The sequence below is a fragment of the Salvelinus alpinus genome, chromosome 37 (genome assembly GCF_045679555.1).
Source record: "Salvelinus alpinus chromosome 37, SLU_Salpinus.1, whole genome shotgun sequence".
Lineage (NCBI taxonomy): Eukaryota > Metazoa > Chordata > Actinopteri > Salmoniformes > Salmonidae > Salvelinus > Salvelinus alpinus.
Genome location: NC_092122.1, coordinates 1778758 through 2067115, shown reverse-complemented (window position 1 = coordinate 2067115; position 288358 = coordinate 1778758). Strand labels below are relative to the sequence as shown.

The following is a 288358-nucleotide window of genomic DNA, read 5'->3' as shown; positions in this document are numbered from 1 at the left end:
TGCAGACGACACAATATTGGTAGGCCTGATCAACTACAAGACAGCCTATAGGGAGGAGGTCAGAGACCTGGCCAAGGGGGTGCCAGAATAACAACCTATCCTTCAACGTAATCAAGACAAAAGGAGATGATTGTGGACTACAGGAAAAGGAGGACCGACCACTCCCCCATTCACATCGACGTGGCTGTAGTGGAGCAGGTTGAGAGCTTCAAGTTCCTTGGTGTCCACATCACCAACAAACTAGAATGGTCCAAACACACCGAGACAGTCGTGAAGAGAGCACGACAAAGCCTATGCCCCATCAGGAAACAAAAACGATTTGGCATGGGTCCTGAGATCCTCAAAAGGTTCTACAGCTGCAACATCGAGAGCATCCTGACTGGTTGCATCACTGCCTGGTACGGCAACTGTTCGGCTTCCCACCACAAGGCACTACAGAGGGTAGTGAGTACGGCCCAGTACATCACTGGGGCTAAGCTGCCTTCCATCCAAGACCTCTACACCAGGCGCTCAGAGGAAGGTCCTAAAAATTGTCAAAGTCCCCAGCCACCCCAGTCATAGACTGTTCTCTCTGCTACCAGCTCCCCAACCCCTCATTTACGCTGCTGCTACTCTCTGTTTATCATCCATGCATAGTCACTTTACCTATACATTCATGTACATATTACCACAATTAGCCAGACTAACCATTGCCCCGCTCATTGGCTACCCGAACTATCTGCATTGTGTCCCGCCACCCACCAACCCCTCTTTTACGCTGCTGCTACTCTCTGTTTATCATATATGCATAGGCACTTTAACTATACCTACATGTACATATTGCCTCAATTAGCCTGACTAACCGGTGCCCCCGCGCATTGGCTACAACTATCTGCATTTATTTTCACTGTCTTTTTACTGTTAAAAAGTGCACTGTTATTTAGGGAGTGAGTAAGCATTTTACTGTAAGGTGTATTCGGCGTACGTAAGACAAAATAAACTTTGATTTGATCCTTCTTAAATCAGTTGCCGGAGAGGTAGGGAACCGCTCAGGGATTTCACCATGAGGCCATAGTAACTTTAAAACAGTTAGAGTTTAATGGCTGAAATAGGAGAAAATTGAGGATGGATCAATACAGTTACTCTAAAATACTGTCATGACCCTCTCTCCTTGGTGAGAATCAAAGGTGCCAGATCAGCTTGGCACATCGCTGACAGATAGCCAGACCCCCCCCCCCCCTCCCACCAGAGGGGGGTTGGGCCAGTTTTGTGACTTAACTGCCGGTCGTAAATTGAGAGAACTTTCTCTCTCTTGCCCTGCAGTATTGAGAAGGTAAAAATCCCTTTGTTACTGAGAGACTCGAGCCGCTCAAAACCTCAAGAATCCATTTTGAATTCAGGCTGTAACACAACAACATGTGGAATAAGTCAAGGGGTATGATTACTTTCAGAAAGCACTGTAAAAAGTCACCCATTACAAATGTTTAAGATCCGCTCTATCACTTAGCTCTTCACTATGTACAGTTGAAGTCGGAAGTTTACATACACCTTAGCCAAATACATTTAAAACTCAGTTTTTCACAATTCCTGACATTTAATCCTAATAAAAAATTCCTGTCTTAGATCAGTTAGGATCACCACTTTATTTTAAGATTGTAAAATGTCAGAAATATAGTAGAGAGAATGATTTATTTCAGCTATAATTTCTTTCATCACATTCCCAGTGGGTTTTACATACACTCAAGTACAAGTTGACACACACTCAATTAGCATTTGGTAGCATTGCCTTTAAATTGTTTAACTGTTTAAGAGCACCTCCTCCCAGCTGCCCACTGCACTGAGGCTAGGTAACACTGTCACCACCGATAAATCCACGATAATCGAGAATTTCAATAAGCATTTCTCTACGGCTGGCCATGCTTTTATCCTGGCTACCCCACCCCGGCCAACAGCTCCGCACCCCCCGCAACTTGCCAAAGCCTCCCCAGCTTCTCCTTCACCCAAATCCAGATAGCAGATGTTCTGAAAGAGCTGCAAAACTGGACCCGTACAAATCAGCTGGGCTAGACAATCTAGACCCTCTCTTTCTAAAAATATCTGCCGCCATTGTTGCAACCCCTATTACCAGTCTGTTCAACTTCTCTTTCATATCGTCTGAGATCCCTAAAGATTGGAAAGCTGCCGCGGTCATCCCCCTCTTCAAAGGGGGTGACACTCTAGACCCAAACTGTTATAGACCTATATCGCTCCTGTATTGCCTTTCTAAAGTTTTCGAAAGCCAAGTTAATATACAGATCACTGACCATTTCGAATCCCACCTTACCTTGTCCGCTGTGCAATCCGGTTTTCGAGATGGTCACGGGTGCACCTCAGCCACGCTCCAGGTTCTAAACGATATCATAACCTCCATCGATAAAAGACAGTACTGTGCAGCCATATTCATCGACCTGCCTTTGTTTCTCAAATGACTGCCTCGCCTGGTTCACCAACTACTTCTCAGGCAGAGTTCAGTGTGTCAAATCAGAGGGCCTGTTGTCTGGACCTCTGGCAGTCTCTATGGGGGTACCACAGGGTTCAATTCTCGGTCTGACTCTTTTCTCTCAACGATGTCGCTCTTGCTGCAGGTGATTCCCTGATCCACCTCTACGCAGACGACACCATTCTGTATACATCTGGCCCTTCTTTGGACACTGTTAACTTCACTAGGGTAGGGGGCAGCATTCGGAATTTTGGATTTAATGCATGCCCAATTTAAACTGCCTGCTTCTCGGGCCCAGAAGATATCATATGCATATAACTGGTCGATTTGGATAGAACACTCTAAAGTTTCCAAAACTGTTAAAATAGTGTCTGAGTATAACAGAACTGATTTGGCAGGCGAAAACCTGAGAAAAATCCATTCAGGAAGTAGTTTTTTTGTTGGTTTTGTAGTTTTCTATTCAATGCCATTACAGTATCCATTGACTTAGGACTCAAACTGCAGTTTCTATGCCTTCCACTAGATGTCAACAGTCTTTAGAAATTGTTTCAGGCTTGTATTCTGAAAAATGAGGGAATAAGAGCATTAGGAATGACTGGACGCTAAAGTGTCGCCGAGCTTTTTCATGAGCTCGACAGAGAGAGAGCAATTCTTGTTTCCCTTTTAAATTGACAACGTTATTGTCCGGTTGAAATATGATCGATTATTTAGGCTAAAAACAACCTGAGGGATGAATATAAACATCGTTTGACATGTTTCTATGAACTTTACGGACACAATTTAGATTTTTTTGTCTTCCTGTTTTGACTGCGTTTGAGCCTGTGGATTATTGAAGAAAACGCGCAAACAAAACGGAGGTTTTTGTATATAAAGAGACTTTATCGAACAAAATAAACATTTATTGAGTAAATTAATGTCTGCTGAGTGCAACCATATGAAGATCATCAAAGGTAAGGGATTCATTTTATCTCTATTTCTGACTGACTGTTCTACTTGGCTGGTTACTGTTTGTAATGAATAGTCTAGTGGGCTATGTTCTCAAATTTACATTTACATTTTAGTCATTTAGCAGACGCTCTTATCCAGAGCGACTTACAGTAGAGTGCATACATTTTATTACATTTTTACATTACATTTTTACATACTGAGACAAGGATATCCCTACCGGCCAAACCCTCCCTAACCCGGACGACGCTATGCCAATTGTCCGTCGCCCCACGGACCTCCCAGTTGCGGCCGGCTGCGACAGCGCGAACCCAGCCCAGCCTGGGCGCGAACCCAGAGACCCTGGGCCCTAGACCACTGCGCCACCCGGGAGACTTACAAATAATCGTAAGGTATGCTTTCGCCGTAAAGATTTTTTTTTAAATCTGACACCGTGGTTGGATTCACAAGACGTTCATCTTTAAAGCTATGTAAAATATGTTTTGTTTTCTGAATTTTTATAATGAGTATTTCTGTATTTGAATTTGGCGCCCAGCAGTTTCACTGGCTGTTGAAGAGGTGGGACGGTAACGTCCCACATACCCAAGAGAGGTTAATAACTTCTTACGGGTAGGTGCTAGCGTCCCACCATGCCAACATCCGGTGAAATTGCAGAGCGTGAAATTCAAACTACAGAATTATAAATATATAACTTTCATAAAATCACAAGTGTAATACATCAAAATAAAGCTTAACTTCTTGTTAATCCAGCCGCTGTGTCAGATTTCAAAAAGGCTAACCCTAAAACATATTTCAACCAGTTAGGTGCGACACGAAAGTCAGAAATAGCGATATAATAAATGCCTTACCTTTGATGATCTTCTTCTGTTGGCACTCCAAAAGGTCCCAGATACATCACAAATGGTCCTTTTGTTCGATAATGTCCTTCTTTATATCCATAAAAACTCAGTTTAGCTGGCGCGCTTCAGTCAATAATCCACAGTTTCACTCCATCAAAATGCATACAAAGTGAATCCCAAACGTTACTAATAAACTTTTCCAAACAAGTCAAACAATGTTTATAATCAAAACTTTAGGTACCCTAATACGTAAATAAACAATACAATTTAAGACGGAGAATCGTATTTGTCTTGACCGGAGAAAAATACCAAAGAATGAGCTCTCTTCCATGCGCTTGGAAACACTACAGCCAAAATGGGAGCCACCTAGAAAAACTACCTGGGTCATTTTTCCAAAAACCAGCATGAAACTCTTTCTAAATACTGTTGACATCTAGTGGAAGCCCTAGGAATTGCAATCTAATATTTTTTGGGATGTTTGTCCTCAGGGTTTTGCCTGCCATATCAGTTCTCTTATACTCACAGACATAATTAACAGTTTTAGAAACTTCAGAGTGTTTTCTATCCAAATCTATATCCTAGCTTCTGGACCTGAGTTTACTTTGGGCACGCTTTTCATCCGGATGTGAAAATACTGCCCCCTACCCAAAAGAGGTGAACTAACCTCCAAACGAGCTTCAGTGCCATACAACACTCCTTCCGTGGCCTCCAACTGTTCTTAAGCGCTAGTAAAACCAAATGCATGCTTTTCAACCGTTCGCTTCCCTCACCCGCCCGCCCGACTAGCATCATTACTCTGGACGGCTCCGACTTAGAATATGTGGACAACTATAAAAACCTAGGTGTCTTGCTAGACTGTAAACTCTCCTTCCAGACTCATATCAAACATCTCCGATCCAAAATTAAATCTAGAATTGGCTTCCTATTTCGCAACAAAGCCTCCTTCACTCACGCCGCCAAACATACCCTCGTAAAACTGACTATCCTACCTATCCTCGACTTCGGTGATGTCATTTACAAAATAGCTTCCAATACTCTACTCAGCAAACTGGATGCAGTCTATCACAGTGCCATCCGTTTTGTCACCAAAGCCCCTTATACCACCCACCACTGCGACCTGTATGCTCTAGTCGGCTGACCCTCACTACATATTCGTCGCCAAACCCACTGGCTCCAGGTCATCTATAAGTCTTTGCTAGGTAAAGCTCTGCCTTATCTCAGCTCAATGGTCACAATAACAACACCCAACCATAGCACGCGCCCCAGCAGGTATATCTCACTGGTCATCACCAAAGCCAACACCCCCTTTGGCCGCCTTTCCTTCCAATTCTCTGCTGCCAATGACTGGAACGAATTGCAAAAATCGCTGAAGACTTATATTTCTCTCACTAACTTTAACCATCAGCTATCTGAGCAGCTAAACGATCGCTGCAGCTCTACATAGCCCATCTGTAAATAGCCCACCCAATCTAACTACCTCATCCCCATATTGTTTTTATTCACCTTTCTGCTCTTTTGCACACCAGTATCTCTACTTGCACATCACAATCTGCTCATCTATCCCTCCAGTGTTAATTTGCTAAATTGTAATTACTTCACTACTATGGTCTATTTATTGCCTTACCTCCTCACGCCATTTGCACACACTGTATAATTTTTCCCCCTATTGTGTTATTGACTGTACGCCTGTTTATTCCATGTGTGACTCTGTGTTGTTGTTTGTGTCTCACTGCTTTGCTTTATCTTGGCCAGGTCGCAGTTGTAAATGAGAACTTGTTCTCAACTAGCTTACCTGGTTAAATAAAGGTGAAAAAGAAAACTTGTGTCAAACGTTTCGGGTAGGCTTCCACAAGCTTCCCACAATAATTTGGTTGAATTTTGGCCTATTCCTCCTGACAAAGCTGGTTTAACTGAATCAGGTTTATAGGTCTCCTTGCTTGCACACGCTTTTTCAGTTCTGCCCACAAATGTTCTGTGGGATTGAGGTCAGGGCTTTGTAATGGCCACTCCAATACCTTGACTTTGTTGTCCTTAAGCCATTTTGCCACAAATTTGGAAGTATGCTGGGGTCCTTGTCGATTTGCGACCAAATTTTAACTTCCTGACTGATGTCTTGAGATGTTGCTTCAATATATCCACAATTTTCCATCCTCATGATGCCATCTATTTTGTGAAGTGCATCAATCCCTCCTGCAGCAAAGCACCCCCACAACATGATGCTGCCACCTCCATGCTTCACGGTTGAGATGGTGTTCTTTGGCTGGCGAGCGTCCCCCTTTTTCCTCCAAACATAACGATGGTCATTATGGCCAAACAGTTCTATTTGTGTTTCATCAGACCAGAGGACATTTCTTCAAAAAGTATGATCTTTGTCCCCATTTGCAGTTGCAAACCGTAGTCTGGCTTTTTTATGTCGGTTTTGGAGCAGTGGCTTCGTCCTTGCTGAGCGGCCTTTCAGGTTATCTCTATAAAGGACTCGTTTTACTGTGGATATAAATGCTTTTGTACCTGTTTCCTCCAGCATCTTCACATGGTCCTTTGCTGTTGTTCTGGGATTGATTTGCACTTTCGCACCAATGTACGTTCATCTCTAGGAGACAGAACGCGTCTCCTTCCTGAGCGGTATGACGGCTACATGGTCCCACGGTGTTTATACTTGCGTACTATTGTTTGTGCAGTTGAACATGGTACCTTCAAGCATTTGGAAATTGCTCTCAAGGATGAACCAGACTTGTGGAGGTCTACAATGTTCTTTCTGAGGTCTGGGCTGATTTCTTTTGATTTTCCCATGATGTCAAGCAAAGAGGCACTGAGTTTGAAGGTAGGCCTTGAAATACATCCACATTTACACCTCCAATTGACTGAAGTTATGTCAATTAGCCTATCAGAAGCTTCTAAGGCCATTACATCATTTTCTGGAATTTTCCAAGCTGTTTAAAGGCACAGTCAACTTACAGTATGTAAACTTTTGACCCACTGGAATTGTGATACAGTGAATTATAAGTTAAATAATCTGTCTGTAAACAATTGTTGGAAAACGACTTGTGTCATGCACAAAGTAGATGTCCTAACCAATTTGCCAAAACTATGGTTTGTTAACAAGAAATTTGTGGAAAAACGAGTTTTATTGACTCCATCCTAAGTGTATGTAAACTTCCGACTTCAACTGTATATTTAAATAGTTAGGGAACTACTACCACATTACTTAAATGGGTACAGAACTCTCACAATGGGTGCAACAAATAGACATTAGGTACGCTTTCAAATATGTTAATGAGACAATAATTTTTTCCTCCTTCTCCTCCCACAATATTGATCCATAATGCACCATCATCTACGGTATGCTGACCTAAATATCTAGCAAAACAGAACTGTTGTTGAATTTTATTGAAAATAAAATGTATAATTAAATTGTGAATATTTTTTGGTGTAAATTACAGCATACCAACGAATATTTGGTGTTTTATATCACTTTCACTTCAGGCCTTAACATAGGCATCTAAACTAACAGTGGTAAAAAAATGATCAAACATTAAACGTTTGTGACTTACTGCCACTGATCTTTCAGATAAATAAATGCAATTGTTAGGGAACCACTACCATATATCACTGAAATTGGTACAGCACTCTCAATACGCCTGAAAATATGTTAATGCATGAGAAATAACAATACCATGCACCCACTGGTGTTGACAAGGTTTCTGGTGCTCCAAAATTGCGGTATGGTGGTGTATTCTGAATTACAGTACATTTCTGGTAGCAATTGACCAGTGAGATAGTAATTTTAGGACAAGGTTTGTGGAATTCCTAAAATAGAGCATATTACCTTATTTTAAAGGGGTACAGCATTCTAAATCATGGGTGCAGCAAATATACAGTAGCCTCTCACAAGGACAACCTTTAAAAATATGTTAATGAGCCAGAGACTCTTTCCCACCCACATTTTTCCACAATGCACCATATTTAATACTGTAAGACAGATTGAAGGTATTTAACTGTGCATTCTACAGTGTTTTACTGATTTCAGGTATACAGTATCATACTGTTGATTAATACAGTAAGTTACAGATGAAATTACAAAAATGGCTAACAGTGTAGTTAAGGCATATGTACAGTATATGTAGTTATGTATGTATGTGTATGTGTGCTACATTCCCCATCATGAAAACCCGAAAGTGTAGTTCAAACAGAAATGGGAACTAACAAAGAGTTACGGACCAAACTAAACAGGTGGGGTTTTAGGAGGGGTTCTGAAAGACACTCACGAGGGTGTCCACTGTAAGTTGACTAGCAACAACTGCGCCCTAAAAGACACCCACCATGTGCGCCCACTAAACCTGCCCAGGAAGAGGCAAACAAAATGAATACCCACACCAAACATAAAGACAGGAAGCAAACCAAAAAAGTAGAGCAAAACGTCAGATAAGGAATTATTTGTCTAGAAAAAATAGGGATAGCCAACAAAACAAGCTCCACATCGCTCAAAACAACTGGAGCACTGGGCCAGACACTCTTAAATAGCACCTGGGCTAGCACAGGAAAAACAACTTCCCACTAATGGGATGGCAACCAGCACAGGTGTAACACATACTGATTAACGAGGTGACACCAATCGATGCGTCCTACGTGCTAATGAGTTATACAGTGGGGCAAAAAAGTATTTAGTCAGCCACCAATTGTGCAAGTTCCCCCACTTAAAAAGATGAGAGAGGCCTGTAATTTTCATCATAGGTACACTTCAACTATGACAGACAAAATGAGAAAAAAAAATCCAGAAAATCACATTGTAGGATTTCTAATGAATTTATTTGCAAATTATGGTGGAAAATAAGTATTTGGTCAATAACAAAAGTTTATCTCAATACTTTGTTATATACCCTTTGTTGGCAATGACAGAGGTCAAACGTTTTCTGTAAGTCTTCACAAGGTTTTCACACACTGTTGCTGGTATTTTGGCCCATTCCTCCATGCAGATCTCCTCTAGAGCAGTGATGTTTTGGGGCTGTTGCTGGGCAACACGGACTTTCAACTCCCTCCAAAGATTTTCTATGGGGTTGAGATCTGGAGACTGGCTAGGCCACTCCAGGACCTTGAAATGCTTCTTACGAAGCCACTCCTTCGTTGCCCGGGCGGTGTGTTTGGGATCATTGTCATGCTGAAAGACCCAGCCACGTTTCATCTTCAATGCCCTTGCTGATGGAAGGAGGTTTTCACTCAAAATCTCACGATACATGGCCCCATTCATTCTTTCCTTTACACGGATCAGTCGTCCTGGTCCCTTTGCAGAAAAACAGCCCCAAAGCATGATGTTTCCACCCCCATGCTTCACAGTAGGTATGGCGTTCTTTGGATGCAACTCAGCATTCTTTGTCCTCCAAACACGACGAGTTGAGTTTTTACCAAAAAGTTCTATTTTGGTTTCATCTGACCATATGACATTCTCCCAATCTTCTTCTGGATCATCCAAATGCTCTCTAGCAAACTTCAGACGGGCCTGGACATGTACTGGCTTAAGCAGGGGGACACGTCTGGCACTGCAGGATTTGAGTCCCTGGCGGCGTAGTGTGTTACTGATGGTAGGCTTTGTTACTTTGGTCCCAGCTCTCTGCAGGTCATTCACTAGGTCCCCCCGTGTGGTTCTGGGATTTTTGCTCACCGTTCTTGTGATCATTTTGACCCCACGGGATGAGATCTTGCGTGGAGCCCCAGATCGAGGGAGATTATCAGTGGTCTTGTATGTCTTCCATCTCCTAATAATTGCTCCCACAGTTGATTTTTTCAAACCAAGCTGCTTACCTATTGCAGATTCAGTCTTCCCAGCCTGGTGCAGGTCTACAATTTTGTTTTCTGGTGTCCTTTGACAGCTCTTTGGTCTTGGCCATAGTGGAGTTTGGAGTGTGACTGTTTGAGGTTGTGGACAGGTGTCTTTTATACTGATAACAAGTTCAAACAGGTGCCATTAATACAGGTAACGAGTGGAGGACAGAGGAGCCTCTTAAAGAAGAAGTTACAGGTCTGTGAGGTCTTGCTTGTTTGTAGGTGACCAAATACTTATTTTCCACCATAATTTGCAAATAAATTCATAAAAAATCCTACAATGTGATTTTCTGGATGTTCTTTTCTCATTTTGTCTGTCATAGTTGAAGTGTACCTATGATTAAAATTACAGGCCTCTCTCATCTTTTTAACCTTTTGTCAATAGGGGGAGCTGTTAGCATTATTTTTTTTTTTACATTTCCAAATTAAACTGCCTCGTACTCAATTCTTGATCGTACAATATGCATATTATTGTTATTATTGGATAGAAAACAGTCTATAGTTTCTATAGGAGTTGAAATTTTGTCTCTGAGTGGTACAGAACAATTTCTACAGCACTTTTCATGACAGGGTTCAGATTTCAGAAATTTTTACCTCTGATCTGGGGTCTGTTTATAAGGCCACAGTGAATGCTATGAAGAAACCGACACTACCTACGTCTTCCTCTGGGTGTCTGTACGTCATCACGTTTTCAATGAAGTCTATGGGACGTTCACAGCCATTATAAATGACAAAAATGTACAGAGACCCCTCTTTCTCAACGTGCGCCTCAAGCGTGAAGGCCATCGGACCTGCCTCGTTCCAAATCGTTTTCTAACCAGCAGTATTTCTCCGGTCATGTTTTCAGTCGTTATAGTTGTTAAAAACATCATAATGTAGTGAATTTTAACCGTTTTATATCAATTTATATCCGTTTAGTGCGATTTTGAGGAATTTCTTTGTCGTGCACTCTGAAAGTTTGGACACGCTTTAGGGTGTCGGTCGTTGGTGATGGACATTTCGAAGGACAGAGGACATCTATCGACCAAAAGACGTTTATAACATAGAAAGGATACATTGCCCAAGAATATGATGGAAGATCAGCTCAAAGTAAGCAATATTTAATATGATAAACCGTGTTTCTGTCGAAATATTTTAAACGCATACATCGCCATTTTGTTTGGTATAGCTTCACTTGGCCAACCCTGTATTGAAAAGTAAGGATAATTTTAAAAATGTAAATCAGCGGTTGCATTAAGAACTAATTTGTCTTTCGATTCCTGTCAACCCTGTATTTTTTAGTCAAGTATATGATTAGCTTTTAATTAAACTAGATCACTCTGATAGATGACGTCAGACATATTGAGGCTTGATTTCCTAGTATTTTCATTGTGTAACCACGGTTTTGTATGGCTAAATATGCACCTTTTCGAACAAACTGTATATGTATGTTGTAAAATGATGTTACAGGAGTGTCATCGGAAGAATTCTGAGAAGGTTAGTGAAAAAATTAATATCTTTTGGCGGTGATTACGTTATAGCGCTCTTTGCCTGGAATCGATGCTCTGGTAACGTTTTCACATGTGGTATGCTAACTTATCGATTTATTGTGTTTTCGCTGTAAAACGCTTAGAAAATCTGAAATATTGTCTGGAATCACAAGATCTGGGTCTTTCCATTGCTATGCTTTGTCTATTCTTATGAAATGTTTTATGATGAGTAAATTGGTCATACACGTTGCTCTATCTAGTAATTCTAGTGGATTTGTGATGGTCGGTGCAATTGTAAACTGTGATTTCTACCTGAAATATGCACTTTTTTCTAACAAAAACTATCCTATACCATGAATATGTTATCAGACTGTCATCTGATGGTTTTTTTTATAGGTTATTGGCTATCAATATCTTAGTTGAGCCGAATTGGTGATAGCACCTGAAGGAGTAAGAAACTGATGGAGTTAGAATAGTGGTGTATTTTGCTAACGTGTTTAGCTAATAGATTTACATATTTTGTCTTCCCTGTAAAACATTTTAAAAATCTGAAATGGTGGCTTTATTCACAAGATCTGTATCTTTCATCTGGTGTCTTGGACTTGTGATTTAATGATATTTAGATGCTACTATCTACTTCTGAAGCTATGCTATCTATGCTAATCAGTGTGTGGGGGGTGGGGGGTGCTCCCGGATCCGGGTTTCTGAGGCAGTAAAAGTTAAGTGGGGGAACTTGCACAATTGGTGGCTGACTAAATACGTTTTTGTCCCACTGTATGTGCTACCTCAAATCATAAATGGAAAAAAACAAAGCCTGTAGTGTAAGTCTGTAATGCCGGTTTTAATGTTTTAAAATATACATCAATTGTAATTTATTTTTGCCTGCAATATTTTTTTGTTATGTGTTGGACCTTCGGAAGACTAAATGTCGCTAATGGGGATCCCAATAACATCTCAAACCTAAACTGGCTGGAGAGTCCGGAGGACTACACTCTGAGCTGAAAGACAAGCTACCAGTGCCGAAAAAGACAGGGGATCTCCAGTGGAGGATAGAGCCCTGGTCACCAATGGCTGTTTGGCTCAGGCTGACCCGGGAGTTGGGGAAGGGTGTCCGTTTTGTGCAATAACAGAGACTGTTCATCATGTCTGTGAGCACCAGGGTAATGTCATAATGCCGTCTCTGGTGGACGGTCTTTGTGTGAGGGTGTTCTTCTCCGTGGGATATTCAAACAGTTTTGTTGAATATTTTGGGGGGCCAGGCCAAGTTGGCTGTATGGCTAACAAGAAAGAACCATGTCAGAGGGAGGGGGTAACCTGCACAGCTGGAGAGGATGTTTATATTTTGGTGGTGAATTGTGTATTGTACTGTGTAATGGGATTGTGTAGAGGTTGTGGCACACACTGCATTTTTAGGTTGGTGGAGGGGTAATGTGGTGTTTTTTTTGTGTAAAGAGGATGTCTCAAAGTAAAAAAAGAGTCTCTTTCGCTCTCTCTTTTTCCTTCTCCTTCTCTCTCAAGTGTTATTACATACAGCTGGCAGGAATTGGATATCAGAACGACGTCAACTTACCAGCACTACGTCCAGGAATACGACTTTCCCACGGATCCTGTGTCCGCACCACCCAGGGTATTTGAACTGATCCCAGAGACCGACCCAAAACAACACCGCCATAGAAGAGGCGGAGCGGTCTTCTGGTCATACTTCAGAGACGCGCACACCACCCACCGCTCCGAGTACATTACTCGCTAACGTCCAGTCCCTAGATAACAAGGTCGAAGAAATCAGGGCATGGGTTGCTTTCCAGAGAGACATCAGGGACACTCTGTTTCACGGAAACATTGCTCTCTCGGGATATGCTGTCAGAGTCGGTACAGCCACCTAGCTTCTCAGTGCGTCGTGCCGACAGGAATAAACATCTCTCTGGGAAGAAGAAGGGCGTGGGTGTATGTTTCAGGATTAACGACTCACGGTGTAATTGTAACAACATACAGGAGCTCAAGTCCTTTTGTTCACCTAACATACAATTCCTCAGAATCAAATGCCGACCGTATTGTCTCCCAAGATAATTTTCTTCAGTTATTGTCACAGCCGTGTATATCCCCCCTCAATCCAATACCACGATGGCCCTCAAGGAACTTCACTGGACTTTATGCAAACTGGAAACCATATATCCTGAGGCTGCATTTGTTGTAGCAAATTTGAGAACAAGGCTACCTAAATTCTATCAGCATATCGACTGTAGCACTCACGCGTAAAAAAAATACTGGACCATTGCTACTCCCGCGATACTTACAAGGCCATCCCCCGCCCCCTTTCGTCAAATCTGACCACGACTCAATTTTGCTCCTCCCTTCCTATAGGCAGAAACTCAGCACGGGTACTTCATGTTTAAGGACTATTCAACGCTGGTCTTGACCAATGCATTTGTCTCCCTCCATTTAGTATATATTACGTGTCGTGTGGTATGTATTCATTTGTGGATGTTCATCTGTCACGCCCTGACCTTAGAGATCCTTATTATTCTCTATGTTTGGTTAGGTCAGGGTGTGACTCGGGTGGGAAAGTCTATGTTTTCCATTTCTTTGTTTTTGGCCGAGTGTGGTTCCCAATCAGAGGCAGCTGTCTATCATTGTCTCTAATTGGGGATCATATATAAGTTGTACTTTTCCTTTTGGGTTTTGTGGGATCTTGTTTTCTGTTTAGTGTCTGTGCCTGACAGAACTGTTCGCTTTCGTTTTTTTGTCTTTGTTATTTTGTTTTGGTGTTATCAATAAAAAGACAATGTACGCCTACCACGCTGCGCCTTGGTCCACTCTTCCTTCTACAAACGAGAGCCGTTACACCATCATCCATTTTAACTACAAATAATATAATATATTACGAATTTGCAATAATCATGATATGTAACAAATTCCAGTTAAATACTGTAATTTTTCTTTACAGCTGTGATGTTGTAAAAGGTTTTACAGTAAGTATATGAGCCTACTGTAATCATTACATCAACATTTACATTTACATTTAAGTCATTTAGCAGACGCTCTTATCCAGAGCGACTTACAAATTGGTGCATTCACCTTATGATATCCAGTGGAACAACCACTTTACAATAGTGCATCTAACTCTTTTAAGGGGGGGGGGGGGGTTAGAAGGATTACTTTATCCTATCCTAGGTATTCCTTAAAGAGGTGGGGTTTCAGGTGTCTCCGGAAGGTGGTGATTGACTCCGCTGACCTGGCGTCGTGAGGGAGTTTGTTCCACCATTGGGGTGCCAGAGCAGCGAACAGTTTTGACTGGGCTGAGCGGGAACTGTACTTCCTCAGAGGTAGGGAGGCGAGCAGGCCAGAGGTGGATGAACGCAGTGCCCTTGTTTGGGTGTAGGGCCTGATCAGAGCCTGAAGGTACGGAGATGCCGTTCCCCTCACAGCTCCGTAGGCAAGCACCATGGTATTGTAGCGGATGCGAGCTTCAACTGGAAGCCACATATAACATATATAACATAGCTGTATTATATGATTACAGTTATTTGCGGGCAACTTTTCAGCCAGTATAATGCTGTAAATTTACAGTACAGCATGCAACCATCAGTTTTGTGGTAACAATACTCTTACTGTAATCTTTTTACAGCAATTGTAATGAATGCATGAATGAAGGAGGTTGGCTGCTAGGTAATGTGTTTTCATATTAGAGCATATCAACAAAAAATATATATATATGCCAACTATATATTCATATTTGGTCTTAATATCACTTGCATTTCTGGAAGCCATAAGAAAGGCTTCCGAACAGGCAAAACAGACCAAGGATATGACAAATACTGAACAATTAAAGGTTTTAGACTTGCTGTGTCATGATCGTCGTAAGCATACTCAGACCAAAGCGCAGCGCGATATGGGTTCCACATTTTTTATTATAAGTGAACCGCACCACAAAACAACAAAGAATAAACAAGACGTGACGTTCTGGAGTGTTCACAGGCAACAACACAAAAACCAGATCCCACAAAACACAGTGGGGAAATGGCTGCCTAAATATGATCTCCAATCAGAGACAACGATAAACAGCTGCCTCTGATTGGGAACCATACCAGGCTAACATAGAAATAAACAACCTAGATAGGAACACCTCCCCCTAGTCACACCCCGACCTAACCAAAATAGAGAATAAAAAGGTTCTCTATGGTCAGTGCGTGACATGCTGCCACTCTAATCTGTCTACTACACATATTTCATTGTTGGTGCACTGAAAAATATGGTTAAATTGATACAACACTGATAAATTGATACAAATGTATCCTCTTACAAGGCACGCCTCAAAATATGTTAATGAGCCAGAAACAACACTAGTGGTCAAAAGGTTTTTGGCACTCCAAAAATATGGTCGGGTACTGCATTCTGTGGAGTGGAATTACAGAACCATTTGAAATGCAGTACTTCTTTACAGTAATGCACTGTCAAACCAACGTTTCATTGGAATTTACTGAATCGTTTAACAGTTATGCCTAAAATTAGAACGCATCACGATATACGGCAATTTGATGTCAATAATTAATATACTACATTGCTATTAGTTTTATTGTGTAATATTGTAAAAACAGCAAGATTTTTTTAAAGTGCATGTAACCTAATAAGAAGAGCATAATTACAACACTAATTCAAAACCTGTGTGCATGTGTGGGTGGTTTGTTGAGGGAGATAAAAAGAGAAGGCGATGAAGTTAAAATTGATATTGCGTACAATCCTATATCTACAGTATGATGAGATGAGAATCTATTTGGGGTGAGGGGGTTCAGAGGCGGTGAAATACACAACAGGACAGTTTGAGAGCCGACAGGAGAGAGAAGTCAGCAGCTGCCGAACATATTGTTCCATCTCGTCTTTGAGGCCAGGCGTAACAACGTTTGGAATAAGAATACCTCCTGTTGTGGACCTGCGAAACCTACTTGAAAGATGATAGAGGTCAAATATGAGTATAAACATCAGTAGTAGAAAAGAGGTGCAGGCCAGCGGAACATACTATTGTAAAAAGAAAAGAATGTAGCCACGCATTTATTTAAATGTATTCCCAGGTATATTATCTTTCCAAAGTATACTCAAATGTAAGCAAGTCTCAAGCTGTGTTCCCAGGAACTACTAAGGGATTGTAAGGATAGAACCCTGGGGAGAAGCGATCTATCCTGTAGCCCAAAATGACCACGGAACACGAGAGTGGCTACATATTTGAGTCAGGGAGATCTGGGGTGTGTTTGATACATCACTGCTTATCATGTAGAGCCAGAGAGGCTAAATGTGTGTTTGAGGTTGGAATCTGTCTCTGGGCTTTGAGAGGTGTGTGTGTGTGTGTGTGTGATGATGATGATGATGATGATGAATGCTGTACAGTACATGCTATTCCCTGGTGGCATCCGTGTTGAATACGGATCCTCTCCGGAGGCTCTTCTCTCAGGGAAAGATGCATCAATACACACCGAAGGGTTTTTTATTTGAAGTTTAAAAGAATGATTGTTGATACAGTCTTATATAGTGAAGGTTATCACCTTAGACGTAGAGCATAGGTACACACCTTCACATACAGTATGGGATTATAATATATTCGAGTAAAAGGCTTATGTCAGCATCTGCATCATAAGCTATTATCACAAGATTACACCAAATGGTCCATTTGTTTTGTTGTTGATATTATTGAATAATTGTTCATAATAATAAGAAATGATATTTAAATGTCAATTGCCCAATTATTAATGATCAAGCATTGCATTCTAACATTCATCATGTAATACATCAACAGGCCAACTGGAGTCACCGACTGTACCATATATACATAATATGGCTGCCATTCTCCCTTCCACCTAGACTAGAAAATGAGTCGAGTGCTGATCTTCTCTATTTTCCATACTGCAGTGACTTTAAAACGCACAAAAGACTGAAGACTTCAGTCAACAGAGAACTGAAAGGTCACGTCACACAGGTGCTAACAATATACAAAATGTAACACAGGCTGCTGTGGCACTTTTCATCCCCTAAAGAGGACCTATTTTCTTCCTCGTGGGCCTGTGTGTGTACAGTGTTTGTGCGCCTTTCCCGACACCTGTCTGTGTGTGTGTGTGTGCTGACCTCTGACCCTTAGAGAGACTGGGCGTGTGGGTTTGATGCTCCCAGCGATGCCCTAACCCAGGTCGGGCACTGCCAGGTCTCTCTGTGCTGAAGGTAATTGGATAGCTCTGTCTCTAAGTGAGAGGGGGGACATGGAGGCAGAGCAAGGTGAACAAACCCACATTGATCAGCGTATCTCACTTTTGCCAAACTGTTACCTTACAGCCGTGACTAGAGCTCTCTGTTATGCACTCTAATGACTAGATATGGTGTGTTTTTCCACAACACACCGAAAGCTCACCAGACTAAGGTTGAATGTGTGGAAGGTCATGGTATATAAGCTTGTGGAAGGATGTGTTTTTCTGTTGTGTGTGTTGTTGTAGTCGTGCTCATCATCTGTGGAGCTTTTTCATGATGTATTGATTTCAATTCAAGTGGAAGTAGATATGTTTCTCTTTTTTTTGGCAGAGCTCATTTTCTGCCGTCGGATCCCTCAGTGTTTAGCTGTTCTTTCCTTTGGACTTTGATTTTATGCGGGATTTCAAAGGAAAGGCACAGTAATGTAGTGATGGCATTCACACTTTCAATCCAATATGGATTTATAATTGAACCAATGTAGTTTATTCCCCAGCTTTGTCCTTTTACATCTGTGCTATGCTCCTGTCTTTCCACTGTAAAAAAATAGTCTTTCCTCTTATCTGTACAAATTCACCTCCTCCCAGAGTGTAGTCTCCTGGGCATTTTATTATTCAATGGATACAGGCAGCCCTGGGCTGGAATGGATCAACTCAACCAATTGTGATTAGAATCCTGTGGGACACAACCAACATTTAATTTCTCTTTGTTTTTCAAAGGTGGGTGTTCTGTGTAGCCTTGGGCGGTATACCATATGTATTTGGAAATAGTCACAATGATTTTTCAATACCGTCAATACTGCTGAAATTCCTTATTTGAAGTTGTTCAATACATTTCAATATTTTATTACTTTTTAAGTAAATACCTGCAGTCAGCTTGTGCAATATGTTATGAGGTAAAGCAGATCGCGTTCTTAATTTCACCAGTCACATGTCAGTTTGTAAATAGCACAACGGGGCAAAGCGGGAGCAGGTGAGTCCAGCTGTGTATTGACAGGGGTCGTTTTTTTCAATTAAAAGTCGTGTTTTTTTCTTCAATAGAATGATCAGGGTGCTTGCAACTATTCCTTCACAGAAAATACATTAGTGCAACACATTTGGCCGAAAATAGCTTCATTTTCATCAGATCACAACAGAAGTGCAACACTATTTGGATGGCAGCCACACAAGTAAATAAGCTTACAATGAAAAAGCAAGCTATTTTTTGCAAGTGTTTTCCTTGAAGTTAATCTAGCATTTTATCAGAGAAAAGTAGGCTACACCGAGAAAAATATGGGAGGAGTGTAGCGCAATGTCTGCTGATAAAATGCAACTGAAGCACAAAATTTGTCTGATACCATGCAGAAATTACAAAAAGAAACATTTTAGATCTGCGTTTACAAAACGCAGCAATATATCTCTCTCTTTCTAAAATGATCTATTTTACTAGCCTGTTCAACCTTTCTTTCGTATCGTCTGAGATTCCCAAAGATTGGAAAGCTGCCGCGGTCATCCCCCTCTTCAAAGGGGGAGACACTCTAGACCCAAACTGCTACAGACCTATATCTATCCAACCCTGCCTTTCTAAGGTCTTCGAAAGCCAAGTTAACAAACAGATCACCGACCATTTAGAATCCCACCGTACCTTCTCCGCTATGCAATCTGGTTTCAGAGCTGGTCATGGGTGCACCTCAGCCACGCTCAAGGTCCTAGATGATATCATAACCGCCATCGATAAGAGACATTACTGTGCAGCCGTATTCATCGACCTGGCCAAGGCTATCGACTCTGTCAATCACCACATTCCTATTGGCAGACTCAACAGCCTTGGATTCTCAAATGATTGCCTCGCCTGGTTCACCAACTACTTCTCTGATAGAGTTCAGTGTGTCAAATCGTAGGGTCTGTTGTCCGGACCTCTGGCAGTCTCTATGGCGGTGCCACAGGGTTCAATTCTCGGACCGACTCTCTTCTCTGTATACATCAATGATGTAACTCTTGCTGCTGGTGATTCTCTGATCCACTTCTACGCAGACGACACCATTCTGTATACTTCTGGCCCTTCTTTGAACACTGTGTTAACTAACATCCAGACGAGCTTAAGTGCCATACAACTCTCCTTCCGTGGCCTCGAACTGCTCTTAAATGCAAGTAAAACTAAATGCATGCTCTTCAACCGATCACTGCCCGCACCTGCCCGGCCGTCCAGCATCACTACTCTGGACGGCTCCGACTTAGAATATGTGGATAACTACAAATACCTAGGTGTCTGGTTAGACTGTAAACTCTCCTTCCAGACTCACATGAAACATCTCCAATCCAAAATTAAATCTAGAACCGACTTCCTATTTCGCATCCTTCATGAGTGAAGCATCCTTCACTCATGCTGCCAAACATACCCTCGTAAAACTGACCATCCTACCGATCCTCGACTTCGGCGATGGCATTTATAAAATAGCCTCCAACACTCTACTCAACAAATTGGATGCAGTCTATCACAGTGCCATCTGTTTTGTCACCAAAGCCCCATATACTACCCACCACTGTGACCTGTACGCTCTCGTTGGCTGGCCCTCTCTTCATACTCGTCTCCAAACCCACTGGCTCCAGGTCATCTACAAGTCTCTATTAGGTAAAGCCCCGCCTTATCTGGGCCAGCAGCATACCACCCTGCATACCACTGTTGGCTTGCTTCTGAAGCTAAGCAGGGTCGGTCCTGGTCAGTCCCTGGATGGGAGACCAGATGCTGCTGGAAGTGGTGTTGGAGGGCCAGTAGGAGGCACTCTTTCCTCTGGTCTAAAAAATATCCCAATGCCCCAGGGCAGTGATTGGGGACACTGCCCTGTGTAGGGTGCCGTCTTTCGGATGGGACGTTAAACGGGTGTCCTGACTCTCTGAGGTCATTAAAGATCCCATGGCACTTATCGTAAGAGTAGGGGTGTTAACCCCAGTGTCCTGGCTAAATTCCCAATCTGGCCCTCAAACCATCATGGTCACCTAATAATCCCCAGTTTATAATTGGCTCATTCATCCCCCTCCTCTCCCCTGTAACTATTCCCCAGGTCGTTGCTGCAAATGAGAACGTGTTCTCAGTCAACTTACCTGGTAAAATAACGGTAAAATAAATAAATAAATAAATAAAATCTCAGCTCACTGGTCACCATAGCAGCACCCACTCATAGCACTCGCTCCAGCAGGTATATCTCACTGGTCACCCCCAAAGCCAACTTCTCCTTTGGCTGCCAATGACTGGAACGAATTGCAAAAATCACTGAAGCTGGAGACTCATATCTCCCTCACTAGTTTTAAGCACCAGCTGTCAGAGCAGCTCACAGATCACTGCACCTGTACATAGCCCATCTGTAAACAGCCCATCCAACTACCTCATCCCCATAATGTATTTATTTATTGATCATGCTCCTTTGCATGCCAGTATCTCTACTTGCACATTCTTCTTCTGCACATCTACCATTCCAGTGTTTAATTGCCATATTGTAATTACTTCGCCACCATGGCCTATTTTTTGCCTTAACTCCCTTATCTTACCTCATTTGCACTCACTTTTTTTGTACTGTATTATTGACTGTATTTTTGTTTATTCCATGTGTAACTTTGTGTTGTTGTATGTGTCAAACTGCTGTGCTTTATCTTGGCCAGGTCGCAGTTGCAAATGAGAACTTGTTCTCACCTAGCCTACCTGGTTAAATAAAGGTTAAATAAAAAAATTTAATACATTTTTAATTCGGGTTTAAATCGACCCCTAAGTTTAAATTCAACTTACAGTTGAAGTTGGAAGTGTACATACACTTAGGTTGGAGTTATTAAAACTCGTTTTTCAACCACTCCACACATTTCTTGTTACCAAACTATAGTTTTGGCAAGTCGGTTAGGACATCTACTTGTGCATGACACAAGTCATTTTTACAACAATTGTTTACAGAGAGATTATTTCACTTATAATTAACTGTATCACAATTCTAGTGCGTCAGAAGTTTACATACACTAAATTGACTGTAACTTTAAACAGCTTGGAAAATTCCAGAAAATGATGTCATGGCTTTAGAAGCTTCTGATAGGCAAATTGTCCTCTGGTCTGATGAAACGAAAAATATAACTATTTGGCCATAACGACCATCGTTATGTTTGGAGGAAAAAGGGGAACGCTTGCAAGCCGAAGAACACCATCCCAACCGTGAAGCACGGGGGTGGCAGCATCATGTTGTGGGGGTGCTTTGCTGCAGGAGGTACTGGTGCACTTCACAAAATAGATGGCATCATGAGGGAGGAAAATTATGTGGATGTATTGCAGAACATCTCAAGACATCAGTCAGGAAGTTAAAGCTTGGTCGCAAATTGGTCTTCCAAATGGACAATGACCCCATGCATACTTCCAAAGTTGTGGCAAAATGGATTGAGGACAACAACATCAAGGTATTGGAGTGGCCATCACAAAGCCCTGACCTCAATCCTATAGAAGATTTGTGGGCAGAACTGAAACAGCTTGTGCGTGCAAGCAGGCCTACTAACCCGGACTCCTGTGTCAGGAGGAATGGGCCAATATTCACCCAACTTATTGTGAGAAGCTTGTGTTAGGCTACCCGAAACGTTTGACCCAAGTTAAACAATTTAAAGGGAATGCTACCAAATACTAATTGAGTGTATGCAAACTTCTGACCCACTGGGGAATGTGATGAAAGAAATAAAAGCTGAAATAAATAATTCTCTCTACTAATATTCTGACATTTCACATTCTTAAAATAAAGTGGTGATCCTAACTGACCTAAGACAGGGAATTTTTACTCTGATAAAATGTCAGGAATTGGGAAAAACTGAGTTTAAATGTATTTGGCTAAGGTGTATGTATACTTCCGACTTTAACTGTATCTAAGTAAGTGGCTGAATTAATAAGGTGACGGGGCATCATATAGTGTTGGCTTTCTGCCTTGTTTGAGAAGGCAAAGCCCTTTGGATGAGTTATCTGCACAGCTGCCACTGCTATCTTGATTTCCTTGACTTTTTTCTCCTCTCTATTCTCAGCCAGTCTATTCCTCCCCCCTCTTCTCTTCTCTGATCAGAGCAGACAGGCCGTTGCCCTAACGAATCCAGACTCCATATAGACACAGTGTGTACACATGCTGTTTCAGGGCCAGTACTGTTCTTCCTTCAGACAAGCATGTGTCAAAACTTTGTTCATTTGCACGTCTCTCGTTCACACGCTTGTAAATGTCCAAACTCACCAAAAATGACATTCGGTAGCTCATATATATGTCTAACTTTCAGAGATGGGTTGCCTGTCTTTGCAATTTGTTTATTTTCTTTTGCGCTTGTGAGCATATTTTGCTAGCAGCCTCCATGGAAATTCACTATTACTTGTACTAATATTCTTACCGTTCTTGTAATAGATGCGCAATGGACTTTTTCTCCTTAATTTTTTGGCACCCCCTTGTGTACTAAGCCGCTAATACAGTAAATTAAGGGATGAGAGAAGGACAGTATGATGTTATGAATATCTGGATACTGCCCAACCCTAGTTCTGTGCTTCCCTTTAAGTACTGCAGATGAATCCGCTAAATATGTCGGTTAAGATGACCATGAATTATCAAGTCGTACCACGTACAATCTACAAACTCCCATAATACTGTACAAGGGCCCCAATACCAGTGGAAGAAAAATTGTCCTATAACATCAAAGATCCAGCACCATATTTAACAGTAGGTATGGGGTTATATTCTGCTCATACATTCTCATTTCTACACCAAACCTACCACTGGTGTGAGTGGACAAAGAGCTCTATTTTCATGTCACCCAGCAAATGTAAAAGGCCTGGAGTTTGCTAAATGACATTGGCACTTGGATTGGAACCGGTGCTTTGATCAGATGAAATGAAAAGAGCTTTTTGGCCATGCACACCAATGGTGGATTTGGTGTCGAAATGAGAATGCATAATCCATGATGGTCACAGCTGATCTCCACCTCTTTGTGGTCAGACAAATAACCCAGTGTCCTCACTGTCTCTTTTGCTGCAAGCTGAAGAGAGAGTGAGAGAATAAACTGTGATCTGTACAGTTCAATGACAACCACAACAGAAATAAACTATTATTAAGTAATGGATAATCAACGAGGGGCTGCATTATATGAAAAAGATTGAACAACGTGGATGGTGTGTTCCACGACGTGTTATGGTGTGTGCCATGACACTAAGGCGGAGTTGCATTATTTTCCAGAGAGCACATAGAGCCCCAAGTAGATTATCCCTTTAATACCAAGGCTATAATTTAACAAATTAGCTGTGTTCATTTGCCAGTAGAAACGTGTTAAACATCTACTGAAGTACCTAGCAAGTTTACTAGATTGCTACAGTAGTTGCCTTGGTAACCAAACAAACAGACTTGCTAATTTAGCTAACCAAAGCATCAGCCCTTGATTGGTATTATGAAAATTGAATTCAACAATGCCAATAATGTTTTCAATTTGACTTTTGCTTTCAAAAGCAGCTCAAACATAGAACATGTAAGAATGTACTTCATAGCCATTGATTTATACCATGCATTATAGGGAAACAATGCACACTCTAAAGTGCCAATCTGTCACGACTTCCGCCGAAGTCGGCTCCTCTCCTTGTTCAGGCGGCGTTCAGCGGTCGACGTCACCGGCTTTCTAGCCATCACCGCTCCATTTTTTATTGATCCATTTGTTTTGTCTTGTTCCCTGCACACCTGGTTTTCATTCCGCAATCACACTGCATGTATTTATTTCTCTGTTCCCCCTCGTGTATTTGTGTGAAATTGTTTGTGTTACATGTTAATTGTTGACGCGCCAGACTGGTTTGCTTATACCAGTGTTGTTCACGAAGATGTTAATTGTTAAACATAAATTATTGTGAGTGTGTTGTGCGTTTTGCACTTTTGGGCTGGAGGTTTTGACGCAGTTGCGTCCGTCTGTTGGTTTCTCCTGCCTCAATAAAGTGTGCGGCTGTTCACAACTCTCTGCTCTCCTGCACCTGACTTCGCTACCAGTACGCACATACCTGACACAATCAGAAACCAGTATGTAACAATGTCATGGTATAAAACCAGATATACGGGACAGATGGAAAATATAGGACACCTCCGAAGTAGTTCCAACTATAGTTCCAACAACTTTCTAAAAGCACTGCACCATGCAGAGCGTACAAAGTTACAGAAAGATAAACCAACATCCGCACAAGCCGAAATTGGATAATGAGGAAAAGCGTAGGTCGATAGCAATAATTTGTTTTTGCAGACACATATTTTTTTTACAGCATCTGATGACCTAACGACCATGGCGAGTGACGGTCCTTTACCTCATTATCAGTCTGAAAATGTGACTCCGGCACATTTTTGCAAAAAAGGTAGCTGACGTTTTTCTCAACACGTTGTACTCAATGGGAAAATATGAGTGTCGCCGGGTTGACGTTTTTCTCAATAAATTGCAGTCAATTGGAAAAGATAGCAGTGAGTTTATTCTCAATGATTCACGCAAAATGCCATGATGCTATAATACCATTTCAAGTATCAATCCACTGTCCCGCAGCCCAGCCAGGCAATTAAACTTCAAAAAAGTGACCAGACATTTTTTCCCCATGCTTCTTGCCTAGCATTTTTTTTCGTACAGCGGGGGTTAATACAAGCCTCGCTGTGTGTCTATCTGATCTGTGCAACATGTTTCGTTTTTTGTGATCTCCACCATGCCATGCATATGAAAGTGATGAGACTGACAGCTTTGAACCAGGCATATTAGTCTATCAGGATCATTATAATGGATATATCCAATGAAATGGCAGTATAGAAATGACGGTAAAACAAACGAAAATGAATACAGTTTGCTGTCATTTCAGCTGCTTGATGTGATTGTGTGTTAGCTTTAGTTGGCTAGCTAGCAAAGGAGAAATAATGTTAGCCTAGCTGTCCTCCATAACTATATTATTGACTTGACAATAAAGCTGGGTTTTGCCTATTTATACTGTACATTATTTATCAATTCATTATTTGCTTAAGTTCTTTTTGCGTATTTATAAATTATTTATTAAATCATTATTTATTGAAGTTCTTGTCTCTCATCATTGGACCTCTGCTAGCTAGCTACATGCCAATGATTTGCTAAACATAGCAACATGGAATGAATAGAATGAACAATTGGGTAAAAACATCCCAAAATAACCCCCAAATATATATATTTTTAAATGTTGGCAACTGTTTTATAACCTGGGGATTATTGGGGATTATTGTGTGATTAAATCCTCCTAAGGGCTGTTCCCCACAACACACTGAACTCAGACCTCCTGGCATGTGTTAGTACCACAACATTTAAATCAATCACTTGACTGTGGAGCGAACCTGGGGCATGTTCAGTATGGTCCCACCGTAAGAAAACGGTTTGCAACTGGAAACTCCAGAACATTTATAACGAATGACTGCATTGGATCCATAGATATAGAACGAAAATACTTAACGACTGGGTGTTGTCTGACAACCTAATCTGTAGAAGCAACAACCAGGTTTGGTGGGAGGATGAAAAAGTATAAATTGACGTAGTAAAATAAAAATATCTGTGAAAATGTGTCGTTTCTATCTGTAAATGTGTGCTTTAGTATCGTTTTCTTTGGCAACTGTGGTTTAAGCGGGATAAACGCCTCTGATTTGTACATTACTTTGAAACTAATGAATTCTGCGGAGGCACTTGGCACCACCTTGTCCCACTGCGTCGTCCACTATTTTCAAGGTAATGCACAGAATGTTGCCATTACATATTAGGCACAGAGCCAATGTAAATTGGTGTGTGGAAATTAGCATCAACTGGTTTCCTTAATTGAGAACAAACACCTTCAATAAATTTTATAATAAGGCTGTAATGCGTTAGAATGTGGAAAAGGTCTGAATACAGTACTTTCCAAATGCACTGTAAATTCTAGTGAGTCTGTGTATAGGGTTAGTGCAAGATACCTATTTAGCAGTCTGGTATTTAGCAATCTTATGGCTTGAATGTCTCGTTGCCTGTCTGAGAGCCGATGGCAAATTTGACAATTTTTTGGGCCTAACTCTGACACCGCTTGACATAGAGGTCCTGGATGGCAGCGAACTTGGCCCCTGGGATGTACTGGGCTGTCTGCAGCACCTGTCACGTTCTGACCTTAGTTTATTTTTATGTCTTTGTGTTAGGTTGGTCAGGGCGTGAGTTGGGGTGGGTAGTCTATGTTCTTTTTTCTATGTTGTTATATTTCTATGTGTTTGGCCTAGTATGGTTCTCAATCAGAGGCAGGTGTCGTTCATTGTCTCTGATTGAGAATCATACTTAGGTAGCCTGTTTTCCCCATTTTGGTTGTGGGTGTTTGTTTTCTGTTTAGTGTCTGTTCACCTGGCAGAACTGTTTCGTTTTCTCTTCGTTGTTGTTTTGTGTAGTGTTCAGTTTTTTCAATTAAAATATGACGAACACTTACCACGCTGCATTTTGGTCTTCCTCTCCTTCCACCAACAAGAATCGTTACAGCACCCTCTGTAGCGCTTTTCGGTCCTACCAATTGGTGATGCAGCCAGTCAAGATGCTCTCAATGGTGCAGCTGTAAAACTTTTTGAGGATCCGAAGGCCCATGCCAAATCTCTTCAGCCTCCTGCCGTAGCCGCTTCACAACTGTGCGGGTCTGTGTTGACCATGTTAAGTCCATAGTGATGTGGACACCAAGGAACTTGAAGCTCTCGACCCGCTCCCCAACAGCCCCGTCGATGTGGATGGGGCGTTGCTCTCTCCCCTCTTTCTCCTATAGTCCACGATCAGCTCCTTGTTGAGATTGTTGTCCTGGCACCACACTGCTAAGTCTCTGGCCTCCTCCCTGTAGGATGACTCATCGCCAGCGTGTTATCAGAAAACTTGATGATGGTGTTGGAGTCGTGCGTGGACACGCAGTCGTGGGTGAACAGAAAGGTACTAAGCACACACCTATGAGGGGCCCCTGTGTTGAAGATCAGCGTGGCGGGGGTGTTGTTGCCTACCCTCACCACGTGCGGCCGGCACGCCAGGAAGTCCAGCATCCAGTTGCAGAGGGTGGGGTTCAGGGTCCCTAGCTCGGTGTGATGAGCTTGGAGGAGACTATGGTGTTGAACGCTGAGCTGTAGTCTATGAACAGCAATCTCACATAGTTAATTCCCCTCTTGCGTTCTTTGCTGCTGACGCTAGTTACTGGTCGACTGGATAAGGATGATGAAGAAGATTATCTATATTATCATATGTCACTAAATTAAGTTTGAAGAGGGTAACAGAAGAGAAGGAGATAGAAGAAGGGGCCAGGTCTCAATAGACCACCTCTGTAGGGACATCTGTCTTCCCTCCATTTCTTCTTCCCTCAATCCCTCCTGTCACAGAGCTCAGACCTATGACGATGGCAACACAGTCAGATGAAATGAGAGGATAGAACGGAATGTCCACATGAGAGTTTGTCCAGTCAGTCAGATAGCACTTCAGCTGCTGTGATTTCCCAGAGGGATGGGGGATGGGCATGCATGGATATTGCAAGGTATGGTCTGAGAGCGAGGGATGTCACTGTCTCAACACAGTCTTGATGATGACCTTCCCTGAGTTCAGAAGACTTGCCATAGCTCCCCAAGCACTAATGCCCAGCATTTAGTCCACTGCACTAAAAGTGTTGGCAGTGTATTAACATTTGTGGTGCACAAACCCACTCGCACTGCAAACCCACTCCCACTGCAAACCCAATCTGCCTAACCCATTCCATCCTTAGAGGCAAAGAGATCAAAACTGAATCCCTCGTGAACAGGGACATTAGAGACGACTACAGTATTTTGCAGATCTATTTATTCACTCCAGTTTATGCAAAGACGGAAATCAATTCGAAACATATTTTGAAGAGCCTTAATTCGAAAATGTCTTAATGCTATTTGAGAAGGGAAAAGAGCTCAGGGACGGATGCAAACAAGAAAAGTCTTGAGCAAATTACGTTTGGATTTAGATCAATTTGGATAAAAAAATGTGAACTGGCAAAGCATTTGCTTTCTTACCGCTGCTTAATGTAACTCAATATGCTCACTTTAATGGGTTCATGGAACCAACCTTAATTTTATGACCCGTCGCTAAGCCACACCACAGAATTTTGGGCATCCAATCTCTGGATGGCAAAAAAAAGAAGAGTTTTAATCAAAAGATAAATTGTTCAACACAAGTGCCTGAATTCCATACCTTCTAGAATGGCCGTTGTGTAAATATTCCATGATAAATAATAAATTGCTTAATGAATGCCTTTATTATGTTAAAATGGTTCATAAGAAACCTCTGGACACCAAATGTAAATTGTGATCAGTCAGAAAACGTATTGATTGATCCATAAGCACATGGACTGAAAATACAGAAATAAGAATAAAGTGATTTTCTGACTTCAAGACAACAGTTGCCTGCTCAGCTGGCCCTTCCAAACTACACCTAAACTATATTGAAACCAATTTCACACATATAATGTCACGTTCCTGACCTGTTTTCCTTTGTCTTGTATTTGTTTTAGTTGGTCAGGGCGTGAGTTGGGTGGGTTGGTCTAGGTTTGATTTTCTATGTTGGGATTTTGTGTTCGGCCTGGTATGATTCTCAATCAGAGACAGCTGTCAATCGTTGTCCCTGATTGAGAATCATACTTAGGCAGCCTGGGTTTCACTTGTGTTTTGTGGGTGTTTGTTCCTGTGTCTGTGTTTGGGCCACACAGGACTGTTTCGGGTTAGTCACGTTTGTTGGTTTTTGTATTTTGAAGTGTTTTTTTTTTTTTTCATTAAATAATGAACACTTACCACTCTGCTTCTTGGTCCGATCCATGCTCTTCCTCGTCTGAGGAGGAGAACGACTACGACAGCCGTTACATATAATAATAATAATAGATGTGGCCTAAAGACAAGAATAAACGGACAATAGTATGATGGGTGACACTATTATCAGTCAAATAGAGAATGAAGAGACTGATGACGACCGCAGCGTGCCTTGACAAAGAAGGGAAAGGAGATACCGAAAGAGCACTTAATCCATGTCATCCTACTGAGGTACATGCAGGCCAGATGTTTCGACTGCTATACATATTCAGAAAGAGAAGATTCCAAGGTTTGCCAAACAACTCGACAAATTGTGAGGATGGTCTTTGTTTCAAAAGAGACGTTCTTCCTAGAAAAACAGTGGCTCGGTGCGTGTTCCTCATGTGAGTAGGCTACTGGTGACAATCAACAAAAGCCATTTGGGAAAAATATTCTTTCTATATTCTTCTCTTACACTGAACAAAAAATATAAAAGCAACATGGACAGTTTTGACCCCATGTTTCATGAGCTGAAATAAAAAGATCCCAGAAATTGTTCATACACACAAAAAGCTAAATGTGCACAAATTTGTTGACATCCCTTTTAGTGAGCATTTCTCATTTGCCATGGTAATCCATCCACCTGACCTGACAGGTGTTGCATATCAAGAAGGTCATTAAACAGCATGATCATTACACAGGTGCATCTTGTGCTGGCGACAATAAAAGGCCACTCGAAAATGCGCAGCTTTGTCACACAACACAATGACACAGATGTCCTTTGAGGGAGCGTGCAATTGGCACGCTGACTGCAGGAATGTCCAACAGAGCTGTTGCCAAAGCATGTAATGTTAATGCATCTACCATAAGCCGCTTCCAATGTCATTTTAGAGAATTTGGCAGTATGTCCAACTGCAGACGACGTGTAACCACACCAGCCCAGGACCTCCACATCCTGCTTCTTCACCTGCTGGATCGCCTGACACCAGCCAGCCGGACAGCTAATGAAATTGTGGGTTTGCCCAAACTGTCAGAAACCGTCAGAGAAACTCATCTGCGTGCTCGTTGTCCTCACAAGAGTCTTGACCAGACTGCAGTTCAGTGGGCAAATGCTCACCTTCGATGGCCACTGGCATGCTGGAGAAGTGTGCTTTTCACAGATGAATCCCGGTTTCAACTGCACTGGGAAGATGGTAGACGTCGTGTGGGTGAGCGGTTTGCTGATGTCACCCTTGTGAACAAAGTGCCCCATGGTGGCGGTGGGATTATGGTATGGGCAGGCATAAGCTATGGACAACGAACACAATTGCATTATATCGATGGCAATTTGAATGCACAGAGATACCGTGACGAGATCCTTAGGCCTATTGTCGTGCCATTCATCTGCCGCCATAACCTAATGTTTTAGCATGATAATGCACGGCCCCATATTGCAAGGATCTGTACACAATTCCTGGAATCTGAAAATGTCCCAGTTCTTCCATGGCCTGCATGCTCACCAGACATTTCACCCATTGAGTGTGTTTGGGATGCTCGGGATCGACGTGTACTACAGCGTGTTCCAGTTCCCGCCAATATCCAGCAACTTCGCACAAACATTGAAGAGGATTGGGACAGCATTCCACCGGCCACACTCAACAGCCTGATCCATTCTATGCGAAGGAAATGTGTCGCGCTGCATGAGGCAAATGTTGGTTACACCAGATACTGACTGGTTTTCTGATCCAAGAACCTACTTTTTTAAAGTTATCTGTGACCAAGAGATGCATATCTGTATTCCCAGTTATGTGAAATCCATAGATTAGGGCCAAATGCATTTATTTCAATTGATTTATTTCCTTCTATTAATTGTAACTCATTAAAATCTTTGTTCGATGTATATTCCATTATATTCTTACTGTAAAATATATGTGTGTTGACTGTGGTAATGCAGGTCCTGTGATATCTGCTAAATTATTAAGTTGATGTCATTGGCATGGCACTGATAGATCAAACTTAAAACATGCTATTGTGTTCTTTTGAAATAAATGGTTTTGTATAATGTTTTTATGACCTTCCTCAACAAAATATTAATGGATTTCTTAGTGACTGTATATTAACACTAGAAAGACAGAGAGCAGGTTTTCATTAAGGATCTCTCTGTACTTTGCTCCGTTCATCTTTCCATCGATCCTGATTAGTCTCCCAGTCCCTGCCACTGAAAAATATCCCCAAAGCATGATGCTGCCACTACCATGCTTCACCGTAGGAATGGTGCCAAAATTCCTCATTCAGGCCAAAGAGTTCAATCTTGGTTTCATCAAACCAGAGCATCTTGTTTCTCATGGTCTGAGAGTCCTTTAGGGGCCTTTAGCAAACTCCAAGAGAGCTGTCATGGGCCTTTTTCTGATGAATGGCTTTCATCTGGCCACTCTATGATAAAGGCCTGATTGGTGGAGTGCTGCAGAGATAGTTGTCCTTCTGGAAGGTTCTCCCATCTCCACAGAGGAACTCTGGAGTTCTGTCAGAGTGAATATTGGGTTCTTGGTCACCTCCCTGACCAAGGCTCTTCTCCCTCGACTGCTCAGTTTAGCTGGGTGGCCAGCTCTGGTAAGAGTCTTGGTGGTTCCAAAGTTCTTCCATTTAAGAATGATGGACACCACTATGTTCTTGGGGACCTTCAATGCTGCAGACATGTTTTCGCTCTGGCATGCACTGTCTGCTGTGGGACCTTATATAGACAGGTGTGCTTTTCCAAATTATGTCCAATCAATTGAATTTACCACAGGTGGACTCCAATCAAGTGGTAGATACATCTCAAAGATGAGTCTCATAGAAAAGGGTCTGAATACTTATGCAAATAAGGTATTTCTGTAAGGTATTTTTGAAAAACCTGTTTTTTCTTTGTCATTGTGGGGTATTGTGTGTAGATTGATACATTTTAGCATAAGGCCGTAACGTAACAAAATGTGGAAAAAGGAAAGGGGTCTGAATACTTTCTGAATACACTGCATGTGTTATGGCTTTTCAACCTCTGCCATATCGTGGATTCCTTAATGGAAGCTCCTCTTTTGTCAAACATGTAACGTGTGGTACACTGCAGGGCAGCTCTCTATGCCCTTTACTCTTTTCTATTTTTACCAATGACCTGCCACTGGCATTAAACAAAGCATGTGATGCTGATGATTCAACCACATATGCATCAGCAACCACAGCTATGGAAGTCACTGAAACCCTTAACAAAGAGTTGCAGTCTGTTTTGGAATGGGTGGCCAGAAATAAACTGGTCCTGAACATCTCTAAAACTAACAGCATTGGATTTGGTACAAATCATTCCCTAAGTTTTTGATCTCAGTTGAATCTAGTGATGAATGGTATGGCTGTTGAACAAGTTGAGGTGACTAAATTACTTGGTGTTACCTTAGATTGCAAACTGTCATGGTCAAAACATATAGATTAAATGGTTGTAAAGATGGGTAGAGGTCTGTCCGTAATAAAGAGATGCTATTCTTTTTTGGCACCACACTCCACAAAGCAAGTCATGCAGACTAGTTTTATGATATCTTAATTATTGTCTAGTTTTATGGTCAAGTGCTGCAAAGAAAGACCTAGTTAAGCTGCAACTGGCCCAGAACAGAGCAGCACGTCTTGCTCTTCATTGTAATCAGAGGGCTAATATTAATGCTATGCATGTCAGTCTCTCTTGGCTAAGAGTTTAAGAAAGACCTCACTTCTTGAATTTATAAGACAGATTCATGTGCTGACATACCCATTTACCCCACCAGACATGCCACCAGTGGTCTTTTTACAGTCCCCAGGTCCAGAACAAATTCAAGGAAACGTACAGTATAATACAGAGCCATGAGTGCATGGAACTCCCTTCCATCTTATATAGCGCAAGTGAATAGCAAAATAATTAAGCAGAGCCTTTCCCCCATGTGAACTACTTGATGACATGTATGTGTAACTGATAGATGCGTGCACACACACACACACACACACTACATATTGATGTTTTTAAATATATGTACTGTATATTATAAAGTCTTTGGTCTGTAATGTCTTTTTCGTTATGTGTCGGACCCCAGTAAGACTAGCAGTCACCATTGGCGTCGGTTAACGGGGATCCTAATAAATCAAATCAAATCTCTGATGATTATCATTCTGATTCATGCTGAAGGGATTTCCATATCTGGGAAAGGATCCCTATTGGGCAGCAGGTGAGCGAGTGTCGGATAATGTTTCGAATCTGATGGCACAGCTGTACTTGGTGAAAGGAGGAACTTGGCCTGTTGCTGTGTTCTGCAGCATACATGGACACACATTCTTTGTTTACTGCCAGTGGCAGGTCATTGGTAAAAATGGAAAAGAGTAGAGGGCCTAGAAAGCTGCCCTGCAGTACACCACACTTTACATGTTCGACAATAGAAAAGCTTCAATTAAAGAAAATCCTTTGCGTTCTATTGGATAGATAGCTCCGAATCCACAATATGGCAAAGATTGAAAAGCCATAACACACACACACGTTTTTCAACTATAGGTTATGGTCAATAATATCAAAGGCTGCACTGAAATCTTGCATTACAGCTCCCACAATCTTCATATTATCAATTTCTTTCAACCAATAATCTGTAATTTGTGTCAGTGCAGGACATGTTGAGTGCCCTTCCCTATAAGCATGCTGAACGTCTGTTGTAAATTTTTTACAGAGAAATAGCATTGTATTCGGTCAAACACAATTTTTCCAACAGTTTGCTAAGAGCTGGCAGTAAGCTTATACTGTAGGTCTGCTGTTAAAACCAGTAAAGGCTGCTTTACCACTCTTGGGTAGCGGAATTACTTTAGCTTCCTTCCAGGCCTGAGGACAAAGACTTTCCTCGAGGCTCAGATAAAAAATATGACAGATAGGAGTGGCTACATAGTCAGTTACCATCCTCAGTAGCTTTCCATCTAAGTTGTCAGTGCCAGGAGGTTTGCCATTATTGATCGATAACGATAATTGTTCTACCTCTCCCACACTAACTTTACTAACTTGCAATGCTTTTCTTTCATTATTTGTTTTTTATGCATGAATACAATTGCTCACTGTTCGTTGTTGGCATTTCCTGCCTAAATTTGCCCACTTTGCCAATTAAATAATCATTAAAATAAATTTCAACATCAAATGGTTTTGTGATGAATAAGCCATCTGATTCGATGAAAGATGGAGTTGAATTTGTCTTTCTGCCCATAATTTCATTAAAAGTACTCAAGTTTTTTTTCCATAATTCTTTATATCATTGATCTTGGCTTCATAATACAGTTTCTTCTTCTTTTTGTTGATTTTAGTCACATCATTTCTCAATATAAAGTCAGCCAGTCAGATGTGCATCCAGACTTATTAGCCACTCCTTTTGCCCCATCTCTTTCAACTATACAGTTTTCCAATTCCTCATCAATCCATAAAGCCTTAACATTTCTAACAGTCAGTTTCTTAACAGGTGCATGCTTATCAATAATTGGAAGAAGCAATTTCATAAATTAATCAAGTGCAGTCTCTGGATGCTCCTCATTAATCACATCAGACCAACAAACATTTTTAACATCATCGACATAAGAGTCACAGAAAATTATTTTGTATGATCTCTTATACACTATTTTAGGCCCAGCTGTTGGAACTTTGGCTTTCCTGGATATAGCCACTATATTGTGATCACTGCATCCAATGGGTACAGATACAGCTTCAAAATAAAGTTCTATATTATTTGTAAAAATGTGATCAATACATGTGGATGATCTTGTTCCTGTAGTGTTTGTAAACACCCTGGTAGGTTGATTAATAACCTGAACCAGATTACAGGCACGGGTTACAGTGAGAAGCTTCCTCTTGAGCAGACAGCTTGATTAAAACCAGTCAATATTCAAGTCCCCAAGAAAGTAGACCTCTCTGTTTACATCGCATACACTATCAAGAATTTGACACATATCATTTAGATACTTACTGGTAGCACTTGGTGGCCTATAGCAACCCCCCCCCCCCCCCCCCCCCAAAAAAGGTGAACCTGCAACCACGACACTTCAATAACTCTTGACATAAGATCTTCTCGAGGCAATACAGGGATATGGCTCTGAGTATATACAGCAACACATCCCCCATAAGCATTTCTGTCTCTTCTATAGATGTTACATCCTTGTATTGCTACTGTTGTATCATCAAATAAATTATCTAAGTGAGTCTCAGAAATGGATAATATATGAATGTTATCTGATGTCAGCAAGTTATTGATTTCATGAACCTTATGTCTGAGGCTACATATATTAATATGGGCTATTTTCAGCCGTTTCCTGGGTAGCTTATCAGAGATAGACATAATACTGAAAAGAGTAAACAAAGCAAGATAAAAAAAAATATATGCAGTCCGTTAATCAATTGGTGTGTGTGTGTGTGTCTGCGGGGTTGAAGCTACGAAACCATAGGCTTAGCTCTCTCATCCCTTCTAGGCTTCTGGGAGGGAGGGTGGACAATGTGCATTTTATAGTGGATGTAAGAATGTCCCCACGTGCTCAGGCAGCTTTCATGGCTGGGATCAGTTCTTTCCTCTTCTGGCGCACAGCTTTAGGATAGTCCTCGTTGAGGAAGATATACATTCCTCTCAAGTTCTTGGCTGTTTTCAGAGTAGCTACCTTGTCCTGGAACCTCAGGAACTTGACCACTATCGGCCTGGGCCTATCATCTGGGCCAGTGGTGGGTTTTCCGGTCCTGTGCTCCACCTCAATCTTCCTGTGGTTCATCTTCAATATCTCAGAGATCATTTTCCTCACTTTGTCCTCAGACTCCGTCCAGATCTCATTTGGAGAATCTGCATTTCTGTCCACAACCATGTTGTTCCACCTTGATTGTCCCTCGAGATAGTCTGATTTATCTGTCAATGTTATCATGGATTCACACAGAACTGATGTCCTCTCTCAATGACTTTCAGATTGCTGTCATCTTGCCATTCTCCTGTTTCAACTCATCGAGCTGACCCTGAGAGAACTGCAAATTGTTCTTCAGGTCCTGGACCTCTCTGGTCAGGTAGTCCATTCTTCTGCTGGCAGAATCCACGAGTGTTTGGACAAAACACTTGAAGCTATTTTCTTGATGTTGAAACAACTGCTTGTAGGTCTCTTTTTGTTAATTTAAAAGATCCTTCACGTGTGATAGAGAGACACCACTGTCCTTAACGGCTTTGGTCTTTGTTATGGTAGCTAGTAATGTAAGTTACGCTGTTACTCCTCGTAGATCGAGACAGGGCAGGTCACAGCGAAGACTGAAAACAACAAACAGCGGAGATCTAGACAGCCACAAACCTGGGACAATCCGCGGTCCCAGCCACAATAGCTAACCGCGTCATGGGCTGCGTTCAAGAAAACCCTGCTAGCTTGATATTCAGCTAGCTAGCAGCTAGGTTAGCTGCGATGCCAAATAGCTCCTCAGACCCATCCTTGGTCAGCGGGATCACTGGAAAGAAACAAGCAGTCCCAGCAACTGATGCCAGCTGCATCATGGATCCAAACTAAGAAGCTAGATAGCTACCAAGAGCTTTCCAATATACTTTCAAACAACATACTTTTCAAAAAAACTAAACTGAGCTCTTCCTCGTTCCACGTTCAACAGGAAGTGATGTCAAAGGCCCCTCTCTTAAGACAGGTTTCATTTTCTCCTCTACAAAGCCCTCTGTGTAAACTGCTGAAACAGAAACTGACACAGACACGCCATGTTAGTTCACTTGGCTGCCGACAACTTCTTAATTATGAAAAAGAGTGCTGTTTAGTTCACCACGACTTCAAACTCTTTGCAGCCCGATGGTCCAAAATAGCATAAATGGTGTATTTTAACACCAATAAACCCATCTGTTTAAAAATGAATTTAGCTACTATATGAAAATCTAGCAAACCAGACTTCTAAAAGCAACTTTCTAAACAATTTTTTAGGTCGTTTCTAGCTTGTTAGGGTTAGCCAGTTCAAATAATGAACGTATCATATAGCAAACAGTGTCTTCACTTTAGCTAATTTGTATTAATAATTACAGGAAAATAAACTCACAACAAGATAACTATTTACAAGTTAACTCACTAGGGTGATCGAAAAAGCCTTGGCCTCATGCATGTCAACATCAGAAGCCTCCTCCCTAAGTTTGCCTTACTCACCGCTTTAGCACACTCTGCCAACCCTGATGTCCTTGCCGTGTCCGAATCCTGGCTTAGGAAGGCCACCAAAAATTCTGAGATTTCCATACCCAACTATAACACTTTCCGTCAAGATAGAACTGCCAAAGGGGGAGGAGTTGCAATCTACTGCAGAGATAGCCTGCAAAGTTCTGTCATACTTTCCAGGTCTATGCCCAAACAGTTCGAACTTCTAATTTTAAAAATTAATATCTCCAGAAATAAGTCTCTCACTGTTGCCGCCTGCTACCGACCCCCCTCAGCTCCCAGCTGTGCCCTGGACACCATCTGTGAATTGATCGCTCCCCATCTAGCTTCAGAGTTTGTTCTGTTAGGTGACCTAAACTGGGATATGCTTAACACCCCGGCAGTCCTACAATCCAAGCTTGATGCCCTCAATCTCACACAAATCATCAAGGAACCCACCAGGTACAACCCTAAATCCGTAAACATGGGCACCCTAATAGACATTATCCTGACCAACCTGCCCTCCAAATACACCTCTGCTGTCTTCAATCAAGATCTCAGCGATCACTGCCTCATTGCCTGTATCCGCCACGGGTCCGCGGTCAAACGACCACCCCTCATCACTGTCAAACGCTCCCTAAAACACTTCTGCGAGCAGGCCTTTCTAATCGACCTGGCCCGGGTACCCTGGAAGGATATTGACCTCATCCCGTCAGTTGAGGATGCCTGGTCATTCTTTAAATGTTACTTCCTCACCATATTAGACAAGCACGCTCCGTTCAAAAAATGCAGAACCAAGAACAGATATAGCCCTTGGTTCACTCCAGACCTGACTGCCCTCGACCAGCACAAAAACATCCTGTGGCGAACTGCAATAGCATCGAAGAGCCCCCGCGATATGCAACTGTTCAGGGAAGTCAGGAACCAATACACGCAGTCAGTCAGGAAAGCAAAGGCCAGCTTTTTCAAGCAGAAATTTGCATCCTGTAGCTCTAACTCCAAAAAGTTCTGGGATACTGTAAAGTCCATGGAGAACAAGAGCACCTCGTCCCAGCTGCCCACTGCACTGAGGCTAGGTAACACGGTCACCACCGATAAATCCGTGATAATCGAAGACTTCAACAAGCATTTCTCAATGGCTGGCCATGCCTTCCTCCTGGCGACTCCAACCTTGGCCAACAGCCCCGCCCCCCCCCGCTGCTACTCGCCCAAGCCTCCCCAGCTTCTCCTTTACCCAAATCCAGATAGCAGATGTTCTGAAAGAGCTGGAAAACCTGGACCCATACAAATCAGCTGGGCTTGACAATCTGGACCCCCTATTTCTGAAACTGTCCGCCGCCATTGTCGCACCCCCTATCACCAGCCTGTTCAACCTCTCCTTCGTATCATCTGAGATCCCCAAGGATTGGAAAGCTGCCGCGGTCATCCCCCTCTTCAAAGGGGGAGACACCCTGGACCCAAACTGTTACAGACCTATATCCATCCTGCCCTGCCTATCTAAGGTCTTCGAAAGCCAAGTCAACAAACAGATCACTGACCATCTCGAATCCCACCGTACCTTCTCCGCTGTGCAATCCGGTTTCCGAGCCGGTCATGGGTGCACCTCAGCCACGCTCAAGGTACTAAACGATATCATAACCGCCATCGATAAAAGACATTACTGTGCAGCCGTCTTCATCGACCTGGCCAAGGCTTTCGACTCTGTCAATCACCATATTCTTATCGGCAGACTCAGTAGCCTCGGTTTTTCTAATGACTGCCTTGCCTGGTTCACCAACTACTTTGCAGACAGAGTTCAGTGTGTCAAATCGGAGGGCATGTTGTCCGGTCCTCTGGCAGTCTCTATGGGGGTACCACAGGGTTCAATTCTCGGGCCGACTCTTTTCTCTGTATACATCAATGATGTTGCTCTTGCTGCGGGCGATTCCCTGATCCACCTCTACGCAGACGACACCATTCTATATACTTCCGGCCCTTCCTTGGACACTGTGCTATCTAACCTCCAAACGAGCTTCAATGCCATACAACACTCCTTCCGTGGCCTCCAACTGCTCTTAAACGCTAGTAAAACCAAATGCATGCTTTTCAACCGTTCGCTGCCTGCACCCGCACGCCCGACTAGCATCACCACCCTGGACGGTTCCGACCTAGAATATGTGGACATCTATAAGTACCTAGGTGTCTGGCTAGACTGCAAACTCTCCTTCCAGACTCATATCAAACATCTCCAATCCAAAATCAAAGCAAGAATCGGCTTTCTATTCCGCAACAAAGCCTCCTTCACTCACGCCGCCAAACTTACCCTAGTAAAACTGACTATCCTACCGATCCTCGACTTCGGCGATGTCATCTACAAAATAGCTTCCAATACTCTACTCAGCAAACTGGATGCAGTTTATCACAGTGCCATTCGTTTTGTTACTAAAGCACCTTATACGACCCACCACTGCGACCTGTATGCCCTAGTCGGCTGGCCCTCGCTACATGTTCGTCGTCAGACCCACTGGCTCCAGGTCATCTACAAGTCTATGCTAGGTAAAGTGCCGCCTTATCTCAGTTCACTGGTCACGATGGCTACACCCACCCGCAACACGCGCTCCAGCAGGTGTATCTCACTGATCATCCCTAAAGCCAAAACCTCATTTGGACGCCTTTCCTTCCAGTTCTCTGCTGCCTGCGACTGGAACGAATTGCAAAAATCTCTGAAGTTGGAGACTTTTATCTCCCTCAACAACTTTAAAAATCTGCTATCCGAGCAGCTAACCGATCGCTGCAGCTGTACATAGTCCATCTGTAAACTACCCACCCAATTTACCTACCTCACCCCCCATACTGCTTTTATTTATTTACTTTTCTGCTCTTTTGCACACCAGTATCTCTTCTTGCACATGATCATCTGATGATTTATCACTCCAGTGTTAATCTGCTAAATTGTAATTATTCGATTTATTGCCTACCTCATGCCTTTTGCACACATTGTATATAGATTCTCTTTTTTTTCTACCATGTTATTGACTTGTTTATTGTTTACTCCATGTGTAACTCTGTGTTGTCTGTTCACACTGCTATGCTTTATCTTGGCCAGGTCGCAGTTGCAAATGAGAACTTGTTCTCAACTAGCCTACCTGGTTAAATAAAGGTGAAATAAAAAAATAAAAAAATAAAAAATAAAAAAGGGTAAGTGGAACGCTAGCGTCGAAAGCACACCAAACGATTATGTTAGGTCAGAGCCAAGTCACAGAAAAACACAGCCATTTTTTCCGCCAAAGAGAGGAGTCACAAAAAGCAGAAATAGAGATAAAATTAATTACTAACCTTTGATGATCTTCATCAGATGACACTCATAGGACTTCATGTTACACAATACATGTGTGTTTTGTTCGGTAAAGTTCATATTTATATCCAAAAATCTCAGTTTACATTGGCGCGTTATGTTCAGTAGTTTCCCAAAACATCCGGTGATTTTGCAGAGAGCCACATCAATTTACAGAAATACTCATAATAAACATTGCTAAAAGATACAACTGTTATGCCCGGAATTTTAGATACACTTCTCCTTAATGCAACCGCTGTGTCAGATTTCAAAAAAGCGCACCAAAACCAAGCCATACAGATATCCGCCATGTTGTGTAGTCAACAGAAGTCAGAAATTAATAATATTCACTTACTTTTGATGATCTTCATCAGAATGCACTCCCAGGAATCCCAGTTCCACAATAAATGTTTGATTTGTTCGATAAAGTCCATAATTTATGTCCAATTACCTCCGTTTAGCCCAGTAATCAAAATTCATGAGGCGCGATCACTAGGTGCAGACGAAAAGTCAAAAGGTTCCGTTACAGTCCGTAGAAACATGTCAAACGATGTATAGAATCAATCTTTAGGATGTTTTTAACATAAATCTTCAATAATTTTCCAACCGGAGAATTCCTTTGTATTTAGAATTGCAATGGAACACAAACTATCTCTCACGTGAACGCGCGTGGTCAGCTCATGGCACTCTGGGAGAGACCTTACTCAATCCCCTCTCGTTCGCCCCCACTTCACAGTAGAAGCCTCAAACAAGGTTCTAAAGACTGTTGACATCTAGTGGAAGCATTGGGAAGTGCAATATGACCCCATAGACACACTGTATATTCGATAGGCAATGAGTTGAAAAACTACAAACCTCAGATTTCCCACTTCCTGGTTGGATTTCTTCTCAGGTTTTTGCCTTCCATATGAGTTATGTTATACTCACAGACATCATTCAAACAGTTTTAGAAACTTCAGAGTGTTTTCTATCCAAATCAACTAATACTATGCATATTCTAGCTTTTATGGCTGAGTAGCAGGCAGGTTCATTTGGGCACGCTTTTCATCCAAAATTCCGAAATGAGTCTTTTGTTTAGGCATGTAGCTAAACAACAAACCATAATCCCCACTCATAATATCACTACCCTGCATGAATCTACAGGTACCTAAAGCTAACCAACTAGCTAGCTAACATTAGGCTATAACCAGCAACGCAAATGGCTCTGAGATATGAATAATATTACTACACAGATCATACAGAGCCTTAGCAACACTTATGCAGTTCTTTGTGATAACTTTCAAAAAATCTGATTTAGAAAATATTACCTACACATACTGAGCAGCTCAGGTTATAGACAGAAGCGTGCAACAACCCATCTACTATCTCAGCCAATAAAGGCAGGCGGAAAGGCTTCTTCCTTTTTCCTTGGCTAATCAAATTTCCTTGACTAATCCAGTGTCACGCCCGAACCTCAGAGATCCTTTTAATTCTCTATTTTGGTTAGGTCAGGGTGTGACTTGGGTGGGCAATCTAGTTTTCCTATTTCTTTGTTTGGCCTGGTATGGTTCCCAATCAGAGGCAGCTGTCTATCGTTGTCTCTGATTGGGGATCATGCTTAGGCAGCCTTTTATCCACCCTGTTTTGTGGGATCTTGTTTTTGTACTGTTGCTTTCCAGCCCTACAGAACTGTACGTTTCGTTTTGTATTTGTTGTTTTTTCGGTGTCATCAATAAAAGAAAGATGTACGCCTACCACGCTGCACCTTGGTCCGATCCTTCCATCAACGTGCGTAACAATTAGGCTCGTAAATTAACAATTGTATTCGTATTTACAGATGGCATTACGTTAAAATTCCTCTCCTGTGAAGTAGTGATGCATGACATCAAATAAAATAAAATAGAATTGTATTTGTCACATGCACCGAATACAACCTTACTGTGAAATGCTTACCTACAAGCCCTTAACCAGCCTAGATTCCTGAAACGAGTCACATCCTGTAACATAAATAAATGAACATTTTATTATGTTCTTTCAAATATTTACATTTCGTATTCCAATGTTAACATCTTAAACACAACCAAATGACATTGGCACAAACGGGGTCCAACAGGCCATGCTTTTCTAGTTAAATGGATTTATTAGACTGGCATCTATTGGGCCTATTCTACTGTTAAATATTCATACATCATGGCGCTTTGAGGATTAACTGGTCAGAACGTTTTGATCTTTTATGATATTTATCTCACAGTATTGCTAGAGGGTCAAACACACATATTTAGGAAAAGTCACGGACAGAAGGGTTCAAGGTTTTTGTTGAAATTAAGTTACTGAAATTACTAAATTGAATCCTACAGACGAAGAACCATATACAGGTATGTGACAATTTTTCCATTTTAAGATAATCAGTTATTTTTATATTAATTGTGTGTACCACATTAGGTGTTTTATGGTTGACAAATAATTCACCATACCCATATCTTCCAACAACAATTAATATTTTTTTGTTATTTCAAAAAATATTTTTTATTGTCGTTTAAATTTTTAGAATGTGGAAGAACAGTATATCTCCAGTGATGATTTCAGTTTGTGGAAGAACAGTATATGTGACTTTTTGCATGACTCTAGTAAGATGTCCTTTTTTAACACCTGATATGATGTTTTAAGTACTTTCAAGTACAGATGCCCTTCATGTAAATAACTTAACTGCAATATGTAGTTAATTCATTTGTATGGAGGTTCATTTAAAGGTGGTCTATCAACTTCAGCACTGATGACTTTTCTTAAAAGTTGAGTCATGAAATCTTAGTCTCATTTAAAATGAAGCCCTCAATGTGAACATACCATAGAATAACTACACAAATAGAATATAATTAAATTAATTCAATCAAAACAAGCACAACTTGTACATATCAAATATGGATCAATGTGATGTGCCAATATGCATGTCCATTATGCAGGTCCCTAAGGTCAATATTACAAAACGTTCAGAAAACCATTCACTTTGCGTTTAACACTATGATCAGCAATTAAGTTTTGAATTGCATTAAACCCATGCTAAAGGCCAGAAATGTCCTTCTGTACTGAGGTGACAGCAGTAAATAAGTATTAACTGCTTAGAGTTAATGCTAAATGTGGTGACAGAGAGACGTACTGTATATTATAATGAATAACAAAAGGGAATCAAGATCAAATGAATACTCACATACTGTATGTGATGACTTATTTGTTTTTAATTAATTCAGATTAAAACATGTTCAAATGATCACACACAAAATAATTCTCAACAGAACACATTGTACATAACATTTTCTACACTAGGAACAACATCTTCAAATTAAATTAATTCAATATATTGTGCTGGTTCAAATCCTACACAAATTGATTCACATAAACACCTACTATACATTTAATTTCCTACAATAGGGGTGACATGTCTTCTGAAATGTATTCAGATTCAACATACTATACAGGTTCAGGGGATCATAAACTCACAGAAAAAACTGTTAATTATGTAGCTTGGTTTAACAACAAATTATTCACTCTGCAGTGATTTATAAAAAGAGCGTGCAGCAGCTGGCAAGTAGTTGAGCATGGTCATCAGATCTTGGTACTTGTTTTTTTTGATGGGCAGAGGACTCATATTCTCTAGGGTAGTGGCTTGCAAAATAGGGAGGTTTAGGTGTAGCTCCTTGTTTTGGTTTGGAGATCAGCCACGATTTCCATCCCTCAAATAGACTGTGGCTCTGTATGGCGTACAGATTCCAAGGATCAACTGAAATTAGAACAGAAACATTTTAAGTTCCTGACATCAATAAACAACTTTCATAGTCAAGCATTAGGATATTTTGTTAGAACAACATGTTGCATGTTGATGGGATGTTAGTAAACTATTCTCTGTGCAATACCTGTGACTTTTAACCACCTCACTGAGGTGATCTGTAGTCCAGCTGGTCGCTTGAGGACAGAATCTGGGAGGTGCCTGAAGTCTTCACATTGCATCCTCATCACCTTGAATGGTTTTGCTGGTTGTGCTTCAAGTATCATCTTTGAAACATCATCAGGTGTATGAAGGACTGACACCTTGCGCCTCTTCTCGATGGTGGCAAAATATCGATCACAAGGAAGAAAAGAATGACCAGACCATGAACTTCTGCTCAACTTGGGTAAAGTAACCCATAGAGACGAGCATCGACAACAGATTGAGCATCCGCCAGTTGTTATTCTGCCCACAGCATCTGTCACTGAAGATGATCAACTTGCGCACCTCTGGTTTGGTGAGTGGCGTGAATTTTGTCTTCACCCACTTCAATATATGCAGCTTGTCACCTCAATGAACCCTTGGTGTGCAATCCCCTCATGCCAAACACACATGTATGCAGGATCTTCTTTTCCAAGTTCCTGGATGCAAAGGTTAAAATTTGACAGCTGCCGCTGGTAGTAGACATTGGAGTGGGTCAGATTAGGGGTGTGTACATCACCCCTGTAGATCCACAGAAATGAAATGGCAGTCAGCATTGGCTTTAGCCCACTCAGTGGCACTTTGAAGCTGTGTGTAGGCCTTTTCGGCTTTTCGATGGTGCAACTCACTTTCAACTGCAATCTTCTTCTTCTCCTCTTCAGATGTTGCTGCTGACATCTTAGTGAAGAATGCGTCACATTTGCCACAGGTGTCACTCCTTGGTTGGCCCGAAATTGAGACTCTGCTGTTTGAAAATGCTGTGGTATTCTTCTCTTCTCTTCATATTTTCACTTGCCTGAAGATGGCTGTTGGTTAGCTGGAACACAGACATGAAAGTGACCTTGCACACATTCAAATCAAATCAAATCAAATCAAATTTTATTAGTCACATACACATGGTTAGCAGATGTTAATGCGAGTGTAGCGAAATGCTTGTGCTTCTAGTTCCGACAATGCAGTAATAACCAACAAGTAATCTAACCTAACAATTCCACAACTACTACCTTATACACACACACAAGTGTAAAGGGATAAAGAATATGTACATAAAGATATATGAATGAGTGGTGGTACAGAACGGCATGGCAAGATGCAGTAGATGGTATAGAGTACGGTATATACATATGAGATGAGTACTGTAGGGTATGTAAACATAAAGTGGCATAGTTTTTAAAGTGGCTAGTGGTACATGTATTACATAAAGATGGCAAGATGCAGTAGATGATATAGAGTACAGTATATACATATGAGATGGGTAATGTAGGGTATGTAAACATTATATTAAGTGGCATTGTTTAAAGTGGCTAGTGGTACATTTTTACATAATTTCCATCAATTCCCATTTTTAAAGTGGCTGGAGTTGAGTCAGTATGTTGGCAGCGGCCGCTAAATGTTAGTGGTGGCTGTTTAACAGTCTGATGGCCTTGAGATAGAAGCTGTTTTTCAGTCTCTCGGTCCCTGCTTTGATGCACCTGTACTGACCTCGCCTTCTGGATGATAGCGGGGTGAACAGGCAGTGGCTTGGGTGGTTGTTGTCCTTGATGATCTTTATGGCCTTCCTGTGACATCGGGTGGTGTAGGTGTCCTGGAGGGCAGGTAGTTTGCCCCCGGTGGTGCGTTCTGCAGACCTCACTACCCTCTGGAGAGCCTTACGGTTGTGGGCGGAGCAGTTGCCGTACCAGGCGGTGATACAGCCCGACAGGATGCTCTCGATTGTGCATCTGTAGAAGTTTGTGAGTGCTTTTGGTGACAAGCCGAATTTCTTCAGCCTCCTGAGGTTGAAGAGGCGCTGCTGCGCCTTCTTCACAACGCTGTCTGTGTGGGTGGACCAATTCAGTTTGTCCGTGATGTGTACACCGAGGAACTTAAAACTTTCCACCTTCTCCACTACTGACCCGTCGATGTGGATAGGGGGGTGCTCCCTCTGCTGTTTCCTGAAGTCCACAATTATCTCCTTTGTTTTGTTGACGTTGAGTGTGAGGTTATTTTCCTGACACCACACTCCGAGGGCCCTCACCTCCTCCCTGTAGGCCGTCTCGTCGTTGTTGGTAATCAAGCCTACCACTGTAGTGTCATCCGCAAACTTGATGATTGAGTTGGAGGCGTGCATGGCCACGCAGTCGTGGGTGAACAGGGAGTACAGGAGAGGGCTCAGAACGCACCCTTGTGGGGCCCCAGTGTTGAGGATCAGCGGGGTGGAGATGTTGTTACCTACCCTCACCACCTGGGGACGGCCCGTCAGGAAGTCCAGGACCCAGTAGCACAGGGCGGGGTCGAGACCCAGGGTCTCGAGCTTGATGACGAGTTTGGAGGGTACTATGGTGTTAAATGCTGAGCTGTAATCGATGAACAGCATTCTCACATGGGTATTCCTCTTGTCCAGATGGGTTAGGGCAGTGTGCAGTGTGGTTGCGATTGCGTCGTCTGTGGACCTATTGGGTCGGTAAGCAAATTGGAGTGGGTCTAGGGTGTCCGGTAGGGTGGAGGTGATATGGTCCTTGACTAGTCTCTCAAAGCACTTCATGATGACGGAAGTGAGTGCTACGGGGCGGTAGTCGTTTAGCTCAGTTACCTTAGCTTTCTTGGGAACAGGAACAATGGTGGCCCTCTTGAAGCATGTGGGAACAGCAGACTGGGATAAGGATTGATTGAATATGTCCGTAAACACACCAGCCAGCTGGTCTGCGCATGCTCTGAGGACGCGGCTGGGAATGCCGTCTGGGCCTGCAGCCTTGCGAGGGTTAACACGTTTAAATGTTTTACTCACCTCGGCTGCAGTGAAGGAGAGCCCGCAGGTTTTGGTAGGGGGCCGTGTCAGTGGCACTGTATTGTCCTCAAAGCGGGCAAAAAAGTTGTTTAGCCTGTCTGGGAGCAAGACATCCTGGTCCGCGACGGGGCTGGTTTTCTTTTTGTAATCCGTGATTGACTGTAGACCCTGCCACATACCTCTTGTGTCTGAGCTGTTGAATTGCGACTCGATTTTGTCTCTGTACTGGGACTTAGCCTGTTTGATTGCCTTGCGGAGAGAATAGCTACACTGTTTGTATTCGGTCATGCTTCCGGTCACCTTGCCCTGGTTAAAAGCAGTGGTTCGCGCTTTCAGTTTCACGCGAATGCTGCCGTCAATCCACGGTTTCTGGTTTGGGAATGTTTTAATCGTTGCTGTGGGTACGACATCGTCAATGCACTTCCTAATGAACTCGCTCACCGAATCAGCATATTCGTCAATATTGTTGTTGGACGCAATGCGGAACATATTCCAATCCGCGTGATCGAAGCAGTCTTGAAGCGTGGATTCAGATTGGTCGGACCAGCGTTGAACAGACCTGAGCGCGGGAGCTTGTTGTTTTAGTTTCTGTTTGTAGGCTGGAATCAACAAAATGGAGTCGTGGTCAGCTTTTCCGAAAGGGGGGCGGGGGAGGGCCTTATATGCGTCGCGGAAATTAGTATAACAATGATCTAGGGTTTTTCCAGCCCTGGTAGCACAATCGATATGCTGATAGAATTTAGGGAGTTTTGTTTTTAGATTAGCCTTGTTAAAATCCCCAGCTACGATGAATGCAGCCTCAGGGTGTGTGGTTTCCAGTTTACAAAGAGTCAGATAAAGTTCGTTCAGGGCCATCGATGTGTCTGCTTGGGGGGGAATATATACGGCTGTGATTATGATTGAAGAGAATTCCCTTGGTAGATAATGCGGTCGACATTTGATTGTGAGGAGTTCTAGATCAGGTGAACAGAATGACTTGAGTTCCTGTGTGTTGTTATGATGATCACACCACGTCTCGTTAATCATAAGGCATACCCCCCCGCCCCTCTTCTTACCAGAAAGATGTTTGTTTCTGTCGGCGCGATGCATGAAGAAACCAGCTGGCTGCACCGACTCCGTTAGCGTCTCTTGAGTTAGCCATGTTTCCGTGAAGCAGAGCACGTTGCAATCCCTGATGTCTCTCTGGAATGCTACCCGTGCTCGGATTTCATCAACCTTATTGTCAAGAGACTGGACATTGGCGAGTAGTATGCTAGGGAGTGGAGCGCGATGTGCCCGTCTCCGAAGCCTGACCACGAGACCGCCTCGTTTGCCCCTTTTACGGCGTCGCACAGGGTCGCCGGCTGGGATCAGATCCATTGTATTGGGTGGAAGGCAAAACACTGGATCCGTTTCGGGACAGTCATATTCCTGGTAGGAACGATGATGAGTTGACGCTAATCGTATATTCAGTAGTTCCTCCCGACTGTATGTAATGAAACCTAAGATTACCTGGGGTACCGATGTAGGAAATAACACATAAAAATATTTAACACATATTTATATATTATATATATTTTATATTTAACACATACATAAATAACACATATTTTCCAAGGAACGCGAAGCGAGGCGGCCATCTCTTTTCGGCGCCGGAAGTTATATCAATCTCTGGCCTGCTTGCTGTACATGGTATTTGAAGGTTTGTTTCCGTCGTTTGTTCTCCTTTGTATCCTCAGGTTTACGTCTCCGTTTCACCTCATGCTGCAATAAAAATTGACAATGATAAATTCAGAATTGAATATACTGTAGCACATTCAGGGTATTGCTTGATCAGGACCTCCATCTTTCACACACTCCCAACCTATACACAGAATGAGTTTGTATTGCACCATTGTGTAACACTGCACTTTTAGAGTTAATTAATGTCCGTATCATTACTGTCAAAGTTAAACTATGCAAGTGTTCAATATAGCTATTATAATAATAGGCGTTTTGTCTTATTTCTGACCTGTTCTAAGCCGGAGAGAATCAACGCTTGTTGTTTCTCGTATGGGACAGTGTAGAAACTGTTGAACAGATGCAGCTTGCGCTCATCAGTCAACTTTCCACAATCCTTTCTGCACGTCGTGGAACACGCTCTTCCCTGCAGGATACAGTGTAACGTTACCTATAACTAGCTAGCTACTGTAGCCATGTCGAATCATCCGGTGGATGGAGAAAAAGTAGCTAGCTATGTTTCTTCTATAATCTAGCAATAATATTTGTAACGATAATGTATAAGTCAGTAGCCAACGAACTTTAGCTAATATGTTTTCTCTATAGTTACAAATTAGACAACCCAGAACATACATGTTAGTTACTGTACTCTATAGCTAGCTAGCTTGATTGTTTGATATACGGTTCTTCCACATACCTCTTTTGGACAGCATTTCCCAGTTTTTTCTTGACCCTTACGATTTGTATAGGGTTTTCCCGCATCCCGTAAGATCTTCCTTTGCCTGTCTTTCCATTCTTTTAGTTTTGTTTTACGTTTCTTTCCCACATTTCGGCGATTTTCATCAGCAACAGAAAAGTTGTGCGCTTGTCCGTCCATTCTGAGTGGTGCACATAAACGGTTATTCCACGAGAGCCTATCTTTAAATTTCAAATGATTGTTAATTAGCGCGTGGAAAGCTTGTGAAACCGGTTCACTATAGAAAAAGGGTGTCCAATAATGATTTTTCATGTATATCTCTTTTTTTTGTCACATATATGGTTCTTCGTCTGTAGGATTCAATTGATAATGATCAGATTCGCATCTTGGCGGTTCTAGTATTAAATTACTAAATAATTGAGCAGTGCACCAGGGGTATTTGCAACTATGATTACATGTAATACAAAGCCTGTGAAAGTGTCCGTTACCAATATTATACTGTCGTTGCACCAGGTATACTAATGTTGCATTGTTTGACAGCAAGCTGGTTAGCTACAGTGGCTTGCGAAAGTATTCACCCACCTTGGCATTTTTACTATTTTGTTGCCTTACAACCTGTAATTAAAATGTATTTTTATATAATTTGATTTACACAACATGCCTACCGCTTTGAAGATGCAGAATATCTTTCATTGTGAAACAAACAAGAAATAAGACAAAAAACAGAACTTGAGCGTGCATAACTGTTCACCCCCCCAAAGTCAATACTTTGTAGATCCACCTTTTGCAGCAGTTACAGCTGCAAGTCTCTTGAGGTATGTCTCTATAAGCTTGGCACATCTAGCTACTGGGAATTTTGCCCATTCTTCAAAGAAAAACTTCTCCAGCTCCTTCAAGTTGGATGGGTTCCGCTAGTGTACAGCAATCTTTAAGTCATACCACAGATTCTCAATTGGATTGAGGTCTGGGCTTTGACTAGGCCATTCCAAGACATTTAAATATTTCCCCTTAAACCACTCGAGTGTTGCTTTAGCAGTATGCTTAGGGTCATTGTCCTGCTGGAAGGTGAACCTCCGTCCCAGTCTCAAATCTCTGGAAGAAGGAAACAGGGTTCCCTCAAGAATTTCCCTGTATTTAGCACCATCCAGCATTCCTTGAATTCTGACCAGTTTCCCAGTCCCTGCCAATGAAAAACATACCCACAGCATGATGCTGCCACCACCATGCTTCACTGTGGGGATGGTATCCTCGGGGTGATGAGAGGTGTTTGGTTTGAGCCAGACATAGCCTTTTCCTTGATGGCCAAAAAGCTCTATTTTCTGTCTCACCTGACCAGAATACCTTCTTGCATATGTTTGGGGAGAGCCTGACGAGCCGGCGGAGGTAGGGGAGAAAAAACAAACTCCCTGATTCTTCCCTTTGGTGAGGTGTTATTGTGTAATGATGTGCGCTGAGAGTCGTGAAGCAAGTTCATAGAGTGAGTGTTTTAATAAAATAAACGGAACATAATACAAAACAAGAAACACTAACAGCACACAGACATGAAACTGAAACAGAAACAATAATGCCTGGGGAAGGAACCAAAGGGAGTGACATATATAGGGAAGGTAATCAGTGAGATGATGGAGTCCAGGTGAGTCTGATGATGCGCAGGTGCGCGTAACGATGGTGACAGGTATGCGCCATAAAGAGCAGCCGGGTGACCTAGAGGCCGCACCACTTTTCAGGATTATATTTTATATAATTTTTTGAAACAATTTATTTTTTAAATTTCACTTCACTATATCGGACTATTTTGTGTATGTCCATTACAAGAAATCCAAATAAAAAAATCTATTTAATTACAGGTTGTAATGCAACAAAATAGGAAAAACGCCAAGGGGGATGAATACTTTTACAAGGCAATATAGCTCTCATTAAAAACATTTCAAATGCCAGTTAGCTAGGTAGCCATAGTTAAAATAACGTGTTTTCTCCAATGTATCTTAGCTATGTTGGCTATATTAGGAATATAACGACCATCTGCTGTCGACATCAGCCAACGATTTGAGAGTACTTTAAGCACCAAAAATTGTTAGCAGTTATGACAGTACATTCACAGCCATCCAGTGGTAGTCACACTACAAACTTAATTTGACCATGTCCCCATAAAATAATTGTACTTTTTTATTTATTTGTTTAACCTTTATTTAACTAGGAAAATCAGTTAATAAGAACAAATTATTATTTACAATGACAGCCTACACCGGCCAAACCCGCCAGACGCTGGGCCAATTGCGTGCCACCCTATGGGACTCCCAATCACGGCTGGTTGTGATACAGCCTGGATTCGGACCAGGGTGTCTCTAGTGACGCCTCTAGCGCTGAGATGCAGTGCCTGAGACCGCTGCGCCACTCGGGAGCCCATTTTAACGACAGTTCACCACAACATACCCGAGAGAATCCTGATCAGCAAGGGATTAAAAATAGAGTTTGAGATCATTGTCCAGGGTTTTCTCCAGTGGTTTGAAAGGGGAATTGGGCTTTCCAGAAAAATGTTGACAGGTTGCAACAGTATAACTTTGTCTTGCAAAGTGAAGGGTCGATCTCATTGAGTGAGAAGCCTTACTTGTCAACATCTAGGACACGATTTAGCATAATGGTCTACCTTAGCTGCCTCAGCAGCCCATAAAGAAGAATAGAGTTCCGTATAAAAAAAATGAAGGGGGAAGACACCCCTCCCCCCTTCCAATCGACTGAGACAGCCGGTAGGCCCAGTCTCTTCCTATCTTCTTTATTACAGGTTGAAGGGAAATGAGGAATGACGCCAGGAGGATATCGAACAACTATTGAATTAAAAAAGTATTGAGCGAGCGAGAGAGGCTCAGGTACAGCTCTCAAGGAGGGTGGAATTATCTGTTAACACTGTCTAGAAAATAAGAGTTAGCTTAATGCTTTCATTATGGAGCTCTGCCTTCTGGCTCAGATCATTTAAGGTTGTCCGCTCTCTCTCTCTATCTCTCACTCTCTCTCGCGCTCACTCGATTCTGGGGGAAGGCTATACTTATCTTTAGCTGAAAGAAAGGTGAACCCCTGTGCTATCTGAACAGTTTCTGCACAGTAAAGCAGAGGATAACAGATGCCGCACACACACACACACACACACACACACACACACACACACACACACACACACACACACACACACACACACACACACACACTCTATAGCTGGTACAGACCCAGGTCTGATTTGGCACACATAGCCATACCCCAATAAAAGGACAAAGCAGAGCAGACACAGTGACATTTTCCCAGCGCCATGCAGTCTCTCATTCATGTGTACCTCTCCTCTCTCCTCCCAGTAAACCAATAGTCAGACTATCAGACTGCCTTAATCACAAACATACCACTGTGCTCTGGTGTAGACTAATGTGGTTAGTACTGAATCCTGGAGTTAGGATGGAGATTGATCTGCATGGCCTGGATAGTGTGTGTGTGTTTATCTGCTCTGTGTAGCAGGGATGCGTACTAACGTTTAGGGCCCTGGGGTTTACGTGACATGTCAAGGTAAAACTGCCAGGGGACAGAATCTTTCCTTGACAGCTTGCATGAGTCGGGCAAAACACATTGGCCTTAATTACACTGTAGTCTATGCATTTTGGGGTAGATGCTGTAGAATAAATAATTCGATTGCTGCGTTATGGCAGACTGTAGCTTTTATATTTATTGTGAGCTGTCCTGTGTGCTACCTATTCTCCGTAGACTTTAATTGTAGTTGGAAGGCCAAAGGGATTGGCCATTTGGTCGTGAGTCTCCATTCTGTGTACTGGACCAGAGACTGAGTGACTGATTCTTTATTTCCTCGTCTGCCTGTGTTAAACCGGCTGTAATTTAATATATTCAGCCTCATGCTCCTCAGGTTTTGGCCATGTCTCTCTAACCCACTCAGAGGGCTCACGAAGGTGAAGGTTCATTGTGTGTGCGTGTGTGTGTGTCCGTGTGTGTGTGTGGATGGGAAAAGACCTGCTTTTTCCATTACATAGATGCCAGGCACACCGGTTTGAGTGTGTGAAGAACTGTAATGCTGCTGGGTTGTTCACGCTCAACAGTTTCCCATGTGTATCAAGAACAGTCACCCCAAAGGACATCCAGCAAACTTGAGACAACTGTTGGAAGCATTGGAGTCAACATGGGCCAGCATCCCTGTGGAACGCTTTCGACACCTTGTAGGGTTCCTAATGTTTGGTGTACTATTTTTGTTGTTTATGTATCTTAGTTGAATGGACTGACTGTAAGTCTCTCTGGATAAGACTGTCTGTAAAATGACCAAAATGTAAATGTATATAAGAAAATAAACATATCTAAATAAACTGCTAAGCAGACTGGGTATTATTATTGGCCTTGTTTCAGGGCGGAGCTCCTTATAATAATACTCAGCATGCTTTGCAATTGTTCATTTTTACATATACAGTACCAGTCAAAAGTTTGGACACACCGACTCATTCCAGTATTTTTCTTTATTTGTACTATTTTCTACACTGTAGAATAATAGTGAAGACATCAAAACAATGAAATAACACATATGGAATCATGTAGTAACCAAACATTTTTTTAAACAAATCTAAATATATGTTGAGTCAATTCATCAATCAATCAGTCAAATGATCAGCCAATGTCACAAAGTGTTATACAGAAACCCAGCCTAAAACCTCAGTGGCTAGGAAATACTCCTTATAAAGGCAGGAACCTAGGAAGAAACCTAGAGAGGAACCAGGTTCTGAGGTGTGGCCAGTCCTCTTCTGACTGTGCCGTGTGGAGATTATTACAATACATGGCCAAGATGTTCAAACATTCATAGATGACCAGCAGGCTCAAATAATAATAATAATAACAGTGGTTGTAGAGGGTGCAACAGGTCAGTCCCACAGGAGTAAATGTCAGTTGGCTTTTCATAGCCGAGCATTCAGAGTTAGAGACAACAGGTGTGGTAGAGAGAGAGAGAGAGTTGAAAACAGCAGGTCCGCGACAAGGTAGCACGTCCGGTGAGCAGGTCAGGGTTCCATAGCCGCAGGCAGAACAGTTGAAACTGGAGCAGCAGCACGACCAGGTGTACTGGGGACAGCAAGGAGTCATCAGGCCAGGTAGTCCTGAAGCATGGCCCCAGGGCTAAATCAGTTGTGTTGTGACAAGGTAGGGGTGGTATACAGGAGATAGCCCTATTTGGTAAAAGACCAAGTCCATATTATGGACAGCTCAAATAAGCAAAGAGTAAAGACTCTAAGACATGAAGGTCAGTCAATACGGAGAAACCATCAAGCCCTATGATGAAACTGGCTCTCATGAGCACCGCCACAGGAAAGGAAGACCCAGAGTTTCCTCTGCTGCAGATGATAAGTTCATTAGAGTTACCAGCCTCAGAAATTGTAGCCCAAATAAATGCTTCACAGAGTTCAAGTAACATCTCAACATCAACTGTTCATATCAAATCAAACTTTATTTGTCACATGCGCCGAATACAACAAGGGTAGACCTTACCATGAAATGCTTACTTACAAGCTCTTAACCAGCAGTGAAGATCAACAAGAGTTAAGAAAATATTTACCAAATAAGCGAGAGTAAAAAATTATAAAAAGTAACACAATAAGAATAACATTAACGAGGCTATATACAGGGGGTACCGGTACCAAGTCAGTGTGCAGGGCTACAGGTTAGTTGAGGTAATTTGTACATAGAGGTGGTAGAGGTGAAGGTAGAGGTGAAGTGACTATGCATAGATAATGCATAGATAATAAACAGCGAGTAGCAGCAGTGTACAAAACAAATGGAGGGGAAGGGGGTGTCGATGGAAATAGTCCGGCGGCCGTTTGATTAATTGTTCTGCAGTAGTAACGGCTTTCTTCCTGGGATGAAGGAGAGGACCAAAACGCAGCGCGGCTAGTGTTCAACATGATTTAATAAAGATAATAACGTGAACACTACAAGCAACAAAACAATAAATGTGAAAACCGAAAACAGTCCTATCTGGTGCAGAACACAAAGACAGGAAACAACCACCCACAAACCCCAACACAAAACAAGCCACCTAAATATGGGTCCCAATCAGAGACAATGACAAACACCTGCCTCTGATTGAGAACCATATAAAGCATACATAGAAATGGACAAACTAGACACACAACATAGAATGCCCACCCAGCTCACGTCCTGACCAACACTAAAACAAGTAAAACACACAAGAACTATGGTCAGAACGTGACAGTACCCCCCTCCTGAGGTGCAGACTCCGAACGCACAACCTAAACCTATAGGGGAGGGTCTGGGTGGGCATCTGTCCGCGGTGGCGGCTCTGGCGCTGGACAAGGACCCCACTCCACCATTGTCTTTGACCCCCTCCTTAGCGTCCTTTGAGTGGCGAACCTCGCCGCCGACCTTGGCCTAGGAACCTTCACAAAGGCCCCACCAGACTGAGGAGCGCCTCTGGACTGAGGGAACTCCTCCGGACTGAGGGACAGCTCCGAACTGGGAGGTAGCTCATGACTGAGAGGTAACTCAGGACTGAGAAGTAGCTCCGGACTAATGGCAGCTCCTGACTGGAGGGCAGCTCATGACTGGAAGGCAGCTCATGACTGGAGGGCAGCTCATGACTGGAGGGCAGCTCATGACTGGAGGGCAGCTCATGACTGGAAGGCAGCTCATGACTGGAAGGCAGCTCTGGCAGCTCCTGACTGGCGGGCGGCTCTGGCTCCTGACTGGCGGGCGGCTCTGGCAGCTTCTGACTGGCGGGCGGCTCTGGCAGCTCCTGACTGGCGGGCGGCTCTGGCAGCTCCTGACTGGCGGGCGGCTCTGGCAGCTCCTTACTGGCGGGCGGCTCTGGCTCCTGACTGGCGGGTGGCTCTGGCAGCTCCTGACTGGCGGGCGGCTCTGGCGGCTCCTGACTGGCGAACGGCTCTGGCGGCTCCTGACTGACGTACGGCTCTATCGGCTCAGGACAGACGGGCGTCTCAGATGGAGCTGGACAGACGGGCGGCTCAGATGGCGCTGGGCAGACGGGCAGCTCAGACGGCGCTGAGCAGACGGCCGACTCTGACCTGCTGAGGTGCACAGTAGGCCTGGTGCGTGGTGCCGGAACTGGTGGTACCGGACTAAGAACACGCACCTCAGGGAGAGTGCGTGGAGGAGGAACAGGGCTCTGGAGACGCACTGGAAGCCTGGTGCGTGGTGTTGGCACTGGTGGTACTGGGCTGGGGCGAGGAGGTGGCACCGGATAGACCGGACGTGAAGGCGTACTGGAGCTCTTGAGCACCGAGCCTGCCCAACCTTACCTGGTTGAATGCTCCCCGTAGCCAGGCCAATGCGGGGAGGTGGAATAACCCGCACTGAACCGGGGACACCATGCGTAAGGCTGGTGCCATGTACACCGGCCCGAGGAGACCCACTGGAGACCAGCTGTGTTGAGCCGGCTTCATGGCACCTGGCTCGATGCCCACTCTAGCCCGGCCGATACGTGGAGCTGGGATGTACCGCACCGGGCTATGCACACGTACAGGAGACACCATGCGCTCTTCCGCATAACACGGTGTCTGCCCGTACTCCCGCTCTCCACGGTAATCACACACCTCAGGGCGAGTGCCGTGTATACTACACCAAACTAACAGCTCTCTCTCAAACTAGACACACAACATAGAATGCCCACCCAGCTCACGTCCTGACCAACACTAAAACAAGTAAAACATACAAGAACTATGGTCAGAACGTGACAGCAGTCTTATGTTTTGGGGGTAAAAGCTGTTAAGGAGCCTTTTGGTCCTAAACTTGGCGCTCCGGTACCGTATGCTGTGCGGTAGCAAAGAAAACAGCCTATGACTTGGGTGACTGGAGTCACTGACACATTTTTGGACTTTCCTCTGACACCGCCTATTATATAAACTCAGAAAAAAAAAAAATATCCTCTCACTGTCAACTGCATTTATTTTCAGCAAACTTAACATGTGTAAATATTTGTATGAACACAACAAGATTCAACAACTGAGACATAAACTGAACAAGTTCCACAAGCACGTGACTAACTGAAATGGAATACTGTGTCCCTGAACAAAGGGGGGGGTGGGTCAAAATCAAAGTAACAGTCAGTATCTGGTGTGCAAGCAGCTGCATTAAGTACTGCAGTGCATCTCCTCCTCATGGACTGCACCAGATTTGACAGTTCTTGCTGTGAGATGTTACCCCAGACTTCCACCAAGGCACCTGCAAGTTCCAAGACATTTCAGGGGGGAATGACCCTAGCCCTCACCCTCCGATCCAACAGATCCCAGACGTGCTCAATGGGATTGAGATCCGGGCTCTTCGCTGGCCATGGCAGAACACTGACATTCCTGTCTTGCAAGAAATCATGCACAGAACGAGCAGTATGGCTGGTGGCATTGTCATGCTGGAGAGATGAGCCTGCAGGAAGGGTACCACATGAGGGAGGAGGATGTCTTCCCTGTAACGCACAGCGCTGAGATTGCTTGCAATGACAACAAGCTCAGTCCAATGATGCTGTGACACACCGCCCCAGACCATGACGTACCCTCCATCTCCAAATCGATCCCGCTCCAGAGTACAGGCCTCGGTGTAACGCTCATTCCTTCAACAAAAAACGTGAATCCGACCGTCACCCCTGGTGAGACAAAACCGCGACTCGTCAATGAAGAGCACTTTTTGCCAGTCCTGTCTGGTCCAGCAACGGTGGGTTTGTGCCCATAGGCGACGTTGTTGCCGGTGATGTATGTTGAGGACCTGCCTTACTACAGGCCTACAAGCCCTCAGTCCAGCCTCTCTCAGCCTATTGCGGACAGTCTGAGCACTGATGGACGGATTGTGCGTTCCTGGTGTAACACGGGCAGTTGTTGTTGCCATCCTGTACCTGTCCCGAGGTGTGATGTTCGGATGTGCCGATCCTGTGCAGGTGTTGTTACACGTGGTCTGCCACTGCGAGGACGATCAGCTGTCCGTCCTGTCTCTCTGTAGCGCTGTCTTAGGCGTCTCACAGTACGGACATTGCAATTCATTGCCCTGGCCACACCTGTAGTCCTCATGCCTCCTTGCAGCATGCCTAAGGCACGTTCACGCAGATGAGCAGGGACCCTGGGCATCTTTCTTTTGGTGTTTTTCAGAGTCAGTAGAAATCAAATCAAATCAAAACACACACACACACACAAATCAAATCAAATGTATTTATATAGCCCTTCGTACATCAGCTGATATCTCAAAGTGCTGTACAGAAACCCAGCCTAAAACCCCAAACAGCAAGCAATGCAGGTGTAGAAGCACGGTGGCTAGGAAAAACTCCCTAGAAAGGCCAAAACCTAGGAAGAAACCTAGAGAGGAACCAGGCTATGAGGGGTGGCCACTCTGGTCCTCTTCTGGCTGTGCCGGGTGGAGATTATAACAGAACATGGCCAAGATGTTCAAATGTTCATAAATGACCAGCATGGTCAAATAATAATAATCACAGTAGTTGTCGAGGGTGCACCTCAGGAGTGCTGCACCCCCTCACCAGCCTGTCACAATCCATGACTATCAGCTCTCTCTCCAGCATGGTGATGGTCCCCATCCCCCCAGCCACCTCAGCTTGTCCAGTCTCCCACACACAGCAGATAGAGACACGAGTACAGATGTGGGCAAGCAAGCATGCATGCACTCATGCACAGACTATGCCTATGACTCATGCTATACAGAACATGTATGACTGGTTCAATGTATAAATGATAAGAGGCCGTCTGTGCTCTTTTAAAGGTCCTTACTACTGAATAGTTTCTGTTCCAGGTGCCTAGGAGTCATTCATTGTATAGACACATTATTCGTGTGTAATTGGGGTAATATTATGTCTGTGTAGTGACATGCATAGGTAGAGTAAAGTGGATGTTTACAGGAAATTCATATTGAACAATGCATGTTTCTCGACAGGCATGATGTGAGTGACGATTACTTGCATGAACATCTTTGTCAAACGGGACAAGGACATCTTGCCCACAAAACTGAGAATACATCTTGTCCCCCACTCACGCAGGCAGTTAGATGACAACCCAACACAGCACATAGCCTCCCATCCACCACGATGCAGGCTGATTGGCCACTTCCACTTATTAAGGCATGGTATTACAGCTGAGCACTGGGGAGTCTGGTTAATGGGATGATCCATCACTAACAGTCACATACCGGTACATCCGTGACAGACAACGGCAAGGTCTTAGTCAAAGAGTCACAGCTATGTGGAGACTGGAACCAGCCATCGAAAATCACTGGGGCTGTGCCCCAAATGGCACCCTATTCCCTACATTGTGCACTACTTTTGACCAAAGCCCTGTGTGTGCCATTTGAGACACAAGCTGGGAAGTCTCAATGGGGTATGGGACTGTGGAGATGCCCATGATTAAATCCACTGTATTCCCTCTACCACCACCAGCAGCAGGCCCTCACCAGCCTGTCACAGTCCATGACTATCAGCTCTCTCTCCAGCATGGTGATGGTCCCCATCCCCCCAGCCACCTCAGCTTGTCCAGTCTCCCACACACAGCAGATAGAGACACGAGTACAGATGTGGGCAAGCAAGCATGCATGCACACACACACCATGGCAGCAGTGCCACTCAGAAGTGCAAGTAGTGAGCGAGGAGCAGCGTCCTTTTGTCACCTGTCCACCTACAGTCAGGAAGGTTAGGATAGAAAAACACCTGGAGACTTCTACTGGTGACGGCAAACAGCCCACCTGTCACTACCTCCACACTAACCTGTCCTGGGTGGACACTAGTAGTTTTTTTTATATAGCAGTAAAAAACTGTGAAACATATTGTAAATATCAACATATATGATACCGTATGTTACAGTACATTCACGTAAGCCTGTATGGTGATTTCTAACTGAGAAATTGTGTGGAGTATTACTCCAATTAGGTTTCATTTACTTGAATCATCGAACATGAATGAAAAGCCAATAAAAGGGATTTGAAAGTGGATAAAACGCATATATCAACAGTTGCCATCCTGACTGCTTGATAAATAATCTAGTATCTAATTGACTATAATATACAAGACAAAGCCGGGAGAGTTATCAGTAAAATGTTCATCTGGTAATTAAATTTGGCCCACTGTACCATGTGTGTGATGACGACAAACAGTTTATCTTTGCTCTGCTGTATTGACAGTGTGCTCTCTTTGATTACCATCAGTCACACACATCCGTTTCATAGGAGTTAATACACGTACATTGTAGAGATGCAGGCAGGATACATCATTAATGAATGAAGACTGTCCTCTTTATTTGATATTTACTCATTATCTCCAGTGCATCTGCTCTCTAAACTAATAAAGGTCGACACCGACTAGTCACCAACTTCTACGCTGGCTGACTGAATGACAACGCTGAGTTACAGAGTGAGTAGAGCTCTTCGGTTGCACATACATAATGGATTTTTACTTTGTAGTGGAGACAAACCAACACACAGCCCCTGTTCCAGAGTAGCTGACAGGCAGGCAGCACAGGAGAAGGCCTCAGCTGAGGTGTTTTGGCAGGTAGCTAGGTTGTTGTTTGACATTCTAACACCGGGAAATATAATAGCTGAGGTTGATAAGCGGGTGTCTGACGCAGGTAAGTCAGTCTAATCATAACAGTCCGAATTTGAAGACTTGTAAATGTGATATTGTTTGAAGCTATTTCCGCATGTGTTGGTGATGCTATGCAAGGGGAATGACTTGAAGGTATCTGCTGTAGTTGATACCTTGTGCATGACACAGGTAGGGTGGAATTTCTAATCAAAACTGTCAGATCATATGAAGACTTGTAAATGTGATCTTGTTTGAAGCTATTCCACATGCGTAGATGATTGTTTTATCATGTCCGTGGAAATGAGTAATGACAGGAGAAAAGGTCATCCATGCAACGGATACCTGAAACCCTGAGGACAAATCCAAAATATAGAAAAGCTTTAAATATGCATCTTAACATCAAGTCGGCAAGCAACAGTCGGTGTTCTCTAATGATTGCTACTCTTGAGGATAGATACACTATATATACAAAAGTAGGTGGCCACCCCTTCAAAATGCCATGCGTCGGCTGGAGTGGTGTAAAGCTCGTCGCCATTGGACTCTGGAGCAGTGGAAACACGTTCTCTGGATTGATGAATCACGCTTCAACATCTGGCAGTCCGATGGACGAATCTGGGTTTGGCGGATGCCAGGAGGACGCTACCTGCCCTAATGCATACCCCTGCCAACTGTAAAGTTTGGGTGAGGAGGAATAACCATCTGGGGCTGTTTTTCATGGTTCGGACTAGGCCCCTCAGTTCCAGTGAAGGGAAATTTTTATGCTACAGCATACAATGACATTCTAGACCATTCTGTGCTTTCAATTTCTGCCAGTTTGGGGAAGGGCCTTTCCTGTTTCAGCATGACAATGCCCCTGCTCACAAAGCGAGGTCCATACAGAAATGGTTTATCGAGATCGGAGTGGAAGAACTTGACTGGCCCGCACAGAGACCTGACCTCAACCCCATCGAACACCTTTTGAATTGGAACGCTGATTGCGAGCCAACCCTAATCTCCCAACATCAGTACCCAACCTCACTAATGCTCTTATGGCTGAATGGAAGCAAGTCCCCGCAGCAATGTTCCAAAATCTAGTGGAAAGTCTTCCCAGAAGAGTGGAGGATGTTATAGCAGCAAAGGGGGACCAACTCCATATCAATGCTCATGATTTTGGAATGAGATGTTCGACGAGCAGGTGTCTACATACTTTTGGTCATGTAGTGTTTATAGGTCCAAGGTCATCTAACCACACATCTTAAAACAAGAGAGCAAGGCTTGTATTCAGTCTTAGAGTAGTAGTGCTGATAGGATCAGCTTTGCCTTGTAATTTATAATAATACAACTATTAAGAAGGGGGGAGGGTCCTGCTCTTAGATCTGCAAACTTACTCTGAGAAACTTTTTGAATACAGATCCTGAGGCTCATCAAAACTAAGTACCAGACTAGAAAAACTCTTAACTTCAATAATGTTTCTAGCTTAGTCCATTTAAACGTCAATAAAAGCCAACAGACAGTAGTCTACTTTCCCTCTCTCCCTCATTATCTCTCTCTCCCTCATTATCTCTCTCTCCCTCATTATCTCCCTCTCCCTCTCTCCATATTGACAAAGCCGCGTTTTGTTCGGCTGTGTAGCAGGCAATGACAGGACAATTTTGAAGAAACAGTGACAGTTTAAGCCATGCACCATTAGCTAAGAGTTGCGGAGAGACCGACCGCATCACTTCTTCTTTTCATAAGAAACATTAATGTGTTGAAAATGCCAAATTGTTTACATAGTCAACGTACACACAGCTCTGACACACACACTTACCCCACCAGACATGTCACCAGGGGTCTTTTCACAGTCCCCAAATCCAGAACATATTCAATAACTCGTACAGTAATATATAGAGCCATTATTGCATTGAACTCCGTTCCATCTCGTATTGCTCAAATGAACAAAAAACAGATAAAGCATCACATCGCGGCACGATGCCTCTTCCCTATTTGAGCTAGATAGTTTGTGTGTATGTATTGATACTGTATGTGCCTTTCTTAAATTGATGTAGTTCTGTCCTTGAGCTGTTCTTGTCTGTTATTGTTCTGTATTATGTCATGTTTCATGTTTTGTGTGGACCCCAGGAAGAGTAGCTGCTGCTTTTGCAACAGCTAATGGGGATCCTGATAAAATACAAAATACCAAAGTTATTTCCCTTCAGTTGGGAACAAAAACTCTGTTGTCGTTGTCGGTGATGATGGCATCAATAGCTGCTGCTGCTGCTGTTTCAACAGCTCGAGCACAACACGCATACACACATAAACACACACACTGTACGTGCACACACCATTTTTCATCAGAATGGGAGCATCCTTGACTCCAAGCACCTCGGGTCATGCAGTTTGAGGCGTGAGCAGCGGAAATCTATTTGTTGGAATCAGCAGCCGGCATGCAAGCAGGCAGGGGCTGAGATATGTCACCCCAAACAGCATAGAGAGACTAGGAATTGATATCCCGCTCTCTCTTGGCTATCACAGATAATACACAAAGGTGTAAAATGACACAGCGTTTCCCATGGAAGATGCCGGGCTATTTTCCTATCCTGATGTATCGTATATCTGAGGCCTGGAGTTTGTTTTCTATTTTCCAGGAAACTTATACCACAGACAGACCATGTACGCATCCCAAATAGCACCCTATTCCCTATAAAGCACACTTCTTTGGACCAGAGCTCATAGGGCTCTGGTCCAAAGTAGTGCGGTATATAGGCAATAGGGTGCTATTTGGGACACGCTTATTCCTGAATCACTTTAAGGGATTCTTGTATTTATCCTGCTTCCAGAGGTTGGTCTCGCATGACTGAGCATGGCTCAGCACAGAGGGGAGAGGAGCAGCAGACAGAATCCATAAAGCCAACCCTGAGGACCAGGCCTGTCAATTTGTGTTTTTCTTAGAATACAAATGTCTGTCCTGATCCAGTCTTCTACAGTCAAAGGGCTGAGTGCAGGGCTGTGGGTCTCGGCTCTCTATGACAGATACAGGGCTGGGCTGTGGGTAGATCAGACAGGATCAGGCCTCAACTCTAAGATACGAGGAGGAAGGCTGGGCTGGGGGTCCAGGAGGTCTAGAGGGGCAGTGGGGATCTGATCAGGGCCCTGCTAGGACATGAGGAGAGAAAGAGGGTTGGTTTGTCTGGTGGGACTTTATCAGCTTTGGTTTGTGTGGTGGGGGATCTACTGGGGCTCAAGCCTGGGACTTGAACATTCATCCACAGCAATGCTTGGTATCCAAAAAGCAGCATGGTAGCCAGTGGTCTACCAAAACTGTTGGTGGCTCTGGTACACTTTGGTAGACCAGTGGCACGCTACTTCAGGTTCTCAGGGTCAATGACGTGGTAGCTTCACTGATGTGCTACACTGACGTCCTACGTTCTTAGATGAGCTGCTACACTGGCATTGTGAAACATCTGATCCCAATAGAGCTCCACTTTCAGGGTTTTGCAGTTAAAAGAGCAGAACACTAACTAGCTAATGTTGGCCCACAAACAATCACTGTAATTAGCACTAAGCACCGATGAAGTCCTTGACATTTCCTAAATAAGTCTATTTAACACACAGATGCTGTTAGAATTTCGATATCACAAACATAATCTTTAAAAGGACATCATTCACATGCAGGAAAAAAGTTTTGATTTCTATATAGTATCTGAACGTTTCTAAAAAAATGTACCATTGCCAAATCGTTATCTTGTAACTATTAGGTTCTATCTGCGCTAAGCATAGCTTTGAGATATTGAGCATCGACGTTTGTACATCCCAAATCTGTTTCATAGTGACTTCTTATTTCATAACCTAGTAAGGTTCTGACCTTTTAGATATCTATCTATCTATCTGTCAATACGTTTTTTTTAGGGGGGTGCATTCACAGATATAGCCTTATGGTTCTGACATGTTAATCTGGGTTGATCCATACAGTTCTATCTGACACTTCTGAATTAGACATAAATGATAAAATCACACTATTTCACCAACACATCCTCAAATACGTTAACAAATGTATCATGATCGTCAGAGAAATTACTTTCATCACTGAACAACGACGTGACATCATCATTTCCTTTGAGATTTCTGACTGTGTTGATTTTTTGCTTGTGTGCCAATATTTCTGGCTAGACTAGCCTAGACCATACTAAGAGGGAGATGGCAAAGACTTGCTCTGATTGGACCGTTTGTATTTGTTCAGGCTTGTGATTGGATTGCAGACAGAACCTTATAGCGCCAAGTTGAAATGGATTTACTGTAGTTTTTCATTTGTTTTCACTTAAAGTTTGCTTTTTCAAACTTCACAGACATAATAACCATCTAAATATCAATTATAAGAACCATCTAAAGATCAATCCCAAGGTCGCAAAATTGAAGACAATGAGCTCTATTTCAAGATTAAAAAAAATCAAGAATTACCGCTGTTCGTTTGCGCTTCACATGCGAACACAGTGCAGCAGATCGCCTACAGCAGGGGTGTCAAAGTCAAATGGACGGAGGGCCAAATAAAAAATTTAGCTACAAGCCGAGGGCCGGACTGTTCGAATGTTCATTGAAAAATTTTTAAATGACGCATATAGTCTAGTGAACCTAATTGAACCTACTGAAAACCTAACAAATATATTCCAATATGATCAGATAAATAAAGCAATATTTTCTTATGGCTCTGTCAGTAATCTTTAATTTTCAACAGACACAAAAGACAAATTTCCTTTATATAAAAATCCCCATAACATGAACATTAAATGAAAGAAACCGGTATTCAAGGCACCATCAGTAGCCTATATTTTCTATTTTAGCAAAAGTGGGCTAAATTTACTTCAAAGAAAAAAACAATAATAGCAATTTTCTATCATCCACTCAACTGAAATATTTTTAAAATATAATTGGATTGAAATACAATAAAATAAAGTGCAAAAATCTATTAATCAAAAACAACACTTTGTTTAAGGAGAAGTAACATGCAGTGAAAACAAATATTAAACTTTAACTTTTAAACTTGAACTGAGTAAAAACTCTAAATATGTGATTGCACAGTAATGTTCACTTGTTTGAGGTTGAGGGTGATACTTGGTGGTGTCCCATCTTTTCCACAAGTTCATCAATGTTCGGGGTAAGGCTCTGAGCTGAGGAAATCCTCAGAATTGAGTGGAGGTGTTCAGCAGTAAGTCGACTTCTGTGTGATGTTTTGTTCAGGTTCATCAAAGAAAACAGTTGTTCACACAGGTATGTGCTGCCAAACATAGACAACGTTTGAGCAGCCTGGATGCGCAGCTGGGGCATTGTGTCGGGGAGGAAACGGGCGAACTCCGCAGCACCCACTGCCGCATATTTTGCCCTCAGTGCATCATTGCATTGGAGGTCAATCAACTCCATTTGGAGGTTTGGTGGTGAGCTTTCCACGTCAACAGCAAATGGGTTACCGAGCAGTTCCAACCTGCTTTTTTGTGCTTCAAAGTCAGCAAATCGGCGTCGAAAGTCAGCGGCAAGCATACCTATTTTATCAGCCAACTGTGCGCTCGGGAACGCACTGGTAGAGAGCTTCTCTTTCATGGTCTGGCAGCTGGGAAAGTGGCTCAAATTTTCTTTCCGCATCTGCGTCTCCCACAGTAACATAAACTAAAGAAAATGCTATTGTATTCTTTGAAATACATTTGTTTTCATATTCTAATGTTACCAAAGACCGTCGTAAACACAACCAAATTAGGATATATTACATGTATTTATTGGACTGTAAGAATGTTGCAGTCAAGGTGCCTGCTCATTGGCATAGTAAGGGGGTGGGGGGAGGGCAGTTTAAGTGTTAAACTTTGATTTAAAACACTACCTCCCATTCCACCACCCCCACTAGCTTTCACATTCATACTTCCCTTCCAACCGGTGCTAAAAACCCATATGGGAATCGTTTCAAGATCCCAGAGAAATATATTCATTACCATGCAAATTGGTTTGCGAATCGTTGACTAAAAGCATTCGCCATACTTAATTTCAAAGTCTGTAAATGCAATTAATGGGACCTCATTCACAGGAAAGCGGAATTCGCCGCCAGATAATCGACATTGTCACCATCCCATTAAAAAAGTTCCCCCTCCCGATCAAGCGGCAGTGGCAGTGCTCAGCGATTCTTAGGGAAGCCTTTCCCTCATGTTTCCTTGACACGGGCCTCATAATCGGATAATAAAAGTTATTTATTCCGCTGTGAATAGAGCGAGACTCACAACAAAACGCCCAGAAAAGTTTTCCCCCATTATTTCTGAGAGTCCCCACGTTTAATTACCATACCCGAGAACAATCTGTGCAAATACCTGAAACGCAGCGTAGCCTGCTGCTGATGACAACCACTACCTCCGCTTAAGATCCTACTTAGCAGGGATACGTTGTGGAAAATAATAAAGGGGTTAAAGAGAGAGAGGGAGGGATGGGGAGGTAGGGAGTGAGAGAGAGAGAGGCACAGAAATAAATGAACAACTAAAGGACTTTGGGAGAGAACCAAGTAGAGGAGAAAGAGAGAGTGAGAAAGAGAAATTGGCAACTAAAGGACTCTTGAAACTCAGCCGAGCCCCGTTAACAAACAAATACCGAGACACAAGTTTTGGAGCGATGCAAGGGGCGCCTATTGTTTTCAAATAAGCAGAGTCCAAATTGGGCACTGTGAATTACGCCGTTGCAGTGCTCGGAATAACAAGAAGCACGAGGCTATTTCGCTCTCTCTCTCTCTCTCTCTCTCTCTCTCTCTCTCTCTCTCTCTCTCTCTCTCTCTCTCTCTCTCTCTCTCTCTCTCTCTCTCTCTCTCTCTCTCTCTCTCTCTCTCTCTCTCTCTCTCTCTCTCTCTCTCTCTCTCTCTCTCTCTCTCTCTCTCTCTCTCTCTCTCTCTCTCTCTCTCTCTCTCTCTCTCTCTCTCTCTCTCTCTCTCTCTCTCAAAGTAAAATGTCAGGGTTGCTATCACCATTGCTATGGTGATAAAGGGGACTGTCATCCTGGGTTATTTAAGCAAAGCCAGCCAACTCCGACACTCCATGGGGTCATGAGCAGGTTATCTTCACCGTCACGGAGGCGTATTCAATAGGCCGTTTGACGACTCCAGGAGCAATGAGATACGTAGCCTACACAATGTCAGCCAGTGAAGGTGTATGTAGCTACTGTAGTCAACTAGGCCTATTCCTCAAAAAGAAAGGAGGGCCAGGGCAGCGAGTCCCCGCAATATTTAAACTTTGTTTCCATTGAACATGCCATAACAAAAAAAGGCATTTTAATTAGTTATATGAAGAGTGACTTGGTCCTCTTTTCTTTTTGATGACCAATTTACCCCTTTTACCAAAGAGCACCTTCTATCTACCAAAATCTACTATTGTGTACCTTAGCAGCGCTTCCCTTCCTCATTATTTTCTCCAAGTTAGGTCTATTCCTCTTTTGTAGCAGAGCGAATATTTTGTTATGATCAAATTAATAAAACAACATCATTTATTTGAAATATTATCATGGCTGGCACTCGCATTGCCTGAAATTAATAGTACTGTTAGTGTCAATTAATAAAGATAACAGTTAGATGTTGTATTCATTCACCTACATTGTGTGACTCACCCTTAGTGGCTGTGTAGATGTCTCAATACAACTCCCTCAAACTCATTTAAAATGAACATTGCCTGATGGTGTACATCAAGCCAATCCCTCAGAGAATATTTCATCTTTGAGCCAGCTGTGTATTCTATTCTCACATGACAGAGGAGAGGATTGTGGATCAGGAACAAGGTAATTAAACAACATATTGGCCTGTGTTAGCTAGTGTTGATTTTTCAATGTAACATTTCTAATGTTGATTTAGGAGTTACATTAACTCTGTAAGGGTTAAATGAACACTCAATTGTGTAAAATAACCGCAGTGTTGTTGTAAATTACCAGTGTTGAACCAAAATCTTGCCCAAACTGACTGGCTTTCTTGATGTCTATAGTATTCTCTCTGCTATGCAATCTGGTTTCCGCTCAGGTTATTGACCTGTCACTTCAACCTTTAAGGTCCTAAATGATATCACCACTGCCTTTGATTCCAAGCAATGTTATTCTATTGTTATTAATAGGTAGACCATTCCATTCTTGTGGGTCAGCTAAGGAGTATTGGTGTCTCTGAGGAGTCTTTGACCTGGTTTGCTAACTACCTCTCTCAGAGTGCAATGAGTAAAGTCAAAACATCTGCTGTCTCAGACATTGCTTGTCACCAAGGAAGTACTCCAAGGCTCGACCCTAGGCCCCACACTCTTCTCAATTTTCATCAACAACACAGCTCAGGCAGTAGGAAGCACTCTCATCCATTTTTAATGCAGATGATACAGTGTTATACTCAGCTGGCCTCTCCCCGGATTTTGTGTAAAATGCTCTACAACAAGGCTTTCTTAGTGTCCAACCACCGGTGTAATTACTACCTCAGAGGGTTTAGTGCTTGAGGTAGTCACCTAATACAAGCACATCGGAGTACGGCTAGACGATACACTGTCCTTCTCTCAGCACATATCCAAGCTGCAGGCTCAGGTTAAATGTAGGCTCAGTTTCCTCTATCGTAATCACTCCTCTTTCACCCCAGCTACCAAACTAACCCTGACTCAGATGATCTTCCTACTTATGATTGATTACGGAGACATAATTATTATCTATCGGCAGGTAAGGGTGCTCTCGAGCGGCTAGATGTTCTTTACATTCGGCCATCAGATTTGCCACCAATGCTCCTTATAGGACACATCACTGCACTCTATACTCCTCTGTAAACTGGTCATCTCTGTATACCCGTCGCAAGACCCACTGGTTGATGCTTATTTATAAAACTCTCCTAGGCCTCAATCCCCCCTATCTGAGATACCTACTGCAGCCCTCATCCTCCACATACAATACACGTTCTGCCAGTCACATTCTGTTAAAGGTCTCCAAAGCACACACATCCCTGGGTCGCTCCTCTTTTCAGTTCGCTGCATCTAGCGACTGGAACGAGCTGCAACAAACACTCAAACTGGACAGTTTTATCTCCATCTCTGCATTCAAAGACTCAATCGTGGACACTCTTACTGACACGTGTGGCTGTTTCGTGTGATGTATTGTTGTCTCTACCTCTTTGCCCTTCGTGTTGTTGTCTGTGCCTAACATGTTTGTACCATGTTTATGCTGCTGCCATGTTGTTACTACCATGTTGTTGTCAAATTGTGTTGCTACCATCCTCTGTTTTCACGTGTTGCTGCCATCTTGTGTTGTTGTCTTAGGTCTCTCTTTGTGTAGTGTTGTGGTGTCTCTCTTGTCGTGATGTTTGTTTTGTCCTACATTTATATGTATTTATCCCAGCCCCTATCCCCACAGGAGACCTTTTGCCTCTTAATAGGCCATCATTAGTAGGTGGCCTAGTGGTTAGAGTGTTGGGCCAGTAACTGAAAGATTGCTGGATTGAATCCCCGAGCTGACAAGATTAAAAAATCTGTTGTTCTGCCCCTGAACTAGGCAGTTAACCCACTGTTCCCCGGTAGGCTGTCATTGTAAATAAGAATTAGTTAAATAAATAAAGGTAAAACATTTTTTATAAAATATATTTTACAGCAAGTTCTGATAAATTAATCTTTTGCTACTCAAATATAAATAACATACATTTTTCTAAACCAATCCAAAATATGATTTGGATTTATTGCACCCGTTACTGAAATAGTTGTTCCAGTTTAGTCTCATATTTTAGTCTTCCCAGCCCTGGCAGTCATTCTGAATGCAGGCTGCTGTCATGCCCTGATCTGTTTCACCTGTGCTTGTGCTTGTCTCCACCCTCATCCAGGTGTCGCTCATCTTCCCCATTATCCCCTGTGTTCCTAAACCTGTGTTCCTACTCTGGATTACCGTCCTGACCTGACCTGCCTGACCTGACCCTGAGCCTGCCTGCCCTCCTGTGCCTTTGCCACTACTCTGGATTATCGACCCCTGCCTGCCTTGACCTGTCGTTTGCCTGCCCCTATTGCTTTCATAAACATTGTTACTTCAACGTAGTCTGCATTTGGGTCTTACCTGACACGTGATAGTACGAACTGGCCATGACTGACCCAGCTCCGCAACCCCATCTCCTCCCAAGGAGAAATCATTAGTAGACACGAGGAGTTGTTTCGCAGTCTGATGGAAGGGTTCCAGGATGTGGCCGAAAGTCATGACCTAGCATTGGACGCATTGCGGGAGCTATTCCGTGGGTTGCCTACTAGGCAGCCTACCACGACGGTAACCTCCCAGCCCCTCAGTAACCCGGCTGGTAGCAGCGCCGCCACCCCAGTTCACTGGGAACACCACTTACCTCCTCCGGAGCGCTACGATGGAGATTCCAGAACCTGCCAGGCCTTTCTCTCCCAGTGCTCCCTCGTTTTCGAGCTGCAGCCTTCTTCGTTCCCCTCGGACCGCTCGAGGATAGCGTACATCATTACGCTGATGTCCGGGAGAGCATTCGCCTGGGCCACGGCGGTGTGGGAGCAACAATCCGCTGTCTGCCTCAGTCTGTAGGTATTTGTGGAGAAGGTGAGAAAAGTTTTCGAGGCTACAGTTTCCTGGAGAGAGGCTGCCCAGAAGTTACTCCAGTTTCGGCAGGACTCCCTCAGTGTGGCAGACTATGGGGTGGATTTCCACACGCTAGCAGCGGAGGGTGCCTGGAACCTGGAAGCGCTGTTTGACACGTTCCCGCACGGATTATCAGAGGAAGTAAAGGACGAGCTTGCAGCCTGGGAACTACCGACGGATCTTGACTCACTCATCGCTTTAACCATCCGGATCGATGGTCGGCTACGGGAACGTAGGACGGAGAAGAGGTCTGATTGCGGTCCCAATCGGTCACTCAAAGATCCCACCTTGCATCTGATGAACTCCAGAAGCCCCCAAAAGGATCCGGGGCTTACCCGAGTTCCTCCATGAGCCTCCGAAGACTGCCGATTTGCCGCTTCCCGAGCCGATGCAGCTCGGCAGGGCTAGGCTGTCTCCAGCCGAACGCGTACGCAGACTAAACACCCAGAGTTGTCTGTATTGCGGTACTGCCGGTCATTATGTGTCTACCTGTCCCTTCAAGAGACCTAGCTCATTGGTAGGAATGAGTACTCTGGTGGGTCTTAAGGATAATGTTGCTTCTCCCCCTACTCGCCCCCCTCTCCATGCCACCCTGCGGTGGGGCAACCAGTCCAAGTCTCTCCAGATACTCATCGAATCTGGGGCCGAAATGAGTCTTATGGACGTTACTCTGGTGTCCGAGCTGGGCATCTCTACTCAACCCCTCTCCATTCCCATGAATGGACGCTCTGATCTGACCCCCTGGGGGGAACTGTCACGCCGTGATCTATTTCACCTGTCCTTGTGCTTGTCTCCACCCTCCTCCAGGTGTTGCCCATCTTCTCCATTATCTCCTGGGTATTTATACCTGTGTTCTCTGGTTGACTGTTGCCAGTTCGTCTTGTTTGTCAAGTCAACCAGCATTTTGCCTCAGCTCCTGCTTTTCCCCAGTTTCCCTTTTTCTCACTCTCCTGGTTTTGACCTTGCCTGTCCTAACTCTGAGCCCGCTTGCCTGACCACTCTGCCTGCCCCTGACCCTGAGCCTGACTGCCGTCATGTGCCTTTGCCCCTGCTCTGGATTACCGACCCCTGCCTGACCTGACCCTGAGCCTGCCTGCCGTCCTGTGCCTTTGCCACTACTCTGGATTATTGACACCTGTCTGCCTTGACCTGTCGTTTGCCTGCCCCTGTTGCTGTAATAAACATTGTTACTTCAACACAGACTGCATTTGGGTCTTACCTGAAATGTGATAGTTGCAGGTGATTTAAAAAAAAAAGTTGGATATCCCCACTGGCTAGATTCCAATAGGAATTACACATCCCTTTGCGAGCCAGCCTGATGTGGCCTGTAAACCATGAGTTGATAATATATTACGTTAGGATCTCACTTGGTGAAGGCCCCAGGACTGAAAATGAATTAATGCAACAACCATGTCTCTGTCACTAACAAATGCAGTCATAGATGATAACTCTACAATTCACTCTAAAGGCAAGGCAACCTGGGAAATATGGAAATAAGGAGCACTGTGTTCATTTAAAACTGAAAAGTGTGGACCCGTATAGACACTGGAACACTATTAAATTCACACTCTCGCAATTGATTTAACACTGGATAATTTGTGTCACTTTCTTTCCATTTGAACTCTGTAAGGACACAGTAACTGTATTGACCTCTTTAATATGGACATTTCATGTCCCTAATTTCGCTCTACGGGTGCAAATTATCACCAGGCGCAAAATCGCACCATCAAAATGTCTCGAATGCCATTATAATTTATAATCACTGTTATTACATTCCCTCGAGGATCCATTGCATGTATAGATAGATTTGCTGCTCTATTTCTGTTCATCATCATCCCTCTTGAAGAGGATCAGGATTTGCAGAAGTACTTTGGTCATCAGCAGGATACATTTAGCCCATCTGTCTAGGCCAGGTATTCCCAAACTGACCCCAGGGGTACGCACAATGCCGTCAGGGGTACGCCAAAGAAAAATATGATTCACATTTTAAAAAGATATATACAGTTTAAAGCTTTTACAACATCCAGAAGTGCGCTGGTTATCAAGGGGCAAAGTATTGACACATTTTTTTTCTTTACTGACCATAATTTTCACTTGTATGACCGCTTGCACGATGTCGAGTTCCTCACACAACTGGCCTGTCTGGGTGATGTTTTTTCTCGCCTGACAAAATTGAGGCTTTGATTAGCTTCTTCTGGCTGCATCCCGCTAACGGGATCGATATGACAACTACCAGTGAAAGTGCAGGGCGCCAAATTCAAACAACAGAAATCTCATAATTAAAATTCCTCAAACATACATGTGTCTTATATCATTTTAAAAGGTAATCTTGTTGTTAATCCCACCAAAGTGTCCGATTTCAAATATGCTTTTCAGCGAAAGCACTACAAACGATTATGTTAGGTCACCACCAAACCACAATAAGCACAGCCATTTTTCCAGCGAAATATAGCAGTCAGAAAAAGCAGAAATAGAGATAAAATGAATCACTAACCTTTAATCTTCATCGGATGACACTCATAGGACTTCATGTTACACAATACATGCATGTTTTGTTTGATAAAGTTCATATTTATATAAAAAAATTGGAGTTTACATTGACATTCACTAGTTCCAAAAACATCAATTGATTTTGCATAGCCACATCGTTTCAACAGAAATACTCATCATAAATGTAGATGATAATACAAGTTATACACATGGAGTTATAGATATACCTCTCCTTAATGCAACCGCTGTGTCAAATTTCAAAAAAACTTTACGGAAAAAGCAAATCATGCAATAATCTGAGACGGAGCTCAGAACAATAGCCAAATTAGCCGCCATGTTGGAGTCAACAGAAACCAGAAAATACATGATAAATGTTTCCTTACCTTTGATGAACTTCATCAGAATGCAGTCCTAGGAATCCCAGGTCCACAATAAATGCTTGATTTGTTCGATAATGTCCGTTATTTATGTCCAATTAGCTACTTTGGTGAGCGCGTTTGGTAAACAAATCCAAAGTCACAAAGCGCGTCCACTATAACGTGACGAAATGTCCAAAAGTTCCATAACAGTCAGTAGAAACATGTCAAACGATGTACTGAATCAATCTTTAGAATGTTGTTAACATACATCTTGAATAACGTTCCAACCGGAGAATTAGATTGACTTCAGTTGAGCGATGGAACGGAGCTGCCTATCACGTGAACGCGCGTGGTCAAAGCATGGTCAGCTTGTGGCAGTGGTGACTAATTCCTGTCTCCTTCGGCCTCCCTTCACATTAGAGTCATCAGACAAAGTTCTATTGACTGTTGACATCTAGTGGAAGCCGTAGGAAGTGAAAACTCATCAATATTTCACTGTAATTTCAATGAGAGCTTGGTTGAAAATCTGCCACCTCAGAAAAAATCCAAACAGGAAGTGGAACTTCTCAGGTTTTTGCCTGCCATATGAGTTCTGTTATACTCACAGACATAATTCAAACAGTTTTAGAAACTTCAGAGTGTGTTCTATCCAATACTAATAATAATATGCACATTTTAGCAACTATGACTGAGGAGCAGGCCGTTTACTCTGGGCACCTCTGTGCACCTCTGTGCACCTTTCATCCAAGCTACTCAATACTGCCCCTGCAGCCATAAGAAGTTAAGAAGTTGGAGCTCTTCTCTGCCTGCATTAACAAGGACAGCACACAGGTCTTTCCATCATTGTATGATTTTTTCGTGTGCAAATGAACTCAAGCTTACGGAGAATGTAAAATGACGAAGCACCTGAGTGAGTTGGGTGCGCAATTACGCAGGTGCTTTTCCAAAATGTATGACACAAACAACTGGATACGTTATCCCTTTCATGCCCTGCTTCCAGTCCACGTACCGATATCAGAACAAGCGGTTCTGTGAAAATTGAATTTAATCAGAAGACACTGCCAGATTTCTGGATTGGGCTGCCCTCTGAGTAACCTGTCTTGGAACATCACGCTGTTAAGACACTGATGCCCTTTGAAACCATGAACCTATGTGAGAGCGGATTCTCGGCCCTCACAATCATGAAAACCAAATACAGGCACAGACTGTCACGGATCCCTCCGTAACTTTCATTACGCACACCTGGCACCTATTCCCACCGATTGTATTTGTATATACAGTTGAAGTCGGAAGTTTACATACACTTAGGTTGGAGTCATTAAAACTCGTTTTTCAACCTCTCCACAAATTTCTTGTTAAACAAGCTGTAGTTTTGGCAAGTCGGTTTGGACTTTGTGCATGACTCAAGTAATTTTTCCAACTATTGTTTACAGATTGTTTCACTTATAATTCACTGTATCACAATTCAAGTGGGTCAGAAGTTTACATACACTAAGTTGACTGTGCCTTTCAACAGCCTTTAAACAGCTTCTGTTTGGCTAATTGACATCATTTGAGTCTGGATCATCCTCGGGAGCAATTTCCAAATGCCTGAAGGTACCACATTCATCTGTACAAACAATAGTACACAAGTATAAACACAATGGGACCACGCAGCCATCAGGAAGGAGACGTGTTCTGTCTCCTAGAGATTAATTTGGTGCGAAAAGTGCAAATCAATCCCAGAACAACAGAAAGGACCTTGTGAAGATGCTGGAGGAAACAGGTACAAAAGCATCTATATCCACAGTAAAACAAGTGCTATATCGACATAACCTGAAAGGCCGCTCAGCAAGGACGAAGCCACTGCTCCAAAACCGCCATAAAAAAGCCAGACTACTGTTTGCAACTGCACATGGGGACAAATATCATACTTTTTGGAGAAATGTCCTCTGGTCTGATGAAACAAAAATAGAACTGTTTGGCCATAATGACCATCATTATGTTTGGAGGAAAATGGTGGACGCTTGCAAGCTGAAGAACACCATCCTAACCGTGAAGCACGGGGGTGGCAGCATCATGTTGAGGAGGTGCTTTGATGCAGGAGGGATTGGTGCACTTCACAAAATAGATGGCATCATGAGGTAGGATAATTGTGAGGATATATTGAAGCAACATCTCAATACATCAGTCAGGAAGTTAAAGCTTGGTCGCAAATGGGTCTTCCAAATGGACAATGACCCCAAGCATACTTCCAAAGTTGTGGCAAAATGGCTTAAGGACAACAAAGTCAAGGTATTGGAGTGGCCATCACAAAACCCTGACCTCAATCCTATAGAACATTTGTGGGCAGAACTGAAAAAGCGTGTGTGAGTAAGGAGGCCTACAAACCTGACTCAGTTACACCAGCTCTGTCAGGAGGAATGGGACAGAATTCACCCAACTTATTGTGGGAAGCTTGTGGAAGGCTAGCCAAAATGTTTGACCCAAGTTAAACAATTTAAAGGCAATGCTACCAAATACTAATTGAGTGTATGTAAACTTCTGACCCACTGGGAATGTGATGCAAGAAATAAAAGCTGAAATAAATCATTCTCTCTATCAATATTCTGACATTTCACAATCTTAAAATAAAGTGGTGATCCTAACTGACCCAAGACAGGGAATTGTAACTAGGATTAAATGTCAGGAATTGTGAAAAACTGAGTTTAAATGTATTTGGCTAAGGTGTATGTAAACTTCCGACTTCAACTTTATGTGCCCTTTGGTTTCCATTGGGTGGTCGATTATTGTTACAATGTCCGTTGGTGCGTGTGAGTACCTGTGCTGTGTGTTTTGGCTTTCGTGCCTTTGTGGATTGCGCAGATGGTTACGGGTCTCGTCCCATGTGTTAATCATTGTGCGCTCGTGCTATTTATTCGAGCTACTCCTCGCTCTTTTTGTTTTGGGTATCTACCCTGTGTTTTGTTACTTGTTTGTTTGGTCTTCGTCCCGTTGCTTTACACGCCGTAATTTGGGCTTAATTAAAAACCCTATTTCACATCCCTGCGCCTGTCTCCCGAATCGTTTATGCCGACTTGACACAGACTGTGTGGAAAATGATTTAAGACTGAGACTCTCTCCAACCCATTGCAGAGTTATGTGCATCTTTTAAAGCATACCCTTCTCATTAACCTGTGGTGAGTTATTCACCATTTTCGATGAACAAATAAGGTTTTATATGTAATATGGTTAAAAAAAGAGCAACATTATTGATTGTTATTGTATTATAATTTGTGCCCTGGTCCTATATTAGCTCTTTGTCACTTCCTACACTCCGGGTTGTGACAAAAACTCACATTCATTATTTTGGTGATTTCTTTTTTTTTTACTTCGTTTTTATTGAGGAACACAAAGAAAATACAAATAAAGTAAAAGAACAACAAAGAAGATCTGGCAGTTACAGCGCACATCATACGTTCATCAGATTAGTTACATTGACATCATCTTTGAATTAGACAATTTTCAAGTATGAAACCCATTTTTCCCAGTTTTCCTGACGTCTCTGCTCTTTGTGTTCTTAAAGCAAAGGTCATATGCTCCATATGATGTATTTCTTGAATAATATCTATCCACTGTGTCACGGTGGGAGGGTCTTTTGTAGCCATTTCCTAGTGATAGACTTTTTACTGGCTGATAGTAGGACCTTCAACAGGTACTTGTATCTAGTGTGTATCAGGTATTTCACCCAAGTACAAATACATTCATGTTTGTTCTATGTCAAATCACATTATTTTTCCAATGTTATTTCTCCCCAGTAAGTTTCAATTGCGGTGCAGGACCAAAATATATGAGAGTGATCCACCCTTGATAGCCCGCATTCTCTCCAACAAGGGTGTAGGGAGCCAGTCTGTTTTGATTTCAATTTAGGTGTTATGAAGAAACGTCTAACATTCTTCCAACAGAATTCTCTCCATGACCTTGAGTTGGCGGAGCTTTGTTGAGTCTCAAATATGTTCAACCATGTTTCATCAGTTATTTCCATGTTAAGTTCCTCCCTTCCATTTCCATTTCATATAGTTTGTAGATTGTTTCTTTGAGGATTGAATACCTCAAGAAGAGATTGGAAATAGTTTTTTTGATACTCCCCAAGTTGTATGCGTTAGTGAATACTTGGATACATTTTTGAGGTGATCGAGTGTCAATCGATTTTTATCTCCCTGAAGAAATAGTGTCAAACTTGTAGGTTTATCCAAGCCATGTTTTATACGTAGGTCCTGGAAGTTCTCTAGGTCCCCATTCCGTATAATTGTACTAAATGATGTGATGCCTTTCTGCGTCCAATGTTCAAATCTGCTGTCCTGAATTGCAGGGATGAAGCTGGGCCAATGAAGTATGCGGGCCAACTCAGCAGTTTGACCTCTCTGTCTAAATGATTTTGCTTAACTACCCTAAACCATGTCTTTAGAGAGAAATTAATCAACTGATTTTGTCTATTGTATATTTCTATGTCCTTATTTCCCAAAACTGACTGTGTGTATCTCTGTGAAAGTAGTCTCCATGTCTTTCCATTTGGATTTGTATTCTGAATTGCATCAGCAACACACCAGAGGTCTCAATTGGGTTGACACAAAATAATACTTTACGTTTGGTAAGGCCATACCACCACTATTGTTTGGTAATTGTAATGTTGTACACATAATTCTTGGTCTCTTACTGTTCCAGATAAACCTTGGTATCCGTTCATCCCATTCCCTAAACTGTTTAGGTGGGATTTCTATGGGCAGTGATTGGAACAAATACAGTAATCTCGGCAGGATGTTCATTTTGATTGTTTCAATTCTACTACTAAGATCCAAGGGAAGTGAATTCCACCTGTCCAGGTCATCATATATTTTCTTGTTGATGTGATCGTAATTCATGTCATAAAAGTGTGGGTGTATATTTTGGTAAATTGGATGAAGAGGTCCACTGGAAGTTATAATTACTCTTCAGCTCTTCCTGTGGGGTATAATTATATACTAGGGCTTGGGTCTTGTGTACGTTAAGCACATACGCTGACTATGTTCCAAATGTTTGTAAAACATCCATCAATCTTGGTACACTTGAGCCTGGGGTCTTTAAGGAATAACAGAACGTCATCAGCATACATGCATATCTTATGTTCACTGCCTCTTATTGTTATTCCCTCTAAGGTTGGGTCCTGTCTTATTGCCTGTGCTAATGGTTCGAGGTACAAGGAAAAGAGCGTGGGTGAAATATTACAGCCTTGTCTTGCCCCTCACTCTAATTTTATCGTTGGTCTCAAATGTCCATTTATCTTTATTCTAGCGGTCGGACACGAATACAGTGTTTTGATGCACTGTATCACTTCTTTGTGGAAACCAAATCTTTCCATAATTTGGAATAGATAATCCCATCCCACTGAATCAAATGCTTTTTCAGCATCTAGACGGATGAATATAGCACTTGCCTTATTCTGAGTAATGTGGTCCGTGACATGTAGTGTTCTCCTTATGGTGTCCTGTGTCTGCCTATTTCGTATGAAAGCAGTTTGATCCCCGTCAATCAATTCTGGGATTATGTCTTCCATTCTTTTGGCTATTATTGATGCATATAGTTTATAATCTGTATTAAGAAGTGTAATAGGTCTATATGAACTGCATTCTTTCTTATCTTTACCCTCTTTTGGGATTACAGATATGATGGCTTCTCTCCACGATGGTGGGAGACCCCCCTCTCGCAGAGTCCAGTTAAAACCGGCCTGAAGTAGAGGTGTTAGTTGTTCTCTGAAGACTTTGAACCATTCTGATGGGAAGCCATCAGCGCTTGGAGACTTGTTGACTTTTAGATGAGATATTGCATTGTTAATTTCTTTAGTTGTTATTTCTGAAGTAAGTCTATCATTTTGCTCTGTCCCAATTGAGGGGAGATGAAGTGAGTTCAAAAAATGCTCTCTTGTCTGTGCATCTGCCTTCTCTGGTTGCTTGTACAGATTTGTGTAATATGATATAAATGCTTTCTATATTTAATCCAATTTGCATACAATCTTCTTGTTTTTTGCGGTCTTTTATTTTGAGAATTGTATTCTATGCTTCTTGTTTCCTGAGTCTCCATGCTAGTAATTGTGTTGCCTTTGAGCCTGATTCATAACAGTGTTGTTCCAGGAACATGAGCTTTTTCTCTACTTCTTCACTATAGATCTGGTCAATTTCCTGTTTTACCTTTTGAATCTCCCGTAATATAAGAGGATATTTGTAATGACTACCAGATCATTCTAAGTTTCTTAAAGTTTCCTGTCATTTCAGAAGTTTTTGTGCTTCAATCTTTTTCTTGAGAGATGATGTGGCTTTGATCTTTCCTCTAATAACCGCCTTAGCTGCATCCCACAATGTAGCAGGAGATACTTCCCCGTTATCATTATTCTCCAGATAGACATTCAATTATGTCTTTATTGATTCCTTGAATGCTGGATCATTCAGCATGCTTGTATTAAGTCTCCATGTAGTATTTCTTGGTTTGCTATCAAGGTGTAGAGTAAGGTAAACTCCATTATGATCTGATAAGTCGCGCTGCCCGATCCTATAATCCTTAAACCTGTGTCTATCTGCATTGTCCATGAAAAAGTAGTCTAACCTGGAGTATTCAGTGTGGCGGGCTGTCATGTGGATGTCACGCCATACATCGAGCAGTCCTAGATCCTGCAATATCCTATTGATCTTTTTTAGAAACGAGGCTAATTTTCCTATTTTGATTTGTGCTGTCCAATTTTGAGTTTAAAATCGTGTTAAAAACCCCTCCACAGATAAGAGTGCCAGAGGTTTCTGTGGCAATTAAATCAAACACCTTCCTGTAGAAGACCATGTCATTCACCGGGGGTGCGTATACATTAAATAATGTAACTTCCTTGTTATCCAGTTTACATTTAACAAGTATAAATCTACCCTCCTTGTCTTTTATTTCTGATATGAACTCAAAATAAACTGAATATGGGATCAAGATTGCAATGCCACTTCGACCCATTTTGTAAGAAGAAGAAAAGGGTATTCCTATATCCCATTTTCCTGAGTTTCTCGTGTTCAGGAGTGGAGAAGTGAGTTTCCTGCCAGAATAGTATGTCAACTCTCTCCTGTTTCATCTTTGTTATTACCCTACTTCTCTTGATGGCACTCCCCAGTCCGTTTACATTGAGACTTATGACCTTAAATTCCCGATGATGCATCGATATAAATAGAAAAACCTGTGCACCATAACTGCCTGCTTGACTCGAGCCTAAAAAGTGAACCAAAGTGGGAAAATACTTTGCTATTTGGACTCCCATGTCAGAGGACTGTCTCTGGAGTTTGAGGGTTTGAGGGGATGAGCCTGTCCGCTGGAGGGGCACCTCGTTCAGATAGGAAAATGCGTAAGGCAGTTGCAAACAAGACCTGTTGGAACCCGAAAATGTAAAAGCTACCTATTTCATCGCTTTTACACATCGGTTAATTACAAGTGAAAACTATATAGGTCATGTGTAAATATCATGAATCCTCTCCTTGATATGCCCTTCTGTCACCCTGTTGTCAATGTGTCATTAATCATTAGCTAATAGATATGTTATTAACTAGACCATACATAATGTGTCCATAAAGAACACATACCTTTGGCTCATCACCCTTGCTCAGCATTGGGGGAAAATAGGGGAGACATTTTACCTATTGCAATGTCAACCGTAACAACCCAATATGTCTTACCAGCTCGCGGTAACTCTGAATTCTGTTAAATCCGATTCAGTGTCTTCTATCTTCTTGGTGGAAATGCCTGAGTCTCTCTCGCATGTGAATGTCCTCTCGCCGAGGTGATTTCCCTCTTTTTCCCTGCCTTTCTCCTGGCGGTGTACTCCACTGGGATGCCCCTCGACTTCAGGTCCTCAGCCGCCTCGTCTGCATGCTCGTATGTAACCGGGCCATTATCCAGAAATACCCACATTTTTGCCGGGAATGGCGTTCGGAAGCGAATATCTTTCTCTTTAAGTGCTTTCTTAATGGGGGGTGTATTCCTTCCTTCTTTTCAGTGTATCTCCCGCGTAGTCCTGATCAAAGAACACTCGTTGGCCTGGAAGTTAACAGGCTGTTTCCAGGCTGCATGTAAGACCTTCTCTTTGACTGAGAATTGTAGGAACCGTACTCCTATGGATCTTGGTGGGGCACCGCTGGGGGGGTTTGAGGCCAGAGCTCGGTGTGCTCTCTCGATTCCCAGGTCAATGTCGTCTTCAAGTATGTCGTTGAAAAGACCCTCCACGAATTTGGGCATAGAGTCTTTTTCTGCGCCCTCTGCCACGGAATAAAGTCTAATGGTGTTTCGAAGTGAAAAACCTTAGAGTTCTGTCACTTTTGCCTGAAGTGCGTGATGGCTTTTCAAATACTTTTCAAGTATTTCCTTGACTGCAGTGTTCCATGTGTTCGTTTCCGCAATGCGCTGTATTGCATCCCCCATTCTTGTAGATATGCTGTGAAGTTCTTATTTGTTTTATTCGAGTTTCTGGTTAATGTCCTTCTTGAACTCATTTAGTTATTTTCTAACATCTTCTCGAAGTTCCTCTCGTAAGCCTGTGAGCGCCTCGCTCAATTCCTCCTATATCACCTCACGAAATGAGGGTTCTTTTGCAGCTGCTAGCTTATTTGCGCTAGCATTAGCCATCTCTGTTTTGTCGATGATTATACAGTGGCAAGAAAAAGTGGCAAGAAAAAGTATGTGAACCCTTTGGAATTATCTGGAATTCTGCATAAATTGGTCATATAATTAGATCTGATCTTCATCTAAATCACAACAACAGACAAACACAGTCTGCTTAAACTAATAACACACACATTATTGTATTTTTCTTGTCTATATTGAATGCATCACTTAAACATTCACAGTGTAGGTTGGAAGTTTGTGAACCCCTAGGCTAATGACTTCTCCAAAAGCTAATTGGAGTCAGGAGTCAGCTAACATGGAGTACAATCATTGAGACGAGATTGGAGATGTTGGTTAGAGCTGCCCTGCCCTATAGAAAACACTCACAAATTTAAGTTTGCTATTCACAATAAGCATTGCCTGATGTGAACCATGCCTCGATCAAAAGAGATCTCAGAAGATTAAGATGAAGAATTGTTGACGTGCATAAAGTTGGAAAGGGTTGCAAAAGTATCTTTAAAAGCCTTGATGTTGATCAGTCCATGGTAAGACAAATTGTCTATAAATGGAGAAAGTTCAACACTGTTGCTACTCTCCCTTGGAGTGGCCATCCTGCAAAGATGACTGCAAGAGCACAGCGCAGAATGCTCAATGAGGTTAAGAAGAATCCTAGTGTTATGCAGATGAATGAGGACCCAAAAGCGACGTAATAGTAACAGAGTCTTTATTCCAGTATAAAACAAATAATGATTCTCCTGGATATAAATCAATGGTAATCCAAAACAGGAAACTGAAATCCTCTCGTCAATAGAGAGGAACGACTGGAGACGCGACCACAGACTGCAGGTCGCTTCAGGAAGGCACAGACCGTAGCTGACATAGACACCTGCTCACACGCAGCATCTGAAGAAGGCAAAAGAACACGACAGGGCGGAACAAGGACACAGAAACTGCAAACATCAAACAAGAATCCGACAAGGACAGGAGCGGAAAACAGAGGGAGAAATAGGGACTCTAATCAGAGGGCAAAATAGGGGACAGGTGTGAAAGAGTAAATGAGGTCGTAGGGAGAATGAGAAACAGCTGGGAGCATGAACGGAACGATAGAGAGAGAGAAAGAGAAAGAACCTAATAAGACCAGCAGAGGGAAGCACAGGGACAAGACATGATCAAAGACAACATGACAGTACCCCCCCACTCACCGAGCGCCTCCTGGCGCACTCGAGGAGGAACCCTGGCGGCAACGAAGGAAATCATCGATCAACGAACGGTCCAGCACGTCCCGAGATGGAACCCAACTCCTCTCCTCAGGACCGTAACCCTCCCAATCCACTAAGTACTGGTGACCACGTCCCCGAGAACGCATGTCCATGATCTTCCGTACCTTGGAAATAGGAGCGCCCTCGACAAGGACGGGGGGGGGGGGGGTAAGACGAACGGGGGCGCGAAGAAAAGGCTTAACACAAGAGACATGGAAGACAGGGTGGACGCGACGAAGATGTCGCGGAAGAAGCAGTCGCACAGCGACAGGATTGACGACCTGAGAGACACGGAACGGACCAATGAACCGCGGAGTCAACTTGCGAGAAGCTGTCGTAAGAGGAAGGTTACGAGTGGAAAGCCACACTCTCTGACCGCGACAATACCTAGGACTCTTAATCCTACGTTTATTGGCGGCTCTCACAGTCTGCGCCCTGTAACGGCAAAGTGCAGACCTGACCCTCCTCCAGGTGCGCTCACAACGTTGGACAAAAGCCTGAGCGGAGGGGACGCTGGACTCGGCGAGCTGGGACGAGAACAGAGGAGGCTGGTAGCCAAGACTACTCTGAAACGGGGACAGCCCGGTAGCAGACGAAGGAAGCGAGTTGTGAGCGTACTCAGCCCAGGGGAGCTGTTCTGCCCAAGACGCAGGGTTTCGAAACGAAAGGCTGCGTAAAATGCGACCAATCGACTGATTGGCCCTTTCTGCTTGACCGTTAGACTGGGGATGAAACCCGGAAGAGAGACTGACGGAAGCACCAATCAAACGACAGAACTCCCTCCAAAACTGTGACGTGAATTGCGGACCTCTGTCTGAAACGGCGTCTAACGGGAGGCCATGAATTCTGAACACATTCTCAATGATGATTTGTGCCGTCTCCTTAGCGGAAGGAAGCTTAGCGAGGGGAATGAAATGTGCCGCCTTAGAGAACCTATCGATAACCGTAAGAATCACAGTCTTCCCCGCAGACGAAGGCAGACCGGTAATAAAGTCTAAGGCGATGTGAGACCATGGTCGAGAAGGAATGGGAAGCGGTCTGAGACGACCGGCAGGAGGAGAGTTACCTGACTTAGTCTGCGCGCAGTCCGAACAAGCAGCCACGAAACGACGCGTGTCCCGCTCCTGAGTAGGCCACCAAAACCGCTGGCGAATAGAAGCAAGCGTACCCCGAACGCCGGGGTGGCCAGCTAACTTGGCAGAGTGAGCCCACTGAAGAACAGCCAGACGAGTAGAGACAGGAACGAACAGAAGGTTACTAGGACAAGCGCGCGGCGACGCAGTGTGAGTGAGTGCTTGCTTTACCTGTCTCTCAATTCCCCAGACAGTCAACCCGACAACACGCCCTTCAGGGAGAATCCCCTCGGGGTCGGTAGAAGCCACAGAAGAACTAAAGAGACGGGATAAGGCATCAGGCTTGGTGTTCTTATTTCCCGGACGATAGGAAATCACGAACTCGAAACGAGCGAAAAACAACGACCAACGAGCTTGACGTGCATTAAGTCGTTTGGCCGAACGGATGTACTCAAGGTTCTTATGGTCAGTCCAAACGACAAAAGGGACGGTCGCCCCCTCCAACCACTGTCGCCATTCGCCTATGGCTAAGCGGATGGCGAGCAGTTCGCGGTTACCCACATCATAGTTGCGTTCCGATGGCGACAGGCGATGAGAAAAGTAAGCGCAAGGATGGACCTTATCGTCAGACTGGAAGCGCTGAGACAGAATGGCTCCCACGCCCACCTCTGAAGCGTCAACCTCGACAATGAATTGTTTAGTGACGTCAGGAGTAACAAGGATAGGAGCGGATGTAAAACGCTTCTTGAGGAGATCAAAAGCTCCCTGGGCGGAACCGGACCACTTAAAGCAAGTCTTGACAGAAGTCAGAGCGGTGAGAGGGGCAGCCACTTGACCGAAATTACGAATGAAACGCCGATAGAAATTAGCGAAACCGAGAAAACGCTGCAACTCGACACGTGACTTAGGGACGGGCCAATCGCTGACAGCCTGGACCTTAGCGGGATCCATCTGAATGCCTTCAGCGGAAATAACAGAACCGAGAAAAGTGACAGAGGAGACATGAAAGGCGCACTTCTCAGCCTTCACGTAGAGACAATTCTCTAAAAGGCGCTGGAGTACACGTCGAACGTGCTGAACATGAATCTCGAGTGACGGTGAAAAAATCAGGATATCGTCAAGGTAAACGAAAACAAAAATGTTCAGCATGTCTCTCAGTACATCATTAACTAATGCCTGAAAGACAGCTGGAGCATTAGCGAGACCGAACGGCAGAACCCGGTATTCAAAATGCCCTAACGGAGTGTTAAACGCCGTTTTCCACTCGTCCCCCTCTCTGATGCGTACGAGATGGTAAGCGTTACGAAGGTCCAACTTAGTAAAGCACCTGGCTCCCTGCAAAATCTCGAAGGCTGACGACATAAGGGGAAGCGGATAACGATTCTTAACCGTTATGTCATTCAGCCCTCGATAATCCACGCAGGGGCGCAGAGTACCGTCCTTCTTCTTAACAAAGAAAAATCCCGCTCCGGCGGGAGAGGAAGAAGGCACCACGGTACCGGCGTCGAGAGAAACAGACAGATAATCCTCGAGAGCCTTACGTTCGGGAGCCGACAGAGAGTATAGTCTACCCCGAGGGGGAGTGGTCCCCGGAAGGAGATCAATACAACAATCATACGACCGGTGAGGAGGAAGGGAGCTGGCTCTGGACCGACTGAAGACCGTGCGCAGATCATGATATTCCTCCGGCACTCCTGTCAAATCACCAGGTTCCTCCTGAGTAGAGGGGACAGAAGACACAGGAGGGATAGCAGACATTAAACACTTCACATGACAAGAAACGTTCCAGGATAGAATAGAATTACTAGACCAATTAATAGAAGGATTATGACATACTAGCCAGGGATGACCCAAAACAACAGGTGTAAAAGGTGAACGAAAAATCAAAAAGGAAATGGTCTCACTGTGGTTACCAGATACTGTGAGGGTTAAAGGTAGTGTCTCACATCTGATACTGGGGAGAAGACTACCATCTAAGGCGAACATGGGCGTGGGCTTCCCTAACTGTCTGAGGGGAATGTCATGTTTCCGAGCCCATGCTTCGTCCATAAAACAACCCTCAGCCCCTGAGTCTATCAAGGCACTGCAGGAAGCAGCCGAACCGGTCCAGCGTAGATGGACCGACAAGGTAGTACAGGATCTTGATGGAGAGACCTGAGTAGTAGCGCTCACCAGTAGCCCTCCGCTTACTGATGAGCTCTGGCCTTTACTGGACATGACATGACAAAATGTCCAGCAGAACCGCAATAGAGGCAAAGGCGGTTGGTGATTCTCCGTTCCCTCTCCTTAGTCGAGATGCGAATACCTCCCAGCTGCATGGGCTCAGTCTCTGAGCCGGTGGGAGGAGATGGTTGAGATGCGGAGAGGGGAAACACCGTTAACGCGAGCTCTCTTTCACGAGCTCGGTGACGAAGATCTACCCGTCGTTCTATGCGGATGGCGAGTGCAATCAAAGAGTCCACGCTGGAAGGAACCTCCCGGGAGAGAATCTCATCCTTAACCTCAGCGTGGAGTCCCTCCAGAAAACGAGCGAGCAACGCCGGCTCGTTCCAGTCACTGGATGCAGCCAGAGTGCGAAACTCTATAGAGTAATCCGTTATGGATCGATCACCTTGACATAGGGAAGCCAGGGCCCTGGAAGCCTCCTTCCCAAAAACTGAACGATCAAAAACCCGTATCATCTCCTCTCTAAAGTTCTGATAAACGTTAGAACACTCAGCCCTAGCCTCCCAGATAGCTGTGCCCCACTCCCGAGCCCGACCAGTAAGGAGTGATATGACGTAAGCGATCCGAGCTCTCTCTCTTGAGTATGTGTTGGGCTGGAGAGAGAACACAATATCACACTGGGTGAGAAAGGAGCGACACTCAGTGGGCTGCCCAGAGTAACATGGTGGGTTATTAACCCTAGGTTCCGGAGACTCGGAAGACCAGGAAGTAGCTGGTGGCACGAGACGAAGACTCTGAAACTGTCCTGACAGGTCGGAGACCTGAGTGGCCAGGGTCTCAACGGCATGACGAGCAGCAGACAATTCCTGCTCGTGTCTGCCGAGCATTGCTCCCTGGAACTTGACGGCAGTGTTGAGAGAATCCGTAGTCGCTGGGTCCATCTTGGTCGGATTCTTCTGTTATGCAGATGAATGAGGACCCAAAAGCGACGTAATAGTAACAGAGTCTTTATTCCAGTATAAAACAAATAATGATTCTCCTGGATATAAATCAATGGTAATCCAAAACAGGAAACTGAAATCCTCTCGTCAATAGAGAGGAACGACTGGAGACGCGACCACAGACTGCAGGTCGCTTCAGGAAGGCACAGACCGTAGCTGACATAGACACCTGCTCACACGCAGCATCTGAAGAAGGCAAAAGAACACGACAGGGCGGAACAAGGACACAGAAACTGCAAACATCAAACAAGAATCCGACAAGGACAGGAGCGGAAAACAGAGGGAGAAATAGGGACTCTAATCAGAGGGCAAAATAGGGGACAGGTGTGAAAGAGTAAATGAGGTCGTAGGGAGAATGAGAAACAGCTGGGAGCATGAACGGAACGATAGAGAGAGAGAAAGAGAAAGAACCTAATAAGACCAGCAGAGGGAAGCACAGGGACAAGACATGATCAAAGACAACATGACACCTAGAGTGTCAGCTAAAGACTCACAGAAATCTATGGAACATGCTAACATCTCTGTTGACGAGTCTACGGTACGTAAAACACTAAACAAGAGTGGTATTCATGGGAGGACGCAACGGAAGAAGCCACTGCTGTCAAAAGAGCATCTGGATGTTCCACAGCGCTGCTGGCAAAATATTCTGTGGACAGATGAAACACAGATGAAACTAAAGTTGAGTTGTTTGGAAGGAACACAAAACACTATGTGTGGAGAAATCAGGCACAGTACACCAACATCAAAACCTCATGCCAACTGTAAAGTATGGTGGAGGGGGCACCATGGTTTGGAGCTGCTTTACTGCCTCAGGGCCTGGACAGCTTGCTGTCATTGACATAAAAATTAATTCCCAAGTTTATCAAGACATTTTGCAGGAGAATGTTAGGCTATCTGACAATTGAAGCTCTTCAGATGTTGGGTGATGCAACAGGACAACGACCCAAAACCCAGAAGTAAATCAACAACAGAATGGCTTCAACAGAATGAAATATGCCTTCTGGAGTAACCCAGTCAGAGTCCTGACCTCAACCCGAATGAGAAGCTGTGGCATGACCTCAAGAAAGCGGTTCACACCAGACAGCCCAAGAATATTGCTGAACTGAAACAGTTTGTAAAAAGGAATGGTCCAAAATTCCTCCTGGCCGTTCTGCAGGTCTGATCCGCAACTACAGAAAATGTTTGGTTGAGGTTATTGCTACCAAAAGAGGGTCAACCAGTTATTAAATCCAAGGGTTCACATACTTTTTCCACTGTTCCCTGTGAATGTTTACACGGTGTGTTCAATAAAGACATGAAAACGTATAATTGTTTGTGTGCTATTAGTTTAAGCTGACTGTGTTTGTCTATTGTGGTGACTTAGATGAAGATCAGATCAAATTTTATGACCAATTTATGCAGAAATCCAGGTAATTCCAAAGGGTTCACATACTTTTTCTTGCCACTGTATCTTCCGCTGTCTTGTTACGGGCTACTGTTGCAGCTCCACAACCGTTTCCTATTTTCCCCTTTTCCATTTTGTGTAAATTAGTATAAGGCTCAGAGTAAATACTTGAATTTAGGGGGGAAATACCAAACCGATGTGCTGTACAAAAAACTAGGCAGCCATTTCCTAAGTTGCGTGCACGGAAGTCTCACACTCATTCTTATGTTTAATAAATGAATTATATAGAGTGTGTTATGGGCTCGCAATGATGGTAAAAACAACATTTGAGAGTGCGCTGACCCTGGTGCTATAGGGGGTACGCAGCTGGAGGTTGAATGTTTGAAGGGTATGAGACTATAAAAGATTGGGAACCACTGGTCTAGATTATCAGGCAATTGTTATGTGGACTGTGCAATGCCATAAGGACTGCATTTTCACCTTAGCATGACATGTTTTCAAAGATGAACCAGGCTTTTAGTCATCTCTCTCTCTCTCGCTGTCTAGCTCTCTCGCTCTCTCTCTCGCCAATTTAAAATATCAGAGAGCACCCACAATATGAGCAGAGAGACATCAGGGGCCACACACACACACACACACAAATACACACACAGTAAAACGCACACACATCACAGCCCAGTGCCCCGGTCACCCCGGTTGGCACTCAGGTATTCATAGAAAATTCCAGCATTGGAACATGTACTGTATAATGACACTGTCTAATTATGTTGTTACAGTATGTTCCGGCTGCTAGTATTGTACATTGTACAGGATGTTTATGTTTGCGTCTCAAATGACACCCTATTCCCTATGTAGGGCTTTGGTCAAAAGTAGTGCACTATAGGGTATACAGTGCCATTTGGGATGCAGAGTAGGCCTATGTTACCCTGATTATTAACAAAGTGATGAATTAAATAAAAAACAAAAGACATTCTAGTCTACCCATATATAATTACTGTGATTTGAACTAGGACATTCAGCTAGAAACAACCCACTTGACTTTCTCAAACATGATAATGATTGTGTTTGGAGGCTTAATTTGGGAGGTCCTCTGTAGCAGACTGTAACTACAGCACCGGAGACAAGCGGGTCTATCCTGCTGGATGCAACACCATACAAAAGTATTTCTTCTGAAATCTCCAAGTGCAGCAGAGAACAAATTCTACCTGAGTAAGCTGATATGCATGGATGGATTGCATTTCTCATGGACCTCAGGATCATTTAGAATCAAAGTGAATTAGTGAGGTCCTGTTTGAACATTATAGTGTGCTCCAGGGGGAAGTTTAGGTGCAGAGCTAGTATTATCTTCTCCACCCCCAGTCCTAGCCTTAACCATTAGTGGGGAAAATACTAAACAGACCCAAGGTCAGTGACTAGGGACAACTTCACCAAACACCAATAATACTGTAGCTGTAATACTATTCCTCTCTAATGGCCTGGCTCTGTTTTAACCATGGCTCATCACATGCTGTTTAGTAGGTTTGCATAGTAAATCTCACCCAACAGGAAGTGTCCTCAGTGGGCCTGCGTAGCTTAGCGGGCGACACGCTGAGTTCAGAGGCACTTCGCCATCCAGCCAGACCCAATAAAGAGGAAGTCATCACGTCTAGGCAGATCAAAGGGATAGCAGAGAGTAGCAGAGAGAGAAGGTCAGGTTGGTCTAAGTCTGCGTCGCCAATGGCACCCTTTTGCCTATATAGTGCACTACTTTTGACCAGGCTCTGGTCAAAAGTAGTGCACTCTGTAGGAAATAGGGTGCCATTTGGGATGCACCCTGTCACAGACGGATGCGTGAGGTAGCATCAGGAGAGGCTCCCTACTAAGTGGTGTATTACCAGAACAGAAGCACCACAGGGAGGGCGAGAAATGCATCCCAAATGACACCCTATTCCCTTCATAGTGCATCTAATATGGGCCCTGGTCAAAGGAGTGCACTGTATTGGGAATAGCCATCCATTTGGGACACAGCCTGGGTCTGGGTTTCATACAGAACAGATAAGCCCAGGACAGAACCCTGTCTTTGCACCAAAGGACACAACCCGAAAACTAATAACAAAACTTCAGGAAGGAGTCTGTAAAATCTGAAGATTGTGACCTGAGAATGTTTGAGAGCAGAATTAGTGTACTGGAATAGGGAGACATAGAGTTTTCAAACTCTAACACAAACTTTTAGGAAGAGAATACAAGAAGAGCTTTGGTCACACTTTCAGAATAACAAAATGCTAATTGAATGACTAATACCTGATTTTTGAATGAACTATATAGGCCTATTTCTGTATGGACGATGCTTATGTGATCAAGCTTCTTCCCGTCAATACTCAGAATAAATGTGCTGTGATCATGCTATTACAGGGGAATGCCATCAGTCATGGGTTGCAGCTTAAGCTACTCATTCACAACAAGGTTTATCTTTTCTACCATACCCCTGTTTATTCATCCCTAGTCATTTCTACCCTTATCAACAGACTGTACATTTGGCGCTTGGAAAAACCAATCAGAAAAAAGTGAGGGAGTTAAAAACATATGTAGGCCACACCTCCTGCCCTGTCTCCTGGCTGGAATTAATGCAGCGAGCGCTGGGTGAGTGTGCCTCGTGCCAAGGCGCGGCCAGGCCCGCTGTACCTGATCCACTGCCAGCATAGTGCGGGCACCGTGCCAACCGCTCTCTCTCCCTTCCCCTCTCTCTCTCTCTCCCTGGCTCTCATTCCAACTATCTATTCATGCACTGCTTTCCATTTAAAACAGGCTTAGAATTTTAAATGCTTAAGTCCTGATGTGGGAAGAGAGAGGGGGAGGGTGGAATTGATGTAGTGGAAAATAGTATTCAGACTCAGTGCTTGTCTGTTAGAATAACTAAGCATAACTCTGAGTTCTGGGTCTTTCAGATCACTGAAGTATGTAAGAGAGTAAGGCCCATAGAAATATAATACTTTTTCTAATAGGGATTCTATATTTATGGTAAGGCAGTATGTGGGCCCAGTTCATAGCGTCTTTGAATGGTTTGTAGGCCAATGCTAACCAAGAGATAGGCCTATAAACCACTCAAAGATGCTATGGCCCACACACTGCCTTATAGTAGAAATACAATCCCTACTATAAAAAAATATATAATATTTCGAATATAGGGCATTAATTAATTAGATATAATGAATCAGGTCGTAATTTCATGGTAATTAATGCATAGTGGCTCAAACCCTAAAAACAAAAATGTACAGCACTTCTCTTCTGCTATTCGACCATCGCTGGCGCTGTCCAATAGACACATGGTGCTGATATGCAGTCGGGGCGCTGTCCAGTAGAAGTGGGGCTGAACTTCGAGTTATGGCCGGCTTGGACACAGTTGCCATGGGATATGTTTAGGCACTATCAATCAAGTAACGGCCTCTGACATTCTTGATATGTTTCTACACTATAGGACATAAACTATGTTCAGTAGAGATGAAACAATGTTGTGTTTGATATGTATGTGTGTGATTTTGATTATTTCCAGGAAATGCATTAACAGATACAGCCTGTACTCTAGCCTAAAAATCAACACACACACACGCGCCACCTGTGAGCATCCCAGTATGTGAGTTTAGGGAGGGCTGCTTGCTGTTTGTCCTGTACATACAGCAAGAACCACGTTATTAGATGTTAATTGGTGATATATTTTTGATGTAGTTTTATTTTTCCGAACATTATTTTATTCCGGCGATATAACGCACATTCTAGTCTCAAAATCATTTGGAGGGAATTGACGACGCATCCTGCGCTCACTCTCTACTTCTCTCACACTCTCTCTCGTTATTTCTCTCTCCATCCTCCGTTTTATTCTACCAGTATAGAATAACGGCGCGCATGATGGTGATCATCTACAAGTTTGGGTTTGAGGACAGTCGATAGTGACGTGTGATCTCTAAGGACTTTCTTTCTAGGGTAGATCCCATATGCTATTCTTTATCAGTTTTAAAAGGACATTGTTGACGAACTACATATGTCCAGTGTTTTTCTTTACCTGGGAGCCTAAACGATTCACACATCCTCTACCACAGTTGAATTAGAGGAGCGTTACGACGTTGCGGTACAGGTGATTGCATCTTTCAATCCTTTATAGCAATCATAATGGAGATCATACTGCGATTTCAGGATGCCAAACCTATTCTCCTGATTATCCTGAACTAGCCTGTTACTTCTACAAATATCACTGAGAAGTGGGTTCTCTTTGGAATACGAAACATTTAATTGCGTCACATGTGAGTTCCCAAGCGTTCCAAGACACCTTTTTTTCGTCAGCTGTGAACCTCAAGAAGATGCTACATTTTTTACGCACCGGCTGCATAGCCATATGAGAGCTTTTGCAATGAGAGGTTCGTTCTCAACATGTTTTTTCCAAGGATTACACGTGGAGAGAGGCGCGTCGTAAGAGAAAGACCTGGCTGGTGAAATTACTTTTGATTTTTGTGAGAGGGTATCGCTCTGTTCAATGGCTCCGGCTTTGAGGTTGACTAAACGTAAGGATGCCAGCCCCTGGCCAAGGATGTCTTCAACTTTCTGGGCTGTGATACTGTTGACCAGTCTCTTAATCATCTACTGCGGTAAGTCCTCTAGCTCTGGCTCGTTTTCCCTGGTCATATTGGTTCATATTGAGAGAGTGCTGCTGCCGTAGACTATAGGGTTACCGTGGTGTCACTGTCTACTGCTTTGGCATGAAAATTATGCGACAGCAATATCGGAAATCACTTCAAGGGTTATTGGTTTTGCCATTGCAGTCGAACTAATATCGTTTCAAAAGTAGGCTATTGGATAACAGTTCCGATCTCATGCAAGAACGCGCCCACGCACGTATGCACAATTACACACACGCACACACACACACATACACACACACACACACACACACACACACACACACACACACACACACACACACACACACACACACACACACACACACACACACACACACACACACACACACACACACAGGCAACTAATAATTTCCTTATAAGGACACAGTTTATAATAAGAGTAGCACACTCACTCTGTTGGATGTGTGGAATTGTCAAGTTGGTGGCATACTTCATTACCATCATCCTGTGGAAAGGGCAATCACGCATCAGCCACTGTTTGTGCTATTAGATCATTGCCGTATTTCACCTGGTTGCAGCTGGATTGCACTGGACTGTGATACACTCATTAGGTGGAAGCTTCTTCATCATCATCACATTTAAATGAAGAAAATACCATGAATGAAAAATCTACATTTGATCTCATCTTTATTTAGCCCACCCAGGTTAGTCTCATTGAGATAAAATGTCATCTAAGAGAGAGACATTCTTGGCCGGCCCTAACTCATCTGTGTATTCTGACCATGAAAGGATAGCATGCCATGCCAGTATTATTCACTTGAGAGTGATCTCCAGCTGGCACTATGGGTTATGTGTGAAAGCGTATGGGAAAGGAAGCATTCGTTGTGCATTAACCACGATAAGCGTATTACAAGCTAAGCCATTTTATTAGCACTTAAGCTAACGACTAGGGGCACATTTACCACACAAACAGATCCCTCCTTTTCGCTAGAATTTCATTGAACGTACTTGTAATTTAGCAGAGCTTCTTATCCAGAGCGAGGTACAGTAGTGAGTGCATACATTTTCCTCCTGGGACCCGATGGGAATTGACCAACAACCCTGGCATTGCGAGAGCCATGCTCTACCAACTGAGCTACATGGGACTCATTTCCTCTCCTCTTCCAGGGTCTTAGGTTCATTATAGGCTGCAGCAAAAGTCGAGGAGGGAATTGAATCCGCTTTTTCATTTTCTTCTCTTTTGTCTTGAGAATGAACGGCCTGTGTGTTTCGATCACACAGAGACTGTGGCTGTTTAATCATTGGCCAGTGTTTCTCTGGATGTCTCAGATCAATGTGTGTCTGTGTGTGTAAGTGTGTGTGTAGAAACTATTCCTCTGTGGAAACCTAACGTAGCAGGTGTAAAAGAAAAGCCTGAAACTAGATTCCCCACATATTCTGGTATTGACGAGATGAAGAAAAAATGTAGAGGGAGGTTCTCTTTTGCAATGTTGGCTGTTTGCTCTGGTCAGCAGTCTACAGAGCCATACTGATCCTCCCTACTGTTAAACAGCTGTTTGTCTCTAACTTGATTTTACACCTGTTTCCTGTGTCCCTTTCCTTGATGATTTCTGACCTACCTGTTTTTGTACATTTCTTCCCTCCTGGCTTGTCTTTTCTACCATGGTCTGACTCCTTCCGCTGTCCCTTTCCTTGTCCAGTCCTGTCCCTCTCGTCCTAGGCTGCCTCTACTGTACTCTCCTGTCTACCTTCACTTGTCTCTCCTGCACTCTTCCCCCTATCCAAAATGGCTTCTGAAGCAGTGCCCTGACCTACTTGTGGTCTCTGACATGAATCTCAGAACCTGACTGGACTGGCTTACCAACAGACCCCGTTACCAACAGATGGCATGCTTCTCTTCTGTGAGTCACAGAACAGAAATATAGCCAGAGCTGATCCATAATTGTTATGCTGGGTATGAGATGAAAGTACAGCCTGTGTGTGATTACATCAGCTGGATGAGAGGGTTTGGACTAGGGCTGGGCAGTGTACTGTATTTTACCGGTAGTGATGCACGGACCGGTATGGGTTTTTACTTTACCTTCTATAACGATATTTCAGTGTTTGGTTTGTTAAATGGGATACGCCACACTGGCACGTGTAATGTCAATTTTTTTAGTTGACTCCGTTTGCTACTCGAGGCGTCTCTCTCTCTCTTTCCTCCTGCATGTCGCTTCCCCATGCGCTTCCCACACCAAGCCCTGCCCCGTCACTCAAGTTGTGGCTCAACCAAACAACCACGGAGTCACGAGCACTTGCCATGCCGTCACACTGTATGCATGGTCAGATGCAACAAGATGTTAACAACAACATGGATTTCCACTTTGGTTCTTAATATAAATCCACAAGCGGTCTATATTTACACAATTAGTTTGTGTATCTTATTGTCTGCAAACAGCTAGTTTGTCTTTTCTTAGCAAGTTGTGAGTAAAATAAATTGTGTTAGCCGCTAATGTAAGTAAGCTGGCTAGCTAGCTTGCTAAATGTACAAATAGTCAAAGCAAACGTAGCTAGCTCATACAGCCTGATACCAGTTCTGGTGTAGGCAAAGATCACCATGTTGTTTGTGTAATGGTATCTTCTAAATCAGAGAGGAATAGGCAAAGCATAAATATGTTAGCTTGTGCTAGCTACATGAAATAAGAGAAAACATGTCATCTAACATCTAATTAGGGTCCTCTGGGAAACACTGACCAACACTTTGGTTCCTACTCTTTCACAATAGTTCCTCCCTGGCTTGGTCATTCATTGTCATGTCAAATAACAATATATTCAAAGTGCTGCCCACTCCACTGAGTATACAAACCATTAGGGACACCTGCTATTTCCATGGCATATACAGACCAGGTGAATCCAGGTGAAAGCTATGATCTCTTATTGATGTAACCTATTAAATCTACTTCAAACAATGTAGATGAAGGTGAGGGGACAGGTTAAAGAAGGATTTTTAAGCCTGGAGACAATTGAGACATGGATTGTGTATGTGTGCCATTCAGAGGGTGAATGGGCAAGACAAAATATGTACGTGCCTTTGAACGGGGTATGGTAGTAGGTGCCAGGCGCACCGGCTTGAGTTTGTCAAGAACTGCAATGCTACTGGGTTTTTCACGCTCAACAGTTTCCTGTGTGTATCAAGAATGGTGCACCACCCAAAGGACATATAGTCAGCTTGACACAACTGTGGGAAGCATTGGAGTGCCAGCATCTCTGTGGAATGCTTTTGACACCTTGTAGAGTCCATTCCCTGGCGAATTGAGGCTGTTCTGAGTGCAAAGGGCGGTGCAACTCAATATTAGGAAGGTGTCCAAATTGTTGGGACATTTAGTGTATTTTCCAGCTATAGAGTTAGAATAAGCATTCTATTTCCATGATTCCAACAGTTCACCATTTAATTAGGCCTAGATATTTTGCCCATATCATGCACAGTGGCACAGTGTGGAAATGCTAACAAATGAGTGCAGGAAATTACAGAATTCATGAAATTGTTGTTGTTGGAGTTGGATTGAACAGAATAAAACCATCAGAATGGAGAAAGACCCATTGAAATCACTTTTAATTTGTGTGGCCACCCTAGGGTCATGAATTACCGTCACGCTCGTCATAATAACTGGACCAAAGCGCAGCGTGATCTGGGTTCCACATCTTTTTATTACCAGGTGAAACTCACAGCAAAACAAAACAAGAAATAGCAAAACGAAATATGAAGATACTATAGTGCTCACAGGCAACTATACAGTACATAGTCAAGATGCCACAAAGCACAAAGGGGAAATGGCTGCCTAAATTTGATCCCCAATCAGAGACAACGACAAACCTCTGCCTCTGATTCGGGAACCATACCAGGCCAACATAGAAACATAATCACCTAGATGACCCACCCTAGTCACACCCCGACCTAACCAACATAGAGAATAAAAAGCTCTCTATGGTCAGGGCGTGACAACTACTCATGAAGCATATTTAGAACTTTTACTATTCAAAAACATAAAATACCATAAAATACCGTCACACTGTAAAGAATGTTACATATATATATAATGATATGATATTTTGGCTATATCGCATTATAAGACTTCATATAATGTTTGTCAGGAAATGGCAGCATTAAAATAAGGACAATCTAGCCATATATAGCTTGGAAAATAACTGGCAAAATGTTTTAAGGCGGTACTTGTTTCTGAAAATCCTGTTACTGAATCTATAATCCGTAACTCCTTGTATAATCCTTGTATTATCCCGATTGTACAATCCCGATTTTATAATGTGTGGCTATCTGTATAGAAACCATCTGAGCCCCCCCAAAAAATCCAAACTGGGACCTATAACACAGCGGAGTTATAGGTGCCGGTTTGGAGAAAAGTTTTTCTCAGTCGGGTCCTGCACAGATATCCACACATTATACATTCTGGATGGACGGAACAGGATTTTTGGAAACAATTACCCCCTAAAACAATTAGCCAATTATTTTCCATGCTCATCATTTGTCACGGCTGTCGTAGGGAGGAGACCAAGGCGCAGCGTGATCAGCGTACATTCTTCTTTATTTAAAGAATGAACACTGAACAACACGAACAAAATAACAAAACGAACCGTGAAGCTAATATGGCTAGTGCAGACAGGCAACTAAACATAGAATAAGAACCCACAAAACCAAAAGGGAAAATGGCAACCTAAATATGATCCCCAATCAGAGACAACGATAAACAGCTGCCTCTGATTGGGAACCAATTCAGGTCACCATAGACATACATATGCCTAGACTTACAAACACCTAGACATACAAAAAACCCTAGACAATACAAAACAAGCATACTCACCCTCGTCACACCCTGACCTAACCAAAATAATAAAGAAAACATAGATAACTAAGGTCAGGGCATGACAGTACCCCCCCCCCCCCCAAAGGTGCAGACTCCCGACCGCAAACCTGAACTTATAGGGGAGGGTCCGGGTGGGCATCTACCCTCGGTGATGGCTCTGGTTCTGGACACCGCCCCCCTCTTTACACTGATCCCTCCGCCTTTGTAAATCCGGACCGTGGATCATCGCCGGAGGCTCTGGACTGCGGATCATCGACTGTCGCTGGAGACCCCGGGCTGGGGACCGTCGCTGGAGACCCCGGGCTGGGGACCGTCGCTGGAGACCCCGGGCTGGCGACCGTCGCTGGAGACCCCGGGCTGGGGACCGTCACTGGAGGCCCCGGACTGGGGATCGTCACTGGAGGCCCCGGGCTGGGGATCGTCGCTGGAGGCTCCGGATTGGGGATCGTCGCTGGAAGCTCCGGACTGGAGATCGTCGCTGGAGGCCCCGGACTGTGGCCAGTCGTTGGAGGTTCCGGACTGTGGCCCGTCGTTGGAGGTTCCGGATTGTGGCCCGTCGTTGGAGGTTCCGGATTGTGGCCCGTCGTTGGAGGTTCCGGACTGTGGCCCGTCGTTGGAGGTTCCGGACTGTGGCCCATCGTTGGAGGTTCCGGACTGTGGCCCGTCGTTGGAGGTTCCGGACTGTGGCCCGTCATTGGAGGTTCCGGACTGTGGCCCGTCACTGGAGGTTCCGGACTGTGAAACGTCACCGGAAGCTCTGGATTGGGTACTGTTGCCGGAAGCTTTGGACTGGGTACTGTCGCCGGAAGCTCTGGACTGGGTACTGTCGCCGGAAGCTCTGAACTGGGTACTGTCGCCGGAAGCTCTGGACTGGGTACTGTCACCGGAAGCTCTGGACTATGGAAGCGCACTGGAAGCTTGATGCGTGGTGCTGGAACTGGTGGTACCGGGCTGAGGACATGCACCTCAGGGCGAGTGCAGGGAAGAGGCACAGGCCGTACTGGACTGTGGAAGCGCACTGGAGGCCTGATGCGTGGTGCCGGAACTGGTGGTACCGGGCTGAGGACACGCACCTCAGGGCGAGTTTGGGGAGGAGGAACAGGATGTACTGGACTCTGGAGGCGCACTGGAGGCCTGGTATTGGTGGCACCGGGCTGAGGACACGCACCTCAGGGCGAGTGCGGGGAGGAGGAACAGGACATACCGGACTCTGGAGGCGCACTGGAGGCCTGGTGCGTGTGTCCAGGGTCCTGCTTCATCCAGTATCTCCTCCCAGGTCCATTTCCCCATTAAACGCTGCTCCTCCTTTTCACGCTACTTGGCATCATTGTAGCCATCTAGGACATCCATGAGAGGTGTCCAACAGTATATAGGGCTAAAGAGAATCTAGTCTATTTTGTAATTAGCATATATTACAGAGCAATGTCATCTGACTTTGTGTATTATTGACCATAAACACACACACACCAGTGCATGCTCCGCGTGACACCTATTTTCTCACGAGTGTGACCGTAAGCGGCTGAGAGGAAATAAATGGAAGGTCTGTGATTATGACTGTGACTCATATGGTAAATGTCTCTCAAAATTAGCATCTCACTGTGAGATCTGCACAAACACAGCTGAGAGAGAGAGAGAGAGAGAGAGAGAGAGAGAGTGCTCCTGTCTGTGTGTGTGTGAGAGAGAGACACACACAAGGCTGCACACTAGAGATGACACTTCAGCTTAATTCACCAACAGCATGTCAAAGACTGGGGTTAGTTCATTCCCATGGATGTCCTGATTACGTTTAAAATATGTCCTTAGCCACTGATAATATTTATTGTTTTTAAGTGAACTACACACACATATATTTAGTTAAAGAGACAGTTTTTTTTCAGTGCACTGTAGCTCCCTCCTCTGGATGTGACTCGAGATGCGTTTGTTGGTTTGTTCCAGTGATATACATTTTTACTCATTCATTGGCTCTGCTTGTTGGCGTTGAATTGCTAACGATGAGGCCATAGAGATAAAAGTCTAAATGCCAATAACGTTAGCCCGGTGCTAGTTAGAACCATCGGAACGTGTGTGACTGGGGTCCTCTGTGGGGTTACTACATGAATATCAGTCAGGTGGTTGTGATCGTGCAAAGTAGAACAAACGCTGGGCTATTAACAAGCTGTACTGGGAGGTTAGGTTGGGATGTTGATGCCGATGGATCATTATCACTGCATGTATCTGAAGGGGAAAAGTGTGTTAGTGTGTGTGTGTGTGTGTGTGTGCTGTTTCAGTGTGTTGTGTGGGAGTCAGTCTATAAGTAAGATCTCAGGAGCATATTGTTTCTCAGGGTGCTTATGCTGATCGTGAGAGAGATCGGAGAGGGAGAAGGTGGGTGAAGGGAAGCCTGTACAGTTTTTCCCTTCTCCCCTTCTGCACCTCCCACCCCCAGGGTCAAATCCAGCAGTAGCAGATGAATCATGCCTGGTCCTGATGTAACACCTGCTGTCATCGATAGGCCGACAGCACCACCAGCCCCTATAACACACCACTATGAGTCACTACCGCCCCACACGTCTTCAGTAGTCATTACAGCCCACCACACATCCCCGTTCACTTTAGACACCCTCTGACTCACACCCACATTCTCAGCACGCACGTCACTCAGCACACCGCATACCCGGCTCACTCCGAACACCAGCACACACACCCACAGATATCCCACTGTCTTAGATGGAGCATCTTCTAATGCTCTCTGTTCTGTTTGTTTATCTACATGTCTCAGTCTGCTTGCTCTACCTGAATCAATAATATTGTACTGGCCTTCGAACGCTGCATGGGGAACACAGCCTTCTGTATCCCGCTGTAGCCTCGGCCCTGTAGACTCAGCACTGTAGATTCAGCACTGTAGACTCAGGCCTCAGGGCGTTCATGGGGAAAACCCAATATGATATCATCTGATAACCCAAGCCCCTGATACCTAGCCTGAGAAACTTGCCTGAGACGTCAATGTGTTTGAAATTTCTGCAGCAAGATGACAAGGAACTGCCCTCAAAATCCAAGCAGCACCAGTAGGTAAACAAGCCTGCATTTGAACATCGTATTCTATTTCTGACATTGCACGAAGGGCATTTTTCTGGGTATAGAAATTGAGCCACTGTCTACATGTACATCTATAACTATCAAACTTGTGGAGGTTTTCACCAACAGAAAGGAGAAAGAAAGAACATAATGCATCTCTGTGTGGAAAATGGAGCTACTTTACCGAATGGTGTGACCATGGGTGTCATATAGGATGTGGAGGAAGTTCCTCAGCTCTGTGGTGTTCATGTATGTATCACAGATGGGCCAGAGAAATGTTGGCAGAAGATGAGTATTTTGTGACTCATAAAATATTGTTTAGTGATGAAATCCTAGTTGGTATATAATGCGTGAGCATCCATCACAGCAGTGTGGTAACAGAGTAATGCTTCTCACTGATGACATAGTAATCTACTGCTGATACTGTTCACATCCATTAATAACTGATGATCCCTTTTATGATTTGTCTTTGATATTTATTAGCCTGGTGATATTGGTGGATGTGGCTCAAATACTGTATCTTTTTCCATTGCCTGTATTACCAGAGTACCACCAATGGAATCCAAGTCTGATCAAATCCCTTAACGATTATCTTTAACAAACTATCCCTTTGACGATCCTAAAATAAGTTCATGAGAATAATCAGATATGTCTTTGACATTGCTGGATGCAGCTCAAATATATCGGAATATTGATTGTTTCTAATTGCTTATAAATCCAGTCTTCTAGAGAAGTAATGATCCTGTTTCTTTGGTCCAGGATAAAAGTACAAACAAAATGAATTCAGAGAGACACCACAACATTCTATGTTGTTCTCTGTGTAATGGGAAAATCAATGACTATTGCCTTTTCAATCTGCTATTCCAATACCTCATACCTGGTAACACCTAGGACAAATAAAGACACGCTATTCAATTACAAGCCCAGTGTCCATCTTCTACATATCACCATCGTATTTATTGGCTCCATCTGTTCCAGCAATTCATTTTGGAAACACACAGGAGAATAGCCTAATGAAATAAACCAGCATGACAATCCATCTCTGTCACCACGGTTGTTTATGTTTACAGATGACCACAACACACAAACACAAACAAACATAACACATGGGAGGGGTTGAGGGTAGCTGAAGGATAAAAATAAATTAAAAAGATAACTAATGTAAAATGTACCATGTCTGCAAAATGTATATAGTGTGTATAAGCTGGAAGTAGAAGCCTAAGTGTTGTTGCCCATTAGTTTACTCCAAATACATGAGGGTGGTAAGGTTAGGGGAAAATAATAAAGAATGAAAAGATATTTAAGAAAATAAGAAATGTATATATATATATGGGGGATTGGAAATTATGCAGAGAATTGCATTGTGTTTTTTGAGAAAATCAAATCTGTTACACTATAAACTACCAGCTTGTCTGTTGAATGAGATAAAGAGATGGATATTGTTGACATTCGTAGCTCTGTTTTCACAACTCGATCAGCAGTGAAACTGCAGCTTTTGAAAACTGCACATCCCCTACTGCCTGCGTAGGGTCACCACAAGAGAGGTTTGTTGACTAGATGACATGTTAACAGATCCTTGGGGCCTATAAAGGGCCTATAAAGGGGTGATAGTTGTGAAAGCAGTTCACATTAAGTTGCTTTCACAGGGTAGAGTGCTGGTATCTTGTGCTGTGTTCTCGCCAAACTAACATATCAGCTTGGGTTATGAATGACATACAATGGTTCAACGTCACTATTTTCGACGTATTCAATTGAGACCATGTTGTCTCTCGAAAGCCTCTGTCTCTCAATGTGAAAGCTGATGTAACTGACACCTGTATAGAAAAACAGAATGTAATATCAAACATACACGTACGCTAGTTTGTTTACCTTCTCAGAGATGTAACTGATAACGAATCAAAGCACATTTTATTAGTCGCGTGCGCCGTAAGTAACCGTTTCACCCACGTGCGTCGTAAGTAACCGTTTCACTGTCGGTCTACACATGTTGTTCATGAAGCATGATATGAGTGAACAAACTAGCCTACATGTGTTTGTATTTAGCTCTGGCATCAGTGAGTCTGTCATCAATTATAGAGATGATTCCTGGTTAAATGCTGCATGTCACTCGCATCATGAGTTGATATGAGTGTAATATATTTTTGATAGGCATTAAAACAGCATGCATAATGCATGGGTATTGACATTACACCCTGATGAGTTTAGTGCCTTCACTGTAACTTACAAGTTTGATCATTGATAGGCATATAGAGTGATCGTTTAGTTACACAATGACTTATAACAACAGAAACACACAGGATCAAATACACCTGGGGTCCTGTCTGGACACTTGGAGAGAGAGCAAGAGAAAGTACGTTTGATTCGCTGAGGGAGAGTAAATCCATTCACAGAGGACGGTTAGAGCTACTTCTCTTTATTATTGAAAAAAAAGCAATCGCTTTGAAGAAAAAAAATGCCACAGTGGCGTTTTGAATTCCTGGAGGGCCCTAGCCCCGTCACAGACAGACAGCTCACAGGCCCACGACAGCAAACGTCTGGAGCAGAGAGGAGACGCCAGCAAAGTGGATAGAGAGAGAGAGAGGGAGAGAGGGGTGGAGAGAGGGAGAGAGAGAGCTTACAGCAAAGAAAAAAGAAAAGAAAAAACACATTAGAAAAATGAGACAAAAGCAGATGGATGAAAACGTTCGGTCCGCCGACCCACAGATCCACAGTCTGTCTCGGGAATAAAGTGTGAGGTAATACAATGAGGAAGTCAGATGGAGACGGACACTAGCGGAGTGGAGACTTCAAGAAGGAGAAACAAATATTACATTAGACGAGACAGGACCATTCATCTCTGTGCCTGAGAGGTAGTTCATCTGCAGAATAAGGAACTGTGCCTGGTTGATGCATGTTGCTGGGGCACCTAATGGTGTTGAAGTCAACTCTAGTCAATCAATTGTCGCTGTCCTGCCACGGAGCCCCACACACGCGTCACACGATAACAGACCTATACTATGAAGTTTTAATAAGTGCATTATCGTTATGACTGTCAGGGCTAATGTTAGGATCGTTGAGCTGAAGATATTATATCAGGTTGTGGCCCTGCGACATGTTTTAGTAGTTGAAACACAAGAGCTATAAATCCAGTGCACTGTATGGTAAATGCCATCTATATACCATCTTCTATCTTCCATCTACATCTATCTATATGGCAGACGGACAGCAGCACTTCACCCACAGTTAGATATGAGCACGTGTTGAAATGTATGGCTCATTCTCAGGTCTGGGTAAAATGGGACAGTCTGTCTTCTCTTGGCAGTATGCCATACATTGCATTACCTGGACACTTGTCACAACGGATTGTGTTACAGCAGCGGTTACTGATGGACCCACAGGTGTTTTTTTAGGCTTGCATCAATCATAGGCCATTTCTGGACTGGAATCATTGGACTATATGGTATTTCTTTTATATTTAGCAATTTATGTGATCGATATGCACATCTCAGCATGCTCTCATTTGCGGTAGGTCTTACTGTTTGTTCTGACAATGTCATTTCGGAATGCAGAGTTGAGTATTGTAAGAAATGGCATTCCACACACATTATGGATAACGTTATGTCGTGTTATGTGATATTATTACGAGGAATAATGGAAAGGAAAAGAAAAAGGAAGACAGAGCGAGGAAGAAAGGGAGAGAGAGAAGAGGGAGATAAGAGAAGTGATAGAGAAGAGAGAGAAACAGAGAGAGAAGGGATAAGACACCCCTATAAGACATTTTCTGTAAGAGAGAACCAGGAAGTGAAGCCTGAAGGTATCCATTCAGCTGTAGCAGTGTAATTCCAGCTGATACTTTTCTACATGTGAAACATGGCTTGGTTAAGCCTGGCAGCTTCTGGATGGGGGAATCTCTCTCTCTCTCTCTCTCGCTTTCTCTGCCTCTCTCTCTCACTCCCTCTCTCTCTCTCTCTCTCTCTCTCTCTCTCGCTTTCTCTGCCTCTCTCTCTCATTCCCTCTCTCTCTCTCTCTCTCTCTCTCTCTCTCTCTCTCTCTCTCTCTCTCTCTCTCTCTCTCAATTCAATTCAATTCAATTCAAGGGGCTTTATTGGCATGGGAAACATGTGTTAACATTGCCAAAGCAAGTGAGGTAGGTAATATACAAAAGTCAAATAAACAATAAAAATGAACAGTAAACATTACACATACAGAAGTTTCAAAACAATAAAGACATTACAAATGTCATATTATATATATGCAGTGTTGTAACAATGTACAAATGGTTAAAGCACACAAGTTAAAATAAATAAACATAAATATGGGTTGTATTTACAGTGGTGTTTGTTCTTCACTGGTTGCCCTTTTCTTGTGGCAACAGGTCACAAATCTTGCTGCTGTGATGGCACACTGTGGAATTTCACCCAGTAGATATGGGAGTTTATCAAAATTGGATTTGTTTTCGAATTCTTTGTGGATCTGTGTAATCTGAGGGAAATATGTCTCTCTAATATGGTCATACATTGGGTCTGTAACCTAGAGGGCAACCAGTGGGTCCGTCTCCGCTATACCATGTTTCTTGCAGGATGACAATGTCTGCATTACCGATTTCTTTGGTGAAGTCCGTGTTCCTGCTCTTTAGGCCAAAGGCAGATGACCTCAGGCCTTGGATATTCCAGGATGATATAGTGAAGGCTTTTTGTTCCATAAAGTGTCCAATGTTGTTGGCCGTGTGGTTTGGCCTCAGGCCAGTAAGTGTGAGCAGAGCCTGCTGAGCATCTGGTACATGCCGTTGGCTTGGGCGAGTGTAAGAGTGGGGGTTGGGCCTGTTTGCCCGCTCACTACCTGGGCGTATGTGTGACTTCCATGTTGATGCTCTCTTTGCGGGGGTGGGGTGCATGGGGTGGGCAGGAGTGGCATAGGTCTGATCTGAGGGGGCCTAAATGGGGTGTGGGCATGGTTGATGTGGGGGGGTGTTGATTGGTTGGGGTGGGGGTGTGGATGTGTCTGGGGGTGCTGTGGTCTGGATGTAAGTCCTCTTGGCGTGGGTCCTCTATGTGTAGGTCCACGGGGGGGTCCTGCAGGTCTTGGAGGGTGTCTCGCTGGTCTGGGTGGGGTGTCTATTCTCTCTCTCTCTCTCTCTCTCCCCCCCTCTCTCCCTCCTCTCTCATAACTCTCTCCCTCTGTCCTCCCTCTCTCTCCCTCTAACCCTGTCCCTAACCCTTAAGCATGTGATAAAGTGTTTAATTGTAACAGTGACACTGGCATGGCATGTGAGTTATCTACAGTAAGTGGAGCACCTCGGGGTTAGAATATGGAATACCCATTACAGTGGAACAACAGAGATCCTGTAATCATGGCTGTGTCCCAAATGGAACCCTCTCCTCTATACAGCACACTGCTTTTGACCAGAGCATTATGGGCCCTGGTCAGAAGTAAATATGAAATAGGGTGCCATTTCCTTGATGTTAATGAGAAGCCTATGCTATAGAGTGCCAGCGTTGCCTGTGTGTGTGTGTGTGTGTGTGTGTGTGTGTGTGTGTGTGTGTGTGTGTGTGTGTGTGTGTGTGTGTGTGTGTGTGTGTGTGTGTGTGTGTGTGTGTGTGTGTGTGTGTGTGTGTGTGTGTGTGCTGTAGAGGATAGTGTTTGGTTGAAAAAGCAGTTACTCCTACCATACAGAAAATGACATAATATTGATCATATTTAGCATAGAGAAACAGGTAATCCCTTTAATCAACCAAAATAGGGTTGTGGGGTATTATGGTGAAATTCATTAATATGAAGTCTGACAGATTTATCAGCCCCTCAAGTGAATCTCAGTAATGAGTGTTAGCTAACACCATTCCACTATCCAGTGACAACCAATCCCACAGATTCACACAAATGTAATTACTTCATTTGTCAACGTCTAGAGACAGACAGCAACTAGAGACAGACAGCAATTGGTCCTTGCACAGATCTTCCAGTGTGGAGAAACTCTTTATTTCACAATTACTTTCTTAGCCCTCCGGGTCTCCAATATTATTTAATCACACGCATAATCATTCCATAACATTCTTTCATCATTTCATTTTTTTTCCCTTTTAGCCCGTGGAGGACATTCCGAGGGACGTCACTGCATCTAGATCAAAGACAACAGAACAACCCCAGTTTCTAGAACTCCCTAAGAAACACATGTATTGTTCATACGAATGACATAATTTAAAAGCATGACATGAAAACAATTCATTTTGTGTGCTTCCCAAATGGCACACTATTCCCTAAGTATTGCACTACTTTTGACCACAGCCCTATGGGCCCCAGGTCACAGGTAGTGCACTATGTAGGGAATAGTGTGCCTTTTGGGACCAAGTATTTGTGACCTTGTAATCATTAATATTAATGCTGACGGTTGTGACGTCTGTTGTGGTCTGTCGTGTTGTTTCGATAAGAGATCACAGTTCGCCTGTTATTCCCTGCTAACCCTCCCTAACACACAGGACAAATGTCGGCACGGTAGTTAACAAGTCCTTCTGCACTGTTACGGAATATCTTAAGAATGTGTATGTGAGAACGAGAGAGAGATGGCGAAAGGGGGTCAGGGGGCAATTAGGGAGAGAGAGAGAGAGAGAGAGAGAGAGGGAGAGGGAAAACAACAAATAATGAGTCCTATCTGCTCCCTGTACTGTATTGAAGAGATAAAGAACACAGGAAAATATACAGTATCAGTCAAAAGTTTGGACACACCAACTAATTCTAGGGTTTTTCTTTATTTTTACTATTTTCTACATTGTAGAATAATAGTGAAGACATAAACACTATGAAATAACACATATGGAATCATGTAGTAACCAAAAAAGTGTTATATATATGAAAATATATTTAATATTTTAGATTCTTCAAAGTAGACACCCTTTGCCATGATGACAGCTTTGCACACTCTTGGCATTCTCCCAGCTTTACCTGGAATTATTTTACAACAGTCTTGAAGGAGTTCCCACAATTGCTGAGCACTTGTTGCCTGCTTTTCCTTCACTCTGCGGTCCAACTCATCCCAAACCATCTCAATTGGGTTGAGGTCGGGTGATTGTGGAGGCCAGGTCATCTGATGCAGCACCCCATTACTCTCCTTCTTGGTCAATTAGCCCTTACACAGCCTAGAGGTGTGTTGGGTCATTGTCCTCTTGAAAAACAAATGATAGTCCCACTAAGCGCAAACCAGATCGGATGGCGTATCGCTGCAGAATCCTGTGGTAGCCATGCTGGTGAAGTGTGCCTTGATTTATAAATAAATCACTGACGGTGTCACCAGCAAAGGACCAAAAATAACCAAAAATCTCAAATTTTGACTCATCAGACCAAATGACAGATTTCCACCGGTCTAATGTTCATTGCTCGTGTTTCTTGGCCCAAGGAAGTGGACCATGAAGGCCTGAATCACACAGTCTCCTCTGAACAGTTGTTGAGATGTGTCTGTTACTTGAACTCTGTGAAGAATATATTTGGGCTGCAATTTCTGAGGCTGTTAACTCTAATGAACGTATCCTCTGCACTCTGAGTCCTCATTTCCTGTGGCAGTCCTCATGAGAGCCAGTTTCATCATTGCGCTTGATGGTTTTTGCAACTGCACTTGAAGAAACTTTCAAAGTTTTTGACATTTTCTGGCTTGACTGACCTTCATGTCTTTAAGTAATGATGTACTGTCGTTTCTCTTTCCTTATTTGAACTGTTCTTGCCATAATATGGGCTTGGTGTTTTAACAATAGGGCTATGGTCTGTATACCACCCCTACCTTGTCACAACACAACTGATTGGCTCAAGCGCATTAAGAAGGAAAGAAATTCCACAAATTAACTTTTAACAAGGCACACCTGTTAATTGAAATGCACTCCAGGTGACTACCTCATGAAGCTGGTTGAGGGAATGCCAAGAGTGTGCAAAGCTGTCATCAAGGCAAAGGGTGGCTACTTTGAAGAATCTCAAATATAACATATATTTTGATTTGTTTAAAAATAAATGGGTTACTACATTATTCCATATGTGTTATTTCATAGTTGTGATGTCTTCAATATTAAAAAAAAGTTTGGACACACCTACTCATTCAAGGGTTTTTCTTTATTTTTACTATTATTCTACAATGTAGAAAATAGTAAAAATAAAGAAAAACCCTTGAATGAGTAGGTGTGTCCAAACTTTTGACTGGTACTGTATATAATCTCTGGATTTCATATCTCACTGTATCATGTTTTTGGTTGCTTTCTATGCGTTCCAAATGGGACCCATTTCAGTGTATACCATATAGTGCACCATTTTTGACCTGAGCCCTGTGATTCAAAAGTAGTGTACTATACAGGGTATACGGCGCCATTTGGGACACCGTCTTTGTCATTTCCATAATGAGGTCACATAGGATCTCTCCACCGTGCCCCCCGGAAGAGACGGAAATAATTGAGTCCGCTGCAAATGTCACAAATGAAAAAGGTTTGACGTTGCATTGCAACCTTGACACTCTGATATTGGATATTGAGTGGATTCCATAGTCTCCATTTCAAAAGCCGCACCTTGACCTCTGATATGGGGCTTAGGGAGAGAAAATAGACAGGGCCACACATGGTGAAGCCAATAGTGAAGTGTGGGATGTTATGGCTAGAAAGAATGAATGGGATATGGTTTTATTTCTGTTGGGATGTACACATAGACGAACACTATGGATAGAGTGAGTCACCAGACAGAGAGGTGGTCCCGTGTGGCTCAGTTGGTAGAGCATGGCGCTTGCAACGCCAGGGTTGTGGGTTCATTCCCCACGGGGGGACCAGGATGAATATGTATGAACTTTCCAATTTGTAAGTCGCTCTGGATAAGAGCGTCTGCTAAATGAAATGTAAATGCACACAAGCGTTCGCAGACGGACGGACAGAAACACGCGCACGCACGTACACTGTCATCATCATCATCATAGCTATCTGGGGCACTAAGGTGTTAAGATGTGATCCTAAGGGAGGGAGTCCCCATCCCTATTTTCTCAGCTTGGAGGTTCGGTGGGTCCAGCCACTACTAATCTAATGCACACATTACTCAGCCAACCAGCAACTATTTAAAGGAGATCTCTGTTAGATTTATTGGCCAGGTTTAACTGTATGGTAAAATGGCGCATTAAGCAGATGATATCACAGTGGATGGAATGATTATGCACGCTTGCAAAAAGTGGAGGAGGCCGGATGAATTAAATGCAAGGTCCTGGCTAGAATACAAACACTCATGCACACATGTGCATGCACGCGCACACACACACAGACACGCACACAAACGGACGCACACACACACACACACAGGCCACTTAACCAAACCGGGGAGTTTTTTTTTTTAAAGGGACAAAACGCTGAGCTGCAAGGTTTTTGAATTTCCTCTTCATGAGTATTTGTCGTAAAAATATTTTTGCTTTGTGCTGGGTTTTCAACGGGTCCTATTTCAGTCCTAAGTGGCTCATTTTGGGACCGTGCGCCATGCGCCGTACTGCCAAGGGACAGCACACTTCATTTTACTCTGATTGGTTGACTAATATTCTTGTTTAGCAGACTGTGCTACAGAATGGCTGAATGACAAAGAGTACTGACGCTCGTTACTTCGCTAATTGCTCACCCAAATGGCTAAACCTAGCCCTGGACACTGTATTGCAGAGTACAATTGTAGTGTTTTCTGGCTAACTGGAGAGTCATAAGGACTATATAGGGAGATGTAACAAGGCTGTGACCCCTGTTTGTAAGGACATTCTCCAATACTGTACATCTAGGTGCTTGTGGCATGTTATTGCAGAGTAAAACTGCAGAGTTTACCGGCTAAATGGGGAGTCAAAAGGAGGGAGTGACTATAGAGAGAGAGAAAGGCTATGACCACAGTTTGTAAGGACACTCCAACAACATGGCCATGCTAGTGCCAACCCTTTCTACCGTTTGACTGTTTCTATTATTGAACACATGCCTTGGGGTCCCTTTAAACCAACAACACAGCACACACGTGCTCAACAATGCACCTCTCCCCACCTCTCTTCAAGATGGCGTCAACAGAGAGGGCTGCCTCGCTTCTAGTTCTTAGGAAATTTTGCAGTATTTCGTTTTTTATGTGTTATTTCTTACATTGTTAGTCCAGAAAATTGTATGTCTTATTACATATAGCCGGGAAGAACTATTGGATATCAGAGCGGCGGTAACTCACCAGCACTACCAGCATTACGACCAGGAATACGACTATCCCGAAGCGGATACTTTGTTCGCACCACCCAGGGCAACTGAACTGATTCCAGAGGCCGACCCAAAACAACGCCGATGGAAAAGGGGTACTCGGAGCGGTCTTCTAGTCCGACTTAGGAGGCGCGCACACCACCCACCGCTTCCGAGTATATTACTCGCTAATGTTCAGTCCCTAGATAACAAAGTTGACGAGATCAGGGCAAGGGTTTCTTTCCAGCGAGACATCAGGGATTGTAACATACTCTGGTTCATGGAAACATGGCTCTCTCAGGATATACTGTCGGGGTCTGTCCAGCCATCTGGATTCTCAGTTCATCGCGCCGACAAGAATAAACATCCCTCCTGGAAGAAGAGTATGTTTCATGATTAACGACTCATGGTGGAATTTTGTTCACCTGACCTAGAATACCTCATAATCAAATGCCGACCGTATTATCTCCCAAGGTAATTTACTTTGATTACGACCATGTACATCACGGCCATGTACATCCCCCCCCTCAATCCGATACCACGACGACCCTCAAGAAACTTCACTGGACTTTATGCAAACTGGAAACCATATATCCTGAGGCTGCGTTTACTGTAGCTGGGGATTTTAACAAAGCCAATTTGAGGAAAATGCTGCCTAAATTCTATCAACATATCGGTTGTAGTACTCGTGCTGCTAAAACACTAGACCACTGTTACTCCAACTTCCTGGATGCATACAAGGCCCTCCCCGCCTTCCTTTTCAGCAAATCTGACCATGACTCCATTTTGCTCCTCCCTTCCTATACGCAGAAACTCAAACAGGAAGTCAGGAAGTACCCGTGCTAAGGACTATTCAACGCTGGTCTGACCAATCGGAATCCACGCTTCAACATTGTTTTGATCACGCGGACTGGGATATGTTCCGGGTAGCTTCCGAGAATAATATTGACGAATTCACTGAAACTGGATAACTGAGTTTATCAGGAAGTGTATAGGAGATGTTGTACCTACTGTGACTTTTAAAACCTACCCTAACCAGAAACCGTGGATAGATGACAGCATTCAAGCAAAACTGAAAGCGCGCAACACCACATTTAAACATGGCAAGGTGACTGGGTATATGGCAGAATACAAACAGAATAGTAATTCCCCTCCGCAAGGCAATGAAACAGGCAAAACGTCAGCATAGAGTGGAGTCGCAATTCTACAGACAATCACGGACTACAAAAGATAAACCAGCCACGTCGCAGACACCAACGTCTTGCTTCCGGACAAGCTTAACGTCTTGCTTCCGGACAAGCACGTTCTTCACCCGCTTTGAGGATAACCCAGTTCTACCGACGTGGCCCGCTACCAAGGACTGTGGGCTCTCCTTCTCCGTGGCCGACGTGAGTAAAAACATTTAAACATGTTAACCCTCGCAATCCCGCCGTCCCTTACGGAATCCCTAGCCACATCCTCAGAGCATGCACAGACCAGCTGGCTGATGTGTTTACTGACATATTCAATCTCTCCCTATCCCAGTCTGCGGTCCCCACATGCTTCAAGATGGCCACCATTGTTCCTGTACCCAAGAATCCAAAGGTAACTGTCATCAGACAGTCTGAGTGTTGGAGTGTACCCCTGGCTATCTGGAGTGCTTTGAGAGCTGTGGTGTAAAGTACTTAAGTAAAAAATACTTTAAAGTACTACTTAATTAGTTTTAGGGGTATCTGTACTTTACTTTACTATTTCTATTTTTGACAACTTTTACTTTTACTTCACTACATGTTATTTTTACTCCATACGGCAGGTATTCTAATGGTTAGAGTGTTGGACTAGTAACCGAAAGGTTGGAAGATTGAATCCCTGAGCTGACAAGGTAAAAAAATCTGTCGCTCTGCCCCTGAACAAGGCAGTTAACCCACTGTTCCTAGACCGCCATTGAAAATAAGATTTTGTTCTTAACTGACTTGCCAAGTTAAATAAAGTTTAAAAAAATGTTTTTTTACCTGACAACCAGGTAAAAGCTACCTACTTGTTACATTTTGAATGCTTAGCTGGACAGGAAAATTATCCAATTCACACACTTATCAAGAGAGTACTCACTAAATGACACATGCTTTGTTTGTAAATTATGTCTGAGTGTTGGAATGTGCCTCTGGCTATCTGTAAATGATGTCTGAGTGTTGGAGTGTACCCCTGGCTATCTGGAAATGATGTCTGAGTGTTGGAGTGTACCCCTGGCTATCTGTAAATGATGTCTGAGTGTTGGAGTGTACCCCTGGCTATCTGTAAATGATGTCTGAGTGTTGGAGTGTACCCCTGGCTATCTGTAAATGATGTCTGAGTGTTGGAGTGTACCCCTGGCTATCTGGAAATGATGTCTGAGTGTTGGAGTGTACCCCTGGCTATCTGGAAATGATGTCTGAGTGTTGGAGTGTACCCCTGGCTATCTGGAAATGATGTCTGAGTGTTGGAGTGTACCCCTGGCTATCTGTAAATGATGTCTGAGTGTTGGAGTGTACCCCTGGCTATCTGGAAATGATGTCTGAGTGTTGGATTGTACCCCTGGCGCTGTGTAAATTGCGTCTCTGTGTTGGAGTGTACCCCTGGCAAAAAAACAAACAAGAAAATGGTGCTGTCTAGTTTAATTTACGTAAGGAATTTGAAATAATTTATACTTTACCTTTTACTTTTGATTTTAAGTATATTTAAAACCAAATGCTTTTACTCAAGTAGTATTTTATTGGGTGACTTTCACTTTTACTTGAGTCATTTTCTGTTAAGGTATCTTTACTTTTACTCAAGTATGACAATTGGGTACTTTTTCCACCACTGTGTCACCCTAGACCCACTTCAATTTGTTTACCGCCCCAATAGGTCCACAGACGATGCAATCGCCATCACACTGCACACTGCCCTATCCCATCTGGACAAGAGGAATACCTATGTAAGAATGCTGTTCATTGACTATAGCTCAGCATTCAACATCAAAGTACCCTCCAAACTCATCATTAAGATCGAGGCCCTGGGTCTGAACCCCACCCTATGCAATTGGGTCCTGGACTTCCGGACGGATCGCCCCCAGGTGGTGAAGGTAGGAAACAACACCTCTACTTCTCTGATACTCAACACCGGAGCCCCACAAGGGTGCATACTCAGCCCCTTCCTGTGCTCCCTGTTCAGCCATGACTGCATGGCCAAGCACACCTCCAACTCAATCATCAAGTTTGCAGACGACACAACAGTAGTAGGCTTGATTATCAAAAACGACAAGACAACCTACAGGGAGGAGGTAAGGGTTCTGGGACTGTAATGCCAGGAAAATAACCTCTCACTCAATGTCAACAAAACAAAGGAGATGATCGTGGACTTCAGGAAACAGCACCCCCCTATCCACATTGACGGGACAGCAGTGGAGAATGTTCCTCAGCGTACACATCACTGACAGACTGAAATGGTCCACCCACACAGATAGTGTTGTGAAGAAGGTGCAACACCTAAAACCCTCACAAACTTTTACAGATGCACAATTGAGAGCATCCTGTCAGGCAGTATCACCGCCTGGTACGGCAACTGCACCGCCCACAACTGCAGGGCTCTCCAGAGGGTGGTGCGATCTGTACAACGCATTACCAAGGGGTGATGCCGCTCTGACATTAGTCTATGCCGCTCTGACATTGCTCGTCCATATATTTATATATTTTTAATTACATTCCTTACTTAGATTTGTGTGTATTGGGTATATGGTGTGAAATTGTTGGATATTACTTGTTAGAAATTGCTGCACTGTCGGAAGTAGAAGCATAAGCATTTCGCTACACTCGCAATAACATCTGCTAAACACGTGTATATGACCAATAACATTTTGATTTGATTTGATTTTTAAAAGCTACATCAATCCCTCTAGAATCATGCAACATTTAGCTCTCGTTTGTGAGAAGCAGCTTTTGAGCATTTCGGCGTTTAAATAACCCGTACATTTTCCACAGTAAGCAACTCACCCCAGGATAATTCAGCCGGCATCAAATGCTCACACTCTTTTTACCATTCCGCTCCTGTGGGCCTCCCTCCCTAGCTTTTCATTGAACAGCCTTGTTTCTCATAAAATGGGAACTAGGGGCAAGTTCAACTGTTGATGTCGGCTTCTGTTGCTGCTGTAACTAAAAATAACTCCGACTCAAGCAAGACAAAACCAGTTAAAGTTGCCTATTTCTTTCTGTAATAAATAAATACAGCAAGCCTTCTGTGGTACAAGACGCCGGTAAACATAGATATAGAGGATTGCGTAAAGTGCTATTTGGTTTTCAATCTGCTAGGGATTTGTTGTTGTTGTTGTTGGTGTGTGTGTGTTAGCTACTGATTCTATTTCTCCCTGTAGAAATATTGTTGCAGCCTTGTGGCTGCTGTGTACTTTCCTATTGAGTGTTATTGTATTACGTTGTATTGTAATGTGCCATCCTCCAAGCTCTCTCATCATAGTGCAACATGCTATAATCAATTTGAAGCAGCAGAAACTTAGAGGCGTGCCAACTGCCAAGCAGGGGTCTTGTATCCGTGAATAGTGGGGTGAACTAATTCACAGAATGCTTTCTAAACTGTTGCATAATCAAGATGGCCACCGACTGAGTAGCACTTATGGTAAAAAAAATACATATTGCGATATATTGTCTGAATTGATGCGGTAAATAGAACGATAAGTTTATAACATAAATATGCACCACATTTTTTAAACTATCCTTTAACTAACTTCTAGGTTGATTGTTGTGTGTGTGTCACAGATCCCTCCGGAACTTTCATTACGCACACCTGGCCCCTATTCCCAGTGATTAGTAATTGTCCTTGGTTTACCATTGTCCTGTCGATTATTGTTACTATGTCTGTTGGTGCGCGTGAGTACCTGTGCTGTGTCTCTTGGCTTTCGTGCCATTTTTGATTGCGCAGATGATTACGGGTCTCGTCCCGTGTGTTAATCCTTGTGCGCTTGTGTAATTTATTCGAGGTACTCCTCGCTCTTTTGTTTGGGTTTCAACCCTGTGTTTTGTATAGTGTGTGTTTGGTCTTGTGTTTGGGCTTAATAAAAAAACATTCCTGCGCCTATTCCTGCGCCTATCTCCCGAATAATTTATACCAGCGTGACAGTGTGGGCGTTGGTGGGTGGATGTGTTGTGTGTGTTTTAAGCTTTCTTTGCATCCGTTCTGACTGTTCTGTTCCTCAGGAGGCAAGAATACATCAAATATCCCCAGAAACGTAGCTTGTTCATACTCCCACTACTGTACTTTACAGTAGCCTAGCAGACCCTACGCTCTATGAAAAAAAGGTTCTATCTGGAACCAAAAAGAGTTCTTCAGCTGTCCCCATAGAGCCCTTTGAAGAGCCCCTTCTGCTTCCAGGTAAAAACCCTTTTGGTTCCAGTTAGAACTATTTTGGGTTCCATGAGGAACCCTTTCCACAGAGGGTTCTACATGGAACTGGAAATGGTTCTGCCTGGAATCAGAAAGGGTTCTCCGATGGGGACAGCCAAATAACCCTCTTTGGAACCCTTTTTCTAAGAGTGTACCCGCACTGGAGAAGGTGAAGTAACACAGATCCCACAATTATATGCTTTTCACGTTACTCTACAGGAGCAATAAATACACAAGTGGCTTCTGGTAATTTGAGGCCCTGAAGGCAGTTCAGCCCATTCATATGTACATTCAGACAATGTTTTTTAATAGAAATTCCTGTGTTTACAAAGCCAATAAGTCTCACGGAGAGTGAACAGTGAAAACAGAAGGATGTTAAAGAACAGTTTGTTGCATTGGACAAGGGCCAGCTTGACTAGAGACACAGACCCAGTCCAAGGTATTACGCCCAGTGTACAGGATTCCATTAGTAAAGCTGTTATGACCACTGGGAAGTAGCAGGATGTTTCCTTTGTTTTGGCGGTGCATGCCATCTTGTAATCCTATAACCCCCTCCTTCTCTCTCTTTCTTAATGCGTTAATGGCACCATACAAACCACAGATATTTAAAAGCAGTATATTTTCTGAGACTTCTGGCACCAAAGAATTCCAATACTAATGTGTCTAGTCATACAATTTAGATACCCACGGCTTTAATTGCTGTCACAGAAATCACCTGCTGTCAAAAGACAGATCCTGAATGTGATTTGAATAGATACAAAATATATGTATGACTCCAATTATTATCTTCCTTTTCATTAATAATGCGCTCACCTCCCCCCTCTCCTCCCAAATACTGTCTGTGAGATCATCAGTCTGGTGTCTCAGCCACAGGGTTCTCTCTCTCTCTCTCTCTCTCTCTCTCTCTCTCTCTCTCTCTCTCTCTCTCTCTCTCTCTCTCTCTCTCTCTCTCTCTCTCTCTCTCTCTCTCTCTCTCTCTCTCTCTCTCTCTCTCTCTCTCTCTCTCTCTCTCTCAGGATTTTATGGTTTTGTCTGGAGAGAACATCCTTGTGTGCTTTGCATATCAATGATAAGAGACAGGTATCAATTCAGGGCTGGATTTAGTAAAGAAAAATAGTTTTAAGCCCCATCTTCCAAAAGGGATATTATCTTTATTTTTGTTTTCTCTTTCTCTTTCTCTTTCTCTTTCACTCTCTATTCTCTAAATTTTCTTCAGAGAGTGGAGAACGGATTAAAAAAAATAATTATTGCTCTGTCTGTGGGACAATTTTATGACCACTTTAGAAATATTCTATTTCAGAGTATATCATTGACTTCTATTAGTTTGATATCAGATCTTAGTACTTTGTAAAATCGATGTTACGTATCACTGAGTGTTCAATTAACTCTATTCCATTAGGGTGTCATGACGACGATCAGAATACAGTAGAACATCTAGTATGTTGTTAACTTTGTCATTAAAAATCTCTTATTGGTATTAAATTCATTTCACTTATACGTTATAATATCACTCGTATAGTGCTCTCATTTTGAATGTTTGAATCTATATATTATTTTTTTTACTATATCACCCATGCACATTGATCTGAAATAATTTGCTGAATGTTACAACTTGAAGAACAATGTTGTTTGAGAAAGGTGACTATGAAAGTCAACAAATCACAATGCATTTTGATTATCAAGGACAAACACTCAACTAAGTTTTACCAACATGTCACAAATGTCAAACTGCCTGCACGTCAATTTAAATAGATCAGAAATTTGACAAAATGTCTGTTGCATTGTGAAGTAAGACAGCCGTAGACAGCTTCATCTCTACAAGTCCTTGTCAAACTTAGACTTGTGACAAAAAAAATAAAAATACAAAGAGCCAAGATTAGCACTACTCAAACACAGATCAATGATGTTGGATAAGTCAAGCATCACAGGCTACAATCATCCCATTTCAACAGAGATGCACCTCTTCCCTCTCAAACTCTTTGGCTGCTCGACTCCAACACAATGCTTGCTGTGCAGCTAAATCCCCCACTATCCTTTCACAGCGTTCTCCAAAGCATCTCTGTCTTAGGGGCAAACCGTGGGAAGGCTTTGAGGAAGAGACAGCCCAGCGGCCCTCTGAAATCCCACGGATAGACCTTAACACCCTAGTCATTAGCTTTTCTCACAGTGACACGACTTCCTATGTGTGTGTGAGCGTCTGTGTGAGTGAGAATGCGTGTGTGAGCGCATGTGTATGTGAGCGCGCTCACGTGTGTATGTGGATGGTGGTGTGGCCCCGCGGGCTTTTTGATGTGGCAGGCCCGTCGGTCCCCTGCGGCAGGCCCCTCCTCCACCTCCATTCCCTCCGCTCCGACACCTCTGATCTACACAACCAGGACGTTGCTGTCACAGCACTGATAAAGGCCAGACAGGAACCAACCCACCACGCACCTGGCTGTGTGTTGATAAAAAAGCAGGCCAGATCCCATCCCAGCAGGCCATGGGATGAGGGCCAGAGAGGAGAGAGGATAAGGGGCAGAGTGACTCAGAGACACCACACGATATGGCCAATGTATATGGCCAGTGTAATGTTGCATCGATGTGTTGGTATACGACCTCCACCGCAGTTACATACCAACTGCGAGGGTGGGCTCAGTGATACCTATGTTACACACACATAAACAAGGAAAACATTTGTTCACTGTGATTGATGACTCCAGTGAGGAAGGAGAGAGAGAGAGAGAGAGAGAGAGAGAGAGAGAGCGAGAGAGAGAGAGAGAGAGAGAGAGAGAGAGAGAGAGAGAGAGAGAGAGAGAAAGAGAGAGAGAGAGAGAGAGAGAGAGAGAGAGAGAGAGAGAGAGAGAGAGAGAGAGAGAGAGAGAGAGAGAGAGAGAGAGAGAGATGCACAGACACAAAGAGGCAGACAGACCAAAGGGCCATATAACTACCAGACAGATGAGGAGTGCCTATCAAGTATCTTCTCCCTTCTCTGTCCACAGCTGTCATGGGAACTTCATCAAAGTCACTCCCCTGCCCCTTGATTGTGATCTGTCTCATCAATTCTCTGGGCACGGCAGCCGCAGCAGGACTGATATTGCAGCGGTGCACTATCATCGATTACCTTCCACCAGGACCACAGCCACAGGCTGCCTGTCTCTTCCTTGCCTCACCCACTGTCGACAGACAGACCTGGGTTCGAGTATTTGTTTTCTTTGAAATATGTTGAGCTTTTGATAGAGCCTGACTGGTGTGAACCCAGATCTGGTCACCGATGCTGCAAAGACCGCTGTGTGTGTGTGTGTCCGTGTCGTGCCTGTGTCCGTCTCCGTGTCCGTCTCTGTGTATGTGTCTGTGGCCTCATGGGGGGTTGAAAGGTCAGTCATCTTTCCTCCACCCCTCTGTCTCGAATGACTTGCTCAGAGGTTTATTTGTGAAGTGTCTGTCAGCTCATTTAAACGCCGTGATTATATGTCTCTGTCTCGAATGACTTGCTCAGAGGTTTATTTGTGAAGTGTCTGTCAGCTCATTTAAACGCCGTGATTATATGTGTGTTGGCATCACCTGAGGGTCCTTGAGGACTGCATACAGAGATAGTAGACCCTCTACTATCTCTCTCCCTGCCTTCTGATTGCTGGAGGGTATGGTCAATTTTCAACGACTCCAAAGAATAAAACACTTCCATTCTATTTCAACCCAAGCGTTGGCCAGTTACATAAGCACAAATGCTAACAACGCTAATTTAGCGTGATAGGTGTGTAACCACAGTTTATCCTCCACTACATCCCTCGTGGTGCCTCTGTCATCGAGAAATTAAAATAATATGGAATATTTACATGGGCGGTGGTGCCAAAGAAATAAATAAATATGCGTTCACCATGGGGTTGTGCCATCAACATGGTCTGGTGCCATAGAACTGAATATATGTCATCTCTATGGGGGGTTGTGCGTCGTCTAGCCATTATACCAAACAGCCAAACAGGGAGAGAGGGGAGACTGGACTGGCTGTCTGGTCACACTCCCCTTCTGCTCCTCCAGTCACATGAAAGCAGAGGGGGAAATGATGGCTGAGCTGAGAGAGGGGGGGGTGGCTGATCTTCTCTGCAGAGGGAGTCTGCCAGGCCCCCCTGTTCCCTGCACAGATGGAGCGGCGTCCGCCTTGGAGCGGCGTCCGCCTCCCCTCCCACTTGCCTCCCCTCACTGCAGAGAGCTCTGCCAGCCAAGGAACCCATCGACCCAAGAGGAGATGTGTTCTGTATGTGTGTGTGTTCTGTGTGTGTGTGTTCTCTGTGTGTGTGTGTGTGTGTGTGCGACTATGTGCGCTCTTGCAAGTATGTATGTTTATAATAGGGGCCCAAACCTGCATACAAATGTCCCTTTTCAAAAAGGAAATTCCCCATCAGCATGTCTTACTTTATGCCTTTCTTTTTAACGGTTATAGCACATAAATAAAATAAAACAATAAATATACATACAGCAGACTTGAATAGATGGTAGATTGTGCATTGGTGGGCAGAAAACCGGCTGAGCTGAATATGCAAATAAGATGGTGGATTGTGCCTCTGTAAAACATAAGCATTACCCTGCAACCATTTCGGGGTCCTGCTTTAGATGCAAACACATGACTGATCATAGAGAACTGATGGTTGTTTCATGATGGCAGCACCCCAAGGCTTTGTTGTTATTTGTTGCATGTAATCCAGGCTCTCTCTCTCTCTTTCCTTCTCGCTCTCTCGGTCTCCGTCTCTCTTTCTCTCTTTCTCCATTGGCCTGGTTCCAAACCACATCACAGCGTTAAGCAGAGTGGGTCCAAAAATCACATTAACTTCACTAGGGTAGGGGGCAGCATTCGGAATATTGGATGAAAAGCGTGCCCAAATTAAACCGCCTGCTACTCAGGCCCAGAAGATAGGATATGCATATAATAGATTTGGATATATAACACTCTAAAGATTCCAAAACTGTTAAAATAATGTCTGTGAGTATAACAGAACTGATATCGTAGGCGAAACCCGAGGAAAATCCAACCAGGAAGTACTATTATTTTGAAAGGCTGTTTTTCCATTGTAAGCCTATCCACCATACAAAGACTTAGGATCCAGTTCACGAGCTCCGTGTCTTCCTCTACATGTGGCAGCCTTTAGGCATTGTTTCAGGCTTTTACTCTGAAAAATGAGGGCGATACACCACTTTCAATCAGTGGCCAGTGGAAATTTCCATTCATCAGCCATGCGCCCTGATCGGGAACGCGCCTTTCTTGTTTCTCCTTTCCTATTGACGAAGCTTTTGTCCGGTTGAAAAAATATTGATTATTTATGACAAAAACAACCGGAGGATTGATTTTAAACATTGTTTGGCATGTTTCTACTAACTTTTATTGTACTTTTCAAAAACTTTTCGTCTGGGATTAGTGCACGCGTCTTTTATTACTGGATTACTGGACAAAACGCGCAAACAAAAAGCGTATTGAAAAAAGAGTATTGCCCCCCAGACAAACGACAGCCAGTAACGGAGTTCAGTTTGATGGTTTACAGTTTGAATATCCAGCGAGACATCCCTATTGCTTTTATGCCATGTGCTGCCGACTACGCCCTCACCATGTGCTTCCGACTACGCCCTCACCATGTGCTTCCGACTACGCCCTCACCATGTGCTGCCGACTACGCCCTCACCATGTGCTGCCGACTACGCCCTCACCATGTGCTGCCGACTACGCCCTCACCATGTGCTGCCGACTACGCCCTCACCCGGTGCTGCCGACTACGCCCTCACCATGTGCTGCCGACTACGCCCTCACCATGTGCTGCCGACTACGCTCTCACCACGTGCTGCCGACTACGCCCTCACCACGTGCTTCTGACTACGCCCTCACCATGTGCTGCCGACTACGCCCTCACCATGTGCTGCCGACTACGCTCTCACCATGTGCTGCCGACTACGCCCTCACCATGTGCTTCCGACTACGCCCTCACCATGTGCTGCCGACTACGCCCTCACCATGTGCTGCCGACTACGCTCCTCACCATGTGCTGCCGACTACGCCCTCACCATGTGCTTCCGACTACGCCCTCACCCTGTGCTGCCGACTTTGCCCTCACCATGTGCTGCCGACTACGCCCTCACCATGTGCTGCCGACTACGCCCTCACCATGTGCTGCCGACTACGCCCTCACCATGTGCTGCCGACTACGATCTCACCATGTGCTGCCGACTACGCTCTCACCATGTGCTTCCGACTACGCCCTCACCATGTGCTGCCGACTACGCCCTCACCATGTGCTGCCGACTACGCCCTCACCATGTGCTTCCGACTACGCCCTCACCCTGTGCTGCCGACTTTGCCCTCACCATGTGCTGCCGACTACGCCCTCACCATGTGCTGCCGACTACGCCCTCACCATGTGCTGCCGACTACGCCCTCACCATGTGCTGCCGACTACGATCTCACCATGTGCTGCCGACTACGCTCTCACCATGTGCTTCCGACTACGCCCTCACCATGTGCTGCCGACTACGCCCTCACCATGTGCTGCCGACTACGCCCTCACCATGTGCTTCCGACTACGCCCTCACCATGTGCTTCCGACTACGCCCTCACCCTGTGCTTCCGACTTTGCCCTCACAACATCAGAACAACTTCTTTGAGCATTGATTTAGGGCAATTCCATGGTAATGGGATTACGCTTTACTCTGGGGGTTTTTTCATTTCAAAAGTATGCCAAACAATACCCATACATTTAAAAACGATACAACTATACGAATAACTAAACGAACAAACGATACAACAATATGCACAACGACTACTTTTAACAATTTGGGCTCCCTGCCTGTGCCATTAAACCCCTACAACTCATCCAGAACGCCGCAGCCCGTCTGGTGTTCAACTTTCCCAAGTTCTCTCACGTCACCCCGCTCCTCCGCTCTCTCCACTGGCTTCCAGTTGAAGCTCGCATCCGCTACAAGACCATGGTGCTTGCCTACGGAGCTGTGAGGGGAACGGCACCTCCGTACCTTCAGGCTCTGATCAGGCCCTACACCCAAACAAGGGCACTGCGTTCATCCACCTCTGGCCTGCTCGCCTCCCTACCTCTGAGGAAGTACAGTTCCCGCTCAGCCCAGTCAAAACTGTTCGCTGCTCTGGCACCCCAATGGTGGAACAAACTCCCTCACGACGCCAGGTCAGCGGAGTCAATCACCACCTTCCGGAGACACCTGAAACCCCACCTCTTTAAGGAATACCTAGGATAGGATAAAGTAATCCTTCTAGCCCCCCCCCCCCCCTTAAAAGAGTTAGATGCACTATTGTAAAGTGGTTGTTCCACTGGATATCATAAGGTGAATGCACCAATTTGTAAGTCGCTCTGGATAAGAGCGTCTGCTAAATGACTTAAATGTAAATGTAAATGTAAATGTAATTTCCACAGAAAAATGTACAAAAAATAATTTAGTTGAAGAACTGTGCAGATGCAAACGTTGGTAACGGAAAAATTGTTTTTTTATGTGACCACGTTTTCCTAACACTGTTAACTATCTGCTATGAATTAAGATTCAAAGATTTCTGAAAAGAGAACGGGGTGTCAGCTATCACATGCCACATTGAATTAGAAAATAATCCATTTTGTTTATTGAACTACAGTAAGTGAAGTGAATTTACACCCGTTAACGGAATTACAGTAACGGAATCACATCATGGGTCCCTGATCTGTACTACACAGAAATGCATAATTAGGGATGTGAATGTCCTTCTCCTGATGTTGCACACGTTTGGACATCACAGCACAGCAAAGCAAAGCACAGTAGAGCACAGTGCAATACAACCCAGCAGACCAGAGTAAAGTAGAGCAGGGTAGAGTTCAGTTCAGTGCAATAGAGTATAGTACTGTACTCTACTGTGCCCTACTCATTGTACTGTACTGTATTATACAATATTGTACTGTACTCTGCTGTGCTCTACTCACTGTACAGTACTGTGCTGTACTGTACTTTACTAAACTACTGTTTACTACTGTTATTGGACTGCAGTCTACTGTGCTCTATTCACTGTACTATGGGAGGACAGTAACAGGAGACACTATGAGCTGAACATAACAGTATGTCAGTGGAAGGGAGGACAGTAGCAGGAGACACTATGAGCTGAACATAACAGTATGTCAGTGGAAGGGAGGACAGTAGCAGGAGACACTATGAGCTGAACATAACAGTATGTCAGTGGAAGGGAGGACAGTAGCAGGAGACACTATGAGCTGAACATAACAGTATGTCAGTGGAAGGGAGGACAGTAGCAGGAGACACTATGAGCTGAACATAACAGTATGTCAGTGGAAGGGAGGACAGTAACAGGAGACACTATGAGCTGAACATAACAGTATGTCAGTAGAAGGGAGGACAGTAGCAGGAGACACTATGAGCTGAACATAACAGTATGTCAGTGGAAGGGAGGACAGTAACAGGAGACACTATGAGCTGAACATAACAGTATGTCAGTGGAAGAGAGGACAGTAACAGGAGACACTATGAGCTGAACATAACAGTATGTCAGTGGAAGAGAGGACAGTAACAGGAGACACTATGAGTTGAACATAACAGTATGTCAGTGGAAGAGAGGACAGTAACAGGAGACACTATGAGCTGAACATAACAGTATGTCAGTGGAAGGGAGGACAGTAACAGGCAACACTATGAGCTCAACATAACAGTATGTCAGTGGATTATAGGACAGTAGCAGGAGACCCAACTGTGGTTTATGACTTCTATGATTCCCATTGTAGCTAATTCAGTTGCATTAATTATGTTACTGCATTTTTGGTAATTCCCTTATAAATTAGGTAACATAATTACAACTTTTAATCACTTAGTAATTCATAAACAAAATTTATATGAGTAAAATCACTGTAACTTATTGGTAGGTCAACCATTGTTACTACTGTGACCTTTTATTATCCTCCCTCATGAGGGAGAGAAATTAGAAAATGTCAGAAATATGTGGGTTTTTGGTAACAGAATTACAAGGCACACGGCCTGTATTTTAAATTTACAGAAGGCAAGCCATGTCTGCAAAATGAAATAATAAGTGTTGATATTAGTTGGCTGGGGTCTTTACGTCAACACTATGTGTTCCATCTGTTCATCCACAAATCAAAGCCTTTACTTACACCTCGTTTTTTAGATGGAAAATGGTTGAAAAATGTATCTGTTCCTTCATTTCCCACAAATATAGACTCTTTGCTTTCATTTGACACCCAATTTGATTATCTCCTATGAACTTCACATGATGGTGCTCGTGGGTCCTTTTTTGATGGAAATGCCCTTTAGATTCAGATATAGGGCATCCTTATCAACACACAATTGAATCACTTGCAGTCTCTAGATCTCCATCCAGGGACAACGGAATTCCAGAGCTCACATTTTCACGGTGAGTCTAAAGCCATGGTTGAATCAGGATGAGCCCCTTCTTTTACTCTGCTGTCAGTGGCTGTATGCGTGAGCGTGTGCTCCCAATAAGGCAAGGCACAATCTGGCTGACAACTCACACACACACACACACACACACACACACACACACACACACACACACACACACACACACACACACACACACACACACACACACACACACACACACACACACACACACACACACTAACTCATACACACGATGACAACTCGAACTGAAGGCCATGTCTTTAGAGAGTAATTGAAAGTGAGCAAGAGTGGATATGAATCCAATAGCAGCTGTCAATCAAGAGGCAGTCACTGTGGTGATAGTAACTGACAGCAACATTGCCTGCCCCTCCAATGCCACATCACTGTGAAATTACAAATCAACAGCATGTTATTCAAACTATACAACCAGCTTGGCCTTTTTCCCTCAGCTTGTATGCAGACACACACACGCGCACACACAAACGCGCACACACACACGCACGCACACACACACACACACACACACACACACACACACACACACACACACACACACACACACACACACACACACACACACACACACACACACACACACACACACACACACACACACACACACACACGCACACGTACAACTAGCAAATACATAGAGAGCCCACATTCCAACCTCTCGCTCTCTCTCAAAGTGAAACTATTTACCACTGTCCTTTCACTCTCTCCGTCTGATAATCACATTTTTCTTTCTTTCACAATTGTATTTCCCCCCACCACCCCGAGGCATCTAAAGGTGAAGTCAAGGTTACAGCAATCTTAGGATGGCTGGTATCGTTTCATAGAGCTTGTTAGCCTGCTGATCTCTTCTCTTTTTATGATGTGTCGCTCTGTTGATAGTGGAGGCCACACATTCAGTCTGCGAGTGTTTAACTGGATTGTCTCATTCACAGCATCTCCTCTTCTCCTCTACATCCATTTCTACAGAGAGTGACACACAAGCACACGCTCGCATAATTCAACGTTGTCCATGCATTATGTATTGGTACTGTATATAAACAAGGGATTTTTTGGGTTCTCAAAGACTGCTTTATTATGAGGTATCTTTACACTGCGTTTTACACTGTTGCCGGGCATACACTCGTCTTTACGCTAGTCTTTCCCAAGGCGGTCCATCTGAACGCACGCAGTGCTCATACATCTATGTCAGGGGAAAGACTGCGGGTAGACGAGGAGCGGCGTCATCACCGGCATCAGTACCTCCACTCACTCCTTCTCTCGTTCTTCCCTCGACGTTCTCTGATTTGCATACTGATATTCTCTCTCTCCACTCCTCCTCTCCTCCTCTCTCCACTCCTCCTCTCTTCCTCTCTCCACTCCTCCTCCGCTGTGCTCACCCGTTTCCTCTCAACCCGTTCTCTCCTCCTCTCGTCCCCTCAGTTGTCCTGCAACCTGCTTTCTGAGAACAGAGACAAGAGGGTTTGTTCGTCACAGGGGATTGTATAGATTTTCCCTATTTTCTCATCCTATGCTTCAGTGGTTTTGAAATGAATAGTCTATATTCTACTAACCATTCCTGGTCCCAGTATTGGGGGCCAGGATCCATACCTGTCCAAGGTTAGACTTTAGCATTGTGGACGTGCCATAGTTATTCAGATACTCTTGGAGAACAAAAAACTGAGGAGTTAAAAACCAACACATTTTGGAATTTTAACATTAATTTATTTTCAGGTCAGAGAAGGGTGTGACCAAACTAAACTTTGATCTTTCATTGGCTGACGTATCTACATTATAAATAGCCTGTGCTGTAGGGTTCAGGTTTATTAACTTTTATTGATGAAAAAAATAATGGGCGTAAAACTGGTTTATATGCAGCTCATATGTATGTATGTATATGTATATGTATGTATGTATAAACACCATAGATTATTTACAGAAATTTGCAACGCTGTGATGTAAATTGTAAAGAGCATGTAAGTTTAGGAACAAACACGTGAGCAAACATAGACTCACTGAACCAACGTATAAACGCATGTAAAGTGTTGGTCCCATGTTTCATGAGCTGAGATAAAAGATCCCAGAAATTTTCCACACGTTTACATCCCTGTTAGTAAGCATTTCTCCTTTGCTAAAATAATCTATCCACCTGACAGGTGTGGCATATCAAGAAAATTATTAAACAGCGTAATCGTTACACAGGTGCTAGGAACAATACTCTAAAATGTGCAGTTTTGTCACACAACACAATGCCACAGATGTCTCAAGTTTTAAGGGAGCATGCAATTGGGATGCTGAGATTTGCATGCTCATTTCTCTACCATAAGCCGCCTCTGACGTCGTTTTAGAGAATTTGGCAGTACGTCCAACAGGCCTCAAAACCACAGACCAGGTGTAACCATGCCAGCCCAGGACCTCCACATCTTGCTGCTTCACCTGCGGGTTCGTCTGAGACCAGCCACCCGGGCAATCCTCCTGATTCCTGCTTACAAGCAAAAACTAAAGCAGGAAGCACCAGTGACTCGGTCAATAAAAAGGTGGTCAGATGATGCAGATGCTAAGCTACTGGACTGTTTTGCTAGCAGAGACTGAAATATGTTCCTGGATTCCTCCGATGACATTGAGGAGTACACCACATCGGTCACTGGCTTCATCAATAAGTGCATCGATGACGTCGTCCCCACAATGACTGTACATACATACCCCAACCAGAAGTCACGGATCACAGGTAACATTCACACTGAGCTAAAGGGTAGAGCTGCTGCCTTCAAGGAGTGGGACTCTAAACCAGACGCCTATAAGAAATCCTGCTACGCCCTCAGACGAACCATCAAACAGGCAAAGCGTCCATACAGGACTAAGATTGAATCGTACTACATCGGCTCCGATGCTCGTCGGATGTGGCAGGGCTTGCAAACTATTATAGACTACAAAGGGAAGCACAGCCGCGAGCTAACAAGTGACACGAGCCTACCAGACGAGCTAAATTACTTCCATCCTCGCTTCGAGGCAAGCAAAACTGAGGCACGCATGAGAGCATCAGCTGTTCTGGGTGACTGTGTGATCACGCTCTCCGTAGCCGACGTGAGTAAGACCTTTAAACAGGTCAACATTCACAAGGTTGCTGGGCCAGACAGATTACCAGGACGGGTGCTCCGGGCATGTGCTGACCAACTGGCAGATGTCTTTACTGACATTTTCAACATGTCCCTGATTGAGTCTGTAATACCAACATGTTTCAAGCAGACCACCATAATTGCTGTGCCCAAGAACACTAAGGTAACCTGCCTTAATGACTACCAACCCGTAGAACTCACGTCCGTAGCCATGGAGTGTTTTGAAAGGCTGGTCATGGCTCACAGCCTATGGGGAGGCGGTCAGAGACCTTGCCAGATGGTGCCAGAGCACCGGGCATGCCCTCTTCCTCATCAACAGGCTGTAGTGGAGCAGGTTGAGAGCTTCAAGTTCCTTGGTGTCAACATCACCAACAAACTAGAATGGTCCAAACACCAAGACAGTCATGATAAGGGCATGACAAAGCCTATTCCCCCTCAGGAAACTAAAAAGATATGGTATGCGTCTTCAGATCCTCAAAAGGTTCTACAGCTGCAACATCGAGAGCATCCTGACTGGCATCCTGACTGGTACTGCCTGGTACGGCAACTGCTCAGCTTCCGACCGAAGGCACTTCAGAGGGTAGTGCGAATGGCCCAGTACACCATCCAGGACCTCTATACCAGGCGGTGTCAGAGGAAGGCCCTAAAAATTGTCAATGACTCCATCCACGCCAGTCACAGACTGTTCTCTCTGCTACCGCATGGCAAGCTGTACCGGAGCGCCAAGTCTTGGACCAAAAGGCTTCTCAACAGCTTTTACCCCCAAGCCATAAGACTCCTGAACAGCTACTCAAATGGCTACCCGGACTATTCATTGTGTCCCGCCACCCCCCACCTCCCTCCAACCCCCACCACCCCAACCCTGCAGGTCGGCGTCGTAACCAACTTCAGGTGGAAAATTCCCACCTTCTATGGCCACTGGCACGCTGGGGGAGTGTGCGCTTCACGGATGGATCCCGGTTTCAACTGTACTGGGCGGTTCTTCCATTGCCATCATACTCACCATTGAGCATGTTTAGGATGCTCTGGATCGACATATATGACAGTGTGTTCCAGTTCCCGCCAATATCCAGCAACTTATACAGCCATTGAAGAGGAGTGGGACAACATTCCACAGTCCAGAATAACAGCCAGATCAACTCTATGCGAAGGAGATGTGTCGCGCTGCATGAGGCAAATGGTGGTCACACCAGATTCTGGCTGGTTTTCTGATTCCACACCCCTACCCTTTTTAAAGTTATCTGTGACCAACAGATGCATATCTGTATTCCCATTCATGTGAAATTGGTAGATTAGGACCTAATTTATTTATTTCAATTTACTGATTTCTTACATGACCTGTAACTCAGAAAAAACGTTGTAATTGTTGCATTTATATTTTTGTCCAGTTTAAATATACATGTACTAGATGTATTGTACCAATTAGGGAAAACATTGGAATATTCATGCAACATATTGAATAATGAATCAAGTTTTTACCAAACTTGGAAGATTATTAAAGAATATCACAGAGATTCTATAAAAAGATAAAAGGAATTATTTTCAATATAAACATACAGTACATGTCCTACACTAGCCTATAGGCTGACTGCCCAAGGTTTGCCTGCAACCACTGTTTTAGATATGAAAGGGATTGGTATGGAACAATGTTACCCTTTCTTGGGAATATAGGCTATTTGCAAAGATCAAAATATTAAAAAAATGTTCTTTCCCTTTCTAGTATAAAAAAAGAATGATATTTGTAAAACTGCTTGTAATAATACTTGTAAGGGAGATCAAACCCTGTTTGTATCTACAGTGCTATTGTTGTTCCTCAGGTCCAGGTTTCAGACTGTTGTGGCCATATGTGGTGGTCACTGTGAACATATTGCTCTCACTTTTCTTCATAAGGACGAGGCCTTAGTATTCTGCTATTGTATTTCCCGTGTGGCTATGACAACACTAGGTAAACAAGCTTCCATTTACCTTTGATGTTCGGGCAACATTGAATTCCATCTATTTTATAAAGGGCTTTTAGTTGATGCTCCTTTTGTGTTGCTTGGCACAAGATATATACACTACAAAACATTAAGAACACCTTCCTAATATTGAGTTTTTTAATATTGAGTTGTTGTTTTTTTGGGGCCTCTGAACAGCCTGAATTCGTTGGGGCATGGACCTCTACCAGGTGTCGAAAGCGTTCCACAGGTATTATTCGGCGCATGTGACAAATACAAATTGATTTGATTTGAATGTTGACTCCAATGCTTCCCACAGTTGTGCCAAATTGTCTGGATGTTCTTTGGGTGGTGACACAAACTGGTGCCCCTGGCACCTACTACCGTACCCCGTTCAAAGGTACTTCAATCTTTTGTCTTGTCCATTCACTCTCTGAATGGCACACATACACAATCAATGTCTCAATTGTCTCAAGGCTTAAAAATCCTTCTTTAACCTGTCTCCTCCTCTTCATCTACACTGATTGAAGTGGATTTAACAAGTGACATCAATAAGGGATCATAGCGTTCACCTGGATTAATCTGGTCAGTCTATGCCATAGAAAAAGCATGTTGTATACTCAGTGTATGTGTGCCAATGTGGAGAAATAACAGCCCATTGTTAACAACTCATTGTGAAAAAATGGCAAATTTATGGATAATCATTTTAAGAATAATATCTATATTTGTTACACTTGATGTTATCAGTTTCTATAGAAAATTAATTATTATAACAATACCGTTCAGGATGGAAATCTTTAAAATACCATTGAAGCAGCACATATTTAATTCACAGCAAATTGTTGTAAATAAGTTTTTTTTTTCCAACCCTGTGCAATCAGGTTTGTAGTTAATGAGGTGTCTTCCTGGCTGTAAAACTTTGAGAAACTGATGAATATTCAAGAGAAAACAAACATAATCAGCCTCATAACACACCAACGAACGCCACTTAAGCTGCTGACGAATGGGATCAGAGCAGGTGAGAACTGACTGGCTTATACTGACGAAGAGAGAAATAGAGGGGGAGAGGGGGGGATGAGAGAGAGAGAGAGAGAGAGAGAGAGAGAGAGAGAGAGAGAGAGAGAGAGAGAGAGAGAGAGAGAGAGAGAGAGAGAGAGAGAGAGAGAGAGAGAGAGAGAGAGAGAGAGAGAGAGAGAGAGAGAGAGAGAGAGAGAGAGAGAGAGAGAGAGAGAGAGAGAGAGAGAGAGAGAGAGAGAGAGAGAGAGAGAGAGAGAGAGAGAGAGAGAGAGAGAGAGAGAGAGAGAGGGTTGGTGGTTGCAGGTACAATTAACTCCTCAGTGTATCTATTGGTTTTTCTCAGGTCTAATTAGGGAGCTGTCTTGCTTGAGCTCTGCTGCTGATATGATTATATTAAGAATCGTGGACTGCAGGCTATGCTGTATTCAGCTGTATGAATTCTGAGACTTGAGCAAGTGTATACTGTAGGCCACTGTTGGGTGTCTATGCGATTGGGGACGTGGGGGGGGGGGTCGAAGCTGACACATATGGAATTGTTTTAAGACGGTCATACTATGGATAATTTGCTATTTAATTTTATTTTGAAAGGTAGGACCCTTTTAGTTCTATAAAATATATATATACAGTTGAAGTCGGAAGTTTACATACACTTAGGTTAGAGTCATTAAAACTCCAAACTTTTCAACCACTCCAAAAATGTATTGTTAAATAACTATAGTTTGGGCAAGTTGGTTAGGGCATCTACTTTGTACATGACACAAGTAATTTTTCCCAAAATAGTTCACAAACAGATTATTTCACTTATAATTCACTGTATCACAATTCCAGTGGGTCAGAAGTTTACATACACTAAGTTGACTGTGCCTTTAAACAGCTTGGAAAATTCCAGGAAAGTATGTCATGGATTTAGAAGCTTCTGATAGGCTAATTGACATAATTTGAGTCAATCAGAGGTGTACCTGTGTATGTATTTCAAGGCCTACCTTCAAACTCAGTGCCTCTTTGCTTGACTTCATGGGAAACTCAAAAGAAATCAGCCAAGACCTCATAAAATAAATTGTAGACCTCCACAAGTCTGGTTCATCCTTGGGAGCAATCTCCAAACGACTGAAAGTACCAAATTCATCTGTACAAACAATAGTACGCAAGTATAAACACCATGGGACTACGCAGCCATCATACCACTCAGGAAGAAGACGTGTTCTGTCTCCTAGAGATGAACGGACTTTGGTGCGAAAAGTGCAATCAATCCCAGAACAACAACAAAGGATCTTGTGAAGATTCTGGAGGAAACAGGTACAAAAGCATCTATATCCACAGTAAAACGAGTCCTATATCGACATAACCTGAAAGGCAGCTCAGCAAGGAAGAAGCAACTGCTCCAAAACCGACATAAAAAATCCAGACTACAGTTTGAAACTGCACATGTGGACAAATATCGTACTTTTTGGAGAAATGTCCTCTGGTCTGATGAAACAAAAATAGAACTGTTTGGCAATAATGACCATCGTTATGTTTGGAGGAAAAAGGGGGAGGCTTGCAAGCCGAAGAACACCATCCCAACAGTGAAGCACTGGGTGGCAGCATCATGTTGTGGGCCTGCTTTGCTGCAGGAGGGACTGGTGCACACTATATTGAAGCAACATCTCAAGACATCAGTCAGGAAGTTAAAGCTTGGTCGCAAATGGGTCTTCCAAACAGACAATGACCCCAAGCAAAGTTGTGGCAAAATGGCTTATGGACAACAAAGTCAAGGTATTGGAGTGGCCATCACAAAGCCCTGACCTCAATCCTATTGAAAATTTGTGGCCGAACTGAAAAAGCATTTGCGATGAAGGAAGCCTACAAACCTGACTCAGTTACACCAGCTCTGTCAGGAGGAATGGGCCAAAATTCACCCAACTTGTGGGAAGCTTGTGGAAGCCTACTCAAAACGTTTGACCCGAGTTAAACCATTTAAAGGCAATGCTACCAAATACTAATTGAGTGTATGTAAACTTCTGACCCACTGGGAATGTGATGAAAGAAATAAAACCTGAAATAAATAATTATCTCCACTATTAGTCTGACATTTCACATTCTTAAAAAAAAGTGGTGATCCTAATTGACCCAAGACAGGGCATTTTAACTAGGATTAAATGTCAGGATTTGTGAAAAACTGAGTTTAAATGTATTTGGCTAAGGTGTTTGTAAACTTCCGACTTCAACTGTACATGTTCTCACAGTATCCATACCCATCTTGTTTGTTCTCATAATAAAACAATCTCATTCTTAATCATCTGGATATTTCTAGGGTTTGTAATTTTTTATGCCATATGGCTTCAAATTGTTTTATAGTATTTTATTTCTATCTGTAGCCCACATTTTTTCAATATTTAAATAATAATGCATTTGATTCATCCACTGTTTCAAAGATGAATACACCTGCAATAACATATGTGTATGCGATCAAGACAATTGATTTGATTTGGAGGATCATTTGATTTCCATTTTTGAAGTAAAAGTTTTTTCAAAATGGTTCAACTCTTATTTTTGTATTAATTAATGAAACTGCTCCTCTGAATTCAGAAGAGCGATTCTCCTGCAGTGGAACTTCTAACAAGCATTGAGACAAAAGCAGAATTGGACAATATGCTCTCATTCACTTCTGATCAAGCCATCTTTCAAACGTAGAAGATAATGGGGAATACAATGAAGATAAACATTTTGCTCCTGTTAGTTGGGTTCCCATCTTGGATTAAAATATATTTTTATGTTGTGTGTTTGAAAATATTAATTTCTTCTGGCAAAAGGAAAATCCTTGGAGAGCCTTGAAGTACTGCATATATTATAACAATATATTGATTTCAGAGGAGCTATTGAAGAGTCCTTTGAAATGGTTTATTAGACAAGTGTTAGTGTTTCACTGGAATTGTTCAAAGAAACCTCAACATGTCAAGCAGTAGACTGCTTTTCACTGTTTATCATTTTGGGCAACACAAATTCCATCCCCAAAGAATGTGGACGATTTTATGTTGGTTTTTAGACAATAGACATAGACAAAACACAACAGACAACTTAACATTTCACAGACATGGACCCACTAAATGAGACATGACATTGGTTGAGGCTTAATGCCCGACCTTCAACATAAAGTAAAAAGACGAAAAAATACAAAACACACCAACTCAGATATACATACATATTGTATATTTCAACAAACATTAATGACATCATCCATGCTCAAACCTACATGTTCCCACAGTATCCATGCCTATCTTCTTTGTTCTCATAATAACCTTTTTTTAAATGTTTCATCCTTTGGATATTTCTAAGGCTTGTAAGGGCTTCAAATTACTTCATGCCATATGGCTTCTGTAGCCCATATTTATTTTTATTTTTTTAAATAATACAGGCTCGGGCAATAATAATGCATTTGATTCATCCACTGTCCTAACGATGGAGGATAATACGATTTTCAGTTGTTAAGTAAAACATTTTTCAAAATTGTTCACTAGAAAATAATGGTTCAACTCTTATTTCTGTATCAATTAATCAAACTGCTTCTCTGAATTCTGTAGAGCGATTCTCTTGCAGTAGACTTCTAACAAGCATTGAGACAAAAGCAGAATTGGACAATATGGCCTAATTAACTTCTGATCATATCATCTTTCAAGCATATTGTCCACATAGAAGATAATGGGGAATACAGTGAACATATGGCTTTTATTGGCATGGGCCATGGTATGGCACCGAACCGACGATGTGAACAGAACAGAGGACAAAGCAAGTAATACTTTCCTTAGCTCCGGGCAGGGAGACACAGAGGAAAGAAAGGAGGGTAGGCAAATTGAACAAGGAGGCAGGCTACAGACAGTATAACACTGAAATAAGGCTCTTTCTGTAGTACTAACTCCTGTTTCTGCACAAAACTGGACAACCTAACACGTCTTTGTAGCTGTACTTCTACTCATGCCTTTGCTTGAGAAACCTGGACTTTTATCTTAGAAGTATTCTAGAACAGTATAATAAGGCTCTCTGGACTTACATTTACATTACATTTAAGTCATTTAGCAGACGCTCTTATCCAGAGCGACTTACAAATTGGTGCATTCACCTTATGATATCCAGTGGAACAACCACTTTACAATAGTGCATCTAACTCTTTTAAGGGGGGGGGGATTAGAAGGATTACTTTATCCTATCCTAGGTATTCCTTAAAGAGGTGGGGTTTCAGGTGTCTCCGGAAGGTGGTGATTGACTCCGCTGACCTGGCGTCGTGAGGGAGTTTGTTCCACCATTGGGGTGCCAGAGCAGCGAACAGTTTTGACTGGGCTGAGCGGGAACTGTACTTCCTCAGAGGTAGGGAGGCGAGCAGGCCAGAGGTGGATGAACGCAGTGCCCTTGTTTGGGTGTAGGGCCTGATCAGAGCCTGAAGGTACGGAGGTGCCGTTCCCCTCACAGCTCCGTAGGCAAGCACCATGGTCTTGTAGCGGATGCGAGCTTCAACTGGAAGCCAGTGGAGAGAGCGGAGGAGCGGGGTGACGTGAGAGAACTTGGGAAAGTTGAACACCAGACGGGCTGCGGCGTTCTGGATGAGTTGTAGGGGTTTAATGGCACAGGCAGGGAGCCCAGCCAACAGCGAGTTGCAGTAATCCAGACGGGAGATGACAAGTGCCTGGATTAGGACCTGCGCCGCTTCCTGCGTGAGGCAGGGTCGTACTCTGCGAATGTTGTAGAGCATGAACCTACAGGAACGGGTCACCGCCTTGATGTTAGTTGAGAACGACAGGGTGTTGTCCAGGATCACGCCAAGGTTCTTAGCACTCTGGGAGGAGGACACAATGGAGTTGTCAACCGTGATGGCGAGATCATGGAACAGGCAGTCCTTCCCCGGGAGGAAGAGCAGCTCCGTCTTGCCGAGGTTCAGCTTGAGGTGGTGATCCGTCATCCACACTGATATGTCTGCCAGACATGCAGAGATGCGATTCACCACCTGGTTATCAGAGGGGGGAAAGGAGAAGATTAATTGTGTGTCGTCTGCATAGCAATGATAGGAGAGACCATGTGAGGATATGACAGAGCCAAGTGACTTGGTGTATAGCGAGAATAGGAGAGGGCCTAGAACAGAGCCCTGGGGGACACCAGTGGTGAGAGCACGTGGTGCGGAGACAGATTCTCGCCACGCCACCTGGTAGGAGCGACCTGTCAGGTAGGACGCAATCCAAGCGTGGGCCGCGCCGGAGATGCCCAGCTCGGAGAGGGTGGAGAGGAGGATCTGATGGTTCACAGTATCAAAGGCAGCCGATAGGTCTAGAAGGATGAGAGCAGAGGAGAGAGAGTTAGCTTTAGCAGTGCGGAGCGCCTCCGTGACACAGAGAAGAGCAGTCTCAGTTGAATGACTAGTCTTGAAACCTGACTGATTTGGATCAAGAAGGTCATTCTGAGAGAGATAGCAGGAGAGCTGGCCAAGGACGGCACGTTCAAGAGTTTTGGAGAGAAAAGAAAGAAGGGATACTGGTCTGTAGTTGTTGACATCGGAGGGATCGAGTGTAGGTTTTTTCAGAAGGGGTGCAACTCTCGCTCTCTTGAAGACGGAAGGGACGTAGCCAGCGGTCAAGGATGAGTTGATGAGCGAGGTGAGGTAAGGGAGAAGGTCTCCGGAAATGGTCTGGAGAAGAGAGGAGGGGATAGGGTCAAGCGGGCAGGTTGTTGGGCGGCCGGCCGTCACAAGACGCGAGATTTCATCTGGAGAGAGAGGGGAGAAAGAGGACAAAGCACAGGGTAGGGCAGTGTGAGCAGAACCAGCGGTGTCGTTTGACTTAGCAAACGAGGATCGGATGTCGTCGACTTGCGATTAAGAAATACTATACTTCAAAGGAGAAGGCCTATATTATGTGTGCTTGAGGCTACTGTTCAGCTCATGGCTGTTTGACTTGTTGCCCCCAAGCACTTATGCAGGGTCATTTAATTAACATTCCCTTAATAGGATTAGGCTTGGGGGTTATAGGGTAATCTGAACCTATAGTCTGTGGTTATGGGCTATTTCTCAGCCAGGTCATTTATGATTGATGTCAATATTGGACGTCTATCCATGTCCTGAGGACGTCAGAAAATGCCTTCAAAACCGGCCACTAGGCGTAACCGTGAGCGCTATTGCCATCAAGTAGGCTTGGGTTTTGCTATGGCGTTGTGGATGGGTGTAAACCCATGACTCTGGATCAGAAATGTTTTTTTTTATTTCTGGTTTTAACCCTATCCCAAACCTTAACCCTTACCGTAACCATTCGGAATGTGTGCCTAAGCTTAACCCTTAACTTCGAAGTTTGACGTTTGACGTTTGGAGAAATGGAATGATACAGAGCAGCAGTAGCAACAAAAACACTTCGAAATTTGACCTTTGGAGCAACTTCGAAATTTAACGTTTGGAGAACGTGGACGAACATCAAATTCTGCTGTGAGACTGTGCAAGCTTGTTGCCATTTCTACCCTTGTCCCATAAATAACAAAGCTGAAGCGTTTTAGTGACCGGTAATGACAGGGTTCACCATATTTAATGTAAGCCATGTTGCCCCCAGCCCTCCACACACACACCCCACCCCCTTGGCAGACAAGTTGTGGACAGGTCTCCGTTAATTGCTGTCCCACTGATTGATAGAGTACAGCCTGAGAATGGAAGAGGCTGGGAGGAGGGAGCTCTCTCTCCCCCGCTCTCTCCCCTCTCTCTCCTCTCTCTCCCTTTCTCTTTACATAGGCAGCATCAAACATGGATGCCCTTGTTGTTAATACCTCCTTTACCCCCCACCCACAACATTAATTAGCAATGAAATAGCTGCAGGAGCCAAGTTATTGACACTGCAACTTAAGTTTGTTTGGATGAAGTTCAACCAATCAGTGGATTCACTTGTTTATACTGTCTATAGATTTTGGGGCGGCAAGTAGCCTAGTGGTTAGAGCGTTGGGCCAGTATGCTGGATGAAATCCCGAGCTGACAAGATCAAAATCTGTCGCTCTGCACCTGAACAAGGCAGTTAACCCACTGTTCCCCAGTAGGCCGTCATTGTAAATATGAATTTGTTGTTAACTGACTTACCTAGCTAAATAAAAATAGAATATGTGAGTTGGCACAGACCCGTCAAGGGCTTTGGAAATGGGATGGACACTGTATCGCAGGAGATATTGCATGTGATTGGCCTATATGCCCATATTCTTCTATTTTAAAATACTTTGCTTTGAAAGAATTTGTGCAAATCTGTCTTTGAAATATGTCTATAGTCTACTAAAGGCACAAGCTGGGTGCTAGGCACCTTGCCTGTAGGCTACATTTGAAATAGAAAAAATAGGGAAAAAAATGCATTGAAATTCAATTGGATATGCCCTAAGGTAATACAACTAAAGTTCTCCAAATGCAGAATAGGGACACTGTAATTAGGTAGTTAACGAGCAATGCAGTTTTTCATCTGCCAACCAGCCCCGTTCCTCCTCCATCCCCTCCACGCCTCTCCGCCTCTCCTCACACTGGCTCTATGAATTCGCCCGAGGAAACATATTGTGGGGGGAGTTGTTGTGACGTCACTCACCGGGAGAGCACAGAGCAGGGAGAGAGAAAGTCGCGTCTGTAGACTTTATATGCGGTTGCCTGACGAGGAGATCCGGAAAACCCGAAGAACTGGTACTGAGATCAGGGATGGTGAGGCCAAAATATACTTTGTCATCGTCATCACTAACTGACAAATGTATCGAAATCCGGAAGTAGATCAAGAAACTTAAAGGAAAACGGTCAATTGCGCGTTTGTTTTTTGTTTTTTTATATCTGATAAAGCTCGGGAGGTATCGCCTCCAAATCTAAAGAGATGCGAGCATCTTTCATGATCTACATGTAGATCAACTAAGACGAGAGGTATCCACAGATTGTGAGCTATCCCTGTGCGTAAAATGGCAAGCGTGCTATCTGGCTGAAACTAAACGGAAATATAGCCCTACTGCATAGCGACATGGTGGTGCTGCCAGCTTCCGAGTCTATTCCTGCGCGGGAGTTGTGTGGAACATTTACTGGAGGAGAGTGGTGATCAGCGCACCGAATTACCGTATCCGCGCGCAGCAGTCAGAGAGAGGGAGCGAAGAGAAAGCTGCCTGTGAGCCTGCGGTGGCCGAGTCACGGACGAGGGGGTGAAGTGGCAGTGGGAATGTCAGCACTTCAAACGATGGGGGTTTAACAGCCCCGCTTCATACTGAGGCACCCCACACTTCAATTTTGACCCAGCACTGAGTCCTTTTCCACGGGCGGGATCATCTATGTTTCCCCTTCACCTGACGGATTGACTAGTATTTGTATTCGTCCCAGCTATTTCTGAAGCGAACTAAAGGGGGATTTATTTTGTGTTTTCCACAAAACAGCCTATTTTCTCTTATTTTTTTGGGGGGGTGGGGTGAGCAGCATTGCGCTGGATGGGAGCAGAATAGAAGGCTGTGTGTGTCTCTGAAGACTTCTGACTTATCTCCTCGGGTGTTTGAATTAAGTCGTCGCCACTCACCAGCCAGGATGCAGCTTCTCAGAGTTGCCTGGGCTTTAGCGGGAGCGGCAATCTGTTGTTTTGTTATTCTTCTCATCCACTCACGCTTGCTCAAAGAAGGTAATTGTTTATGTAACTGATTTCAGACCATTATATAATGGTGTTGTCATATTACATAGCTCGGTATTCATGTCGCCTGTCTGTACTGTAGCCCACTCACTGTCTTTCATAATATATTATATCAAGTCTTATAGCCCTACAAAAGAGCTTCGTGCAGAAGGCGTCTTTGGCTCTCATGCTTAATCAACTTTGCCATGGCGTAAACCTGCTGGATTTGACCCCAAGCCAAAAAAATACAATTGATTCGATAATATGAATATCTATCTATTTGATGAACGTGAACAATTCAATGGTCTGATTGTCACCAGCAATGCTTTCCTATTGGTTAATGTCAACAAGTTATAGACCTATCCAATTATATTTATTAGATATTTTTTGTTGCTGTAATTTACCCACAAAAAAGAACAGAAGATAAATACATTGATACTGTATGTAACGTTAATATATGGGTGGTACTATCCCGTTTCAATAGATAGTGTGATTTGTAGTTGAGTTCTTCAATAGATGGCACTACAGTCTAGCTTTAAGGTAAGGCTGAGGACAAACCCTTATTATGTCCTCGTATTAGCCGCTGTTATTCTTGTTGTCATGCCTCGTGCCATGGCCACTGTATACAATCCAACCCTGCTATACATTCATTCACCCTATGGTGAAGCTCTAGCTACAAATCTATATTGCTATTTGGTTTTTATTTTGGCCTGCGTTAATGTCATTTATAAATGTAAACGAAGCCTTTTTTTTTTTTTTACTGCTTTTAAGACAATTAATTGGTTTTCATTTGGACACATTTTCCAATTATTTTATTGATTTCATTTTTAATGACCTCTGGCAGATATCTATATTTTTTTTACAGCCACCACCATTTCAAGCTGTCACAATTTGTTGCAGCTTAAAATAATGTAGACAGCCTATATGATTGTATTTTGTCGTAACTCATTAAATGCATCCTCAACGTAGGAAACCGATGTGATTGCAGTGTATTCAGACATACATAAGGTGGTATAAAAGGCCCTCTGGCAATGTGGTTTAACCTCAAATACCACTGGATTTCACATTGGTAAAGCTTTGAATAGACATCCTATGCACAAACTGCCGTGCCTTTTCTCTCATGTCTGGCGTGAGGCTAGGGGCACTGTTTGTGTGTGGGTGTGTGGCAGGCAGCAGGGTCATTAGGTTACGACTCGGCCAGGCTCCTCTCCTCACTGTCAGTGGAAAGGCAGGTCAACTGGTGGAAAATGGTCTCTCTCTCTCCATGGCATCTCTGTGCCACATGGTGGAAAGAGAAATTCATGGGTGCCAAGTGCGAAAGACCTTTCCTGTTAGTCTTGTGCCTACAGGGCTAAAGGGGCTGTCAGGGCTCTGAGATCTGACTACAGCACAAATAATCCACATCCACCCAACTGAACTCCATGTGGCATCTGATAGGCCAGGGCCATGGTATTCTTCCGGAATGTCAATGTAATAGGCAGCCTATCATAGGCTGTGGTATTCTTCCGGAATGGCAATGAATGCACAAATGCAAAAGATCTTATCCTTCCTGGTCAATGAGTTTGTCATCGTGACCAAGGCTATATTTGTCCACGTTCAATAGCATTTTGTGGATATCATTGTATTCCTTTCCACAGCACAAAAATAACAAATTGGTTAGCAAACATGTATTTTATGTCTTGTAGTCTTTGGTTATTTTGATCATGTTGTTTGCTTTATTAAAATCAGAGGTTTGGAATTGGAAGTCTATTGTGGGAGGTATTTATTTGATTGAAATCTATGCAAGGAAGCAAGAAGAGGCATACAAAGGAAGCTGGGACCATGTTCACTTTGTGCTGTTAGAATAGCCAAGGTCAAATTACACACGGTAGGCTACAGAATAAAATACATGCTGCTGATATAATGAATTCATAAGAACTGCATTAATGACAGTCTATTGGGGCCAGAATAATAAAAAGGAACCTATAGTAAGTAGTGCAATATGATTTTGTCCATACAGTTGCTAGTAGCACAATCCTTTGGAATGTTCTCTGTCGAAATGAAATATTTCCACATCTGTTTGCATTGAATGTTACCCAACCCCAAAATGTAATTTTCTTGCAAATTAAATAAATAGGTGCTATTTTTTTTAGCTTCCCCAGCATGATAGATACCTAACATATACAGGCAGACAGGACTCTATATACACTGCATTTGGAAAGTATTCAGACCCCTTCCCATTTTCCCCATTTTGTTACATTACAGCCTTATTTTAAAATTGATTTACCATCTCTGCAGCACTCCACCAATCAGGCTTTTACGCTAGAGTGGCCAGACGGAAGCCACTCCTCAGTAAAAGGCACATGACAGCCCGCTTGGAGTTTGCCAAAAGGCACCTAAAGGACTCTCAGATCACAAGAAACAAGATTCTCTGGTCTGATGAAACCAAGATTGAACTCTTTGTCCTGAATGCCAAACGTCACATCTGTAAGAAACCTGACACCATCCCTAAGGTTAAGCATGGTGGTTACCGCATCATGCTGCTGGGATGGTTTTCAGTGGTAGGGCCTGGGAGACTAGTCAGGATCAAGGCAAAGATGAATGGAACAAAGTACAGAGATATCCTTGATGAAAACCTGCTCCAGAGTGCTCAGGACCTCAGACTGTGGCGAAGGTTCACCTTCCAACAGGACAATGGCCCTAAGCACACAGCCAAGACAACCCAGGAGTGGCTTAAGGACAAGTCTCTGAATGTCCTTGAGTGGCCCAGCCAGGTCCCTGACTTGAACCAGATTTGAACCCGATCGAACATCTCTGGAGAGACCTGAAAATAGCTGTGCAGCGACGCTCCCCATACTTTGTCATTATGGGGTATTTTGTGTAGATTTCTGAGGGAAAAAACGATTAAATCAATTTTATAATAAGGCTGTAATGTAACAAAATGTGGAAAAAGTAAAGGTGTCTGAATACTTCACGAATTCACTGTAGTCAGATGACATGAGGAATCATATATCTCATTATATACAGTATATTGGCAGTACCCTGACATTTCAATGTAAATACAAGGAAACAAATGTCACCCCTTCTGCAAGTTTTCAGATAGCAGCAGGGTGTCAGGAAAGGGTATCTTAGGTAGGCATGCATCATTGCGTTGCTGAAATTTTTAACAGGCAGGAGAGAGGTTGCACCTTGCATAATATGACACAGCATCTACCTTTTTATTTACCCCTTATTTTACCAGGTAAATTGACTGAGAACACATTTTCATTTACAGCAACAACCAGGGGAATAGTTAGAGGGGAGAGGAGGGGGGATGATTGAGAGCCAGTTGGAAGCTGGAGATGATTAGGTGGATATGATGGTATGAGGGACAGATTGGGAATTTAGCCAGGACACCAGGGTTAACACCCCTGCTCTTACGATAAGTGACATGGGATCTTTAGTCACCACAGAGAGTCAGAACACCCGTTTAACGTCCCATCTGAAAGACAGCACCCTACACAGGGCAATTTCCCCAATCACCGCCCTGGGGCATTGGGATATTGTTTTAGACCAGAGGAAAGAGTGCCTCCTACTGGCCCTCCAACACCACTTCCAGCAGCATCTGGTCCTATCAGGACTTCCACCACCCAGGGACTGACCAGGACCAACCCTGCTTAGCTTCAGAGGCAAGCTGGTAGTGGGGTGCAGGGTGGTATGCTGCTGGGCCCATGAGTTGAGGGATGAGGTTGTGGAGATGGAGATGGAGGATATAGAATGTCACATTATTATAATCCTATGCAGTGGCTCACCTATGACAATGACTAGATAATCCTTCATTTAACCCATAAAATCTCTGACTCTGTACACTGTTTATATGGAGCATTTTGGTCTGATTTTACATGTCTGTCATTTAGCTCATTTGACTGACAAGTTAACTTAAGTGGTGCTTCAGCTAGTAAATCAATAAATACATTTCACCAAGACATTTGTTACAGACCACCAATACGACGCAGAAATGAAGAGGAAGCCTAGAGTGACAGTGGAAAGGGGAACCTCTCCATTGGGAGTTCAATAATAAGACACCTTACCCTCCCTTATATTGCCTTCCTCCCAACTGTCACATCTCTCTGTGCCAGACCAGTTGATGTAATTGATCTCTCACAGTTTGACATGTGGTGGTATGGAATGGTGTCAGAGAGAACAATGACATAGGGATTGTCAGGATAGAGACTGTGGGGATAGGGATGAGGTGGGAAGGGGGGCAAGAAGGGGGGCAACAGTTTGCTCTCCTTCCTCTATGTATTATAGTGTCTATGTGAAAGAAGTGTGATCCTCTGGTGTGTTCGTTTGTCTTTGTGATACCCAGATTGCATAAGTATGGTGAAAGTGCTGGTGAACATTATAGTGTCATTACCGTGGCATAGTTGTGTGACTTACATGTACAGCATGTACAGATGGCAAGCGCATTCATCAATGTTGCTCTTCCTCACAAAGATGCTTAAATTTGCGGAAAGAAAAGGATGGATTTGGTTGTTTTGCCCTTGAGCACTGCATCCCTTCAGGCTGAAGTGACAAAGAGAATACAGTGGGGTGCGAAAGTATTCACCATTTTCTTTACTTACAAGCTGCAATTAAAATAGATTTTATGGGGTTTGTATCATTTGATTTACACAACATGCCTACCACTTTGAAGTTTCAAAATATTTTTTATTGTGAAACAAACAAGAAATAAGACAAAACAAACGGAACTTGAACGTGCTTAATTATTCACCCCCGCAAAGTCAATACTTTGTAGATACACCTTTTGCAGCAATTACAGCTGCAAGTCTTTTGGGGTATGTCTCTATAAGCTTGGCACATCTAGCCACTGGGATTTTTGCCCATTCTTCAAGGCAAAACTGCTCCAGCTCCTTCAAGTTGGATGGGTTCCGCTGGTGTACAGCAATCTTTAAGTAATACCACAGATTCTCAATTAGATTGAGGTCTGGGCTTTGACTAGGTCATTCCAAGACATTTAAACGTTTCCTCTTAAACCACTTTAGTGTTGCTTTAGCAGTATGCTTAGGGTCATTGCCCTGCTGGAAGGTGAACCTTCGTCCCAGTCTCAAATCTCTGGAAGACTGAAACAGGTTTCCCTCAAGAATTTCCCTGTATTTAGCGCCATCCATCATTACATCAATTCTGACCAGTTTCCCAGTCCCTGACAATGAAAAACATCCCCACAGCATGATGCTGCCACCACCATGCTTCACTGTGGGGATGGTGTTCTTGGGGTGATGAGAGATGCCGGGTTTGCTCCAGACATAGCGTTTTCCTTGATGGCCAAAAAGCTCAATCTTACCAGAGTACCTTCTTCCATATGTTTGGGGAGTCTCCCAAATGCCTTTTGGCAAACACCAAACGTGTTTGCTTATTTTTTTCTGTAAGCAATGGCTTTTTTTCTGGCCACTCTTCCGTAAAGCCCAGCTCTGTGGATTGTATGTCTTAGAGTGGTCCCATGGACAGATACTCCAATCTCCGCTGTGGAGCTTTGCAGCTCCTTCAGGGTTATCTTTGGTCTCTTTGTTGCCTCTCTGATTAATGCCCTCCTTGCCTGGTCCGTGAGTTTTGGTGCACCATTAATGGATTTAATGGTGCTCCGTGGGATGTTCAATGTTTCGGATAATGTTTTTATAAACCAACCTTGATCTGTACTTCTCCACAACTTTGTCCCTGACCTGTTTGGAGAGCTCCTTGGTCTTCATGGTGCCGCTTGCTTGGTGGTGTTTCAGAGTCTGGGGCCTTTCAGAACGGGTGTATATAAACTGAGATCTTGTGACAGATCATGTGACACTTAGATTGCACACAGGTGGACTTTATTTAACTAAAATGTGACTTCTGAAGGTAATTGGTTGCACCAGATCTTATTTAGGGGCTTCATAGCAAAGGGGGTTAATACATATGCACGTACCACTTTTCAGGTTTTTATTTTTTAGAATTTTTTGAAACAAGTAATTTTTTTCCATTTACCTTCACCAATTTGGACTATTTTGTGTATGTCCATGACATGAAATCCAAATGAAAATCAATTTAAATTACAGGTTGTTATGCAACAAAATAGGAAAAACTCCAAGGGGGATGAATACTTTTTCAAGGCACTGTACATTTGTTTAGAGTGCCAGAAATACTCCCATACAGCACACACATAGGCAGACACACACACACTACACAGATGCAAATAAGGGCTCATGGTTATTGTACTGTATGCGGAAATCCCTCTTTTGTCACCTCCCCAACTCTTTTTGTTACCTCACCAACTATGCTGTATAGGCGAGGCGTTCCTTACATCAAGGATTAGCAGTTGAATAGAATTATCTGAAAGGGGTCGGAATATACTGTAATTCACAAAGTTAAGAATACAACAATAACGGATTGAAAAAATCAGGTCGTATGAATCAAAGATAATTGAAAATACAGATTTGTTGTGGTATTTAGTCACAATTCAGATTAAACAGCCCTGGTTAGGGCATGGGTTGGACGAAATACAGATGTTTATATCGTCATACCTTCCTTCTCTCATGGGATACAGCATAACCGTCTTAGTACACAAGGGGGTGCTAAAATCGCAAGAAAAGCCCAATGAGCGTCTATAAGCAGAATGCTAACAAAATGACCACAAGTACTAGAGAATTTTCATAGAGGTTGCTAACTAAATATACTAAAGACCACAGCGGTGCGGCAGCGTAGCCTAGTGGTTTGAGCGTTGGACTAGTAAACAAGACTGCTTTGGCTTAATCATAATCATCGCAGTTAATTCCATATGGATGGAATAACTTAATTATTAGACAGACTGGGCTTGTTAAAACAGACTCATAAATACAGAACGCTTTTCTTAGCTTCTGGGTCGAAGGCAAACAACGGCTACTGCTAGCACCTGCAGGAGTTGATTTCTGGCTATTGATTAGGCTACATGTATGCATGTGACACACGCACACACGTAGGCATACAGACACAAACATAAAACACACACACCTAATTTCTGTATAGTAACTTGGTCATTCCTTCAAGCAATAATCTTTATTTAATATTGATTAATTATTGCAATAATGAGATCGTCGACCCAACAGTCTTGACTGTCAGTCTGAGAGCCTAACTGTTAATGATAAAACAGAGACCTTAGTTAGGACTTAAAAATGCTAAGTCAGACTGGTTCCAACTCCCATAAGCCACCTTGGTTATCTACACAGGATGGTGTTTTACCCCCAACCTGGCTTAGTTTCCCAGATGCCAGGAAGACGAGACAGTGAGGCATTGTTCTAAAGTCTTCCAGGCTATCTCTATGGGGTCACACACACAACATCTTGTCTATAGAATGCCAGCTTTAGGTAATTGTTACCAAGTCATTGTTAGCCCAAGCTACTGTATCTAGTAAAACCCATTTCTTGACCCTACGCCCAGACTAACTGCAGGAATCTAGAGTGGAAACCATCCCTTTACAGAAACACACAATTAAACAGACCAGAAATGTCCTATTTGTTATGTATTAATTGCTAACTATTGATATTAAACAAATCAGGTAAATATGTCATTTCTCTATCCCATTCCCCTCTCAAGAATCTAAGTTTCTTCTAGAAAAATGTAAGGGTACAAGTATTACATGATTATTGGTAAAAGTACATTTAAACGAACAAAGTACATTTTCCTGGTGCCTGACATTTAATCCATAGTAAACAACCTTCCTTTGGGTTGCTAAGTTTTAGACCTGTCTTATCCAAACACAGTCAATCTGGAACAGAAAATAAAACATACAAAATCACACACAAGCTTCATTACAGAAAATAGGACAATCATCACGTTGACACTATGCACAAAGATAGGGGTCAGCATGATGAAAATGTTCACCCTGTTTTGAACCCTTCCTACACAAGTGACAGAGATCCCTCTCTGGGCACTTTGTACACAGTGTGGAAAATTGGCTCCACATCTGGGTCCTTATGCTCAGTATTGGAGTCCTCTTCATCAGAGATGTAGTCAGGAATAGGGAATAGGTCAGGGACATCATTCAGTTTCCAAATCCTAATTAAAAACCCAATCAACATCAACACGGGGAGAATGTACATTTACATTAACATACAATATATTCACCTTAAAACCTGTTAAGGCTGCAAGCCCGAGGTCGGTACACCTATGACAACATCCAGCTCAAAGTGCAGGGCGCGAAATTCAAAATCTATTTTTTAAAAATATATATTTTTTAAATTAAAAAAAGTCCAATACACCATTTGAAAGATAAAGATCTTGTGAATCTAGCCAACATGTCCGATTTTTTAAATGTATTACAGCAAAAACACCACGTATATTTATGTTAGCTCACCACCAAATACAAAAGAGGACAGACATTTTTCATAGCACCGGTAGCATGCACAAAGCCAACCTAACTAACCTAAATAACCTAGAAAAAACTACCTCAGATGACAGTCCTATAACATGTTACACAATAAATCTATGTTTTGTTCAAAAAATTTGCATATTTGAGCTATAAATCAGTTTTACATTCATGCTACCATCAAAGCTACAGTCAGAAATAGCACGGGAGTAGCCAGAGTAAATACAGACACCAACGTCAACTACTAATTACACATCAGAAAACATTTCAGAAAAATATATGGTGGATAGCAAATGAAAGACAAAGATCTTGTGAATACAGACAGTATTTCAGATTCTTTAAATGTTTTACAGCGAAAACACCACATATATTCATGTTAGCTCACCACCAAATACAAAAAGAGAGACAGACATTTTTCACAGCACCGGTAGCATGCAGCTAGCATGCAGCTAGCATGCAAAGCCAACCTAACTAACCTAGAACTAACCTAAATAACCTAGAAAAAACTACCTCAGATGACAGTCCTATAACATGTTACACACACATTAAATCTATGTTTTGTTCGAAAAATGTGCATATTTCAGCTATAAATCAGTTTTACATTACTGCTACCATCATAGCTACCATTATAGCTACAGTCAGAAATAGCACGGGAGTAGCCAGAGTAAATACAGACACCAACGTCAACTACTAATTACTCATAATAAAACATTTCAGATGGATAGCTAATGAAAGTGAATACAGCTAGTGAATACAGACAATATTTCCGATTCTTTAAGTGTTTTACAGCGAAAACACAATATATCGTCATATTAGCTTACTACAATAGCAAACATAGCAACAGCATTGACTCAAGGCAAACGGTAGCATAGCACAGTTCGACAGATATATATGAAATAGCATCCCAAATTGGGTTCTTATCTTTGTTGATCTTCATTCAGAATGTTGTACAATGGGTCTTTTGTTCAGAACCAGCTTTGTTTCGATCCAAAACGAACTATTTCCCTCTTGAATTGGCAAGCACACTGGCCTTCCTGTGCTAACCTCTCCATCTTGAAAAAAATTCTTCCTACGCATCACGTATAAAATCCCGAATAAATTTATATAATTTAATTAAACTATATTTAAAAAACATACTTTAGGATGATATTGTGACATGTATCAAAAAAAATCGAAGCCAGATGTCATATTCATCGAGAACGACCGTTTTCCAGGTGGAGAGTCCTGGTCCGAGTTCGCGCCTCAGGAAAAATAAATTATGGCGGTCGTCTCATTCAAAGAGGGTGTATGCATTCTCTGAAAGAGATATTCAACTCCTTTCTGTTCTCACTTCCGCATGAGACCCAGAGGAAGGTGTATGACGTGTTTCTACAGTCCTAAGTGACATGACCTTTTATAGACAAGGTTTTGAAGAGCGACTTAGCTTTTGGAAATCTCACTTCCGGATAGGAAATGAGCTGTAAAAAGGGTTCTGTTTCACTTAGAGACATAATTCAAACGTTTTTAGAAACTAGAGAGTGTTTTCTATCCAATATTAATAATAATATGCATATTGTACGAGCAAGAATTGAGAACGAGGCCGTTTGAAATGGCCACCTCTTTCCAGGGTACTCAAGGCTCAGCTTACAGCCATAACAGGTTAAAATTAACTCAAGTAACTCTCTCAAGTGGGTTATAATTACAGATCTCAATGCGTGCGTAGCCTAAATTGCTATACATTTTGCAATGTAGACCTCCCCCGTCAACCTGATACCCCAAATAACAATTTCAGACACGTCTAAATCAATTACGGTCACAGTGGACCAACCTCCTCTCTTCTCAGGCACTCAATCTTCTGGCATTTCTTCATTTTCTTCTTCAGATAGCTTCACAGTTCAAAGTGGATGGCCCATGATAATGTCCCAATTTCAATGTCTCACCTGAACCCCACCACAACTCCTACTATGTCTTGTCCATTTGCCAACCAGTATACCAGCAACATAAGAAACGTTTTTGGAACGGATCTCTCTCCATGTTCACTTCACGTGGACTTCTGTGGCCCTCCTGAGACAAAAGGCAGTCGATAACTTCAACTAAATGCTTTACACCGGTTGCTGGTTCGGACTCAGGTCTCCCGATAGAAGTGGTGCAGGACAGGGCTGTATTGAACGTCATTTCTTCAGCCGGTTAGAGGGGGTTTTGAGGTCCACACCATTTGGTCAAATGATCCCTTTCATGCATCTAGATACCATCTCCACCATAACCTCAAAGAAAGGACAGATCACAACCATTTTTACTACAACCAATATTCCGAATGCAAATCTTTAAAAAGCATGTCAAAGGAAAAAAATTATCCTGATCATCCAGCAAACCCAATCTGGTGAGATTTATCAAAACAAAAACAAACAAACAAACACAACAATACACTCCTTCATATATCACTCGATACATCCCTACATATCGCTCAAGGTGTGTAAACTTCAATCCAAAAGCCTCAAAGGACTGGTAATTCCCCCATTTTGACACATGACTCACCGTAGTGACTAATGTGTAAAAACAACAACATTGCCAATCAAATTCGATTACTACCCTTAATAAAAAAAATAAAAAAAAATGTACCCATAACTTCATAGTAAAAATAGACTAGAGACAGCCTACTCTTATTCAAAGGCAACACCCTCTCCTTCTTCCCGTTGGTCCAAATCACAAATAGGGCTATGAACTATAAACCATCATAATTATCAGTATTACAAATGACCTTAAATTCCTCATCGAAATGGCTTTCCAGTGAGGGTGATCAAACCACAAAGGAAAAAGTCAAGACAGAGGTCAGAGGTCATTCGAACCCTTCAAATAAGTGTTTCTTACTATATTAGACTACTAAATAATAAAAAAAAACAGTACAACATTTCATACATTTCGTATCCCAGGTTCACAGTAAGTTTCTAGTACATTTCAAATCAAATCAAATGTATTTATATAGCCCTTCTTACTTCAGCTGATATCTCAAAGTGCTGTACAAAAACCCAACCTAAAACCCCAAACAGCAAGCAATGCAGGTGTAGAAGCACGGTGGCTAGGAAAAACTCCCTAGAAAGACCTAGGAAGAAACCTAGAGAGGAACCAGGCTATGAGGGGTGGCCAGTCCTCTTCTGGCTGTGCCGGGTGGAGATTATAACAGAACATGGCCAAGATGTTCAAATGTTCATAAATGACCAGCATGGTCAAATAATAATAATCACAGTAGTTGTCGAGGGTGCAACAAGTCAGAACCTCAGGAGTAAATGTCAGTTGGCTTTTCATAGCCGATCATTGAAAGTATCTCTACCACTCCTGCTGTCTCTAGAGAGTTGAAAACAGCAGGTCTGGGACAGGTAGCACCTCCGGTGAACAGGTCAGGGTTCCATAGCCGCAGGCAGAAAGGTTGAAACTGCAGCATTAGCAAGGAGTCATCATGCCAGGTAGTCCTGAGGCATGGTCCTAGGGCTCAGGTCCTCCTCCGAGAAAGAAAGAAAGAACGAAAGAAAGAGAGAAAGAGAGAATTAGAGAGAGCATACTTAAATTCCCACAGGACACCGGATAAGACAGGAGAAGTACTTCAGATATAACAGACTGACCCTAGCCCCCCGACACATAAACTACTGCAGCATAAATACTGGAGGCTGAGACAGGAGGGGTCAGGAGACACTGTGGCCCCATCCGATGATACCCCCGGACAGGGCCAAACAGGCATGATATAACCCCACCCACTTTGCCAAAGCACAGCCCCCACACCACTAGAGGGATTCTTCAACCACCAACTTACCATCCTGAGACAAGGCTGAGTATAGCCCACAAAGATCTGCTCCACGGCACAACCCAAGGGGGGGCGCCAACCCAGACAGGAAGACCATGTCAGTGACTCAACCCACTCAAGTGACGCACCCCTCCTAGGGACGGCATGGAAGAGCACCAGTAAGCCAGTGACTCAGCCCCTGTAATAGGGTTAGAGGCAGAGAATCCCAGTTGAGAGAGGGGAACCGGCCAGGCAGAGACAGCAAGGGCAGTTTGTTTGCTCCAGAGCCTTTACGTTCACCTTCACACTCCTGGGCCAGACTACACTCAATCATATGACCCACTGAAGAGATGAGTCTTCAGTAAAGACTTAAAGGTTGAGACCGAGTCTGCGTCTCTCACATGGGTAGGCAGACCATTCCATAAAAAAATGGAGCTCTATAGGAGAAAGCCCTGCCTTCAGCTGTTTGCTTAGAAATTCTAGGGACAATTAGGAAGCCTGCGTCTTGTGACCGTAGCGTACGTGTAGGTATGTACGGCAGGACCAAATCGGAAAGATAAGTAGGAGCAAGCCCATGTAATGCTTTGTAGGTTAGCAGTAAAAGCTTGAAAGCCTTAACAGGAAGCCAGTGTAGGGAGGCTAGCACTGGAGTAATATGATCAAATTTTTGGGTTCTAGTCAGGATTCTAGCAGCCGTATTTAGCACTAACTGAAGTTTATTTAGTGCATTATCCAGGTAGCCGGAAAGTAGAGCATTGCACCGAACACCGAACAAAAGCATGGATGAATTTTTCTGCATCATTTTTAGACAGAAAGTTTCAGATTTTTGCAATGTTACGTAGATGGAAAAAAGCTGTCCTTGAAACAGTCTTGATATGTTTGTCAAAAGAGAGATCAGGGTCCAGAGTGACGCCGAGGTCCTTCACAGTTTTATTTGAGACGACTGTACAACCATCAAGATTAATTGTCAGATTCAACAGAAGATCTCTTTGTTTCTTGGGACCTAGAACAAGCATCTCCGTTTTGTCCGAGTTTAAAAGTAGAAAGTTTGCAGCCATCCACTTCCTTATGTCTGAAACACAGGCTTCTAGTGAGGGCAATTTTGGGGCTTCACCATGTTTCATTGAAATGTACAGCTGTGTGTCATCCGCATAGCAGTGAAAGTTAACATTATGTTTTCGAATGACATCCCCAAGAGGTAAACTATATAGTGAAAACAATAGTGGTCCTAAAATGGAACTTTGAGGGACACCGAAATTTACAGTTGATTTGTCAGAGGACAAACCATTCACAGAGACAAACTGATATCTTTCCGACAGATAAGATCTAAACCAGGCCAGAACTTGTCCGTGTAGACCAATTTGGGTTTCCAATCTCTCCAAAAGAATGTGGTGATCGATTGTTTCAAAAGCAACACTAAGGTCTAGGAGCACGAGGACAGATCCAGAGCCTCGGTCTGACGCCATTAAAAGGTCATTTACCACCTTCAAAATAATGTACATGTGTTCAATTAAAACTTAGAAAATAAAAACAGTGTGTGCCCCTTTAAGATACCTCGGCACTAACCCGTGAAAACCCACTAGGAAATAGTCCACTCAATAAGTCAAACACGGTATTAACACCACTAACAAATATTCATAACAAATATGTTGTGAGTGGGTATTTGCAAACCATATGGAAAAAACAAAAAAAAATGGCAAGGCCAGTTCTCTTTATAAATCTATTTCTGAATAAGACGACATAAAATCTCTCACGAGATTATAACACCCAAGGTTTTCTGAGTTTGCAAGGAGTATTTTTTATTTTTTTACCCTTTGTCTTTAATTAAATAGGATTGTCCAACCGCAAAATCGGCTCCATTTCCTCCCATGTCAAATGATCCTGGTGTCGTTACTGAATAAATGTCCAATGACATTGGTAATAGCTGTTTCACCTTTGATTGTGACCCTTTCCGGTAATGTTATCATTTTAACCTGTTGCATTGATGTAGTAAAAATATAAACCTGTTTAACAAATATAGAACCTTCAAAAAGTTTGTGTTGTCTTATCAGCCTAATAGTCAAAAATAAAACATTTTCTTAGATCTTAATTTTAATTTTAAACATTGTTACCCGCAATGGAAATAGATTATCGTTTGAGAATACCTTAACTTCTTGCTCAATTTCAATGGTGTTGCCTAAACTATAAAACCCAGCAACAATAATGATCAAAGAACGTTTCTCATACCTCTACTTCAAATGTCCCACTGCCTGCTCGCTTTCAACCGCAGCTAATCTTTTTCACAATCTCAAGGCTCAATCCCTCTACTCATCATTTAACCTTGTATTGAAACCTCAGCTTTTCATATTACTAAAATATCGTATCATTAGTATCAGTAGTGCTAATACCCCCACTAATAACATGTTACCATTCACATACTGTCACCCATCGTAAGATTTAGAAAATAAAAGAAACCAAACCATGATAATTCCATCTTTACTAGAAAAAAAAAGTAGTCTACCCTAACAATATCACTCTATATTTTTATACCAACCTCTGCTTCACACTCATTAAACGTATATTATTTGAAGATTAACCTGTAATGCGCCAAATGTAGGAAATACGTCAGCCAATTCTTAATCAATCCAAAGGATTCAAATTCAAAATTCTTACTTTCCTTTGTTACCTTCTCTAGTCTACGTCTCTTCCCTAAAACTCAGAAAGCTCACTACAATCTCTACTGTACTTTCCCTCTGTCTTTCCGTCTAACGTTATGTTACCAGGTTGTCACGTATACTCCCTCTCCGGCCTCTAGGTCATCAGGCTGTTGATTATCCCGCACACCTGTCACCATCGTCAAGCGCACCTGCGCCTCATGACACTCACCTGGACTCCATCACCTCCTTGATTATCTTCCCTATATCTGTTACTCCCCTTGGTCCTTTCCTCAGGTGTTATTGACTCTGTTTCATGTCGGTGTGTTGTTTGTTTGTTTATTTACTAAAACACTCACTCCCTGTACTTGCTTCCCGACTCTCAGCGCACTCGGTACACAGGTGAAATAGTTTTTTTCCCCCATCATAGTCAAAACAAGTATAACTTCGGTTCTCAGGGAGGCCACTTTAATTACTCTGTTATCTCTTCCTCCCTTTCGTCGATCCAATAAATCTATTTTAGAATCAAATGAAAAAACATAAAATAAAAATGTTTGTCACGAGATTAAAACCCCTTATGGTTTTACTGAGTCGCACTGTTCTCGAAACCCACAAATATGTAATTTTTTTTCCCGCTGCTTGTGCTTTACCATATAATACCTTGTGACCCTGCTCAACCACAGTTTAGTAATGTGGCGATGTCTGGTGTATGAGTTTCTCTGTCTTTTCACGCCAATAACAAATTCACTGCATATTGTATCGACACAGATCCCTCAAATCTACACCCTTTAGCGATTGTTTAAATGCGGCGTGAAACAAAGTTTGACTTCGTAAACATCATTCGTGCTCTCGCCCATATATAGTGCCAATTGTAATATGTTACCTAATATCCACTGTCCTTGACTCTCACAAGGATTATTCAACCCCAAAATCTGCTCAGGAGCAGGGTTGATCCAAGCTCTCCGATGCATAATACTTTTCTCGCATCACAAAATCAGTCAAGACCCAAACGAACCGGTTAAAGTTGGCTAGCTTGCTAGCTAACTTTTCTTTCAGACACTCTCCAATCTACTCACCTAGCAGAGCTGGTTAGGCTTTTTCTGTGTTTATTCAAAGCGTTGGTGTGGCTGTGCGGCTGGCAATACTTTAAATTCCGTTATTTCCCTGATGTCTAGACACCGACCATATTCAGCCGGCAATAGCCGGAGCAAATTTACCAAGTACCCCATTTAACAATGTCCATACTCAAATGACTTCACAAATAGTATGGTGAGTGCGATTACACTGATAGAACGCTGACATCAATACGCTGGTGTATTGAGTTAATGACTCTTCATTTATAACATTGTGCCAAGTCACAATTGCATCCCTGAATTCTCTACTAGATTGGAATTTTCCTGTCAGCAGGGAAACGCTGCCTAATTTTATCCATGAAGAGATTTCTTCCCCCAAATTCGAGCCAAATTGGTAGAATTCCAGTGCCCTTCTATTAGTGTCTTTATGGATTTGATATAGTTGAACTCTTCTATGAATTTATTTACGCTCCTCTCTCCTCGCAAATTTTTATATGCCAATGTTTTTCTGAGAGATTATGTAGACAGTCATAAACTCAGCAAAAAAAGAAACGTCCTCTCACTGTCAACTACGTTTATTTTCAGCAAACTTAACATGTGTAAATATTTGTATGAACATAACAAGATTCAACAACTGAGACATAAACTGAACAAGTTCCACAGACATGTGACTAACAGAAATGGAATAATGTGTCCCTGAACAAAGGGGGAGGTCAAAATCAAAAGTAACAGTCAGTATCTGGTATGGCCACCAGCTGCATTAAGTACTGCAGTGCATCTCCTCCTCATGGACTGCACCAGATTTGCCAGTTCTTGCTGTGAGATGATACCCTTCCACCAAGGCACCTGCAAGTTCCCGGACATTTCTGGGGGGAATTACATTTACATTTACATTTAAGTCATTTAGCAGACGCTCTTATCCAGAGCGACTTACAAATTGGTGCATTCACCTTATGATATCCACTGGAACAACCACTTTACAATAGTGCATCTAACTCTTTTAAGGGGGGGGGGGGTTAGAAGGATTACTTTATCCTATCCTAGGTATTCCTTAAAGAGGTGGGGTTTCAGGTGTCTCCGGAAGGTGGTGATTGACTCCGCTGACCTGGCGTCGTGAGGGAGTTTGTTCCACCATTGGGGTGCCAGAGCAGCGAACAGTTTTGACTGGGCTGAGCGGGAACTGTACTTCCTCAGAGGTAGGGAGGCGAGCAGGCCAGAGGTGGATGAACGCAGTGCCCTTGTTTGGGTGTAGGGCCTGATCAGAGCCTGAAGGTACGGAGGTGCCGTTCCCCTCACAGCTCCGTAGGCAAGCACCATGGTCTTGTAGCGGATGCGAGCTTCAACTGGAAGCCAGTGGAGAGAGCGGAGGAGCGGGGTGACGTGAGAGAACTAATGAATGAATGAATGGCCCTAGCCCTCACCCTCCGATCCAACAGATCCCAGACATGCTCAATGGGATTGAGATCCGGGCTCTTTGCTGGCCATGGCAGAACACTGACATTCCTGTCTTGCAGGAAATCACGCACAGAACGAGCAGTATGGCTGGTGGCATTGTCATGCTGGAGGGTCATGTCAGGATGAGCCTGCAGGAAGGGTACCACATGAGGGAAGAGGATGTCTTCAGGGAAGAGGATGTAACGCACAGCGTTGAGATTGCCTGCGCAATGACAACAAGCTCAGTCCAATGACGCTGTGACACAACGCCCCAGACCATGACGGACCCTCCACCTCCAAATCGATCCCGCTCCAGAGTACAGGCCTCGGTATAACGCTCATTCCTTCAACGATGAACGCAAATCCGATCATCACCCCTGGTGAGGCAAAACCGCGACTTGTCAGTGAAGAGCACTTTTTGCCAGTCCTGTCTGGTCCAGCGACGGTGGGTTTGTTCCCATAGGCGACGTTGTTGCCAGTGATGTCTGGTGAGGACAGGTCACCAAGCCCTCAGTCCAGCCTCTGGTGTAACTCGAGCCGTTGTTGTTGCCATCCTGTACCTGTCCCACAGGTGTGATGTTTGGATGTACCGATCCTGTGCAGGTGTTGTTACACATGGTCTGCCACTGCGAGGACAGTCAGCTGTCTGTTCTGTCTCCCTGTAGCTCTGTCTTAGGCATCTCGCATTACGGACATTGCAATTTATTTCCCCGGCCACATCTGCAGTCCTCATGCCTCCTTGCAGATTGCATAAGGCACGTTCAAGCAGATGAGCAGGGACCTTGGGCATCTTTCTTTTGGTGTTTTTCAGAGTCAGTAGAAAGGCCTCTTTAGTGTCCTTATTTTTCATAACTGTGACATTAATTGCCTACCATCTGTAAGGTGTTAGTGTCTTAACGACCGTTCCACAGGTGCATGTTCATTAATTGTTTATGATTCATTGAACAAGCATGGGAAACAGTGTTTAAACCCTTTACAATGAAGATCTGTGAAGTTATTTGGATTTTATACGAATTATCTTTGAATGACGGGTCCTGAAAAAGGGACGTTTCTTTTTTTGCTGAGTTTATAATGCTTTAATTAACATTATCTCTAACAAATGATCCATAAAGAGGCCACTCAGAGCCTACGTATGTCTACGTACGGGTTGTTTAAGATGCATCTCATTATTTTCCCAGTATTACTTTATCAAATCTCTAGTAATCATTATACACACATACAATTTGTCCTAATTGTTTTTTCACGTCTTCACAGAACCAATATATAACCTAGGAAATCTAATGTACTCACATTAAATAATCACTCCGTCTCCAACGATTCTTCATCCATACATTCATCCAACTCAACAACGCTAGTTTCCCGGACGCTGCCAAATGGCAATGATGCTCAACAGTTCTCTAGTCTTCCAGAAATGATAGAATAACATCTCACACTTAATAATACCACCCCGTGGGTAGTGTTGAACGGACCCCAAGATAGCGCTACATATCTTATTATCCAAATGTAAGATTAACACTTATTTCTACCCTCACGTTCAAACAGTACTGTTCCCAAAACATACTTCCCTCACACACTCTCGTATCACATTCACAGAAAAACACAGAGGGGAATGAGACGGACAAGGAAAACCAGTTAGCGATGTTTAGATTTCAAAACCCTGTCTATATAAACAGGGAAACTTATTAAAATATTGCCTAATTAGTGGTCCCACAATGGGGTATTGTATCCACACTGGGAAATCGCCTCCTGCGAATACTATGGTTTAGATTTTGTTATGTATATCCAAATGTGCCAAACCATCTAGAGTACCCATGTCTGCTATCTAATTATGTAACACGGTCCCAAAAAAATCCAACCTTACCTCATATTTTCTAAGTATCAGGAATAACAAAACACTTACAATAACACCTAACATTAGTAACCCAGGGCATGCCTGTTTACCTCATTTATCAAACATTTTTATCTAAACATTACACTTTATAATTTGAACTTCCCCAAATCAGATGCCCTCGCAGGGCGTCACCTCAGTTGTGGCCCTCTTAAGGAAGTCCTCGCTCTGAGCATACCCAGGGATTTTCTTTTTTCTTTATAATTTCATATACTTATTGATAGATTGTCCAAGCCTACCTCTCTCAGTACTCTGTCCGAGATCTGGTATCCACCCATGCCCGCTACCTCTCAGATCATAGGCGGGTCCAGCTGCTCAATAATAAGCGTGGTTTACCCTGAGATCCCAATTCCTGATCCCCTTTGCACAGTTTACCCAGATCTTCAGGAGCGGTCAGCAGGGGAAGTTGCAGATTACCTCCTCGTCGCCAAAAAATGTGGTGGAAAGAGACTTGGTCATTTCTTCAAAAAATTATCTTTATTTAATATTGAATAATTATTGCAATAATGAGATCGTCGACCCAACAGTCTTGACTGTCAGTCTGAGAGCCTAACTGATAATGATAAAACAGAGACCTTAGTTAGGACTTAAAAATGCTAAGTCAGACTGGTTCCAACTCCCATAAGCCACCTTGGTTATCTACACAGGATGGTGTTTTACCCCCAACCTGGCTTAGTTTCCCAGATGCCAGGAAGACGAGACAGTGAGGCATTGGTCTAAAGTCTTCCAGGCTATCTCTATGGGGTCACACACACCACATCTTGTCTATAGAATGCCAGCTTTAGGTAATTATTACCAAGTCATTGTTAGCCCAAGCTATCTAGTAAAACCCATTTCATTAACCCTACGCACAGACTAACTGCAGGAAGCTAGAGTGGAAACCGTCTCTTTATAGAAACACAGAATTAAACAAAACAGAAATGTCCTATTTGTTAAGTATTAATATTAAAGAAATCAGGTAAATATGTAATTTTTCTATCACAGCATACAGACACAAACATAAAACACACACACACACACCTAATGTCTGGGCTGGGCTGGCCATTCGGCTCAAAGCTTTCTACCATCTCAATATTTCATCCCGAGTGTTAATGTAACATCCATTTGGTATGCATTGGTGTGCGTATTGGCAGGCTGGCGGATACTTCTCCACCAATCTCTTTTTCTTCACTTTGATATAACATTGACTTAAAACTCCCTTTGCACCTCGAGTCCACACGCGTATGTATCCCATGACATTTCATATTGCAGGAATAATCATAGTGAGGGGGAAAAATTATACAATCCCGGAGAGGATAGGACTCAGACAAGGAGGTATCTGTGCCACAGAGAACACACAAAAACATAATATTTGAATAATGATATTTACACAGCAAACGAAATATGCCGGGCTTGCACATTTGCCTTGCTTAACAAAACAATAAATGATACCTTGTGTTGATACAGAAGCCCAAGGATAATAGCACACCCAATGAGATGAATTAAATAGGTTTGCGTGGATGCAGGAGTGAGAATGCTCTTGCTTAAATCAAACGGACAAAAGAGAAACATGTAGGTCCTGTCATAGTGGTTTACCTCAAGCATACATTATAGCTACAGCTCCGCACAGCTCCCTGCAATGGGGTCAGTCTGTAAACATACAACTTTACCTAGTGTCCGTGTTTGTCTCTGTAGCACAGAGGAATCTTTACTCAGACCACACACACACTGAATATATCAGCTCATATTTCCTCTAGCACTCAAGCTCAACATACAAAACGCTGTAAATACAGTACAGAAGAATCTGTCCCCACGGATTTTTATAGATTTTATTATTCTGTATCCACTGTCGATTCGTAAAGCAATGCAAACCACATGGCGCCTGGTTATCCCATGTGACTCTGACTGGTAGAGACCGACATTTCTGAAGCAGTGTCATCAAAGATTCAGGAAGCCTGAAAATGTGGATGGGACAACAAACATCTGGTTCTAGTTCTGCTTGTCAGCAGCACACACACACACACACTAGGGATGTGCATCTTTCCCTTTCTAGACGGTTCGATACGTATCTAGATGCATGGGCTCCGATACGATACAGGAATGATACGTTTTAGTTTGAAACGATTTGGTGCGATTCCGTTTGATTAGAGGAACGAATCGAAGAGATTCTGTCCGATGCGATACGATTTGATGCACTAACATCTGTTACATAAACACATTCATTTTCCATTCTAAATTAAAATCTGCTGCTAATGGAGCTCATGAGCTGACTTGTGCGTGTGTAAATTATGTATATGGGTATGGTGTATTTAGGCACCTGACCTGAGCCATAACTAAAATCGAATTTAAACCCCGGTCAGCATGTAAGCCTATAGCCAGTTGAGAGTTGTGTCTCCGGCGATAGCTTAGGTTACTTTTGTAGAACACAATTTTCAATAGCACATTTTATTAAAAATAACTAAACTAATAAAGCGTAGTACTGCACAAGCCATTTTACAAGCGTTTTAATGCTGAAGGTGATGCGCAGATCTGCCAGAAAAGGAATCGGCCTAACTCTCGTTGGTCGGCGTGTGAAGCTGCGCACAGCGCAGTTTGACTAGGCTACTGATGTTGCCTGGGGTTGTTCGGTATGCAAAATTACTTGTAGATCAGTTACTGTCAACACAATTATATGCTTAGTTCGACACTGAAGGAGTTATCCCCTCCCAAAAAATTGTGAACCGCCAATTCATGACATTTGAATAGATTGTCCTACAGATGCATGCTACATTTGAATCAGTTGATGCACTCATATCTTAAACATTTGAACCAAAGTCCGATGTGTATCAGGGAATTGTTACATCCCTAACGTACGCACGCACGCACGCACACACACACTTGACACACGCACGCACACACTTGACACACGCACGCACAAACACACTGACACTCAGCAGCAGTCTGACGGAGAGATGGAGAGAAGGCATGACCCACAAACTGACAGACTGACTGACAGACAAAACACGCAGGCAGACATGACAAAACACTCACACATGCACACAAACCCCAAACCCCCACACACTCACCATCATCATCCCACACACACTGACATATCCAGCGAAGCCTAGTGAAGCAGCAAAACTAGCAGAACCCACCCTCATCCTACCTCACCCTAATAGCTTGTGATCAGCAAGCAGAGCTACACAAAGTGTTCAGCCCAGGTGTAACCACTTGAGCAAATTGCCTCATTAATTGATGGACTTGAACCCATTGCGGTGCTCTCCAGCGTGCAGAGCAGGGAGGCGAGAGGAGAGCAGAGTGGAGAGAGTCCAGCCTGCCGACCTGCATGCTGCCAGTGGAGGGAAGGGAGTCTGTCAGACTCTAATGAAATAATTGGCACAAATGGTTACACATGGGCTCACTGCTTTGTCAGGCCCTTTCTCTCATCAGTGCAGATAACCGCTCAACTGGAGATGCCTGATGGACCAAGCCACTGCTTGTAAAAGCAAATGGAATGATGAGCGGAGGAGCAGTAGTAGCTTATGACTGGACTGACTGACCACAGACTGACGAGTAGCACTGTGACAGTTAATGAGGTAGATAGGAAAGGGACAGACAGACTGAGTTCTGGACTGAGACTGAGTTCTGTCAAGAAGAGAGAGAGAGGGGGGAAGAGACAGAGATATTGAGAGCGAGAGGAAGAGAGAGGGAGACAGAAAGAGAGTGCCACAGGTTGTAGCTGGTTTGCTACTTTGCATAATTTTTGGGGTGTTGCTATGGTGACTCGTCCTTAAAAAAGGTACTGGTAGGAAGTGACTGGCTATGGCCAAGCCATGTGTACGTGCTAGGTGAGAGACATTGTTTGACGTCTACTCACAGACCATAGCCTCACCACTATTCAATACCATAAAGCATTTGAGAGAAGACGTTAGTGTATTTGTGTGTGCATGTGCGTGTAGTAAGCACGTTTCTCTCTGTTTACCTGTATGTGTGTATATAGTGCATTCAAAAAGTACACAATACCCCATAATGACAAAGAGAAAACATTTTTTGTTGCAATTTTATGAAAAATATAAACAGAAACACCTTATAAAAGTTTTCAGACCCTTTGCTATGAGACTCGAAATTGAGCTCAGGTGCATCATTTTCCATGGATCATTCTTGAGATGTTTCTACAACTTGATTGGAGTCCACCTGTGGTAAATTCAATTGATTGGACATGATTTCTTAAGGCACAGACCTGTCTATATAAGGTCCCACAGTTGACAGTGCATGTCAGAGCAAAAACCAAGCCATGAGGTCGAAGGAATTGTCCGTATAGCTCAGAGACAGGATTGTGTCGAGGTACAGATCTGGAGAAGGGTACCAACACATTTCTGCAGCATTGAAGGTCCCCAAGAACACAGTGGCCTTCATCATCTTAAATTGAAGAAGTTTGGAACCACCTGGACTCTACCTGGAACTGGCCGCACGGACAAACTGAGCAATCGGGGGAGAAGGGCATTGGTCAGAGAGCTGACCAACAACCCGATGGTCACTCTGACAGAGCTCCAGAGTTCCTCTGTGGAGGAAAAAGCACATAACGACCCGCTTGGAGTTTGCCAAACGGCACCTAAAGGATTCTCAGACCTGAATGTATTTGGCCTGTATGCCAGGCATCACTTCTGGAGGAAACCTGACATCATCCCTACGGTGAAGCATGGTGGTGGCAGCATCATGCTGTGGGGATGGTTTTCAGCGGCAGGGACTGGGAGACTAGTCAGGATCAAGGCAAAGATGAACGGAGCAAAGTACAGAGAGGTCCTTGTTGAAAACGTGCTCCAGAGTGCTCAGAATCTCAGACTGGGGGCGAAGGTTCACCTTCCAACAGGACAATGACCCTAAGCACACAGCCAAGACAATGCAGGAGTGGCTTCAGGGACAAGTCTCTGAATGTCCTCGAGTGGCCCAGCCAGAGCCCGGACTTGAACCTGATCGAACATCTCTGGAGAAACCTGAAAATAGCTGTGCAGCGAAGCTCCCCATCCAACCGACCGAGCTTGAGAGGATCTGCAGAGAAGAATGGGAGAAACTCCCCAAATATAGATGTGCCAAGCTTGTAGCATCATACCCAAGAAGACCCGAGCAATCGCTGCCAAAGGTGCTTCAACATAGTACTGAATAAGGGTCTGAATACTTACGTAAATGTGATATTTCCGTTTTTTTATTTGCAAAAAAATGTTAAATTTTTTTTTTTGCTTTGTCATTATGGGGTATTGTGTGTAGATTGATGAGGGGGGAAAAGCAATTTAATCCATTTTAGAATAAGACTAACGTAACAAAATGTGAAAAAAGTAAAGGGGTCTGAATCATTTCTGAATGCACTGTATGTGTGTGTGGGTGGTGGGAGCAGATGAAGAGGAGGGAGGATGGGATGGTGGTGTGGGAGAGCTGGGGGGTTGTGAATGCTGAAAGGCTAAAAGTGTGGACAGCGGCATCGAGCAAAGCAAAGCAACACTTGATAATGAGCTCTGACAGTAGAGAACTGCACAGGGAAGAAAATAAGAGCAGCTAGCTAGACTAGCGTTGCAGAGCGAGAGCAGAGATCCCCCCCCCCTGGTTACTGTGGAAATACAGATAAGCGTGTTTCCTCTCTTATTCTCATAAGAAGCTCTGCATTGGGTCTGATGTGCGGAGAATACCAATTACTCTGAACCAATACCTCACTGCTGGCAAGCAACCTCCGCTCTGCTCCGAGCCGGAGCGAAGAGAAGGAAAGAGAGAGAAAGAATCGACTCTATAATTTCAACTCTTTCTACATCCTCAACCCTGTCTGTTTAAAATATATTCATGAGTTCCTTGATCATTTCCTAATACCATTTACCAAACATGACCAGAGAGCTAGGTTAAGTCCCATATGGCACCCTAAAGCCCATAGCAGTGAAATTTATAAGGAATAGGGTGCCATCAGGGACACAGCCCTAGCCCCACAGTACAGTACAAATAAAAAAAATCCCCTATAACAGCGTCAGCAGGCGTTTAATATGAAGATTGAACTTTACAGTACATTGGACCTTTGCTTTGCCCAGATAGAATGATGGGTGACCATCATCCAGTAATAGCTATTGTGGCTAAGTCCCAAATGGCACTCTATTCCCTAGTTCACTAGTGTCAAAAGTGTGGTGCCCGATAATAGTCGGGTGTTGAGGGGAATTAATAATGTATAATGCTGGGCCACAGTAGAGAACATCCTCCCTATTAGACTGGATTGTCTGTCTGGGCCTAATGGCAGCTACTAGCTTTATTGCTATAGTCATACATACACAGACAGGCACACAGGAATGCACACACACACAAACACACACACACACTAATGTAGACACGGTACATTACCTTAACAGTGAAATATTTCTCCCATTTAAGTACTGCACTGTATGGAATGTCTACATTACAAAGCAATGGGCATAATACACACACGCGCACACACACACACACACACACACACACACACACACACACACACACACACACACACACACACACACACACACACACACACACCACAGTGATGGAAGCGGAGAGAGGAGTCCAGCCGTGCATTGTGTCAGCTTGATAATAACACTCAAACGGTCCATTTTCACCAGATGAATGACAGGGCCTTGAGTCACAATAGGGAGAGAAATGAGGATGCGAGCCGCATTGAAATCTTACGCTCTACCATGTGTCACCTTCACCACTGACAGCCACAGTAGATTCGTTTTTTCCTTCAATTTATTTCCATTACTCTTTCCCCTTTCATTTTTTTCCCGAAGCCTTGCTCATCAGAGAGACAGAAATGTGTTTATTTCAGGAGTCGACTGTCAAGAGCCAACCTTTGTGATTGGCTCAAAGCCTGGTGATGCTCTGGATTGTCTTTGAAAAGCACCCGTCTTACAACCTTCTACTCTTCTGTATATTGTGTGTAATATTGTCTACATTGTGCTTGTTAATACATTTTCCCTTTAATTGTAACGGCGTTCCTCCTCCTCTTCATACGAAGAGGAGGAGCAGGGATCGAACCAAAATGCAGACTTGTGATTTGACATAATTTATTTAAACAAGACGAAAAAACGAACTATACTTGAATAATTAACAAAACAAATAAACGATGTAGACAAACCTGAACGTAAGGACTTACATGTAACGCAGAACGAACGAACAGGAAAATGACTACACAAAACGACGAACGAACGAAACAGTCCCATATGGTGCAACATAGACACAGACACAGGAGACAACCACCCACAAACAAACACTGTGAAACTACCTACCTTAATATGATTCTCAATCAGAGGAGATGAAAACCACCTGCCTCTAATTGAGAACCATATTAGGTACCCATTCACCAACATAGAAACAGAAAACATAGACTGCCCACCCAAACTCACGTCCTGACCAACTAACACATACAAAACTAACAGAAAACAGGTCAGGAACGTGACATTAATTTATTTCAGAAACTGCTTTAAAAACTATTACCAATAATATAGACTACTAATAAAATAATTAGTAGACATCAGTAGGCTACAAGGATTTTATGTACAGTAACTGGTCTGAAAAACTTTTGGGGAAAACTTCCTCACCCTCTCTGGTTGGACCGCTTGTGAGGTGGGCCGGTGCACCCTGGTTCAGTCTAATTGATCTCTCCCGTTGGTGTCCTAATGGGGAGGCCACGCATAAGTATTCGAACTCAGCAGCTCGCTCACGCACAATTTTCACAGGTACAGAACATTTAACAGAAACAAGGAGCTCCAAGGACTAACTGCAAACAAACACATTTGATGGAAATAAAATGAACGTCTACCACGTGAGTTTAAGGAATGATCATGTGCACTTTAAACATCGCCATTCAGGATAGGAATTGGTCAATTAAATGAAACAATAAACAGTAATAAAATGAAATGGTGAAATGCTCAAGATTATTGTAAGATTATATGTAATAAAGATTGAACAGAAATTACGTTTAAAGTCGTGGGGAAATATTAACAAACATTTCTAATTGGGAAACGAAGCACAATGAAATGGCAGGAGTTTGAAGAGCGCAACAGTGGTGAGACGTGTCTAAAATTAATAAATTGATTTATCAAATGTTTTCTGCAAATAACAGCTTCTAGTACTGAGAAGACAGTAGTGAGCTGGGCTGCCTTTCCATATCTGTCAGCTCTCTCCTTGCTCCCAGAGGTGAATATTTCCCTGCACCTTGGTTGCAGCTGAAGCGTGTGGTGGCCCTATCTCTGTGTGAACGGCCAGGCGATAGAGGTTTGTTATCACGGTACACTAACACACACACCAGAGGGGAGATGGAGAGACGGGCATACTATAGCTCCCGGGGAATTCACCTCACACACACAGGGGCCCTGAAATTACAACAAGGTTATTGCATAGTCATTTGATGCTATTTCTGTGCTCTGCTTCTTCTTCCCTTCAAAACCACTTTAGAAGTCAATGGGATATTGGAGGACTTTATAATGTATTTCACAGCTAAGTAGGCCTATGTGAGACTTGTGTTTACATTTAACTCCATGGCATCTATGATTTCAAGTTATTTTATCTACAAACCCTGCCTTTCCATTTGAGTCAATGCGATGCAAGTGCATAATCAGTGAAAAGTAGACCTATAATGGAAGACACACACAATCCAACTAAGGTACATGGAGAGAAGTTGCTTGGATAGACCGAATGGTTAACAAGGCCCTAAATCTACCACCTGGTTTTCATTTTTTTGTAAAGTCTGTTCTTCATGCCTGTGGGCGGGTGATATCCCTCCAGGGTGCGTCCAAAATGGCATCATATTCCCCATGTAGTGCACTACTTTTGAACAGGTCCCTAAGGGATCAGGTCAAAAGTAGTGCACTGTATAGGGAATAGGGTGCCATTTGGGACACAGGCCTGCTCCTGCTCTATAATCATCTCCCATACTCATAAATCGTATAGCTGGTACTGCTACTAAACCGAGCTAATGCATATGTAGAACTAAATATTCATGAGCAAATGTCTGGCCAAACTACTTTTCAGCCATAACATTGAAATATAAGGGGTGGTTGGATTTTTATGTTGTTGTGTTTGTTGATGATGGTGCTTTTGCACTTGGATGCTTTTGCAGTGTGGTGTCTGGTTCTGCATGTCAAACATAGGGATGTTTTTTGAGGGTAGAATAAAATAGAATAGAATATCAAAGGCCCAGGAAAAGATGTGTAGATTCAGCCCACCTTGTGGGTCTCTCTGGGATAGTGGGGTGGGGCTGCTAGTCAGATGCCCATCAGGGTGACATGTCAGTGGGGTGACTGAGTGACTGACAGCCCCTAGAGGCAAACCACCACCACCATCTCACACACACACACACACACCGTCTCCAGGGGCGAACCAGATGGAGGCATCCCTAATTACTTGAGGCTGTTCAGGCTCAACCAAGAAACATACCCCATTTCTGTCCCATAGAAACAGTAGCCTAGCTGGGTGACAGATGTAGGATCTTAATTTGATCACTTTTGTTGCTGAGAATTTTCCTGCACAGCAGGAAATGCAAACCTCTAGTCTATTTTAGGTTTAAAAAGGCTTCTAATGTAATTTCCACTTTAAAATGTCATACTTGATTTGCCCTAACAAAAAATGTATCAACCCCTACAAAAATGTCAATTAATTCTAATCGACATAATCATTAACATTTCCTGTTGCTGCAGGATTATTTTCCTGGTGTAACAAACTGTCTCAAATTATTACATCTGTAGTAAAGGACTGTACTATGTGCAGGTGCTTGTTCCAGCTCAGCTTTATGTAATACAAATGATTCCATCAATACACTAATCATGTATTCGAATTGTCATGGTCGGTCTAGTTCATGGTCTTCAGTTTAGACCATTGTTAATTGAATCAGGTGTATGTGTGTTGTCATTGGGTTTCAACAGAGGTTCTCTCACACTGTTTCATTATTTCCTTCAATGACTGTACGTACTTGCCACCTGGTGACAACACAATATCTGTCCTTATTTCTGTGTCTGAATAACATGACTGTTTCTATGTTACCTCACCTCACATTCCCCCAGCTAGCCACAAATGTCTCAGAATAATTACTACTCATCTATAAAAGCCCTGTCAATAGAAAATAAAAAATACTCCTTCCTCTCTTCTTGTATTTCAAATGGTTCCATTTCCCGAGCCTAGATAGGATATTTTGCAGACAGTGCAGAGACAAGTCTCATTTGGTGACACACAGAGGGAGTTCGGTGCTGTTGAATTTGAAGTCATCGAAACAATCCTCTCAGACGTCGACGTGAGCTGCGTTCCATGCTCTCAGTGTGTGTTTCTCATTGTCATACAGTCAGTTGTCAGACCCGTCACTGGGGTGATTAGGAGAAAGGCTTTGTGGAGTGAAAGCTCGTCGTTATTCTGGGAGAAGAGAATGGCTGGCAGGGAGTGGGAGGATTAGCTGGCTGAGTGGTGAACTGACTGCCTGGAGGTTAGAATAGAGCTGTCGTTGACTGGGGTAACCGACAGCACCATGACACACTTATATTCTCCCCAACTTTGAAGTATTATAGGCATGGGATGCGACTGTTTTATTTGTGTTGATGCAAGTAGATAATTGGGCTTATATTTTACGAGGGTTTGTGTACTTGTTTGAAAAGATATCTAATATTTCCCCTGATACGTAAGGGTTTTTGTGAGTGAGAGAGAGAGAAAGAGAGAGAGAAAGGGAGAGAGACACTTACCAACCAACTGTCTGACCGAGGAGAGAAAATGAGAGAAATGGAATAAGAGAAATGGGAAAGGGATAGAGATGGAGGGAGAATGCGAGCATTCTTTATCACACAGCTGAGCCACAGTGTAGGGGCCAGCTGAATGAGAGAGTGAGATTAAAGGAAGGCTGGTTTGGAGTCCCTGAGTCCTCCTGATGAATGCTGATCAACCCTCCATGAAAGAAGTCATGGACTCACACTACTCGCAGACAGCCACACACACGTGCGCGTGCACGATCAGGCGCACTCGGATACAAACACACACATACACACACACACACACACACACTCCAACTACAAACACATCCCAACTAGGCCTGATTATAGGCTTTTGCTGCCACAGATATATTGCGTAAGGGTGGCCTCTCTATCCTTCCCCCTGACCCCGAGGGCTGAGACATGGTGTCTAGTTTCAGATGGAGGTTTAACCTGTGAAATCACAGTGGTGTTTAAGGGACTTGCATGCCTGGCCCCATTTGTGGATCCTCAGGGATTGGAAAATGAGCTTTATTGCAGTGGTGCTTTGTGTGTATAAGTGTGCATGTGTGGGCGGGGGGGGGGGGTTAGCGTTAGGGTGATCAGGGTCATTTGTTTTCCCATCATCCACCGTTGTCATTGATCAACATTCATTTAAATGTTCCAAGCCAGAATCATGCTATTACAAGAATTCATTATTCTTAAAGACTTAACATGGAGGAAAAGGTTGCCCCTCATGAGAAACAAGCATACTCCATACTCCATAGGCTACCATCCTTATGAAAAGATACTTGCCTGGTAGGTACTAATTCATTTAGATGTATTTTCATACAGAGCTGAAATATTAAATGATGTGTACACACCCTGTGTATGTAGTGTATAATAGGAGCAGAGATTTGCATTGTGATGAACAGCAATGGGTTTTAATGTGCCTGAACTATCCCTTGAAGCACATAGCTTATACTGCAGAAGGTTGTCTGACTCAATACCTCCAGATGGCTGCGTTTAGACAGGCAGCCCAATTCTGATACTTATTGGTCTTTTGATCAATTACATCAGATCTTTTTTAGAGCTGATCTGATTAGTCAAAAAACAAAACAAGAATTGGGCCGCCAGTGTAAATGTAGCCAATGTTACTTAGACTGCAGGTTTACCAGTGCTTCTGTGTGTGTGTGGTCCTCTGTGGCTCAGTTGGTTGAGCATGGTGCTTGCAATGCATGGATCGTGGGTTTGATGTCCCCTGGGGCCACCTATATGGAAAATGTATGTACGCATGACTGTAAGTCGCATGAAAGTGTCAGCTAAATGGCATATATTATATATCGTGTTTGTGTGCGCACACATTCCAGTATTTTCGGGAGAGAGAAAATAAAATCACCTGGCTAGAGACAGGCCAATAGCAAGCGAAGTGCTCCGCCGCTTCCCGCTCCAAACAAGCACACTTCCCAAAAATAGATTGGACAGGCAGCACTTTCCCTTTTTGCTTTTAACGAGAGTCGTCTCGAGAACTTTGCTGATTGTGATTTCTGGACAGAGAGCTAATATTTCTCCTCTTTGCCCAGCGCTTTAGCGGCCCAGGCTGCCCCTTTCTGATCACTGTATTTTGTCAGCCACATACTGTATGAAGCTGATGTACTGTTTCATGCTGGGTGGGCAGTAAGAGTATTGTGTGTCTGTGTGTGTGTGTGTGAGTTTGTGTGCCCGCCTGCGTTTGCGCATGCGTTCATGCACGTGTAAATGCGTCTGTGTGTAAACATAACATTCCCGTTTGTGTGTGTCAGGATGAGACCCGTGGGCGGTGTGCCGCTCACCCACCTAGAGGTTTGCTGTGTTGGGAAGCTGTGCTGACTGTGTGCTGGCTCTTACAGCCCTTTATTAAGCTTGTTAAAAGGCTTCATTTAAATCCGCCACGCCAGGCCCGAGGCCAGGGAGCATCATCAAGGTTTCACTCATTTACAGTTTGTCTCCAAATTAGATTTCAGACAACTCAGCTTGTTGTTGGCTCTGTATCTCTGTCTCTCTGTGAACAGCTGTACGCTACTGTGGTTTATTAATACAGTCCTCTGTAAAATCACGTGTGTGTGTGTGTGTGTGTGTGTGTGTGTGTGTGTGTGTGTGTGTGTGTGTGTGTGTGTGTGTGTGTGTGTGTGTGTGTGTGTGTGTGTGAGAGAGAGAGCTGGACATGGCTGCATGTCCCCTTGTGTTACTTTGGGACTGGTGGGCAGAGATAGAATGGGCTCTGCCCACTGTGTTTTCCAGAGGGATTTTGGCAGGAATGTGTGTGAGCATAGATATTTCCCTCCCTCCCCTCTCTCTGGCAGAGTGTGATGGTGAGGTGATGGAGTCGAACATTATTCACATCATCAGGGGCTCAGGCTCACTGATCTCATCATACACTCTTAAAAAAAAAGGGTTATTTGCGGCTTGATAGAGTTTTTACCAAGAACCGTTTTCAAAAAAATAAATAAACGTTTTTAGATAACGAGAGTTCTTTGCAAGCCAAAGGGTTTTACCTAGAACCTTTAAAATCCTAAGAACCGTTTTTGAAAGATGATTCTTTGGAAGGCAAGAACGGTTAGAACTCTTTGAAATCTGAATAAGCTTATTTATTGTATTTTTATTCTTTCAAATAGTGCCTGAGCATTAGAGTTTACCTCAGTGTTTAAATTTTAACATCAGGAGTTTGAGTAATCTGATACATTTTTTAAAAATAGGTGTGAGAATGTTTTAAACTGTACCTACAGTACAGGGAAATATTTGTGCATGTATCTGGTATTCCCTTAATCATTTTACGTATACAGTACTGATGTCGTTGATATCTTTGCCATGATTTCTGTCTTCCAAATTAGTATTTTCTGTGATTTTATTGAGCAGAGAGTGGGAGAATAGAAGGGAGTATGAGTGAACCAGCAGTGTGTTGTATGGTACACAGCAAATTGGCCAGTTTTATGTTTTACGTTATTGTTAGTGTTGATTCAGGAGTTAGATTAACTTAACACTCAGTGGTGTAAAAGAGTTGTGTGTGAATGTTTTTATCTCAGAGTCAAACTGACACAATCAAAACAGCGCGCATCAAATTTTATTTGTCACATGCGAATACAACAGGTGTAGACTTTACCGTGAAATGTTTACTAACGAGCCCTTTCCCAACAACGCAGGCAATCACAATCAACAGTCATATTTCCCAGCATGCTCTATTGCATGTTGATTTTCACAATTGTTTGTTTCAATATGTATTTTTCATGTACAATGGTGCACATTGATTGATTAATAAAAAGCATACCATTTTCTAAACTAATCCAAACACACACGCACACCCACTCACATACAATCACCATAGACACTGTTGCTACTCTTTAGGATATATCCTGATGCCTAGTCACCTTACCATGTACATACTGTATCTACCTCTATCACTCCAGTATCCCTGCACATTGTAAATATGGTACTAGAACTGACTGACTATATATGTAGTATGCTACATAGTTTCTCTACCTTATGTTATTTTTATTTGTGCATTGTTATTGATTACTGCATTGTTGGGTTTAGCGCTTGCAAGAAAGCCATTTCCTTGTACTTGTGCATGTGACGTTAAAAGTTTAAACTTCTGCCTAAAACCCTTCATAGAGACTTTTAGGTAGAACCATTTACAGGGGTGTTCTATGGAGTACCCGACACAGAGGGTTCAAAGGGTTCCACCTAGAAACAAAAATGGTTCCCCTATGGGGACAAACTGAATAGCTATGTATGGTTCTACTTGTTCATTTCCTTTATTGCTTCAAGAGGCCTATTGTCCACCTGGTGTTTGTGTGGTTCCAAGGGATAAAGCGTCACCTTCAGATGGATGTGTGGTTCCAGAGAGAAGCCAGCTTGCGAGCCTGGGACCAGGCACAGTGGATGTGTGATTTCAGAGAGAAGCCAGCTGTGAACCTGCGACCAGGCACTGTGGATAAAGAGTCACCTTCAGATGGATGTGTGGTTCCAGAGAGAAGCCAGCTGCGAGCCTGCGTCCAGGCACGGTGGATAACATCCTTTTCCTGCACAGCAATTTGAAGAAATCTTTTTAACCAAATGTTGAATAGACATGCAGACAAATTAATTAATGCAGGGAGGAAAAGAGGAATATTATTATTTTGTTGGGTAATGAATCGGCTCTTGGAACTCATTAAGAGGCAGCTTCTATCTTCAATATAATCATTCATTCAGAAGGTTAAACCCATAGGTCTTAGGCCTGTAGTAAATTAAATGAGATTACCAGGTTCATTTTTCATTAGGTTATAATAATCCCTGCCTTCTGGGAATGTTATAACATCCAAATGTTACGGGTGGAGTTAGAAATTTGGCTGTCAGAAGTATTAAAATCAACCAATGTCAGCCATTAAAATGGTTTATTATCCAAATGTTGAAGGTTCGTGTGGGCGACGGAGAGAAACAAAATGGATCAGTTTGAGGCCATGTGGCGGAGAGTGATGCGGGCGCTGGAGATGGGGGTGTGAGCAGGAGGGTCTGGGCAGGTGTGATGTAGTTATCGTTTGTTTTGTATTGTTTGTTTTGTATTATTCAGAAAGATCAAATAAAATATATTTTTTTAAATTAATAAGGAACAGTGACAAGTTTTCAAAACACATTTCATTATTATGAATATGATTTACTTGATTTATTTCGTTTTACTTCATTTTATTAACCACAATGTCACAAATAATTGAACACGAACAACATGAGCAAATTAACTTGGTCAAAACATTTCTTTATTAGACTATCAGAAAGAATGTTGGTACTTGTTTATTTTGATCCAAAGCAACAAGTGAGTCACTCAGCTTTATGCTGACAAATATAGCTTTATGCTGCGAAATAGCCTACTAAATAGGCCAAGCCTAAAGTGATATATTAAATTGCCTAAATAAACTAGTACATTTCATAAATAAATGAAGTAGCTCAGGTCTTGAAAATATTGGCAACTTTTTCCCCTCCCTATCCTCACTGGACTTTCAGTTTCTTCTTCACATCAGCAAAGAAGGACTGTGTTTCAGAAACTCACTTCATATAGTTTGTTATTTAGAATGATTTATTTCTGTTTTTAGAGGGAGAGAAACCAAAAGTCCACTTGCCTATTTTTCGATAATCGTCAGTCCACATGTCAAGTGTAATTGTGCCATTGCATTTACCCAAGTTCTCGCTCAACTCCAGGTCCACCCGCCAGCAATTTTTTTTGTTTTGCCTGATGCAGTGACAGAGAAGAGAGACTCTCGGACTGAAACATTCACACCTCCATTAATTTACGAAAAAGATAGTCAATTTGTGCCACAGTTTAGACTACCGATAGATCGGCGTTCTATCGCCCCCCTTGTGATAATGTGGTGCAACGACAGAATGACGCAATTCACCACAATCTGCCATCATCTACCGCAAATGGTCACGGCATAAGCTCAAACTCTTTAATTGAGGGACCACTGTACCTTTTTTTGCTAAGAGTGTACTGCATTCACACCATCACCATTCTTATGTTTGGAGATACATCAATCAAATTATATTTATTGCCTGCATTTACCACAAAGTGTGCCTAAACTCCCAAAATAATTAGTCGTGTCCAAGGCAACAGTGGTAAGAATAACAACTAACTCCATGGTTAGAATGAAACCTACAAAGGAATCTGACTTGCAGTGCATACTGTCTACCTAGCAAGGCTAAGACTAGATGGTGATGCACTTTAACTTTAATTACAGTTCTTGCCACAGTTCCCTGAAGGACATGATGTATTTCGGCATAATGAAGTTGAGTGCGTTTGTGATGGATTGCTCATCACAAGTATTGCCAAGACGTTGTAGAAATGACTTATCTTAGGCTGTACTGCATGAATGTGTTCTGTTCTGCCCTGTCTGGTTGGCCGTTGACTGGGTCAGGGTGAGGATGATGCAGAGTAGTGCTACTAGCCCTCTGTGATCTCTCCTCTCTGGCTATATAGTGCCTGTACTTGCAGATACTGAGAGCTCTTCCCATACAGTAAAGATTGATAGTGAATGAAAGTCACTGGAGTTGCCTTATCTGCACTGGAACACATTGTTATTTTGTTGCTGAGTGGCTCAGAGTAGTTCTTTTTTTTTAGGCATTGTAATGTTGGGGGGGATATGCTGTACTCCAGTGGATCGTTATCTAGTTTGAACTCTACTAAAATACCGCCACGAGGGCTACATGCAGCACGAGATGCCAAGAATGTAAGTGGTAATTAGCAAAATAATGTTTCTTTGCTTCTATTTTTTCCCCAAGTCGCATCTGAATGGAATCGTAATTTACATTTGAGTTGAATGGAATGGAAACTGGAAATATACTGTAACGGGAATGTAAAACGACGGAATACATACTGACTGAGTACTATACATGACTTCCAGCAGTTTTTGAAACCATGTAATTTTCTGTTTGTTTATGACCTTTTTTTTACATTTTCCTGGCAGAAAAATAAAAACACGAACCACTCGACTTATAAATAGCAACTATTTGATTAATCAGATTCACATTTAAAGATGCACACAGTGAATGTAAAAATCTGTCGTTCTGCCCCTGAATAAAGCAGTTAACCTACTGTTCTCTGGTAGGCCGTCATTGTAAATAAGAATTTGTTCTTAACTGACTTGCCTAGTTAAATAAAGGTTACATTTAAAAAATATATATATACAGTGGGGAGAACAAGTATTTGATACACTGCCGATTTTGCAGGTTTTCCTACTTACAAAGCATGTAGAGGTCTGTAATTTTTATCATAGGTACACTTCAACTGTGAGAGACGGAATCTAAAACAAAAATCCAGAAAATCACATTGTATGATTTTTAAGTAATTAATTAGCATTTTATTGCATGACATAAGTATTTGATCACCTACCAACCAGTAAGAATTCCGGCTCTCACAGACCTGTTAGTTTTTCTTTAAGAAGCCCTCCTGCTCTCCACTCATTACCTGTATTAACTGCACCTGTTTGAACTCGTTACCTGTATAAAAGACACCTGTCCACACACTCAATCAAACATACTCCAACCTCTCCATGGCCAAGACCAGAGAGCTGTGTAAGGACATCAGGGATAAAATTGTAGACCTGCACAAGGCTGGGATGGGCTACAGGACAATAGGCAAGCAGCTTGGTAAGAAGGCAACAACTGTTGGCGCAATTATTAGAAAATGGAAGAAGTTCAAGATGACGGTCATTCACCCTCGGTCTGGGGCTCCATGCAAGATCTCACCTCGTGGGGCATCAATGATCATGAGGAATGTGAGGGATCAGCCCAGAACTACACGGCAGGACCTGGTCAATGACCTGAAGAGAGCTGGGACCACAGTCTCAAAGAAAACCATTAGTAACACACTACGCCATCATGGATTAAAATCCTGCAGCGCACGCAAGGTCCCCCTGCTCAAGCCAGCGCATGTCCAGGCCCGTCTGAAGTTTGCCAATGACCATCTGGATGATCCAGAGGAGGAATGGGAGGTCATGTGGTCTGATGAGACAAAAATAGAGCTTTTTGGTCTAAACTCCACTCGCCGTGTTTGGAGGAAGAAGAAGGATGAGTACAACCCCAAGAACACCATCCCAACCGTGAAGCATGGAGGTGGAAACATCATTCTTTGGGGATGCCTTTCTGCAATGGGGACAGGACGACTGCACCGTATTGAGGGGAGGATGGATGGGGCCATGTATTGCGAGATCTTGGCCAACAACCTCCTTCCCTCAGTAAGAGCATTGAAGATGGGTCGTGGCTGGGTCTTCCAGCATGACAACGACCCAAAACACACAGCCAGGGCAACTAAGTAGTGGCTCCGTAAGAAGCATCTCAAGGTCCTGGAGTGGCCTAGCCAGTCTCCAGACCTGAACCCAATAGAAAATCTTTGGAGGGAGCTGAAAGTCCGTATTGCCCAGCGACAGCCCCGAAACCTGAAGGATCTGGAGAAGTTCTGTATGGAGGAGTGGGCCAAAATCCCTGCTGCAGTGTGTGCAAACCTGGTCAAGAACTACAGGAAACGTATGATCTCTGTAATTGCAAACAAAGGTTTCTGTACCAAATATTAAGTTCTGCTTTTCTGATGTATCAAATACTTATGTCATGCAATAAAATGCAAATTAATTACTTAAAAATCATACAATGTGATTTTCTGGATTTTTGTTTTAGATTCCGTCTCTCACAGTTGAAGTGTACCTATGATAAAAATTACAAACCTCTACATGCTTTGTAAGTAGGAAAACCTGCATAATCGGCAGTGTATCAAATACTTGTTCTCCCCACTGTATATATATATATAAGAGGCCCAAAGGCGTTGACATGAACGTAAAATCAATCACGCATTCTGGCCTTGTATACTCGCTGCTGCAATGGACGGTTTGTCAAACGACCTGGTACAAAAGGGCAATCCTAATGTGTTTCTGGGATCGCACAAAGAAATAATAGAGGAAAGGAGCATGTCAATAATCTCGCTGTGTATTAAGTTGTATGCCTGGCCAAGATAATCCATCTTCTATGTTGTTGATGGACACATACATTTTAAATCAGCCGTCTCGCCTGCCCAGATGACAACAGGACAGAAAAATCATACATCAATCAGGCTAACATGTTCGTTTTGTTCAACCATTTTAACAATGTGTCTCAGTATATGTGACTGTATGTGACATCCATTCTTGTGTGGATTATTCAGTCTCATAGAGATGTTTGTGGAATGGACACCATTCTATTAATACAAATCCCTGAGATGGATGCAACACAAGATATATTCTTCACACCCATCACCGGTATACAAAGGAATCCATTTGGACTGTAGATTACCAATCATTAACAGTACGACAGTGGAGTAAGACTGGAGAGGTACTTTGTCTAGCTAAAAGCAGCTGTAGACATTCATAAAAAAGTCACTCTTGCTCTTTTTGCCTCTATGACACAATGTGCTCCAGCTCCAAAGTGATCCACATATTATATATAATGAGACAATGGTGGGCACGGAAATGTTCTCAGCTTCAGTGAAGAAATACATTATTATTTCACAGGGGGCTCTGACAGAGGGAGAGGCAGTGAGTGGCTCCTTTGTACAAGAGTGTAAAAATAAAACTAACTCTGCCGCTGTGCCTGATGCAACGCACACATGACAAGTCATTATCCTGCATCATCTGCAGAGGCAGGGAGGAGGAAAAGGATGGGGAGGAGGGGTAGGAGGAGGAGGAAGGGTGTTAAGTGTAACATGTGATGAAGAGAAGGGGGAGAGAGGAAAGGAGGAGATTAATACATGGAAAGTCTGAGATGGGGAGGAGGTGAGGGAGTGAAACGTGTGATGAAGAGCAGAGGAAGACAAGGGAGAGAGGGAGGTGAAATAGGAGAAGAGAGTTAAGAGAAACCTGGGATGAAGAGCAGAGCAGAGGAAAAGAAGAGGAAGGGGGAGAAGATGGGAGAAGAAAGAGGAGGAAGTTAAGTGAAACGTCTGATGAAGAACAGAGGAAGACAAAGGAGAGAGGGAGAATAAAGAGACAGGGATGAAGAGGAAGTTAAGTGAAATGTGATTAAGAGCAGAGGTAGACACGTGAGAGAGGCAGAAGAAAGAAGAGGAGGAGAAGGGGGAGGATTAATTGAAATCTTGAGCTCTCACATTGTTCTTTAGTCATAGGCTCCTGCTGGGAATGACACAATCAGAGATTAAAAACCCCTCATCATACATTATGACGTGGTGTAAAGGCAGCGGACATCAAAAACCATCACAACGTAACACAAGACATCACAGCCCTGTGTTCTGTCTCTGCAGATCTGCATCAATTTATCATTAAAGATACAGGTATGTGCTGGTGAGTGCTGGTGGGATGTTTTCCTCCTGTCTTTACAAAGAGAGAGAACTACATTTGTAGCTTTTGGTTCTTATAAGGTGGGAACTGTTAGATGTTTTTGTAATTTTCAACAGTATGATACTGTATAAACGGAATACAGTAGATTACTGTAGAATGCACAGTAAAATAACGTACATTTGTTTTACAGCACACTAAGACCGTTCTGTAATTTTTACAGTAAAACACTGTTGAATGCACAGTAAAATACCATAAATGTGTTTTACAGTATGAATTATGGTGCATTGTGGGTATATGTTGTGGGCGGGACAGTCACTGGCTCATTAACATAATTTAAGGCATGCCTTGTAATTGGCTTTATTGTTTGCACCCGTGAGTGAGAATGTATTTTAGGAATTCTACAATCCTTGTCCCGAGTCACTATAGTACCCGAATGGCCAATTGAAAAATACAGTACCATACTGCATTTTTGGAGCGCCAAAAACCTTTTGATCGCTAGCAAGTATAGGGTGTTGTTGTTTCTCACTCATTAACACATTTCGAGACATGTCTTGTAAGAGGCTCTTTTTGTCCCACCCGTTAGTGAAAGTGCTGTACCAATTTAAATGATATGTGGTTGTAGTGCTCCAGCAATCACATTTATACAGGGAACAGATCTGTGGCATGTTTTGCCCTGTCGTCGCTGTCAGTTTAGAAAATTTGTTAAGGCCTGAAGTGCAAGTTGTATAAACGCCAAATATCAGTTTGTATGCTGTAATATATAGGCCAAATGAAATATTCACTATTAGCAATTGCTGATTTTCAATACCATTCAACAATGAAGTACTATATTGCTGTTTTGTTATATATTTACTGCAGCAATATATTTACTGCAGCAATATACACTGCTCAAAAAAATAAAGGGAACACTTAAACAACACAATGTAACTCCAAGTCAATCACACTTCTGTGAAATCAAACTGTCCACTTAGGAAGCAACACTGATTGACAATAAATTCCACATGCTGTTGTGCAAATGGAATAGACAAAAGGTGGAAATTATAGGCAATTAGCAAGACACCCCCAATAAACTAGTGGTTCTGCAGGTGGTGACCACAGACCACTTCTCAGTTCCTATGCTTCCTGGCTGATGTTTTGGTCACTTTTGAATGCTGGCGGTGCTTTCACTCTAGTGGTAGCATGAGACGGAGTCTACAACCCACACAAGTGGCTCAGGTAGTGCAGCTCATCCAGGATGGCACATCAATGCGAGCTGTGGCAAGAAGGTTTGCTGTGTCTGTCAGCGTAGTGTCCAGAACATGGAGGCGCTACCAGGAGACAGGCCAGTACATCAGGAGATGTGGAGGAGGCCGTAGGAGGGCAACAACCCAGCAGCAGGACCGCTACCTCCGCCTTTGTGCAAGGAGGAGCACTGCCAGAGCCCTGCAAAATGACCTCCAGCAGGCCACAAATGTGCATGTGTCAGCATATGGTCTCACAAGGGGTCTGAGGATCTCATCTCGGTACCTAATGGCAGTCAGGCTACCTCTGGCGAGCACATGGAGGGCTGTGCGGCCCCACAAAGAAATGCCACCCCACACCATGACTGACCCACCGCCAAACCAGTCATGCTGGAGGATGTTGCAGGCAGCAGAACGTTCTCCACGGCTTCTCCAGACTCTGTAACGTCTGTCACATGTGCTCATGTGCTCAGTGTGAACCTGCTTTCATCTGTGAAGAGCACAGGGCGCCAGTGGCGAATTTGCCAATCTTGGTGTTCTCTGGCAAATGCCAAACGTCCTGCACGGTGTTGGGCTGTAAGCACAACCCCCACCTGTGGACGTCGGGCCCTCATACCACCCTCATGGAGTCTGTTTCTGACCGTTTGAGCAGACACATGCACATTTGGCCATGGAAACCCATTTCATGAAGCTCCCGATGAACAGTTTTTGTGCTGACGTTGCTGAGGCAGTTTGGATCTCAGTAGTGAGTGTTACAACCGAGGACAGTCGATTTTTACGAACTACAGCACTCTGCGGTCCCGTTCTGTGAGCTTGTGTGACCTACCACTTCGTAGCTGAGCCATGGTTGTTCCTTGATGTTTCCACTTCGCAATAACAGCTCTAGCAGGGCAGAAATTTGACGAACTGACTTGTTGCAAAGGTGGCATCCTGTGACGGTGTCAATGAGGTCTTCAGTAAGGCCATTCTCCTGCCAATGTTTGTCACCTGTCAGAAACGGGTGTGGCTGAAACAGCCGAATCCACTAATTTGAAGCGTCGTCCACATACTTTTGTTTAAATAGTGTATTTTGTAAGAAGATACTTTTGAGAGTTGTAATTTGTATTTATAAATATACAAAATACTTTCCTGTACCATTTTTTTTTTTACAACGGTTCATAATTTTCTGGCCCACTTTCACACACATTGGTATCAGGAGTCTGATGGCACTATCGCGTGATAAAAGTGTCTGCTAAATGAACTAAATATAAATGCATATGTAAATATGAACAAGTATTAGTCCAATGAGCTCCACCCTAAAAACAAGGCCAATAATAATAACCAGTGTGCTTTGCAGTTCATTTTGGCATGTTCATTTTCACATATACACACATTTACATTTTGGTCATTGAGCAGTCTATATTGTATTAAACTAAGATAGATAAACAACAACATATCACAGTCATAAAAAGTTAAACGCTTCTGTAACCGTTACTAAGAATGTTGTTGCTGTTCGGGGCGGCTATTTGCAAATGTATTTCATATAAAAATACAAGATTTTATGTATTTTACTGAAATACATTTCAAAATAGAATTATTTTGTAGTTTATTTTGATATGGGGGTGAAGTAAACTACCTAGTGTCCTCTTTGTAACATGCTGTAACACAGTATGGGTTTGTTTACCTCTACCTTGACAGATGCACAGGCTAAAGCATACACAAGTGAGCCACATGTACAAAGTGTTCATGCTGTTATATATATATAAATATATTTTTTTCTCCATTTTTTATCATTCATCCTGAAAGATTTGGAAGTTACATTTGGAAGTGAAAAGACACATACACTGTACATCCTAGTGTGTGCTAAAGTAGTGTACACACACACACACAGACACGTTCTGCATTTAAAGTAATAGGCAACCCCTTTCGGCACACCATTCCACTGCAAATTCGTCTCCACAGCATTATAGCATCGCGTTCTTGATGGATCACTATTACCCTGAGAGTGACCCGGTAGTTAATTATGTTTCTGTGGTGACTAAGGGCCAGATTAAATCACACCTCTGACCCTGTTGCCAATCACAATTACCAATTCCTGGCCCTGATAACCCTCGCCGGATGAGACCTGGGGCTCCCAACATAGTCCGGGTTAATGGGTGTGAGCAGCAAGGGGAGGGAGTCACACAGGATTGTGTGTGTATATATATTCATACAGTTGAAGTCGGAAGTTCACATACACCTTAGCCAAATACATTTAAACTAAGTTTTTCACAATTCCTGACATTTAATCCTAGTAAAAATTCCCTGTCTTAGGTCAATTAGGATCACCACTTTATTTTAAGAATGCGAAATGTCAGAATAATAGTAGAGAATGATTTATTTCAGCTTTTATTTCTTTCATCACATTCCCAGTGGGTCAGAAGTTTACATAAACTCAATTAGTATTTGGTAGCATTGCCTTTAAATGGTTTAACTTGGGTCAAACGTTTCGGGTAGCCTTCCACAATAAGATGGGAGAATTTTGGCCCATTCATCCTGACAGAGCTGATGTAACCGAGTCAGGTTTGTAGGCCTCCTTGCTCGCACACACTTTTTAAGTTCTGCCCACAAACTTTCTATAGGATTGAGGTCAGGACTTTGTGATGGCAACTCCAATACCTTGACTTTGTTGTCCTTAAGCCATTTTGCCCCAACTTTGGAAGTATACTTGGGGTGATTGTCCGTTTGAAAGGAGCCATTTGCGACCAAGCTTTAACTTCCTGACTGATATCTTGAGATGTTGCTTCAATATATCCACATAATATTTCTTCCTCATGAAGCCATCTATTTTGTGAAGTGCACCAGCCCCTCCTGCAACAAAGCACCCCCACAACATGATGCTGCCACCCCCGTGCTTCACGGTTGGGATGGTGTTCTTCGGCTTGCAAGCTTCCCCCTTTTTCCTCCAAACATAACGATGGTCATTATGGCCAAACAGTTCTATTTTTGTTTCATCAGACCAGAGGACATTTCTCCAAAAAGTACGATCTTTGTCCCCATGTGCAGTTGCAAACCGTAGTCTGGCTTTTTTATGTCGGTTTTGGAGCATTGGCTGCTTCCTTGCTGAGCGGCCTTTCAGGTTATGTCGATATAGGACTCGTTTTACTGTGGATATAGATAATTTTGTACCTGTTTCCTCCAGCATCTTCACAAGGTCTTTTGCTGTTGTTCTGGGAGTGATTTGCACTTTTCGCACCTAAGTACGTTTATCTCTAGGAGACAGAACGTGTCTCCTTCCTGAGCGTTATGACGGCTGCGTGGTCCCCTGGTGTTTATACTATTGATTGTACAGATGAACGTGGTACCTTCAGGCATTTGGAAATTGCTCCTAAGGATGAACCAGACTTGTGGAGGTCTACAATTTCTTTTCTGATGTCTTGGCTGATTTATTTTCATTATCCCATTATGTCAAGCAAAGAGGCACTGAGTTTGAAGGTAGGCCTTGAAATACATCCACAGGTACACCTCCAATTGACTCAAATTATGTCAATTAGCCTATCAGAAGCTTCTAAAGCCATGACATAATTTTCTGGAATTTTCCAAGCTGTTTAAAGGCACAGTCAACTTAGTGTATGTAAACTTCTGACCCACTGGAATTGTGATACAGTGAAATAATCTGTCTGTAAACAATTGTTGGAAATATTACTTATGTAGATGTCCTAACCGACTTGCCAAAACTATAGTTTGTTAACAAGACATTTGTGGAGTGGTTGAAAAATGAGTTTTAATGACTCCAACCTAAGTGTATGTAAATTTCCGACTTCAACTGTATATATATATATATATATATATATATATATATGTGTATGTATGTGTGCGTGTGCGCATGCGGTTGATGGGTGAACAGCAAGATGTTGATTAAAGGTCAGAGGTCACCTGATTGAATGAATCAGGAAGTGCGGTGGATGCTGAACTGTGATTGGAGGGTTCATCAGTATTCATATTTAATTCATGAATAACGATTGCAACATGTCCATGGAGATAGGGTGAAAAAAAAAAGTACAATTAATGAAAAATGTATAAGAAATACCATGGGGTTAAGTCTGGTGGTTTCCACCAGATGCCCTCTTAAGTGATTGTCTAGACTGCTTTTTCTCAACATTGGGTGCATCTCAATACTCAAAATGTGTGTCCTCCTTGTCTTCTTTCTTACATCTGCGTTGAGCATGTTCATGCTTTTCCTCATAGAACAATACTACACACACTTATGCGATGTTTATGTGCTTAGACTCTTAGAAAAAAGGCTTCCAAAATGATTATTTGCGGGGGGAAAAGGTTCTACCAAGAATCCTTTTCATCTGAAGAATTATTTTTGGACACGAGTCACAGCAAACATGTCTACATTGGTATGCTGTGGGCACAATGCAGGTTAAAATATTGTCAGATGTTGGTAGATGTGCCTTTGCTTATCGGCTCCACATTGGCTCAGTGTGGGCCCAGTGTTGGCATCCCATATCTGGTCACTTTGCCTAAATAAGCCCAAATAAACCCATATTTTCCCAGCAAACATACCCACATTGGCACTATGTGGTCCCAATGCGGGTTAAAACATTGGACCCATGTAGGCTGCCAACATTGGGCCAATATGCCTTTGCTCATCGGCCCAACATTGGCCCCAAGGGCAGCCCTCACTTCGCCTGAAGTAAGCCAACTCTTTTGGATCGGCTGCCCCTTACATTGTATCAGATAGACAACACAGTTGTTACTATCACGCACCCAAATATTTGTGGGGTCTAGCCCCCAAACACCTTGCCCACCAAATACCTACATGGGGCCAATGTGGTGATGTTAGTTGGGAGTTTCTTTGTAAGGCAAAGGGTTCTAGAACATTAGACATCCTAAGAACTGTTTTAGGAAGAAAAGGGTCTTTGATGATTATTTGGAAGGCAAGAAGGATTCTTTGGAAGGCAAGACGAGTTCTATATAGAACCCTTCTGAATTTGAATACGCTTTTAAATGGTGTATGAGCATTAGAGTTTACCTCAGTTTTAAACTTTAACATCAGGAGTTTGAGTAATCTGATAAGTTAAAAAAGTTAGCTGTGAGAATGTTTTAAACTGTACCTAAACTCAGCAAAAAAAGAAATGTCGCTTTTTCAGGACCCTGTCTTTCAAAGATAATTCGTAAAAATGCAAATACCTTCACAGATCTTCATTGTAAAGGGTTTAAACACTGTTTCCCATGCGTGTTCACTGAACCATAAACAATTAATGAACATGCACCTGTGGAACGGTCGTTAAGACACTAACAGCTTACAGACGGTAGGCAATTAAGGTCACAGTTATGAAAACTTAGGACACTAAAGATGCTTTTCTACTGACTCTGAAAAACATCAAAATAAATATGCCCAGGGTGCAAGCTCATCTGCGTGAACGTGCCTTAGGCATGCTGCAAGGAGGCATGAGGACTGCAGATGTGGCCAGGGCAATAAATTGTAATGTCCATACTGTGAGACGCCTAAAACAGAGCAACAGGGAGACAGAACGGACAACTGATCATCCTCGCAGTGGCAGACCACGTGTAACAACACCTGCACAGAATCGGTACATCCGAACATCACACCTGCGGGACAGGTACTGGATGGCAACAACAACTGCCCCAGTTACACCAGGAAAGCACAATCCCTCCATCAGAGATCAGACTGTCCACAATAGACTGAGAGAGGCTGGACTGAGGGCTTGTAGGCCTGTTGTAAGGCAGGTCCTCACTAGACATCACCGGTAACAACGTCGCCTATGGGCACAAACCCACCGTCGCTGGACCAGACAAGACTGGCAAAAAGTGCTCTTCACTGACGAGTTGCGGTTTTGTCTCACCAAGGAGATGGTCGGGTTCAGGTCTATCGTCGAAGGAATGAACGTTACACCGAGGCCTGTACTCTGGAGCTGAATCGATTTGGAAGTGGAGGGTCCGTCATGGTCTGGGGCGGTGTGTCACAGCATCATCGGACAGAGCTTGTTGTAATTGCAGGCAATCTCAACACTGTGCGTTACAGGGAAGACATCCTCCTCCCTCATGTGGTACCCTTCCTGCAGGCTCATCCTGACATGACCCTCCAGTATGACAATGCCACCAGCCATACTGCTCGTTCTGTGTGTGATTTCCTGCAAGACAGGAATGTCAATGTTCTGCCATGGCCAGCGAAGAGCCCGGGTCTTAATCCCATTGAGCACGTCTAGGACCTGTTGGATCGGAGGGTGAGGGCTAGGGCCATTCCCCCCAGAAATGTCCAGGAACTTGCAGGTGCCTTGGTGGAAGAGTGAGGTAACATCTCACAGAAAGAACTGGCAAATCTGGTGCAGTCCATGAGGAGGACATGCACTGCAGTACTTAATGCAGCTGGTGGCCACACCAGATACCTTTGTTCAGGGACACATTATTCCATTTCTGTTAGTCACATGTCTATTGAACTTGTTCAGTTTGTGTCTCAGTTGTTGAATCTTTTTATGTTCATACAAATATTTGCACGTTAAGTTTGCTGAAAATAAACGCAGTTGACAGTGAGAGGACGTTTCTTTTTTTGCTGAGTTTATATGGGAATATTTGTGCATGTATCTGCTATTCCCTTAATCATTTTACGTATACAGTACCCGATGTAGTTGATATCTTGCCATGATTTCTGTCTTTCAAATTAGTATTTTCTGTAATTTCATGGAGCAGAGAGTAGGAGAATCGAAGGGAGTATGAGTGAACCAGCAGTGTATTTTATGGTACACAGCAAATTGGCCAGTTTTACGTTGTGTCGATTTTTCTGTGAAATCTTTTTAGTGTTGAGTTAAATGAACAACACTCGGTGGTGTAAAATAACCCCACTGTTGGTTTTAATAACCAGAGTTGAATGTGATTGTGCAATTTCTACTCTGTGTAGCGTAAAACTCTGAAAACCACTCCCATCTTTATAATTTTTCCCAGCATGTTCGATTGCATGTTGATTTTCAGAATTGTTTCTTTCAAAATATGTTTTGTATCTACATATATTGGTTGATTAATCGTATTATATACAATGATAAATAACATACATTTTTCTAAACTAATCCAAAATGTTAGTATTTGGATTTATTGCACCCGTTACTGAGATGTTTGTTCCAGTTTAGATTATTTAGGTAGTCTCGAAAACAGTTAGTCTCAAACCCTGACAGTACACCTGAACGCAGATTGTGAGTGATTAAAGGTTGCAGTTGTTGAATAATAGGGGTTCCCCTATGGGGACAAACTGAAGAACCCTGTATGGTTCTACTTTTTCCCTAATAGATTATGTTCTGCCACTTTGACATAATGTCCTGTCTATGTGATGTCACTTCCAGGTCAACTGGCGGCGGGGACATGTGAGATTGTGATGCTGGACAGGGACAGCAGTCAGCCCAGACGGACCATCGCCAGACAGACTGCACGGTGCGCCTGTAAGAAGGGACAGATCGCTGGGACGACAAGAGCCATGCCAGCCTGTGTGGACGGTAAGAGCTTTTTACATTTTTTTACCGTTATTTTACCAGGTAAGTTGACTGAGAACACGTTCTCATTTGCAGCAACGACCTGGGGAATAGTTACAGGGGAGAGGAGGGGGATGAATGAGCCAATTGTAAACTGGGGATTATTAGGTGACCGTGATGGTTGAGGGCCAGATTGGGAATTTAGCCAGGACACCGGGGTTAACACCCCTACTCTTACGATAAGTGCCATGGGATCTTTTAATGACCTCAGAGAGTCAGGACACCCGTTTAACGTCCCATCCGAAAGACGGCACCCTACACAGAGCAGTGTCCCCAATCACTGCCCTGGGGCATTGGGATCTTTGTTTAGACCAGAGGAAAGAGTGCCTCCTACTGGCCCTCCAACACCACTTCCAGCAGCACCTGGTCTCCCATCCAGGGACTGACCAGGACCAACCCTGCTTAGCTTCAGAAGCAAGCCAGCAGTGGTATGCAGGGTGGTATGCTGCTCTCAACATAGTTGAGAACTAGTCTGGATTGGTCTTTTACAGTGTGTGGTCAAGTATGTGGGGAAACAGGTGGTGTGTAGACCAGAGTTGGACATATTAGCCACTGAAATAGGCCTATACTATCACCGATACTGAAGATACATTGCAGATTGAAACATTCAAACTAACCAGTACATTTTCCAAGCATATAGTTAGGGTTGTGATTGCGTTGTTTTTATCAGAAAGACTGCTGGAAGAGCTCAGTGATGTCATGTCAGTGAATCATTTCTTATACCTTATGCTTCACAGTATCTGATGCTTTTGGCATGGATACGTCAGGGAAATCTCTCTTATGTTCTTGTGGATTCCAAGTTACCTTTGACGTTCCTTTTGTCAGCAGTGACAGTGAATGCCGTGAATGTAACACATTTTTCCTATTCCCCCCAAGCCAATTCTATTGCTGTTTCTCTGATACCCTTGACGTGTGCATGTGTATGTGTGTGCATGTGTGTATAATAATGAGCAGAAGGACCTGACATCATGACATGTAATCCCCCACCACATACACCTCGCACCGAGCTCCTTGCGTCGACTCAGGGGTTTGATGTGTGTCTCTTGGCCTGTGTGTCTGGTTCCCCTCTGTTCCCTAAAGTCAGTGTTAGTTGTTCTATTTCTTCCTGGATCACACACACGGAGTAGCCAGTACACTGGAAGAGAATAAGACAGAGAATAAAAGAAAAATCAACAAATTTCATTTCAGTCATTTCAGTTCTCAAGGTCTGGGCCAGTATTGAAATCCTACATTTAAATTGATACAATCTGAGTCTTTCCGACCAACACAATCGCTGTCCTTATTCGTCAATCCTCAATCTCTACTCCTGATGGTCACCTCTCGAGAAGGAGAATCCAAATGAGACCCATCACAACCAAGAAAATCCAAATTCTGGAAATTAATCCTGATAGAAATTCTGCAAGATGATCTATCCAATGAGTCATCTGCAACATACTGAGTCCTGAGAACAAAATATAATATATTTACTCTCTGTATTGCCATTACAAAATAGTTATTCTGCCTGTTGAGTGCTACACATATCTTGGAAGCAGTTTGTTCAAGTGGAGGACAGGATACATTTAATCTTCCCAACTGCCCCATTTTATAAGTCATATCACTCCACCCGGTCCGCAAGGAGACAACAAACACCGACAATAAAATCCTCTTCTGACAAAATCTAAATTCCATGCCAAAATATTCCTCTCAGCCCAATTGATCCCGTTCCACTGCGGGCGGATGTGAGGTTTTTCTTGTGTTGCATAAATACAGACTCCTCTTGTTTGCCATTTCACTCTCCTGATCCCTATATTTTCTTGTAATAATGTCAGAGTCTATCTATTGATTCCCATCAATGCAGGTGAAAAAGAGAGCAAGGCCGCTTTTGCCAAGCAGTGTGGTGTTGGAGTGGAGGGGCCACTACACTGATTAAGAGGAGGGCTCGTTGAGGGGCTGAAGATAGAGAAATTGTACCTTCTCCCCAGGTGTTCTGAGAGAGGAGAGGCCAAGGAGGGTGTTTGCATGTGTGTAATCATTGGTAGCACTGGTGCTCCAAACTTTAAAAAGTTAGAAGCACAACACAACATTTAGAAGCACCAGAAAATAAGATTTACAATAAATCTATTGAGATATAGCCTGTATGTTGTACCCTAGAAACAAATATGGAACCTTGTAAATACATTTGTTGATTATAAAAACCTAAAATGCTATTACAATTAAAATTAAAAAGTCATTTGTAGACTGAGGTTTTTAACATGATGTAAAAACACTATTTTCCAATTGAGATGCATTATATTGACAATCGTACACTGGCTCGTTAAGAGTGAGTTTGTGATGATGGTTCATAGCTATGATCATTGATCTCCTGAAGAAGCTATCCCTTGTCCTTTCTTTCTGTGCATCCAAATGTTTGGATGTACTGGTAAAGTTACCAGGCTGTTAGCTAGCTAGCTAATGAGTTAACAAACATGACTGAACAAGGTTTAAAACCAGTGAGGCCCACGAGTAGTTTTAGAACGACCTGCGACATGGTTTATGAATGTAAAATACAGTCCCCCAATCTGTGACAGGAAAAAAATAACATTGCTCTGGTAATATGGGTCAGATCTTTTGAAGTGTTTGTGATAGAAACAAGCGGTTTTCGTTGAACTAATGTTGCAAGCATGACGCTCTCACGTATACTCCCTCTCTGGCCTCTAGGTCATCAGGCTACTGATTATCCCGTACACCTGTCACCATCGTCTCGCGCACCTGCGCCTCATGACACTCCCCTGGACTCCATCACCTCCTTGATTATCTTCCCTATATCTGTCCCTCCTCTTGGTTCTTTCCTCATGTGTAATTGACTCTGTTTTCATGTCGGTGCGTTTGTGTTTCGTGTTAATTGTTCTTTTATTTATTAAGACTCTCAGCGAACTCGTTATAGACACTAACGAATCTGCGCTCGAGGAAACAACAGTGTGAGCCTTATCATTACTACAATTATTTAAAAAATATTGTAGTTTCTTTGGGTCGCACTGGTGCTCCCAAATTAAAACGTGAGGTTGCAGAGCGAAATATCTGGTTGCAACATGTGTGTGTTGGCTGTTGACACTAACACACTCAACATGACAAACTGAGTTGGAGACGTCTCCAATTGGCCTCTGGGAACTATACCCATTGAAGTGTTAAAGTACCAGGTTTTGCCAAATTGGCTGGTCTCTTGTGTTTATTAAATGGATCACAACATTTTCTTTGCAACTTTGGGTATAAAACCAATAGATTTTGTTCATGATGAAAATACATTTTATGTCAAGCCAGTCCTCCTCTTAGCAACCTACTGCTTCATCCCAACTCTCCTTGAATAGTTAACAAATGGCAGCTTTCTGAGAGGGCCATCCCTATGGTGCAATTCTCATACAAAGACTTTTCTTACAAGCCAAAACATTGATGAATAAATGGGTTAGTAACTAAAATGTTATGACAACCCTAGTGCTGAGAAAATGTTTTAACTAATTGATCAATGTCGGTTCAATTATTAGAATTTAAAAAAAATTGTGAGCTCACTGCACACATTTCTCAGTTTCTGTAGAGATACTGTAAATCAGATCAAGTCCAAACTGTGCGATGTAGTAGGGTGTTGCGATTGAGAGGCTGTGACAAGATTGCGTTTAGAGGTAGGTGAAGGAGTGAGGCGCAGGAGAGCAGAGATGTCCGAGATGCGTAATTTAATGGGCAAGTCCACAAACATACAGTTAAGATACAATACCAAAAAATAAACGCCCTCGACAACAGAGAAACCCGTTACTCATGAAAGGAGGGGGGAAAAAACGCTCCTAAATGTATACACACTCAGTATAAATACGTGAAAACAAAATAGGCGCAACATCACACGAATAATCCCGCACATACCTAGGCAGGCAACAGGGGTGATTATACACTCAGAAATTAAGGCAAATGAAACCAGGTGTGAAAGAACCAAAGACAAAACAAACAGAAAAGGAAAAATGGATCGGTGATGGCTAGTAGGCCGGCCCCGCCGACCGCCGAGCGCCGCCCGAACAGGGAGAGGAGCTACCTTCGGTGGAAGTCGTGACAGAGGCATAGAGAGCTGTTGCTTTGCGAGGTATCTCTACCTGAAAATACATGATCTAAGTGATTGATATTCAGCAGTCTTAAAAGTATGCCTTATTTACTTTGAAGAACTACTAAAATAGTGATTTTGTCAGACAGCATCTCTATAGAGGTGAGATGATGACTTGGAATGAAATAATAAAGTCATCAAATAAAACATGTAATATACACATTTTTTTAAATATTTTATTAAAGTAAAGCAACGTGAATAAATTATGGTTGATAAGGGATGAGCAGAAATTGGCAGTCACTACTATCATGGGACTTTTATTAACCGTTTTGTTCTGTGTTACAGCATTCAACCCACATAGTGCATTTAATGTGAAAAATAAATAATCGAAACCAAAATCAAAAAACATATTTTTTTAAATAATACATCCGAAACTGAACTGACCTCAAAAAGCACTAATTACGAATTGTTCAGCACAAGACAACCTTAATAAAGTTATAAATCTTTACACGGCAGTCGTATTTATTTCAATACAATTATTAGAAACATTTCTAAATGTAGTGTGATTAGTGACATTTACCATTAAGCCCAACCCTATCCAGTATCATTTCAAAAGAATATACAATGTGTGTTTTTTACTTTTACCATTGAAGACCATTAGAGACCATACCAATGAAGCTATTATATCTTCTGTAGCCTAATAATGTGCTTGTTTACCAGGAATGGTCTAACTAATCCACACCTTTTTTGAAGGGAATAAACACACAGAGGGGCCGTTTCCTGGACACAGATTAGGCCAAAGAGAAGGACAAACTGAATTGCATTCATGGAGGACTGTCTTGAATTGTGAGGATGACCACATAATATATTTTCATAATTAGCAAAAGTTATTGTTCTTTTACCCAAAGTTGCAAAGAAAATGTTGGAATCCATTTAATCAACACAGGAGAGCAGCAAAATGGATAAAAGGACGTGGCAGTGGTAGGAACAGCAGCATCTAGTGGGAAAAACCTGTTATTTTCACACTCATTTATGGTAAATAATGCAAGTGACTTCGATGGCTAATTTCTCTGAACAAGGGAAAAAAACTGATTCCAGGTTCAAAGGGAATACATTACATAAGATAAAAAAAGCAATATCCCTGCATCGCAGTGCTAGAGGTGTCACTACAGACCCGGGTTCAATACCGGGCTGTATCACAATTGGCCCAGCGTCGTCGGAGTTAGTGGAGGGTTTGGCCCGGGAGTGCTCTATCGACTCCTTGTGGTGGGCCGGGGGCCTGTAGGCTGACCCCGGTCATCAGGTGAATGGTGTTTCCTCCGACACGTTGGTGTGGCTGGCTTCCGGGTTAAGCGGGCATGTGTTAAGGAACTCGGTTTGGCGGGTCATGTTTTGGAGGATGCATGACTCGACCTTCGCATCCCGAGCCCAGTGGGGAGTTGCAGTAATGAGACAAGATTGAAATTGGGGAGAAAAGGGGGAGGAAAAAAGCAATACTCCAAGCCGCAGCATACTAGAACTGATACTGTATACTGGTGATACTGTATACTGGTTGTTGGGATGGGCTTGGTGTTGTGTGTGGGGTGGCCGTGGATGGCTTTTGATCGTGTCTTACTCATTGTTAGTAAGAAGTAGGGTCCAAATCGGATGGTAGGTACTATATTTATTGACAATTCTATGAAACCAATCAATTAAAATGGCCAATTTTAGTCCAATCAATTACTGTAGCTTAATTTCCCTGAGCTCAAATTATATTTCAACAAAATGATGTTTCAGGAATGCTAATCTTATCTCTTTCTAACTACAGTAACAATTTCAGCATGCCCTGAAATAGTGGGTTTTGAATTCTCTTTCTTATGCTTTTTGAGGTGGAACGACCCATAAGGGTTAAGTCACAGGTTAGATATACTGTACATTTGTATACACTGGCTCTCTGTATTGTATACCCTTTGTTTTGCACAGCACTATTATTCCATGAGACAGGAAGAAACTGGAAGAGAGACATACAGTGGGGAGAACAAGTATTTGATACACTGCCGATTTTGCAGGTTTTCCTACTTACAAAGCATGTAGAGGTCTGTAATTTTTATCATAGGTACACTTTAACTGTGAGAGACGGAATCTAAAACAAAAATCCAGAAAATCACATTGTATGATTTTTAAGTAATTAATTTGCATTTTATTGCATGACATAAGTATTTGATCACCTACCAACCAGTAAGAATTCCGGCTCTCACAGACCTGTTAGTTTTTCTTTAAGAAGCCCTCCTGTTCTCCACTCATTACCTGTATTAACTGCAACTGTTTGAACTCGTTACCTGTATAAAAGACACCTGTCCACACACTCAATCAAACAGACTCCAACCTCTCCACAATGGCCAAGACCAGAGAGCTGTGTAAGGACATCAGGGATAAAATTGTAGACCTACACAAGGCTGGGATGGGCTACAGGACAATAGGCAAGCAGCTTGGTGAGAAGGCAACAACTGTTGGTGCAATTATTAGAAAATGGAAGAAGTTCAAGATGACGGTCAATCACCCTCGGTCTGGGGCTCCATGCAAGATCTCACCTCGTGGGGCATCAATGATCATGAGGAAGGTGAGGGATCAGCCCAGAACTACACGGCAGGACCTGGTCAATGACCGGAAGAGAGCTGGGACCACAGTCTCAAAGAAAACCATTAGTAACACACTACGCCGTCATGGATTAAAATCCTGCAGCGCACGCAAGGTCCCCCTGCTCAAGCCAGCGCATGTCCAGGCCCGTCTGAAGTTTGCCAATGACCATCTGGATGATCCAGAGGAGGAATGGGAGAAGGTCATGTGGTCTGATGAGACAAAAATAGAGCTTTTTGGTCTAAACTCCACTCGCCGTGTTTGGAGGAAGAAGAAGGATGAGTACAACCCCAAGAATACCATCCCAACCGTGAAGCATGGAGGTGGAAACATCATTCTTTGGGGATGCTTTTCTGCAAAGGGGACAGGACGACTCTACCGTATTGAGGGGAGGATGGATGGGGCCATGTATCGCGAGATCTTGGCCAACAACCTCCTTCCCTCAGTAAGAGCATTGAAGATGGGTCGTGGCTGGGTCTTCCAGCATGACAACGACTCAAAACAGACAGCCAGGGCAACTAAGGAGTGCCTCCGTAAGAAGCATCTCAAGGTCCTGGAGTGGCCTAGCCAGTCTCCAGACCTGAACCCAATAGAAAATCTTTGGAGGGAGCTGAAAGTCCGTATTGCCCAGCGACAGCCCCGAAACCTGAAAGATCTGGAGAAGGTCTGTATGGAGGAGTGGGCCAAAATCCCTGCTGCAGTGTGTGCAAACCTGGTCAAGAACTACAGGAAACGTATGATCTCTGTAATTGCAAACAAAGGTTTCTGTACCAAATATTAAGTTCTGCTTTTCTGATGTATCAAATACTTATGTCATGCAATAAAATGCAAATTAATTACTTAAAAATCATACAATGTGATTTTCTGGATTTTTGTTTTAGATTCCGACTCTCACAGTAGAAGTGTACCTATGATAAAAATGACAGACCTCTACGTGCTTTGTAAGTAGGAAAACCTGCAAAATCGGCAGTGTATCAAATACTTGTTCTCCCCACTGTATATACAGATGTAGGATATTAGTCTCATCACTCTTTTGTTCCTGAGAATGTTCCTGCATAGCAGGAAATGCAAACGTGTAGTGTTTTCAAGATTTAAAAAGGCTTCTAAAGTTTGTAAGTTTCACTTTAGAGTGGCAGATTTGATTTGCCCTAACAACAAATGCATTAATCCCTACAACAAAATGTCCATTAATTATAATCCACATAAGATTGAACATTTCCTGTTACTTTCACAAGTTTGGACAGCACAGTACAGTACTGTACAGTAAAGTAGAGTAGAGAATAGGTCAGTATAATACAGTACTGTACTGTACAGTAGTGTTTAATACAGTAGAATACAGTACAGTAGAGCACACTCAAGTAAAGTACAGTATAATTTACTGTAGTGTACTTTACTGTACTGTACTGTACTGAACTATCCTCTACTGTGCTGTGCTGTACTGTACTGAACTCTACTCTACTGTACTTTACTGTACTGAACTCTGCTGTGCTGTACTGTACTGTGCTGTACTATGATGCCCTAACTTGTGAAAAATAGAAGTCTATGATTGGTACAGATTTAGTCCGGTCTGTACTAACCAAATTTGGCCTTGCTTGTGGGTGGAGCTCATTAGAATAATAGCCAGTGTGTAGAATAATATCCAAACATGCAAAGGAGGATATTACATGTTTGTACCTTTGTGTAACTATTCAGGTACATCACCATGAAGAGAATGACATTCATTATCATGCATTTCTGTATAGCACAGATTAGGGAAATATGTCATTCTGTTACAATCATTATGTTAGCTGGTGTTAATCCACTTCACTTACTGTAGTTCAATAACCAAAATAGATTTTTCAAACTCAAGGTGTCATATAATAGCTGACACCCCATTATTTCCGAATACATCTTTGAATCTTAATTCGGAGTAGATCTTTAAGAGTTTTGGTCACATAAACTGAGGGAGATTTTACTGGCATTCTGTTACCAAACTTTACATCTGCACTGTTCTTTGAGTAAATGTGTTTTTGTAAAATTCTCAGTGGAAATTGTTAAAAGTAGTCCTTGTTCTTAGAGTTGTATAGTTTGTTTAACTTCGTAATCAATGGTTTTTGTTTGGTATACTTTAAAGTGAAAAATCATTGTTACTATGGAATTCCCCCAAATGTACAGTATGTACAGTGCAACATACACAGTAAGTGGTGAATTCCATTGAAAAAACATATCATGTCAGCTCAGTAAATTCCATTTAGTATAAACTGCAGTAGCTGTAACAAGGAGGAAAGGGTGTTGGTGTGTGTTGGGAAGGGAGGTTTAGTGATCTAGTGAATCATAATGGTGTCATGACTCTCTCTCCTTGGTGAGGATCAAAGGTGCCATATCAGCTTGGCAAAGGTTGACAGATAGCCAGATGACCCCTCTCTCCCACAGGAACGGAGAGGGGGGAGTTGGGGTGGTTTATGACCTAACAGCCAGTCATAAAAAGTTTGCAGAAACTTTCCCTCTGGCTCTCTAATATGGGAAGATTGAAACCTTTTTGTTCCAGAGGCTCTTTGCTGCCAAAACTTTAATGTCAATAAAAGGAAAACATTGGACATTATTCCTGACATTCAAATGACCCAGTCAGTAACCACGCCCAAGTGAGCACAGACATTGTGTCGGCGTGATGGAATGCCCCCTTTTTAAAGCCTTCGTAACAAAATTTACATTAGACCAAAACATGCCTGGTTGCTGCTGGCGTGTAAAAAGGCCGGGAGCCTGAACCTGAATAATCAACCACTACGAGACCAAAATACCAAAAGATGTTGAAATGGTTAGAAACTCTGAAAATCTGAAGCTCCCAACCTCAACACTACAAGAGAAGATAACCTCACCTAAGAGACCAGAAACATTCACAGTCTGCAGCTGTGCATGTAAGTGGTCCTAGAACTTTGACTAAAGACCCGAGGTGGGTAGGAATAATCCCATCTCAGACAACCAAAATATACTTCCAACATCTGAAGTATATTTTCTAACAAACACTCATTTTTCATCCACTTCACAAATGTCTTGTTAACAAACTATAGTTTTGGCATGTCGGTTAGGACATCTACTTTGTCCATGACACAAGTCATTTTTCCAACAATTGTTTACAGGCAGATTATTTCACTTATAATTCACTGTAGCACAATTCCAGTGGGGCAGAAGTTTACATACACTAAGTTGACTGTGCCTTTAAACAGCTTGGAAAATTCCCGGAAATGATGTCATGGCTTTAGAAGCTTCTGGATGTATTTCAAGGCCTACCTTCAAACTCAGTGCCTCTTTGCTTGACATCATTGGAAAATCAAAAGAAATCAGCCAAGACCTCAGAAAGAAAATTGTAGACCTCCACAAGTCTAATTCATCCTTGGGAGCAATTTCCAAATGTCTGAAGGTGTCACGTTCATCTGTACAAACAATAGTATGCAAGTATAAACAGCATGGGACCATGCAGCCATCATAACGCTCAGGAAGGAGACGCGTTCTGTCTCATAATGACGAACATACTTTAGTGTGAAAAGTGGGACTGGTGCACTTCACAAAATAGATGGCTTCATGAGGATGAAATATTATGTGGATATATTGAAGCAACATCTCAAGACATCAGTCAGTAAGTTAAAGCTTAGTCGCAAATGGGTCTTCCAAATGGACAATGACCCCAAGCATACTTCCAAAGTTGTGGCAAAATGGCTTAAGGACAACAAAGTCAAGGTATTGGAGTGGCCATCACAAAGCCCTGACCTCAATCTTATAGAACATTTGTGGGCAGAACTGAAAAAGTGTTTGCGCGCAAGGAGGCCTACAAAACTGACTCAGTTACACCAGCTCTGTCAGGAGGAATGAGCCGAAATTCACCCAACTTATTGTGAGAAGCTTGTGGAAGGCTACTCAAAATGTTTAACAATTTAACTTCTCTGCGCTACGGATCCCTTTTACGGGATCATTTTCCTAAACAACCGCTGAATTGCAGGGCGCAAAATATTACAAAAAATATTTATAATCATGCAATCACAAGTGAAATATACCAAAACACAGCTTAGCTTGTTGTTAATCCACCTATCGTGTCAGATTTTTTAAATATGCTTTCCAGAGAAAGAAATCCAAACTTTTGTGAGTGTATCAATATATGCCATAACAGCTAGCCCCAAATTAGCATGGTCACGAAAGTCAGAAAAGCAATAAAATGAATCACGAGACTCCTAGTTACACAATAAATGTTATTTTTGTTCGATAAATATTACTTTTATAACGAAAAAACGCCATTTGGGTTGCGCGTTATGTTCAGAAAACTACAGCCTCGTTCTGGTCCTGAAAGGCAGAAGACAATTCCCAAACGTATCAGATTCAAAAATATTACTAAAAATATTTATAATCATGCAATCACAAGTGAAATATACCAAAACACAGCTTAGCTTGTTGTTAATCCCCCTCGTGTCAGATTTTGAAAATATGCTTTGCAACGAAAGCAATCTAAGCTTTTGTGAGTGTATCAATCAATGCTAGAACAGTTAGTCTTATATTAGCATGATTAGCATGGTCACGAAAGTCAGAAAAGCAATAAAAATAATCGCTTACCTTTGATAATCTTCGGATGTTTGCACTCACGTGTCACGTTCCTGACCTTATTTTCCCTTATTTTGTATTTATTTAGTATGGTCAGGGCGTGAGTTGGGGTGGGTTGTCTATGTGTGTTTTCTATGTTGGGTTTTTTGTGTTCGGCCTGGTATGATTCTCAATCAGAGGCAGCTGTCAATCGTTGTCCCTGATTGAGAATCATACTTAGGCAGCCGGGGTTTCACGTGTGGTTTGTGGGTGTTTGTTTTCCGTGTCCGTAGTTGTGCCACACGGGACTGTTTATCGGTTAGTTTCTCTTTTGTTATTTTGTTTCGTGTAGTGTTCAGTATTGGTTAATAAAACATGGACACTTTCCACTCTGCGTTTTGGTCCGATCCCTACACCTCCTCTTCAGACGAAGAGGAGGAAATCTGCCGTAACATCACGAGACTCCCAGTTACACAACAAATGTTATTTTTGTTCGATAAATATTACTTTTATAACAAAAAAACGCCATTTGGGTTGCGCGTTATGTTCAGAAAACCAAAGCCTCGTTCCCTTCGACGAAAATTCAAAAAAGTATCCGTAATGGTCGTAGAAACATGTCAAATGTTTTTTATAATCAAGCCTCAGGTTGTTTTTAACAAACATAATCAATAATATTTCAACCGGACCGTAACCTACTCAATAAGAGAGAAAAAGAAAATGGAGAGCTACCCTCTCGCGCGCAGGAACTAATCTGAGGACACTTGACTACTTTTGAAAAAAAAATTCGCTAAGTTTTCAAAATAATAGCCTGAAACTATGTCTAAAGCCTGGTCACAGCCTGAGGAAGCCATTGGAAAAGGAATCTGGTTGATACCCCTTTAAATGGAAGAAAGACGGGCCAGGAAACACAGATACATTTAAAAAAAGAAATCACTTCCGGGTTATATTTCCTCAGGTTTTTGCCTGCAGAATCAGTTTTGTTATACTCTCAGACAATATTTTGACAGTTTTGGAAACTTTGGAGTGTTTTCTATCCTAATCTGTAAATTATATTCATATTCTACGATCTGGACCTGAGAAATAGTCCGTTTACCTTGGGAACGTTATTTTAAAAAATTAGAATAATCTGACCCCTAGCGTTAAGAGGTTAACAAGATATATCTATATATCCTTCAAGAGTTTAATTCGGGAGATGGTAACTCGTGGTTCATTTTCACTTGGTGCCCCAAATTCCCAATGAGTTAGTTGTTACATGATTAGTTTCATTGAGTAACAATTAAACATAGTTAATTGATTTGGTGAATAACAGTCATCACATTAATGATAGTCACGTCACGACAATGGGTCCCTGTAGTAGACATCCAGATGGAGGGTGGGAGGCTGGTGTGCCTAGCAGTCTTTCTGGGCATGTTAAACCGGCCTTCTGGCCTCTGGGCCGAGAGGGGGATTTGGAGGTGGAGTATTTGCCACCTCTGTATGAACACTGCATAGAATGTTGTGTTGGAGTTTGAGTAGGAGAGATCAGGTGAGGCTATGTATGATGTATAAATACCCACGGAGTTTACATGATGTAGGGAAAGGAGGAATTTGATTGTCAGTTAAATGGTTGAAAATGCGATTTATTTTGGCAGCTTGAGAGCACATCAAGGTTTATTTTAGGTAACAGTGTTACAAAACAACAATATGAGCATTTTCCTTAAAACCTACAGTTCCTTATTAACAGCATTTGGCAAAATCCATTTTGAACACAAAATGATCTCGAGAGGGACTCCTCGAAGAACAGAAACTACGCACCAGCAATTCTCCTATTCTCCATTGATATTCTCAACACTTCCACTAGCTCTATCAACACTTCTACTCCCCGGAACGTTGTCAGTGAAAATACTGGAGAACTGTCGAGTGTCGAGCCGTCACTGATTTTTCTCCTACAAAAGACAGAAGAGAAAAATACAACTCCAAGGAGTACTCTTCGACTCTCTCCGAATTTGTTTCCTGAACCTAATGCAATGTTATTTCTCTAGGGTAGTTATATCAATGTCGTTTTTTGGTGAGTTTACAATAAAACATATTGTGTAGGTTGCTTTCTGTATGACAGGCAGACATATAATACACAAAGAAACCTGCACGCTTTTCCCTTCAGGGATGTCTACTGACATGTGACACAGATATAAGCATAGAAATACAAAGTGTGGTATGTCATACCGCTCATTCCCACTCACTTCTCATCCCATCTGTTAACATTACACCCCTCTTTCTTTTCATTTGCTTATGCTAAATCACTCAGATTCATGAAGTTAAAAATAAAGTCTTCCTAGTGGAACTAGCTATACGTTCAGAACATGAACCTGATACATCATCAAATCCCCCTCATATCAGGGGGAGTTAACATGAAATTCCACGAGAGTTAGCGATATCCTCCAGATTTGAGAACTCCCTATGCGTCAGGTGATACAACACTGATGCAGATTGAATACACCAGACAAAATAGCTTCCTCCTTATCCTCCTCTTTAACAAACAGCATTAACCGCACGTCCTGTTTCTACCCATAACCCCTTTTCTGGATTGGACCGAGATGGATACACTTTCACGCCTGCTACGTTAGGTTAGATTACACACAGACCACATTTGCCTCCACATGAGAGAGGAATGTACACGACACAAAGACGAAAGAGACCGTTTGTGAAAATATACGTAGGGAAATAGGATGATTAAAGACTGTACAGTATGGGGGTTTCTATAAGGTGGGGGTAAAATGTCGGACAGGAAGAAAAGGAGAAAAGTGGAACATATTATAATTATATATGGAATAGTGGAATGCACAAGCCTTCTGGAAGATCTGATGAAGGAGAAGTTGGCGGACAGGAAAAAAAGGAGAAAAGTGAAACATGTTCAGAGTTCACACAGAACTTTTGGAAGACCTATAGAAGGAAATTGAACTTGTCGAGAGTGAGGATGAACTGTGGTGGCAGGTGCGATGAAGAACGCTGAGTTTGAACCTCGTCCTGATAATGACAAAAATGATTCTGGCCCAGTGGGGGTGACATTTTTTGAGAGAATGGATCTTTGCCTTCTGGCATATCCATTTGTGGTGTCAGATTGGGTGGAGTAGAGTTTGGGGAATGTTGGGTCGGTGAAAGTGACTCGAAGTGGAATCGTGTTGATTTTTTATCGTTTCTGCCATCCAGAGGGAGTGTGCGCTCCAGACCATACGACTGGGGACAACAACTGTGACTTGCTTTCCTATCCGGAGCAGGGTGTTTTAAGTAGTGATAAGTGTTGAGGACAATCAACTGAAGTTGAAGCTTTCCGGTGTCTGTGACGCCCGCCATTTGGTGCGACGCAGACCTGGCGGAGAGCGTGGTGAAACAGAGAAGTCACTATCTGTACTACTGAGTGAGAGCTTTTGTCAAGTTTATGGTCATGTGGCAGCAGTGTTGTAGGAGGGAGAGTCCTAGATGTGAGAAGTGTGTAGGAGGACATGAGACAAAGCATTTGTGTAGTAATGGTGGAAAAAGTTGTGTGTGTGTGTGTAAACTGTAGGGGTACCCATGGTGCAGGAGATCAGATGTGTTCAGTGAAAGATAGGGAGGTTGAGGTTGCCAGGATCAGAGTGGTGCATAAGGTGTTGTATGCTGAGGCAGTGAAGAGTAGTAGCGGAAGATGGGTCCAGGGTGAGAGATGCTAAGAGGATCCCTGTGAGTAGGCCGAGGCCAACAGAGAGTGATAGGAATAACATGTGCTTCAGTAAGTTTGGTTTTTCGGCATTCATGGCCAAGGTTGTACCGTTGGAATGGAACCTAAGTCACAGAGGATAGATATGGTGGTGGCAGCTGCAGAGTAGTACTTGGGTGTAAGAGATTTCAATGCAGAAGAGTTAGAAGATGTTTTGAACGGTAGTGTCCTGTCCTCCCAGGCTGCTGGCCTAGAATCAGATAGGACCAAATTAGTGGAATAGCGGTGAGGTTTTAATGGGTGCAGGGTTAGTGGGTAGGGCAATTTTTTCACAAAGTGTAATGAATTCATACTACAGGTACACAGCCAATACAGTAGGTGGTGGTATGCACCTATTATAAACTCAGCAAAAAAAGAAACGTCCTCTCACTGTCAACTGCGTTTATTTTCATCAAATGTAACATGTGTAAATATTTGTATGAGCATAATAAGATTCAACAACTGAGACATAAAGTTCCACAGAGATGTGACTAACAGAAAATGAAAAATGTGTCCCTGAACAAAGGGGCGGTCAAAATCAAAAGTAACAGTCAGTATCTGGTGTGGCCACCAGCTTTATTTAGTACTGCAGTGCATCTCCTCCTCATGGACTGCACCAGATTTGCCAGTTCTTGGTGTGAGATGTTACCTCACTCTTCCACCAAGGCACCTGCAAGTTCCCGGGCATTTCTGGGGGGAATGGCCCTAGCCCTCACCCTCCGATTCAACAGGTCCCAGACGTGCTCAATGGGATTGAGATCCGGGCTCTTCGATGGCCATGGCAGAACACAGACATTCCTGTCTTGCAGGAAATTACGCACAGAACGAACAGTATGGCTGGTGGCATTGTCATGCTGGAGGGTCATGTCAGGATGAGCCTGCAGGAAGGCTACCACATGAGGGAGGACGATGTCTTCCCTGTAACGCACAGCGTTGAGATTACCTGCAATGACAACAAGCTCAGTCCGATGATGCTGTGACACACCGCCCCAGACCATGACGGACCCTCCACCTCCAATTCGATTCAGCTCCAGAGTACAGTCCTCGGTGTAACGCTCATTCCTTCGACGATAAACGCGAATCCAACCATCACCCCTGGTGAGACAAAACCGTGACTCGTCAGTGAAGAGCACTTTTTGCCAGTCCTGTCTGGTCTTGCCTACTGTCTGTAAGCTGTTAATGTCTCAACGACCGTTACACAGGTGCGTGTTCATTAATTGTTTATGGTTCATTGAACAAGCATGGGAAACAGTGTTTCAACTCTTTACAATGAAGATCTGTGAAGTTATTTCGATTTTTTTCAAATGACTTTGAAAGACAGGATCCTGAAACGTTTATTTTTTTGCTGAGTTTCTTTGTTTGCGGACAGCCATAATACCAAAGAAGAAGAAATACATTATGGGGAGATCAGAGAACATTAGATGGCTGTCTGGCTGGCTGGATGCTACGGCCTGAGCAGAGATGCGATGCTGACTTTAAGAAAATATTTACTAAATACATTTTTTAAAGTAACACAATAAAATAACAATAACGAGGTTATATACAGTGTGCTTCGAATCTTTAAGGGTTAATAGTGTCCCACCTACTATTCCCTATAAAGTGCACTATAGGCCCTGCTCAAAAGTAATGCACTATATAGGGAATAGGGTACCATTTGGGATGCAGATCCTGAATGCTACAAGTAGCTTAGGAGTAGTTCCACCATGCTCCAACATACTTTTTCGGGCCCTCCGCCACTTAGCTATTTTCCTTATTACTGATACAGGTAACTGCCAAAATAGTGGAAACCCCTTGAGTAAATCAGAGTTCTGGCTGCTCTGTTATGGTGTTGAGTGCATTTTCCTGGTCCACTCAACCCCTTAGAGTGCACGGTAAACTCCAGTAAATACTAACCTTCTACTCCCAAGCCATAAACAGTCAGTCCGGGTATTTATTGGTTAACTATTTAACAATCTACAATTGACCCTTTTTGCACTAACTCGTTTGACTCATCACATATACTGCTGCTACTGTTTATTGTCTACCCTGTTGCCTAGTCTACCTCATTTACCTCGTACCCCTTCACATCGACTCGTTACTGGTACCCCAGTAACGAGTAGCCAAGTTATAGCCAAGTTATCGTTACTCGTTGTGTATTTATTCCTTGTGTTATTGTCTTTCTCTCTGCATTGTTGGGAAGGGCCCGTAAGCAAGCATTTCACTGTTAGTCTACACCGGTTGTTTACAAAGCATGTGACAAATATACTTTTATTTTATTTGACCGAACAAAGCAGGTGTAAAAGAAACACCTGAAACTAGATTCTTGACGAGTCTTGACGAGATTAAAAAAACACTGTCGGGGGAGGTTCTCTTCTACACTGTTCAACCAATCCAGAAATATGGAGGAGGAGTTAAGATGGCGTGTCGCCGTGTTAGCGTCCAAAAGCGGAAGTCACAGGCTCTCTTTCCATTTCCCCTGAAAACCGGACCATCCGGTTGTTGGAAACTCGGCAGAGGCTAGTAAATACACAGCTATTCCGCGTGATCACCTTCAACCTATGGTGAATCATTTCTATCCTGATGGGCATGGATGACAATGCCCCCATCCACAGGGCACGAGTGGTGTCCGAATTTTTTGATGAGCATGAAAATGTTGTAAACCATAGGCTATGGCCGTCTCATAACCCAATTGAACACTTATGGGAGGTTCTGGAGAGGTGCCTGAGACAGCGTTTTCTACCACCATAAACAAAACACACAAAAATTGAATTTATTGGGGAAGAGTGGTGTCGCATCCCTCCAAAAGAGTTCCGGACACTTGTAGAATCTATGCCAAGGCGCATTGAAGCTGTTCTGGCTCGTGGTGGCCCAACGCCAAATTAAGACACGTTATGTTGGTGTTTCCTTTATTTTGGTAGTTACCTGCATATTGTGTATGCAGTGCCTCTGTGCCTCTAAGTTAATGTCTTTTATTCCTTTCACTGTAATAATTACTCAATGTTGGCTGTATCAAAGCACTGTGTAAGTCACCTGCCATTTAGGGAAATCTAAATGGATCCCATCCTATAAATATTCCTGTGATTAGAGAATGCTGTCTGTTATGCACCTCTCACAATGAAAGCTTGTATGAATAGTTATTCTCCCCTGATGTATAGTTTGACAAGTCATCCTGTTAATGATCATCATTGCTTAAGTAACTCTCCATCAAGCTAGCTGCATATTCACTTGCCAAATTGACACTCCTTCAATCCCTCTACTTCAGATTTCAACACCTAAGACACATATCCTTCCCAGTGGTAACTCTCCGTTAAGCTAGTTACTGTAGCTACCTCTGGCTTGCAAATTGACACAGCGGTCTAAGGCACTGCATCTCAGTGCAAGAGGTATCACTACAGGTCCTGGTTCGAATTCAGGCTGTATCACATCCGGCCGTGATTGGGAGTCCCATAGGGCGGCGCGCAATTGGCCCAGCGTCGTCTGGGTTTGGCCAGGGTAGGCCGTCATTGTAAATAAGAATTTGTTCTTAACTGACTTGCCTAGTTAAATACAGGTTAAATAAGATATTATATCTGTGTTTTTGCATGTACGTTGTTTGGTTGATTCAATTTATGCTACAGAAAGATAAATAACATACAGTTTTCTAAACGAATCCAATCTGTTAGTAATTGGATTTACTGCACCCGTTACTGAGATGGTTGTCCCAGTTTAGATGATTGAGGTAGTCTCAGTAGTCAATCTTCCCTACCCTGGCAGTTATTCTGAATGCAGGCTACGCGTGATTAACAATTCCATTTGTTGGATATTCCAATAGGAATTACACATCCCTTTCCAAGCCAGGATAATGTGACTTGCAGGCCTGATGTGGCCTGTAAACCAGGAGATTCCTAACACCACTGAGTTAGGGTATACCTAGGCCCTCAAAGAAAGGCCTTGTGATATACACTGAGTGTACAGCGCATTAGAAACGCCTTCCTAATATTGAGTTCCACCCCCTTTTGCCCTCAGAACAGCCTCAATTCATTTGGGCATGGACTACAAGAAGTCGAAAGCGTTCCACAGAGATGCTGGCCCATGTTGACTCCAATGCTTCTCACAGTTGTGTCAAGTTGGCTGGATGTCTTTGGGTGGTGGACCATTCTTGATAGACACGGGAAACTGTTAAGTGTGAAAAACACAGCAGCGTTGCAGTTCTTCACACACTCAAACCGGTGCGCCTGGCACCTACTACCATACCCTGTTCAAAGGCACTTAAATATTTTGTCTTGTCCACTCACCCTCTGAATGGCACACATGCACAATCCATGTCTCAATTGTCTCAAGGCTTAAAAATCATTATTTAACCTGTCACCTCCCCTTCATCTACACTGATTGAAGTGGATTTAACAGGTGACATCAATAAGGGATTATAGCTTTCACCTGAATTCACCTGGTCAGTCTATGTCATCGAAAGAGCAGGTGTTCCTAATGTTTTGTACAGTCAGTTTTTGTAATGTATTGTCATAAATAATTACATTTTAAAGGCTAATTATAGGCTGACGGGTTAGAGCGTTCTAATAAGAAACCTCCAAAGATAAGTGTTCTCTGTAGAACCCTTCATAGAGGGTATTAGGTAGAACCATATACAGGGGATTCTTTGAAGAACCCTACACAGAGTTCTAGACAGAACTCTCTGCAAAGGGTTCTACCCAGCATCAAAAAGGGTTCCCCTATAGGGACAAACCGAAGAACCCTGTATGGTTCTACTTAGCACCTTTTTTCAAAGAGTGTATCTCCCTCTTTCCCACCTCCATGTAGCCATGCGGCCCACACTTTATCACCATGTGTAAACACCTAACCGTTATCACTCTAAGTGTTAACCATTTCTGAGCATCATTCTCAGCACATATGCTCCAGAGATTCTTTCCCTCTCTCTCCATTTCTCTCTCTCTCTCTGGAGGGAATATTAACAGACCCGGCTGTGGCTGTGCCCTTCCCTCCCAGCTCTCTCCTTTCCCACTCCCTTTCTCTCTGTCTACCGCTTTCTCTCTCTCTCTCTGCCCTCTCTCACTCTCTCATCTTCTCCCTCCTTACATCTCTCTCCCTCCCTCTCTCTCCCTCTCTGACACTTCTTCTGCTGGTAATGAACCCCCAGAGTGGGGCTTCTTTCCTCCACATCCTCCACTGTGTGTGTCTCTCTCTCCCCTTCCCTCTCTCTGTGGCGTGCTGCAGTGCGCCTAAACGCCAGGCCCGCTGCTCCTCCATGTGTCTGTTTTGAAGGCCACGTGGCATGAACAATTAATAATTACTCCCTATGGCTCCTCTTTCTTTTACCCCTAAAAGCTTCAGCTCCATTTGACATTTTACAGACCAATATTTTTTTCTGGGATTCTTTCACTCTCTTCCTTTCTCTCCCTCTCCTCTATCTTCTGTATGTACAGCTTAACTCATTCGTTTCTTGGTCATTTTCTATTGCAGTGTGATTGCAGGTCCTGTTTCCTGGAACATGTGGTTGATAACAGGAAATTGGAAGCAAAAAGAAGTGGGATGCTGGTTGTGTTTCTACAGCAGGGCTAGTCAGCCATGATGGACTGGCAATGGCATTAAGCACAGCTGAGTGTCAGGGATGTCTGCTGCTGAGGTTTGACTGCGGAGGACATGCAGAGATAGTGCATGGGGCTGTGTGTGTGTGTGTGTGTGTGTGTGTGTGTGTGTGTGTGTGTGTGTGTGTGTGTGTGTGTGTGTGTGTGTGTGTGTGTGTGTGTGTGTGTGTGTGTGTGTGTGTGTGTGTGTGTGTGTGTGTGTGTTCTAGGGAGCCTGGGATGTGTGCTTCAATGTGATGAGCAGAAATGGGCAGGTATTTATCTTCTTCATGCATAAGAGTTCTGTCTCTGCAGTTGTAGTGATCAGATGTGGTAAAGAAGTGTGTGCGTGTGTGTGCAGTGTGTGTGTGTGTGTGTGTGTGTGTGTGTGTGTGTATGTGTGTGCATTTGGCAAGCGTCTATGATATTTAAATTCCAGCCTTCAGCTAATGTGAAGGTAGTTCTTGTGTTATGCCTGGAATTGTAATGTTGGCTGTGTGGATCTAAAAATGAGACCAATGTGATTCGTTGTTATCTCCGCTCATTAAAGCGGTAAAAGAAACTACTGCGTTTACAGGAGGCAAGGATAGCAGTGAGCTGAGGCATCTTGTGACTGAGATGATAAAACACATAATTAGGCAGTCAATGTGGTGTTATTTCTCTTTTATACGTGGTGTGTTAGGGAAATAATCCTCTATTAATGCTATGCAGTCATCTTTTCTTTCTGTCAATGTGTTTTTTGTATTGTGTAATATACCTTTATTGGCTCGGTTAGCAATTTCATGAACATGTCTTGTTTAATAATGAATGTGGTGTGTAGCATTGGGCTATTATTTCCCCGCCACCTGTAATTGCAGGAGATGTTTGAGTGCAGCTGTGTTCAGTGGGCTGGATATACCAGCGAAATGAGCTAGGTGAGGGAGAGAGATAGAAAAGTGTATGTGTGTGTGTGTGTGTGTTTGAAGGAGGGAGCTGGGAAGGGAGGAAGGCAAAGTTTGTTTCCCTGTCTCCCCAATGAAACACATCGGAAAGGATATGTTGGGTGGATCTGAAGAGTGCCTCTGATGCGTTTGTGTGTGTGTGTGCACATCTGTGTCGGTGCCAGTGTGTGTGTGTGTGTGTGTGTGTGTGTGTGTGTGTGTGTGTGTGTGTGTGTGTGTGTGTGTGTGTGTGTGTGTGTGTGTGTGTACGTGCTTGTGTCTGTACCAGGGTGTGAGTGCGAGTCATGCAGTATGCGGAGGAACAACCCGACCCACTGTTGTATTCTCTTCTCATCTAATTGTTCTGTGAAGCCCTGCAGAGAATTGGAAGTGATGTCCTTGGGATGGTACAGCTAGCTGCTAGCTCCATCAGAAATACAAACGCTTGCTGAACCATTTTCAGTCCCTCAGTGCACCCGGATGGCATTCATCATTATCCGTCCCTTCACACATCTTCTCGGTATCACAAGTGGCACCCTATTTCCTATGCAGTGCACTTCTTTTGACCAGAGCCCCAGGTCCTGGTTCAAAGTAGTGCAGCACTTATTGGGTATAGGGTGCCCAATGGGATGCAACCCTGGTCCTTGGTACCCTTTTCACCCTTAACATTTTTTTGTAGGACCTTGTTACAGGGCATTGCATGTAGAAGGAAAAATGTATATATATTTATATTAGCACAGGAGTGACAAGCCGCGTGTAGAAAAATAGAAATGTAGGATAAAAATGACGCAAATGAATACAAACAATGTATCCTTCACCAAGAGCGGAGGATAAATCACTAAGGCTTAATATAGTTCTGAGACAAGGGCCCCTTCTCTCTCATCGAATTACAGCGAGTGTGCCGAGTACTGAGCATGGGCCTATTTTAATAACTAACTGACTCAGTGCACAGCAGGACTAGGCCGAGGTGATAGTGTGTTCATTTACATATGTGGCATCTTAATGTGACCCTTATTGTTACAGGAGGAAAATATTTCTGTAGCACCAGCACAATCGGCCATCACGTTCCTGCAGGAAACAAATTGCCTCCATTTGAAAGCAAATTCTTTCACTTGAATATGACTGAATGCACTCGACTGCCCCTGCATGAAGAGAAATGGTTTCCGCGGCTTTCTGTTGCATATATGTAAATCATAAAGCCTTTTTGTGTCCATTTATGTTTTCCATTGAAGAAGGCTAACTTTCTGCAACAGAACGCTGATCAATTTAAGATGCCAGATCTGTAGCTGTCACAGGAAGTGACTTCACAGCATGGGGTGTGTAGAGGAAGTTGCTTCTTATGGTATTTCTTTATTTAGGTTACTTCACAGCACGGAGTGTGAGTCCCCTTGCCATCTGGAATAGCATGAAGTTGCTTGGTCATGCTTATCTGTGGTCAGGGTTGTGTTGAGTCCCTTAGTGGTTTAGGTTAGCATTTGGGTGGAGGGAAAGCTGATCTCACATCAGGTCAGTGCCTTCTGGAACGTGTAGGCATAAGAACCACACTGTACCATTGATTCCTCATACAGAGTGAGAGATGGATGCAAGAGTTATAGGGTGTTAGATATAGGGTTAGGTTGACAGGGATTTGGTATTTGGTATTTATTAGGATCCCCATTAGTGGTAAATTACTATAAGCCTAGGGCAATGAACTCAGGGTTCTGCAGCTGTCTGAAGCTGAGGCCATAGGTTTAACACTCAGAGACTTGCTCCCTGTATAGGGCACTTAACCTGGATATATCCTGGATATAGCCCACTTAAAACCCAGCTGTGAAAATGGGTCACAAACCCAAATTGGAGCCGCCTACATCGTTGTTAGTCACCCTAGATACAGCTACAGCCATGTGTGTTCGACAAATAGTCACGCAATAATGATGGAGAAGAGGCCTTCTCTCTCCCTCTCCCTCCCTCCATTCTCTACTTTCCCCTCTTCAGAGAACAGCGGACCTTAATGTTCTCTCAGAACAGAAAGTGTCTCACTCTGCCGTCAAACTGATACCACTGTCAGTGAGTATTGTGACTCATGATGCTTTAGCGCAGTAGCTACAGCAATGACACATTCGATCACACCACACATCACATATTCACTGAACACCAACATCATTGCTACAATTAGCACCGGTTCAATTACTTTATCATCTCCTCTCATCCCCGAAATGTCTCCCACCTAAAAAGAACTGCTAGCTTATCCAAAAATACCGCAGCACCGGACTGGGCCGACATCAACACAGGGAATACACACACAGTCAAACATTGTCATTGTTTGTGTGTGTGTGTGTGCGTATGTGTGTGTATGTTGTGAGTGAGTGTGTGTGCGCATGCTTGTGTACTTTCATGAATGAGTGTGTCTTTGTTTCCGTGTGTGTGTGTGTGTGTGTGTGTGTGTGTTTGTGTGTGTGTGTGTGTTTGTTTGTGTGTGTGTGTGTGTTTATGTGTGTGTGCGGAGCCCAGCTGTGAGGCAGCCATGAAGGAATTACACCCATCATTAATATTAATGATCTCATTTGCATGATGACTTGAATACTATTGATGAGCAACATGTTCTCCGCCATACGTAGCCCCATTACAGAGATAATGACAGAGGAAGGTTATCCTACACACACACACACGCATGTACGTGGGCACACAGGCACACACACAAACACAAACACACAGATTGTGACTATTCAATACTCCATGGCACTATCACATACAGTATATTATACATAGAGTATATTGGAAAGATATGTGTAATGAATACATTTGCAATGCCAAAATTATACAAGTGAATCATTTTCTTCAAACCATTTTCTTTAAACCAACATCATCCCTGTGTTTTATACAGTGAATTTGATTTCTACCCTAGTCATCCGAGGCTTTGATTTAAGATCAGACCCCTTCTCATATGCTATGATATTCTATTATATGCTTGGTGGGATGAGTGTGTCACTATAAAGGAAATCAATTATGGATTCTAAGAGTGAGACTTCATCTCAAATGATACCTTTTTCCCTATGTAGTGCACTACTTTGACCAGGGCTCATAGGCCTCTGGTCAAAGGTAGGGCACTATTGTAGGGAATACGGTGCCGCTTGGGACAAAGTCTCACTCTTAGAATCCATAATTGATTTCCTTTATAGTGAAACACTCATCCCACCAAGCATATAATAGATGGAAGAATATCATAGCATATGAGAAGGGGTCTGATCTTAAATCAAAGCCTCGGATGACTAGGGTAGAAATCAAATTCACTGTATACAACACAGGGATTATGTTGGTTTAAAGAAATATAGTGCACTACTTTTGACCAGGGCTCATAGGGTTCTGGTCAAAGGTAGGGCACTATTGTAGGGAATACGGTGCCGTTTGGGACACAGCCTGAGACTGTGTTAGTTCTGAGGAGAACAGAGCAGAGAGACTGTTTTAGCAGGAGAATACTACAGTACCTGTAGAAGCCTGTTATGTCGTTGTGAGACAGAGCAAACTGAACATGAACAGGAACATGGCGCCTCAGGGAGCCAGCCATCCACCAGAGACCTACATCTACTGTACACTACGTAGCTTCTGTCTTTTGCACAAATGTAGTTCTTTCTGTAATCTGTCACAATGAATGAAGTGGCTGAAATGATGGTTCTGTGTTGAAATTCCTGTTAACAGGAGAACCCTGCAGTCTAATCAAGCTGCTAGAGTTAAAGAACTATCTGGTTGTGCAGGAGGCATTTGGCGAGTCTTGGAGGACAGGGAATATGGTCCTGTGTGGCTCAGTTGGTAGAGCATAGCGCTTGCATCACCAACAGTCGTGTGTTTGATTCCTGCTGGGGCCACCTTATATGTGAAAATGTATGCGTGCTTTACTGTAACTTGCTCTGGATAGAAGTGTCTGCTAAATGGCATTTATTATAAAAACCAACAGGTTTCGGCATATTTGCCTTAATGTGGCTGAAGTTCCCTTTTCTCAGCGAGAGCTGAGTTTCTGTCAGTGGCGAGCATAGACGAATTGTGGATGTGTTACCGGGGCAACCGGGAAGGGAAACGAGAATCTCCGGAATTAGCATTTTAGACTGGATCTGAAGTCTGTTATGTTGGTGTTGGTTGATTTACCATGAACGCCTTGGGGTCTGGTGAGCCGCACCAAGTGTGTGTGTGTGTGTGTGTGTGTGTTTGTTTACCAAGCATTTCAGCTACTATCAGTCCTTGACGACGTATAGGTGATTTGACACTGAGTGCCACGTGAACTTGCTTACCACGAAAGGGTGCAAGCCTTGATTCGCCTGTATTGACTAAACAAGCAAATAGCAGCAATTTTACTCACTTAACATCTGCGCTGGATGCAGGAATACTCACGATGCAGGGATACTTATGGTTGAGTTGGACTTTATTGACCAGTACCGAATACCGCATACTCTGGGTTATTTTTGCTTGTTCCCGTAGCAGATGACTACAATGCTGTTATATATCCCGGAGAAGCGGTATTTGCTTGTGTTTTATGAGAGACAGAGAAACACAAACACAGAGGCACTGCTGAGACAGGTAGTTGGCTCGGTCTGGGAGTAGCAGGGAGGGAGTAGAGAGTGGCTCCTGCCGAGTGGTAGGGTAACAATACCTTTGAATTTGTCCAGGGACAAGGGAGCGAGGGAGAATAATACACCTGCCAGTCCCGGTCAGCCTCAGGGCCCTGACAGGAACATTCTGCCCTCCACTTAAACACAAAGTGCCATCAGAGCAGAACACTGCCTGGCTATGTGGCTATGCTCCCTACTTTCTCTACCTCTACCCACTTTGTCGGTTTCAAAACCACAGAGATGGGGAAAGGATAGGGGGGAATGAGAGGAGGGAAAAAAGAGAGAAGTAAAGTTAACTTTGACACATAGAGAAGGAGAGAGGGGAATGGAGGGAAAGCGTAAGAGAGAGATAGAGGAAGAAAGAGAAGGAGCGATGGAGAGTGAGACCTGAACGAGAGAAAAAGGAAAAGAGAAACAAGAGGGAGCCATCGAGAATCACTTCCACTCTCCGTAGTTCTCTCTGAGGAGGTCTCAACGGAGTCATGATTGATTGGGTTCATTTTGGTTTGGAAAAGTGGATTCCCGAAGGAGAGTTTCCCATAGAAGCCAAATGCCAAATGATATATCGATTAGGTTATTTACAATCTGGTCGGAACAATACCTCTCGCAGTGCATGATGGACCTCATCATGGTGGTCTCTGAGGTTCTCCACTGCGTCGTGGCCAGATAACAGGCTCCTCTCAAAGCCTAAACACCTGCTGTGAGACGGCTGTTATTGGCTGTTATGTGTCAACTACTCAGAGGCTCCATAGGGGTCCAGACATAGCTGTAGAAGGAGGGAAGGAAGCCATATGGTGTGGCTGTTTGGGTTCACGCAGTAGGAACCAGACAAATGGACTATAATCGAGGAAATCTGAGGAAAACGCTACCAAAGTTGTATCAACACATCACCTGTGCTACTTGACCATTGCTACTCCCTCTTCCGGGATGGCTACAAGACCCTCCCCGCTCTCCCTTTGACAAATCAGATCACAACTCCATTTTGCTCCTCCCCTCCTATAGACAGAAACTTGAACCAGAAGTACCCCTGGTAAGGACTGTTCAACACTGGTCTGACCAATTGGAATCTATGCTTCAAGATTGTTTTGATCACACAGACTGGGATATGTTTATTGTCGAACGCACTGACTCGGTGACAGAGTCCATCAGGAAGTGAATAGAGGACGTTGTTCACACTGTGACGATTACAACCTATCCAAATCGAAAACTGTGGATTGATGGCAGCATTCCTGCTTAACTGAAAGCGCAAACCATTACATTTCAACCTCTCCCTGTCCGAGTCTGTAATACCAACATGTTTTAAGAAGACCACCATAGTCCCTGTTCCCAAGAACACTAAGGTAACCTGCCTAAATGACTACCGATCTGTAGCACTGACGTCTGTAGCCATGAAGTGCTTTGAAAGGCTGGTCATGACTCACATCAACACCATCATCCCAGAACCCCTAGATCCACTCCAATTTGCATACCGCCCCAACAGATCCACAAATGATGCAATCTCTATTGCACTCCACTGCCCTTTCACACCTCAACAAAATGAACACCTATGTGAGAATGCTATTAATTTACTACAGCTCAGCGTTCAACACCATAGTGCCCTCAAAGCTCATCAATAAGCTAAGGACCCTGGGACTAAACACCTCCCTCTGCAACTGGATCCTGGACTTCCTGACGGGCCGCCCCCAGGTGGTATGGGTAGGTAACAACACATCCGCCAAGGTGATCCTCAACACAGGGGCCCCTCAGGGGTGTGTGCTTGGTTCTCTCCTGTACTCCCTTTTAACATTTACATTTACATTTAAGTCATTTAGCAGACGCTCTTATCCAGAGCGACTTACAAATTGGTGCATTCACCTTATGATATCCAGTGGAACAACCACTTTACAATAGTGCATCTAACTCTTTTAAGGGGGGGGGTTAGAAGGATTACTTTATCCTATCCTAGGTATTCCTTAAAGAGGTGGGGTTTCAGGTGTCTCCGAAAGGTGGTGATTGACTCCGCTGACCTGGCGTCGTGAGGGAGTTTGTTCCACCATTGGGGTGCCAGAGCAGCGAACAGTTTTGACTGGGCTGAGCGGGAACTGTACTTCCTCAGAGGTAGGGAGGCGAGCAGGCCAGAGGTGGATGAACGCAGTGCCCTTGTTTGGATGTAGGGCCTGATCAGAGCCTGAAGGTACGGAGGTGCCGTTCCCCTCACAGCTCCGTAGGCAAGCACCATGGTCTTGTAACGGATGCGAGCTTCAACTGGAAGCCAGTGGAGAGAGCGGAGGAGCGGGGTGACGTGAGAGAACTTGGGAAAGTTGAACACCAGACGGGCTGCGGCGTTCTGGATGAGTTGTAGGGGTTTAATGGCACAGGCAGGGAGCCCAGCCAACAGCGAGTTGCAGTAATCCAGACGGGAGATGACATTATTTCCCTCATTAAAATGCAAATCAATTTATAACATTTTTGACATGCATTTTTCTGGATATTTTTGTTGTTATTCTGTCTCTCACTGTTCAAATAAACCTACCATTAAAATTATAGACTGATCATTTCTTTGTCAGTGGGCAAACGTACAAAATCAGCAGGGGATCAAATACTTTTTTCCCTCACTGTATGGCAACTGCTTGGTCTCCAGTACATCACCGGGGCCAAGCTTCCTGTCATCCAGGACCTCTATACCAGGCCGTGTGTCAGAGGAAGGCCCTAAAAATTGTCAAAGACTCCAAACACCCTAGTCATAGACTGTTCTCTCTGCTACCTCATGGCAAGTGGTACCGGAGCACCAAGTCTAGTTCCAAGAGGCTTCTAAACAGCTTCTACCCCCAAGCCATAAGACTCCTGCACATCTAGTCAAATTGCTACCCACTCCTCTCTGTTATCATCTATGCATAGTCACTTTAATTACTCTACCTACATGTACATACCACCTCAACTAACCGGTGCCCCTGCACATTGACTCTGTATCAGTACCCCCCTGTGTATAGTTTCGCTATTGTTATTTTACTGCTGCTCTTTAATTACTTGTTACTTTTATCTCTTATTCTTAGCCATATTTTTTTTCAACTGCATTTTTGGTTAGGGGCTCATACGTAAGCATTTCACTGTAAGGTCAACCCCTGTTGCATTCGGTGCATGTGACTAATAAAATTTGATTTGATTTAACCACGGCAAGGCACTAAAGTAATATTTAATCAATTTTGAATTCAGGCTGTAACAACAAAATGTGTAATAAGTCATGGGGTATGAATACATTCTGAAGGCACTGTACACTGAGTGTACAAAACATTAGGAACACCTGCTCTTTCCATGACATACTGTAGACTGACCAGGTGAATCCAGGTGAAAGCTATGATCCCTTATTGACATAATATGTTCATTCCTCTTCAATCAGTGTAGATGAAGGGGAGGAGACAGGTTAAATAATGATTTTTAGGCCTTGAGACAATGGAGACATGTATTGTGTACAGTATGTGTGCCATTCAGAAGGTGAACATATTTAAGTGCCTTTGAACGGAACATAGTAGTAGGAGCCAGGCGCACCGATTTGAGTGTGTCAAGAACAGCAACGCTGCTGGGTTTTTCACGCTCCACAGTTTCCCATGTGTATCAAGAATGGTCCCCCACCCAAGGACATCCAGCCAACTGTGGGAAGCATAGGAGTCAACATGGCCAGCATCCCTGTGGAATGCTTTCAACACCTTGTAGAGTTCATGCCTCGATGAATTAAAGCTGTTCTGAGGGTGAATGGGGTGCAATTCAATATTAGGAAGGTGTTCCTAATGTTTTTACACTCAGTGTATGTGACAGACAATCACAGATTATAAAGGCAAAGCCAGCCATGTCGCGGACACCGAAGCCTTGCTCCCGGACAAGCTAAACACCTTTGCCTGCTTAAAGGAAAACACAGTGCCACCAACGTGGGCCACCTCCACTCACGAGGACTGTGAGCTCTCATTCTCCGTTTGCCGATGTGAGTAAGACATTTAAGGGGGTTAACCCTCTCAAGGCTGGTGGCCCGGATGGCATCCCAATCCATGTCCTCAGAGCATGTGCAGACCAGCTGGCAGGAGTGTTTACGGACATATTCAATATCTGTCAGGACCCGGTGCGAGAAACAGTCACTAATAATAGGCAGAACCCAGAAGATGAGGCAGACACAGCAGTACTAGAGATGGTGGTTTAATAAAAAATTGATATCTTCCAACAATAAAAAGAAAATCCACAAAGTGATAAGAACCGCAAGGGAAAAAACAAACCTCAAAAGACTAATCCAAAAAAATACAAGAACAAAACCAGAGAACCTCTGGAAAATCCAACAAGAGAAATATCTATATAAAACAAGGCTTGGGCTGGGGCTGGGTGCTAACTTACAAACACTGAGCAAGGAACTAAGGAACACACAGGGTTTAAATACTAACAAGGGAATGACTTACAGGTGCAAACAATAATTGGAGCAAGAAAAACAAAAGGTACAAAAAAGGTGCAAGGGGGACATCTAGTGAACAAAACCTAAACAGTCCTGGCCAAAACCTGACAATATCTCTGTTGTCCCCACTTGCTTCAAGATGTCAACCATTGTTCCTGTGCCCAAGAAAGTGAAGGTAACTGAACTAAATGACTATCGCCTTGTAGCATTCACTCCTGTACTCATGAAATGCTTTGAGAGGCTAGTTAAGGATTATATCACCTTAACGACACCCTAGACCCACTACAATTTGTATACTGCCCCAACAGATCCACAGACTACGCAATCACCATCGCACTGCACACTGCCCTATCCCATCTGGCCAAGAGGAATACCTTTGTAAGAATGCTGTTAACCGACTACAGCTCAGCCTTCCACACCAGAATGCCCTCCAAGCTCATCACTAAGCTTGGGGCCCTGATCTAAACCCCACCCTGTGCAACTAAGTCCTGCACTTCCTGACGTGCCAAACCCAGATAGTGAAGTTAGGCAACAACACCTCCACCATGCTGATCCAAAACACAGAGGCCCCACAAGGGTACGTGCTCAGCCCCTTCCTGTACTGCCTGTTCACCCATGACAGCAAGACCACGCACATATCGAACTCAATCATTACGTTTGCTGATGAAACAACAATGGTAGGCCTGATTACCAGCAATGATGAGACAGCCTACAGGGAGGAGGTGAAGTCCCTGGTGGAGTGGTGCCAGTGGTGCCAGGAAAATAACCTTCCCCTGAATATCTACTAAACGATAGATGGCAGAAACTAGTTAAATAGTCACCACTAGCCGGCCTCTGCCCAGTACCCTGCTATGAACTTAGTCACTGTTACTAACCGGCTACCACCCGGTACACTACTCAGCACCTTAGAGACTGCTGCCCTATGTACATAGTCATTTAACACTGGACATTTTAATAATATTGACATACTGTTGAACCCACTTCATATGTACATTGGCAAGAAAAAGTATGAGAACCTTTTGGAATTACCTGGATTTCTGCATAAATTGGTTCTAAAATTAGATCTGATCTTCATCTAAGTCACAACAACAGACAAACACAGTGTGCTTAAACTAATAACGCACACATTATTGTATTTTTATTTTATATATTGAATACATCATTTAAACATTCACAGTGTAAGTTGGAAAAAGTATGTGAATCGCTAGGCTAATGACTTCTCCAAAAGCTAATTGGAGTCAGGATCATCATCATGGTTGGGGACTGCTTTGCTGTCTCAAGGCCTGGACAGCTTGCTATCATCGACGGAAATATGAATTCCCAAGTTTATCAAGACATTTTGCAGGAGAATGTAAGGCTATCTGTCCGCGAATTGAGGCTCAACAGTTGGGTGATGCAACAGGACAACCCAAAACACGGAAGTAAATCAACAACAAAATGGCTTTAAACAGAAGAAAATACGTATTCTGGAGTGGCCCAGTCAGAGTCCTGACCTCAACCCGATGAGATGCTGTGGCATGACCTCAAGAGATCAGTTCACACCAGACATCCCAAGAATATTGCTGAAGTGAAACCGCTTTGTAAAGTGGAATGGTCCAAAATTCCTCATGACCGTAGTTTATTGCTGACAAAGGAGGGTCAACCAGTTATTAAATCCATGGGTTCACATACTTTTCCCACCCTGCACTGTGAACGTTTTACACGGTGTGTTCAATAAAGACATGAAAACGCATAATTGTTTGTGTGTTATTAGTTTAAGCAGACTGTGTTTGTCTATTGTTGTGACTTAGACGAAGATAAAATCAAATTTTATGACCAATTTATGCAGAAATCCAGGTAATTCCAAAGGGTTCAGATACTTTCTTGCCACTGCATATACTGTATTCAAGGCTCATCCTATATAAATACTGCTGTACACACCTTTTCTATTCATATACTGTCCATACGGAATATACACACCGTCCTATACATATGCACATTCTGATATCTCTTTCTTCATTTATATTTTTGGGATCTGTGCGTATTGTTTTCTATTGTTCGCTATCACACCACTGTTGGCACTAGAAACACAAGGATGTTGTTGCACCTGATTTATTATTCCTCTGACATTGTAAGCCTGGGCTCATCTCCTGCATCACAATCACCATTACCATCAAATCACCCTCAATCCCTTCTGACCGGTGCGGTGTTGTTTTCAATCTATGTGGATAGAAATCGGTCAGAGATCGCAGATCGAGAGAGTCATATTCAGACTGTTTCCCCTCCTCTTTTTTACCATCAACACACCTGTGGGCCGTTGTCTCCCTAACCTTTCCTATTGATCCAGACTGATCCTTCTAAATGTCAAGTTAAAACTCTCCGGTTGGCTTACTCAGGGCTACAGGCATTATCTGGTCTGTTACACACACACACACACACGCATGCGCACGCGCACACACGCACACACACACGCACACGCACACACAAGCACACTCATGCATGCATGCATTGCAAGCAGAAACACACGGGCATGTGCGCAGACACACACACTTACACACATTCCCTCTCAGTGCTTCTAGGCGTCCTTTTGGGATAATTACGAGATGTCATCTTTGTGTGGTGGGCATATCCAATTATCCTAATTAGCCGTTGATGGTGTGTCTGTGGGTCTCTGCCACGTTAGCCACGTTTTAATCAGTCTGTCCTTGTTTTTCTGTGTCCATCTACTGCTTCTGTTCATTAACCTCAATGGGCCTTTCAGAGATTCTGACAGAGACATTGACAGAGGGCTTCAGAGGTAAGGAGTATTGAAGTAGTTGGATTTGAGTGGAAAGTTTTGAGATGTTTCTTGAACTTTAACAGTCAAGATAAAAATAGGATAATAAGGAAGCATGTTAAAGCTTTTCTTTTGTGCTTTGTGACGCACTACGGCTGTGTGTGTGTGTATGTGTGTTTGTATGTGTCCACGAATCAGATCAGATGTATATATTTAACTGAAAACTTTCCAAGCAGGGGGGAATGATGCATTCTGGTCCATTCTTACTTACCCAACAAAAGTGTTAGGGCGAAGTTAAAAGATCAGAAATCGACATCAGTGCTGGCTGGGGATGCACAACACAACAGCTTACCCAATCATGTGACATACAGACCCTAATGCTCTCCCTCCCTGTTGTGCTGCACACCTAACACACACACACACACACACACACACACACACACACACACACACACACACACACACACACACACACACACACACACACACACACACACACACACACACACACACACACACACACACTGCTCCCTCCTCATTCATTGTCTCAATAGAGGCTTTGCTGGTCTCTGCGTCGTTCATCAGTCACAGAACCCGTCTTAACTGGGTCAAGACCGCTGGGGGCCCAGGAAACCTGTACCTCCTCTTCGTTTCTCTCATCCTCTCTGACTCTCACCGGACTGTCAGCGGCTCTGGGATACAGCTGGAGCCGGGGCATCACTCACACGTAATAGAGACCCTAGGAATTCAGAGCAGAGGAGGAACATGGAACATTTAACAGTTTAACCGTTGTTACTTTTGAAATACGCAGTGCGGCCTGGATTTACAGTCTGTACAGGAGCTATTACCACAGTCAATCATTCTGTTTATTACTGCTCTGTATCATTATGGAGATCTTGGAATCATTTTTATATCCGTTTTTAACAAAAGGAGGCTTTACAGTTTTTTTCAATTGCTAACATGCATTGGTCAAAACTGAAGTCACATTGTCAAAACTCTTCACACAGTCAGCGAAACAGAAGTGTATGTGGATCAAACTGTGAAGTATTGCTTTCACACAAAATGTTATTGCTTTCACACAAAATGCATTCAATGACCACATTCTCCGAAATCCATTAACTCTTTTGTCATTCATACTCCACCACCTGCAAAACTATATATTTGCAGCACATGTATTCAAATGCTAACACACTGTTTCCAAAACTGTTAAAAACATATTCAAAACAGAATGATGGAAATGTCATGCATTTCTGCAGTAACCAGATTGAAACATATAGAAAATCACAGCAGAATATTTACCATTTTACCCAATTGTTTACACATTACAATTGGAACTTGAAACGCTATTACCGAAACCTGAAACTCAAGTACCAAATACCTAAAACAAGTCTGCAAAATTGAAAGCACAATTCCTGCTTTACACTCAGTGTTCAAATCTAAATCACACTTTTTGCAAAACACTACACACAGTTCTCTACATTAGGCACAACATTAAAAAGTTAAATATCTTCAGTCCCTTTGGAAAGCAACGCCAATCACAATGCCAAGCTCTGTACACCAATTGGCAACACCCACTCCTCACAGGTGTAAACACACATCCTGGTCCCGTGTGGCTCAGTTGGTAGAGCATGGCGCTTGCAACCCACGGGGGGACCAGGATGAATATGTATGAACTTTCCAATTTGTAAGTCGCTCTGGATAAGAGCATCTGCTAAATGACTTAAATGTAAATGTAAATGTAAACACTAGTTGCAGAATTGTTCACTTAGAAATCAGAGCTTTAGCACTATAAAAGGCCACAGATGAGCTCTCCTGTTTTGGAGGAAAATGGAAGTCAATGGTGAAGCAAGAGCTAGTGGTGAAGGAGTGAGAGGAAGAGGAGGAAGAGGACGAAGAAGCACAGTTGTCTCAGATGAGATCAGGGCCACATTGGTTGACCATGTGCTCAACCATGGATTGAGTATGAGGCAGGCTGGGCAGAGAGTACAACACAACCTGAGCCACTACACGGTTGCGTCTATCATCCGTACATTCAGAAATGACAACCGGTAAGTTACCTACCATCTACACTATGCTCTTTATGTATGGATACTGTAGTATAATGCAGTCCGACATATCAGTAGGCCTATGTTACTCAATGATTGTTGGCCAATGTTACAGTAATGTCATTTCATATTGAAAGAAAAATGATTATTTTTGCTTACTGTAATCAATCATATCATATTTGTGGATCATCTGCAGAACAGGAGACCTCCAGGCCATGGTGGAAGACACCGTCTGTTCACACCAGAACAGGAGACCTCCAGGCCATGGTGGAAGACACCGTCTGTTCACACCAGAACTGAGATACGGCCAGGCCATGGTGGAAGACACCGGCTGTCCACACCAGAACAGGAGACGGTCAGGCCATGGTGGAAGACACCGGCTGTTCACACCAGAACAGGAGACGGTCAGGCCATGGTGGAAGACACCGGCTGTTCACACCAGAACAGGAGACCTCCAGGCCATGGTGGAAGACACCGGCTGTTCACACCAGAACAGGAGACGGTCAGGCCATGGTGGAAGACACCGGCTGTTCACACCAGAACAGGAGACGGTCAGGCCATGGTGGAAGACACCGTCTGTTCACACCAGAACAGAGAGACCTCCAGGCCATGGTGGAAGACACCGTCTGTTCACACCAGAACAGGAGACGGTCAGGCCATGGTGGAAGACACCGTCTGTTCACACCAGAACAGGAGACGGTCAGGCCATGGTGGAAGACACCGGCTGTTCACACCAGAACAGGAGACGGCCAGGCCATGGTGGAAGACACCGTCTGTCCACACCAGAACAGGAGACCGCCAGGCCATGGTGGAAGACACCGGCTGTTCACACCAGAACAGGAGACGGTCAGGCCATGGTGGAAGACACCGTCTGTTCACACCAGAACAGGAGACGGTCAGGCCATGGTGGAAGACACCGGCTGTTCACACCAGAACAGGAGACGGCCAGGCCATGGTGGAAGACACCGTCTGTTCACACCAGAACAGAGAGACCTCCAGGCCATGGTGGAAGACACCGGCTGTTCACACCAGAACAGGAGACGGCCAGGCCATGGTGGAAGACACCGTCTGTTCACACCAGAACAGGAGACCTCCAGGCCATGGTGGAAGACACCGGCTGTTCACACCAGAACAGGAGACGGCCAGGCCATGGTGGAAGACACCGTCTGTTCACACCAGAACAGGAGACCTCCAGGCCATGGTGGAAGACACCGACTGTTCACACCAGAACAGGAGACGGCCAGGCTATTGTGAACATGGTGGTGGCAAACAATACCATTAGACTACGAGAAATCCAGAACCACATAAGTGCAGACAACACAATATTCAATAACAATCACGAGGTGGACTTGTCTACATTGGACTGTGTATTACAGCGCAACCGAATTCGGATGAAACAGGTCTACAGGGTGGCATTTGAGCGAAACTCAGAGAGGGTTGAAGAACGGCGCTATGAATATCTGCTAGTAAGTACTATACTGTGAATTTACTATCATATCAGCACTGTGTAGACACATTACAGTACTGTAATCCAGTGTATTGTGTCTCACCATATTGACTGCTCTAGGTCTATGTCACATATTGTCTTGTCTGTTTCAGAGAGTCTTGGGGCTGGATGCCGCTGCAATTCAGCACGTTTACATTTACATTGATGAGGCTGGCTTTAACCCAGCCTAAAGAAGGGGACAGGGATGGAACATTATTGGCCACGGTGCCATTGTGAATGTCCCTGGACAGCGTGGAGGGAATATCACCATGTGTGCAGCCGTTAGCCAGCAAGGAGTCCTCCATCACCATGCCAACCTTGGTCCCTACAACGCCGCCCTTCTCATCACATTCCTGGACACACTACATGGCATCCTCATTCCAGCCGAGCAGAGCAGCCCAGGTATGTTGTCATCTGGGACAATGTGCGTTTCCACCGGTCTGCTCTGGTCCGCAACTGGTTCATCGACCACTCACAATTTATTGTTCTATACCTCCCACCATATTCCCCATTCCTAAACCCAATTGAAGAGTTTTTTTGGAACTGGAAGGTGTATGACCGCCATCGCCTCGCACACATGCCTCTTCTCCAGGCAATGGAGGATGCACGTGGTGAAGTTGATGTGGGGGTTTTCGGCCGCTGGATCCGTCTCTCCAAAAGATTCTTTCCCCGCTTTTTAGCCAGGGAGAACATTGCTTGCGATGTAGATGAGGTGCTGTGGCCAGACCTAAATAGGAGGCAGGATGCAGCCTGATGTCTTTTTTCTTATATTTTGCATGTGTTTTTGTCTTTCTTTGTTAGAAAAAATTTGCCACTTTCATTTTTTTAAATTTTGTACAGAAAACTCTTTATCTTACCCTGTTTTTCCTGTTTTTCTCCTGTTGGAAATAAATGACAATGTTTTTGTTACTGTATTGCATTTGTGTGTGTTTATTTATGTATATTTGAGTAGGTATACATTACTGTAACAGACTTTTACAACCGGCTACAGTGCAACACTGAAAGTGCAAAAGGCATAAACCTACTGATGGGATATTCATAGTAGTGTTTTCTGTTGAGCACATCAGTGTGTTGTTGGTTGGTAGACAGATCTATTCATATGGCGCGTGTGTGTGTCATTTTAATGCGAAAAATCATTTTGGGAAGAGATACAACAGTTTTGAATGCAGTGTTTGCCTTGCTAGAGATTTGTAGAGTTTTGAATTTTGTGTTTGTGGTTTTGTGTTTAGAGTTTAGAGTTTTGGGAAAATGGGACAAATATTCAGCAAACGTGTGTAAACAACTGTGGAAAACAGTGAAGTGACTATGCATAGATAATAACAGGGCATAGCAGCAGCGTTCCGGAGGGGGGGGGGGGTGTAAATAGTCTGGGTAGCCATTTGATTAGCTGTTCAGGAGTCTTATGGCTTGGGGGTAGAAGCTATTTAAGAGCCTCTTGGACCTAGACTTGGAACTCTGGTATTGCTTGCTGTGGGGTAGCAGAGAGAACAGTCTATGACTAGGGTGGCTGGAGTCTTTGACAATTTTTAGGGCCTTCCTCTGACACCGCCTGGTGTAGAGGTCCTGGATGCCAGGAAGCTTGGCCCCAGTGATGTACTGGGCCGTTCGCACTACCCTCTGTAGTGCCATGCGGTTGGAGGCCGAGCGGTTGCCATACCAGGCAGTGATGCAACCAGTCAGGATGCTCTCGATGGTGCAGCTGTAGAACCTTTTGAGGATCTGAGGACCCATGCCAAATCTTTTCAGTCTCCTGAGGGGGAATAGGTTTTGTCGTGCTCTCTTTACGACTGTCTTGGTGTGCTTGGACCATGTTAGTTTGTTGGTGATGTGAACGCCAAGTAACTTGAAGCTCTCAACCTGCCGATGAGAATGGGGGCGTCCTCTGTCCTCCTTTTCCTGTAGTCCACAATCATCTCCTTTGTGTTGATCACGTTGAGGGAGAGGTTGTTGTCCTTGCACCAAAAAAGGGTTATTGATAATGGCTATATAAAGAACCTTTCTGAATCTGAAAGGTTCTTTGGAGATCCTTTTGAAGAAAGGAAGAAATTCTGTTCTGCCATATTATATTGTCACATTTCCATAGGTGTTAATAATGTGTTAATTGACAAATTGAATTAAGTAAGCTACCGCTGGAACACCTGGGGGTCTCTGAGGGCATCACTGGCCATCATCATATATAACATGTATTGGTATAACACAACACATAGATAAACTAGAATGAAACTCACTCACGATTTCACAAACAGAGGTGTGGCAAACAATAACACAGGAATTAGGGATCGGAGTGTTAGCATGCGGATCTGAGCAGATTAGATGTAGTCATTCTTTGTGTGTACAGGTTTTTGCATGGAGGGGAGAAAGAAAATGAAATGAAAATGAAAAAATTTAATATTATAAAATTTAATAAGAGCTGTGTGCAAAACCACGCCTCAAAATATTTGAATGACCCACCTCCCACACATTTGAATTATCACTAAAAGACCAAAGAACCCTTTTGTGAACTGAAAATAAACATTGAAGAGCTCAAAGAGTTTTATGAGTCATTATGGTTCCACATAGAACCTTCACCCTTCCAAAAGAACCCTTGAGGAACCCTCATTTGTTGTGTGAACCTTTTTTTGTGGACCATTTTTTGAGCATGCATTGTAATGAATAGGTTACCATTTGGGACAGACTGTATTACCCCTAAAGCTCAACTGTTTGATAATACCAGCAACACCAATAGGTTGAGAGAGAGTGTGAAGCTTTGATAATATACTGTATATTACCTCTGATAATTGCCAGGGAACTCACCATATGATATTATAACGATACATTGGTGTCGATGCGATATGTATTGCGATTCTCACGATTCTATGTGTATTGAAATTCGACACTGCGATTTCATGTTCCAAACATACACTACCGTTCAAAAGTTTGGGGTCACTTAGAAATGTCCTTGTTTTTGTGTAGACATTGTTAATGTTGTAAATGACTATTGTAGATGGAAATGGCAGATTTTTTATGGAATATCTACATTGGCGTACAGAGGCCCATTATCAGCAACCATCACTCCTGTGTTCCAATGGTACGTTGTGTTAGCTAATCCAAGTTTATCATTTTTAAAGGCTAAGTGATCATTAGAATACCCTTTTGCAATTATGTTAGCACAGCTGAAAACTGTTGTGCTGATTTAAAGAAGCAATAAAACTGGCCTTCTTAGACTAGTTGAGTATCTGGAGCATCAGCATTTGTGGGTTCGATTACAGACTCAAAATGGCCAGAAACAAATAACTTTCTTCTGAAACTCGTCAGTCTATTCTTGTTCTGAGAAATGAAGGCAATCTCATGCAAGAAATTGCCAACAAACTGAAGATCTCGTTCAACGCTATGTACTACTCTCTTCACAGAACAGCACCATCTGGTTCTAACCAGAATAGAAAGAGGAGTGGGAAGCCCCGGTGCACAACTGAGCAAGAGAACAAGTGCATTGGAGTGTGTAGTTTAAGAAACAGATGCCTCACAAGTCCTCAAATGGCAGCTTCATTGAATAGTACCCGCAAAACACCAGTCTCAACGTCAACAGTGAAGAGGCGACTCCGGGATGCTGGTCTGATTGTCTGTGTCGATTCACCCGGACAGGCGTCGTAACCGACTTCAGTGTGCAGATGGACACTGGCACACTGGCACACTGGAGAAGTATGCTCTTCACGGATTAATTCCGGTTTCAACTGTACCGGACAGATGGCAAACAGCGTGTGGGCCAGTGGTTTGCCCCATGGTGGCAATGCATAAGCAAACAGTGTGTGTGGCGTTGTGTGGGCCAGTGGTTTGCCCCATGGTATGGACAGGCATAAGCTACTGACAATGAACACAATTTCATTTTATCAATGACAATTTAAATGCACAGAGATACTGTGACGACATCCTGAGGCCCATTGTCGTGCCATTAATCTGCCGCCATCACCTCATGTTTCAGCATGATAATGCACGGCCCCATATCGCAAGGATCTGTACACAATTCCTGGAAGCTGAAAATGTCCCAGTTCTTCTATGGCCTGCATACTCACCAGACAAGTCACCCATTGAGCATGTTTGGGATGCTATGGATCTACGCATACGACAGCGTGTTCCAGTTCCCGCAAATATCCAGCAACATCACACAGCTATTGAAGAGGAGTGGGACAACATTCCACAGGCCACAAACAACAGCCTGATCAGCTCTATGAGAAGGAGATGTGTCGCGCTGCACGAGGCAAATGGTAGTTACACCAGATACAGACTCGTTTTCTGATCCACGACCCCTACTGTTTTTTAAGGTATCTGTGACCCACAGATGCATATCTGTATTCCCAGTCATGTATAATAAATAGATTAGGGAATTTATATTAATGAATTTATTTCAATTGACTGATTTCCTTATATGAACGGTAACTCAGTAAAATCGATGAAATTGTTGCATGTTGCATTTATATTTTCGTTCAGTGTGTATAATTACTCTATATAATATCTTCCAAAAATAATATTGCAATATGAAGCTGTAGTGATTTTTTTCTCCCCCCATCACATCTGTATATCATGTCATACAGTATAAATCAAACATCACTGTCCCTTTCATGGTACACAGTTGAATATTGAAAGAGAGGATGTGAAGGTTAGAAAACTCATATCTTTGAAAAAATGCATCTGTTTTGTGAACATAGTCTTTGATTATTTCTGCTATTTGTATAATTAAATGCTCTTCCCCAAAAGTTTTTGAGAAGATCTGTGATTCCTTCTAGCTTTTTGTCCATAGTCTAGTAGAAATAGTTGTTGCCGTTCAGTTTCAGAGCTACTTGTTTCATAATTGAATGCTGTTTAGTGTTCAGCAGTCTTTGTGTATTATGTGGTGAGAATAGGGAATAAGCACTGGTTATGTGGGAAATCTGCCAAGCAAAAGGTTATGCATCCTTTATAGTGGATTTGGTTGGTATGGAGAGGTCAATAGAGGCTAAATTGCCTGATTCACACAAGAGAGAGGAGAGCGAGACTGCGAGAGAACAGAGAGAGGGAGGAGGGAGGGAGAGGGGGTAAAAAGGGAAGGAATGAGGGAGCGACAGAGAGAGAGAGAAAGACAGAGAGACACACAGAGAAAGAGAAGAGAGAGAGAGCGAGCAAGAGAGAGATGGGGGTTGAGTGTAATGTGTTGCGTCCTGAGGGGGCATTGGTTTAGCCCAGCTGTATAGGTTCTTCATTAACAAGTTAACCATCGAGCTGACACATCTGGGAGCCTGAGTGTGAACAGGAACACCAGTACATTGCTACGTGTACTGGTATGCTGTCTTGTTGTTTCTGCCTGTGTGTCCTCCATAGGAATTATAATTCTAGGATGGCTAACGACAAGGTTCAATTGTTTTTCCGTACCTTGTGACCTAAACAGGGCCATATTATACAGCAATCTCTTAACAGTATATGGCTACATTTGAACCTGACCAGGAGAAACTCAGGGGACTACCAACAACTTACTTTCTATATATATAGTACCAGTCAAAAGTTTGGACACACCTACTCATTCCAGGGTTTTTATTTTGTACTATTTTCTACATTGTAGAATAATAGTGAAGACGTCAAAACTATGAAATAACACATATGAAATCATGTAGTAACCAAAAAAGTGTTAAACACACATATATATATATATATATATATATATATATATATATATATATATATATTATATTTGAGATGCTTCAAAGTAGCCACCCTGTGCCTTGATGACAGCTTTGCACACGCTTGGCATTCTCTCAACCAGCTTCATGAGGTAGTCACCTGAAATGCAGTTCAATTAACAGGTGTGCCTTGTTAAAAGTGTATTTGTGGAATTTCTTTCCTTCTTAATACGTTTGAGCCAATTAGTTGTGTTGTGACAAGGTAGGGTTGGTATACATATAGCCCTATTGTCACGATTGTTATTAGGAGTGGACCAAGATGCAGCGTGGTATGTTTCCATCCTTTTATTTGGAAGAGAAACCTTAAAGCACAAAAACAATAAAGCGAATAAACGAAACGTGAAGCTACATGCAGTGCAGAAAGCAGCTACACACAAACAAAGTCAAGATCCCACAAATACAATGGGGAAATGGCTACCTAAACATGATTCCCAATCAGAGACAACGATAAACAGCTGCCTCTGATTGGGAACCATATCAGGCCAACATAGATATGCAATTCCCCTAGATAACCCACCCTAAATCACACCGTGACACACCCAACATAGAGAATAAACAGCTCTCTATGGTCAGGGCGTGACACCTATTTGGGAAAAGACCAAGCCCATATTATGGCAAGAACAGCTCAAATAGGCAAAAAGAAACGACAGTCCATCATTACTTTAGAACATAATGGTCAGTCAATCCGGAACATTTCAAGAACTTTTAAAGTTTCTTCAAGTGCAGTCGCAAAAACTGTCAAGCGCAATGATGAAACTGGCTCTCGAGAGGACCGCCACAGGAATGGAAGACCCAGAGTTACCTCTGCTGCAGAGGATAAATTCATTAGAGATACCAGCCTCAAAAATGGGCAATTAACTGCACCTCAGATTACAGTCCAAATAAATGCTTCACAGAGTTCAAGTAACAGACATCTCGACATCAACTGTTCAGAGGTGACTGCGTGAATCAAGCCTTAATGGTCGAATTGCTGCAAAGAAACCACTACTAAAGGACACCAATCAGAAGAAGAGTCTTGCTTGGACCAAGAAACACGAGCAATGGATATCAGACCGATGGGAAATCTGTCCTTTGGTCTTATGAGTCCAAATTGGAGATTTTTGGTTCTTTCTTTGTGAGACGCAGAGTAGGTGAACGAATGATCTCCGCATGTGTTGTTCCCACCGAGAAGCATGGAGGAGGTGTGATGGTACTTTGCTGGTGACACTGTCAGTGATTTATTTAGAATTCAAGGAGCACTTAACCAGCATGGCTTCCGCAGCATTCTACAGCGATATGCCCATTTGTTTGCGCTTAGTGTGACTATAATTTGTTTTTCAACAGGACAATGACCCAGAACACACCTCCAGGCTGTGTTAGGTATCATGTACCAAGGTTAGACCCAAGTGCAGACTGTGTGAAGTAACAATGTTTATTGTAACAACAGGGGCAGGCAACCGACAGGTCAAGGCAAGCAGGGGTTGATAATCCAGAGGTGGTGCAAAGGTACAGTACGGCAGGCAGGCTCAGGCAGAGGGGTCAGGCGGGTGGGTACAGGGTCAAGACAGGCAAGGGTAAAAAATACAGAGAAAAAGAGAAACTGGACAAAGCAGGAGCTGAGACACAAAATGCTGGTTGATTTGAACAAACAAGACGGACTGGCAACAGACAGCAAGAAAACACAGGTATAAATACCTGTGGATAATGGGGAAGATGGGCGACACCTGGAGGGGGGTGGAGACAAGCACAAAGACAGGTGAAACAGATCAGGGCGTGACAGTTAGGGCTAATTGACCAAGGAGAGTGATGGAGTGATGGAGTGACATCAGATGACCTGGCCTCCACAATCACCCTACCTCAACCCAATTGCGATGCTTTGGGATGAGTTGGACCGCAGAGTGAAGGAAAAGCAGCCAACAAGTACTCAGCATATGTGGGAACTCTTTCAAGACTGTTAAAAAATCATTCTAGGTGAAGCTAGTTGAGAGAATGCCAAGAGTTTGCAAAGTTGTCATCAAGGCAAAGGGTGGATACTTTGAGGAATCTCAAATATACAATATATTTTGATTTGTTTAACACTTGTTTTGGTTACTACATGATTCAATATGTGTTATTTCATAGTTTTGATGTCTTCTTCACTATTATTCTACAATGTAGAAAATAGTAAAATAAAGAAAAATCCTTGAATGAGTATGTGTTCTAAAACATTTGACCGGTACTGTATATATTATTATATTTCTTTCTGAGCATAAAAGTATGTATAACGCATTACACATAATGGCTTGATATATAAAATAAAAAAAACTGAATGGCAAAATCTTTCAATGTTTGGGAAGGAGCAGCCGACGGGGCTTGCTGTCTGTCAGGTGCATATGTAGTGACGGAGATCCCAGCAGACCGGAGTTATTATTAAATGATCTCCATCGGCGAAGACTCCTGTTCAGGTTGACATTCCCTCCTCTGGCTTACTGCATCTTCAGGCTGTGTGTGTGCGTGTGTGTTTGGAGGGTGGGGGGATGGATGTCAGAGCACATCTGCAAGTGTACGATATCACTGAAGACCTCACATCCCTGCTCACAGACACCACACACACACACACACACACACACACACACACACACAGACACAGACACACACACACACACACACACACACACACACACACACACACACACACACACACACACACACACACACACACACACACACACACGGGCACACACACACACACACACACACACACACACACACGGGCACACGCCGTGGGCACTGGCAGACACCATGAGCTCTGGCATGTCAAAGAACTGCCAATTATGGACCAAAATGGCACCTACAAAAACTCTGTGCTATGCTACATTGTAGAAATGTTCCAAAGGCTTGAAACGAAACCTTTGGATATTGAACCACTAACATCTATAGTACATTTACATCATACTGTATGCAATAACCAACCTATACATACAGTATGTCATAACTCAAGGTCAATACTAAATGCCCTAGTAAAAATATGACCAGTAACAATCTTATAATATAGCCTGCATTTCTCAGTCTTCCTTTATTGCACACACAGTATCGCCATACAGTATTTCATATGCTTGATATCATTGATAATAACATATGTATTAAGATCATAAGTTGTCACAAACACCTCTCCAGGGACGCGTGGGCATAGGAAAACAAGGATTATTGCTATGTGTGTCGGCATGCTATCTCGTTATCACAGCCTCTCGAAGCTTCGTGAGTGACGGAGCTATTTAGGACACAAATTCAATGCAGTACAACCTCAGGCTTTAAAAGTCTTTGCAGGTTTTAACACGAGACATTCATTAAGCCAGCAAATGGGTGGAATAATCATATGCAAATCAGAGAGACAGCAAGGGGAGAGAGAGAGAGAGAGAGAGAGGGAGAGACTCGCTTGTGGCTAATTTCAAAGCTAGGATTTATGTTTATTCCTGATGCACAGTCAGTCTGAGCACACAGAGGAAAGAAAGCCCGCACACGTAGACCATTGAACACACGCGCGCGAAGATGTACGCACACACATGCATGCACATAACACACACATACTGTAGGCATACACACACATACAAACGGAATACACGTACACATATTGGATGAGTGTGTCATGCTCATAGCATAGGAGCGTGGTAGATAATGAGTGAGATAGTGGGTTTGTCCCAAATGGCACGCTATTGATGGTGAGGAGTGGTTGAAGGCGTGGGCATGGATTCAGAAAAAGGGACAACTAAGAGATGTTTGTGTGTATTTAAGTCAGTGTGTGTGTGATGTAGAAAGACACAGATAACAGAAAGACGGAGAGAGCCATGACATCTTGAAACATTATTTTTGGTAGTACACCATCAGCAACAGTCCAGATGTAGGCTTTAACCGCTGATGCTGGCCCTATCAGCTATAATAGATGGTTCCTAGCTATAATTATGTGAGCAGATCTAGCATCAGTACAGAGACTCCTGCTGTATCCATCCCCATCCTATCGCAGGCTTTGGTAGATCAGCATTTCCAGGCCCTCCCTCTCTCATCACGTCTTCTCTCTATGTTAGCCAGGATTTATCATCTCAGCCCTCTCTCAGGCTGGTTGACATAAGTGTGATATACCATTTCACAGTGTCCCACCGTGGGTGTAATGATGTTATTCCACCTTTTATTACCGCCACATGAACTCATCCACAGATACCTTCCCTCAACCAAATGACATCTACTGGACTGGGCTGGGAAGAGGGGAGTGTTGGGGGAGTGTTTTTATTTCATAACACGCTTGCCCTTGACAACTGTGCCATACAGATTGCAAAATAGGTGGGAAGAGATTTTTGATGTACCGATTCCATGGTACAGGGTATATGAGTTGATATATAAAACAACGCAAGATTCAAGACTTAGTGCTTTTCAGCAAAAATTATTGTATAGAATTCTTGTCACCATATTTGGTGCATAAAATCATCGAAGCTCTGCAGATTTTGTTGTGAGGATACAGAATCAATAGACCATTTATTTTGTAAAGGGGTTGGGCTTGAATGAAAGCCTTTTTGTTCCTCAGTCTTCCCGCTCTTTCATTCAAGCCCAACCCCCTCTCTTTGTGTAACCAGCCGTCATAACGGTTCCGTCCACCAGGGACGTTTTTCTTGTATGACCCATCCTGGGTGTGTGTAATTCCGTGTGATTGTTTAGGTATTTAGTAAATAAATAATTAAACCAAATTTTGTATTGCTGATTCAACTTGTTAACCAAGAATTTACAACTTTCAGAATAGACTGAATAAGGTGACGATTAATAATTGACTGCTACTGATGTAAAAGACTACCAGGTCTTTAAGAGTTTATTCGGAAGATAACAGCTCTATAAACATTTCGTGGTGCCCCGACTTTCTAGTTAATTACATTTACATGATTAGCTTAATCAGGTAATATTAATTACAGAGAAATTATTTTATAGAATAGCATGTCATATCACTTAATCCGGCCATAGCCAAAGACACAACACAGGAATGCCAGCAGAATGAATGGCATCATGACATGTGGAGGGTGTTACAGATGCAGGCTGAATCTGATTCAAATGTTGTCAGATGGCTCAATGAGCTGCTTGTGGGGTGTGGTGTGTGTGTTGTGCCTTGTTCGTGGGTGCGTGTGGGTGGGGAAATGGTGGGTGGGGAAGCGAAACCTACTGCATGATAGTGAAAAGGGGAGATATGTTGTGTGGGAAATGTCTTTTTCCACCCGATCTGTCCAACTTATCACCTGTAAAATTTAAATAAAACACTATAAAGAGTTTATATAATGTGTCATTACATACCTATTTGAAGGTTTGTGTCGAATTTGAATCAGGTGTTTAGGGCGGCACTAAAGTTTTCTTCAGAAGTAAACAGCGGCTGTCCCGGCTTTTGAGAGTCATGATGGCTTGCAGTGATGACGCAAACAATGTATGCATTCAGTTGTACAATTGACTAGGTATCCCACCTTACCATATCCCTTTCTTGTTTTAGTCTGCCAGAGAAGAGAGGCTGCACGACACAGAATGAGTTGCATTGTACGTGCTGTACGTTACGTCATGAGACGTCACAATTGAACGTACAGCCTCGTTTGAATGCCACGGCTGTGCAAATTTGTACGGAATGGGGTTAGTCAACAGTACCAATGGCGGTGTCACAAATGGAACCCTTTTCCGTAGGGCTCTTATCAAAAGTAGTGAATAGGTTGCCATTTAGGACACGCACCAGACACACCATGTCTTTATCAATTGAGGGTCGTCTGTCTTGGCGAGTCCTTGAGAAAAACTCCCAACAGGTTTCCCATTTCACAGTGAATGGACATTTTTCAATTTTTCTCTCTTTCTCTTTTTTTTTTCTTTCCTCCGAGGGCTGAGCTCGATGACTTTTTCTCCTGAAACGTGTCCATCATCAACAGCGCCTCCGCGTTTTGCGTGGGATTGATTTATCTGTCTATGACTGCTAGCGGCTGGCGGGGGCCCAAAATGTTGTGCTCCTGAGTTGCGCAGCGGTCTAAGGCACTGCAACTCAGTGCTGGAGGCGTCACTACAGACACTCTGGTTCGAATCCAGCCTGTATTTATTTATTTATTTTATTTTATTTAACCTATTATTTAACCAGGTAGGCAAATTGAGAACACGTTCTCATTTACAATTGCGACCTGGCCAAGATAAAGCAAAGCAGTTCGACACATACAACAACACATAGTTACACATGGAGTAAAACAAACATATAGTCAATGATACAGTGAAAAAAAAAAATACGTCTATATACAATGTGAGCAAGTGAGGTGAGATAAGGGAGGTGAAGGCAAACAAATATATGTATAAATAAATAAAAATATAAAAAGGCCATGGTGGCGAAGTAAATACAACACAGCAAGTAAAATAAAACTTAAAACACTGGAATGGTTGGTTTGCAGTGGAAGAAAGCGCAAAGTAGAGACAGAAATAATGGGGTGCAAAGGAGCAAAATAAATAAATAAATACAGTAGGTAAAGAGGTAGTTGTTTGGGCTAAATTATAGATGGGCTATGTACAGGTGCAGTAATCTATGAGCTGCTCTGACAGCTGGTGCTTAAAGCTAGTGAGGGAGATAAGTGTTTCCAGTTTCAGAGATTTTTGTAGTTCGTTCCAGTCATTGGCAGCAGAGAACTGGAAGGAGAGGCGGCCAAAGGAAGAATTGGTTTTGGGGGTGACCAGAGAGATAAACCTGCTGGAGCGCGTGCTACAGGTAGGTGTTGCTATGGTGACCAGCGAGCCGAGATAAGGGGGGACTTTACCTAGCAGGGTCTTGTAGATGACCTGGAACCAGTGGGTTTGGCGACGAGTATGAAGCGAGGGCCAGCCAACGAGAGTGTACAGGTCGCAGTGGTGGGTAGTATATGGGGCTTTGGTGACAAAACGGATGGCACTGTGATAGACTGCATCCAATTTATTGAGTAGGGTTTTGGAGGCTATTTTGTAAATGACATCACCGAAGTCGAGGATTGGTAGGATGGTCAGTTTTACAAGGGTATGTTTGGCAGCATGAGTGAAGGATGCTTTGTTGCGGAATAGGAAGCCAATTCTAGATTTAACTTTGGATTGGAGATGTTTGATGTGAGTCTGGAAGGAGAGTTTACAGTCTAACCAGACACCTAGGTATTTGTAGTTGTCCACATATTCTAGGTCAGAGCCGTCCAGAGTAGTGATGTTGGACAGGCGGGCAGGTGCAGGCAGCGATCACAACAGGCCGTGATTGGGCGGCAAACAATTGGCCCAGCGTCGTTCGGGTTTGGCCGGTTTTGGCCATCATTGTAAATAGAAATGTGTACTTAACTGACATGTCTATTTAAATATAGGTACATTATTTTTTTTAATGTAGAGTTTGAGTGAGAATGTGTGAGCGAGCGTGCATGAATGTGAATGTAAAGCAAGAGAAGCCTGTCAAGGGGCATAATTGAGTGCTCTTGTGTGGTCATTGTGTGAACAACCACAGCACAGGGAGAGAAAGAGACACGACGTAATATACAGGCCTGAAAGAGACGCTCGTTTGAATACAGCCTGAAGCGGATCCCATTGAGCATTGATTACTCGTGCTCAACATTTCTCTATTAGATCCACAATTAGGACTGATTAGGCCTTTTGTCTGAAGGCGTGTTATGTTACGACACTCCTGATTTTGGCTGCTGAGTTGGGTTCAAGTGTTGTTTGTGTTGATACAAATAGCTACAGTGTGGTTCTTATTGCAATGGAACAATTCAGAAGTAAAACATTAATTCAATTGATTGCAGAATGTGGCAATGAGAATCACGAGTGTTTTGCAATGTTGTTTAATCTTAGAATGACATTCATCACTGTAAAGCTTCACAGAACATGTTTTTTAGAGTACATTTGTTTTATCTATTCTCATGAATAGGAGGGAACTGCTTCTATGATCTATGCTAGATTCTAATAGAAATTCAAGCTGATCTCTGTAAGTTACAGTCACACAGCAAATTCTCCAGTGTTAAAGCAACACTGACAGTGTTAAAGGTCCTAAACAGTCATTCTGAAAATTACTTTTTCTCTCATGACTAACTACCAGGATGTTTGAAATTACAGACTGAGCGGGCAGGGAGCTTATATTTGACAGACAGCTTTTTGAAACGCCAAAGTGCTTGAAAGATCCAAAGTGCTTGACGCAAGCACTTTGGATGCAGTGAGCAGTGTTGCAGTAAAATCATCTCAGGCTAATTTGGTGATACACAAAATAACATTGAAATTGCATCAATTCTCTCTCTCTCTCTCTCAATTTCTATTACATTTCAATGTAAGGGCTTTATTGGCATGGGAAACATATGTTAACATTGCCAAAGCAAGTGAAGTAATAAACAAAAGTGAAATAAACCCCCCAAAAAATGACAGTAAACATTACACAGAATAAATACATTTCAAATGTCATATGATGTGCAAATAGTTAATGTACAAAAGGGAAAATACATTTACAATGGTGTTTGTTCTTCACTGGTTGCCGTTTTTTTGTGGCATACAGGTTACAAATATTGCTGCCGTGATGGCAGACTGTGGTATTTCAAAATTGTATTTTGTTTTCAAATTCTTTGTGGATCTGTGTACTCTGAGGGAAATATGTGTCTCTAATATGGTCATACACTTGGCAGGAGTTTAGTAAGTGCAGCTCACTTTCCACCTAATTTTGTGGGCAGTGTGCACATAGCCTGTCTTCTCTTGAGAGCAAGGTGTGCCTAATGCAGTCTTTCTCAATAGCAAGGCTATGCTCACTGAGTCTGTACATAGTCAAAGTTTTCCTTAAATGTGGGTCAGTTTGGGTCTGCCACTGTGTACTCTCTGTTTATGGCCAAATAGCATTCTAGTTTGCTCTGTTGTTTTATTAATTATTTCCAATGTGTCAAGTAATTATCTTTTTGTTTTCTCATGATTTGGTTGGGTCTAATTGTGGTTGCTGTTCTGGGGCTCTGCGGGGTCTGTTTGTGTTTATGAACAGAGCTCCAGGACCAGCTTGCTTAGGGGACTCTTCTCCAGGCTCATCTCTCTGTAGGTGATGGCTTAGTTATGGAAGGTTTGAAAATAGCTTCCTTTTAGGTTGTATATTTTAACAGCTCTTTTCTGGATTTTGGTATTGGCCTAATTCTGCTCTGCATGCATTATTTGGTGTTTTACATTGTATACAGAGGATATTTTTGCAGAATTCTGCATGCAGAGTCTCAATTTGGTGTTTGACCCATTTTGTGAAGTCTTGGTTTGTGAGCAGACCCCAGACCTAACAACCATAAAGGGCAATGGGTTCTATAACTGATTCAAGTATTTTTTGCCAGATCCTAATTGGTATGTCAAATTTTATGTTAGAAGGCCCTTATTTCCTTGTCTTTCAGCTCGTTCACAGCTTTGTGGAATTTATCTGTGGCGCTGATGTTTAGGCCGAGGTATGTATAGTTTTTTTGTGTAGTCTAGGGCAAAACGGTGTCTAGATGGAATTTGTATATGTGGTCCTGGCAACTTGACGTTTTTTAGAACGCCATTATTTTTGTCAGGGCAAAGGTCTGACAGAATCTGTGCAAAAGATCTAGGTGCTTCTGTAGGCCCTCCTTGGTTGGGGACAGAAGCACCAGATAATCCGCAAACAGTAGACATTTGACTTCAGATTCTACTAGGGTGAGGCCGGGTGCTGCAGACTGTTCTAGTGCCCTCGCCAATTCGTTGATATATATGTTGAAGAGGGTGGGGCTTAAGCTGCCTCCCTGTCTCACCCCAAAGAAATGTGTATGTTTTTTTGCCAATTTTAACCACAAACTTGTTGTTTGTGTACATGGATTTCATAATGTCGTATGTTTTTCCCCAAACACCACTTTCCATCAATTTGTATAGCAGATCCTCATGCCAATATGAGTCAAAAGCTTTTTTGAAATCAAAGCATGAGAAGACTTTGCCTTTGTTTTGGTTTGTTTGTTTGCCTAAACAAATAAAATAAAATGTTATTGGTCACATACACATGGTTAGCAGATGTTAATGCGAGTGTAGTGAAATGCTTGTGCTTCTAGTTCCGCAGTAATATCTAACAAGTAATTTAACAAATTCGCAACGACTACCTTATACACACAATGTAAGGGGGTGGAATATATATATGGATGCGCGATGGCCGTGCATAGGCAATATGCAATAGATGGCATAAAATACAGTATATACATATTAGATGAGTAATGTAGAGTATGTAAACATTATTAAAGTGGCATTATTTAAAGTGACTAGTGATACCTTTATTAAATCCATTTATTAAATGGCCAGTGATTTAAGTCTGTATGTAGGCAGCAGCCTCTCGGTGATAGTGATGGCTGTTTAACAGTCTGATGGCCTTGAGATAGAAGCTGTTCTTCAGTCTCTCGGTCCCAGCTTTGATGCACCTGTACTGACCTCGCCTACTGGATGATAGTGGGGTGAACAGGCAGTGGCCTTCCTGTGACATCGGGTGCTGTAGGCGTCCTGGAGGGCAGGTAGTTTTCCCCAAGTGATGCGTTTTGCAGACCGCACTACCCTCTGGAGAGCCTTGCGTTTGAGGACGGAGCAGTTGCCTTATCAGGCGGTGATACAGCCCGACAGGATGAACTCGATTGTGCATCTGTAAATGTTTGTGAGGGTTTTAAGGGAGAAAAGCCAAGTTTCTTCAGCCTCCTGAGATTGAAGAGGTGCTGTTGCTCCTTCTTCAACACGCTATCTGTGTGGGTGGACCATTTTCAGTTTGTCCGTGATGTGTATGCTGAGGAACTTAAAACTTTCCACCTTCTCCACTATGTGGATAGGGGGGTGCTCCCTCTGCTCTTTCGTGAAGTCCACGATCATCAATTAGGGTGTGCAGGGGGAATACGTGGTCTGTCATACGATAATTTGGTAAAAAGCCACCTTGCCATTTGCTCAGTACATTGTTTTCACTGAGGAAATGTACGAGTCTGCTGTTAATGATAATGCACAGGATTTTCCCAAGGTTGCTGTTAACGCATATCCCACGGTAGTTATTGGGGTCAAACTTGTCTCCACTTTTGTGGATTAGGGTGATCAGTCCTTGGTTCCAAATATTGGGGAAGATGCTAGAACTAAGGATGATGTTAAAGAGTTTAAGTATAGCCAATTGGAATTTGTGGTAGAGGATTTTGAGAATACCATCATTGAGGATACCATCAACACCACAGGCCTTTTTGGGTTGGAGGGTTTTGTATTTTGTCCTGTAGTTCATTCAATGTAATTGGAGAATCCAGTGGGTTCTGGTAGTCTTTAATAGTTGATTCTAAGATTTATATTTGATCTTGTATACATTTTTGCTGTTTGTTCTTTGTTTTAGGGCCATAAAGATTGGAGAAGTGGTTTCCCATACATCTCCGTTTTGGATAGATACCTGTTTGTGTTGTTTGTTTAGTGTTCTCCAATTTCTCCACAAGTGGTTAGTCTATGGATTCTTCAATTACATTGAGCTGATTTCTGATGCGCTGTTCTTTCTTTTTCCATAGTGTATTTCTGTACTGTTTTAGTGATTCACCATAGTGAAGGCGTAGGCTTAGATTTGATGGGTCTCTATGTTTTTGGTTAGATAGGTTTCTCAACATCTTTCTTAGGTTTTTGCATTATTCCTCAAACCATTTGTCATTCTTGTTCATTTTCTTTGGTTTTCTGTTAGAATTTTTTAGATTTTATTGGGAAGCTGAGAGGCCAAATATACTGTTTAGGTTTTTACTGCAAAGTTTACAGTACACCTCACTAATACAGTGGAACGTTTTGTCCAGGAAGTTGTCTAAAAGGGATTGAATTTGTTGTTGCCTAAATGTTTTTTGATAGGTTTCCTTCCATCTATAGCATTTCTTAAAATGATTCAGTTCCTTTGGCTTTGATGCCTCATGATTCAGTATTGCTCTGTTCAAGTAGACTGTGATTTTGCTGTGATCTGATGGGGGCGTCAGTGGTCTGACTGTGAATGCTCTGAGAGAGTCGGGGTTGAGGTCAGTGATAAAGTAGTCAACAGTGCTACTGACAAGAGATGAGCTATAGGTGTACCTACCATAGGAGTCCCCTCGAAGCCTACCATTGACTATGTACATACCCAGCGTGCGACAGAGCTGCAGGAGTTGTGACCCGTTTTTGTTGGTTATGTTGTCGTAGTTATATCGTAGTTATATAGTAATTGCAAACAAAGGTTTCTGTACCAAATATTAAGTTCTGCTTTTCTGATGTATCAAATACTATGTCATGCAATAAAATGCAAATTAATTACTTAAAAATCATACAATGTGATTTTCTGGATTTTTGTTTTAGATTCCGTCTCTCACAGTTGAAGTGTACCTATGATAAAAATTACAGACCTCTACATGCTTTGTAAGTAGGAAAACCTGCAAAATCGGCAGTGTGTCAAATACTTGTTCTCCCCACTGTATTTTGTTGCAACAATTCACCCTCTGTGTTTCGTTCGTCTCCCATTGTTTCACAATCTCATTTGCAGATGGGAAATAAATCTCTCTCTCTATAGATGTCTATCTCTCTATTTCCCTCTCTAACTCTCTCTCTCTCTCTCTGAAGGCTAGTTGAGGGTGCCATTTGTCTGAAGGCGTGCAGGTGTGGGAATACTGTGTCCTACTTTTTAAAATTAGACTTTTGCTTATGATGAGTCCCTACGCCAAAGAGCCTACCTCAAATACAAAGCTCTGGGATTTAACAGCCAGTTTGGTTGGTTTCAGAATAAGTTTTATTATTAGTCCGTACTATATCTGTTGATTCGTCCACAGTCAAGCTGGATAAGGATAAGTACACTTTTCGGCCCATGTACATGTTTCAGAAGTGCATCATCACAAACTCATCACAAACTCAGACAACCCCAGACAAGGCTGATGTAGAAAAATCATCAATTTTTGTGGCTAATCAATGATAATATTTTGGATGTACAAATGTAGGATCTTAATTTGAGCCAGTTTGCTAAAGCAGTAAAATAATCCTGCAGCAACAGGAAATGTTAATTATTATGTTGATTCTAATTTCTGGAGATTTTTGCAGGAGTTGATACATTTTTCAAGTCTGAAATTTTAATGTGGAAATGACAAACTTCAGAAGCATTTTTTAACCTCAAATACACTGCAGGAAAGTTATCCTGCAACTTGGTGATCAAAATAAGATTTACATCTGTAGGTAAACCTGTCACGGCTGTGTGGAGAGACGGACCAAGGCGCAGCGTGCTCTGAGTTCCACATTTTATTTTTGTGAAACTTACAAAAACAAAACACACAACGAACCATAACATAAGCGGTGCAACATGCACTAACTCAAAACAAGATCCCACAAAACACAGTGGGGAAATGGCTGCCTAAATATGATCCCCAATCAGAGACAACGATAAACAGCTGCCTCTGATTGGGAACAATACCAGGCCAACATAGAAATAAAACACCTAGATAGGAACACCCCTCCCCCCCCTAGTCACACCCCGACCTAACCAAAATAGAGAATAAAAAGGCTCTCTATGGTCAGGGCGTGACAAAACCAGAATATTTGATAGTACTCTGGCTCTGTGTGCTAACTATTTGGTAGATCATGTACTCTTTCAATATATCTAGAACGCAACTATTTTTAGTGCCTCAATCAGAAAACTCTTTGAGTTTAAAGAACCAAATTAGCATCTGAAAATAATGTAAATACCTGCTTATTGTTTTAAACACTGAGAGTTGTGTGTTTTGACCCCTCCAAAATGAGGTTAACCATGTCTCTCTATTTCTCCCTTTTCATTCTCCTCTCTCCCTATCTCTCGCCATCTCTCTTCTCCCTCCCTCACTCCACAGCTAGTATCGTCCGGACCAAACAGTGGTGTGAGATGGTCCCATGTCTGGACGATGAGGGCTGTGACCTGTTAATCAAAGAAACTGGATGGACTTGTACACAACCAGGAGGCAGAGTCAAAACCACTACGGTGAGTTTTATTTACAGAATGTATATTCATTATCACTATGTTTGAAAGCACATAATGGGGGTAACTCCTTCGATTTAGAATTACTAGAAACTTGAGTAGGAATGTCAATTGTAATTCCATCAACCACTAATGTGTAGCCTTAACCCAGTGTGAACCCTTTCTCACTCACTCACTCACTACACCACAAGCTGTGGTTAGCTCCCGACAGTTCCACAGTTCCATCCCAGAGTTAGCTACACTAGCTGGCAGCAGACAGCAGAATGCTCATATTAATGAATCCAACCCCAGCCAGGTACACCTAAGCAAGCGTACCTAAAATGCTTCTCCCCAACAACACAGTGGCTTGTTCACCTGTTCATCGCTCGTAATTAGTTTGAATTAAGGTTCCTTCTTAAAGCTAATGACTGGAGCGGATGGAATCTTCACGGCAGGTATTTTGGGGAGAGAAAGCATCCTCTCTCCCTTGCTTCACTCACGCACACACTGTACGACAACAGTAAAACACTGTTGAATGCACAATAAAATACCTTAAATATGTTTTACAGAATTAATGCTCTAGATTGCAATGCATTATGTGTAAAATGCTGAAAATTACGGTTGTTAACTGTAACTGGAAGCCTCCTGTAAAAATTACTCTAACATACTGTATTTCTTTACAGTAATAGCTTTGCCTACTGTAGATTTAAATGTTCAGTTTCACGCACCAACCTCATGCTGCCAGGTGAGACGAATGAATATCAGCCAATTTTAGAAAATAAAATATATATACAGTATCATTCAAAAGTTTGGACACACCTACTCATTCAAGGGTTTTTCTGTATTTTTACTATTTTCTACAAGAAAATAGTAAAATTAACCTTCCAACCAGGATTTCTGTAAATCACATTGTTGGCTTTGCAGTGATGTGTAATTTCTATTGGAATCTAGCCAGTGTTAAGGCTTACAGCTACAATTTGTATTCACCCGCAACCTCTATTCATAATGACTGCCAGGGTTAAGAGGAAGCTACCTAAGTCATTTAAACTGGAACAACCATTTTAGTAAAGGGTGTATGTATTTCAAGGCCTACCTTCAAACTCAGTGCCTCTTTGCTTGATATCATGGGAAAATCAAAAGAAATCAGCCAAGACACTCTAGTTCCAAACTGTTATAGTCCTATATCCATCATGCCCTGTCTTTCAAAAGTCTTCGAAAGCCAAGTTAATAAACAGATCACTGACCATTTCGAATCCCACCGCACCTTCTCCCCTGTGCAATCCGGTTTTCGAGCTGGTCACGGGTGCCCCTCAGCCACGCTCAAGATACTAAACGATATAACATCCATCGATAAAAGACAGTACAGTGCAGCCGTCTTCATTGACCTGGCCAAGGCTTTCGACTCTGTCAATCACTATATTCTTATCGGCAGACTCAACAGCCGTGGTTTCTCAAATGACTGCCTCGCCTGGTTCACCAACTACTTCTCAGTCAGAGTTCAGTGTGTCAAATCGGAGGGCCTGTTGTCTGGACCTCTGGCAGTCTCTATGGGGGTACCACAGGGTTCAATTCTCGGGCCGACACTTTTCTCTGTATATATCAACAATGTTGCCCTTGCTGCAGGTGATTCCCTGATCCACCTCTACGCAGACGACACCATTCTGTATACATCTGGCCCTTCTTTGGACACTGTGTTAACTAACCTCCAAATGAGCTTCAATGCCATACAACACTCCTTCCGTGGCCTCCAACTGCTCTTAAATGCTAATAAAACCAAATGCATGCTTTTCAAACGTTCGCTGCCCCCACCCGCCCGCCCGACTAGCATCACTACTCTGGACGGTTCTAACTTAGAATATGTGGACAACTACACATACCTAGGTGTCTGGCTAGACTGTAAACTCTCCTTCCAGACTCATATTAAACATCTCCAATCCAAAATTAAATCTAGAATCGGCTTCCTATTTCGCAACAAATTCTCCTTCACTCATGCCACCAAAGATACCTCGTAAAACTGACTATCCTACCGATCCTCGACTTCGGCGATGTCATTTACAAAATAGCTTCCAATACTCTACTCAGAAAACTGGATGCAATCTATCACAGTGCCATCCGTGCGTCACCAAAGCCCCTTATACCACCCACCACTGCGACCTGTATGGTCTAGTGGGTTGGCCCTCGCTACATATTCGTCGCCAGACTCACTGGCTCCAGGTCATCTATAAGTCTATGCTAGGTAAAGCTCCGCCTTATCTCAGCACACTGGTCACGATAACAACACCCACCCGTAGCACGCACTCCTGCAGGTATATCTCACTGGTCATCACCAAAGCCAACACCCCCTTTGGCCGCATTTCCTTTCAGTTCTTTGCTGCCAATGACTGGAACAAATTGCAAAAATCGCTGAAGCTGGAGACTTATATTTCCCTCACTAACTTTAAACATCAGCTATCTGAGCAACTAACCAATCGCTGCAGCTGTACATAGCCCATCTGTAAATAGCCCACCCAATCTACCTACCTCATCCCCATATTGTTTTTATTTACTTGTATGCTCTTTTGCACACCAGTATTTCTACTTGCACATCACCATCTGCTCATCTATCACTCCAGTGTTAATTTGCTAAATTGTAATTACTTCACTACTATGACCTATTTATTGCCTTCCCTCCTCACACCATTTGCACACACTGTATAAAGACTTGATTATTTTTCCTATTGTGTTATTGACTGTACGCTTGTTTATTCCATGTGTAACTGTGTTGTTGTTTGTGTCGCACTGCGTTGCTTTATCTTGGCCAGGTCGCAGTTATAAATGAGAACTTGTTCTCAACCTGCTTACCTGGTTAAATAAAGGTGAAATACAAGAACTCAGAAAAATATTTGTAGACCTCCACAAGTCTGGTTCATCCTTGGGAGCAATTTCCAAATGCCTGAAGGTACCACGTTCATCTGTAAAAACAATAATACGCAAGAATAAACACCATGGGACCACGCAGCCGTCATACCGCTCAGGAAGGAGACGCGTTCTGTCTCCTAGAGATGAACGTACTTTGGTGCGAAAAGTGCAAATCAATTCCAGAACAATAGCAAAGGACCTCGTGAAGATTCTGGAGGAAACAGGTACAAAAGTATCTATATCCACAGTAAAACAAGTCCTATATCGACATAACCTGAAAGGCCGCTCGGCAAAGAAGAAGACACTGCTCTAAAACCGCCATAAAAAAGCCAGACTACTGCTTGCAACTGCACATGTGGACAAAGATCTGATGATACAAAAATAGAATTGTTTGGCCATAATGACCATCGTTATGTTTGGAGGAAAAAGGAGGAGGCTTGTAAGCCGATGAACACCATGCCAACCGAGGACAAGGGTGGCAGCATCATGTTGTGGGGGTGCTTTGCTGCAGGAGGGACTGGTGCACTTCACAAAACAGATGACATCATGAAGATGGAAAATTATGTGGATATGTTGAAGCAACATCTCAAGACATCAGTCAGGAAGTTAAAGCTTGGTGGAAATGGGTCTTCTAAATGGACAATGACACCAAGCATGCTTCCAAAGTTGTGGCAAAATGGCTTAAGGACAACAAAGTCAAGGTAATGGAGTGGCCATCACAATGCCCTGACCTCAAACCTATCGAAAATGTGTGATTTGTGGGCAGAACTGAAAAAGCGTGTGCGAGCAAGTAGGCCTACAACCCTGACTCAGTTACACCATCTCCTTCAGGAGGAATGGGTCAAAATTCACCCAACTTATTGTGGGAAGCTTGTGGAAGGCTACCCGAAACGTTTGACCCAAGTTAAACAATTTAAAGGCAATGATACCAAATACTAATTGAGTGTGGGAATTTGATGAAAGAAGTAAAAGCTGAAATAAATTATTCTCTCTACTATTATCCTGACATTTCATATTCTTTAAATAAAGTGGTGATCCTAACAAGACAGGGCATTTTTACTAGGATTAAAGGTCAGGAATTGTGAAAAACTGAGTTTAAATGTATTTGGCTAAGGTGTATGTAAACTTTTGACTTCAACTGTACATGCAAAAACACATTTATTAAAAACAATTCCCAAAAAATCCACCTGAAGTAGAGCAAGTTAATTTGTCATTATATCTTTAAAAAATGTAGTTGGTGTGAATTCTCATTTAGTTTTGAGTCAGTACCACAAAAACATTTTAGTAGTAATTTCATTGACTTTGATTACAACTTACTATAGATATTTGACTTAAACATGCCTTGGGGATTACAGTGTACCGTACTTCTGGATCACAAAAAAACGTTTGACCTCTAGTGGTTGCATGGTATTGTTTTTTTTAAAGGTCATTAACATATTTTGAAGCATGCCTTCTAAAAGGCTACTTTTGTTACACCCATGAGTGAGAGGGCTGTACCAATTTAACTAATATGTGTTAGTAGCTTTCAAACAACAAACTGTGTGTAGGTGACAGATTCGAGTGTCAATAAGCCTCAAACCTTCAATGGTTGAGTATTTGCTATGTTTTGCTCTGTAGGCACTGCAAATTTGGAAGCCTTTGTTAAGGCCTCTAGAAGTGTAAGTTATTCATACATATTTAATGTACAGTGTATATACACTACCGTTCAAAAGTTTGTCCGTGTTTTTTAAAGAAAAGCATTCTGTAGTTGCTTCTTCACTGTTGACGTTGAGACTGAAGTTTTGCGGGTACTATTTAATGAAGCTGCCAGTTGAGGACTTGTGAGGCATCTGTTTCTTAAACTACACACTCTAATGTACTTGTTCTCTTGCTCAGTTGTGCAGCGGGGCCTCCCACTCTTCTTTCTAATCTGGTTAGAGCCAGTTTGCGCTGTTCTGTGAAGAGAGTAGTACATAGCGTACGAGATCTTCAGTTTCTTGGCAATTTCTTGCATGAGATAGCCTTCATTTCTCAGAACAAGAATAGACTGACGAGTTTCAGAGGAAAGGTCTTTGTTTCTCGCCATTTTGAGCCTGTAATCGAACCCACAAATGCTGATGCTCCAGATACTCAACTAGTCTAAAGAAGGCCAGTTTTATTGCTTCTTAAAATCAGCACAACAGTTTTCAACTGTGCTAACATCATTGCAAAAGGGTTTTCTAATGATCAATTAGCCTTTTAAAATGATAAACTTGGATTAGCTAACACAACATGCCATTGGAACACAGGAGTGATGGTTGCTGATAATGGGCCTCTGTTTGCCTACGTGTGTGGATATTACATTAAAAGAATCTGCCGTTTCCAGCTACAATAGTCATTTACAACATTAACAATGTCTACACTGTATTTCTGATCAATTTGTCATTTTAATGGACAAAAAAAAACATTTGTTTTCAAAGCAAGGACATTTCTAGGTGACCCGAAACTTTTGAACAGTAGTGTATATGTACTGTATATATTTGATATGCTGTGATAGGAAAAAACATTACCTAGCAGCCAACCTGCTTGCACCAATCCCATGCAGTTACAGTAAAATGCTGTAAAATACAAACCCTGACTCCCCTCAATGAATCCAATTAATGTATTCATTCATTTAGCTGGCATGTCTGCTGCCAGTATAATGCTGTAAGTTTACAGGGAAAAGTTTTGCAGTGCACACACCCACCGTCGCTTCCCTCTCTCCCTGTGTCAATTTGTAAGTCGCTCTGGATAAGAGCGTCTGCTAAATGACTTAAATGTAAAATGTAAAATGTGTCGCAAACACTATCCTGCCTCCACTCATTAGTAATTTAATACTGTTCATTTGGGCACATTTGTTACGCAGCTGTCTCTCTCTCCCCAATTTGCCTCCCCACCCGCCCTTCGTGAACTCTGACCAGCGTAGGCCCCATCACTAATTAATCTGTCATATTTAAGTCATCAGCTGAGTCTAACTTGTTTACTCCTTCTCCTGAAGAGATGCGCCGAGTCACGCCAATGCCGTGACTCATATCCGTGTAGCATTTTCAAAGAGTTACATCCAATTGATACAGTTCGTTATCGAGTCTCTCTCTTACCCTATATCGCAAGTTGAGCCCCACAAACCTCTTATAGCATTGCATACTGTAGACGTTAACACACAGAGAATTCCCGAGCTATACGTCTGTTGTGTATGACAGATGTGAGGTACAGAGAGAAGGTTGGGTGGGTCTATTTCGAACCAAGTAAGAAGGCTGTTTGTGTGTTTCTGTGTTGATGTTGGCTCCGAGAGGCTGAGAGATGACAGGTATTCATGGCTGCTCCATATTGTACGTCAAATGGACGGTCAGCGGCCATAGTTGGCTAGGGACGAGCTGTCTATGTGAAGTGATGCACTGGCTGGGTGTGTGTGTGTGTAGTGTGTGCGCGTGGGTTCGTGATTGCCTGCCTAACGGCGTGCCTGCCTATCCACCTTTCTAGTGCCTACCTGCCTGTCTCTCTCTCTCTCTGCTTGCCTGCCTGCCTGCCTGCCTCTGTGACATGTGCAGTCAATCTCCCAGGTGCTGGTTGTGAACATGGACAGACAAGGCACTGGGGCTTTTGACCAAGCTTATAGTATATAGTGACTCAATTCCTTTGAGGCCTGCCAATTTAAGGCTTTAAAATTGTAAATATTGTGGTAAAAAACTATAACTTTTCTTCAAATCCAACCATCTCATTGATGCATCATTTTTGTTTGGTTTGATACTGGTGGCCTATTCTGATCCTTTCTGAGGCCTAGAGGCTTTTTGTGGTTCACAGTGTGTGTGGATGTTGATGGTCAATCAGAAATGGCAGTTCAGTTTGTCATCTGCAGAGCGTAGAAAAATAGAAAAAAAGGCTATGCCAATCACTCTCTCCCAGACTCTGCCCCTCTTCATGTGAAGTAGGGTGAAGTAACTTGTCCTTCAGTGGGCTAAATCAGGGTCACACAGAGTGATTAGTGGTAGTCTTAAACAAATCTACTTTGAAACAAAAGTATACACCTCACACACATGGTTATGGGCTTTAAAAAAGAAGACATCTGTATCATGGCATATATAGAGTCACAGAAGTCTGAAATATAACAAAACTGTTTAACATAGACACCTGCTTTTCAACGTTGTTTTTAACCATAAGACCTACATGATGCAATGAAAGTCCAATTTAGCAATCACTAAGTACTGTACCTACCCCAATACCCCCACAGAGGATTTAAATGTGTATTTCTCACACACGCTAATGTCTAACATGGTTAACTGCATTTCAGAGACATCTCTCTGATGGTGATATAATATTAGTTTCAGCAGTCATCCTTGATATCTTCTTTCAGCTAAATTTCTTTAAGCTAAATTGCTTATTGCTCTCTCTCTCTTTTTCTCTCTCTCTCTCTCTCTGTGGATGCTTCACATTATTGTCTCCTCCATTGTACTGGCAGATAAAACAGAGAGAACTGTCTCTCTTTCACTCTTTCTCATCACAGGGAACAAATGCATGCTGGGAAAAATAAGTTAAAGAGAAGAATCACCTTAGGTTATATCTGACAATATTTCTTGACAATTTAATAGGATAAACAATTCAAAGGAGTTTGGGAGAAGGCAAACGAAGAGAGAGAGCGAGAGACAAGAAGGGGGAAGAAAAAGCTTGAACCCATCAGTCTGACAGATACCATTTTTTCAAATTGGAACACATCAGGTTGTGGCCATTGTCTTTCATGGTTCTGGACCATTTTACCTTTGTGAGAAGGCTGAGGTTTTCAAGAGAACATTTCATCTTGGCAGGAAGTGATAAATGCATGAACTTGCTTTCTCCTGGCAGAAAACTTCTTTGGGAACACCATGCAGTGGTTCCTGAGGTGAATACAACAGCGCAGTATACAGCATATACAAGCCATGCGCATTCATGTTTACACTTCCTCAGCTAAACGCTATCCCTCAAAGCTTTACCAAAACATTCACTTGTTATCCAACTAATTTCTCAAAGATTTGTTCAGGCTTTAAGTTCCATTTAGAACAAACATTGAGTCCAAAAAATTGAGAATGAGGCTAGTCTCAATTGAACCTTCTGACTCAGTGAAAACTCTTTAACACCACACACACACACACACACACACACACACACACACACACACACACACACACACACACACACACACACACACACACACACACACACACACACACACACACACACACACACACACACTTTCTTTTGTCGGCCTAAAAGGCACTCGCCACTTCTCGTCTTCACACACTGATTCTACCATACATGGAGGGGTAGCCACGCGTACACACGTACACACACACGAACGCACTATACCTATGTCTTTAACTGTCACAGTGCGTTGTGTGTGGACCCCAGGAAGAGTAGCTGCTACATGTGCATTAGCTAATGCGGATCCTAATAAACTAAAACGCACACACACACACACACACACACACACACACACACACACACACACACACACACACACACACACACACACACACACACACACACACACTGATTATACCATACATAGAGGGGTAGCCTCTTAAGTGGCAGTTGATGAATTTAATCAGTGAATCCATTAGCTCGCTCCTGATTGGGGTATTTAACTACATAATAGAGAGTGGTGTCGGTGGCATCCACTGAGAGAAAGCCTGTGATTATGCACCACACTGTAATCAGGGCTGTTTCACAGCAGCAGACGTGGTGTGGAGAGGTTGCTAATCAAGGAAGTGAAGGACTCAGTGTGTTAGGACTGAGAAAATGGTGAGGAAAGGATGATCCCACAGTGGGTTTTTTTTACCCCAATTTCGTGATATCTAATTGGTAGTTACAGTCTTGTCCCATTGCTGCAACTCCCGTCCGGACTCCGGAGAGGCAAAGATCGAGAGCCATGCGTCCTCCGAAACACAACCCTGCCAAGCCGCACTGCTTTTTGACACACTGCTCGCTTAACCCGGAAGCCAGCCGCACCAATGTGTCGGAAGAAACACCGTACAACTGGCGACCATGTCATCGTGCATGCACCCGGCCCACCACAGGAGTCGCTAGAGTGCGATGGGACAAGGACATCCCGGCCGGCTAAACCCTCCCCTAACCTGGACGATGATGGGCCAATTGTGCGCCGCCTCATGGGTCTCCCAGTTGCGGCCAGCCCAAGATCGAACCCGCGTCTGTTGTGACGCCTCAAGCACTGTGACGCAATGTCTTAGACCGCTGCACCACTCGGGAGGCCTGGTCCCACAATCTGGGGCTGCTACCTCTTAGTGTTCTTTGTGTGTGTGTGTGTGTGTGTGTGTGTGTGTGTGTGTGTGTGTGTGTGTGTGTGTGTGTGTGTGTGTGTGTTTCTGTGTGTATGTGTCTGTGTCTGTATCTGTGTGTGTGTGTGTGTGTGTGTGTGTGTGTGTGTGTAGTCCACACAAGGAAAGTAAACAAGGAAAACATTTGTGACACTTCGCCGGACCTCACAAGGAAAAAATATTTTTTAGGCTTAGGAGTTAGGGTTGCAATGAGGGTTAGAGTTACAATCAGGGTTAAGGGTTAGATTTAGAAGTTAGGTTTAGTTTTAGGGTTAGCATTTTGAGGTTAAGGTGAGGTTAAGGGTTATGATTAGGTTCAGGTTTAGAGGTTAGGGAAAAAATTATTTTGAATGGGAATATATTTTCTTGGTTTATATTCGCACACACTACCCTCTTAGGGGAAAAAAAAACGTGTTCTCTTTTTTCTAAGAGTGTATTTATACTGTATGACTGTGTTGAACAGAGTGTGTAACGCATCCCTTGGATTTGGATCATCCATAGTCCCAGTCCTAGCTAACTCATTAGAGAGGCTGTATAGTACTATAGGCTGTGTATACTGGAATGATTCCCGGCGGTGTGGTGCTGGTAGTGCAGGGTTTGATACGATACGGCCTGCCTTGCCTTGCTGTGTAATTGATCCCTTTGGGCCCGGCTGGTACGACAGAACACACACACACATGGCTGGCATGCCATGCAGGACACATCCAGTTGAGGCTTGAACAGAATCACTGCAGAGAGGACAGATGCTCCGGCTGCCATGCAAACAGACTCAGCCGCTGCAAACCATTAGCCACCACCGCCGCCAAGCCTCCCTCCCTGAGACTGCATGGAGGAGCCGTGCATGATTCAAACCATGAGCTAGAAAGAGGCACATACCCTCACACACACCCACACACTTATTCTTTCACACACACACACACACACACACACACACACACACACACACACACACACACACACACACACACACACACACACACACACACACACACACACACACACACACACACACACGTGTCACCTCCTTCATTTTGAAAAGTATTTCATGGTTTGGAAAACTTGTAGAGAGATCTCACATCGATTTATTTTTTTGTTACTGTATTATTCTTTACGGTAGCTGCACAGTAGGCTTTTGACCTGTGGGGCATATTGCTCCAATTCTATTGGTCAATTGTGGTCACACTCTGGTTTGAAAACGACTAAATGACTCCTTCCCCTTCCTCCTCTCTGTGATTTCCCTCCAGGCTCTATGACGTGACTGGAGTCCCTGGGGGCCCTCCATTCCGCTGACAGTACCATGGCGGAGGAGAGGATTGGTGACCATGACAGACAGCCTCAGCCCATACCACCAACCACCACCACCACCACCACTGGTCCATTACTACAGACATGAGCAACCTACACAACCAACTCTAAACCATGGTGGGCATTATCCACGAAGCAAGGTACAGAATGAATCCATCAACACAGGAATCGGCATCAAAACATAACGGGAAAACAAACGTCGAACCTAACCAATGTTGTTTTTATGATTCTGGCAGAATTATAGTGTTGCAGCATGGTGTTGACAAGTGTGCACTAAGATACACTGGTAATAATATAATATATTAGTGTTGCAATTCTATTTCTATTGAAGTGTTGAAACTCCTCGCCTTGAGCTCAAAGGCCCCCAGAGTCCGTTTTGCAACAACAAAAAATCCATGTGTATAGCATTAGGAAGAGCCATTGAGTTCTGTCCCATTATATTGACATGTCTTATACTGTATGTTGTTTTTAAATTATTACACCCATTACAGAGCCTTGTATCCACACAGAGGAAAGAACGAGACACCACACACACACGCACACACAGTATACGACCAGAACCGTATAGACTGGTCTAGAGACTGCCAGTATGTCTTGATGAAACAGAAAAGTCTCTGAGTAAATTTTACTTATCTTGTCATGAAAATGAATGAAGCCAGTTGTAAAGCAAGACAGTGCTTTTTCACAATATTATTTGTAAAGAACAAAATGTACAGTCGATAGTCTCAGTCTCGGTTTATGTTTTGTTTATGTTTACTGTCTGTTGATTCAGTCATCCTATATGTATCTCAGACAGTACGGTATGTCTAGGTTCGGACTAATTGTAGGTACGTGGGCTGAAAGCCCTTAAAGACATAAACATTAGGTGGTGAGTGAGATGATACTGTATAGAATAGCAAAAATAGCCAACTTACTAATGCTACCTACACTCAGAAAAAAAGGATTAGATTTGTTCCTAAAGTTGAACAACCATTTGTGATTGGAGTGGTACCCTCCTTTGTACTTTTAGATTAATTGTAGAGTTACCATCCATGACTGTATTTGTTAGTGACATGGTTGTAGAATTAGTTTGTTTTCAGTCCTGTGGCTTTCAGCAAGTGAGTTCCTCGGTGTATATTATCATTAAAATTAAAGTCTTTATGATAATACATTACATATCTCATAAGGCCTTATTTTGAGGCCTACCTTTACCCTAACACAGTGGCCCGAAACTCATATATTACTGTCCACATCAGACCTTGCAAGTAAGTTTAAGAGATGTTCATAAAATCATAGTTGAGGGATTTCCTTTTTTCCCCAGGAATTTTCCAACCAGGATTTCTGTAAAGCTTAGGAAATGTACAAGAATTTTGCAATCCTACCTTCAAGTCACATTATGCTGGCTTGCAAAGTGATTTGTAATTCCTATTGGAATCCAGTCAACGTTAGGATATCCAACAATTAGAATTTGTATTCATATGCAACCTGCATTCATAAAGACAGTCAGGGTTAGAAACAGTGTGAGGAGACTACCTACAGTGCCTTCAGAAAGTATTCATACCCCTTGACTTATTTCACATTTTGTTGTTTTACAGCCTGAATTCAACATGTACAGTGGGGAGAACAAGTATTTGATACACTGCCAATTTTGCAGGTTTTCCTACTTACAAAACATGTAGAGGTCTGTAATTTTTATCATAGGTACACTTCAACTGTGAGAGACGGAATCTAAAACAAAAATCCAGAAAATCACATTGTATGATTTTTAAGTAATTAATTTGCATTTTATTGCATGACATAAGTATTTGATCACCTACCAACCAGTAAGAATTCCGGCTCTCACAGACCTGTTAGTTTTTCTTTAAGAAGCCCTCCTGTTCTCCACTCATTACCTGTATTAACTGCACCTGTTTGAACTCGTTACCTGTATAAAAGACACCTGTCCACACACTCAATCAAACAGACTCCAACCTCTCCACAATGGCCAAGACCAGAGAGCTGTGTAAGGACATCAGGGATAAAATTGTAGACCTGCACAAGGCTGGGATGGGCTACAGGACAATAGGCAAGCAGCTTGGTGAGAAGGCAACAACTGTTGGCGCAATTATTAGAAAATGGAAGAAGTTCAAGATGACGGTCAATCACCCTCGGTCTGGGGCTCCATGCAAGATCTCACCTCGTGGGGCATCAATGATCATGAGGAAGGTGAGGGATTAGCCCAGAACTACACGGCAGGACCTGGTCAATGACCTGAAGAGAGCTGGGACCACAGTCTCAAAGTAAACCATTAGTAACACACTACGCCGTCATAGATTAAAATCCTGCAGTGCACGCAAGGTCCCCCTGCTCAAGCCAGCGCATGTCCAGGCCCGTCTGAAAATTGCCAATGACCATCTGGATGATCCAGAGGAGGAATGGGAGAAGGTCATGTGGTCTGATGAGACAAAAATAGAGCTTTTTGGTCTAAACTCCACTCGCCGTGTTTGGAGGAAGAAGAAGGATGAGTACAACCCCAAGAACACCATCCCAACCGTGAAGCCTGGACGTGGAAACATCATTCTTTGGGGATGCTTTTCTGCAAAGGGGACAGGACGACTGCACCGTATTGAGGGGAGGATGGATGGGGCCATGTATCGCGAGATCTTGGCCAACAACCTCCTTCCCTCAGTAAAAGCATTGAAGATGGGTCGTGGCTGGGTCTTCCAGCATGACAACAACCCGAAACACACAGCCAGGGCAACTAAGGAGTGGCTCCGTAAGAAGCATCTCAAGGTCCTGGAGTGGCCTAGCCAGTCTCCAGACCTGAACCCAATAGAAAATCTTTGGAGGGAGCTGAAAGTCCGTATTGCCCAGCGACAGCCCCGAAACCTGAAGGATCTGGAGAAGATCTGTATGGAGGAGTGGGCCAAAATCCCTGCTGCAGTGTGTGCAAACCTGGTCAAGAACTACAGGAAACGTATGATCTCTGTAATTGCAAACAAAGGCTTCTGTACCAAATATTAAGTTCTGCTTTTCGGATGTATCAAATACTTATGTCATGCAATAAAATGCAAATTAATTACTTAAAAATCATACAATGTGATTTTCTGGATTTTTGTTTAAGATTCCGCCTCTCACAGTTGAAGTGTACCTATGATAAAAATTACAGACCTCTACATGCTTTGTAAGTAGGAAAACCTGCAAAATCAGCAGTGTATCAAATACTTCTTCTCCCCACTGTATTAAATAGATTTTTTTCCACTCACCCATCTACACACAATACCCCATAATGACAAAGTAAAAATATGTTTTTAGATTGTTTTGCAAATGTATTGATAATGAAATACAGAAATATCTAATTTACATAAGTATTCATACTCCTGAGTCAATACTTTGTAGAAGCACCTTTGGCAGAGATTAGAGCTGTACAGCTCTTTCTGGGTAAATCTCTAAGAGCTTTCCACACCTGGATTGTGCAACATTTTCCCATTGTTCTTATTCATAATTCTTCAAGCTCTGTCAAATTGGTTGTTGATCATTACTAGACAACCATTTGCAGGTTTTGCCATAGAATTTAAGGCACATTTAGGTCAAAACTGTAACTTGGCCACTCAGGAACATTCCCTGTCTTCTTGGTAAGCAACTACAGCGTAGATTTGGCCTTGTGTTTTAGGTTATTGTCCTGCTGAAAGGTGAATTAATCTCCTAGTGTCTGGTATAAAGTAGACTGAACCAGATTTTCCTCTAGTATGTTGCATGTGCTTAGCTCTATTACGTAAAACATTTTTCCAGAAAACTCCCCAGTCCTTAACGATTACAAGCATACCCATAACATGATGCAGCCACCACTGTGCTTGAAAATTTGGAAGGTGGTACTTTGTAATGTGTTCTATTGGATTTGTTCCAAACGTAACTTTTTGCTCTGTATACAAAGTGTTGCTTTGCCATGTTTTATGCAGTATTACCTTCGTGCCTTTTTGCAAACAGGATGCATGTTTTGGAATATTTTTATTCTGTACAGGCTTTCATCTTTTCATTCTGTCAGTTACGTAATTAGTCTTGATCCATCCTCAGTTTTCTCCTAACACAACCACACACTTTTTTAAAGTCACCATTGTCCTTGCTGAAATTCCTGAGCGGTTTCCTTCCTCTCTGGCAACTGAGTTAAGATGGATGCCTGTACAGTATCTTTGTTGTGACTGGGTGCATTGATACACCATCCAAAGTGTAATTAATAACTTCACCATTCTCAAAGAGATATTCAATGTCTGCTTTTTTTCATTTTTACCCATTTACCGATAGGAGCCCTTCTTTGCGAGGCATTGGTCTCCCTAGTCTTTGTGGTTGAATCTGTGTTTTACATTCACTGCTTGACTGAGTGACCTTACAGATTATTGTATGTGTGGGGTACAGAGATGAGGCAGTCATTCAAAAATCATGTTAAACACGAATATTGCACACAGAGTGAATCCATGTAAATTATTATTACTTGTTAAGCACATTTTTACTCCTGAACATATTTTGGAGTGCTGAAACAAATGGGTTGAATACTTATTGACTCAAGACATTTCAGATTTTCATTAATACATTTGTAAGAATTTCCAAAAACTTAATACCACTTTGACATTATGGGGTATTGTGTGTAGGCCAGTGACAATTTAATCCATTTTAAACTCAGGTTGTGAAACAACAAAATGCAGAAAAAGTCAAGGGGTATGAATACTTTCTGAATGCACTGTAAGCCATTTAAACTTGAACAACCATTTCAGTAACGGATGCAAAAAATATTCCAAACGTATTGGTTTAGTTTAGAAAAATGTGTGTTATTTATCTTTGTGTAGCAAAAGATGAATCAATCAATGAATGTACCTGCAAAAACACAGATATTAAAAACCTTTTTTTTTATCCACCTGCAGTAGAGCATGCAGGAAAGTATGATGATGGTAATAATTATCGTACACATTTGCAACAGAAATGTACTTTTACATTGTACCCCTTTTTTTGAGAGTGAAACTGTGATGATTGTACCTTTTTAATATTTAAAATATGTACCCTAAAACAGGGTTTCCCAAAGTTAGTCACGGTGGAATAAAAGTGAACATACTGTACACAAACACAAACTTTGATCTCTGGAGACCTAATGTGCTGTACACTGTGTGATGTGTATTTACACTGGGCTTAAAACAGCGTTAGTTTATTTGATGTGTGGAGGAAATGTAATATGAAAGCGCTGATTAAGATAACAGCACTGATACCTTTGAACTTTCTTCTCCTGCGAGAACATGGGGAGTGTCTGGGGAATATCAAACACACACGTCTAACATAAAGATCCTCAATCAGCCCTGGTAGCATTTGATCACATCTTCCTCATGTACTGATTCTACTAGTCCTACTTTCTCTGTTATCAATCTAAATCATACTAACGTGTCTATCCTATAGTACCTCACCTCAATCATTTGATCACATCTTCCTCAGGCACTTTAATATAGGCCTAGTTACACGCGCTGTCACTTATCAATCTAAATCATATTATCCCTTTATTACTATTTTGGGGCACAAATCAGCCTTTATTAGAGAGAGCGAGAGAGAGAGAGAGAGAGGCATCAAAATATGGCCTCAAGCCATATTTTATTTCCATAAGTTGTTTTTCTTATTCAAGAGAATACTGATAGCTATTGATTGTTTTGTTCTATTTCCCTGTAACAGCACAGTAGTTCACGCCATTTGAATTTCCCCCGAAGTTCTGTCGCGTCCTAAAAACATTTGTGCCGTGAAAATGCTACACCTTGTGCTATTGTCAATAAAGTAACATCTCATTGATGCTCTTGTTTTGGGTCACCCTGAATGTTGGGCAGCTAAAGCAGCATATATATTTTTGGCCAGCAGGATTGCCTTTAGTATTCTCCTAAGCATCAGAAATCTGTTCCTGGAGATACAGTACTCTGATTCAGAGGGGTTGGGTTACATGTGGAAGACACATTTCAGTTGAAGGCATTCAGTTGTCCAACTTACTAGGTATCACCCCTTTCCCCAGTATAAGATTAAGAAATAACATATTTTCTATGTAAACCTATTCAATAATCATGCTATACATTAATAGCCAGTTTCCATTTTTATAGAGATCAGATTTGAGTGCAAGATTTACAATATTATATTTTACCACGGCCAGTGTGAGAGAGATATTGTAGTGGAAGAGAAAGGGAAGCCAACACAGACAGAGTCTCACTGCCTGCGGTCTATTTAAAGTCATTTGCATTCAAATTCTCCTGAGATATCACAGAGACACCCTGCCACTACTGTACTAGGCTACCATGTTTTCGCCATTAGCCTATGTTGGATGGATGGATGGATTAATTAATTCATTAACGAAAGAACGAACAAACAAACAAATAAATCAACAAATGAATGAACCAACAAACAAACAAATTAATGCTTAATTTCCATGTCATACCAGCACTTTTGTTGTCTATTCCGTCCACTGTGTTACTGCAATGCAGTCTCAGTGTAAACCTTATTTTACCACTAGAGGGCAGCGTGACTGTCACTGCCATAATGACGCGGCAACAGTACAGCATCTCTAATGGCGCTAATTGGCAGGTTGGCTGGTGCTGCACTGGGTGTATTAGTGGGAGACATGCCCCTCTTCTTAGCCCGGATACTCTTGGGTCATTCCCTCCATACCTTCTCCTCTGCAGCCACTGAGTACACTACACTGTGACATTATCCTATTAAATGACGCAGGTTCATTTAGTTGCTGATTGCTCCATTCCTGTTGTTTTTATCCCCAGATATCCCCAGTTTTAATCTAACACCTGCCCCCTTTCATGGCAATTTGCACTCTGTGTAATTGTCAAGGGTTCATTATTAGAAATGAAGCAGCCCCGGCAATCTTGGAAAGCATCAATGCCTTTATCACGTTGGCTGGAGACCACACATAGGCCAGATGGCGTGCCGACCAGCTACACTTTTCTTTCTCTCTCCAGATTTCTTCTGTGAGGCTGATTAATTGTTTTACAGTTCTGCACTGTAAGACTTGTTTTGTTACTATGGTTTAATGCCCCGGCAGAATTCACAATATTTGAGTGCCAGAACATACTGTTGTTGACAATGATTAGTATGGGACTGTCTAATTTCTTCATAACTTCCTTTCAGAGCTGTAGACATTTGAATAAGTTCCACATACAGTATCTATTATGGGAATAATGGGAGTGAAATATACAACGTTCATTTAGGGACAGTCATTGCGGAGTAGGTAGATGTGTACCCTAACAACTTGTCCAAGGTATTCTTCACCCCCTTCAATGTCAACATTGAGATTTGGCATTTGGTCATCTAATCCTAGATCTGTCTGTGGTTATGGCCTGGGCAACTTCTACCACAAGCATTGATTTATTTAGCATGTTTTGAAGTTTTAGCAACTTAGCACTGTTTAAGGATTGTCTGTGATTAGCTAGCATTGATTATCCTGTACTCTGACAGAACTTGTGTTCTTGTTGATCTGCAGGTCTCTTAAACACAGTCAACGACAGCCAACACTGGAGGGTTTGGGGGCACTTGAAGTCGAGAGCGAGGTCTCATCTTTGACTCTGGAGAAGCTATTTCATGTTTCCTGTGCCCTGACTCCTGGCTCCACCCCTCTGCGGCTCCGACCAACCAATGACCATCTGCTGTAGATAACCCACTGTCTGTCATTGGATCAACATGTCCCGTCTGCCCCCTTCTATTAGCGTCCGTCTGCTTTGTAAATGAGCCCTCCACGGCACCCTCTAGTACCGTGGAGGTCTGGTTTCCGTCAGCGCCTTGTCCAGAGAGGGAGAGAGTGGTGTCTATGGAGCCATTTAGATCGACTACTGTACTGTTCAGCTCCTGTCTGCTAATGTTCATGGACAGAGGACTACCACTTACTTCAACCATACCTGCTTCTGTTAGACTGCAATGGGACAGAGAGATGTATCCCAAAGAAGAGGATTATTGTGAACCTGGCCCGAGGCTTTCTGATGTGTCTGACCTAGCGCCAGACTATGGACTGGACCAAACGTTGGACTGGATTTATCCTGACTATGGACCAGACTGGACCGGATGACATGCTCACTGCTCGCCCTGTGCTCTGCTGTGAATAGCCTTCTGCTGGAGGAGTACACCTTTGGCACTCTCCATATTTTTATAGACCAAAGAGGGAAAAAAAATAACAGTTTATTGTAAGACGAGATGGACAAAAGAGAAATGGATACTTGTTTTTCTCGCTCCACAACAATGACGGCCCTCATAGCTGTAGATGTTGGGCTTTATGTCATTCTGAACATAGACTATGGAGTCTAGTGGGACACGCATACAATCAAAGGAGTTACCTTTAAACAATTTGCTGGCATTTTTTTCTCTGACTAAACCCACCCACTGTATTTTGAAACTGGAGATATATGTAAACATATATCTATGTATTAAAAAAAATCTGATTTGCATTTTTCAAAAGCTACAAATTGGGACACATTGCAATAAGCATGGTTGGTAAAAACGGTAAAAGAGCAAAACTACTGATCATCAATGAGGCGAAATGAGAATATTGAAACTGTCATTTCTGATTGAGGCGGGCGGGTGGTGAAAAGACAAATTGCATTAAATGTATTTTGAAAGGCCTAAAACGTATATATTTAACAGTTTTATATGTTGTACCTTTGTAGAGAACCTTATTCGACATGAATAACGTGGTCACAAAATGGCAGCCATAGAACGTGAAAAACAAGCTCTCTAACGCTGGTTTGTCCTGCTCTCTTTCTGTTCTCATGACAAGTAGCTTCTCCCCTCTCATACCTCTAATCTCCCAATCTATCAAAAAATGCTCTTGAGTTATGTTTAAATATTTAATGGTAATATTTTACAGATGCCTGTGAGAGTGTCTTGCAGTGTACGGTTTTAATGTGGTTAACAACTCTGACACAGCATAAACAATCTGACTGAACCCTCAATGCAACTGATTGAATTCCGGCCTGAGAGTCACTATCTATCAAAAATTGAGCTCATCACAGACAGAGATTTTGTCACTTTAGTCAATGAGCAGCCTTTGGATCCTGCTGATTGCTGCAGTATTGCATTGTAAAAGGCGTGGAATACTTACTAATTTCTCTATAATATCTCATTTATTTTTGTGCTTGTGTTTGTCGCACAATGCTGACCTCCAGTCCTGAGAGACGAAGATGATGATGACACGCGAAGAAGGGAGGCATTGTGGGAAAAGTTTTAGAATAATTTACATGAGATACTTTTTATCATGAAATATTTTAAGAATAAATGAAATACATGAAAGAACCATCACTTGCTAATATAGACGGTTTGGTTTTCAAAGTCATCCAATTTATTCAAGGAAGTAAGATTTATCATACCTTATTTTGTATTACGTTTATTTAATTATTCTGTTCTATATGCCAAAAACTGACAGACAGAAAAAGTTGTTTCTTTTCTTCTAGACCATCTACTTTAAAGTGTCTAATTGTTCACATGTAAGTTCCTCATACATATCTAATAGGTAAACACCTGATATATATAAGTAAACCAAATCAAATGATTTATAGACAGTCTCAATGGGATTTGATTATAATAACATATGCATATGAATGTATTGATGCAGAGTTGATTAAGGCATTTGCTCAGACAGTTAGGACAGAAATAATAGTCTGACTGACTCCATATGTGTATGCTGCTGGCTGTATGTATTATGGTGGAAGGGATTCCATAATTATACAACAATATACTGTATATATGCAGAGCAGTACACCTGGTCAATATTTAATGAACTGCAAGATTATGATGCTGAAGAATTTGCAAAGGGTTCCCCTGCAAAGGGTATCCTGCAACGGGTTACCCTGCAACGGGCTACGGATCTAATGCAAGTGAAAACACATAAAAAGAGATGATATCAGTCCCTTGGACAGCACCATATAACCAGACTCCTGCTACATTAGGTGGTTCTGTCCAAGGTCCTGGTTTTCAGCCAGGGGCTCGGATTCCATGAAAGACACAAATCCAAGCCTTCACAGAGGCTTCAAAGGTCGTGTGTTAGGCTCTGAGTGAAGGCCTATACCTTCCAGATGAACCTCCAACTTGTTAAGATCCAGATGCTGAATTTCTCTTATCCACACTTGGCTCTCTGCTGTTCAGTCCGACAGACTGACTTTCATTGACTTACTGACTGGGACCAGTCTGACTAGCTGGCTGGCTGGATGACTGACGTTCCTTCCTAATCCTGACTGACTGGATCAGCCTGTTCCACCAACACCAGCTGGAGATTAATACAGCTGTTGTTGACAGAGAAGTTTTCATAGGATGCAAATGAGAAGTGAGTTTCCTGAAAGGATCCTTGTGTTTTTCATTTGTGTTTGTGTGTGTTTGTGTGTGTGTGTTTGTGTACGTGTGTGATGTGCGTGTGTAGCCTGCGATTGTCAAGACGGTTGTAAATATTTAATTACATCTGATTGAATTTCAATAATCTCTCCCGTATCCTGGAGGTTCGGTGTGATGTTCGGAGGAGTCGTGTCTCATACACATTTTAATTTGATTAGAGCAAAGTACAATGAGGAGTTTCTCCTAGAGGTACAAAAGACAGCTTGCGATAATGTCTTTGCCGTAGAGAAAGAGGCAAAGTGGGTCACATACAACTGGGAGAATATTACTGTGTGTGTATATCTGTCTGTGTAAATGCTTTCTCTCTTTCCTATAGCTCTATAGTGATATGTGTATCATATCCGCATTTCCCAATCCTGTTCTGTTGATGTGTTCGTATTTGTACAGTGCCTTCTGAAAGAATTCAGACCCCTTGACTTTTTCCACATTTTCTTATGCAAGAGCCTTATTCTAAAATGGATTAAATAAATAAGCAATCCTCAGCAATCTACACACCTCATAATGACAAAGCGAAAACCGGTTTTATTTTTTGTGTGCAAATGTATTACAAATAAAAAACAGATACCTAATTTACATAAGTATTCAGCCCTTTTGCTATGAGACTCGAAATTGAGCTCAAGTGTATCCTGTTTCCATTGATCATCCTTGACATGTTTCTACAACTTGATTGGGGTCCAGCTGTGGTAAATTCAATTGATTCTGAAATGATTTGGAAAACCAAGCCATGTGGTCGAGGGAATTGTCCATAGAGCTCAGAGACAGGATTGTGTTGAGGCACAGATCTGGGGAGGGGTACCAAAAAATGCAGCATTGAAGGTCCCCAAGAACACAGTGGCCACCATCAATCTTACATGGAAGATGTTTGGAACCACCAAGACTCTTCCTAGAGCTGGCCGCCCGGCCAAATTAAGCAATCCGGGGAGAAGGGCATTGGTCAGGGAGGTGACCAAGAACCTGATGGTCACTCTGACAGAGCTCTAGAGTTCCTCTGTGGAGATGGGAGACCCTTCCAGAAGGACAACCATCTCTGCAGCACTCCACCAGTCAGGCCTTTATGGTAGTGGCCAGATGGAAGCCACTCCTCAGTAATAGGCACATGACAGCCCACTTGGAGTTTGCAAAAGGCACCTAAAGACTCTCAGACCATGAAAAACAAGATTCTCTGGTTTGATGAAACCAAGACTGAACTCTTTGGCCTGAATGCCAAGCGTCACGTCTAGAGGAAACATGGCACCATCCCTACGGTGAAGCATGGTGGTGGCAGAATCATTCTGTGGGGATGTTTTTCAGCGGCAGGGACTGGGAGACTAGTCAGGATCGAGGCAAAGATGAATGGAGCAAAGTACAGAGAGATCCTTGATGAAAACCTGGGCCTGGGACTGGGGCGAAGGTTAACCTTCCAACAGGACATCGACCCTAAGCACACAGCCAAGACAATGCAGCAGTGGCTTTGGGACAAGTTTCTGGATGTCCTTGAGTGGCCCAGCCAAAGCCCGGACTTGAACCCAATCTAACGACTCTGGAGAGACCTGAAAATAGCTGCAGTGAAGAATGGGAGAAACTCCCCAAATACAGGTGTGCCAAGCTTGTAGCGTCATACCCGAGAAGACTCGAGGCAGTAATCGCCGCCAAAGGTGCTTCAACAAAGTACTGAGTAAAGGGTCTGAATACTTATGTAAATTAGATATTTTTGATTTTAGCAAACCTTTCCAAAAAAACTGTTTTTGCTTTGTCATTATGGGGTATTGTGTGTAGATTGATGAGAGAAAAAAACAATTTTAATCCATTTTAGAATAAGGCTGTAACGTAACAAAATGTGGAAAAAGCCAAGGGGTCTGAATACTTTCCGAAGGCCCTGTACATGTGTCTATATGTTTCCTTGCGTGTGTCTGTGTGTGAGTGTTGAGGTTGATGTTATGCCTTCGACTGTTTCCAGTTACCGTCCTAAGGCACAGTGCTGTGTTTCTGTCAGTCAGCTGCATCTACAGAGGAGAGAGACAGAGCAGACAGCCTGCCTCTGCTTTAATAACCAACACTAAACACTAAGACTCCTTCTGTCTTCACATAAACCTCTGCAAGTCTGCTGCAATACCAATACTGCACCAATGGCACAAAATGTGAACTGCTGTGATGGAAAACATTTAAGTGCTAATTCACATTTGATATTGTAAGTCGTTGTTTACAATATAAATCTAAAGAAGTGCAACCAGCGCTTTTCGAACGGAGATCAATAAGCAATATGGCTCGTGCAGATGCTTTCCTCTGAAGATGTCTTCCGTCACCAATATTTTCTAGCCATAAAACTGTTTGGTGTTTTCTGAGCACTGGGTCCAATGATCTGTCAAGGTTAGGACAGTGAGAGACTAAACATTACCTCAGCTCCTGACTAATACACCAGGGACGCACTGTAGGAGCAGAGGTGTGCTAAACAGTTGTGGCATCCTTTGTGTTGTATGATGTGATTCTATTGACTACCTTTACATTTCGATCTATACAAAGATAGCTGAGAGTCAGACTGTGAATTGGAATGTCTGTTGTTTTCCTTAACCAGATTGGAATTTGTGACAGATCTAAACAGCTGTTCAACTAAACTGTTAATTTCGGATTAAAATCCAGTCTCTGTCTAAACAAACACCTCTCCTTATCATCGTACCCTTTGCCTGGTTTTGTACAGTTTTGTACAGTCTGTGCTTGGTGTTCCAGGCCAGTGCTATCCTCTTGACTGTTGATCGAGGCTCTCTGGCTCTCCTCTCTAACCCAAAGAAGAAGAAGACATGCTGGTGTCAGCTGGGATTTCAGGCTCCGTTAAACACCAATAACTAACTAACTAACAGCCAGTGGTGGAAAAAGTATCCAATTGTCATACTTGAGTACGAGTAAAGATACCTTAGTAGAAAATGTCTCTAGTCACCCAGTAAAATACTACTTGAGTAAAAGTCTAATAGTTTTTGGTTCTAAATATACCTAAGTATAAAAACTAAATGTAATTGCTAAACATATAATTTCAAATTACTTATAAAGCAAAAAAAGATGGCATAATTATTATTATTATTATTTTTATTTCTTTATTTTTCTTTCCAGGGGTATGCTCCAACACTCAGACATCATTTACAAACAAAGTGTGTGTTTAGTGAGTCTGCCAGATCAGAGTCAGTAGGGATGACCAGGGATGTTCTCTTGATAAATTTGTGAATTAGGCAATTTTACGGTCCTGCTAAGCATTCAAAATTCAGCAAGTACTTTTGTGTACCAAGGGAAATTTATGGCGTAAAAAGTACATAATTTTCTTTAGGAATGTGGTGAAGTAAAATTAAAAGTAGTCAAAAATATAAATAGTAAAATAAAGTAGAGATACCCCAAAAAACTACTTAAGTAGTACTTTCAAGTATTTTTACTTAAGTACTTTACACCACCGCTAACAGCCTCCATTAATGACTAATCTCTCTCTTTCTCTCAGTATACATGCACCTCACAGGAACCCAGGAAAACATCTGGTGCACGTGGACATGGACCTGGCTTTGAATGTTAGTTACTGCACTTCGGTTTTGTACATGTGGGTGTTCTCAGAAATGCTCATTACTCAAAGGAGGAAAAAGTAATCTTCCTTGAAGGTAAATAACATTGGCTTGGAGACTTTATTGGAAGGTCAAACGTAGTTGTGAACCACGACAAATGGAGTATATGGAGCCATCGACAGTATGAAATCATTTCACATGTTCAGGATAACTAAGGCCACCTCGTCAACCCAGCAAAGACAGGGACAGAGTGGACAACAATAAATCACAAGCCTACAGTTACCAAAGCAATTATAAAGAAACACACAAAAACACCTGGTATCACCTGGTAGAATTACTATCAACCCCAAATCCCATTGTACATCCTTTTGTTGTGCATTATCCTTATCCTTAAAAACCCTGTGTCCTTATGAAGCCCTTAATCTGGTATTTAGTATAAACACATGCAATATGGACAAGGCCGGTCCATTAAGGCTGGTTTGGCTGTTCCTATAGGCTCTGTGTTTTGAGGAAGGAGAGAGCTTCTGACACACAGCCAGCCGAGCTGGAGCCTGGAGAGAGACAGGCAAGAGAGAGAGAGAGAAAAAGAGAGGGAGAGAGAGCCAGGCTGGAGAGACAGACAGCCTGGAGGAAGCAGAGCACATCGCTACGGTAGCTCACGCTGCTGCTGCTGCTGCTGCCTTTATTTGGTGCTGAACAGACCTGCAACACAATACTTTTAAGCCTTGACAAAATCCTACAACCATAGGTTTCTTGTTCTCGCTCACTTGCTCTCACTTTCTCCTTCTCTCTCTCTGCTTCGCCCTCTGCTTCCCCAGTTAGGGAGGGAAGCAGAGACGAAGAGAGGGAGGGTGAGAAAGAGAGAAAGGTAGAGTGAGAAAAAAGAGAGATACAGCGAGGGAAGAAAATGGAGAGAGGAGCAGCCTCGTCAAGATGGTAATCAAGGCCTGATGTGTTGAATTGAGCCTCTCGTCCTCTTAACCCACAGGAAGGAAGACAGACAGCTGGGGGCATGGCCAGCTCATCTTACCACTAAATGAGAAAAATGACCATCCGCCAGCCAACTCTTTTAAAAACTAATTTACATCCTGTCAGCTTCCATTAGGCCGGGACTGCTGGGGCGGACGGGGTGGACAATTTTGTGAGGTGGGAAGGAGGGAGGACAGAATTGGGCATGAACGGTGAGTGTTGACGTACCCCCCTGCACCGGCCAAGCGAGGATGATAATTCTGACCAGGCTGACCAGGCGAGCTGACAGCTTTTTTGTTCACTCCATCCCTCCAGTACTGCCTCCATCCATCCATCCCTCTCTTCTCAGGTATTAACTAACAGCGGGTGATTATCTGAGTGGCTGAAATTCCACTTTTACAGTTTCAAACAATTATGGCTCACCCTAAGAGCATCAGCCCAGGATTAAGACTTCTAAATGCTGGGCCTTGAATAAATGATTCACTGAGTTTTTGCATAACCGAGAGGAGAGAAAGATGGCATGGGATGGAGAGAGCTAAAGAGGTAAGGAGAGAGAGACAGAGGTATGAGTGAGGGAGGTCTAGTTGAGAGGTAGCGGGAGAAAAGAGTGGGATGGAGAGAGAGCTGAGAGAGGGAGAGAGGGAGGGCTGAGAGTAAGGAGTACACAGAGAGAGAGAGAGAGAGCTGGGTGAGCTGAGAGGTAAAGCGAGAGAGAGAGACAAAGAAGAGAAGGAGAGCCAAGAGAGAGCGAGAGAGGTGTTACAGTAGATAATGTTAAAAGGCAGCAATGAATCAGCAAATGTTTTCTTTTTATCTGCCTTAGTGATTATGTGTATTTTTTTATGTCTTTTTGAATAGTATTAAATAACAATGCCTTATAAATAATATCTGATTTATTGTTTATTGGAATCCAATTTCATTTATACTCACAGTGCAGTAATAGCTATCGTAATAGTGTTAAAGTAGACATTTAATTAAACAGTGGTTGCTGTGTATGATTTCTATGGAGGTGACATGATTGTTTATCATCATAGCAGACCTCTGACAAGGCTTTGGGGTGATCTGCAGTTCAAATGGACTCCAATTAATTATACGACTCTCAAATGCATTACAATTAATAGGCCATATTTTCATGTCCAATAAATATCAAATTAAACTGGCTTCAATTTCTTTGCTATTGTAGCGGTCTTTATACGTACCACAGAAGAACCAAGAAATGAAGAGTGACTTCTTTCTTGAAATCTACAGTATTTCTCTATTGATCTATCCTCTGGACCTCCGTGTTTCACTGGGGGTTCTGTCACTTATTCCGACACTTCAACTAAAGTTGACAAGACTTGAATCAGAGCAGCTAGATGCTCTCTTTTCTCAGACTCAGCGATCACTCGAGTCATTGACTCTAAAAGTCTTCTGAAAGACTCTCAAGGTCTAGATGGCATCAGCTACAAGGTCTAGATGGTGTTGTGGAAATATTGAATCAAATATTTCTTAGATAGCCGGAACTTGTAAATTCAAAAATACTTTATTACAAAAGTTACAGAGGCTGGGCAATTCCATGGAATGACTGACTCTTCTTGTTCAAAATATCAGTATTTATACATTTCCACCAGACATGTTCCCTTCTTTCTATGTAGATGATTACCTCCCCTTGACCGTGCGCCATCATTATCTTTATGACTTAATTCTGGCTTGTGTACGCCCATATCTGGCTCAGTTTAGATTATATTGGTGGCGCAACCACAGGTCCACTATAACAAATAATACATTTATTACATATATACAGTGGGGAGAACAAGTATTTGATACACTGCCGATTTTGCAGGTTTTCCTACTTACAAAGCATGTAGAGGTCTGTAATTTTTATCATAGGTACACTTCAACTATGAGAGACGGAATCTAAAACAAAAATCCAGAAAATCACATTGTATGATTTTTAAGTAATTAATTTGCATTTTATTGCATGACATAAGTATTTGATACATCAGAAAAGCAGAACTTGGTACAGAAACCTTTGTTTGCAATTACAGAGATCATACGTTTCCTGTAGTTCTTGACTAGGTTTGCACACACTGCAGCAGGGATTTTGGCCCACTCCTCCTTACAGATCTTCTCCAGATCCTTCAGGTTTCGGGGCTGTCGCTGGGCAATACGGACTTTCAGCTCCCTCCAAAGATTTTCTATTGGGTTCAGGTCTGGAGACTGGCTAGGCCACTCCAGGACCTTGAGATGCTTCTTACGGAGCCACTCCTTAGTTGCCATGGCTGTGTGCTTCGTGTCGTTGTCATGCTGGAAGACCCAGCCACGACCCATCTTCAATGCTCTTACTGAGGGAAGGAGGTTGTTGGCCAAGATCTCGCGATACATGGCCCCATCCATCCTCCCCTCAATACGGTGAAGTCGTCCTGTCCCCTTTGCAGAAAAGCATCCCCAAAGAATGATGTTTCCACCTCCATGCTTCACGGTTGGGATGGTGTTCTTGGGGTTGTACTCATACTTCTTCTTCCTCCAAACACGGCGAGTGGAGTTAGACCAAAAAGCTCTATTTTTGTCTCATCAGACCACATGACCTTCTCCCATTCCTCCTCTGGATCATCCAGATGGTCATTGGCAAACTTCAGACAGGCCTGGTCATGCACTGGCTTAAGCAGGGGGACCTTGCGTGCGCTGCAGGATTTTAATCCATGACGGCGTAGTGTGTTACTAATGGTTTTCTTTGAGACTGTGGTCCCAGCTCTCTTCAGGTCATTGACCAGGTCCTGCCGTGTAGTTCTGGGCTGATCCCTCTTCTTCCTCATGATCATTGATGCCCCACGAGGTGAAATCTTGCATGGAGCCCCAGACTGAGGGTGATTGACCGTCATCTTGAACTTCTTCCATTTTCTAATAATTGCGCCAACAGTTGTTTCCTTCTCACCAAGCTGCTTGCCTATTGTCCTGTAGCCCATCCCAGCCTTGTGCAGGTCTACAATTTTATCCCTGATGTCCTTACACAGCTCTCTGGTCTTGGCCATTGTGGAGGTTGGAATCTGTTTGATTGAGTGTCTGGACAGGTGTCTTTTATACAGGTAACGAGTTCAAACAGGTGCAGTTAATACAGGTAATGAGTGGAGAACAGGAGGGCTTCTTAAAGAAAAACTAACAGGTCTGTGAGAGCCGGAATTCTTACTGGTTGGTAGGTGATCAAATACTTATGTCATGCAATAAAATGCTAATAAATTACTTAAAAATCATACAATGTGATTTTCTGGATTTTTGTTTTAGACTCCGTCTCTCACAGTTGAAGTGTACCTATGATAAAAATTACAGACCTCTACATGCTTTGTAAGTAGGAAAACCTGCAAAATCGGCAGTGTATCAAATACTTGTTCTCCCCACTGTATGTTCCCATTATAAGTACATTCTCAATAGATTTCAATGAACACAACCATGTCTTCCCAATAATTATACATAGTTTGTGGCCTCTGTATTGGTTACTAAAAATATATAGTTACTGTCCCACACCAGTTCAGGTCTGTGTCACTTGGAAATGATTAACCCATGTACCCCGTGGTTGCCTTGACTAGATTCTAAGTGGCTCAAAACAGTCTGTTCTTTGTTGGCTAAGTTTAGCTTATTCGCATAGGGTCACGGCCGTCGTAAGAAGTAGACCAAAGCGCAGCGTGGTGAGCGTACATATTCCTTTCATTAGGTGATGCCGACAAAAACAATATACAATACCAAAACAACCGTGAAGCTTAAGGCTATAGTGTCACAAACAAAGACAACTTCCCACATTGAAAGGAGGGAAAAGGGCTACCTAAGTATGGTTCCCAATCAGAGACAACGATAGACAGCTGTCCCTGATTGAGAACCATACCCGGCCAAAACATAGAAATACAAAATCATAGAAAACAAAAACATAGAATGCCCACCCCAAATCACACCCTGACCAAACCAAAAAGATACATAAAAAGGCTCTCTAAGGTCAGGGCGTGACACATAGATACCAGTTAGTTCTGTTTCTGTATGTCTAATGCTTAACTCTATGTTGGACCACTCCTGCACATCCATATGGTTTTGACCTTCATTCTGTTTACATACAGTGGGGAGAACAAGTATTTGATACACTGCCGATTTTGCAGGTTTTCCTACTTACAAAGCATGTAGAGGTCTGTCATTTTTATCATAGGTACACTTCAACTGTGAGAGACGGAATCTAAAACAAAAATCCAGAAAATCACATTGTATGATTTTTAAGTAATTAATTTGCATTTTATTGCATGACATAAGTATTTGATCACCTACCAACCAGTAAGAATTCCGGCTCTCACAGACCTGTTAGTTTTTCTTTAAGAAGCCCTCCTGTTCTCCACTCATTACCTGTATTAACTGCACCTGTTTGAACTCGTTACCTGTATAAAAGACACCTGTCCACACACTCAATCAAACAGATTCCAACCTCTCCACAATGGCCAAGACCAGAGAGCTGTGTAAGGACATCAGGGATAAAATTGTAGACCTGCACAAGGCTGGGATGGGCTACAGGACAATAGGCAAGCAGCTTGGTGAGAAGGAAACAACTGTTGGCGCAATTATTAGAAAATGGAAGAAGTTCAAGATGACGGTCAATCACCCTCGGTCTGGGGCTCCATGCAAGATTTCACCTCGTGGGGCATCAATGATCATGAGGAAGGTGAGGGATCAGCCCAGAACTACACGGCAGGACCTGGTCAATGACCTGAAGAGAGCTGGGACCACAGTCTCAAAGAAAACCATTAGTAACACACTACGCCGTCATGGATTAAAATCCTGCAGCGCACGCAAGGTCCCCCTGCTTAAGCCAGTGCATGTCCAGGCCCGTCTGAAGTTTGCCAATGACCATCTGGATGATCCAGAGGAGGAATGGGAGAAGGTCATGTGGTCTGATGAGACAAAAATATAGCTTTTTGGTCTAACTCCACTCGCCGTGTTTGGAGGAAGAAGAAGTATGAGTACAACCCCAAGAACACCATCCCAACCGTGAAGCATGGAGGTGGAAACATCATTCTTTGGGGATGCTTTTCTGCAAAGGGGACAGGACGACTGCACCGTATTGAGGGGAGGATGGATGGGGCCATGTATCGCGAGATCTTGGCCAACAACCTCCTTCCCTCAGTAAGAGCATTGAAGATGGGTCGTGGCTGGGTCTTCCAGCATGACAACGACACGAAGCACACAGCCATGGCAACTAAGGAGTGGCTCCGTAAGAAGCATCTCAAGGTCCTGGAGTGGCCTAGCCAGTCTCCAGACCTGAACCCAATAGAAAATCTTTGGAGGGAGCTGAAAGTCCGTATTGCCCAGCGACAGCCCCGAAACCTGAAGGATCTGGAGAAGATCTGTAGGGAGGAGTGGGCCAAAATCCCTGCTGCAGTGTGTGCAAACCTAGTCAAGAACTACAGGAAACGTATGATCTCTGTAATTGCAAACAAAGGTTTCTGTACCAAATATTAAGTTCTGCTTTTCTGATGTATCAAATACTTATGTCATGCAATAAAATGCAAATTAATTACTTAAAAATCATACAATGTGATTTTCTGGATTTTTGTTTTAGATTCCGTCTCTCATAGTTGAAGTGTACCTATGATAAAAATTACAGACCTCTACATGCTTTGTAAGTAGGAAAACCTGCAAAATCGGCAGTGTATCAAATACTTGTTCTCCCCACTGTATGTCTAATGTTTAACCTTGTACTGCTTCTTCTTCCTACTTCCAAAGGAAATAGTATGTGCATTGGAAAATTACTAGGCGATGGGAGACTCTCCAACATGGGTACTGGAAAATTACCAAAGAGCTGGATTTTTCACCCACATAACCCCCCTTTGGGACTAACCAAGTCCCACACCAAACAAGTTAACAGGATAAGAGGGAAAGGGAGCATCAGTCGTCAAGCACTGGAGGCAATATTCCTCCTATCCGTCCTAACAATTGAAGCTCCATTTACACACACACAAAGCAAATGACTACTGGACTTATGGATGATGCCCCGCTCCTCCATCTCCTCCAACATCTGCCTCAGTTTCTGGTAGTCAGATGGTGGAACCCTCCTGTACGGCAGCCTGAAAGGCTTTTCATCTTTGACTCGTATCTGGTGGATGACGCTCTTCGCTTCCCCGCGGTCAAGTTGGTCCCTGGAGAAGATGCCTTCATACTGAGCAATAAGGTCCACTAGATTTCCTTTCCACGTATCAGACACTTCACAGGACTTTATGTCAACTTCTGTTGAGCATAGCTCTTTCAACTTTTGTAGATACTCCCTCGTTGCCGTTTCCCCACTCACTGAACATTCTTCCCTTACTTGGGAGATATTCTGAACTGGACCATGGTGGAGCCCTGAACATGGTTGGCGTAGAGCTCTAGGTATTCTAGGGCTGGGAATGGGCATGGGTGCACGTCAGCCAGCTTGGTCTTACGGTGGAGAACAATAGGGCAGTCTAACATGTTGTTCACTTTCATTGGGACCCACTTGTCACCCCTCAATGGACATACAGTGTGTCCTACTAGGACATCTCTTGGTGCAGATCATGCTGTAGTGGCCTCTACGGCTACAGTACTACCAACTGATAGAGGCACCTGTTCTTTCAGTTTTCCCCAGACTAAATGTTCATGCTGAGGCATGAGAGTCCTGCTGCTTGAGCATTACAGTTCCCACTTTGTCTGGTATACTGTCACCGTGCCAGCGGTTCACATTGGCTAGCATGCTGAGTAAAAGTCCATGTGAATCTCCTTTGGCAGGTTTGGAGAGGCTGTCCCAATACCGCTTTGTTTTCTTAACTTGTTGCATTGTGTTTTATGGCGTTCGATCCAACTATCATGCCGTCTGTCTGCCCGGGTACAGCTAAAACAGACACTGCCATCTTGCAATCTTAAAGATCAACGTTCAAGACATATTCATACTTAGGGTGTTCCTGTTTGCCCCCACAGCCTACAATAATGACTTGAGTTGGCTTTCTAGACCAATGTGCTATCACGTTACATCTCAGAAGTGTGTCTTCAGCTGACTCAGTTAACGTGCAGGTCATAAAGGCATCAGTCATACAAAAGTTATACTTAAATCCAAACTGGTTCTCTAGTAAATTGGTACGAATGTCTCATCCTATGTTCAAGAAGGGCCTTTTTCCCTTTATTCAGATTACACCTGCTCACTTTCGGTTGTTTGAAAAGGAAATAATCTCCAAAATATCTATATTTTTTAAACAAGCCTTAGAAAGTTGGTTGCAATTTCAGTTTAATCCACCTGAAAAGACAGAACAAATAATACAACAAATATTGTGGTTAAATTCAAATATACTTTTTTTTTTTTTTTTTTAACGTATTTTTCGAATAACTGTTTAAAAAAGGTATAATTTTAGTGAATGATATCATAAATAGGACTGGTGTAGTTATGTCACACATGCAGCTAACACAGACATATGGAAATATCTGCTCTACCCAAAATTACAACCAATTAATTGCAGCATTACCACAAAAATGGAAGAGGCAAATAGAAGGGGAAAAAAGTAAGGAACTTGTATGTCGGCCCTGTATTAAAGAGCATAAATGGTTAAAGAAAAGTGTGATAAATAAAAACATATACCAATTTCATTTAAGGACCAAAAAACTGACAGCTGTGCCATATAAATTGCAAAATAGTTGGGAAGAGATTTTCGATGTACCCATTCCATGGCACATGGTTTATGAATTGATTTGCAAAACAACGCCGGATTCAAAACTTTGAATATTTCAATTTAAATTACTATACAAAATTCTTGCAACTAATAGAATGTTATATATATATGGGGGATACAATCTTCCCAGCTCTGCAGATTCTGCTGTGTCACGTTCCTGACCTTATTTCCTTTGTTTAGTCTTTGTTTAGTTGGTCAGGACGTGAGCTGGGTGGGCATTCTATGTTTTGTGTTTCTATGTTGGGTTTGTTGTTTGGCCTAATATGGTTCTCAATCAGAGGCAGGTGTTTGTCATTGTCTCTGATTGGGAACCATATTAAGGTAGCTTGTTTTCACTGTTGGTTTGTGGGTGATTGTCTATGTCTAAGTTGCCTGTGTCTGCACTTATTGTTTATATAGCTTCACGTTTGTTGTTTTGTTTCGTTTTCGTCTTCAATAAAGGAAGATGTATTGTTATCACGCTGCGCCTTGGTCCTCCTTTCTTCCACAATACGACAATCGTGACATGCTGTGAGGAGGCAGAGTCATTAGATAATTTGTTTTGGTATTGTCCATATGTAGCTCGTTTTTGGTCACAGGTCCAGGAATGGCTGAAGAATTGCAACATTTGCCTAGAACTAACGCTACAGATAGCAATACTGGGTGATTTGAAAAGCCATAGTCAATCAATCAATAATATAATAATTATTTTAGAAAACATGTTTATTTTTAATTTACAATCTGTAGAAGCTATGAGAATAGAAAGGTTAAATTATTTTGTGAAGCATCACAGCACAGTTGAAAAATATATGGCAAATAGAAATCCGAAATGGATGATGTTGAGAGATAGATGGGAGGGGTTGAATGGAGCTGAAGGTTGGGACTAATAACAAGATAAACAATGTAAAGCATACGGGATCTGTAAAATGTATATAGGTTCGGAACCTTTGTGAAATAGCACAGTTACAAATAGAAATCAAACTGGATGGACATTAGAAATAGAGGAAGGACTAAGAACAAACAAGAGAGAACTATTGTAAAGTAGACTGTGTCTGTAAAATGTGTTTAAGATGTATAAATTGAAGGTAAAAGCCGAAGTGTTTATAAGTTTACTCCAATTGGGGGATCGGTGTCAGGGTTTTGTATGTACGTGTCACGTTCTGACCATAGTTCTTGTGTGTTTTACTTGTTTTAGTGTTGGTCAGGACGTGAGCTGGGTGGGCATTCTATGTTGTGTGTCTAGTTTGTCTATTTCTATGTTTGGCCTAATATGGTTCTCAATCAGAGGCAGGTGTTTTGTGTTGTCTCTGATTGGGAATCATATTTAGGTGGCTTGTTTTGTGTTGGGGTTTTGTGGGTGGTTGTTTCCTGTCTTTGTGTTCGTTTCACCAGAGAGGAGTGTTTCGGTTTGCCACGGTTGTTATTTTTGTATTGTTGTAAGTGTTCACAGTTTTGTTTATTAAACATGTTGAGCACTGGCTACGCTGCGTGTTGGTCCGATCCCTGCTACACCTCCTCTTCTCGTGAAGAGGAGGAAGGCTGCCGTTACAGTATGTCTATATAGGTATGTGTATGTATATATGTGTATATGTATGCATGCGTGTATGGATATATATTTACCCCAAAAATATATGGGGGATTGGAAATGATGCAGACAATTACATTGATGGAAGCAACATTCTTTCCGCTGATTCACCCCTTAAAAAAATATATAAAAAAATGTGCAGGTCATAGACCCACTGTCTATCAGAGCTTGAAATTCTACAGTTTCTTGCACTGGAACATAGAAAAGGCTGTCATTACTCTCTATTTTCTGATAAATCGTCTCAGTTTTCATGGTGTTTTTAGTCTTCGTATCCATGGTGTTCTGTGGGGGTGTAACATGTTCGCCCACACTGCCTCCCTCTTGGCGTGAGCATGTTAGTTTAAAGCAGGCCCAGGGGGAGCTTCGGCAGTTGCCTCTCCCAACTTCTTTTCTTGCTGTACATTCAAAGCCTCTGTGGCCTGTCATGTGACACTTGAAGCATAGGCCCTCCTTAAAGCAGTGTGACTGAGTTGAATGGTCTGAGGCCTTACGAGTTCTACAAGGGCCAGCGGATGTATCGGTTTGTGGAGCTCTGGCCAAAGTTCTCCTGTGATTCTGTTCCAGGGTTGAGAGAAACTATTCTATGGGAGAAATCACTTTGTTCAAAGAAGACTGATCACTGGTAGGGGTGTGGCTGAATTATCATGACTTGTTGATTTAGCTTGTTGATTTATACACCAAGTGTTTGGGGGTCATCCCCCATCCCCCATTCTTCCTTGGCAGTACTTCTGCACCCTGCGTCTGGCTGACTGTTTGTCTCTGTAATGGCTGTCAATCATTGCCTGTACATCTCCAACTTTCCAATTTTCAATAGGCCTGCACCTAAGGGTGGCGTATATTGCTGGGTCAGGCCAGTGCTTAACAAACATCATTGTCACCTCATGACCTGGATCATCCGCTATTTTTTCTTGTCTTTTCAAGCACTCATTGGCAAGGTCAATTGCTTTGTTCAGTTTGACCCAAGGCAGCACTCTGACTGTCTTGGTAAGGTTTCATAGAAGTATGCTAATGGGATTGTGGATGAGATTGCCTCTCCAATATGCTGCCTCAGGATATTGTATATGGCTTCAGGGTCTTTGGTTATGTTAACGATTGGGTTTCCATGGACCCCTATCCTGACTATGTCTTTAGCCCCCCCCATCAGTCTGTACTGTATCTCTTGCCCCTGTTCTGATTTAAAGAAAGAAAGACAAACTAACGATGTCATGGAATGATGCAACATGTAAGGAAACTAATACTTAAATCAGTGACAGTTATAAATGTATGTGGGTATACAGTAAGTAATTAAAATTTTCTGGTAGGTTTGTGTCAATGGGAAACTCGCGGCTGGGCTTCCCTTTGTAGTCCATAATAGTTTGCAAGCCCTGCCACATCTGACAAGTGTCAGGGACGGTGTAGTACGATTCAATCTTAGTTGTGTATTTACGCTTTACCTGTGTGATGGTTTGTCTGAGGGCATAGCAGGACTTCTTATAAGTGTCCGGGTTATAGTCCCACTCCTTGAAAGCGGCAGCTCTACCCTTTAGCTCTGTGCAGATGTTACCTGTAATCCATGGCTTCTGGTTGGGGTATGTACTGTAGGGACAATGTCATCGATTCATTTATTGATTAAGCTGGTGACTGATGTGATATACTCCTCAATGTCATAACATTTCTGCCTAACATAATGCAATATTAGATATGCAATGTATTGTCATAAACAGTTTAATTGCTTTTTATTTGTTTATTTAAAATATGTTTTGTAATATATTTCAGAACATGTCTGTCACTAGCAAATAGAGTCATGGGTGGTAACTCTGCAAGTCACTCGAAAAGGCAAGGCATACTGGGAAATTTTACTGGACGCATGGCTTAGTGTGGGTGTGTTTATCAGTTCGTTATTTTTGGCCACCCGTGAGTGAAAGTGTTTAAAAGAACACATGGCCTTGTCCTTGTGGTGGTTTCCTATTAAAACAACATTTAATTTCTCTAAGACCATGGAGTATATGTAAGAAAGGTACTATCTGAGGTATGAACTGGTATACAGCTATGTACCTGTAAGTGCAAAGGACATACCTATCAGGGTACAACCCCAGTGAAAAGTCTTTGTCCCCCTTTAGGAACAAATCTACACTTTTTTATAAGAGTTTACTAACCCTAACTGTATCCCTTATCCTAGCCTTAACCCTAGCCCTAACCTTGACCCTTGTTATAAACCTAACGTAAAGGCACACACCTGTCTATATAAGGTCCCACAGTTGACAGTGCATGTCAGAGCAAAAGCCAAGCCATGAGGTCGAATGAATTGGCGGAAGCCTCTCCTCAGTAAAAGGCACATGACAGCCCGCTTGGAGTTTGCCAAAAGTAACCTAAAAACTCTCAGACCATGAGAAACAAGATTATCTGGTCTGATGAAACCAAGATTGAACTCTTTGCCCTGAATGCCAACATCTAGTCTGGAGAAAACCTGGCACCATCCCTATGGTGAAGCATGGTGGTGGCAGCATCATGCTGTGGGGATTTCTTTCAGTGGCAGGGACTGGGAGACTAGTCAGCATCGAGAGAAAGATGAACGGAGAAAAGTACAGAGAGATCCTTGATGAAAACCTGCTCCAGAGTGCTCAGGACTTGGGGTGAAGGTTCACCTTCCAACAGGACAATGACAGTAAGCATACAGCCAAGAAACTACAGGAATGGCTTCGTGACAAGTCTCTGAATGTCCTTGAGTGGCCGAGCCAGAGCCCGGACTTGAACCCCATTTAACATCTCTGGAGAGACCTGAAAATAGCTGTGCAGCAACGCTCCCCATCCAACCTGACAGAGCCTTAGAGGATATGCAGAGAAGAATGGGAGAAACTCCCCAAATACAGGTGTGCCAAGTTGGTAGTGACATACCCAAGAAAACTCAAGGCTGTAATCGCTGCCAATTGTTCTTCAACAAAGTACTGAGTACAGTGTCTGAATACGTACGTCAATGTATTATTTCAGTTTTTTATTTTGAATACATTTAATAACATTTCTAAAAACCTGTTTTTGCTTTGTTGTTATGGGGTATTGTGTGCAGATTGATGAGAATAAAAAAAGATGTAATCAATTTTATCAGAAGGCTGTAACGTATCAAAATGTAGAAAAAGTGAAGGGGTCTGAATACTTTAAACTTTAAACTTTAAAGTTAAATATAAAAATAAAAAAAACTGCAAAAGAAAGGACTATCTAGGCATTGCGAGCAGCTCATTCTATAGACACAAGATGTAACACTGCAGACCAATCCAAACTCATCTCTCGGCATGTCCGAATCTATATTCGGAGAGCCTGTTTCTGTCCTGCCCTTGACTTTGGTGCAGGGCATGTGATGTCCATAGCCTCTTGGTCGCAAAACTCCCTGATCTTCTCAAAAACATACGTTTGTCTAGCTGTGTCCAATCCAGGTGATGCTGTACAGGCAGACCATCTATGGGAGGAAGATTGTCAACGTTGCCCAGCAGCTGAAACCTGGCCTCGACTGAGTCTGAACGCTCCCTGGCGGTAGCAACACCAGGCTCCAGATTATCAAAGCTGTAAAACAGGAAATAAAAAAATAAAAATTGAAGACATTACAACCTTGCAAAACATCAATTCACCTCCCAAGTTTAGATATGAAGAATAACCTGAAGTGCTGGTACTGTTTGAACTGTGACAGCGGCCTGAAGTACGGAGTCAGGTGTTGTTGCCAGCCATAGCTTTCCACCAGCACCGTACCATCCTCCAGTCCAACCAGCTGTGGGATGTTGACCCCTGTCACAGTGCTGTCCTTCACAACACCAGCAATCTCAGACAAAGTGTTCACTCTGGTCTTTCTGACCAGCTCAAATAGACAGAAGCCTGCTATATGGCAGACCAATCCTAACTCATCTCTCGGCATGTCAAGCCCACTCAATGTCTCAGCCAATCATAGCTAGCGGGAAGGTTGCTGACTTTTTTCGCGGCTTAACCAACTAGGCTCATAATTTACCAATTGTATTTGTATTTACAGATGGAATACAAGTTTGTTACTAAGGCACATGAAAGTTCACATGTTCGAGAATGCGTTTTCTTCACAAAAAAAATGTTCTATGAAGAAATATGTTTACGTTCAAAAGACTCCTGTGAAGTAGTGACCCGTGACATACGCTTAGTTTCTTGAAATGGATCACATTTCATTGGTTGATTTATGACTTAGTTACCTTTTTGCAATAATGCTTATTGTAACCTGTGTTAAGAAATTGTGCAGCGAAGCCATTGAGACTATTCTTGTCATGCCATTACTGACCCCTGAAGGAGATGCCCCAGAACCCTATTTACCTGATAAGACCAAGGTAAAAACATTGAGTTAATAATGGTGACCCTGTGGCAAGATAAACATTCTCGACAAAGCGATTACCGTGTGTGTAGTGATAAAGTATGTACTGATATTTCAATTAATAATTTCCTTTCCCCCTTCTGAGAATGAATTGCACTATGTGAAGGTTTGAACCTCAATTACAAGGGAGGTCATTTACAATTGTAATGTACTAAGTGTAAGAACGTTTTTCCTTTTCCCTCTTTTTCCTCATGTTGATGCTTGTTTGATGAAAATGCTTGTAAGTAATTTCCTAATAGGTTGAGACTAGTCTCAAAAGGGAAGAGATGTGGAGGAAATAGACATTGTTTACATACTATACTGTTTAATTAGTCATACTATGTTGTTTTATATACTATGTATTGTCCATTGTTATATGTTAGTATTTTTTCTGATACAAACTTGCCTTGTGTGAATTAGTAATTAATCTGAGTTTACAGATTAATGAGCCGCTAGGGTGCGACCGCAGTATGTGACCTCCTGTGTTAACAATCGGCAGGAATTTAGCTATGTTGCAAGTGCAGGGAGGAACAGAGAATGGTGGCGATATCAACTATCTTGATCTACACAGACAAGTGAATTACCTTTTACAACTCTGTTCCCTGGGCATGTTTCTGCGAATCTGCTAACTGTCACAAATATAAAAGGATGTACTTTCTATAAAAGGAGAGAGACAGCTATGTTTGTTGCGCTTTCAACTCTGAACTATTCTTAATGATGGTTGATTGCTTCATTTTTGCAAATCTTATAATAAAGTTGTTGTTTGATAGAATCTGCGGCCTCTCTTCCTATAGAATTTCTACCACACCGCTCCGCCGATTGCTCACTCTCTCTTGCCGACAGCTCTCTCCGCCACCACCAAAGAGCTGCATTAGACAGGATTACTGACACATACTGACCAGCTCAAATATACAGAAGCGTACTATATGGCATACCAATCCAAACTCATCTCTCGACATGTCCAGCCCACTGATTATCTCAGCCAATCATGGCTAGCGGGAAGTTTGCTGACTCTTTCCGTGGCTTAACCAACTTAATCAACCAGCACAACCTCTCTGCTGCGTCGGCTGTCTGTTGCGTCGGCTGTCTGTTGCTGTCTGTTGGCCGAGAGCCAGCTTGCAAGCATAGCGTGCATTCGATAGTACCAGACAAAGCTGCAATATGTAACTTACAAATGTACATAGAAATGGCAGTTATAGTGACTCATACTGACTCAACTCCAGCTCACTTTAATAATGGAAATTGATCAAAAATGTATCACTAGCCAGCCACTTTAAACAATGCCACTTAATATAATGTATATGTATATACTGTACTCTATATCATCTACTGCATCTTGCCATCTTTATGTAATACATGTATCACTAGCCACTTTAAACTATGCACTTTTATGTTTACATACCCTACATTACTCATCTCATATGTATATACTGTACTCGATACCATCTACTGCATCTTGCCTATGCCGTTCTTTACCATCACTCATTCATATATCTGTATGTACATATTCTTTATCCCTTTACACTTGTGTGTATAAGGTAGTAAATGTGGAATTGTTAGGTTAGATTACTCGTTGGTTATTACTGCATTGTCGGAACTAGAAGCACAAGCATTTCGCTACACTCGCATTAACATCTGCTAACCATGTGTATGTGACAAATATTTTTTTTGATTTGATTTGATTTATAGACCTCTTATTCTCATTGAAAGGAAGTCTAAGAAGCGTTAGATCTGTTCTATGTGCACTATTTGTGGCGGCAGGTAGCCTAGTGGTTAGAGCGTTGGACTAGTAACCAGAAGGTTACTAGTCCATTGAATCCCCGAGCTGAGGAGGTAAAAATCTGTCGTTCTGCCCCTGAACAAGGCAGTTATCCCACTGTTCCTAGGCCTAAATTGAAAATAAGAATTTGTTCTTAACTGACTTGCCTACTTAAATAAAGGTAATATAAAAACAATGAAAATAAAACAATTCTATGATTCCCGTTCTTAAGTTTTGTTTTTGGGTCTTTTACTTTTGTTTTTGTACACTAGCTTCAAAAAGCTGAAAACACAATATTTTTGGTTATGTAAAAAATATTTCACAGCAGTTTAGATGGCACAATGATTCTCTACACAATGACTGTTTGTTTTGTCAAAGACACTGAAAGGTTGCGATGTATTAGAGTGCAGCAATTTCTGCATATTGCAACTGTAAGTTG

General features: G+C 42.9%; 1 protein-coding gene across 2 annotated transcripts; it reads left to right on the top strand.

Annotated features, from left to right (window-relative positions):
- Positions 1-94254: 94254 nt before the first annotated feature.
- Positions 94255-273738, top strand: LOC139565787 (chemokine-like protein TAFA-5). Of its 2 annotated transcripts, none has more exons than XM_071386350.1 (5): positions 94255-95161; positions 190827-190976; positions 247133-247260; positions 257681-257881; positions 265204-273738. In XM_071386350.1, the coding sequence occupies exons 1-4, from the start codon at positions 95050-95052 to the stop codon at positions 257687-257689; spliced, it is 399 nt and encodes a 132-aa protein (XP_071242451.1). In that variant the 5' UTR covers positions 94255-95049; the 3' UTR covers positions 257690-257881; positions 265204-273738. The 2 variants fall into 2 exon arrangements, with proteins under 2 accessions (XP_071242451.1, XP_071242452.1); XM_071386351.1 differs by lacking the exon at positions 94255-95161 and adding an exon at positions 141665-142697.
- Positions 273739-288358: the final 14620 nt, after the last annotated feature.

Coding starts and splice junctions, on each gene's coding strand:
- LOC139565787 (XM_071386350.1), top strand. CDS start 95,050: ATGGCTCCGGCTTTGAGGTTGACTAAACGTAAGGATGCCAGCCCCTGG. Junction 95,162..190,826: donor TCTCTTAATCATCTACTGCG/GTAAGTCCTCTA, acceptor TGTCACTTCCAG/GTCAACTGGCGGCGGGGACA. Junction 190,977..247,132: donor CATGCCAGCCTGTGTGGACG/GTAAGAGCTTTT, acceptor CTCACTCCACAG/CTAGTATCGTCCGGACCAAA.